Raw genomic sequence first — 252,588 nt, 5'->3', positions numbered from 1 at the left:
ACTGACCCCAGTGTGTAGTGCTCCCCTCCCTGTGTCCATGTGTTCTCATTGTTCAACACCCGCCTATGAGTGAGAACATGCGGTGTTTGATCTTCTGCTCTTCTGTCAGTTTGCTGAGAATGATGGTTTCCAGGTTCATCCATGTCCCTACAAATGACCCAAACTCATCGTTTTTGATAGCTGCATAATATTCCATGGGGTATATGTGCCACATTTTCCCTATCTAGTCTATCGTCGATGGGCATTTGGGTTGGTTCCAGGTCTTTGCTATTGTCAACAGTGCTGCAATGAACATTCGTGTGCACGTGTCCTTATAGTAGAACGATTTGTAACCCTTTGGATATATACCCAGAAATGTGATTGCTGGGTCAAATGGAATTTCTATTTCTGGGTCCTTGAGGAATCGCCACACTGTCTTCCACAATAGTTGAACTAATTTATACTCCCACCAACAGTGCAAAAGTGTTCCTATTTCTCCATATCCTCTCCAGCATCTGTTGTTTCCAGATTTTTTAGTGATCGCCATTCTAACTGGCGTGAGATGGTATCTCAATGTTGTTTTGATTTGCATTTCTCTGATGACCAGTGATGATGAGCATTTTTTCATATGTTTTTTGGCCTCATGTATGTCTTCTTTAGTAAAGTGTCTGTTCATATCCTTTGCCCACTTTTGAATGGGCGTGTTAGTTTTTTTCTTGTAAATCCGTTTTAGTTCTTTGTAAATTCTGGATATCAGCCCTTTATCAGATGGGTAAACTGCAAAAATTTTTTCCCATTCTGTTGGTTGCCAATTCACTCTAATGACTGTTTCTTTTGCTGTGCAGAAGCTGTGGAGTTTGATTAGGTCCCATTTGTCTATTTTGGCTTTTGTTGTCAATGCTTTTGGTGTTTTGGTCATGAAGTCCTTGCCTACACCTATGTCCTGAATGGTTTTGCCTAGATTTTCTTCTAGGGTTTTTATGGTGTTAGGTCTTATGTTTAAGTCTTTAATCCATCTGGAGTTAATTTTAGTGTAAGGTGTCAGGAAGGGGTCCAGTTTCTGCTTTCTGCACATGGCTAGCCAGCTTTCCCAACACCATTTATTGAACAGGGAATCCTTTCCCCATTGCTTGTTTTTGTCTGGTTTGTCAAAGATCAGATGGTTGTAGATATGTTGTGTTGCCTCCGAGACCTCTGTTCTGTTCCATTGGTCTATATCTCTGTTTTGGCACCAGTATCATGCTGTTTTGATTACTGTAGCCTAGTAGTATAGTTTGAAGTACGGTAGTGTGATGCCTCCCGCTTTGTTCTTTTTGCTTAGAATTGACTTGGCTATGCGGGCTCTCTTTTGGTTCCATATGAAGTTTAAGGTGGTTTTTTCCAGTTCTGCGAAGAAGGTCATTGGTAGCTTGATGGGGATAGCATTGAATCTGTAAATTACTCTGGGTAGTATGGCCATTTTCATGATATTGATTCTTCCTAACCATGAACATGGAATGTTTCTCCATCTGTTTGTGTACTCTCTTATTTCGTTGAGCAGTGGCTTGTAGTTCTCCTTGAAGAGGTCCTTTACGTTCCTTATTCCTAGGTATTTTATTCTCTTTGTGGCAGTTATGAGTGGAAGTTTGTTCTTGATTTGGCTCCCTTTAAGTCTGTTATTGGTGTATAGGAATGCATGTGATTTTTGCACATTGATTTTGTATCCTGAGACTTTGCTGAACTTGCTTATCAGTTTCAAGAGATTTGGGGCTGAGACGATGGGGTCTTCTAGATATACAATCATGTCATCTGCAAATAGAGACAATTTGACTTCCTCCTTTCCTATTTCAATGCCCTTTATTTCTTTTTCTTGCCTGATTGCTCTGACTAGAACTTCTAATACTAAATTGAATAGCAGTGGTGAGAGAGGGCATCCTTGTCTGGTGCCACATTTCAAGGGAATGCTTCCAGTTTTTGTCCATTCAGTATGATATTGGCTGTTGGTTTGTCATAAATAGCTTTTATTATTTTGAGATACGTTCCATCAATACCTAGCTTATTGAGGGTTTTTAGCATAAAGGGCTGTTGAATTTTGTCAAAGGCCTTCTCTGCATCAGTTGAGATAATCATGGGGTTTTTGTCTTTAGTTCTGTTTATGTGGTGAATTACGTTTATAGACTTGCGTATGTTGAACCAGCCTTGCATCCCCGGGATGAAGCCTACTTGATCGTGGTGGATAAGCTTTTTGATGTGCTGTTGCAATCGGCTTGTCAGTATTTTATTGAAGATTTTTGCATCTATGTTCATCATGGATATTGGCCTGAAGTTTTCTTTTCTTGTTGAGTCTCTGCCGAGTTTTGGAATCAGGATGATGTTGGTCTCATAAAATGATTTGGGAAGAATTCCCTCTTTTTTGTATTGTTTGGAATAGTTTCAGAAGGAATGGTACCAGCTCCTCTTCAAAGTCTGGTAGAATTCCGCTGTGAACCCATCTGGACCTGGGCTTTTTTTGGGTGGTAAGCTCTTAATTGCTGCCTCAACTTCAGACCTTGTTATGGGTCTGTTCAGGGTTTCGGCTTCTTCCTGGTTTAGGCTTGGGAGGAGGCAAGTGTCCATGAAGCTGTGCGGTTCTGGGTTAGTTTTTGAATTCTGAGTTCTAACTTGATTGCACTGTGGTCTGAGAGACTGTTTGTTACGATTTCCATTCTTTTGCATTTGCTGAGGAGTGATTTACTCCCAATTATGTGGTCAATTTTAGAGTAGGTGTGATGTGGTGCTGAGAAGAATGTATATTCTGTGGCTTTGGGGTGGAGAGTTCTGTAAATGTCTATTAGGTTTGCTTGGTCCAGGTCTGAGTTCAAGTCCTGGATATCCTTGTTAATTTTCTGTCTGGTTGATCTGTCTAATATTGACAATGGGGTGTTAAAGTCTCCCACTATTATTGTGTGGGAGCCTAAGTCTCTTTGTAAGTCATTAAGAACTAGCCTTATGTATCTGGGTGCTCCTGTATTGGGTGCGTATATATTTAGGATCGTTAGTTCTTCTTGTTGCATTGATCCTTTTACCATTATATAATGTCCCTCTTTGTCTCTTATGATCTTTGTTGCTTTAAAGTCTAGTTTATCAGAGACGAGAATTGCAACTCCTGGTTTTTTTTGCTCTCCATTTGCTTGGTAAATCTTCCTCCATCCCTTTATTTTGAGCCTTTGTGTATCCTTGCAAGTGAGATGGGTTTCCTGGATACAGCACACCGATGGGTTTTGTCTTTTTATCCAATTTGCCAGTCTGTGTCTTTTGATTGGGGCATTTAGTCCATTTACATTTAGGGTTAATATTGTTATGTGCGAATTTGATACTGCCATTTTGGTGCTAGCTGGCTGTTTTGCCCTTTAGTTGAGCTGGTACTTGTTGTTCCTTTATATGTGTAGAGCCTCTTTCAGGAGCTCTTGTAGAGCTGGCCTGGTGGTGACGAAATCTCTGAGTACTTGCATGTTCCCAAAGGATTTTATTTTTCCTTCACTTATGAAGCTTAGTTTGGCTGGATAGGAGATTCTGGGTTGAAAGTTCTTTTCTTTAAGGATGTTGAATATCGGCCCCCACTCTCTTCTGGCTTGTAGGGTTTCTGCTGAGAGATCTGCTGTGAGTCTGATGGGCTTCCCTTTGTGGGTAACCCGACCTTTCTCTCTGGCTGCCCTTAGTATTTTCTCCTTCATTTCGACCCTGGTGAATCTGACAATTATGTGCCTTGGGGTTGCTCTTCTTGACGAATATCTTTGTGGTGTTCTCTGTATTTCCTGGACTTGAATGTTTGCCTGCCTTGCTAGGTTGGGGAAGTTTTCCTGGATAATATCCTGAAGAGTATTTTCCAGCTTGGATTCATTCTCTTCGTCGCATTCAGGTACGCCTATCAAACGTAGATTAGGTCTTTTCACATAGTCCCACATTTCTTGGAGATTTTGTTCATTCCTTTTTACCCTTTTTTCTCCAGTCTTGCCTTCCCATTTTATTTCATTGAGTTGATCTTCGACCTCTGATATCCTTTCTTCTGCTTGGTCAATTCGGCTGTTGATACTTGTGCATGCTTCACGAAGTTCTCATGTTGCGTTTTTCAGCTCCATCAATTTACTTATGTTCCTTTCTATTTTGTCTATTCTCGTTAGCATTTCATCAAATCTTTTTGCAAGGTTCTTAGTTTCTTTGCATTTGGTTAGAACATGTTCTTTAAGTTCACAGAAGTTTCTTACTACCCACCTTCTGAAGTCTGATTCTGTCATTTCTTCACACTCGTTCTCCCTCCAACCTTGTTCCCTTGCTGGTGAGGAGTTGTGATCGCTTGTAGGAGGAGAGGTGTTCTGGTTTCGGGTGTTTTCATCCTTTTTGCGCTGGTTTCTTCCCGTCTTTAAGGATTTATCCACCTGTCGACTTTGTAGTTGCTGGCTTTCAGGTTGGGTCTCAAATCTTTCAGATTGATGTTCTGTTTGTTGATGATGAGGTTATGTCTGTTTCTTGGTTTTCCTTCTGACAGTCTGGCCCCTCTGCTGTAGGTCTGCTGAGGTTCACTCCAGGCCCTGCTTGCCTGGGGTTCACCTGCAGCAGCTGCTGAACAGTAAGGGTTGTTACCAGTTTTCTTCTTCTGCTATCTTTGTCCCAGAAGTTTACCCGCCTAGTGTCAGTCTGATCTCTCCTTTATGAGGTGTCTCTTTGGATATATAGGGGTCAGGGAGCTGCTTGAGGAGACGATCTGTTCTTTATAGGAGCTCAAATGGTGAGCTGTGAGCTCTGTTGTTGTTCATTCAGAGCTGCTGGGCAGGTACGTTTAGGTCTGCTGCTGCAGAACTCATAAACTGCTTTTTGTTCCCGGGTGCTCTGTCCCTGGGATTTAGGGCTTTATTTATGAGTTTCCGTTATGCTGCTGCCTTCCTTTTTTTTTTTCCTTCAGACCTGCCCTGCCCGGCAAGGAGGCAGCCTTGTCACTGTCAGCCTGTAGAGGGTTTGCTGAGCTGCTGTGGGCTCCACCCAGCTGCCGAGTGAACTTCCCTTCAGTCCTGTTTATATAGGTGTAGTTAGAACTGCTTTGACAATGGTGGCCCACCTCTGTTGAGGCAGAGTCTCTGTGCTGTGGCGGGTTGCCTTGGCAACGGCAGGCTGCCTCAGCAATGGCGGGTTGCCTTGGCAACGGCAGGCTGCCTCAGCAATGGCGGGTTGCCTTGGCAACGGTGGGCTGCCTCAGCATTGGCCGACTACCTCCGTCGTGGCGGGCTGCCTCGCTAATGGCGGACGCCCCTCCCCCACAGAGTTGGACCGTCCCGGGTTCAGCTGCGCTTGCTGTGAAACTCTCAATCCAGAGTTTCTGGCTGCTGTTCTTTTGTGGGGGTGGGACCAGCTGAGCCTGATCGCCTGGCTCCCTGCCTCAGAGCCTTTTTTAAGTTTGTGTTCCAGTCACCTGTTGAAGAGGCGCCATGGTCTGTTTGTTTTCCCTTGCGGCCACTCACTGCGCTGGCTTAAACAGCGGCACTGAGGTTTGTGGTGCTTTTTTTTTTTTTTTGCCCTGGAATCTACTGTTCTGGTTCCCTGCTCAGTCCCCTTTTTAAACAGACGAATGGGCGACTTCCGGTGGCTCCAGTCGCCAGCCAAAAGGGCACCCGTACCAGTGTATTTTGTATGGAGAACCGCTGCTCCGGGGCGCCAACAAAGCAGCCGCGCGGGGCAAAGCAGCGGCGCCCGCCGGCACAGCCGCACTGGCCGAAACAGCCGCGCTGGTGACCTGTGGAGCTTCTCCGCCTGGGAATTTCCTAGTCTGTGGGCAATAAAAATGCTGCTTCCACTCACCCTCTGCACTTTCACTGGGAGCTGCAATCCTGAGCTGTTCCTAAACGGCCATCTTGGATCCTCCCCTGAAGTGTTTTTTTGTGTGTGTCTCTATCTCCTTCAGTTCTTCTCTGATCTTAGTTATTTCTCCTCTTCTGCTAGCTTTTGAGTTTTTTGACCTTGCTCCTCTAGCACTTTCAATTTTGACAACAGGGTGTCTATTTTAGATCTTTCCTTGCTTCTTACGTGGGCATTTATTGTTATAAATTTCCCTCTCAACACTGCTTTAAAGGTGTCCCAGAGATTCTGGTGTGTTGTGTCTTCATTCTCATTGGTTTCGAAGAACATCTTTATTCTGCCTTCATTTCATTGTTTATCCAGTCAACATTCAAGAGGTTCAGCTTCCATGAAGTTGTGCTGTTCTGAGTTAGTTTCTGAATTCTAATTTGATTGCACTGTGGTCTGAGAGTTTGTTATGATTTCCGTTATTTTGCATTTGCTGAGGAGTGATTTACTTTTAATTATGTGGTCAGTTTTAGAGTAGGTGTGATGTGGCGCTGAGAAGAATGTATATTCTATGGATTTGGAATGGAGAGTTCTGTGAATGCCTGTCAAGTTTGCTTGGTCCAGGTCTGAGTTCAAGTCCTGGATATCCTTGTTAATTTTCTGTCTCATTGATCTGTCTAATATTAACAGTGGAGTGTTAAAGTCTCCCACTATTATGGTGTGGGAGTCTAAGTCTCTTTGTAGGTCATTAAAAACTTGCTTTATGTATCTGGGTGCACCTGTATTGGGCACATATATATTTGGTATCATTAGCTCTTCTTGTTCCATTGATCTTTTAACCATTATATAATGCCCTTCTTTGTCTCTCTTGATCTTTGTTCGTTTAAAGTCTATTTTATCAGAGACTAGGATAGCAACACCTCCTTTTTTTTTTTTTTGTCCTCTCCGTTTGCTTGGTAGATCTTCCTCCGTCCCTTTATTTTCAGCCTATGTATATCTTTACATGTGAGATGGGTTTCCTATATATAGCACACCAGTTGGTTTTGACTTTTTATCCAATTTGCCAGTCTGTGTCTTTTGATTGGGGCATTTCGCCCATTTACATTTAAGGTTAATATTCTTATGTGTCAATTTGATCCTGCCATTTTGATGTTAGCTGGTTGTTTTGCCCATTAGTTGATGCAGTTTCTTCATTGCATCAATGCTCTTTACCATTTGGTACGTTTTTGGAGTGGCTGGTACTGGTTGTTCCTTTCTATGTTTAGTGTTTCTTTCAGGAGCTCTTGTAAAGCAGGCCTGATGGTGTAGAAATCTCTGAGCAATTGCTTGTTCGTAATAGATTTTATTTCTCCTTTGCTTATAAAGCTTAGTTTGGCTGGATATGAAATTCTAGGTTGAAAGTCCTTAAGGTTGTGGAATATTGGCCCCCACTCTCTTCTGGCTTGTAGGGTTTCTGCTGAGACATCTGCTGTGAGTCTGATGGGCTTCCATTTGTGGGTAACCCGACCTTTCTCTCTGGCTGCCCTTAGCCTTTTTTCCTTGTTTTCAACCCTGGTGAATCTGACGATTATGTGCCTTAGGGTTGCTCTTCTTGAGGAATATCTTTGTGGTGTTCTCTGTATTTCCTGGACTTGAATATTGGCCTGCTTTGCTTGGTTGTGGAGGTTCTCCTGGATAATATCCTGAAGAGTGTTCTCCATCTTGGATTGATTCTCTCCATCACATTCAGGTACACCTATCAAACCTGGATTAGGTCTTTTCACATAATCCCATATTTCTTGGAGGCTTTGTTCATTTTTTTTTATTCTAATCTTGCCTTCTCATTTTATTTCATTGAGTTGATCTTCAATCTGTGATATCCTTTCTTCTGCTTGGTCGATTCGGCTATTGAAACTTGTGTATACTTCGCCAAGTGCTCATGTTGTGCTATTCAGCTCCATCAATTCATTTATATTCCTTTCTAAGCTGTTTATTCTCGTTAGCATTTCATCAAACCTTTTTTCAACGTTCTTAGTTTCTTTGCATTGGGTCAGAACATGATCTTTTAGCTCAGAGAAGTTTGTTACTCACCTTCTGAAGCCTGGTTCTGTCAATTCATCAGACTCATTCTCCATCCAGCCTTGTTCTCTTGCTGATGAGGAGTTGTGATCCCTTGGAGGAGGAGAGGCGTTCTGGTTTTGGGTATTTTCATCCTTTCGGTGCTGTTTTCTTCCCATCTTCGTGGATTAATCTACCTGTGGCCTTTGTGGTTGGTGACTTTCGGTTGGGGTCTCTGAGGGGATGTCCTTTTTGTTGCTGATGAAGTTATTTCTTTCTCTTAGTTTTCCTTCTAACAGTCAGGCCCCACTGCTGTAGGACTGCAATAGGTCCACTCCAGACTCTGCTTGCCTGGGGATCACCTGCAGCAGCTGCAGAATAGTAGGAGTTGCTGCCAGTTTCTTCTTTTGTTATCTTTGTCCCAGAAGGATACCCACCAGATGTCAGCCCGAGCTCTCCTTTATGAGGTATCTCTTTGGTTTTATGGGGGTTGTGGAGCTACTTGAGGAGACAGTCTGTCCCTTATAGGAGCTCAAGTGCTGAGCTGTGAGCTCCATTGTTCTGTTCAGAGCTGCTGGGCAGGTAAGTCTGCTGCAGCAGAATTCATAACCACCTTTTTTTCCCCAGGTGCTCTGTCCCAGGAAGGTGGGGCTTTATATATAAGTTCCTGTCATTCTGCTGCCTTTTTTCAGAGATGCCATGCCCAGCGAGGAGGTAGCCTAGTCACAGTCTGTCAGCAGAGGTGTTGCTGAGCTGCTGTGGGCTCTGCTCAGCTGCTGTGTGAACTTCTTTGCAGTTTTGTTTATTGCGGTGTAGTTAGAACTGCTTCAGTAATGGCGGTCTGCCTGAGTAATGTCAGACTGTCTCCGTAATGGCGGACTGCCTCGGTAATGGCAGACTGACTCGGTAGTGGTGGACTGCCTCGGTAATGGTGGATACCCTTCCCCCTACAGAGCTGGACCATCCCAGGTTCAGCTGTGCTTCCTGTGAAACTCTCAATCCAGAGCATTTCAGATTGCTGGTCTTTGTGGGGGTGGGACCAGCCAAGCCAGATCACCTGGCTCCCTGTTTCAGCCCCCATTTTTTCAGTTGAAAGGGCGACCCTGTCTCTCAGGTGTTCCCATCGCCAGTTGAAATGGCAACCAGATTTGTGTGAGTTTTTGTGCGGAGACCCACTGCACCAGCTGAAACAGCCACGCTGGAGACTTGTGGCATTTTTCCACCCAGAAATATCCTGGTCTGTAGGCAGTAAAAATTCCTTTGGAAATGCGGTGATCACTCACCTTCTGCGTTTTCGCTAGGAACTACAATCTAGAGCTGTTCGTATTTGGCCATCTTGGATCGACTTCTCAGCTCCCCTTTTTCTTGGGGTGTGGGTAGCTCTGTCCCGCAGGCTTTCTCTGCATTAGCCAATATTTCTGCGTAGATCTGTGCCAACCACCCGTGGCACTGGTCAGAGTTGCTTCTCACCTCTGTTCAGGTAACTCACAGGCGCTTTTCAGCCCAGTGAAGATCTCCTGTTCTATGGGTTGTAGAGGGTGTGAGTGAAGCGCAGTATCTGAACCGGAATCCTGGAGGGGGAGAGCCCCCAATCCTCTAGGCATTTTCATGTACTTCCTGGGTGAGGCCATGCCCTGCCCTGCCTCAGTTTACCCTCTTTGGATTATATCCACTGTCCAACCAGACCCATTAAAAAGAACCTGGTACCTCGTTTGGAATTGTGGAGATCACTCGGTTTCTTCATCTCTCTGGTTAGGAACTGCATTCCAGAGCTGTTTGTATTTAACCTATTTCTTACTTGCTAATCTTAACAGTATTTTCAATTTAGAATCATCTGATGTCTTTTGAAAAATGGGATGAGCAAAAGGGAACACTTTATATCATGTATTATTTTCCTTTCATGTATCATTTCATTTTCTCTCCCAGATTTTTTTTTTCTCATTCCCATCAAAACATATGACTTAAAAGTTGGGGAACTGATTTTATAAATTAAAATCACATGAATGAAATTACATACTTTACAGTTAAGTTTCCTGAAGGTATTGGTCCAACTTTAAAACACCAAAATGCCCAAAAACAGTATCTTTAGATATGTACAAATATACAGTGTATTTGTCAATCAGTACACAATGTATTTTTTCAATCTAGTAGAGCCTCAATACAGACAGGGTAAGTTATTGAAGAAAGAAATTTTGCTACCATCCCAGTTGATTAGTTCCTCAGACCAACAGCTATCGAAGTATTTTGAAATAGAGGTCCTGCCAGGTCTGTGTTAATGACGCTTTACTTCATGTTTCTAGTTGGGAGCATCATCTCCGTATAAAGCCTGCTCTCAAATAGGTCAAATAGGCCCATTTATTTTAAACTGTTAATAAATTCATGAGGGCTTGTTAAATATGTAAATAGTTTATATTTAGCTGTTCTCATTCTAAGCTCCTTAATAGTCTAAAACGAGATAAATTTCTGCATTTAACCTGATAAACAGCAGAGATTAAAAAGTATACATGTTTACTGACATGTATGTCTGAATTTAAAATATGTTTTTTCTCTGTATGACTTTGGACAAATAAATCTCTAGTTTCCTTATCTTTTTTTTTTTATATATATATACTTTAGGTTCTGGGGTACATGTGCAGGTCATGCAGGGTGGTTGCATAGGTGCATACTATATCCAGCATTTCTCCCCATGATATCCCTCCCACCACCCACTATCCCTCCCCTACCACCCCCAACTACCCCCAGTGTGTGATGCTTCTCTCCCCGAGTCCACGTCTTCTCATTGTTCAACACCCACCTATGAGTGACAACATGTGGTGTTTGGTTTTCTGTTCTTGTGTCAGTTTTTTGAAAATGATGGTTTCTAGATTCATCCAGGTCCCTACAGGGGACACAAACTCATCATTTTTTATGGCTGCATAGTATTCCATTGGTGTATATGTGCCATATTTTCTTTGTCCAGTCTATCATTGATGGGCATTTGGGTTGGTTCCAGGTCTTTGCTGTTGTACACAGGGCTGCAATGAACATACATGTGCATGTGTCTTAATAGTAGAATGATTTATAGTTCTTTGGGTATATACCCGGTAATGGGGTGCTGGGTCAAATGGAATTTCAATTTCTAGGTCCTTGAGAAATCGCCACACTGTCTTCCACAATGGTTGAACTAATTTACACTCTCACCAACTGTGTAAGACTGTTCCCATTTCTCCACATCCTCTCCAGCCCCTGTTGTCTCCAGATTTTTAATGATCAACCTTCTAAGTGGCCTGAGATGGTATCTCAATGTGGTTTTGATTTGCATTTCTCTAATGACGTGTGATGATGAGCATTTTTTCATGTTTGTTGGCCTCTTGTGTCTTCTTTTGAAAAGCATCTGTTCATATCCTTCACCCACTTTTGAATGGGGTTGTTTGTTTTTTTCTTGTATATCTGTTTTAGTTCTTTGTAGATTCTGGATATCAGCCCTTTGTCAGATGGGTAGACTGCAGAAATTTTTTCCCATTCTGTTGGTTGCTAGTTCACTCTAATGATGGTTTCTCTTGCTGTACAGAAGCTCTGAATTTTAATTAGATCCCATTTGTCTATCTTGGCTTTTGTTGCCATTGGTCTTGGTGTTTTAGTCATGAAGTCCTTGCCTATGGCTATGTCCAGGATGGTTTTGCCTACGTTTTCTTCTAGTGTTTAATGGTATTAGGTTTTATGTTTAAATCTTTAATCCATCTGGAGTTAATTTTAGTGTACAGTGACAGGAAGGAGTTCAGTTTCTACTTTCCGCATATAGCTACCCAGTTTTCCCAACACCATTTATTAAACATGGAATCATTTCCCCATTGCTTGTTTTTGTCAGGTTTGTCAGAGATCAGATGGTTGTAAATGTGTGGCATTGCTTCTGAGGCCTCTGTTCTGTTCCATTGGTCTCTGTCTCTGCTTTGGTACCAGTACCATGCTGTTTTGATTACTGTAGCCTTGTAGTATAGTTTGAAATCTAGTAGCATGATGCCTCCAGCTTTGTTCTTTTTGCTTAGAATTGACTTGGCTATGTGGGCTCTCTTTTGGTTCCATATGAAATTTAAAGTTGTTTTTCCAATTCTGTGAAGAAGGTCATTGGTAGTTTGATGGGGATAGCGTAGAATCTATAAATTACTTTGGACAGCATGGCCATTTTCATGACATTCATTCTTCCTAACCATAAGCATGGAATGTTTCTCTGTTTGTGTCCTCTCTCACTTCGTTGAGCAGTGGTTTGTAGTTCTCCTTGAAGAGGTCCTTTACATCCTTTGTTAGTTGTATTCCTAGGTATTTTATTCTCTTTGTAGCAATTGTGAATGGCAGTGCATTTTTGATTTGGCTCTGTTTAAGTCTGTTACTGGTGTATAGGAATGCTTGTGATTTTTGTACATTGATTTTATATCCTGAGACTTTGCTGAAGTTGCTTATCAGTTTGAGAAGATTTTGGGCTGAGATGATGGGGTCTTCTAAATATACAATTATGTGTCTGCAAATAGAGACTGTTTGACTTCCTCCTTTCCTAATTGAATACTCTTTCTGTCTTTTACTTGCCTGATTGTTCTGGCTAGAACTTCTAATACTGTATTAATAGGAGTGGTGAGAGAGGGCATCCTTGTCTAGTGCCAGATTTCAAAGGGAATTTTTCCACCTTTTCCCCATTCAGTATGATATTGGCTTTAGGTTTGTCATATATAGCTTTTACCATCTTATGGTACATTCCATCGATACCTAGTTTATTGAGTTTTTAGCATGAAGGGCTTTGAATTTTGTCGAAGGCCTTCTCTGCATCTATTGATACATCATGTGGTTTTTGTCTTTGGTTCTTTTTATGTGATGGATTACATTTACAGATTTGCGTAAGTTGAACCAGCCTTCTATCCCCGGGATGAAGCCTACTTGATCTTGATGAATAAGTTTTTTGATGTGCTGTTGCATTCGGTTTGCCAGCATTTTCTTCATTGCATTTTTGGTCTTTGCCATTTGGCATGCCTTTGCAGTGGCTGGTACTTGTTCCTTTCCATGCTTAGTGTTTCAGGAGCTCTTGTAGGGCAGGTCTGGTGGTGATGAAGTCTCAGTAATTGCTTGTCCTAAAAGGCTTTTATTTCCCCTTCACTTATGAAGCTTAGTTTGGCTGGATATGAGATTCTGGGTTGAAAGTTCTTTTCTCTAAGGATGTTGAATATTGGCCCACACTTTCTTTTGACTTGTAGGGTTTCTTCTGAGATACCTGCTGTGAGTCTGACTGGCTTCCCTCTGTGGGTGACCTGACTTTTCTCTCTGGCTGCCCATAGAATTTTTCCCTTCATTTCAACCCTGGTGAATCTGATGATTATGTGCCTTGTGGTTGCTCTTCTTGAGGAGTATCTTTGTGGATTTCTCTGTGTTTTTGAATTTAAAACTTGGACTGCCTTGCTAGGCTTGGGAAGTTCTCCTGGATAATATCCTGGAGCGTGTTTTCCAGCTTGGATTCATTCTCCCCGTTATATTCAGGTACACAGATCAGGCATAGATTAGGTCTTTTCACTCTTTGTTCTCTTGTCTTGCCTTCTCTTTTCATTTCATTGAGTTGATCTTCAATCTCTGATATCCTTCCTTCTGCTTGATCGATTCAGCTATTAAAACTTGTGTTTGCTTCACGTAGTTCTTATGCTGTGCTTTTCAACTCCATCCAGTCGTTTATGTTCTTCACTAAGCTGGTTATTCTAGTTAGTGTTTCGTCCAACCTTTATCAAGGTTTTTGGTTTCTTTGCATTGAGTTAGAACTTGTTCCTTTAGCTCAGAAAAGTTTGTTATTATCCACCTTCTGAAGCCTGTTTCTATCAATTTGTCGCACTCTTTCTGTCATGTTGTGTTCCCATGTTGTTGAGGAGTTGTGGTCCTTTGAAGGAGAAGAGGTGTTCTGGTCTTTGATGGTTTCATCTTTTTTGTGCTGGTTTTTTCCCATCTTCGTAGATTTACCTGGCTGTGGTGTCAGGGAGCTGCTTGATGAGGTCATTTGTCTGCCTGTGGAGGCGCTACTGGGTTTCTAGGGACTCCTTCAGGTTACTAGGGAAGCTTCATGTGTCTTTTTTGTGTACACTGGGAAGTTAGGCCTACCTCTTCTGCTGACCTGGAGGCACTGCTGGGTGGTCAAGAACACTGTCCCATTGCTACTTAGGCTTCGTGTGTTTCTTGTTATAACATGAAGCCTAGCCCCACCCCTTAAATGGTGGGTTGTGTCTTTCCTCCACAGGGCTGGATCATTCAGGGTTCATCTCAGACTGAGGCACTGGCTCTATAACCCACTAGAGTTAGTGCTTCAGCCCTCTGGGGTTTGTGGGGGAGGGTAGGGACCCACCCACCTGCTCCATCTGTCTTTCTGCTTTCAGCTCCCTCTCTCTCCAGGCAGGGGGAGGGGGTGATAGCTTGGTCCGCAGGGTCTCCCAGCCGGTTTATGGGCTTTTGCGTTTGCTTAGATCTGTGCGCCAATCTGGTACACAGTCCTGGATTATTATTCAACTCTGTGCTTGTAATTCCCGGCACTTGACTGGCAAAAATCCCCTGTTCTGTGTATTGCTGAGGCTTCGGGGGAAGCGCTGTATCTGGACTGGAGTACTAGATGGGGAGCCTCCTACTCACTGGTCAGATGCACTTTCTGGGTGAAGTGGCACCCCTCCCCACCTCGGTCTGCCCTGCCTGGGCTTTGCTCACCGTCCAACCAGACCTTTTGAAATGCACCTGGTACCTCGGTGGGAGCTAGGAGATCTCTTAATTTGTGCATCTCTCTCACTGGGTGCTGTGCACCAGAGTTGTGTCTATTCAGCCATCTTGACTCCCCAATACTTTCCTTATATTTAAGGAAAGGATTATGATGCCTACTATGGAAACAATAAATATAAATAAATAAGAGATATATGTAAAACATCTGTTCCATGTTAACTACCAGTTATTAAATGACTATTATTTTTATTTGGGATCTTTTACTCAAGTAAAAATTTTACATAGTCATCACTTTCCTTGGGCTTCTTCCTCTAACCACAAAAGTAAATTTGGAAAAAGGTGATTCTGTCATGTAAACTGTCAACATTCAAAGCATTTTTCTTTAGAAAAGCAAAAAGGAAATAGTATTATTTTTATCATAAATATATGCTTTTGTCATTAGAGATTATAGGACCTTATCCTATCAGAAAGAACCAGTATCCAAACTTGGAAATATTTCATCATTGTTAACATAAACTTTTTGAAAACAGAGATTATCAAAAATGAGTCCAGAGGGGGAAACAAAAGATTATATGAGTATGCAACTAACGTATGGTAATTTGGGTGGGATAGGAAATGGAGGGTTCATTATCTTTAATAATCTCAAGTATCCAGTTGGCATTGGAATTGGGAGTCTCAAAAAGAGAAGGAGCATGGTATTAAAGTAAGGTAAAACCAGCCAATAACAGTTGAGGAATATTGCATCTGATTGCAGCTGTGTAATCAGTTGTTCAGTAACAAGATAGGATTTCTCATTAGCTAATAATGGGTACAAAAATGCCAAGAGCAGCAAGGGAAGACACCTATTTTGGGCAAAGAGAAACAGCCTTAGAGTGACAGCTCTGAAACAAAGCTCTGTAATTCTTCTAAGCAACAAAACCAAACAAGAATAATTAGTATATGAACAACTTTTATGTTTTTGGAAATGCTATATATTTTTCCTACCAAAAAAAACATGTTTTATTGTAGGAAATGAAAAATAATCCTGTGCATTTAATCACTGAAGAAGATCTGAAACAAATCTCCATTTTAGAAAGCGTTAGTACAAGTAAAAAGGATAAAAAAGATGAGCGAAGAAGGAAAGCAGCAGGTAAGAAATTGTTAACAAGAAATATTTAAAGATAAGTTTTGTATTTGTTGCAGTGAACTTTGCATTTATTACATTTATTATGCCCTTTGAAAGGCCTCTTATTTTATTGATTTACCTTTAAACAACTAATATCAACCAAATAGTTTGCTAATGTGTTAAATTTTACATACTGAAATGGAAATATTGGTGATTATGTTTTCTGCTTTCTTTTGTGAAAACTTAATTTCATCATCATGCTCATGTCTTGTTTTCCCCCATCTTCTCTATAAGTTCCAGCCCTGTACGCTGTAGCTTTTTTTTTTTTTTTTAATTCTCAAACTTGCCAGGATCATGTTCACCTTAAAGCTTTTGCGCTAACTGTTCTTTTTACCTGGAATGCCCTCTCCCAGACTTTAAGTAACTGGTTTCTTCTTTTCATTCAGAGCTCCACTTTAAATGCCACTTCCTTAGAGAGGCCTCCTAACCCTTCAACATAGCAGCCACAGTCACTCTCTGCCACCTCATTTTGTCAGTTTATTTGCATCACTTTATCACTGTGCTGTGTTTATTTGGGAACCTTGTTGATCTCATTTATTGTTGTACTCTTGGTACATACCTAAACCACCACTTCATATATTTTAGGTGGTCTATAAACATACTTATTAAATGAAAGAATTTCTCAGTAAAATATTTTTAAATTTCTTTTTCTAATCTATAATCACTAGAAATTATTCTGGGTATCAATGGTATGCTTGTAATTTGCGTTGGAAAACTAACATGTATTTCCATAATTTTTATAGTAGGAACAGTGTTATTAGTGCTTTATCAGAGATAAAGAACTTCAATATACATTTTTCATTAATAAATACACTCAATTCTTTGAGATAGTTTATTTCCTCTTCCAAAATCTTTTTCTGTAAAACCTTTAAATGGCATTATGAAATTTATCTATTCTTCCAGGAAAATTAATGAATTACTTCAGTAAATCACAGTAATATTCATAGCTATGCATATTTTGTCATATTATTTGAAGATATAGTTATAAATTTGCCTTTCTCAATTGATGACTTATGTCAGTATAACTAGTCTATTTAATATTTTATTTCTTATTAAAAGTTAAGGGCCAGGCCGGGCGCAGTGGCTCAAGCCTGTAATCCCAGCACTTTGGGAGGCCGAGGCGGGTGGATCACAAGGTCAAGAGATTGAGACCATCCTGGTCAACAAGGTGAAACCCCGTCTCTACTAAAAATACAAAAAATTAGCTGGGCATGGTGGCACGTGCCTGTAATCCCAGCTACTCAGGAGGCTGAGGCAGGAGAATTGCCTGAACCCAGGAGACGGAGGTTGCGGTGAGCCGAGATCGCGCCATTGCACTCCAGCCTGGGTAACAAGAGCGAAACTCCATCTCAAAAAAAAAAAAAAAAAAAAGTTAAGGGCCATTTGGTGTTTTATTCTTAGTGATACTATTGTATTATAATTGTTTAATTACGTTATGTAGAATTACGTCAATCATGAATGTCCCCCCAATAGGAAACTTATTTCCAAATGTAAAAAGCATGTTTATTTTACACTTATGCTTTTAAAAATATAATTTTTTCATTATAAAAGCAAGGGAAGAATAAATTAATAGATGTTTAGGATATGGTGAAATATAAGGGAAATCTATTTAGAATTTAGAAAAAGATCTTCAGTAATCACTTTATTTTATTAAGAAGACTAATCTGTTACTTATTTTGAAGTAATATAATACAGTTGTAATATGTTTCAATGATAAGTATTTCATTTTGTAGAGTAGATATTTTACATGTAAATATCAAATAGCAGGGAAAAGCTGAAATAGTATTTTTTTATTTACTGTGTTTGCATTTGTTTTATTATTTGTTTTTTTAAGTCTATAGTCAATAGGTGATTGACAATGATATTTTCCTACTTAACCAATTAATATTCATGGTCAATATTTATGGAGCGTGTGTTTCAAGCATTCTGTAAAGAATATACACATTAATGAGACATGATCCTTGCTCTTAAGAAGTTTATAATCTGGTTGAGTGGTAGGTGAGTCAGGATATCTCCTCTAAAAACAGATAATAATCTTTCAACCAACAAGGCAAAATAAGTATAATTAAATTAGTGAAGTTTTGTAATAGAAGGTTATTGATGAGGCTGTGGTAACACAGATGATCAAAGGAGGACACACTTCTTTTGGGGAAGGTAGAAGACGAGGCGAAGGAATAGATTTTGATTAAGAAAATATTGAGAGCTCCAGAAAAGAGGTGACATTAGAGAAGGAGAAAGAGAATGCATTTAGAGCAGTCAGGCTATCTAAGTAGATTGCTCAAGAGATTTCATATTTTATTCTTTATTATGTATTGGTTTTACTAAACTCTTGATAAGGGAGCTTCAAATTTAAAGAGTCTAAAAGTTTATTTTGCCTTTATTTTTTCTGCTATAAAGTTAAATACAGCAATATAGTGTCATTATTTTCATGATTTAGGTAGGCAATGCTAACTTATGTCATTTTCCCACCAGAGGGCAGTGGAAGCATGAGAGGAGGTGGTGGGGGCAATGCCAGAGAGTACAAAATTAAAAAAATCAAGAAGAAAGGAAGAAAAGATGATGATAGTGATGATGAATCTCAGTCATCCCATACTGGTAGGTAGCTTTTCTTTACTTTTCCTTGGTGTATGTGTGATATTTTTAACATGTTTTCTTAAGATGTATATAATTAGATATATATGCTTATACAGGAAGTCCTTGTTTTACAGTTTCAGTGGCACAAATTTCAGTTACCACACTTTAGTCAAATGACATCAGTCTAATAACAAGACTGTTTATCTTAAATATTAGATACAAAGATGCTTTGGTATATTAACTGAGTATTGTATAGAGTACAGATTTTACTGCCAGCTCTTCAGTCCACAAATCAGTACATAAATAACAGATGCATATCATTATCTGTGACAGTCACACCACTTATTTTATAGTTTGTCAATGACTGGTCACTGCACATTGGTTATTCCTTATGCACAAATGACAAAGCATGTAGCTGTGTTGCCTCCTTGTCTCCTGGTAAATGCTGTGATATTTTATAGAAATTGATAATCAAAAAGGGAACTGGCCAGCAAATATAAAAGCACAGCAAAGAAATGAAAAGTGATAACACTGAAAATAAAATTGGAATCAAGCATAAATGGAGTTACAGAGGGAATGACTGACTGTGGGAATGTTGACACTGCCATTGTTCAAGAAAATGAGGAAAGTGGCTATGATAAAAAGGATGAAAATATCTTAGAGGATGTGAAGTGGGCAAAAATTTTATAATTCTTGGAGATATTCCAAGACATTGAAAGAGCAAGGGATAAAATGTTGGAAGCTGATTCAGAGTTAGAAAGTGGTATGACAATTTATTAAAAAATAATAATTTTAATGATAATAGATTGAGATTTATACTTTCCCTCTTTCACAGAATTTATTACATATGGGCTATAGCTTGAAGATGTACATATCAAATGATGTGGCTGCAGCTATTAACATTCTACTTGCTATTTGTAATAGCACAGTTGTTTAAGATTTGTCTTTAAAGTATTCTGAGATAGGTAGAAGTAACTACTGTTCTTCATGTATGTAAAACAATGTTAATTAAAGGAAAAGTATCTTTATAGGAACTACTAGCTGTATCTTTATTTCAAATAGGATTAAGACTATCCTTTGAATTTTCATTTTTCACTGGTAAATGAATTTTCCTGCTAGGCATGTGGGTGAAGCGGCATTACAAAAAAACATTTTTCTGATACCTGTAATCTTAAATAATTGGTAAATGAGGCATGTGGTGTTCCTTTTGTGAGTAGATTATTATTTAAAGGAGCTATAAAAGTAGTAAAACCATTCTTCCTTTAAAAATGTAATTTCAGTGCTTTTGTAAAAAAGATTGTGTTGTAATCTCTGAAATGGAGGATGAAATTGGGTTCTCCGATAAACTATAGGATCAACTTGGTATGAAAGATTACTAGAAGGAAATATAATTTAATGATTTATACAGTGCATAAAGGAAGCAAACAGGGAAGTCATAGATCATTTAGTATGAATGTCAGGAATGGACAGCAGATCCCAGAAAATAATAGTACTGTCTGTCTACTCTAAAGCTAGGATTTTAACTTTTTAGATTTTTATTTGTAGTGAAAATTGATTTTTGAGCCATTATATTTTTATTTCTAAGGTTTTGCTTGTTGAATCAATAACCTAATTAAGCTAGAAATAATCCCCTTTATACCTTTACAATTTCTAATGGAAATATTGTTAGCTTTCTTTTGTCTACAACCCATGCTTTCCTAAGTAAGTGGGTAGGCGTGACATTTGCACAGTTAACAATTATTTTCATTACAGTAGCTGCACACAATTTTTCCTTACTATAGACTTAATGTTTGTGAGAGCAAAAATAAATTATAAAATTCTGACTTTTTTTTGATCTATGCCTTTTCCAAAAGACAAAAGACAAACTTTAACTTAAATAATTATTGGAATTGTGATACACATGATTATAAAGACTTTCTGAAGATCTTATTTAAATTATAAGTATTATTTAATTTTCAATAAATTTATATTTTTATAAAGGAGGAAAAACTGCCCAGTATTTCTTGTTCAACAAAGATAAATTATCCTTTCCTTAAAAATTTGTTTTAAAATACTTGTTTTGATTTCCAGCTATTCGTATCATCCAGGTTTAACAAGGGGAAAAACTCTTTATTATTTTCTGATTGATTTGTAGAAAATAATCAGTCATTTTAAATGAAGTTAGCAAATGATCATATAAGAAATTGTACCACTTGATGATAAAAACCTTCAACAAACTAGGCATCAAAGGAACATACCTCAAAATAAAAAGAACTGCTTATGACAAACCCACAACCAGCATCATACTGAGTGGAGAAAAATTGATAGAACCATTAAGAAATAGAACAAGAGGAAGGATGTCTGTTCTCACCACTCCTATTCAACACAGTACTGGAAATCCTAGCCAGAACAGACAGGCAAGAGAAATAAATAAAAGCATTCATATTGGAAAAGAGGAAGCCAGATTATCTTTGTTCACTGATGACATGATCATATACTTACAAAGCCATAAAGACTCTTTCAAAGACTCCTAGTCTTGATAAATGACTTCAGTAAAATGTCAGGATACAAAATCAATGTATGAAAATTAGTAGCATTTCTATACAACAGTAACTATCAAACTGAGAACCAAATCAAGAATTCAGTCTTATTTTTAATAACTACAAAAAAAATACCTAAAAATACATTTTACCAAAGAAATGGAAGATCTCTACAAGGGGAACTGCAAAACACTGAAGAAAGAAATCTTAGATGACACAAACAAATAAAAGGCATCTCAGGTTCATAGATTAGAAGAATGAATATTGCTGAAATGACCATACTGCCCAAAGCAATCTACAGATGTAATGCAATCCTTATAAAAAATGACATCATTTTTCACAGAACTGAAAAAACACTCCTAAAGTTCATATGGAACCAAAAGAGAGCCTGAATAACCGAGGCATCCTGACTGAAAAAAAAATAATAATAATGGAGGCGTCATATTGTCTGACTTCAAATAATACTACAACGCTGTAGTAACCAAAACAGCATGGTACTTACAGAAAAATGGACACATAGATCATTGGAACAGAATAGACAACCCAGAAATAAAACCACATACCTACAAACAACTGATGTTGGACAGGGTAGACAAAATAAACAATGGGGAAGGGACACCCTATTCAATAATGGTTCTGGGAAGAACGAAACTTTATCCCATCTCTCACCATATATAAAATGGTGCAGAAGAACAAAACTGTATTCCACCTTTCACCATATACAAAAATCAACTCAAGATGGATTTGGAACATTAAGACATGAAACTATAAAAATTCTTGAAGAAATCCTAGGAAAAACTCTTCTGAACATTGGCCTAGGCAAAGTATTTATGATGAAAATCCCAAAAGGAAATACAGCAAAACCAAAAATTGACAAATGGGACTTAATTAAACTAAAAAGTTTCTGCACAGCAAAAGAATCACGAAGAGTAAATAAATAGCCTTCAGAATGGTAGAAAAACTTGCAAATGATGCCTGACAAAAGACTAATATTTAGAATCTACAAATAACAAGAAAAAATAACCCCATTGAAAACTGAGCAAAGGACATGAACAGATATTTCTCAAAAGAAGAAATACAAGTGGGCGACAAACATGAATAAATGCTCAACATCACTATCAGAGAAATGCAGACTAAAACTGCAGTATATCATCATGCACCAGTCGTAATGGCTATTACTGAAAAGTCAAAAAACAACAGATGTTATTGTTGATGTGGGGAAAAGGGAATACTTATACACAGTTGGTGAGAATGTAAATTAGTTTAACTCTATGGAAAACAGAAGGGAGATTTCTCAAAGAACTAAAAATAGAACTACTATTTGACCTAGGAATCCCACTGCTGGATTTCTACCCAAAGAAAATGAAATCATTCTATTGAAAAGACACCTATACTCGTATGTTCATCCAGGCACTATTCACAATAGCAAAGTCATAGAACCAGCCTAAGTGTTCTCCAGTGATTGACTGGATTAAGAAAATGTGGTATATACCATGTAATACAATGTAGCCATTAAAAAGAACGAAATCATGTCCTTTGCAGCAACATGGTTGGAACTTGAGGTCATTACTCTAAGTGAACTAACTCAGAAACAGAAAACAAAGTACCACATGTTCTCACTTATAAATGGGAAGTAAACAATGGGCACACATGGAAAATAGTAGAAGGAACTCCAAAAAGAGGGAAGTTGTTGGGTGTGGGGCAGGGGGGAGGGCAGGGCAAGGGTTAAAAAAAAATTGCCTAATAAGTACAATGTTCACTCTTTGGTTAATAGGTACAATAGAGGCCCAGTCCCCACCACTATGCCATATACTCATGTAACAAACATGCATACAAAACCCCTGGATATAAAATAAAATATTTTTTTAAATATTTTATTATATATCCTAATTTTAATATTGTTTTCATTAATTGTTGCTATTTGACACTAACAATTAATGAATGAATTACTATCTTAATATATTAATGGACCCTTATTTGCCATTTGGTTGCCATCTATCTATCTATCTGTCTATCTATCTATTTGCCATTGCTCATGTCTGCTATAGGAAAGAAGAAGCCAGAGATCAGTTTTATGTTCCAGGATGAGATTGAAGATTTTTTAAGGAAACACATACAAGATGCCCCTGAGGAGTTTATTTCGGAACTTGCTGAGTATTTAATAAAGCAAGTATAAAATGTATTTTTTCTATTTTATGATAGAAATTAAATGGGTTATTAAATAAAATTTTTTTCCAAGATCATAGAAAGCATATGTATTAAATGTTTTCTTTTCAAACTTGGAATTTAACCTAGCCTCCAAATGTCCAATTTTATTTGCCTACAGAGGCAGTTTAATTAAACAAATATTTGTTAAGTGTTTTGGGCAAGGCAGTATGGGAAAAAAGGCAAGATCCAGAAAGTGTCCTCACTCACTCATCTTACAGTCTTAAGTCTTGGTTGGGGAGAAAAACAATGGCATTAACCATTAGCTAGTCTCTCCTATGGCACAAAAAATAACATTCAAAAAGAAGAAAAGATAATTTTCTATTTTAATCTGACAGAAAGTAAACAGTGTTTACTTTTAGGGAGAATATAAAGTAAAAGTTCACTTCAAAAAGAATAAATTTAGGCACTCCTACCTTATGAATGAACCAGGCTAAGGGTATTTTTATATAAAAATGAAGAAAATTATGTGGTAACTAACTAACCTGGTCATCCATCAAGTTAGTTCCACTGTGTAAGCTTCCATAAATACAATCCAGAAGAGCAGTGCATTAGCTTTGATTTTGGAAATAAAACTTTAGTAGTAATTTTTTAATATAAATAATATTTGTGCATAAATATATTACAGAACTATATTTTTCACATGTAAAAATGAAATACTACTAATCATTTTCCACTGCTTTTTAAAATGTTAGGCATAAAAAGGTTTTTTTTAATGTATTTTAGTATTTTAGAAATTGAGAATTTTAAGATGTAATTGTTGAAGAACAGATTTATAGTCTACTATTCTCCAAATTAATTCTAAAAAGCTATTTTGAATTGTGGGGACTTTGTTACTCTTGGTGTCTTAAGTGCAATAACTTTGAATACTTTAAAATAGAGAAAATTAATCTATTTCTGTTTTAATTACTAGGGTTGGGGAACAAATTGTCAGTGAACTTGTCTCCAAATTAATTTTATTTGTTTAAAAAAATAGAGATCTCTATTCTTATGCCTTATTTCCATAGAAACAAAGTTTTTTATCTACGTAAATACTCAGTACATTTAATAAACTAAATATATTTGTCTTGTGCACAGACCTCTTAATAAAACTTACCTCGAGGTGGTACGTTCAGTATTCATGTCTTCCACAACTTCTGGGACATGCAGAAAACGCACAATCAAGGACTTGCAAGAAGAAGTTTCAAACCTGTACAATAACATTAGGTTATTTGAAAAAGGGATGAAGTTTTTTACAGGTATACTTAATCTTATTTTTTCATTGATTTTCATAATTTGGGGAAGAAATTAGTTTTAATAAAGCTTCTTTATTTTCCAGATGACACACAGGCTGCTCTTACCAAACACTTGCTGAAGTCAGTGTGTACTGATATCACTAACCTCATTTTCAACTTCTTAGCTTCGGATTTAATGATGGCAGTAGATGATCCTGCAGCCATTACAAGTGAAGTATGTTAATGATCTGCTTACCACTTTTGATGGGTTCTGTTTTGCATCTATACACATTTTATTTTGTCTTATTGAAGTAGTTAAAGAGGAAAATAAAATGTAATAAAAAATGTTTGAGGAAAAAAATCTAAAAGATTTTTCATTTAACTTTAGTACAATATATGTACATTTGCTAGCAGTATTGGTAGTATAACTAGTCTGTTAAAAGTAATGATGCATCATTATTTTAGAATAAACAGTTTTCTCCTAAATATTATGTCACATTCCCTCTTCCAGGTGACTGGCAAATCCCATAACATTCTGACTAGTTTCCATAACTTTGCAGTTATTTTCCTTTAACGATATCTCATTTCAATATTTAGACTAATTCCAATTTAAATGTTTAAAATTCTAATCTCAAACTAAATTCAAAAGCTCATCTCTTCCCTTCTTGTGATGTTATGTAAACCAATGGCTCCCCGTTGCCTAGAGGAAGAAAGGTGTGGTCTACCCAAAGATGACAACCCCTCCTCCTTCTTCTCCTCTTTCTTCTCTATCCTCCTCCCACCTCCTTTTCTTCCTCCTCTTTCATGTTCTTCCTTCTTCCTCCTCCTTCCTCACCTTTCTAGGTCCACTTCAAGTTGGACATTTAGGGAAAATGAGAGAGGAAAAACTGTCTTGATGTGACTAACTACATATCACTGCTTTGATCAAGGTCAAACCAAATCAGCCTGATGTTTGTGGTCTTTGGTGATGTAGTTAGTGATTGCCATATAGATGATATAAGTTGTTTCCTTGGAACGTTGTTTAGTTTCATGTGACTTCTCACAGTAAGGACCAACCCTCAAACAGAGAGGTATGGTTATTTCTTCCTCCTACCCCAGCAAGGTGCTGGCCCCATTCCCTTCTGCTTGAGCAGCAAATCCCCAATTATCTGGACAATTTCATGTCTCCTTCTGCAGGAAATACAGGAGATCTTGTTCCATTCCCTTTAAGGGCCACAGAAAGATAGGTGTGGGACTGGGGCAGGAAGGCTAGACAGAGACAACTAGCCCCTGTCTTCCCAGACATTATACCCCTTAAGGCCTGTTTTCAAGCCATTCCAGCAAGTTTCCTCCAAAATTTTATGCCAGAAGAAATAAATGATTCTCATCAAGAATATCATCAAACTTCAGTGGGCACTAACATGTAGAAGAGGTGCTGAAAAGATTCCTCACACCATAGAGCATAACAAGCATCCAGCCATGAACAAGAGCTCAGTCCATCTTATAGGCATCCCTGATCTTTATGAGTGGGGCCCTTCACAGCTAGCACTGGGGAGAAAAAAACACTCTCTTGCTACTTCAGTGGAAGAATTAGCCTCTTACCCAAAATATTCTGTTTCTCACAGGGTCAATGATTCTAGTCTTTCTCATATTGCTGGAGCAGGTGGAAGTAGCAGGACAACATCTAGCCTTTTTGGCTGATTGGCTGTTGACTAGCTCTCTAATGTTTTTGTCTCTAATTTGAGATCTAAAATTCAAGAATATGATAAAATCCACTCAGCAACTTGTTATAGCATTTTTTTCACTTTATCCTATATCCACTGCATGTCAAAAGCACAGTACTAAAAGAATTTTTATTTACCCTTACAGATAAGAAAAAAAATTCTAAGTAAATTATCAGAAGAAACCAAAGTAGCTCTTACAAAACTCCATAACTCTTTGAATGAAAAGGTAAGTAAAGTTTTATTCTATTTAGATGTCAGGAAGCAGTGTGTTACAAAGATCTTTGAGTAGATCCAATCTTAAACTAATATTTTGTACTCAGCTACCTCTTTGAAAGGTGAAGAGAAGACCAAGCTGCTGGCGTTTTACCATTTTCAGTTCTATATCACAATTTCTAATTTATTGAGGAAGTGACCCTTGTAAAAATTGTATTTAGGATGTAAAATTACAAAATAGTTATTAAATAGCTATACTTCTTTAGGCAGCCATATAGAAAAGTAAATTATGGTATTCATTGCCTTTTCAGAGCATAGAAGACTTTCTTTCTTGTCTGGATTCTGCAGCAGAAGCTTGTGATATTATGGTTAAAAGGGGAGACAAAAAAAGGGAAAGGTAACATTCAATAAATCTGCATTTGATAATGTTCTTAAATGTGGGACTTTTCAGATATGAAATCTGAATTTGACTGCCTGACTCTTACGTAGAGAATATATATCTAATGTATCTAATATTCCTAAATGACTGTAGGCCTTCAAGCACATTCGAAGCCTTAAAATAATTAGATATTTCTCTCTGACCCTCTGGATCAAGTAGCAGAGTTTCTTTATCCTATAGTTAATCAAGCCCAGGAACTTTTTCTTAGCCTGGGGGCTTTCCGTACAGGAAACCTCATCTAAATCAGTGCAAATCTGTTTGACCTCCAGCAACTCAAAACAAAAAACATACTTCGAATGTTCCTCCTTGAATTTTCTAGCATACTAATCTATCAATGCCATTTAGGTTTTATATGTATATATCTGATATTGAAAAGTTAACTTAAAATGTTTATGGAATTAGATAAATTTCTTAGAAAAGCTAAAAATTAACAGAAAGGGCTGAATTGAAATTGGTGAGAACTTATTAAATTATGATAATGCATTTGTGTGCTGTTTTATTATTATTATTTATTTAGACAGATACTGTTCCAACATCGACAAGCACTGGCAGAACAGCTAAAGGTCACAGAAGACCCTGCTCTTATTCTGCACCTCACATCAGTCCTGTTGTTTCAGTTTTCAACCCACAGCATGCTCCATGCACCTGGAAGATGTGTCCCACAGATCATTGCTTTTCTTAATAGTAAAATTCCAGAGGTATTACATTTTCAATACACTTGAAACTTTTCAAAGTTTTAGATTCTGAATATTTTGAGTGGATTGAGATGAATTATTGTCAGCACTCAGGCATAAAATATATTAACATCAGAGGCTACTTCCAATAATGTGAACAGTGGATTATGGGATTAATTTTTTAATATTAGGCATAGCTCAAGAATCTTTCAAGAATATTCTGAATTTGGAAACTAAGCTTTCAGAAAAGATACAAGAATGTCAGATCTCCCATTTCAGTTCCTTTAGGTTTAACTTATCCTTCAAGGACCCATTAAAAAGTCTTGTCCTATCCCTTTTAGCTAAAAAACTCCTCAGCTAAAAGGGAACTTCCCTGTCCCTTTGACTGTATCTTTGATGATAGAAACTGGCAAAGTCAACTTACGTTAAAGTGATTTGCATTCATGTTTTATCTCTTCTAAACTGAAAACTCCTTAAGAGCAGAAACTTTGCAGATTAGGCTTGCTACTTCCATGGCCAGTGTTTTGTAACAATGAGGACCTTCGATGTATATTAGTTGAAGAAATTCTACTTCATCTGTTCCACAAAAGGTTACATTGCGTTGGTTAACTTTTTCTTCCTTTTTGCAGGATCAGCATGCCCTTTTGGTAAAGTACCAGGGCTTGGTTGTAAAGCAGCTAGTCAGTCAAAATAAGAAGACTGGACAGGGAGATTATCCCTTGAATAATGAATTAGGCAAAGAACAAGAAGATGTTGCCAATACTACTCGTAAAGAGCTTCAAGAACTTTCTTCATCCATTAAAGACCTTGTTCTCAAATCTAGGAAATCGTCTGTGACAGAAGAGTAATGATCTTAATTTACATTTGTCATATAGTAAGCATTTTCCCCCAAGGTTGAAGGTGAGTGGTCACAAAAAAGTAGTCACCATACAACTCCCATCTCCCCCCAAATACCACCTCACACACACACAATTCAGTTAAAACAGTAGTGTTGTATTAAATGTAAATGTTAAAAAGATGTGAATTTTTGTTCTTCATGGAAGATTTTTTTCCACCTTATTTTCACACAAATGCTATATGAAGTGTTTCATATAAACATTTTCACATAATTTTTAAAATTACATACTTCAGGTTTGTTTTCTTCCCAAATGTTGAATGAAAAATTTTCTGATCCATTCATCCCTGGGAAAGGATTCATTTGTTGCGAGTGCCAGTACTATACTTATATACATTGAAGCAGAAATTTAAAATGTGGTCATGCATTTTTATAAAGAAACATTTCTGTGTCAAAAGTGAAATGAAATCATGTATTTTATTTCAAAATTAATAGAAAACACTTCAAAACTAAAATACAGAAATTTGCAAAAAAACATTTTATTACTAAGCCCTTGCTCTTATTTTTGGCAGAATAAACACTGATTTTAGTTGGGGCTACAAGGATGCCCTTACGTGCGCAGGAACACTAGAGGTGCCCATGCATTGTTGTGTTCTATTCTAAAACAAGCTACTAATGAGAGAGAGAACACATGCAATTTATTACCAGTAAGCATAAGTCATATTTAACATTGGAATAACTAAACATTTTATACAAAGATTATTCTTTGACCTAGTTTACTTTTGTACATTTTATTTTAATTCAGTAGCTGCTCTATCACATAATACTTTGTAAATACTAGTGTGAAAACCAGATAGGATGCCTTTCCAGTCGTAAGAGTATCTGTAAGTGCATTTAAATCATTAGAAGCTTTTTTCCAAAACTAGAAGCCCTTATTTTAAAAAACAGGTATTTTTGTTTTCTAAAGATTATTAGTTAGAAATAATTAAAAGAGTTCCTTAGAATAATCATTTCAACCAACTGAATTTCAAGCAACAACTTATTATTTATCAAAAAGGAATTATTTTGAATATAATTATAAATTAAATTTCAAATATTTAAAAAATACTATTTTATATAATTCCTTATGACATTTTAAACTTTATATTTTACACTATTTGAATACAAAAAGATCAGTCTACCTCTACTCATTCTAGACAAAAATATTAATCTTTAAAGTAATTAATCGAATTGCTGACTTAATTAAGTTGATAGGAATGCAACATTAAATTTAAAAATGTTTTTCCATGGGTAATTTTCTATTATATATTTTCATATGGGCAAAGGAAAAAATGATAAATCCTCTGTGATCATAAACCCCAATTTTGTTTATTCAGCTTCTAAAATATTGAACACCCAGACTTTTAATTCAGCCTTTGAGAATCTTACCATTTATGTTCAGCAAATATCAAAGTAATCCATGTTTGTGTCAAATGATCATATAAAATAAATAAAAGAGAAAGTCAAAAGTAAAAAGAAAACCATTGTTTTACTTGCATTAATTTTTTCCATTTATCAAAATGCTTCTTATGTTGCCACAGTAGAGTTTTTATTATTTTGTAAGTAAAATTACATAGTTGATTTTCTATGTAAAGATTAATTTCCTTAACAAAAATTATTAAATGTTTACTGTGATCTTAATGTGCAAGATTAAGAAAGTTATTTAAAATAAAGTTACCTGTTCTAAATTTTATGGGTACTTTGAAGCTTCTATTATTTTAATTAACACAAAGATTAATTGGTGCATATTTTTTGTATATATATTTTGAATTTTCATTTTGAACATTATTAAAGGATTTTTTTTTTACACAAAAATAGTTCTCAGAGTCTTTCATTCCTTGAGAGTTTGCCATTCTTGAACCATTTTAGCTTAGTAAATTATTTCTCAACTACATTTCTGCAAATGTGTAGCTGTATTCTTGCATATGCTAATTCCTGTTATTGCAGTTACGGTAGATATATCAGAAAATGTGTTCAGGTATTCATGTTCAATATGTTCTAGCTCTAGACTGACGTGCCTTTAAGGAGTCAAAGGAATCTCCTGGCCATCAGAAAGATCCAATGCAGAGTGGCATATAGTATCAAAATTACAGTGTATTTTGTGAAAAGACCTTAATGCTAAATCAGGACAATAAATCTAATATTTGCTTAACCTGAATGTAGAGCCATCTTGAACTTATTAGAGAATATGCTTTAGTCAGGGATGAGGTCAGGGTGCAAGGGTGATCTGAAGCCAGAATCATATTGAGAAGGATCAGTTCATTCAAAAATGCCACTAGACCCAGAGTGTATTAGTCCGTTTTCACACTGCCGATAAAGATATACCTGAGACCGGGCAATTTACAAAAGAAAGGTTTATTGGACTTACATTTCCATGTGGCTGGAGAGGTGAAAGGCAATGTCTACATGATGCCAGACAAGGGAAGAGGATCTTGTGCAAGAAAACTCCCCTTTTAAAACCATCAGATCTCATGAGACTCACTCACTATCATGAGAACAGAGCAGGAAAGACCCACCCCCATAATTCCATCATCTCCCACCAGGTTCCTCCCATGACACGTGAGAACTGTGGGAATCACAATTTAAGATGAGATTTTGGTGGGGACACAGTCAAACCATATCATTCCACCCCTGGTTCCACTCCAATCTCATGTCCTTACATTTCAACACCAATCATGCCTTGCCAACAGTCACCCAGAATCTTAACTCATTTTAGCATTAACCCAAAAGTCCACAAACCAATGTCTCATCTGAGGCAAGGCAAGTCCCTTCTGCCCATGAACCTGTAAAATCAAAAGCAAGCTAGTTACTTCCTAAAAAAAAAAAAAAATGGGGGTACAGGTGTTGGGTAAACACAGCCATTCCACATGGGAGAAATTGGCCAAAACAAAGGGGCTGCAATCCCCATACAAGTCCAAAGTTCAGCAGGCAGTCAAATCTGAATGCTCTCAAATGATCTCCTTTGACTCCATGTTTTGCATCTGAGTCAGACTCATGCAAGAGGTGAGTTCCGATGGTCTTGGGCTTTGCAGGGCACAGCCTCCCTCACAGCTGCCTTGACAGACTGGTGTTGAGTGTCTATGGCTCTTCCAGACACATGGTGCAAGCTGTCAGTGGATCTACTATTCTGGGGTCTGTAGGACAGAGGCCTTCATCTCAGACCTCCACTAGGCGGTGCCCTGGTAGGGATGCTGTGTCAAGGCTCCCACCCCACATTTCCCTTCTACACTGCCCTAGCAGAGACTCTACATGAGTACCCTGCCCCTGCAGCAAACTTCTGCAGGACATCAGGCGTTTCCATACATCTGATATATAGGCAGAGGTTTTCAAACCCCAATTCTTGACTTTTGTGCACTTGCAGGCCCTACGTCACATGGAAGCTGCCAAGGCTTAGGGCTTGTACCCTCTGAAGCCAGGGCTGTAGTGGTTGGGACGCAGGGCAGCAAGTCCCTAGGCTGCACACAGCTAGTAAACCCGGCCCGCAAAACCATTTTCTCCTAGGTCTGGGCCTGTGATGGGAGAGGCTGCCAATGAAGACCTCTGACATGCCATGGAGACATCTGCCTCATTGTCATTCAGTTCCGTGTTACCTATGCAAATTTTTGCAGCTGGCTTGAATTTCTCCTCAGAAAATGCGTTTCTCTTTTCTATTGCATTGTCAGGTTGCCAATTTTCCAAACCTTTATGCTGTTCTTCCCTTATGAAACAATGCATTTAATAACACCCAAGTCACCTCTTGAATGCCTTACTGCTTAAAAATTTCCTCCACCAGTTACACTGAATCAACTCTCTCAAGTTCAAAGTTCCACAAATCTCTAGGGCAGGGGAGAAACACCACCAGTCTCTTTGCTAAAACATAATAAGCATCACCTTTGATCCAGTTCCCAAAAAGTTCCTCATCTCCATCTGAGACCACCTCAGCCTGGACTTTATTGTCCATATCGCTATCACCATTTTGGGCAAAGTCATTCAACAAGTTTCTAGGAAGTTCCAAACTTTCCCACATTTTCCTGTCTCCTTTTGAGCCCTCCAAACTGTTCTAACCTCTGCCTGCTACCCAGCTGCAACATCAATTCCACATTTTTGAGTATCTTTTAAGCAGCGCCCCACTCTACTGGTACTAATTTACTGTGTAGCCCATTTTCATGCTGCTGATAAAGATATACCCAAGACTGGGCAATTTACAAAAGAAAAAGTTTTACTGAACTTACAGCTTCACATGGCTGGAAGAGTTGCTTTCTTTCACTAAGACCAATGAAGACTTTTCCCCAATATACAGGAGATGAGATAAAAGCACATAAAAAAATTCTGGGAGCACTATTCAAGTGGCTAATTAAATGATCTACAAATTCACACAAGTTGCTCTATCTTGAGGACCCTACTAAGCATACAACAGAATAAATAGAAGCCAAGAGAGACTTCTTCCAAACCATCTAAGAATAAAACTCTGACTTTCAGGCTTTCAGAAAAACATGTTGAATTCTACTTACATCACAAAAAAGGCATAACCACTGTAAACATGCATTCAACACTTAAAGTTCCCAGTGTTGTATTATTTGTTTTATCAAACTTGCCTCTAGTTGCATCCCTATTTCTCTTAAGTGATTAGTAGTAAGACAACCTGGGTGTTGGTCTTAAGGAGCAGGAAAGACAGGATTATGTTGATGGTGAGATGGAAGAAAGGGAGGACAAGGTGAATTTATGGACTTGGCCTAATTTACTGGATCTTGTATGACAGATAAATACTAGGAATGTAGATATAAATTTTAAAGACATACTTTACTTTCAAGGAGACAAAAAGAGTCAACAATTACAGTTAAATACAGTGTTTTGATAGAAGTGCACAGAGGGTGTTGTGACAAGAAATGAAATTCAGATTGTATTGCATAATGGGGAGACTAGAAATGACACCTGAACCAAGAGTCCAGAGAGAAAAAGAAGGATTAACCTTGGTGAAAATGAAAGGAAGAAGAGCATATCAAAGCAGAAAAAAGGAGGTACAGAAGTACTATGACACTAATTAGTATGAAATAATGAGATGTGGGTAGCCCAAAAGTCTGAGAAATAGGAGACTGATCTGGGGAAGTAGTGTAAGATATAGTAGAGAGAACAGAGGGGTTGTGAAATGCCTTAAACACTAAGCTACAAAATTTAACCACTATCTCAAAAACACCGAAAGCCTTTAAAAAATTCAACTAACCAGGGAAATTAAGTAATTACATTTGTCTTCTAAAAACTTACATTCTGAAAGGCAATTTGGCAATTTACCAAAATTCTTTAAAATGTACATTTTATTTGTGAAATTCATATCTTCCTTTTCTGAGAAGTAAAATGACTAAAAAATGTATATGAGTCTTTTTCCCCAGCCTCTAGTATAGAGGAACATGGACAACATGCCTTGCACAGAAAGGCGCCAATCTTGGCTCTGAAATAGTCTATTCAGACACTAGTCGGCCAAAGAAAAACTATTATCTTATTAGCCAACCTAAGACAAAAGTCTCAGAGGTTGTCTCATGTTTTTTGTTATTCAATGTAAAGAAGTAAAAGTGCTTTGTCAAACTGTTTTACTTCTGAGCCTGTCTTTACATCTAAAAATGTAGAATTTAACCTAATTCTATCATACAGACTTCAGAGTAGAGTTGGGAAAGAGCTTGAAGACATGACACATGGAAAATATAGTTATTTAAATAGTATCTAATAAATGTAAATGTACTAAAATCAATGTTCTAGATTTTTCTCCTTTCCTCTTCTCAACCTAAATCTCAGTCCTGTGATTTGTATGTTATAAATGCTGAGTATATCTTTTGGTGCTGAAAAAAGAGAGAAAAAAAGGGAGTGGTATTCCATTACGTGTTTCACTATATCACAACTATTTTTTACAGCCACTTCAAAACATATTTTATTGGCTTGGAAAATTATAGTATATTAAGTGAAAAAAGGATAAAGATTTATAATGGGGTTCAGGATATACTACCCCAAAATATGGAACCTTGGTGTTTGAGAAAATCCCAGAAGCAAGAAGGTCATTCCCACCTTCCCTTTGCCCTTCTGTCCTGAGACAGGTCATAAGACCTTAATTCAAGAGACCTCTCTATGCCTGGAAGAAAGGAACACAAAGAAGAGTCTAAAGAAACAGACCTTGTTCAGTTTCCCCAGGTGTATGATCATTAGATTATATCCCCTTTGGCCAGCCATACTACTCCATGACTATCCACTCTTCATCAAACCTAAACATAAAAATATACACGTTTGATCCAACATGGCTGATTAGGAGCAACTCTGGATTGCAGCTCCCAGAGAGATCACAGAGGGTGAGTGGATGCCGCATTTCTGGATGGATTTTTATTGCCCACAGACCAGGAGATTCTCAGGCAGGGGAGCCCCACGGGTCACCAGCGCAGCTGTTGTGGCCAGCGTGGTGGGTCTCTGCACAAAATATACAGGTCTGGGCGCCATTTTAGCTGGCGACTGGAGTGTCTGGGAGACAGAGTTGCCCATTCAACTGATAAAAAGGGAACTGAAACAGGAAGCCAGGCCAGGAGATTCCCAGGCAAAAAAGTGCCACAAATCTCCAGCATGGTTATTTCAGCTGGCATAGTGGTTCGCCGCACGGGAAATCACACAGATCCCAGGGCCTTTTCAACAGGTGACTGGAGCACCTGGAAGACAGAGTCACCCATTCAACTGATAAAAAGGGGACTGAAACAGGGAGCCAGGCCAGGAGATTCCTGGGTGAAAAAGTACCACAAATCTCCAATGTGGCTGTTTCAGCCAATGCAGTGGGTTGCCACTTGGGAAATGACACAGATCCAGATGCTTTTTCAACAGGCAACTGGAACCCCTGGGAGACAGAGTCGCCTGTTCAAGTGACAAAAAGGGGACTGAAACACGAAGCCAGGACAGGAGATTCCCAGGTGAAAAAGTGCCACGAGCCCCCAGTGTGGCTGTTTCAGCTGGAGCAGGTCTCTGCACAAAATCTCACACAAATCCGGGAGCCTTTTCAACTGGCGACTGGAATGCCTGGGAGACAGAGTCGCCTGTTCAACTGAAAAAAAGGGGACTGAAACAGGGAGCTAGGCCAGAAGATTCCCTGGCGAAAAACTGACACGAGTCTCCAGCAGCTGTTTCAGCCAGTGCAGCAGGTCTACACAAGAAATCACACAAATCCGGGTGCCATTTCAACTGGTGATTGGGATGCCTAGGAAACAGAGTCGCCCGGACAACTGAAAAAAAAAGGGCTCTGAGGCAGGGAGCCAGGTTATCAGGCTCAGGTAGTCCCACCACCACAAAAAACAGCAACCTGAAATGTTCCAGATTAAGAGTTTCACAGCAAGCACAGCTGAACCCAAGACAGTCCAGCTCTGTGGGGGAGGGGCATTCACCATTACCGCAGCAGTCCACCACTACTGATGTAGTCCGCCATTGCCAAGATGGACTGCCATTGCCGAGGCAGTTCACCATTACAGAGAGACTCCACCATTACAAAGGTGGCCCACCACTGCTGAGGCAGTTCTAACTATACCCCTATAAACAGGATTGCAGGGAAGTTCACACAGCAGCTGGGCAGAGCCCACAGCAGCTCAGCAAAGCCTCTGCAGGCTGACTGTGACTAGGCTGCCTCCTCACTGGGCAGGCAGCCCTGAAAAAAGGCAGCAGCATGATAGAAACTTATAAATAAAGCCCTACCTTCCCAGGAGAGAGCACCTGGGGGAAAAAAAAAAAAAGACGTTTATGAGTTCTGCTGCAGCAGACTTAAACATGCCTGCACAGCAGCTCTGAATGGAACAATGGAGCTCACAGCTCAGCACTTGAGCTCCTATAAAGGACATATTGTCTCCTCAAGCAGCTCCCTGACTCCCACATATCCAAAGAGTCACCTCATAAAGGAAAGCTCAGACTGACATATGACAGGGATCCTTCTGGGACAAAGATAGCAGAAGAAGAAACTGGCAGCAACCCTTACAGTTCTGCAGCCACTGCAGGTAATCCCCAGACAAGCAGGGTCTGGAGTGGACCTCCAGCAGTCCTACAGCAGAGGGGCCTGACTGTTAGAAGGAAAAGTAATAAACAGAATGAAATGACTTCATCATCAACAAACTAGAAGTCCACTCAGAGGCCCCTTCTGAAAGTCAACAACTACAAAGACCGCAGGTAAATAAATCCGCAAAGATGGGAAGAAACCAGTGCAAAAAGGATGAAAATACTCAAAACCAGAACACCTCTCCTCCTCCAAGGGATCACAACTCCTCACCAGTAAGGGAACAATGCTGGATGGAGAATGAGTCTGATGAATTGACATAAACAGGCTTCAGAAGGTGTGTAATAAGAAACTTTTCTGAGCTAAAAGAACATGTTCTAACCCAATGCAAAGAAGCTAAGAACCTTGGAAAAAGGATTAATGAAATGCTAACAAGAATAAACAGCTTAGAGAGGAATACATGAATTGATGGAGCTGAAAAACACAACACGAGAACATCATGAAGCTTAAACAGGTTTCAATAGCCAAATGGACCAAGCAGAAAAAAGGATATCAGAGATGGAAGACCAACTCAATGAAATAAAATGAGAAGGCATGATTAGAGAAAAAAGAGTAAAAAGAAATGAACAAGGTCTACAAGAAACATGGGACTATGTGAAAAGACCTAATCTACGTTTGATAGGTGTACCTGAATGTGATGGAGAGAGGGAATCCAAGCTGGAAAATACTCTTCAGGATATTATTCAGGAAAACTTCCCCAGCCTAGCAAGGCAGGCCAGTATTCAAGTCCAGGATATACAGAGAACACCACAAAGATACTCCTCAAGAAGAGCAACCCCAAGGCACATAATTGTCAGATTCACCAGGGTTGAAAACAAGGAAAAAAGGCTAAGGGCAGCCAGAGAGAAAGGTCGGGTTACCCACAAAGGGAAACCCATCAGACTCACAGCAGATGTCTCAGCAGAAACCCTATAAGCCAGAAGAGAGTGGGGGCCAATACTCCACAGCCTTAAGGACTTTTAACCTAGAATTTTATATCCAGCCAAACTAAGCTTTATAAGCGAAGGAGAAATAAAATCCTTTATGAACAAGCAATTGATCAGAGATTTCTTCACCACCAGGCTTGCTTTACAAGAGCTCCTGAAAGAAGCACTAAACATACAAAGGAACAACCAGTACCAGCCACTCCAAAAATGTACCAAATGGTAAAGAGCATGAATACAATGAAGAAACTGCATCAACTAATGAGCAAAACAACTAACATCAAAATGGCAGGATCAAATTCACACATAACAATATTAACCTTAAATGTAAGTGGGCAAAATGCCCCAACCAAAGACACAGACTGGCAAATTGGATAAAAAGCCAAAACCCATCAGTGTGCTGTATCCAGGAAATGCATCTCACATGCAAGGATACACAAAGGCTCAATATAAGGGTTGGAGGAAGATTTACCAAGCAAATGGAGAGAAAAAAAAAAAAAAAGCAGAAGTTGCAATCCTAGTCTCTGATAAAATAGACTTTAAACCAACAAAGATAAAAAGAGACAAAGAAGGACATTCATTACATAATGGTTAAAAGGATCAATGTAACAAGAAGAGCTAATGATCCTAAATACATATGCACCAAATGCAGGAGCACCCAGATACATAAAGCAAATTCTTAATTACTTACAAAGAGACTTAGACTCCCACACAATAATAGTGGGAGACTTTAACACTCCACTATCAATATTAGACAGATGAATGAGATAGAAAATTAACAAGGATATCCAGGACTTGAACTCAGACCTGGACCAAGCAAACCTAATAGGCATTTACAGAACTCTCCACCCCAAATCCACAGAATATACATTCTTCTCAGCACCACATCACACCTACTCTAAAATTGGCCACATAATTGGAAGTAAATCACTCCCCAGCAAATGCAAAAGAATGCAAATCATAACAAACAGTCTCTCAGACCACAGTGTAATCAAGATAGAACTCAGAATTCAGAAACTAACTCAGCACTGTACAACTTCATGGAAACTGAACAACTGGCTCTTAAATGTTGACTGGATAAACAATGAAATGAAGGCAGAAATAAAGATGTTCTTCAAAACCAACGAGAACAAAGAGACAATGTACCAGAATCTCTGGGACACATTTAAAGCAGTCTCTAGAGGAAAATATATACAATAAATGCCCACATGAGAAGCACTGAGAGATCTAAAATTGACACCCTATCATCAAAATATAAAGAGCTAGAGGAGCAAGATCAAAAAAAAAAAACTCAAAACCTAGCAGAAGACAAGAAATAACTAAGATCAGAACAGAACTGAAGGAGATAGAGACACAAAAGACCTTTCAAAAATCAATAAATCCAGGAGCTGGTTTTTTGAAAACATCAACAAAATAGACCACTAGCCAGGTTAATAAAAAAGACAGAGGAATCAAATAGATGCAATAAAAAACAATAAAGGAGATATCACCACAAATTCCACAAAAATACAAACCATCATCAGAGATTATTACAAACAACTCTATGCACATAAACTAGTAAATCTGGAAGAAATGGATAAATTCCTGGACACTTGCATCCTCCCAAACCTAAACCAGGAAGAAGTCAAAACCCTGAACAGACCAATAAAAAGGGCAGAAGTTGAGGAAGCAATTAAGACCCTACAACCCAAAAAAAAGCGTAGGTCCAGATGGGTTCACAGCTGAATTCTACCAGACATACAAAGAGGAGCTGGTACCATTCCTTCTGAAACTATTCCAAATAATCCAAAAAGAGGGAATCCTTCCCAAATCATTTTATGAGACCAACATCATCCTGATACCAAAACCTGGCAGAGACTCAGCAAGAAAACAAAACTTCAGACCAATATCCATGATAAACACAGATGCAAAACTCTTCAATAAAATACTGGCAAACTGGTTGCAACAGCAGATCTAAAAGCTTATCCACCATGATCAAGTAGGCTTTATCCTGGGGATGCAAGGCTGGTTCAACATACACAAGTCTATATATGTAATTCACCACATAAACAGAACCAAAGACAAAAACCACATGATTATCTCAATAGATACAGAGAAGACCTTTGATAAAATTCAACAGCCCTTAATGCAAAAACCCTCAATAAACTAGGTATTGATGGAACGTATCTCAAAATAATAAACACTATTTATGACAAACCCACAGCCAATATCATACTGAATGGGCAAAAACTGGAAGCATTCCCTTTGAAATGTGGCACCAGACAAGGATGCCCTCTCTCACCACTCCTATTCAATATAGTATTGGAAGTTCTAGCCAGAGCAATCAGGCAAGAAAAAGAAATAAAGCGTCTTCAATTAGGAAAGGAGGAAGTCAAACTGTCTCTATTTGCAGATGACATGATTGTATATTTAGAAGACGCCATGGTCTCAGCCCAAAATCTCCTGAAACTGATAAGCAAGTTCAGCAAAGTCTCAGGATACAAAATCAATGTGCAAAAATCACAAGTATGCCTATACACCAATAACAGACTTAAAGAGAGCCAAATCAAGAACAAATTGCCATTCACAATTGCTACAAAGAGAATAAAATGCCTAGAAATACAACTAACAAAGGATGTAAAGGACTTATTCAAGGAGAACTACAAACTACTGCTCAACGAAATAAGAGACGACACAAGCAGATGTAGAAACATTCCATGCTCATGGTTAGGAGGAATCAATATCATGAAAATGGTCATACTGCTCAAAGTAATTTACAGATTCTACATTATCCCCATCAAGCTACCAATGACCTTCTTAACAGAACTGGAAAAAAACACCTTAAAGTTCATATGGAACCAAAAGAGTGCCTGCATAGCCAAGTTAATTCTAAGCAAAAAGAACAATGCTGGAGATATCACACTACCTGACTTCAAACTATACTGCAAGGCTACAGTAATCAAAACAGCATGGTACTGGTACCAAAACAGATATACACCAGTGGAACAGAACAGAGGCCTCGGAGGCAATGACACACATTTACAACTATCTGATCTTTGACAAACCTGACAAAAACAAGCAATGGGGAAAGGATTCCTTGTTTAATAAATGGTGTTGGGAAAACTGGCTAGCCATGTGCAGAAAGCAGAAACTGGATCCCTTCCTGACACCTTACACTAAAATTAACTCCAGATGGATTAAAGACTTAAACTTAAGATCTAACACCATAAAAACCCTAGAAGAAAATCCAGGCAAAACCATTTAAGACATAGGCATAGGCAAAGACTTTATGACTAAAACACCAAAAGCATTGACAACAAAAGCCAAAATAGACAAATAGGACCTAATTAAAATCCAGAGCTTCTGCACAGCAAAAGAAACAGTTGTTAGCATGAATCAGCAACCAACAGAATGGGAAAAAATTTTTGCAATTTATCCATCTGACAAAGGGCTAATATCCAGAATCTACAAAGAACTAAAACAGATTTACAAGAAAAAAACAAACAAGCCCATTCAAAAGTGGGCGAAGGATAGGAACAGACATAGTTCAAAAGAAGACATATATGAGGCTGACAAACATATGAAAAAATGCTCATCATCACTGGTCATTAGAGAAATGCAAATCAAAACTATGGTGAGATACCATCTCACACCAGTTAGAACTGCTATCATTAAAAAATCTGGAGACAACAGATGCTGGAGAGGATGTGAAGAAATAGGAACACTTTTACACTGTTGGTGGGAGTGTAAATTAGTTCAACCATTGTGGAAGTCAGTGTGGCGATTCCTCAAGGACCTAGAAATAGAAATTCTATTTCACCCAGCAATCCCATTACTGGGTATATGTCCAAAGGATTATAAATAGTTATATTATAAGGACACATGCACACAAATGTTCATTGCGGCACTGTTTACAATAGCAAAGACTTGGAACCAACCCAAATGCCATCGATGATAGAGTGGACAGGGAAAATGTGGCACATATACACCATGGAATACTATGCAGCCATAAAAAAACAATGAATTCATATCCTTTATAGGGACCTGGAAACCATCATTCTCAGCAAACTGACACAAGAACAGAAAATCAAACACCACATGTTCTCACTCATAGGTGGATGTTGAACAATGAGAACACATGGATACAGGGAGAGGAGCATCACACACTGGGGTCTTGGGGGGAAATAGGGGAGCGACAGCAGGGGGTTGGGAGTTGGGGAGGGATAACATGGGGAGAAATACCAGATATAGGTGATGGGGAGGAAGGCAGCAAACCACACTGGCATGTGTGTACCTATGCAACAATCTTACATGTTCTTCACATGTACCCCAAAACCTAAAATGCAATAAAAATAAATACACACTTTTATCTCTTGCTTTGAGTTTTCATTTCTGAAAAGTTCCCATGTCACATAAAAGTGACATTAAATAATTTATACAATTTTATTAATTTGCCTTTTGTTATAGGGGCTCAACCATAATCCTAGCAATGGGAAAGAAAACCATCCTGTACTTTCTACAAGTATATCCAATGTGGTCTTGGCTTTCTATTTAAATATATTGGATAACTATGTAATATATATATATATATATATATATATACACACACACACACACATATATGTGTGTGTATATATATATATATATATATATATATATATACATTTGCACAAAAAGTAAGCATTTCTTTGTATCATTAATATATAAATGATACAAAGTCTAAAGAGGTATGCAAAGATTTGGTCTGGGCTGTCTTGGATTGCAAGTCATTTTACATTTTCTTTATATGTTTTGCAGTTTCCGTTCCAGATTTTCTGCAAGCATGTATTTTATAATTTGACAAACTTTTTAAAAAATATTGTTCTGTAGAGAAGGATAGAAAGGGACCAGGCTGAGGCAGATGCCAGTTGTTTTATGGCTGACAGAATAATCGGAGTAAGAAATGTGAGACACGAAATGCAGGGATGAGGAAAAATTTGAGAAAGATCATTTAACAAACTAGAACCTACAGAAGTTGGACAACGGGTATATGAGTGTGCCATTCCCTGAAGTTGGAAATACAGCAAACTAACAAGTTTGGAATGGGGAGAAGACAAATAGGATATTTGGGACTGTTGAGTTTGAGATGCCTGGGGACCTCTAGACAAGGTTGTCTAATAGATAGTGGGATATAGATCTGGAACCTTGAAGAGTGGTATCAGATGAGAGTACACATTTGGGAGTCATGTTGTATAATTGTTCATTGTTTTGATGCAGAACATAATGGAGAGCCTTCACAGAAGCACACTGAACAGAAGATAAAGCTCTAGGGAAGAGTGAGGTAAATAGAGAGAAGGCTGAGGATGCTAAGAGCAACCAGAAAATCAGAGTGTAACATAGCAAAACCAAGCGAAGAAAATTTCAAAAAGAAACAGACATGGCCAGAGATAAGAATTTTTTGGTAAGACTAAAGACCATGCTTTTTGGATTGCTAGTCAAGATTGTACGTGATCTTAATGAAGCTTTTTCTGGAGTGGTTCCAGTGAAAGACAGACTGTAAAAACTTGGGAGGCAGAAGGAGGCTCCAAATGTAGGTTTGGAATGACTTGGTGAATGTAGATCATCTTCTCAGGAAGCATGGGAACAAATAAAGAGGGTGAGGGTCCCAGGCATTTTTACCTGTCAAAGACTGCTTTCCTTGTCCATAAAACAAGGAAATACAGGTAGTACCTTTTTAGCAGTGGTGTCCTAAGGATTAAAATCTATTACTAAGGAAATATACTTGTGTCCTTTGGCTGAATCAAAATTTATTGTTGCTAATCACCATGTATTCATTTTCATAATGTCTTAATCATTAAAGTCGAGTGAATAACAAAACACAGTTAACTGGCTCTGTGTTTCCCTAGCTCAAGTTATTTGACTGTATATACCCAAGTTTGACCTTAAAAGATATTAATATTTCATTCCTTTAGCACTTGGAGCAAGGACAGTTTCAGTTTGGTCTGGAAATAAAGCAGAATTTCTCCTCTCATTGTGCCTTCCAAACTGAAGAAGTGGCCTCAAATGGAGATCCTAAGAGGAAATGTCACTTGATTTATGAATCAGTGTACCCCACTGAGAATACCTATTGTGGATCAGTTTAATATCCCAAAATTTCTTCAGATCCAACTATTGGCATCTCTGTCAAGAGATGTCTTGACAGACACTTTTCCTGTTTTGAAGGTTTCAAAAGACCTAATGAGTTTATGCTTTATGAAGTCATACAGCCATGGATGTGATGTCACAATTGTGGCCAGCTCACCAGGAAGCAGGCAGAGCAGGAAAGGCTGAGTCCACACTGCAAGTGCAGAGAGCAGGAAACTACCTTGAGTTTTTCTATCCAAACCCAAGTCTCAGAGTTCCTCAATTTCCCAAGAAGGCAGTGATAGAGGCCACAACCCAGGGGTTCATCTCTCAAGGCACCAATAGCTTTGCAGGTAAGAACATGGGGCCTCCTCTCTTTCCAGACAGTGCAACGGAAAAGCTCAGCAGTTCAGACATTTCTAACCTAAAAGAAGGGTTCTGATCACCAGAAAACAAAACAAAACCAAAAACAGACTGAGGAAACAGAAAATACATCATCCTTTTAGAGTATTATTTTTTATAAATATGCCCTTAATTTAGCCTAGTTAGTGAAAATTTCTCAAGTGTGTATGTGTCTGTACGAACGTTGTGTATTTTAAACTTTTTGGAGCTTAGCCAGAAATTTCGAAAGCTAATCCTAGCAAAATTTCCCTTTAAGGATGTCCTGCAGAGAATTTGTTACTCATAGTTTGAAGTAAAAATTGACAAGAAGTGCTTTTTCAGCTCTGGAGGAGTCATGTGCATGTCATAAGACTTGAAGGAAATGCAGGGACCCTCCTATTTTCTCCTGCAAAGTTGAAAAATCTGCATGCCATTGGAAGGGATCTTCAGATGGTGCTGGTGACTTTCTGTTCCTTTTGGAGTTGACATGCATATGGATTGGTGGAAAAATAATCAGCATACATTCTCCTTTCATACTGTTTAAATCACAGGAAGAAGTGCCTTGAAGACAAAGTGAGTTCTTTCCCCGAAAAGTTTCCTTTGTTTTGTTCATGTGGTATTTTGACTTCTCTAATTGTTTAAGGATGAGAAATTTTAATAAACCTTACAGTAACTGCTTAAGAGAAAACTTTTGCTTGGAAAAAAAAAGTTTTGAAGTTTCTTAGCCATTTTAGCTAAAGATTATCAAATTTTATATGCTAAGATTTTCAGATTTCTCATTCTTCTAACTTGCATGTGGAGGTAACATAGTGACCAGATAACTCTCTGGAATTGCCTCTTGAGTTTTTCTAATGCTCTTAATGCAGGTATAGCTTTATTGATATAAAAAGAAGAAGAAGAGGAGGGCTCTTGAGATTTTATTTGGCTTAATTTATTTGAATGAATAACATTATCACTGAGGATATTTTATCACTAGATTTATATTTTGAGAGCACATTCTGAAGACACTTACAGGTTTTAAGTAAAAGGAGTTAATGAGATTCCTGCTATTTTCAAGAAAAATCTGCCTACTTTCCAGGAGTGGGCATACAAAAATTTATAATCTTAAATTTCCTAAGATTAAAATATCTGTGTTTCCAGCCCACAGAGATATATAATAGACTATATCAATCTAAAGTGCTACTTCTTGAAACGGAGGTAGTGTTGTTATTCAGGCGAAAAGCATACATCCCATATGTGTTAATGCATTCTGTCACTACTTTAGTCATATCCTCTTTGGTGCCTATCATTCATTTGAAAACCAAAGCAGCTCCTCAGCTGTCAATTTAGACTTTAGAAAATCGGAAACTAAAAAGAAACATTATTAACAAAATGCTTAGCTCTTATATACAAAACATTAGAAAATCCTTGAGCCATTTTAGCCATCATTTCATATCCACAATACCACCATGTGTAAATGCTGGCATTTTTATTAGCAAAGCATATGGATTAAAATTTAACTTAAGTATTTCAAACATATGTATCATACAAGATATTGCTTAACATATGTGTTATGATATATGCTTAAAGCCATAATCTAAATTGCTTAAGGGGAAGGTAAACTCTGGTGTCTGTTTTCTACATTTGTTGTTTCTATTCTCACATTATCGTTAGTTGCCAATTCTGGGACTGTTCTACCTAAGCAAGAGCAGGAGATTTGTGTGTGAACATAACACCTCACCTCACTGACAAATTTACCTCTTATTTTTCTTACACTTGCCAACATTTTGAGTAAAGCTGAATTAATTTGTGTATCTTACACAAGACTGGGTACTTTTCTACTATAATATTACAACTAAGTGTTTAGAATCTTTAGACAAGCTTTGATTTGTTTCTGTTTTTATTTTTATGTTTTCAATCAAGGGAACATGATCTCTTTAGAAATGAGAGCCGAATACTTGGGTTCGCATGGGAAGCTCTGAATCAGATATTAGTTAAACCAGTTTGCATTTCCTTGTTCTTGTAATTGTCTTTTATTCTCTGATTATCATCATTTTTCTTGGTTACATTTGGTACCCCGAAATCTGATTGAAGAAGAGGAAGAGAAGAAAGAGGTAGAGGAAGAGGAGGAGAAAGAGGACTCCTTTTTGCCCAACATGCCTCAAATCCCTGCAAAATAATCAGCTTGAGGCCAGGCATCATGGCTCACTTCTGTAACCCTAGCTTTGGGAGGCCAAGGCAGGGGGATCACTTGAGCCCAGGAGTTCAAGACCAGCCAGGGCAACATAGGGAGACTCTATTTAACATAAAAATAAATAATAAGCTTGCTGATGACATACCCTAGTATTTTATGTGACCTAGTAAGACATTCTTATGGTTTGTATTCACCTTATCCTCACCATATGTCTAAACTTTCACACAGGCTAATTACCCTGATTAGAACATACGGTATGTCAACAGGAAGGTTTAAATTCATTAAATAAATAAAGTTAGTGAGTCTATTTGAAAGCAATAGTGTGATGTGGAGAAGAAAGTCAAGGTTTTGAGGTGTCATTCATGCTGAGTCTTCTATGAACGAGGGCAGGTTAGTTTGCCTTCCTACCTTAAAGCTATAATTAAAACAGTTGTGTTATAGAATTTTATATTAGAATAATAGTAACAGTAGTCATTTTTATTTTTATTTCTTCTCAAATTTTTCAGTTTTACTTCTGGCACTGATGAACCTTAAATTTTTCTCACTTAATTTTCAGCTATGAGCTATTCCTTTGCATATTCATTTTGTCAAAGGAGTACTCACCAAATGGATCCTGAGTTTTATTTTTCAGTAGATTATTTTGATAAGATTGTCTCCTCACATTTAAAAATATGCCTTTTTGTATTATTTCATATTTCATTGCAATTATAATGCTCTGAAGATGGTGGTGTGGCAGTGGGATGGAGAAATGTGCTTCTGAGGCTTATTCTCTAGCTTGATTCTGTTTAATTACCTTTTACAATTATTCGTAAAACAATTTACAGAACATCTCGTAAGTCATATGTTCTAATGTTTCTTAATTTTTTTCTTTTTTGCTTTCATTATTATTACTATAGACACATAATTGTACATATCTATGGGGTACAATGTGATATTTGTATACATGTATAAAACAAATTAGCAAATCAGGGCAATTAGCATATTTACCATCTTAAATATGTATCATTTCTTTGTGTTGGGAACATTTAAAATTCACTGTTCTAGCTATTTGAAAATATACAATAAATTGCTAATTATAGTTACGCTATAGTGCTATAGAACACTCAAACTTATTCCTCCTATCTAGCTGTATTTTGTGTTTCTTAGCCTACCTTTGGCTATCTCTTTCTTCCCCCTACCCTCTTCTGCTTCTAGTAAGCACTATTCTGCTCTCTACTTGTATGAGATCGACTTTTTTTAGCTTCTTTATATTCATGAGGACATGCAGTATCTATCTTTCTGCGTCTAGCTTATTTCACTTAAAATAATGTCCTCCAAGCTCATTCATGTTGCCTTGAATGACAGAAATTTGTTCTTTTATGCAACTAAATAATATTCCATTGGTATATATAGCACTTTTTTTATCCATTCACCTATTGATGGAAATGTAGGTAATTTCATGTCTTGGCTATGTATCATAAATAGTGCTGCAATAAACATGTGAATACAGATAGCTCTTTGACATCTGAATTTCCTTTCCTTTGGCTATATATCCAGTAGTAGGATTGTGGGATCATACAGTAGTTCTAGTTTTAATTTTTGAAGCACCTTCATACTGTTTTCCATAATGGACATACTAATTTACATTCCTCCAAATAGCATATAAGAGTTTGCTTTTCACCACCTACTCTCAGCTTTTTGTCTCTTTGGTAATAGCCATTCTAACTGGGGTGACATAATATATTCTTATACTTTGGATGTGCATAACCCTGATGATTAATGATGTTGATCATTTTTTGTATATACCTATTGGCCATTAGCATGTCTTCCTTGAGAGATGTCAATTCAACTTATTTGCCTACTTTTTAATGTGATTTTTTTTTGCTGTTAAGTTGAATTTATTTTATATTATGAATACTAAACTCTCATCAGATAGTTTGCAAATATTTTCTTCTATCCTGTAGGTTGTCTTTTCACTCTGTTGTTTCCTTTGCTGTGCAGAAGCTTATTAGTTTGACAATATTCCATTTGTCTATTTTTGCTTTGGTTGTCTGTGCTATTGAGGTCTTATCCATGAAATCTTTGCTCACAACAACATCCTACAGTATCTCCCCCATGTTTGCTTCTAGTTACTTCATAGATTCAGGTCTTATATTTAAGTTTTTAATCCATTTTGAGTTGATTTTTACATGTTATGTGAGATAGAAATCCAGTTTTATTTTTCTGCATATGAATAGTCAGTTTTCCCAGCATCATTTTTCAGACTGTTCCTTCTCCATTAAATGTTCTTGGCAGCTTTGTTAAAAATCCTTTGGCTGTATATGTGAATTTATTTCTGGGTTCTCCATTCTGTTCTATTGTTTTATGTATCTATTTATATGCCAATATTATGCTGTCTGGGTTACTATAGCTTTGAAATATATTTTGAAGTTCAACAATGTGATTTCTCCAGCTTTGTTCTTTTTGCTTGGGATTGCTTTGGCTATTCAGGGTCTTTTGTGGTTTCATATAAATTGTAGGAGGTTTTTTTTTCTATTTCTGTGAAGAATGTCATTGGTATTTTGATAGGATTGCACTGAATCAGTAAATCACTTTTAGCCGTGTCATTTTTACACTATTAATGTCTCCAATTCATGAACATGAGGTATGTTTTCATTTTTGTGTCCTCTTCAGTTTTTATCATCAGTGTTTTGTAATTTTTTTTGTAGAGATGTTTCATCTCCTTGGTTAAATTTATTCCTATGTGGGTTGTTTTTTGTAGCTATTATAAATGCAATTTGTTTCTTGATTTTTTTTTTTCCCACTAGTTTGCCTATGGTGTATAGAAAAGCTACTGGGTTCTGTTATGTCTATTTTGTATCCTGCAACTTTACTGAATCTGTTGATCAGTTCTGAGATTTTTGGTGGAGCTTTTATGGTTTTCTACATAGAAGTTCTTGTCATCTGCAAATTAGGACAATTTGACCTCCTTTACAATTTACATACTCCTTATGTCCTTCTCTAGCCTAAGTACTCTGTCTAGGGCTTCCAGTAGTATGTTGAATAAAAGTGATGAAAGTGAGATCATTGTCTTGTTCCAGATCTTAAAAGCTTTAAACTTTTCTCCATTCAATGTCGTGTTGGCTATGGGTTTGTCATACATGGCTCTAATTGTGTGGAAGTACATTTTTTCTGTACCTAACATGTTGATAATATTTATCATGAGGGGATGTTGAATTTTTCTCAAATACTTTTTCTGTATCTATTGAGATGATCAAATGGTTTTGCCCTTCATTTTGTTGATGTATTGTATCACATTTATTCATTTGTGTATTCCATCCCTGAGGTAAATCCTATCTACATGGCGAATAATCTCTTTAACATGCTGCCGGATTGGTTCACTAGTATTTTGTTGAGGATTTTTCTTTTCTTTTTCTTTTTTACTATTATACTTTAAGTTCTCGGGTACATGTGCAGATCCTGCAGAATTGTTACATAGGTATACACATGCCATGGTGGTTTGCTGCCTCCATCCCCCCATCGTCTACATTAGGTATTTCTCCTAATGTTATCCCTCTCCAATTCCCCACCCCCTGCTATCCCTCCCCAGCTCCCCCACCCGCAACAGGCCCCAGTGTGTGATGTTCCCCTTCCTGAGTTCATGTGGTCTCAATGTTCAACACCCACTTATGAGTGTGAACATGCAGTGTTAAGTTTTATGTGTCAGTTTGCTGAGAATGACGGTTTCCAGACTTATCCATGTCGCTACAAAGGACATGAACTCATCCTTTTTATGGCTGCATAGTATTCCATGGTGAATATGTGCCACATTTTCTATATCCAGTCTATCAATGATGTGCATTTGGGTTGGCTTCAAGTCTTTGCTATTGTAAACAGTGTCACAATGAACATACATGTGCATGTGTCTTTATAATAGAACAATTTATAATCCTTTGGGTATATACCCAGTAATGGATTGCTGGGTCAAATGGAATTTCTATTTCTAAATCCTTGAGGAATTGCCACACTGTCTTCCACAATGGTTGAACTAATTTACACTCCCACCAACAGTGTAAAAGTCTGCCTATTTCTCCACACCCTCTCTAGCATCTGTTGTCTCCAGATTTTTTAATGATCGCCATTCTTACTGGCATGAGATGGTATCTCAATGTGATTTTGATTTGCATTTCTCTAATGACCAGTGATGATGAGCATTCTTCTATATGTTTGTTGGCCTCATATATGTCTTCTTTTGAAGTGTCTGTTCATATCCTTCACCTACTTTTTGATAGGGTTTTTTGTTGTTTTCTTCTAAATTTAAGTTCTTTGTAGATTCTCCATATTAGCCCTTTGTTGAGGATTTTTGCATCTATGCTCATCATGTTTACTGGCTGATAGTTTTCTTTTTTTGTTGTTGCATTCTTGACCAGTTTTGGTAAAGGTAACACTGGCCTCATAGAATGCATTTGAAAGAATACCCTTATCTTCAATTTCTGAAGAATTTGAGGAGAGTTGATATTAGTTCTTCTATAAATCTTTGGTAGAATTCCAGACTGAAGCAATTATGCTCTAGGCTTTTCTTTGATAAGAAACTTTTTATTACAGACTTAATTCCATTGCTTGTAATTGGTCTGTTAGGCATTCTCTTTCTTGTTGGCTCACTTTGATAGATTATGTCCAGTAATTTACTCGTTTTTGCCAGGTTTTCTAATTTTTTTTTGGTATGTATAATAGTCTCTGATGATTTTTTGTATTGCTATGGTATTAGTTGCAATGTCTCCTTTTTCATTCCTGATTTTATTGGGATCTTTACTGTTTTTCTTGGGTGGTCAAGCCAATGGAATGTTATTTTATCTTTTCAAAAAAATTCACCTTTCCATTTTGTTGTTCTTTTGTACTTTTTAGTCTCTATTTTATTTACATATGCATTTATTTCTTCTACTAATTTTGGGCTTAATTTACTCTTGCTTTTTTAGTTTCTCAAAATGCATCATGAGCCTGTTTATTTGATATCTTTCTACTTTTTTGATAAAGGTGTTTGTGGCTGCACACTTACCTTCTAATACTGCTTTTGTTATACCCCTGATGTTTTGGTATTTTATGTTTCTATTTTTATTTGTTTGAAGATATTTTAAAATCTTCTTAATTTCTTCATTGACCAATTTGTTATTCAACAACATGTTGTTTAATTTCTATGTATTTTTATGATTTTTAAAGTTTCTCTTGTTATTTTGACTTCTAGTTTTATTATATTGTGGGCAAAAAATAATTGATATGATCTCTATTAAATTTGTTAATATTTGTTTTGTGGCCTAACATGGTCTATCCTAAAGAATGTGCCATGTTCTGATGAAAAGAATATGTATTTTGCAGCTGTTGAACAAAATGTTCTGTAAATGTCTGGTAGGTCCGTTTGGTCTAAAGTACAGTTTAAATTAAATGTTTCTTTGTTAATTTTCTGCCTGAATGATCTGTCCAATGCTGAGGGGTGTTGAAATCCCCAATTATTTTTGTACTGAAATTTATTTCTCTTTTGGGTTTAGTAATATTTGCTTTATAAATCTGGCTGTTTTGGTATTGGGTGTGTATATGTTTACAATTGTTACATCTTCTTGCGGAAGTGACAATAACATTGTCTATTTTTATGGTTTTAATTAAAGTCTGCTTTATCTAATGTAAGTATAGCTATTCTTCCTTGCTTTTGGTTTCCATTTGTGTGGAAGTTTTTCCATCCCTTGTTTTTATTCTATATGTGTATTTTTAGGTAAAGTGAGTTTTTTTGTAGGGAGCATATAGTTGGGTCATTTTTTAAAAAACTCATGCAGCCAGTCTATATCTTTTAAGTTGGGAATTTAGTGTGTTTACACTCAAGGTTATTATTGATAAGTGAGGACTTACACCCACCGTTTTGTTGTTTTCCTGTTGTCTTGTGTATCTTTTGTTCCTTTTTCTCTAATTGTTGATCATTGTGGTTTGATGTTTTTCTGTAGTAACAAGGTTTGATTCTTTTCTCTTTCTCCTCATATATCTGCTCTACCAATGAACTTTATTCTTTTTGTGTGTTTTCATGACAGTAATTTTCACTTCCAGGTGTAAGTGGAAATCACTTAAGCATTTCTAGTAAGGCAAGGTGAGTGGTAATGAATTCCTTCAGTTTTTGCTTACCTTGAAAAGGCTTTATTTCTCCCTAATTTCTGAAGGATAACTTTGCTGGATAGAGTATTCTTAGCTAGGAATTTTTTTCTTTCACCATTTTGAGTTTATAATTCTATTTTCTCCTCACCTGTGAAGTTTCTGTAGCAAAATTTATTATTAGTCTAATAGCAGTTCTCTTATGTGACTTGACAATTTTCTCTTGCTGTTTTTAGAACTGTCTTTTGACTTTTGACAATTTGCCTATAATGTGCCTCAGAGAGGAGCTTTTTTGGGTTGAATCTATTTGGGGAATTTTGAGTTTCCTGGAGTTGGATGTTCAAATATCCCTACTCTACAACCCTTACCACTAAATGGGGAAGTTTTCAGTTATTATTTCATTAAACAGGCTTTCTATGCCTTTTTTTTATCTTCTCCTTCTGAAAATCTCATAATATGAATATTTGTTTGTTTAATGTTTTCCAATAAATCTTACAGGATTTCTTCACCCTTTTTTATTCTTATTTCTTTTTCTTTTTCTCTAAGTAACTTCAAAAGACCTATCCTTAAGTTCAGAAATTATTTTTCCTGCTTGATCAAGTCTGCTGCTGAAGCTGTCTATTGCATTTTGTATTTGATTCATTGAATTCTTCAACTGCAGGATTCCTGTTTTGTTCTTTTTATGATTTTTATCTCTTTATTTAATTTTTCATTTATATTGTGAATTATTCTTCTGATTATATTTGTCAATCTGTATTTTCTTGTATCTAATCGAGTTTCCTTAAGATCATTATTTTAAATTTCCTTTTCTGGCAATTAATTGATTTCCTTTTCACTGGAGTCTGTTACTAGAGAATTACTATGTTCCTTTGGTGGTAACTTATTTCTTTGCTTTTTCATGTTTCTTGTGTCCCTACATTAATATCTGTGTATCTAATTGCCCTTTACAGACTTTCTGGAGTGACTTTCATAGAGAAAGACTTTCATCCTGCAGTTGAGTTTTACTGTACAGTTAGAAAAGGTGTAGTGACTCTGTTTCAAGATAGGTATAGGGATACAGTCTCTGTGCAGCTTTTTCAGTTGTATTCAAGGTCAGGAATAACTGTGGTTGCTTCATAGCCTATGCTTAGAGGTTTGCCATTGGCAACAAAGGTTTTTAATGTCCTTTGTCTTACGTAAGGGCTTCTGGGGTCCTTTTATTCTGGTTTTCCCTAAAAGAAGGAGACTTAGCTGAGGGGATCCCACTTGGTGTCAAGTCTGACCTGGTCTACAAGCAACTGAAGTGGCACAGGTTCTACATGCAAGTGATCAGATGGCTATGGGGTAGGAGATTTTAGCTCAGCATCTCATAAAGCTATTGTGGCAAGCGGGCCTTGAGTGCAGCTTCACCCTTTGTGGCAGGGTTGGATGGGGTTACCCACAGAGCCAGGATCTATGATTCTGAGGCACACCCTAGCAGCTCAGGCTCAGGATGCCAGGTTGTAGCTGTAATTCTACCCCTGGGGGCAGGACACAGCACTGGCCTGACTCCAGAAAATAAGGAGTGCTCTGGAACTTTGGCCTGGGCAGCAGGGTATGGCTGCAATTCAGGAACCTGAGCCAGTAGGGCTCAGTGTCAACTTAGGTTCCAAGGGATGAGGCGCTGGATAAAAGTGACTGTAGACCCTGGGATGGTGGTGCTGAGCAGTATCCCAGAATGTGTGAGGCCAAATGCATTTGCTTTAAGTACTTTAGAATGGTGGATGAGATTTGTTGTTTGTTCCCCGGGTGAGAGGTGGGTAGGAAAAAACACAGCAGTGACCACTCCCTAGATAGAGGGGTAGTTTAGCATCTGAGACTCCAGGGAGCTAAATCAGTTCCAGGGAATCAAGGTCTAAAGTTCAGCTTGTAGAGCGGGGTATCTCAGTTCAGTTTCTGCTCAGCTCGGCCAGGGCAGTAATTCCCTAAGGAACAATGTGCCAATTCTGCTTAGGCTTGAAGGATGTGACTGTTCTGGGCAGCACAAGCACTGTTTTCTTGGGATGCATGGCATCAGTTCAGCTTAAATAATGGAGTGCATGGCTGCTCTGGGTAGCCAAGGCACCATTTCGCAGGATCCAGGGCACCACTTCAACTTAAGACACCAGGGAGACATGACTGCTCTAAATAACCAAGGTACTGTTTTCCCGAGAGACAGGGTACTGCTTTAGCACAAACTAGGGATGTGAGCTCTTGGGATGGGACGGTTCAGTGGTGGTTTAGTCTCAGGGATGAAGGGGAGCCATGACTACTTACTTCCTAAGTAAGGCTTACTCTAGCTGTAGTTTCTGTTCCAAGATGCCATAGCATAGTAGTCACATGGGCCACAGCAGGTGGAGCACAGTATCAACTCCTTCTCTGGCTGAGAACAGCTATATGAACTCCAGGCAGCTTCACCAGGTGGGCTTGGTGCTTGAGAAGACTGCAGAGAACACCAGTGGGGAGGTCTGTAGGTGTCCAAAGTGTTGATGGAGGTTGTTAGAGTCATCCTGTTTACCTCCTCACCATAAGGAGAAGTTCCTCTTGGCTCCCAGCTGATCCCAGTTGGGGGATGGAATGATGAAGATGTGGAATTTCCTTATTCTCTATGTAGCCATCCGGAGTTTTTGTGTCCACCCAGGATTCTGTTAGTATTAAAATATAGCTGTTTTTCCACTGTTCTGTCTCTCCTTGAAAGGATCATAAGCACTAGGGGCTTCTAGTTAGCTATCTTGCTGCTCTCTGACCCTTAATACTTTTAAAAAGAATATTAACAGATCTCCTGATCAAGGTATCAAACTATTTATTATTTTCAACAGTACCAAAAAGTCATACACTTGTGTAATTAATTCATTCATATTTTCATTCATTTATTCATCAGTTAGATCAAGCTGGTATAAATCTACTGAAAAACGTCAAGGTCTTCAAATTTTTTATATTATGAAACTATCTATTGTGCTAATGAACACTAAAGAGGCTCCTATTGAGAAGGAGCTGTCTCTCATCAATTGTGACCAATTGCCTCTTAATATGGAAGTAAAATGCTTCTGATTTTGTTTGTTTATTTGTTTGTTTGTTTTGGTCACATAAAGACCAACATTTCTTTAGTAGATTTATGGGTATAATTTGCATTAAAAAAAAATCTGACACCAAGCTGTCATGCTATCTAAATTAAGATTTCGTTTATAAAAATGATTTCTAATCTTATAACTATATTCAGTCTCTTCATTTTTTCCCTTGAACATTTTGACAGTCATGCTATCACAAAATATTCTAATTTTTTACCTGTATATATTTTTAAATTAAACAATTATACTCCCATGTTTTTCAATATTTTCCTTATGTTTCCTTATTACCAAATTGTTAGATTACAGTATACAATTTGGAAAGTACAGAAAAGTAAAATTTTAAACACGCCCTAACTTCAATAAAGAGGCTTAACATTTGAGCATATTTTCTTCTAGACTTGTTTCTACTTTAAAAACAATTTATGTAATTGAGATTTTACTGATTATTCTGTTTCACACTTTTTTTTCCCACTTAAAGCATAGTAAGCATTTTACCAGGCCATTAAATAATCTTCCAAACACCATGTTAATGACTTCTAGTATTATTTTTTAAACCATTTAGTAAGTATATGTTCTTTTAAGTAGTGTTTAGGAAGTTCTTTTCAAATCCTAATTAAACTTAAGCATACTTTAACAAACACCCAGAAAAATATAATTAAAAGCACAAGACATACTTTGAAACTTGAGATTAAGGATCAGCCAAATGTTTTCTGCAAAGAGCCAGATAATATTTTAGTCTTCAAAATTACTCAGCTCTACTGTTGTAGCTGGAAAGGAGCCATAGATAGTATGATAATGAATGAGTGTGGCTGTGTTCCAATAAAACTTTATTTATGAACCCCAATATTTAAATTTCATATGTCAAAAATATTATTTCTCTTTTGGTATTTTATGGTTTAAAAATTTAAAGGCAATGTTTAGGTTTCAGACCATCCAAAAACAGGCAATGGCTAGATTTGGCCCTTGAGCTATATATAGTTGCAGATCTCTACTGTAGAGCCTGGTTTCAAGAACTCTGCCTTCCCAGGGTTTGAGAAATTTCTGTGAACACATGCATTTGTATATATTTTTCAGAAGAGGTAAATAGCTTCTATTATATGCTGAATAATTATTAAATATAAAATGGTGAAGAATCACTACTCTAAATAATATACATAAAGTCACTTTATAAACCATAATTTCTTATTAAAATATATACTGGTACTTCACTTATAATATTCTTCACTTAGATACCAAAAGATCTGAAAAAGATTAATTAGTAGAAATAAATATATGTTATTATCAGAATTCCACCTGGGAAAATAATATTCAGAATCCAAAAAGCTAATAAACTTTAAAGAGAAAATAGGTGACAAGTTAAATTTTGAAAAATATTTAAAAAAACATTTAATGGTTATTTCAGTGAAGGTAGTTGGAATATTTATTGCTTTTGGTTTTTTAACTGAGCCAAGAGATTATTTTCATTTAAACTATAATAAGTAGCATTATCAGAGAATAGATCCTGCTGCCTAATTTAACATCTGGTTAATAAAAGCTAATATATGTATGTCTCTCTCATTCCTCTCCTCTCCCCCCTCTCAGTACACATACACATACAAACAACAAACAGAACAAGAATAAAACTAGCTTTATTGTAACATTTGTTTAGATTGGAAAGTTCCACTTAGTCATGTATGTCTCCTTGCAGAATTCTAAAGCAATTGAGAAATAGATACAGAAATCACTTATGGATCAATTTATTATCAACCTCACTATTGTTAATGCTGGAGTAGAAAACAAAATGTGTGTGAGAGACCAAGCACCTTCCTTCCCAGCCTGAATTGAGCTTTTTCCCAGTGGTAGTAGAAAGCCTGGATCCTACAGAGCACCCTCATGAGCTGGGACTGAGCAGCTGGAATGAACTCACTGCACAGAGAGAACACAGGTCCACGAACTGGCAACTTCCATTGGAGTAAAGGAAAGAATCTGGCTTCACATGAAGTGCCCCTGTGCCCAGTTACTTATCAGCTAAGTCACTCCTTAAGTGGCATAGAATAATGAACCAACAGAGGGACATGTTATCCCTAATACCTTCAAAAGAGAAAAATTCCTTTAAAGGACAAGCACAGAAACCAGGGGGAATGAGAAGTGCTCTCTTAAGATCTTTAACTAAAAAAAAAAAAAAAAAAAAAAAAAAAAAATTATTGCTCTGTTTTAAGTTTAAGATGTTAGTGAAAATTGTTGAAATGCCAAGAGATTTTTGGTTAACAGAATACATCATAGATCTACCTTTTCAGTATGGTCTTTAGTTGGCCAAAAAGAAAACAGTGGGCCAAATAAATCCATAGCAATGTGTAGTTAAGTTTTTAAAGCTCTGACAGGTAAAAAGAATTGGTTTTATATGTGGCCTCTTTGTTATCCAAGTATGGATACCACCCTCCAGTTCTAATGGTGCTCAAGGGCTTGCAATCCACTCCCCTGGCCATGCAACATCATCACCTCCACAACTGTGTGGATGACCCTCAGTTTAAGAACCTCCACCTACTTTGTCTTAGCGACTACCTTATATTCAACCTTCAAAGCACAGCTTTAAAAGAAGCTTTACCTGAAGTTTTCCAGAAATTTCCTAAAATTCCCAGAGTACCCTGTACAAACCTTCATACTTTTCCACAGGACCTCTCTCATTCTTCTCTCACTCTCTTCCATCTGCAAATATTTACTGAGCCTTCAGCATATGCTGGTAATAAACTAAACACCAGGAGGCTGCTGGCAAACATAGTATGTTCCCTGTCTTTCTGTTGAGCTGGAAACACAATTAGACAGAGATAAAGCGTACTGCAGGTGGTAAAGTACCAAAAACCATGCGAACACACAGCCAGGTCCTTATCTTGTAGAAGAGTGATGGAGTAAAGAGAATATTTGAGTCTCTCTCCCAAGCCACTACGTAGGCTTTTCATAGATAAAGGCCGTTACTTTACTGCCAGGCACCATGGATGGTCCAAAGTTGGCCCTCAAGAGCTTTTTATGAAACCTACAGAACTAAAGTAGATGTATTTAGGGAGCTGTTTGATACCATTGGGTTTAAAGTGAAAGAGAGAGACAGGATTCCAGAACCAAACATCTGACTTCTTCCTTTCTGCATTCATTCAGCACGTCTTTGTGCCAGGCTGTCTTGCAGGTGCCAGGGACACAGCCCTAAACAGGTCAGGAGAGGTCCCTGCCCTGTTTGTGTGTTGCACTGACATGCCTTAACAATTCACACCTTAAGTGATGTTTAGGATAAAAATTAGCACTAAATTGTAACCAACATTTAGCAACTAATACTGTGAACATTTGGTTTCCAAGGGAATGGTAACAGATTTTTCCTCTTTCCTTATACACAGAATTAGCATAAAAACCTGAGATCAACATGTTGTGTTTCCACAGTCTCAAACATAAAACTGCTGAGTGAAAGCTGCAAGTATTTTGGCTATAATCATTTTCCTTTGATGGATGCTGAGAATCAACTTTGCCTGAATCTTTGAGACGGAGAACAGATAAAAATTAAGTTAAAGCTGGCTTTAGATATCAAATGGCCAACCCCCACCACCAACATCATCAAAAAATTTTAAACTGTCAAAAGAATAGCTTGTAATTATTGATTAGGATTATCACCAAAGCACAGGATACAACTTTGCCTTGTACCTTTTAAAATCACAAAAGCACAGGATATAGCTTTGCCTTGTACCTTTTAAAATCACATTCTGGCAAGAGGCAGATTATTTTGCTTCAGGTATAGGTACTGGAAAAACTAGTTAACACCAACCTGCACCCCTCAACCCGGACCCAAACACCCCCCCAACACACACACACACACACACACACACACACACACACACCACAGCACACATGCTCACTAATATACACAGACACACACATCCCACACAAATCATAGACATACACCACACATGTACACACATCACTATCCTTATTTTATCAGATGAGTCAGATGAGGATGCAGAAAATAAAACCAAATATGATTTTGGGCTTATCTTCCCAACTTCCACAGTAATCCAACAATAACTATAATAAACAAGTAGGAATTGAGTTGCTCTGAATGTTGCAGGGGATTAGTACTTCCTTTTGAAGATAACTATTTCACTTTGTATAGCTAGAAGCAGCTTGGTTTTAAGCATGGAATGAACCTCTCTGTTTACGCTTATGAGGCTGTTATCCGGTCAATAATTAAAACTTAGAGGGATGCAAATAAGGAGGGAGGGTTTTCATCTTTTTCTATGTTTTGAAAAATTACAGCCTAACCAAAGCTATCATTTTAAACTAGCTTTTTGCCAATTTCTATAGGGAAAAACAAAACAAATGGCTTCTGTGAGAAGCCTGGAAACCTGAATTCTGGTTGAGGCTTTGTTACCAGTTTGTCAGCATTTTCATAAAAAGAAAAAAAAAAGTCAATTTGCCTTTCTGAACTCAGTTTTTCTCATTTGTTAGATTAGAATAATAAATGAAACTAGAGAAATGAAAAAATCCCTCCCAGCTCTTAGTTAGTGGTTCTGCAAAAATGGACTTGGATCAGACATGTACTTTTATAGAGAAGGAAATACAACTAAATGACTGCAGCATTAAGAGGCTTTCTCTCTAAATATCTTACACCATATCCACGAGGGATTTCTTTGTTCTGAGTTTTCCTACAATTCTCTCTGCTCTTCTCCTCCTTTCCTCTTTCTCCTTACTTCTCATTCTTCTTGTTCCAATGATTGAAATTTGATTTTTAGTAAACTATTACAGAAAACACTCATTGGTTGCACAATTAATTTATTACAAAATAGAAGTTAACTTTTCTCTTTCTTCTTAAGAAAACAAGGTCATAAAGAGCAAAGCTGAGAGACAAATTGTGCAAAATAACCAAAATGATGGTAAATGTAAGTTGTCTTTAAATTAGTCACTAAACTGGCATCTAATTTTGGCCGATCCTCTCTTTTACTTCTGTTAAAAACGTGGTCCTAAATAAGTCAATCACTGCAAACTTGCAATCTAGTCTAAAAAGAAGACTGTTAAAATTGATTTGGCACCGGGCACGGGGGCTTATTCCTGTAATCCCAGCACTTTGGGAAGCCAAAGCGGGTCAATCACTTGAGGTCAGTGGTTCAAGACCAGCCTGGCCAACAGGATGAAACCCCATCTCTACAAAAAATTAAAAAATAAGCCAGGTGTGGTGGCATGCACCTGTAGTCCCAGCTACTCTGGAGGTTGAGACATGAGAATTGCTTGAGCCTGGGAGGCGGAGGTTGCAGTGAGCCGAGATTGAGTCACTGCACTCCAGCCTTGGTGAAAGAGTGAGACCCTGTCTCAAAAAAAAAAAAAACTGATTTGGATTAGTTATGTGGGTATTTCTACTAAGTATTTGCAAATTTTCATTTTGTAGATGTATTTAATTTTTTCTAATTTTTCTGAAAAGAAAGAATGACTGCATTAATACTTTCTTTGGGACTTAGTTTTCATATCTATAAAATGAGGACTTGAAACCGACCTATTTCTTCCAGTTCTTGCATTCTATGATAAAGAACAGGAGACTCAAGTGGAATAAGTACAGTCTTCTTATGAAAATCTTATTTATTATTTGAAATAGGCAACTCATGCATTTGGTGCAAAATTCCAAAGGTACAAAAGTCTATATCATGAAAAATAAATTTTGCTAACTTCCTCGTCTCTTTATCACAGTGTTTCACGCACTTTCTTCAAAAATGATTGGGTATTTTTACTTTCAATGTCAGTTGACCGGAAGCCATGTTTGGTTTTGATCAGTACCAAATATTACAGTACCATTGTGATAACAAACTATATATAGAACAAATTTAATAATATATTTTTGTATATTCTTGCTATCATGATTTCCTAGCATTTTCCTCCTCAATAATGTTGATATTTGTATAATTCATAATATTTTTAAAGATACCTCAATATGCACTATCTAATTTGCTCTAAAACGCCATCTATGGATATAATTTCCAATATTCGACCTTGCAACGTAGATTATAAATGTCATGGTTTTGCCATGTACCATGTATGTATTTAGATATTGTCATAATACCTAATAGAAAGCTAATAATGGAGTGGTTTTATAAAGTGTTACTGTGACCTATCCTAAAAAAATCATGAACATTGTCAACTGGCAGTTAAGAATTGGTCTTCATGCGTATGACAAGGGACACATTATCCTTTATGACAAACTCTTAGTGACAGGCTGCTGGGCTTCACAGAAGTGTCTGGGGTTGAGGCCTCTCCAGGTCTGTGAAGGGACAGAGAAGGCTCCTGTTATCAAAGTCTAGCGCTCCCCTCCTGAGTCTTCTGCAGACTCAATAAGAGTCTAAAGTCTACAGGGACCACTATTTTTGAAAATGGAATAAAAAGGTTTAAAGAGACAGTGGATCCCTACTCCACACCTACACCCACCAGTAAAACTGCTGGTAGACTTGCAAAGAGACAGGATATTTGTATCCTTCAACTTGGTCTACCAGTTCAGAGGAAAAGAAACTGACTATATCTTGAGACTTCTCCCTATAAATTAAGGAAAGGATGCTTACTGCACCCTCACTTAGACTCCTTGTAGTTACTGTGGAGTTATAACGATGTCTCCAAAAAGAAAGTTCTACCTCATGCAGCAGCCCCTGTTTTCTTGGCCTTGAGCCACCATCACTTTCAATTGAGTAGAAATCCTTTACAAATTTTTATCAGTTTTATCTATTACCTTTTTAGAGATCACCCAGTATATGACGGCTACTGCTTGGCTCTAATCGAAGTATAGAAATGAATAAGGCATAATGGTTGCTCTCAATGAGCTTATATTTCAGTTAGAAGGGATACAACAAGCTCCGTAACATTTATAATCGAAGGTAAAATATGAAAAGTAACTAATAGAAATGTAAAGGGCTTTCATTAAACATATCACAATAATACAACTTATAAATGTGCCCTTATGAACCTCAGAATTGAAAAAGGTTTAAGCCAGAAGTAGAACAGAACATGTTGACAGGCTGTTCTTTAAAAAGGCCCAGAAATGAACTCTCCTTTTATCACTAGGTTTTATGCATTTTAAGGAGGTCATAAACCAACAGAATCTATAATACGCATTAATGCCAGGATAAATGAAAGCCAATATATTATAAGATTAGACGTGGCATAAGCTTAGAAAAGAATTATGTGATTGATTTTGAAATCTTATTTATTACTCTTAGTTGAATAGCTGAAAGATCTTCCTAACTAATTTGTAACTGGAGTTGCTATTTAGATAAATCATAGATTTAAAAAAAAAAAACTGCTTTATAGCCTCTATTTGATAAAGGATGTATAACCCAATCTATCATTTTGTATTAGCCACCTTCCAAAAAAACTGCACTCTTCATTTTATTGGACAGTTTCCAACACTATCCATGTATTACCAGAAGAGAAACTGTTTATTGCTTATATTTGAAAACATATTTGTTTTAAAAAATCATAGAAAAGAATTTCTTGATTCTCCTATACTATGGGCAGTGTATACTCTTAGTTTTTCAAGATCATATAGGGTCAAGATGAACTGACTAGTTGTAATTGGAGCACTCTACACCATTCTTCTAAATTCCTGGATCCAAGGTTATCAACCAAACCTTCCTTAAAGCCATTGATTACATTGAATATATTTGTCATCCATTTAAAGTGACTTAATAGAGTAAGGATTTATTTTTCTCATCACTAATTATTGACATAAATTAAAATTAATTTTATAACATCTAGGAAAATAGCCATCTTGGCTTCATAGTAACCAATTTGCAATCTTTTCATAAATCATGATATTAAACACATAATGGAAAATGAAAGATGCAAATGCCATTGTTACTTTCTTTCTTATAAAACAAATAGGCGGGTGTTGAACAATGAGCACACATGGACACAGGGAAGGCATCACACACTGGGGTCTGTTGGGGGGGAGTAGGGGAGGGACAGTGGGGGGTAGGAAGGTTGGGGAGGGATAATGGGGAGAAATGCCAGATATAGGTGACGGGGGGATGGAGGCAGCAAACCACATTGCCATGTATGTACCTATGCAACAATCCTGCATCTTCTGCACATGCACCCCAGAACCTAAAGTGCAATAAAATATTTTTAAAAAAATCTTCCAGACCATGGCAAAATGTTTATGTTGTCTTTTGCCACCTAAATACCTGGCCTTGTGGTAGTTATTCAGCTGATCAATGTGTGTTACAGATGGGGCTCGTGTTACAGGTTTGGTCCTGCCTCAGGAGACTTAGTTTCTGCAATGGCAGGTTATACTTCTTACTAGATAAGCTTGCACTTGCCATTTGATGCAAGCAGAAGCATGTGGCAAGTGAAAGCTGATAGAAACGGTGTTAAGTAGGTCAATCAATGAGGGGCCCTCTCTGCACTGCTGAAAACAGCTACCAAAATTCAGAGGACAATGAAGGTAATCTCCAAATAGAAAAGAAAATTAAAATAAAACATTTTTTAAAAACACCGACACAATAATCTTGAGGAATGTTATAGAATACTTGTTCAATTTTCCAAGGCGCATAAAGAGGTGGAGGGGAATACTTGCTGATTTTATTAGATCTATAGTGTCCATCCACAGAATCCATCTCCAGGACACAGTATTGATTTGGGGATTCACATACAAGAAACACCCTACCCCAATCATGTGCTGAGCCTATGCTAAATACTCTTAGATAAATTATCTTTTTTAGTTCCGTCCTTGTCTATACTAAACCTTGCCACTAAATCAGATCTTCAAACAAGACTTTGAGGAGACCCTGAGGCAACCTAGGAATTATATTTGCTCTTCCAGAACACCTTTAAAATGAATAACAGAGCAAGTCTGAAGGGAGTAGAAGGGCAGATTTACATCTGCTGAAATGATTGCGGTTTCTTTGGAATTAAAATTGCAGCAGGAAGCCTAATGATAGATTTAAAAGCAGAAGGTTGGGCTCTGGATAGACAGAGCCCTAGATAATCCAGTTTCATCTTCAAAGGCAATGCTCTTACTGTCTTGAAAATTTTCATATATCCCAGTGAGAAAAAAAGAATGATATTTAACCTATGTATTTTTAATGAGCCCTTCTTTTTTATTTCTTAAAGAATAAAATGTTTGATAAAATATTTTATATGCTATTCTGAACTGTATTTTACTTCTATTTCAATAATAGCTGCCATAACTACATGATTCTAAATGTAAACTATCCAAGAAAACCACATGAGGCACTTTTTTCTTTGTTAGTATCCACAGAACAAATTAGCCAAATGGAAAGCTCTAGTCAGCTGTTTTGTTTCATGGGAGAGTAGTTCATCAGCTCTCTGGAGAATTTGTGTTCAACCTCTCAACACAAGACATTCAGCTTCCAACAAACCGTGCTTGCAAATATGTCCCTAGAGACTAATATCAAACATTCCACCACAATTCTAGGATGCTTGTTTTAGGTTATTTTTGATTGATGGCCTGAAGTTATGGCTTAGGTTATTTTTAAGATTGTTTGTTGAGTTTTTTTAAAGTAGCATTTGGGAATGGGGATGGAAACGGTCTCCTTCTTCAAAATGCAAATTCTAGTTATAATGTAGTTGCACATTTTTCATCAAGCCAAGTACACCTACAACCGACTTACCCATGACTTTTCTATTCTTACATCTCATTTGATCCTTGAGTGGGATCATAAGCAACTAATATAGTTCTCATTTGAGTTAAAGAAAGGGCTAGAAAAGTTACATGGCTTTTTGTAATAGTAGACAAACTATGCGAGGGCTAAAACCACCAGCATGATAATCTGCTTAATACTCTTCTTGGTATGTATGTCTTTGGTTTCAAGCAAAAAGATAAATAAGGAAGTACACACAGATCTGTTCAACTTGACCCTCAGAACCAAGGGGAAAAAAAGAAAAAGGAAACCTAAAAGTAGAACCTGTTTACTAATTATTTTAAGTTTTTTATAGTTTTAAAATATGTAAATTTTACATTTTTTCTATTGCAGAATGTGCACGTATCCCATCTGGCCTAGTTTACACAGACTAATAATAAACTTGGAGGATTTTTTTTTCTCATATAACTCATTTAATTCCCCTAAATTTTGTCAAATTTAGCCACTCATTACACCAACATTTCAGTTAACATCATAGATATTAATGGACAATGACTTTGCAGTCCTGTTATGGTATGGTAGTCTCCAAAGTCTTATGCATAGACCCAGAATGACTCATGCAGTTCCCAACAGAGAATTGAAGTATCTGATCAGTTTAAACTGTTAGTGGAAGCTCATTGGTGCCCTGAGTTTAGAGAAAAATCTTTTAATCATGTCAACAGATTAATCACCTACTTTTACTGTTTCTTTGATATCTTTCTTGGCTGATATTCAAAGGGCAATTGAATATCAAAGGCTGCCTTCTTCAGCCACCCTCACAGAAAAAGTAAAAATCTCTCCCTGACATGGCGGGCCCTTAGGGCTTTACCTTTTGTTCCCTAGCCATTATGCTCAGTCCTTTGACATATTTGTCATACATATACAGATATGAGTTAATTCACAATTCAAGTGAATATATAACATGCAAATTCTTAACTATTTTATACTTAAGTTTTTATACTTTATTATATTGATAGAAGTATCTTTGCATGTGTTTTTTCATTAGTGCTTGTTTTGGATTCCAAGTTCTTTTTTTTTTTTTTTGAGACGGAGTTTCGCTCTTGTTACCCAGGCTGGAGTGCAATGGCGCGATCTCGGCTCACAGCAACCTCCGCCTCCTGGGTTCAGGCAATTCTCCTGCCTCAGCCTCCTGAGTAGCTGGGATTACAGGCACACGCCACCATGCCCAGCTAATTTTTTTTGTATTTTTAGTAGAGACAGGGTTTCACCACGTTGACCAGGATGGTCTCGATCTCTTGACCTTGTGATCCACCCGCCTCAGCCTCCCAAAGTGCTGGGATTACAGGCTTGAGCCACCGCGCCCGGCCAGGATTCCAAGTTCTTAGAGAACAAGAAGTTTCCATTTGTTCAAATATTCAGTCCTAACACATTTACTGAGATCATGCTAAGCCTCCTGAGATACAGAGATGAAGTAAGCAGCATCCTTAGCCTTGAGGAGCTAATAGTGGTGTGAGAAAGAAACACATAGGACAAAACAACTGTTACAAAATGTGGCAAAAGAAAGATAAACATAAATATAAACTAATGAGAACAACCACTCTCTCCTGAAATATCTGAAAATGCTGCAAAGAGAAGGATTTTTAACTGGATCTTTACCAATGAGGATGATCATCAGGTTGGATGGGTGAGGTAGATAGGAAACAAAGAGAAGTGCATTAGAAATACGAGAAGAGTCTTGTGTGGCAACTGAAAGGCATAACAGAACACAGTGTATTTGAAGAATAGGGAGTCGCTGGAAGTGGCTGAAGCACAGGTGGGATATGTGTGTGTATGTTGGAAAGTCTGGGGCTGGAAAAGGGCTGGCGATAGTGAGACAAGTAGAGATAAGATAGTCAAAGATTTCTATGCCAAGTAGTGTAGATTTTATAGTCAAAGAGGAGCTGTTGGAAGTTTTTCACCAAGAAACATGATCTGCGCAAGATTTTTATCAAGCATCATGGAGGATGTTCTGGAATTCTCCAGGAAAATTGAATTTATCATTAGGGAACAAAGTCATATAATAGACATGTGCTTCATTTCTCTAAATAGAGTAAGAAATCTCTAATATTTTCAGTTCAACGTAAGCCAATATGGTCCACCAGATATATGAGGACAGCCTAAACTAAGATTTAAGTAATGCTTCTGAGGTAGAATCAATACGATGTGGTAATCCATAAATGTGTGGGGAGTGTAAGGAGGAAATGAGAATGATTAAAACATTTGCCTTATGAAACTAGTTGTATTGTATAACTGTGCACTGTAGATGGTCTCTACAACCCTTTATAGAGTATAGAGCAGCATACCTTGCTCAATCAGGCTTCTAAAATGCTCTTGACTGCCCATCAGCCACCTCTTGCCCTTAAGTGCAATTATTCAAATTAAAAACCTGAACAAGAAAATGACCACAGGTAAATCCAGTTAATTGTAAATTAAACTTAGATTCTTCTTCCAGTTTCTGTCTCTATTCAAGTTTTGCATGTCAAACAGACAAGCTTCAAAGACTTCAATAGTTTGCCTAAGCCTTTCCCAAGAGCATTTTAACATTCTTTACACCATTTAAATTTAAATTCTTCCAAGTTCTTCTCTAAAGAAAAAAGAAAAAAATCTACTTTACAGAATCAAATGGAGACCTGAATGGGCAATTGGGATAGCTATGCAGCAATCCCAGATGAGCATAGATGTATCTATACAGGTGAAGCTACTTTGAATAACCAGATGAAAATTAAATCAGAAAGCCAGGCGGACTTTAAAGGGTAGTGCACTTTCACAGATATGCAAAAATAATAATTATGGTATTATTTGTATTTATTTAATAAAATTTACATATCATATATTAAAGAAAAAAGTAATCTTAACAACCACCTACTGTATATCCTTTATTTTAAGACACATATCAATGTGATTATTTTACATGGTGCTACTTATATCCATGGGAAACAAAAAGCTGCAATAAAATCAATGCAGTAACTTATTTAGAATAAGAATATATGGTAATTCAACTCCTTCAAATTATTGCACAAAAAATAAAATTCCCCAAAAACACATGAACAGAGGTCATTATTGGAAAGCAGAAGACCATAATTATATCCTAGTGCACTTCAACTTTACCGTAAGAAAGTAAAAGCCCGCTTTCAAAACATGTAATCTATAGCAGGAAAGTAATAAGACACATATAGGTAGCACATTTATTTGCACAATGCTGTGTTAATGGAAACTTGTGCATATTGGAAACATATTCTTGCTTTGCACAGTTCCATGGTAGCTGAGTATTGAGAAAGGGAAGAGAAACGAGAGGGAAGAAGGGAAAAAAAGAGAACTTGTCTTCCTCTTCCCTCTTACAATGGTCTTCCTCAGCAATTCACTCATCCACTCAGTTCACAAACATCCCAGCTCTTCTCTGTGAACACAGCTTTCATGACCACTATCAGCACACAAAGACCTTTCCTATTTTAGTAAAATAATCCAGATGGATGTAGAAATATAAAACCTGGTTTAATACATACTATTACTTATTCATGATACACTCGGTTTTTAAAAAACATTGCATCTATGAGAAGACTTCAAACAGTTCATGGAAAATACATATTATTTTAAAACCAAGCATGTGTTTAAAAATTTTTACACCAAAATAAATTCATACTAATTTGTTATAACATATCTGAAAAGAATGCAGTTTGAGGCACAAAGAAAGATAAGACATCAGTTTGAGGAGTCTCTATCAGAGCAACATAAATTCTCCTAAAATTGAAGCAAGAGCAAACATCAAAATTATAGTGAAGCTTGGGTGGAAGAATGGTGAAATAATTTACGCTTTATGGAAAGATAACAGGACATTGCCGCCGAAGAAATCAGCAGTTTACAAATGGATAACTTGTCTTAAGAAGGGATTAGATGATGTTAAAGATGAAGCCTGCAGCAGCGGACCATTCACATCAATTTGCAAGGAAAAAATTAATCCTTTGTGCCCCAATTGGAAAGGACTGACAATTAACAAGCAGAAACAATAGCCAATACCACAGACATCTCAGTTGGTTCAGCTTACACAATTCTAACTTAAAAATAATAAGATGAGCAAGTTTTCCACTTGGGTTCGAAAACTATTGCACAGATCAGCTGCATACAAGACCAGAGCTTTCAACGGAAATTTTAGGCAAGTGAGATCAAGATCCTGAAGCATTTATTTGAAGAATTGTAGCAAGAGGTGAAACATGGCTTTGCCAGTCTGATCCTGAATAGAAAGCACAATCAAAGGAATGGCCTCCAAGAGACAGAAGTGGTCCAGTGAAAGCAAAATCAGAACAGTCAAGAGCCAAGGTGATGGCAATGGCTTTTCAGGATGCTCAAGGCATTTTGCTTCTTGACTTTCTGGAGGGCCAAAAATCAATAACATCTGCTTATTATGAGAGTGTTTGGAGAAAGCCAAAGCTTTAGCAGAAAAATGCACGAGAAAGTTTCACCAGAGAATTCTTCACAGTGCTCCTGCTCATTTCTCTCATCAAACAAGAGCAATTTTGTGTGAATGTCTATTGAAAATTATTAGGCGTCCATCTTATGGTACTGACTTGGCTCCTTCTGACTTCTTTTTGTTTCCCAATCTTAAAAAAGTCTGTAAAAGGCATCTATTTTTCTTCAGTTAATTATGTAAAAAGACTGCATTGACATGGCTAAATTCCCAGGACCCTCAGTTCTTTAGGAAGGGATTATATGGCTGATATCATCACTTATAAAAGTGTTAAATTTGATGGAGCTTATGTTGAGAAATAAAATTTATATTTTCAATTTTTATCTCTTAATTCCATTTCCATGAACTTTTTGAAATCTCCTTATATAGAAAAGAATATTCATAACCTATATGTAAAGTATAACAAATTGGCTTAACAAACAAAACATCCCCTTTATACTTGAAACTCACTGTGCGACATCCCAATCCATTTTTATAACTATGAAAGTTAATCTTAAATTGCATCTTGAATTTTGTGTTAATCATCACTATGCTTTTTTAAAATAACTTTAACAGCACATATTCATAATTCCTAATAATAAATTTTGGCTGTTCTAAACTTTATATAAATGTCATTCTGGTATATTTCCTCTCTACAACTTGCTTGTTTACTCAATATTGTAAAGTTCTCTTGCATTGAGGAGGTTATCTGTAAGTCATCTGTTTTTGTGGCCATATCACAATATGTTGTGTGATCATATATCTATTTCATTATCCATTTTTCCCTTGATGGACATTCAGACTTTTTTGTTATTGCTAGTATAAACTATGTTGCTGTCAGCATTGTTCCGCATGATCTCTGCAAGTTGCTCTCAAATTTACACACTTAGGGGTGAACTTGCTGAGTTACAAGAAAGGTACATGTTCAACTTCCCAATATAATGAAAAATGGCTTTTCAAACTGATTTTATCCCTTCATTTTGCATTCTTATTTTCAACGGGTAAGAGCTTCCATTAATTCTTTTTTTTTTTCTTTAGTGAACTAAGTAGTTTATTATTCAACACAAAGAAGTATGGAGGAAGAGACAACTTGCATAGCTGCTCTATTGCTTTCTCCCATTAGTTACCCTGATGAGAGCTGGAGGCCTTTTGCTTCTTGTACCAGTTGCATCTGACTCAGAACACTACTAGGACTTCCACAGTACTCTTCCTCAGAGCACATTTTGTGTCATGGTTCCCTTGTTAATCTGATCCATTTGCTTTTGTCTTTTTTAAAATAAAACCAAAAGCGTTTCATTTGAAAAAAACAACAAGAGAACAATCAAGAAAAAATACAAAAGTCACCAATGTATAATATTGGCATCCAAACAGGCAACTTTCCTATAGATACACGTGTTTTTTTTTCCCACTTTTTAAAATTATACTTTAAGTTCTCAGGTACATGTGCAGAACATGCAGGTTTATTACTTAGGTATAAATGTACCATGGTGGTTTACTGCATCCATCACCCCGTCATCTACATTAGGCATTTCTCCTAATGTTATCCCTCCACTAGCCTCCCACTCCCCTGCTATCCCACCCCTAGCCCCACGCCCCCCAACAGGCCCCTGTGTGTGATGTTCCCCTCCCTGTGTTCACGTATTCTCATTGTTCAACATTCACTTATGAGTGAGAACATGCAGGGTTTCATTTTCTGTTCTATTATCAGTTTGCTGAGAATGAGGGTTTCCAGCTTCATCCATGTCTCTGCAAAGGACATGAACTTATCCTTTTTTGTGGCTGCATAGTATTCAAAAATGTATATGTGTCACATTTTCTTTATCCAGTCTATCATGGATGGGTATTTGGGTTGATTTCAAGTCTTCACTATTGTGAACAGTGCTACAATAAACATACATGTGCATGTGTCTTTATAACAGAATAATTTATAATCCTTTGGGCATATGCCCAGGAATGGGATTGCTGGGTCAAATAGCATTTCTAGTTCCAGATCTTTAAGGAAGCACCATGGTGTCTTCCACAATGGTTGAACTAATTTACACTCCCATCAACAGTATAAAAGCATTCCTATTTCTCCACATCCTCTCCAGCATCTGTTGTCTCCAGAGTTTTTAGTGATTGCCATTCCAACTGGCATAAAGTGGTATCTAAATGTGGTTTTGATTTGCATTTCACTAATGACCAGTGATGATGAGCTTTTTTTCATATGTTTCTTGGTTGCATAAATATCTTCCTTTGAAAAGTATCTGTTCATATCTTTTGCCCATTTTTTGATGGGCCTTGTTTTTTTCTTGTAGATTTGTTTAAGTTCTCTGTAGATTCTGGATATTAGCCCTTTGCCAAATGGGTAGATTGCAAAAATTTTTCCCATTCTGTTGATTGCTGGTTCACTCTATTGATAGTTTATTTTATTGTACAGAAGCTCTGAAGTTTAATTAGATCCCATTTGTCTATTTTGGCTTTTTTTGCCATTGCTTTTGGTGTTTTAGACATGAAGATCTTGCCCATGCCTATGTCCTGAATGGTACTGCCTAGGTTTTCTTCTAGAGTTTTTATGGTGTTGGGCCTCATGTTTAAATCTTTAATCTATCTAGAGTTAATTTTTGTATAATGTTTAAGGAAGGGCTCCAGTTTCAGCTTTCTGCACATGGCTAGCCAGTTTTCCCAACACCATTTATTAAATAGGGAATCCTTTCCCCATTGCTTGTTTTTGTAAGGTTTGTCAAAGATTAGATGATTGTAGATGTGTGGCTTTATTTCTGAGGCCTCTGTTATGTTTTCTGTTCCATCAGTCTATCTCTCTGTATTGGTACCAGTACCATGTTGTTTTGATCACTGTAGCCTTGTAGTATAGTTTGAAGTCAAGTGGCATGATGCCTCCAGCTTTGTTTTTTGTTTGTTTTTGTTTTGTTCTTTTGCTTAGGATTGTCTTTGTTATGTAGGCTCTTTGTTGTTTCCATGTGAAATTTAATGTGGTTCTTTCCAATTCTGGAAGAGTCAATGGTAGCTTGATGGGGATAGCATTGAAACTATAAATTACTTTGGGCAGTATGGCCATTTTCATGATATTGATTCTTCCTAACTATGAGCATGAAATATTTTTCCATATGTTTGTGTCTTCTCTTATTTCCTTGAGCAGGGGTTTGTGGTTCTCCTTGAAGAGGTCCTTCACATCCCTTGTTAGTTGTATTCCTAGATATTTTATTCTCTTTGTAGCAATTGTGAATGGGAGTTTACTCATAATTTGTCTCTCTGTTTGTCTGTTATTGATGTTAAGGACTGCTTGTGATTTTTGCACATTAATTTTGTGTCTTGAGACTTTGTTGAAGTTGCTTATCAGCTTAAGAAGATTTTGGGCTGAGATGATGGGGTCTTCTAAATATACAATCATGTCATCTGCACATAGAGACAACTTTACTTCCTCTTTTCCTAATTGAATACACTTTATTTCTTTTTCTTGCCTGATTGCCCTGGCCAGAACTTCTAATACCATGTTGAACAGGAGTGATGAGAGAAGGCATCCTTGCCTTGTGCCAATTTTTCAAAAGGAATGCTCCCAGTTTTTGCCCATTCAGTATGATACTGGTTGTGGGTATGTCATAAATAGCTCTTATTATTTTGAGATATGATCCAGTGATACCTAGTTTATTGAGAGTTTTTAACATAAAGGGCTGTTGAATTTTGTCGAAGGCTTTCTCTGCATCTATTGAAATAATCATGTGGTAAAAACCACATGGATTTATGTTATGGATTACATTTCTTGATTTATGTACGTTGAATTATCATGGATTTTGGCCTGAAATTTTTTTAGTTGTGTCTCTGCCAAGTTTTGGTATCAGGATGGTGTTAGTCTCATTGAATGAGTTAGGGAGGATTTCCTCTTTTTCTATTGTTTGGAATAGTTTCAAAAGGAATGGTACAAGCTCCTCTTTGTACCTCTGGTAGAATTTGGCCCTGAAACCACCTGGTCCTGGACTTTTTTGGATGGCAGGCTATTAATTGCTGTCTCAATTTCAGACCTTCTTATTAGTCTATTCAGGGATTCGACTTCTTCCTGGTTCAATCTTGGGAGTCCTGGTTTAGTCTTGTAAGTGTCCAGGAATTTATCCATTTCTTCTAGATTTTCTGGTTTATTTGCATAAAGAAGTTCATAGTATTCTCTGATGGTAGTTTGTATTGTTTGTATTTCTGTGGGATTGGTGGTGATATCCCCTTTATCATTTTTTATTGCATCTGTTTGAGTCTTCTCTCTTTTCTTCTTTATTAGTCTGGCTAGTGATCTATTTTGTTGATCTTTTCAAAAAACCAGCTCCTGGATTCACTGATCTTTTGAAGGGTTTTTCGTGTCTCTATCTCCTTCAGTTGTGCTCCGATCTTAGTTACTTCTTGTCTTCCGGTAGCTTTTGAATTTGTTTGTTCTTGGTTCTCTAGTTCTTTTAATCATGACGTTAGGGTGTCAATTTTAGGTCTTTCCTCCTTTCTTTTCTGGGCATTCAGTGCCTTCATTTCATTCTTTATGAAGTAGTCATTTAGGAGCAGGATGTTCAGTTTCCATGTAGTTGTGTTGTTTTGAGTGAGTTTCTTAATCCTAAGTTCTAATTTGATTGCACTGTAGTCTAAGAACTAAAATCATAAATGTTTGTTATGATTTCCATCCTTTTGTATTTGCTGAGGAATGTTTTACTTCTGATTATGTGGTCAATTTTAGAATAAGTGTGAATGGTGCTGAGAAGAATGTATGTCCCGTGGATTTGGAGTGCAGAGTTCTGTAGATGTCTAGTAGATCTGGTTGGTCTAGATCTGAGTTCAAGTCCTGGATATCCTTGTTAATTTTCTGTCTTGTTGATCTGTCTAATATTAACAGGCCCTGGTGTATGATATTCACCTCCCTGTGAAAGTTTTATAGTTTTCTCTATAGAGATCTCATACATTCTTATTAGGTTTCTAGATAGGAATTTCAGGGAATTTAAATGATACCATAAATGATTTTTTTCATTTCACTTTCTGTTTGTTACTGTTTGATAGGAATGCAATTGATTTTTATATAGACATTTTATTGAGCAACTCTAATACCTAACTTGTAAATCATAACCAGTTATTATAGAATCTATTGGATTTTCTTCACAATTAGATTGTCAGCAAATAATGAGTTTGTCTCCTTTTAACTCTTACACATTTTTCCCCTCACCTTACTGCAAAATCTTTGGCTTCCAGTATAAAGCTGAATAGAAGTGGTGATAGTGGATATTTCTTTCCTATTTATAAGCTGAGTAAATCTATCAAAATTTACCATTAAATATAATGTCTGCTATAGGTTTTTTAAAACCACATTGAAGAAGTTTCTTTTGTTTTTAGTTTGCCAAGAGTTTTTAATCATTAATTGAGGTTAGATTTTATCAAATGTCTTTTCTACAGCTACTGGGGTGATTTTAGAGCTTTCCCTTTTACTTGGTAGAAGTATTGAAACACAGCGATTCTCCTTTGAATTTTAAACTGAACTTGCCATTCTTGAAATGAAATCAACTTAATCACAATATACTAATCTCTTCACATGTCACTGGATTTAGTTGCTCCTTATTTGGTGTTGGATTTTGTATTATTGCGACAAGTATTATGGACCTATAATTTTCCTTTCTCATAATGTTTTCAGATTTTGAAACCAAAGTGTTAATGAGTTCAAAATCAACCAGAGCATGTTCTCAGTTTATAATTATTTGATTTAGTTTGTGTAAGATGCTGTTATTTCTTCTTTAAAGCTTGGCAAAATTCACAGGTGAAGGTACTTTGGCTTTATTTTACTCTGTAGGCTTTTAATTACAAATTCAATTTATCTAATAGTTGTCAAAATTTCATGTTTCTTTTCGTGTCAGTTTTAATGTTTTATTTTAGAATTTTTCCTTTTTACCTAAATTTTCTAATTCTTTAACATAGAGTTGTTCTGCATAGTCAATTTTACATAGATTCATCTACATGTTTACAATTTTCATTTTTTTCCCTATTATTTTCTGCACTTGCAAGCTCCAATGTGTCCTTTTGCCCAAAGAACACTCTTTGGTATTTATTTTAACATGGGTTGATGATTAATAAATTTAGTTCCTGATGGCCTGAAAATGCTTTTACTTTCATTGTCAAAAGATCTTTTATGTGGGCATAGACTTCTAGGTTGGCAGCTAATTTTTTTCAGCAATTTGAATATATCTCTCCATTGTCTAGCTGTCTTTTTTTCTGTTGAGAATAGTTATCTTCTCAGTTTGTTAATCTGAGTTATCTTCAGTTGTTAATCTGAAAGTGATATTTTATAATGTATTTTTGATATGTTATTTGTCTTCGATTTTTAGTGGTTATGCCCTGATGTGTCCAAATATTTGTTTTTCAGGTCAGTTGAGGCTCATGGTTTCTTGGTTTTTAAAAATTGGGGGCATGTATTTTGTCAGTTTTGGAAGACTGGCCATTATTTCTTTAAATACTACTTATACATTTTTCTCTTTTCTCATTCTTCTCTATCAGCTATGTTTCTTACTTTCTTAATTATACTTTTCATACCTTTTATCATCATGCTTAACTTTATTTTCTATTTTATCATCTTTTTCATTTCATCCAATCTTTTCTAAAATTTCCCATTATGTCCCTAATTTCAATCATTGTATATTTCTATACTATAATTTACATTGCTTTCTTTTTCATTGTTTTTAATTCTCTACCAAAATTTTTGCTGTTTATTTTATTTGCCCCCTTGAATATATTAAGGATAGTTTTATGTTATGTCTTATAACTCAAAAATCTATGGCTTCCTGCATGTATGTTTCTATTCTTTATGTTTCCTCGTCTTCTTTTTAACAGGGTTTTTTTTTTTTTTTTTTTTTTTTTTTTTTCCAATTCTAGACATTGGTGTAGGAGTAATTGAGGCCTAGGATGATGTTTTCTGCCTTCAGGTAGGATGTGTATTTACTCTGGTGTTCAGCTAGGGATACCAGTATTCCAAGGTTATCTTAATATAATTTTAGAAACCGAGGTAATTAAAAGCTGGGCTTCCATCTCTGAAATACTAGTTTACTTCTAATTTACCCTTATTCCAAGGTCATAGCTCTTTGGAAATCTCACCTGCACAATGATAAGCTTACCAGGCCTGATGCATTGAAGGTCCACGGATCTCGATTTTTGTCCCCTTTACCTTTCAACATTATCAGAAGTGCCCTACAGCTTCTCATACTATTAATTTATCTTCCTGAATGCACATATTCTTCTGCAGAAAGCAAATATCAAGCTCATCTATGTTTTTCTCCTACTTTTGGATTTTGCCTATTACTTCTTCACTGAAATATTAATTCTCTAATGCCTCCAAAGTACACCTTTTAAGTATATATTTTTTCCAGCTTCTCTAGTGGTTCACAGCAGCTTCGTGGTCTGAATTATACGCAATACCATTATTGGAATGGAATTCTTTTGACAATTTTATTTTGGGAAAAAAAATTATTTCTATTATCTTCATTTAGTGAATTTGCTCTTTATGCTTTTATTTTATTTCAAGTCTGCTGATCATTACTTTTGCTTTGTTCAGTCTGCTGATGACCTTATCCACTGAATTGTCTATTACAAATATTTTTAAATTCTAATATTTATTTGATCCTTTCCCAGCTCTTTCATTTTTTTGCTGAAATCATTTAAACATTCATTCATTCTGTTTATTTCCTTCTGAATATTTAACATAAGTATAATAAAGTCCCTTTTTATTAATTATATATATATTTACTTCTTGAGATGTCTTATAATTTTTTGCCTGCCAAACATTGAAACAAAATACCCAAGTACAATTTGTGGTGGTTTTTTTTTTACCCCCAGAGGACAGAGTCCTTGCTTGTCACATGGCTAGGGCAAGGGGCTGAACTTTTAGTTTCTGTCAAGTGTTGTGCTTAGTTGCAGTTAACAAAAATATTAAATTAAGTTGACCTCTGGTTTCAAATGATATTAAAGACAACTATATTTCCCTTTCATCTAACCTTTGATTGAAGCTGAGAATTTGCTGGAATTTAAACTCAGATTGGTTGCAGATGTACATAGTTACTTTTGGATCATCTTTGGAATAATTTTTTCTTCAACCAAGGAAGTTTAACAACTCCATTTGGTTTGATTTGGGTTTAAAATAAATCATGTATGTTCTTATTGTATGATGTCTCAGTTTTCTATTTTTATTAATTTTGTTTTACTTATTTTATTTCTATTTCCATGTTTAGAGTTTTCCATAAAAGATTTAACAAATCTAAGGAGATTTTATTAAAATTTTAACATGAGAAATACTTAATCTTAATGTAACTCTGTTAATTTATTCTCTTTTCAAGCAATATAAAGTTTAAAAATCAACTCTTTCCTCACTTAAATCCTGTTTTCCCCAATACATTAGTACCATTATGTGTTTTGAATGCCACAAATTATTATTGTTGTTTTTTCATAGTCTATGTTAATTTATATATAACTGCATGTTAGTAAAGGTCTTTTCTCCTTATTCTTTCTGTCTTCAATTTTCCTAAACATTCCATTAGAGAGTTTCCTTTTTTCTTTCTTTTTTTCAAACCACATTCTTTTTTGTTTCAATATATATTTTATTGCATTTTAGGTACATACGTGGCAATGTTCAAACCACATTCATTAGAACTGCCTTCAATGAGGGTTTTTTGGTAGTAAACATGACTTTTGTCAACTTAAATATGTTTTTATGTCATCCTATTCTTTAAATTCACCTTCACTGAGTAAACAGGTCTAGGGTTTACTTATTTTCTCTCAGCATTATTTCAGTTCCTTCTGGTTTCTATTGTTGCTCTTAAGAAGTTATCTGATTATCTAATTGTTGCTGTTTTAGACATTTTTTTTTTTCTCTTTGAATGTCTTTAAGATCTTCTTTGTCTTTGGCATATGGCGTCTTTACTATGATGTGTTTGTTTTTATGAGGGCTGAAATTTGCTTTACTTTCTGCATCATTACATTTATGTCATTAATTCTTGGAAATTCAATTCTATCTCCAACCTTTGCATATTTCTCATTTTTTCTGTTATCTTCTGAAATTCTGTAAAGACTTGGGTCAAACTCTTACACTCTGTCTTCTACTTTTTTAACCAATATATTTTCCATCTCTTTTTCTTTCTTCATTGTATTTTACAGTACATATTTAATTATATTCTCATTTATTAATTTTCCCTTCAAACGATGCTAATCTGCATTTTAATCTGTTTTAATGATATGGTTTTATTGCTATTATATCTGCCAGTTCTTTTGCAAATCTGCCTAGTCATTTTTATTCTCCTGAATTTGTCTATATAATGCCCTCTATTATGTGTTTAAGTATGTAAACATAATTATTTTCCATTTTGTATCCGTTATTTCTCATGTGGAATTGTTTTGTTGGTGATCCAATTTTTGTCTTTGCTGGGTTTTTACTCATGCTGCTTGTTTTCATTGCTTATTCTTATTTTAAAAACTTGAATTGTGAATTCATGCTCAACGAAAATTTATATGTAAGAATTTTTTTTAGGCCTAGGATGATGGGACATTTTCTGATAGATTTTCTTGTGTTTTGTGGTAGTGATGACACCTTGTCACTACCAATCCAGTTCCATTTTAAACTAATCCTTTTAAACTAAAACCTAAACGTTTTAGATCTTACACTTAGTAAAAGCTCAGGCTATAAATACTCGGATAACGAGGTTACCATGGCTCAGAAGACATCCTCAGGACAGATGGTTCCTTTAGAGAGTGTAACCTTTTCAGTCTCCTGCTTTCTTTTTATTTTTAGCCTCTGAGATTTTTCCTTACTTTCTTGCTAGTTCAGCAACACATTTTGTTTGTTTTTAATTCCTTAGGCGTGTTTTGAACATGCAGTTTTCTAAACTGTCAGCAATGAGCATTTCCTCACTCACATTTTAACTCTGAAATCTGACATCAAACAATTTAGTGTCTACAAACTATTCTTTTGAAGGCATCGTTTACCTCCTTGTTAACATCTTCCTTGTTATTAATATATATTCTTTTCTTGAAGTTCTCACTTCCTTTGTCCTTCAACACACTGTGACTTTCACTATATCTGCTTCATCTCTTTCCCATCACAAAACATGCCTTTATCTATGAGTTCGTATTTTATCTTTTTTTCACTTTTCTACACTAGGGTTTCTTTGATGGTCTCATTCAATCTCATAACTTCAGTTACCATTGTAGCTCCTCAACTACGAATTAGCTCATCCATGAAAATAGTCCAAACTTCTCAACCTAATGCCACATTTCAACCTAATATTTTGGACATACAGCTTGATGGCTGTCCAGTTTAGTTCCTCAAATTCAAAGTAACTAAACCTGAGTTAATCTTGGCTTCCAATTAGCTTCTCTTCCTGTACCCTCATCTTCTATTAGTGGTACACTAATTTTACCAGGAACCATATGTGAAATTTCAGAACGACTCTCTCTGCCTCCCAAACTTTTTAAGTCCTACTGCATCTTGATTCCCACACATGATCTCAATATTCCAGGCCATCATGACCTCCAACATGAATACCCCAAATGCTTCCTTTCCTCATTTCCAGCTGCATTCTTACCCCTTAAACAACACTTAGTCTTTGGCTTCCAGAATTCCAAGACTGCAAACATGCTTGTATTCTATCACTTGATCTCACAGTCTCTGCAACTCTCTGTTTATATATATAATATATAACAATATATAATATGTATACACATGTTTAGTATTATATATAATTACTTGTTCATATAAATTGATTAATATATTTTATTCTTACGATTTGTTTATTTAATGAATTTTCCCTTAAGGGAAATAGCTCATTGATTCTCCATATTCCCCCAAAACATAAAAAACAGCACGTTTTGTACAGAAGGCATAATATTTCTTGATTAAGCCACATATTGAAAAATGAGCTTCAAATTGATTTTTCTGTTTATGGTATATCTACATTTAATCACGTCTATCACCGTTTCTTAATTAATTCTCATAAGTCTGAGCTCAAAACATGGCACTTACCTTTTCTAAATCATCAATGATTATATTTTTTCTATAGAAAAAAGTTCAAATCTAGCATGAAACTTAAGCCATTGATGACCTTGCTCTAGTCTTCCTTTTCAAATTTGTCTTCCAATCTCATGCTCTGCAAACCACTTAGAATACAATACTTACTCTTTTCCATGCATGCCTCACATATACAAGTGTCGATGCCCTTCCCAATTCTGTTGCTGCGTCTAAATGCCCTTCTCTACATCTCAAAGAAAGGAGAGGTTTACACTGGCTAAGATCCTGGGCTTCAGTTTCTAAAAGGTATAGACTTGCACCCTAGACCTAGCATTTTTATCAGCCAAGTGATCTTGGCCTCCTAAGTTTTGGTTTGCTCATCTGTCAAATGAGTTTAATAATAACAGACCTCCTCAGGGGATCGTTGCAAGATTTAAAAAGATCAAATACAGTAGTAGACACAGGACTTGGCACTCAGGAAACATATAGGAGTGTTAAATATTATTGTTAATATCTCTAAAATTACTCCAAGGGTGGTAGAGTCTGCCCATTGCCCACTTCCATATCCATTCTGCATGTGATCTAGAGATCAAAAGCTTGCTGCTGCTACCACGAGTACCACCACAACTGTCTCTCACAGTCGAAAAACTAGTTAGGAAAACTGACTCCAGGCATTATGAATGGATAGAAACCTTTCACATCTCAGCCAGCCAATCTGCCAGCAACAACAGCAGCAGGAACACATCTTTCATTTCACATTCACCTTCTGATTTTTACATATGATTTTATCAGAGCCAAATTTGCATCCTGAACACACACTGTAACAGGGTCCAGGAAATGATTTAGCTCCTTGATCTCTCCAACTAGGAGGAGGACAAAACCAAGTTTGGGAAAGCCAATCCATAATATCTACCACAAAATTCATTGAGATGCCACTGCTTCAAGTTGTTCCTGAATTTTTCCTAGCTGAAAGTAATTGTCCTTCCTCCTCCTTTAAGCTGGTGGTTTTCAACCGACACTGGACTTTAGAAATACTTGAAAACTGAAAAGTACTTATTTTTAGTGCACTCGAATCTATTTGGTGTGAGGTAGGGGTGTACCTTGGACATTTTTTTTTTTTTTTGACACAGAGTTTCACTCGTGTTGCCTAGGCTGGAGTGCAATGGCACAATCTCAGCTCACCACAACCTCTGCCTCCTGGGTTCAAGGAGTTCTCCTGCCTCAGCCTCTCAAGTAGCTGGGATTACAGGCATGAGCAACCACACCTGGCTAATTTTGTATTTTTAGTAGAGACGGGGTTTCTCCATGTTGGTCAGGCTGTTCTTGAACTCCCGACCTCAGGTGATCCGCCCACCTCAGCCTTCCAAAATGCTGCAATTACAGATGTGAGCCACTGTGCCGTCCCACCTTGGACATTTTTAAAATTCTAATGTGTACCCAATGTTTAGAACTAGTGTTCTAAAACTTATAACCTTTCATTTATTCTCATCACTTCCTAACTTTTGTTTAGAGATATGAAATGTCCTTACTCTTCCTGCTAGATCATAAGCTCTCTGCAGACAAGATGTAAGTCTAATCTTTTTATATCCTTTACAATTTGTAGCAGATTACTTTGCAAATGACATGTATTTTACATGTTTTTCAAATGTATGAATAAATAGATGGTGAATGATGCCTTGCAAAAATAGTATATTAAAGTTACCATGCATGGCACCTAGTCCTTGCCTTTCTCCCACTTGAAATGTTCTCAAGTATACCTCTTGTGAATCTATTCATTCTGCATAATATAGTAAAAATGTTAAGTGTATATATTGCTCATAGCCTTAACCTTCTCATTAATAACTCACCATAAAATATAACTTAACACAAAATTATCCTGGTTTAGAAAATAGGGCCTAAGAAATAACATTCTCAGCTAGAAAGCTATTACCAATGAACTTACATCTTTTTAGGGAGAAACCTAAAATCTCTAGGAGGGAACCAAAAAAACAAAGCCAAGTCCATTCATACCACTGAATTTCTGAGCTACTCATCTGTCTTCATTATCTTCTTTGATATATCAGTGCACCTCTAAATAAATCTTCTAAAATCCCAATATGCAAAGATAAAAATTCTGGGCTTAAACGTTGTGTTAGTTGCTAGATAACTTTGAAAGAAGTTTACAAGAATGTCTAAGCGATACATTCCAAATTAAAATGACTAGCACTGCTGAGTTCACATCTAGAAAAGTTGAATGCTAACCAATTGGGGTACATGAATAATGCTTGCAGCTCATAATTAAGAATAGCTTTGCTTGAGGATTTTTAATCTTTGAAAGCAAAAATTTCCCAATATCTTTGTCAAATTAGCCCTTAGGTGGGGATTCCTGAGACAAAAATCATATAGTCCTCATCCTCTTTCCTACAGCTTTACCTGTTAGGCAATGATTAAAAACAAGCTATTTGGTTTGCTCTTCTGAACACAGAATTATTCTCTGAGAATTTTAAAATATTAACATTAGTGATAAAGAAGAGGAAAAGGTACAGAATAAGGTTTTAAAAAGCATAAGATAATAAAAAGTGGTCAGACTGGAAAAATTCAATCTTACCTGTTCTGCCTGGCCCACTCCAGTTAGAACTACTTGCATTCAAGGTTCAGATCACTTCAGAAAGCTTTAAAGTTTCAAGATCCTTCTTCATCCTGAAGGTACCCAGGTGAAATCTGTTCTCAAGACTCACCATTTCCCATCTCTAAATGAGCTCCTGTGCCATTCTCTCACTTGTCTTTTCCCTTCCTTGATAAACAGTTTGATCTTTCCTTCCTTCCTTTTTTTCTTCCTTTCTTCCTTCCAACATTTCTTTCTTCCTAACAGATTTCCAACAGCATAACTTCCTTAAGATCTTCCTAGAAAGGTCTGTCTTCACTTTCCTTTCTATCTTAATAGTTCTCTAAAGACTCTATATGGTTCTAATAGAATATGTATCACTTATATAGTTATAATACCTCTATTTTTAAAAAGCTATTTGGATGTATTCAAAGATCAATGGTTAAATGACAGACTTCATGAAAATGAGGAATAAATTTCTTAGTGTATTTTTTCTAACCAAGACAAAGAGAGTAAACATTCAGTTTGTTCTTCTACCTCAAATTACATTCACTGTTACTAATATACGAGCTACTCTAAGAGAATCTAGACTTCTTGAGGGACAGGGAGTTCAAATAACTGAGTAAATATTCAAGAAATGTTTACCTGGACCAAATGCCTTCTCCCACTATATAGTTCTACAAGTGTAAAATCACAAGGTTTTGAGATATTAGACTGATTCTGTTCTCACCCTACCCAACTTCCTCGATGTTGGTTTTACAAAATGGAACTGAACAAGAAGTAAATTTATTATTTTAAAAACTAAGAAATATGATCTATATTGTAGGGCATTTTCTGCCAGGCCCATTACGTAGTTAGGACTAGGATGAGAGAAGGACCATCTTGTCTTGTATTTAGACTTCATCATCTGATCACTAAATGAGTTACAGGTATTTTGATATTGTCATGTTTAAAGTGTCATTTAAAATAAACAATTGAAATATTATCAGTTTTCTAATCTCTTTTGGTTTTTTCTTTATTTTATAATTCACTAAAAGTGTCACAAAATGGCAGTAGCCTGGCAGTTTCTAACCCCTGAGACGCCATGTTTCATGATGTTATTATATACATCTAAAACTAAAATAAATATTAATAATCAAAGGAGGGAACCCATTTCATCATTAAAGGTACATATTTAATTTCTGTGAAGTGATAAACACTTGATTGCTATAAATGTGAATAAAACTTTTATTTTTAAACTTTTCAAGGGAATTAGGTCTATTTTCCTGCTGTTTGAAGCCTTCAGTAACACTCCGAGTGTGTTTGTATTCACTAGGAAAGGACATTTCTGTGGAATTAATTAAATGGAGAATTCAGTGTTCCTGGTAGATCATTTTGGCCATGTTCCATTGCGAACTTTCTAGTCTACATTTCATCTTTCCTGATAAAAGACCCACATGTTCCAAATCCTCAGTCTTTTCTCTACTTATTAGTGAAGAACAATATAGCAAAACTGCTATGTACAGAATTAATAATGATGTGCATTCAGCAAGTCTCTCTGCTGGGAACTTCATCACTGGAATAAGGCAAAATGCAATAGAATAACAGTTCAAATGTAGTCAGTACAAACTAGTATCAAAAATGCTGTTGTATCATCATAGTTAATAGTTCCTTTGATTTTGTTAAAATTAACAAAAATTCCTGTGGGGGGAGAATTAGAAAATATTAAAAGCTCCTAATATAGTCCAGTAAATCCTGAGATGACAGATCTCATTTCCCAAGGAAAATCGGTGCTACTATTTTGGTAACAACAAAAATTCATGTTCAATGCCTAATTAAAACCTTTTGAAATCTATATGCTTTGCCTCTTAATGGCGTTCCATATTTACAAAACAATCAGAATCCTTATCTGTCACTGGCTTTATGTTTCATGTCAGCTTTTTTATTCATCTTACAGAATGAATTTTGCCTTACAGATAAATTCTAGCTATTTTATTTATAGCCATAATGGAATAGCTGCTGCTGTTATTTATGCTATATACATGTTACTTTGGCCCTAAAGCCTGAAGGAACCGATGATTGTTTCCTACCACTGATGATTTCACCTGCACTTCTGTATCTGGGCAACTGCTCAACAGTATTCACAAAGATCTAGCACTTGGTCTGAATCCTGCCTGCTGAAGAGTTTTATTTGGCCAGCTTGGTAAAGGACATTTAAATGAAGAAATCCAAAGCTAGCAGAGAACAGAGATTTTGCAGTCATCAGCACATTTGGGGTGGTGGAAGCCACAGCTAAGGAGGGGATGGGGTACAGAAAGACCTTAGGGTTAATGTGCAGAGCCCTTATTAGGTATTCAGTAAAGACTTGAGGAGTAAAAGAATGAACTAGAAAATGACAATGTACTGATTATTAATTTATATTTGAGTAAGAAAGACTGTTATTTACATCAAAACCTGCCTCTAGAATTTTCCAGCAAGAAAATAAGTGATGACAGTTAGTTAAAAGCCCTAGCAACAGTTCATATTTATGTCCTTGAGGTGAAACCATCCTTCTTCAACAAATAACATATTCTCATTGAATTCCACATTAGCGTATGATAAACACAAGATGTTTTTCATAATCTAGCTGCAGGTTTTATGCTTTTTTTTTTTTAAGCAAAACACACAGGAACTGCCAAGATGGGAGAGTAACCTTTCCTAAATCACTCCAAATGTCACCATGACCATAAGCATAATTTTCTAAGTTGGTGAATTTTTGCTTAAGAAAATATAAATTCATTCAATTGCTTCACTCACATTAAGGTTCCATCATTTATCCTATAAACAAAATTCTGCTTTTATATACATGAATCACTTTGTCATTCACAGGATCAAACCAAAATGACAACTGCTCAATTTTACTGTCAATATTGCACAGCATCACTTCTTGGGAAGAAATATGTGCTAAAAGATGACAGTCCATACTGTGTTTTATGTTATGATCGTATATTTTCTAACTACTGTGAGGCATGCAAAAAACCAATTGAATCCGATTCTAAGGTAAGTTTCACCCCAATTTACAGAATTACTGCATATGGACAGTAAACAATTGGGTTGGAATGCCTCTTTTCATTTAGTGTTTACTTTCAACACTATTTCTCTGCTACTGGATATATAAGGATCTTAAAAGTCACCAGCAGTCAAGCTCCAGCCACTAGACTTAGCACTATGAAATACGACATATGCTTAATTCTCACATGATCTAATGAGGTAGCTGAGAATGCTAAAGATTAAAGAGGTTACATTATTTGTCCAAAGTTACACAGCAAAAATTTTTCTGCTGTTTCCAAGCCCTCAGTAACCCTCTGGTGTGTGTTTATTATTTCCAGAATGACAAAGGTATAAATAAATGCATAAAGAATTGAAGTTGTAAGGATTCAAAATGTTTTCTGACATAAAATCAGCTTCATTTCTACTTAACCCCATTGATACCTTTCACGTCTACCACCCATTCCCCCAACATGCTCATTATTTTCTTTCTCTCTCTCTTTCTCTTTCTTTCCTTCCTTCTTTCCCTCCTCCAATTTTCTTTCTCTCTCTTTTTCTTTTTGTTTCTTTTCTTTCTTTATGCCTTTGCTTTACTTAGATGATGTTATTTTTTGTTTGTTTCTTTAGTTCAGTCTTAAAGAGTAATAGAATATTACAACCTAAAATTTTAAAAAATCATTCCATGAAAAACCTCTGTTGTAGTTTATAACAAGAATGTAGGCAAACTTTGAAGACATAGCAGAGAATTCATTTGTTTTTTTACCAATTGCCTTAAGTGACCCGCCAAGAAAGCCCTGGGCTCTAGCTCTTAATTACCCCAGAGAGTCACCTCTCCATGGGTAACAGTTTCAGTAACAACTTTCCCTCAAGCTACTAGCACAACCTACTGACATGAGAGTCCCAGGAGTGTTCAGTTTTGTCTTATAAAATGGACTGTTTTGTCACAGCCACATTTAATTAACTTTTATTTACTGTCTCAAAGGATCTTTGTTACAAAGACCGGCACTGGCATGAAGGATGCTTCAAGTGCACCAAATGCAATCACTCTTTGGTGGAAAAGCCTTTTGCTGCCAAGGATGAGCGCCTGCTGTGCACGGAGTGCTATTCTAATGAGTGCTCCTCCAAGTGCTTCCACTGCAAGAGGACCATCATGCCTGGTAGGATCTCAAGGGGGCTCCTGTCTCTAACTGAAGCTGTAATGCTTTTCATTAAGTCCCAGCACATGAGGAGTGTAGCAGGTCCCAAAACCCCGGTTTGGAGAAAGACATCTTTCTTGCTCTTTCAGTCTCTTTCTTTAGAAATAAAAAGACTGTATTTTAGAAATAAAAAGATTGTTCATTCATTATCCTTGAACAGGTAACTTACAGTGTTCTATTTTCATCAAGTCTAATTTATACAAACATTTCAAACCAGAATTTCACCCATAAAATAAAGATAAAATTTATACTAATAACACTACATTAAACATCAATGGCATCAGAAAGAGTGATTCATCACAGGCGACTGGAGTCAACTGTGATTTTATAGCTTGACACAAACTGGTTTAAGGATCAGTCATTGTTATTCTCTCTTAGGGAAGACAAGGTTCATGTATATCATTCCACTTTTGGCAAGGACTAATTCTTTATATTTTGATCTTCTTCTCAATCTCTAGGGATAGCAGCATAAGGACATAATTCATTCTCGCTGTCTCACTCTTGCTCTCTCATTTTCTTATTATGGATTCAAAGAATTTTTAGAAGGCCATAATTGTACAACATAATCTCAGTAGTTGTGCTGCAGGCATTTTTAATACCCCTATAATGATTATTATGGTCCAATTTATCCAAACCATGTGCAACCATTAGGAGTCTTCATTCAAAGTACTTTTATATCTCCAGATTATAGGTTATGCAGGGCTTGAAAGAGTTTTCAGTCTAAGGGTGATTCTCCATCATCATGGCTGAATTTTATTAACCTTTTCCTTTCCCCCACATGAATGGGTTTTTTTGAACCTGAAAAAATACTTTTCTAAAAGGACAATTCATTTATCATCTTAACTTAGAATTTAAGTAATTTGATCTGTATTTGCTTAATAAAAATTACACTTGACTTATACTAACAGGTCCTTACTTTTGGAGCACAGGTTCCCGCAAAATGGAATTTAAGGGAAACTACTGGCATGAAACCTGCTTTGTGTGTGACAATTGCCAACAACCTATAGGAACAAAGCCTTTGATCTCCAAAGAGAGTGGCAATTATTGTGTGCCGTGTTTTGAGAAGGAGTTTGCTCACTACTGCAACTTTTGTAAGAAGGTAATTTTCTAAAGAGGGTGAAGCTTGTGGAAACTCAGACTATTCCTTTTTAGCTGGACCATATATTTGGAACGAACTGATACTATTATGTTATACACACTCATGGTACTTTTGACTTTCAACATGTACAAACCACTAGTTGTCATGATGAGGATGACCATCTTTTTTTATTAGGCATAAAATTCCAGTCAAACAAGAAGTTAATATTTCAAACAGCTTAAGTGCTCAAGTGATTTGGTATTCCAGTTCCATTCACTGCTTTTTTTTTTTGAGATGGAGTCTCACTCTGCCACTCAGACTGGAGTGCAGTGGCACAATCTCAGCTCACTGCAACCTCTGCCTCCCAGGTTCAAGCGATTCTCGTGCCTCAGCCTTCAGAGTAGCTGGGATTACAGGCGCATGCCACGCCACTGTGGCCAGCTAATTTTTGTATTTTTAGTAGATATACAAATGGGCTTAAGAGTTCTGCTAAAGTAGCCCATAGATAAATTAATCCCATTTGGGGTTTCACCATGTTGGCCACACTGGTCTTGAACTCCTGACCTCAGATGATCTACCTGGCTTCCCAAAGTGCTAGGATTACAGGCTTCAGCCACCATGCCCAGTCCATTAACTGCTTTTATACAAGATCTCATGTATTCTGGGAGAGAGTACAGGTCTCTCATTTAATACACATGTTTCTTAAAAAATAATTTTTGATCCATTCAGTATTAACTGTTTCAGAGCAATATAGATTTGCCTCCCAAAGTGACTGAGGGAACCAAGTTAAACAGGATGTTTAGCATTCTTTCTCAGCAGTGCAAATATCTTCTCGACTTGAAGGTTTTGTATTTCCTAAGAGTACAGCAATTAGTTCAAGGGAGTGCCAAGATCATGAGGGAAGTCCAGGAGACACAAGACAGAAAGAAGTCTAAGAGCTGCAAGTTCCTTCTCCAGTACCAGGATCATGCAGGGCCTTCTAACTTGGCTTCCCACTCAAAACACATTTTCTAAGAGAGAAAAAAGTAATTTTTTGGAAGTAAACTTCATCCAATTCTTTTTTTATCCTCTAAGCTTTTATGTGGAAAAAGTAGCTGTAACACCTTGATAAAGCCTGTCTGTATTCCACAAATATATATGGATGTTCTCAAAGAAATCCTTGACCTGTGAAGCATCATAAGTTTAAAATGACACCATAAATTGAAATGAGAAAGCTGAATCAGGAAAACACACTGTATTAGTGTAGTAGTTTCTAAATATTTTTTTTTTATCTATGGGCTACTTCGGTAGAACTTTTAAGCCCATTTGTATATCTGGACAGCTGGAAGTCACACTACCACTTTCTACACATGCATATGTGAACAAACATGCACATACACACACATAAACAGTAATTTTTTAACATACATAACCAATACCAATCCTGCATTTAAAGAGGCAACAATATACTATGCTATATCATAACTATTAAGGTACACTATATTAATGGCTAAGAATTACAATTGATCACAACATGACATAAAATAATCTTATGACTGAGACCTTCATTATTCTACCAAAACACTGGCTTAGAAAATGACTTTACAAGCAGCAAACTATATGACCATATGTCATATGAAGCTCCAAAGAATTACCAGAGTCAATGACAGCATTTAAAAACATACTAGAGGCTGGGCATGGTGGCTCACATCTGTAATCACAGCACTTTGTGAAGCCGAAGTGGGAAGATTGCCTCAAGCCAGGAGTTCAAGACCAGCCTAGGCAACATAGTGAGACCCTGTCTCAAAAAAAAAAAAAAAAAGTTTGAAAATTAGCCAAGTGTGGTGACACGTGCCTGTAGTCCCAGCTACTGGTAAGACTGAGTCAGGAGGATCACTTGAGCCCAGAAGTTCAAGGCTGCAGTGAGCTATGATTGAGCCACTGCACTCCAGCCTGGGTGACAATGAGATCCTATCTCTAAAAATATATACAAAAATTAAAAATTAAAGGAATTAAAATCATGCTGGAAATAAAATGAATAGGTTTATCTCACTGTTTTGAGAGACAACTGAGTTGGCCAATTTTAGGCTTCATTTCTTGAAGACTTAGACCAAAACAGTAATGAAATTTGTAAGAATTACCTTAAAATCATTTATTGGACACAATATAAATTCTCTTTCAATGCTATAAAAATTCAGGAGTGAAACTTCTTTAGTACATCCATGCTTAGAACTGTCTGGGCCAAGTGCTGGTGTTTCCCAGGTTTTAGGAGCCTGTAACTATATTTAGGATATGATTTGAAGTCATCAAAAATTTACAAAATATTTATATTGGGTAGTAGACAGATTGTGACATACCAGATTGTTTTTTATTTAGTTTTTAAAACCACAAGTCCTTTTATAAAAAGCTAGATATGTTTTGATCAAGATGATCCAATCTAAACAATTTTTTCAACCCAAAGCAAAGACCAAATTTTTTCTTAAAAAAAAAGGAAAAACTACTTGACAACCAGGCCCTTAGAACTTTTAAGCTTTAAAGTCCATAGATTTTATTTTATTACACTAAGATTTATTTTCTGCCAGAAAGAAAATGACTTCAAACTACAAATGCTTCAAATTCAAATTCCTCAAGTTTCAAAAAGAGTTAAACGTCTTCTTTGATTCTTCATCTGTCACCCGCTGAGTGCAAAATCATTATTGCCTCCGCTTTTTCAGAGAAGAAACTTTTTCTAAATCCTGGGATCAATCAGTGGTGAAAACCAAGCTCAGATATTGGACTTCATCTTAACCTTCCTACCTCTTCAAAAGGAATATAATCACAAACTATTTTTAATGTTCCAGAGTTTCTTCCTCTAATTAAACAGTCTTTGGTGTATATATCAAGTTTTATTTTGCTGTGAATACATTTTTCAAGTTTTGAATCTTTTAAGCATTGCCTGCTAATACTTAGACCAAACAAATCAAAGGAATCATGAATTCTGCTGTGTCTGCTGCAAGGCATTTGAAGTCAGTAGGGGGTATTTTAAATTGCTTTACTTCCATCACACCATTATGCTTCCCATTTACTTGTTCAGAATAGTATGCTTTTTTCCTCTAGGAAAATAATCTTTTATATCAAACATCTTTAATTTCTAAGATATTTGTTATAAGATTAAAAATACCTTTAGAATTTTTTTTCACAAGTCTATATTACAGACAAATAACATTTCTGAGTTTGTAAAGAAGGAAGTGACTTAAAATAGGCTCTGTGTTTTTACTATCTAGTTAATTTGATACAAAGTTTATAGGAACCACCTCAGATATCCCATTGCTTCATTATAAAACATTTAGAAAAACACACTTCAGTGTCTACAGCAACTCCAAGAGCTCATTAGCTGTGAATTCAAAATGTGATATGGCTTAAAAATGGTTACACGAGAAGAATTGCCCAATATTTATCCATCTGAATCTGCATAAAGATTTTTCAGCCTTTTAAAAGGTAGAATTCAGGGATTAAACTAGTTTAGAAAAAAAAATAATATTATGAAAAATTAATTACATCTCTGACAAAATGCTTCACATCACATGTTAAGGCTCAATGTACAACCAGTGCTCATTCCACTGAGTTCTGATTCCCACAGCACCCCATTTCTAGATACAATACTGGAATTGCTTTCCAGCTATTTTTTCCTTTGGTATTTATTCATTAATTCAACAAGGATTTATCAGCTGCTTATCTGTGCAAGATAACCTTGACTCAGTATGGTATTAATGGTGAAGCACACAGGCTATGGAGTCAGACCATGCAGGTTTGAATCCTAGCTCACCGTGGCCATGGCAAGTAACTTAATGACTGTAAGGCTCAGTAGTTGCTCATCTGAAAAGAGGGAAAGATAATAGTCTCTATTATGTAGAGGTGTTGAGACTATTTAGAAGAGGTCATCCTTTGCATGGTGCTAAGGACTGAAAAAACACTTAGGAAATGGTAGTTATTATTAGCAAATAACGGCGCTTGCCAATTCCATTCAGAGTTACCAATATAGCCCTGCCTCTGTTCTATTTCATTGTAGGAGAAAAATATACAGTAACTTTCATTTCTTTCTACTTCTAGCTCATTCCTATAGCCTTTGGTTTCTCATATTATTATTTCCTTTATTTTAAAGATGTTTTTTAGGAAAGGAACATCCTAACATGAGGTGAAAATAGAGCAGCTGGAAGCACCAGCTGTGGACATAGAAGACATAAAATGATCACTTTTTATTTTTGCTTCCTTTTCCCCTCAGAGATACTAGAATCTAAAGAGAATCATGAAGTGATCTGAATTGTAATGGCTCCCATGGTCATTGCCTTTTCTGTGGTCTTTGGCAGGTGATAACTTCAGGTGGGATAACACTTTGTGACCAGCTATGGCATAAAGAGTGTTTTCTGTGTAGTGGCTGTAGGAAAGATCTCTGTGAAGAACAGTTTATGTCCAGAGACGACTATCCATTCTGTGTGGACTGCTACAACCATCTTTATGCTAACAAGTGTGTAGCCTGTTCCAAACCCATTACTGGTGAGTTCTCTAGTTCAATATGATCATGCCATGAAACAGTTATGGCTATATAAGATGCTGTATAGTTAATTTAGGAAATGCAAGTAAAAGATGGGAAGCTTTCATTTATGTTTCCTTTTGAGATAAACACAAGTGGGTGCCTATATATGAGTACAAATGTTACATGGATTCCTCAAGGAAAGTACAAGAGTATACTTTGGTAGCCTGCACTCTGTGAAGGTAACTATATATTAAACCTAATGGTACCGACTCTAAGTAAAATAACAGTTTAAAGAAGCAGGAGATGGGAGGGTAAGATGGGAGGTGAGCGCAGACTTTCACAAGGAGGCTTGCTTGAAGCCTCATTAAGATTTGAGTGGGAGGAAAGAGTACTAATAAATCAGAATCCTGCTTAATTCCAAAATAGGGCCAAGCATCCTTTAGTTAGGAAGGTTTTAATTAAATTCCACTATTGTCTAGAACATCTGAAGCTGTAATAATTAAGGTAGCATAGGTCAGTAATTAAACTTTATTTGAAGATGCTTCTAACAAATGTATTACTCTCTTTTCTCTATATTCACTTGCAATTATGAAGTGCATTAATGAGTAGATGAAAGAAAACAAGATGGCATTTTACTAAAGAAAAAATGTGACATGATTTGAAAATAACGTAATGATAAATCGATCCATGTTAAAGAGGTTTTCAAGGTAAAAAAAAAAATACATCTTTTCCTCAGAGATACCTTTAAAATGCTAATCCTATAATAAAGGAACCGAAATTAGCATGACACTTGAGAGGCCCAGCAGCTATTCTTTCTGGCAATTTATAGACACTTAACAATGTGTCAGAACTGTATATCTACTTTCTATCCCTAGTATTCTTAGATCATATTTCAATTTTTAGTTCTATATACCGCAGAATTAAAGATTATTTTATCCCTTTCCTCCTTCATCTTCATATGTGTAACAAAATAAAAGATGAATCTTCATGCACTTTCTGATGAAGAAAGAGTTTGACAGCAAACCCCACCTTGGCAGGTTTTCACTGACTTGCAAGGGGAGGGAGGGTGTCACCAGAACAAACAGCATGGTCTTATTTGTCTATATGAAGCACCATGTGTGTCAGGATCACACTGGCCCACGATCTACATCTGGCCAGCAGACAGGTGATGTTTGGCCTGAACATGTTTGAAAATAACTAATGCAAAATTCATCTCTGCCGCTTAAAGTGGAGGAATAGCCTGCCATTGGGTGAGCAGACTGTCTCTACATTCCCCAGCAGGGTCACCATCATATGAAGCTAGTGGCTGTCCCATTGCATGGGGCATGTCCTCTCTGTTCCTCGCACCCTGTCTGCTTCTCTCAGCTAGGTTACCTCTCTGGCCCTTGCAAGGACTTGCCATAGCAATCCCACACCACTGGGCTCCAGGGTCCACGTAGTATGAAGGTAACTACATACTAAACCATATTAAACCTAATGGTTTAGTATGTAGTTTAGCTTTTAACTACCCTGCTCTCCTGCATTCTACACATTTAGCAATTCCTATAGCCAAGAGAATAAGCCACTATCTCCACTGATTTTAGTTAGAAAATGGGACTTTCAGATATACAACAGTACGCAGCTCCAGAATCTCCCTAGTAAAATCTGCAGTCGCAGTCCATTTATTTGACAACAATCCTTTTCTTGAACTGGGACAGCAAAAAAAAAAAGGGTATGTCAGTGAGAAAATGAGGAAATTAACAACTCAAAATAGGTTTCAAAATTCTCTGGAGATCCAGATAACTAATACTGATCTGCAAAAAGCCTACACAAGCCCTGAACTTGAGTTTCAATTCTGATATATCACAGATCCATAGGTCTAAGTGATTTTTCTCATAGATTGTTCCAGATCAATCACTGAGCACAGCTTTTTAAAGTTCAGATGGAAAAACAGTGTTGTTCTGCACAAAGATATGAGGATGATCAAGAGAAAATGATCAGACCCAAAATCCAAATGCAATATTATATATTTAATTTAGACTCATCAATCCACAGGAAATGTCTCATAACTATTATAATCTTTTTTTTAACTTTTTGATTGAGACACCAGAGACTGAAATGCCTGCAAAAACTTACAACTCAATTTAATATTTCTTGGTCTAATTGTTAAACATCTATAGGTACTGCAGTACTGTTTCTTTAAAATTGAGCTAGCTGAACTGATGTACCATTGGGAATTCTGATATTGTCACATATCTTCAGAAAATTGGCATTCATCTGATTATTATCTCACTTTAAGACGCTAGGTATTCTTGATCAAAGGATACAAAATTTCAGCTAAACAGGATAAATAATTTCAAGAGACCTATTGTCCAACATAGTGACTATAGTTAATAACAATGCATTATACAGTTGAAAATGGCTAATAGATTTTAAATGTTCTCACCACATACAAAGAAAAGTATATGATAAGGTAACAGATATGTTAATTGCCTTGATTTGGCCATTCCACAATGTATACATACACAAAAACCACATGGTATATAATTTTTATTTGTCAATTAAAATTAAACAATTTTTTAAAGCTCTGAAAAATCTATTTATAAATCACCAAGTGTAATTTTTAAAACCCATCACAATGAACTTGCTTCATTTGAACAAACTCCAGGTATAACCTTCACATTTTTTCCTCCTTTAACCTCTTAAACTATCAGGGATAAATGAAGCAGCTTGATGCAATGAAAAGTGCTCTGGACTGAGGAGCAAAATACTTGGTCCTCCCTGCCCCCAACCGCTGTGTCACCACGGGTGACTAACTCACCTCTGGGGGTAGGGGACTTCATTTGCCTTATTTATAAAACAAATGGTTAAGCCGGTTGGCTTTCTTCCATCTCTGTTTATTTCAAGGAAAAGGAATTAAAAATGTTGTGGCTTCTTCAGAGAGTAATGCTAATGTTCCTGATCATGTTCTTTACCAAAGATAAACTCAAGCTTAGTTTCATGAGGTTAAAAGCAGAGGCTCTAAAGCCAGATGGCCTGTGCTTAAATCTCAGATCTACTTCCTAGCTGGGTGAGTTGGGGCAAGTGGTTAAACTTGTCGTTTCTCATTTTTTGTCTGCAAAGTGGGGCTAATGCTAATATCTACCCCATGAAGGTAAGATGAGGGCTATATATGGTAGCACATATGAAAGACTTAGAATAGTGATTGGCACATATTCAAGAACTCAACAAATGCCAGCTCTTATTCTACTGACTTGTCAGAAACCTATGAAACCCGATGAAACAGGTGCCAGAGACCTGCTTCGTGGATGGCTTTCTTACTGAAAATAACTCTCATGACCTAAGGGAGTAAACATATCCTTTTTGAAACAATTAACAAACATCTCACATGTTGCTTCTGCCCTTTCTTAAAGTCCTGTTGCCAGTTGCTTCTACTTTTTCTTCTTTGTAAAAATCTGGAAGAAATGCTTTTATATTTGCCACTTGTACAAGGCTTACTAATAAAATTAAGAGAAACTCATGAGCATCAAAATGCTAGACATGTAATAATTAGTTTTATGAACAGGCATAATTTATGTATATACAGAGCATTACTCTTGCAGTCAGCTCATTAATGTTTTGAATAACATTGAGGGAATTAAGTAGTACATAATTAATTTACATTTATTAGGAAGTAATGTTGATAGCATCATAGATAAGTAAGCTATAAATTTAATCAAGGAAAGTAGAGAAATTTGATGCAAATTTGAATATGAACTACTAAATTATATAGGAAGACATCAAACAAGTTTGTTAGGTTGGAAACAAAAGTTAATTATCATATTTAAGAACAGTGTATCTGAAATAGAGTGCTATTAACCCTTTCACTTCACCATTTCAAATGGAGTATTTTGAAATTACATGTGAATTATATCTCTTTTAGCCTCACGCTATGGATAATAAGCAAATAATACCACTAAGATTACTGAAAGAAAACATGAAATAAATAAAGACCCAAGCCTAAGGCATCTCAACCTCTTCCCAAACCCTAGACATTTTCTTCTTTTATATAACTTCTCAAGATCAATTTCTTGAACTATACCCTGGAATCACATTAGGGAGGCAGAGATCAGACCTTCAATAAAGGTTCAAATTCTACTACTTTTTAAACAAACAGTATGGTTTAAGCGAGGTCCAAGTTAAAGTGGAGGAGGCTGACAAAGCACTTAGAAACCAATCACGTGGTTATCCACGTGGCCTCGGTGGCCAGATTCAACATAAGCTGCAGTTGTCTCTGAGCAAGGTAATAAAGCCATTACATTAGGATGTCTGAATGATTAGATAAAATCCTCCATTTGGGCTTTCTAGAAATAGTGTCCCAACCCATATGACCCCCAGATGTATTCTAAGTAAAACTAAGCACAAAAAAAATAAGGGAAGAGATGAAAACTAAAACTCATTACAACATCGGACATCAAGCTAGGATGTGTATATTGATTTTATTTTATTTTTATTTTGCAGCTAAGAAAACTTAAAGTCACATAGAGAAAAAGAAGAAATGTAGTCATACTTAGACATCTCTGACTCCACAACGCCTACCCTCTTCCCAATACACTACACTGTATTTTCTTACCTGACTTAGACAATCCTTATCTATGTGACTTGCATAACAACATGCTGCCTATTTCTGTAGATTATGGCAGAATTTGGCTGCAAATTTGGTTGGGTGGCACAGGCAGAATTTTCCTACAGCTGATAGTTCCAGGTGGACACAGAGCCAGGAAGCAGCATTCTTTCTTGGGTTACTTGTCTGGCTTATGGCTGTATCTCCAGTTCCTAGAGGAGAACCTGATAAAATGTTCAATCTATTCCTTGAAAAGATAAATTAATCTTTTTCTCCAATTTTTTTTTACAGGTCTCACAGGTGCCAAGTTTATCTGCTTTCAAGACAGCCAGTGGCATAGTGAATGTTTTAACTGTGGGAAGTGCTCTGTCTCTTTGGTGGGTAAAGGCTTCCTGACCCAGAACAAGGAAATCTTCTGCCCAAAATGTGGCTCTGGGATGGACACTGACATCTAGGGGAGTCCTTTCCCACCAAAAATCCACTTTGTCTTTGTTGTCACTAAAGCCAGAATTCAGTTGCAGTCTTATTTTTGACTTAAGTTTTAGAAAATATTAATGTAGTTTAGAGTGGAAGAGTTTTTGCACACATTTTAATCGAGCTACATTCTAAGGGCACAAAAAAACACAGTAGAACAGAAATGAATATATGCTAAATCACAAAGACACCTCTCCTTGCAAAATACTGCACTCTGCTGTTAGAAATATAGGAAAATATCTCTTTATAATCACACATACAACCTATACCTAGGAACTGTGGATATAATTACTAAGAATGAGGTTTTTCATACCTGAAGAGTAAAAGAAAAACTAAGAGGTCAAGGTGAGAGGTATACATGAGACTAGTGTTTGCATTCCCGGTTATATGTAATGTGATAAATTAGCTATGAATGGTAAAAGAAAATTGATCAGAGCAAATTGATTAGCAAATATCACATTTAAGAATTATTATTTAAAAATCATTCTTTTATTGTTCACACATACTGACTTTAGAATTAAAAAACAAAAGCTACAATTTGCCCTCATACACACTGCTTCCACAGCTTGCTAGTTCCGTGTCAATGCAATATGAGAATTGAGGACATTATGGCTCTCCTACTCTGCATAGGTATAAAGGGGACCATTTCTACCTAGGGATAGCCAAAGCTTGGGTTTCAACACATTTTGTATTAAATGTGTTTTCAAAGTCCACAATGATTTTTCTAAACGCTTACAGATTCCATGAAATAAAAGTCTATTCTTTCAAGTGGAGCTAACCAGGATAATCTTTGTCCCCAAAGGCAAACCTTTAAAATAAATAGATCATTAAATCATCACTTGTGGAAATGAGTTTTAGGGAAGGGATTGAGTGTTGGAACATGACTTTCATCCAGATATCTAAAGACATAATAGAATGCATAATTAGCTCTGTGCCTCATGCATTTTGCCTTCTAAAATTACATAGATGATTAATGGGCAGACATAAAAGTGGGCTTTAAGGAAATCTAACAATAATAAAAACTGAAAAAGAATAATTCACTGCTGATAATTCAGAACCTGCAAAGCAGCACAATAGAGTAATGTGGGCTGTAGAGGAGCCCTCCCCACTCTTCCCCCACACCTGTGCCATCTACCTTACCCCAAGCCAATCGTGCCCCTAGCTTCAATCTGCTTCATAACCAGTAGGTGCACTCCTAACCCTAAACAACCATCCTACAAGTCAGTCAGTGTTTATTGATCACACAGAAAGCAAACAGCCTTAGTGAGAAGTCCATCACAATGTTTATCTTTATACCAGACTTTAACTGATCATGACTGTACCTTGCAGCCCCTGGATATTTTCCACATTACTTGGGACAAATGGAAAGCAACCTCTGCTCTCCATGGTCAGTTATCAAACTTAGTTATAGCATCTCTTGTGTGGAGTAGAAGGAGGTCAGGAGAAGAAGCCTACATAGATATATAAGTGTGTTCACTCAGATTACTGCATAGCATTAAAGGTTTTGATTGAAATCTAATTATAAGATACTGCTGATTACAATTACTAAAATAGCATCACAGGAGATTCAATAAAAATTGTTATGGAAACAATTTTTGAAATAGTTTAAAATGCAAGAACATTCAGGGATGTTAACAATTTAGAGATACTAATAAATGTTCTGCTAGGTAGACTATTTGAAAACTATAAATATATTTTTAGATTAACAATGCCAAGGTATTTTTTCATATTCACATTGTAAAATACAGGGAAAACTATCAATATTTTTTCTGCATTATATGAAATTTCACAGGTAGAACTAAATCTACAATATAAAAAATAGTATATTGCACGTAGAGAAAACCAAGCCACTCAAGTCTAGATGGATATATAACATGTAACACCTTCTCTGTTAACCAGTTATAGATAAATATATAACATGTAATGCTTTGTTAAACAATTGGAAATGTTTAGGCATTTTATTGTGTGTGGGGGTGAGTACGCACATGATCAGACTTGTATTCTAGGTTTTCAATTAAAACTCACAGAATCATTTCCTTGATAAAAATTTTATTATCCTTTCATAAGCATAAATATATATACTTTTACAATTTAATAGTTCTGCATTTAGGAGGTATTCTATATATCAAACACATATTAAACATGTACTATGCCCAAAGTTAGAGCTTACGCTGTTATGGTTCTGGAGTGGTAGGAACATGGATCAGGGTGTGGAAATGTGGAAGTGCCTGAGGCAGAGATCCTTGCTTACAGGTTAAACAAAGCACCACTGCAGACATAGCACACATATGCAAAACAACTAAGGAAGTAGACCTCGTTAGGTTTTTGTGTAACACACACACAAAGATAAATGTAAACATTATATAGTTGATTTATATGATTCATGTAACAAAGAGAAAAACTCTCTTAGGGACTTATCTGAAGATGAAATGGACTGCCTCAGGAAACAGTGGGCTCCCAGTAATTCAAAGGTGACATCTGCATAGGCAGGAAAGCAGTTCCTGCCAATAACAACCAGATGACTTGGAAGTAGCAGAGACTGTGCCGAAGAGCAAGAGGAAATAAGATTGCTAAAAGAGAAAGAGTCAGAGGAAGGGAGAATATTAACTCTTAGGATAAAAAGTGTATGTAACAGGCCATAGAAAGTTACCAACTGTTCTTAAGTAGAAGAAAATAATTATTGCAGTGTTTGAGGAAAATTATGCTATTGATTCTTTGTGGAATAGAACCAAAGAAATCAAGACTCCAAGGATTAAGTTTCTTCCTGCAGTAATAAGTTTAGTTAGTGGCTACAAAAGTGAAAAGAAAGAGGAAAAAGGCATTGAAGGCCAAGAGTTATATTTGTAGGCAAAGATGAGTATGCAAGTCAACAAGTCAAAATATTTTATTTTGTTATGTTGGGGATTAAGGATGACCAAAAAAAAGCAAAAATGTATTTCTGCTTCGATAATAATGATTAAGATGCTCAAGGGTTCAATTTTAACTTAACAACATTATAAAAGTGTGAAATTGGGACAAACTAGCTCCATTGGTTAAGTAAAATGTGGTTGTGTTACAATCCAGGATTCAAAGCTTACATTGTTGCTGTAACTTTAAAAAAAGGAACATTAGATTGTTCACTGGAGTAAAATATTGGCCTACCGTTATGAAAAATGCATAATACTAATCACAAATGGTTTTAAAAAACACTGTAAATTTTAATACCACAAATGAAAAGTCAATCCGAAAACACATTTCATGTTAGTAATATCATTTTGAATTTAAAAAAAATAATTTTTAATATACTTGGCATCTTGTTAATAGTTCATTTTTTATGGTTGTTACAGTATGTTTTTTATATATTTAATCGAGCACATAGTCTGTAAGGTATCTGTAAGTTTTTATGAGGATAATGATACTGTTTTTGCTTATTTTATAAATTGGTTTTTAGAAGTCTCTTATACTGAATAAATTTGCATTTTACATAGTCTATATTACTCATATTATTTTTAAAGATTCACTTTTTACATTAACTGTGTAGTAAACAGAATAGGTGTGGAATAATTTCTGTAGTGTTTCTACTTCTATTACATAAGGAAACATGATAACTTTTACTTTCTATTACCCATCTATTTTTACAACATTAAAATTAACTATATATTCAAATATCATTTCAGGGCATTAATAGGAAAAAAACAGAATTGTCTTACCCAAACAGAATCTGTCTTCTGTTAAACTAGGAGATCCATGGCTATGTTCCTTCTTACAGTAATAAAATGGTAAAATATTCTAAACTAAAAAAATTACTTCCTATTATTTCTGTGATTCTGAAAATATTTTATGAAAAAATCCCACTTTAATTGGATTTTTTTTTTTGCTTTAATGCAGATAGTCTTTTGCTAATTTCTTATTTCTATATGCAAGGAATCGCTAAAACTCTTGGTGGCTTTAAACCCTTCTCTATTTTATCTAAAGCAAAATTTATGTCTGTGACACACATCTTCATGAAACTTTAATCCACACTATTAGTATCAGTTACTTCCCAGAATTAATCTTGGATGCTGAATTATTTTAATGTCTAGACATGTTTCTCAAAGAATATTTGGAAGAATACCCTCATCAAATATTTCTAGTTCACTTTTTTAATCACATTTTTTTGAAAACTAACGATATTCTTTTGAGGACCCAAAACATAAACTTTATGTCTTGGAATAGAGTTTCTTCAGTAAAAGAGACAGAATACCATTAGAAATTATAGTTGTTAGGTATTACCTTTATCCTAAACCTCTTCGTCTAGGATTATTAAATCTTTAGATCTTCATTATCCTACCAGAAACATTGCAGGACTGACCGAGATGGGATCACCATTAAAAAATGTATGGGAACTTTGAGGTTCTCTTTTCAGGGAGAGGTAAAGGAGATCTATGAAGACGGGAAAATACATCACCAGAATATATTTGGCCTTGCAACTCTCAGCATTTACTGAAATGATATCTAAATATATAGTTAGTTTGAATGGTGTAAAAATAGATGGATAATAGAAGGTAAAAGTCATCATATTCTTTTTATGTCAACATTAAAAAAGGATATCAAGGAGAGAGGATATCAAGTCTTCATTTGAACCATCCACCTCAAAAGAATTTAGAAATGAGTCCATCCATTCAAGTCACCATGTGGCTTCTTAAATGGTGCCCAAAACATATCAGAGAGAATTAGAGAAGTTTTGTCTGATAATTATAACCGTTCTGAATTTTTCTGGCTGATAAACTTTAGACCAGATACTCTGTTCAATATGGAGAAAATCAAAAAGGAGGAAAATCAAAAAAGAGGCAAAAGGAACAAGAGATTCAGACTCAAGAGTCTATAAAAGAAATAGCACAGTTTATATGTATTTGAAATGACTGGATTTTATATCTCTGTGGTTGAGAAAGGGAACAGCTTGCTGTGATAGAATTATGATCCATGTCACTGAGGAGCAAAGAGTATTTGGGTCAAATATTTTCCCACAAATGTTAACAAGCTTATGGAGTGGATGTCCATAAAGGGTTCTCTAAATGAGGAACATTAATGAGCTCAACAGACATTCATCCAGTGACTCAAACAGTGACATTAAATGCTATTCCCGCTACACAGAAAAACAAAAAGTTTGATATTTATGGAAGTGCACACACTGAATCATTAAGGCTTACTCCTTCTTTAACAAATGACAGCCTATCTCTTGTTTGCCTCTGTGGCATCACGGATAGATCTGTTTATCTGAGAGCTTCAACCCAAGCTCTCAAACAAGAAATGAATGAAGGAGTATAGATACAGGAGAAATGGGGAAAATAGTGTGGTGATAAAAATGTTGACGTTTCTGGAAAAAAAAATGAAAAACAATTTTTAAAACTTTCACTTTCCCTATATAATAAAAATTTTCCCAAACTACAAGACAGTTAGAAGAGGCAAAATATGTGAACAAAAAAAAGGAAAAGTTTGATAAAACTTGGGGCTTGAGGACTACAGTTAGTATCAGTTTTCTCCCCTGCATGGAAATTTCTCTTTTAGATGCCACCAACTAACATGGAGCCACAAGTCAATGATCGCTTTTCAACATTCTGTCTGCTATGAGACAGGCACTTGCTATTGTTGGCTTCCTCATGATTCTTCAAAATTTTTCTGCCAATGGCATCCACGACACCATTTTATCCTATGTCTTCTAAATCTCTGCCTCCTTCACTAGCACACCATCTTCTATCAATTTCTTAAAAACAAATATTCCTAAATATTCTTGACCTCCTTGTTCTATATTTTCTCTATTGGTGAATTTATCTAATTACATGATTTAAACTGCTTTCTCTGGGTAGCTGAGTTCCAAATATACATCTTCTGACTTGAATTCTCTTCCGAGTTCCAGACACAAGTTTCTCATTGCCTTTTGGACATCTCAAACCAGTGTCATGCAGACACCTAAAAATAACTTTATTATCCTTCCTCCAAATTCCACTTATCTTCCTCTGTTCCTCATCTTAGTTAATGCATCATCCAAATAGAGCTTTTTTAATTCAAGTCTTGGACACATGAAAAGTAGTCATTAGGGAAATGCAGATTAAAACCACAATGAGACACCATTTCATACAGACTGGAATGGCTATAATAAGTAAGACAGACTGTAACAAGTATTGTGGAGGATGTAGAAGAACAGGAACTTTCATATAGTGCTTGTAGTAATGAAAATGATAGAAAACAATTCAGCTACTTTGGAAAACAGTTTGATAGTTTCTCAAAAAGCTAAACATTAAACTACCAGAAATTTCACTCATATCTACCCAAGAGAAATAAAAATATATGTCCACACAAATGTTCATAGCAGCATTATTCATAATAACTCAAACTGAAATTAACCAAGTAGTCAACTGGTAAATAAAGGAAGTGTGATATAGCCATATAATATTATGCAGCCATAGAAAGGAATAAAGTATTGATAGATGCTACAACGTGAATGAACTTTGAAAATATTATGCTAAGTGGAAGAAGTCAGACAAAAAGGCCACATATTGTATGATTCCATGTATACAAGAAGCTCAGAACAGGCAAATTTATAGAGACCAAGTATATTAGTGGTTTCCTGGGGTTAGGGTCATGAATGGTACTTTACTGCAATTACGCATAAGGAAACTTTATTGGGATGAATGAAAATATTCTAAAACTATTTTATGGTAATGATTGCACTGCTTGATGAAATTACTAAAAGTCATTGAATTATTGACTTGAGTGAATTGTATGATATATACGCTATATCTTAATAAAGCTGTTTTTTTATATCTATCTTGGCTCTTTCCTCTCCCCAATTCGTTACATTTCAGTCCTGTAACAAAAGCTACAATTTCTTCATTTTCTCTTGCAGACTTATTTTGTTTCCCCAAAATGTCATTCACTTTAATTTTTATATGCTTCTGTCCATGCTGTTTCCTCTGCTTAGGATTCTCTTCCTCTCACCTGCCTGTCAAAATTTTAATCAATCTCTAAAGCCCAGATCAAATGTTGCCTCCTATGTGAAAACTTTACTAATATCCCTTAGCAAAATTTAATCATTTTCTGCAACTTCTTTTATAAATCTGTGAGAAGTTTAAACAACTTGATTATGTTACAGTTAGGAGTGAGAGTCAATCTAGTTAAAAGGTGGTCTTTAGAGTAAGAAAAGCTGGGTTCAGATCCCAGCTCTGCCACTGGCTTGTTATACGACATTTGCTTAAGTTACTGAACTGAGCCTTGGTTTCTCAATTTTCCAATATAAACCTCAAAAAGTTTGATGTGAATATGAAATGAAATATATGCAAACTGCTTTACGTCTACCTGGAACATATTCAACATATTAAAAAGTTATTAAAATGTCAATGATCTTCATCTTCCTTCCCACCCCCTCTCCACCCTGGATCATGTGTTTATTCATCTTTGATAAACTCAGTGCTCAGTGAAGTGCCTGGCACTTGGTAGACAGCCAATAAATACTTCTTGAATTAAATTCTAGTTGTGAAAATATTACTGCTATAATAATATTCTCCCAGCATTAGTTGTGAATAATCGTGAGAAATATGTAAATGCCTTTTGCCATTGGCCTCAATCATGTTGTATGGAGTTGCCCATGTAAGAAGCAGCTAGAAGGCAAATTAATACCTGCAGTTTCAAGTATCTACATTGAAGTTTTTATTTTGATACCACTGTTTCCTCTGTCCATATACGATTAATCTGTAGAATATGTCTTTCTCAACCAGCATTCACAGGGTGTCTGGTGACACTTAATTTTCAGGTGCTTTGGAGAATAACTGCCTATATGTGAAGTTTCCTCTAGGGCCCTCAAGGTAGATGTTTTAGGCATTGCAGAGCTTATATGTTAAACCAGACCATCCTAAATATACCTGCCAAATTTGGAGTCAATCTGTCCAAGTTTTGTATCATGTATGTGCAGACAGCTAGAAGTGTAATTGTACTTACCTTGCTTAAACCACGAGATGCATTCTCTGTGTTCCTCAAAAATGCAGCCAATTTTACTTTAACCTACACTGAGTATGTGTAGATTTAGACATATTAAATTATTTTATCATACCATAACGGCATTTATGGGCTGCCTCAATCCTCCCATGATACAGAATTTCTCTTGTTCTTCCTTATTAAGCTTCTCCCTTTTTTTTTTTTTTTTGACATTTTCACCTCTCCTGTTCCAGTGTTCTCCTTCTCTTAATGTGCATTAATTCCTGGTGGATATTAGCATAATTACTTTGGCTGGAATTCTGGAAAATGAACATCTAGGCTTCTTTATCCATTTACCTGGTCCTTACATAGCACCGACACTTCTCTGATACCACAATGTTAAACTCAATAGGTAGCTTCTTAGAACAGAAATACAAGTCCACAGCTAGAAAATGTTCAGATATTGAAACTGGGAGAAATAAAACACTCTGGGTATTGGATCTTAAATTCTTTCTTAGGTTTTTCATAAAATCTTTTCTCTTTCATAAGAAGTATGTTTCTAACTAATGAAATGTTGCTTTTGTCAGTTTATTAGGAGAGTAATACCAAAACCAACAACTGCTTTGATTCCCAGAAGAAATATTAAGGACCTTTAGTTTGTAATCATCATGTACAATAATTGCTGAAAACCTTCAGCTAGTTATCTCATTTGTGAATAATTGTTACCTTGAAGTGACAGCAATCTCCCCTTCAAATATATCTGAAGCAAATGCAGGCTGGTGTAGGTAGCTTTGTCTTAGCCCTCTTTACCTCCCCCAGCAAGAACCTCCAGCACTCACCCTGTCCCCAGAAACATTAAATGTTCTTGTCTTTATTTTGTACAATGATCTAATAAAGTGGTACTTTTAATTATTCTCATTGTACTGATGAGGAATTTGAGGTTAAAAGAGGGAAAATAATTGCCTTGAGTCATTACAGTATGTATGGATCTGACTCCAGAGTCTATGATATCAGGGATGCTAATAACACTTAGTCCCGCCACTTTCTGCGGAAAGCCTAGTGTCATTATTTCCCCTTTCCCACATAACCACTCCCTGCTGGTCTCAGATCCTGTTACACTTGTTGAATGTCTCTTGAGACTGTTTTCTCCTTTTCACATACATGGTTCAAGCATCATTACCTCTCATCTAGATGCTTTAAATTATCTCCTACTAAAATATGTTTTTGTGTCTCCATGGCCTCATCCTTTCACCTTATCCTACACATTTCCTCCACCAGATTAATATTCCTTAATTAGCATCTGATCATGGCTTCATCTTGCTCAGCAGCCTTTACTGGCTATCCAGTAGGTCTCCTCCAGAATTTGGCTTCATCTCTCTTCCTAGGCTTCTCTATTAGCATTTTTTCCCCACTTGAATAGGTACCTTTGAGGATGGAGTCTTTGTCTATTCTATTCACCATCACATATGCATTGCCTAAAACAAAACTTAGTACAGAGAAGGTGCTCAAATAAGTTTTGGGTGAAAGAATAAAGAAACATTCTGCTTTAGTCATATCTAATTACTCATTGCTCCCAAAACAAATGCTGGATTTTCTTCAATTTGGTTTTTTGCTCAAAATAGTCTCCTACCTGGGTAGTCCTCCCTACCATCACCACTTATATAATTAATTCCCCGTTAAAATTTAGCCATTTATAACCTGTAAGTCAACCTTTCCAGCTGGAAATATTCACTCCCTCCTTTGTATTTTATGACCGTTCTCATCTCATACTCATTATATCTGCTTTGAATTATATAGTGAATTATCCTATAGTCATCTGAAACTATTGATTCAAAAATAAGGCAATGTCTCATTCAGCTTTGTATTTCCCATAATGTTGAGTATCAAATAAGCTTAAATAAATGTTTGTTGATTTTTTAAATTGAATTGAGTCACAGGACAAGTCACTTCTAAATTTCTTCCTCAAAACCAGTAAATATTGATACACATATAAATAACAATAATGATAAAAGCATTCATAACATTGAACACCAAGGGCTGCATGGACTTAATCCCTCCAGTGGCCTTATGCAGTAGATACTATCGTTACCAGATAGGAAAACTGGAGCACAAAGAAGTTAAGTTCTCCAAGATCCCATAGTTATTACAAGACGGCCAGAGTTTTAAGTAAGAGGTTCGGCTTTAGGGTCCATACTCTTAACCATTATGACCTCCAAAATTAGAAAGGAGAAACTTTAGAAGGAGCCAAATATAGGCACATTGATCTGTATTACAGGCCTCTAAGTAGGCAAACCTTTAGAAAAGGAGCATGATGGATATATATTTTGTGTGTCCACATTTTTTGAGCAACTTTTTTTTTTTTGAGACAGGGTCTAGCTCTGTCACCCAGGCTGGAGTGAAGTGGCATTATATCAACTCACTGCAACCTCCACCTCCCGGGTTCAAGCGATCCTCCCACCTCAGCCTCCTGAGTAGTTGGGACCACAGGTGCATACCACCATGCCTGGCCAATTTTTGTATTTTTTGTAGAGATGGGTTTTCGCCATGTTGACCAGGATGGTCTCTAACTCCTGGGCTCAAGCGATCCACCTGCCTTGGCCTCCCAAAGTTCTGAAATTACAGGTTTGAGCCACCGTTCACCACAATTTTAGCAACGTTTTAAAAGGAGGCATAATACTTTTTTTTACATTAAAAGAATAAATCAATAAAGTCAATGAAAGAATAGATTTCAGGAACTGTTTGTGCTAAAGTAGTTGTTTTACGAACAAAAAAAGTGGCAGAATGCCACTTTAGAAGTTATAGTTTTGTGAAAATGCTGTTTTTAAAAAGTAAAGGCATTGTTTATTCTTCGAATTATCCACTAGATGGCAGAAAATTGTTACTGTCCAAAGCACTATTACTGGATTCCTCCAAGCTCCTTTCTAAGCTCCACAAGTTATGCAAATTGCTTCCACCTCTACCCCTGCAATGCTGGCCTTTTCACAAGTGGCATTTTAAAACACACCAGTATTTTTAAGCTGGGAAAGAAAAATCAGAGGTTTTCACAGTTATAAATATTAGGTATGAGCATACTAATTATATGTCTGTGTTACTCTGCTCTAACACAGAAGGAACAGATGCACAGACATGTTGGGAGAAGGGCTGAGAGCCCACATAGAATGATCTTTCCAGATGCCAGATATTAGAGTTAAGCTGAAAAGTCTCCAATGGAACAGTTTCCTATAACTTTTAAGTCACAGTTTTCATGCCTCTTAGCATATCGGATTTGCCTGGGGTCCCTACCCCAGGCCCAATTTTCTGGTGGTGGAACCTGGACATTGGCATTTTTTCCAAGCTTTTCAACTATAAAATAAGAGAATCAGACTAAACAATTAGTCTTTTTTTCCAGCTCTAACATTCTTGAACTGAAGCCTAACAGCATATATATTACTATAAGCTTCATAAGCACAAGCACTAATTCTGTTCTGGATACTTTATGAAAATAAATTTAGTTAATTTACACACAATGAAAGACCTTGGGGAAAAACTAGACATAGAAAGGTTTTATAACTTGCCCAAGGCTATGCAGTAAGAAAGTCTAGACTGAGATTTGACCCAGTAGAGCCTGAATATATAACATCATGCCAAAATTCCCATAAATAGTTGATCAACATATGAACAATATCCATCTCTCTATCTATATCTAAAACTAGACCTGCACTAACCATAATGGTCCCTACCTTAGTATTTAATCTTGTAGCTTCTGAGCTGGTTGGAAAATTGGCATAACACATCTGGGAACAGTGATGTAACAAAGACCAACTCTAAAACAATCAGTACATTTGGGAGTACTATTGTTTTTCTGGGAACAATTGTATTTGAACTCAGAAACTATGGTATTTTGCAAAAAAAGAAAAGTATTGGAAATGTACTTACTAGAATTTTCAAGAAAATTCTAATTTAGTAAACCTTATAAACATCTTTTGACATATGTTTTGACTCCAGGGCTCATAGAGACTAACAAAAGTAAGTTCTATTCATAATCTCTCCTTTTAGAGCCTCACCTTTTTTCTACCATATGAACATATAGATCTCTTGATCCAGCAGGAAGGGCTTCTGTAGAAACACGTATAAGTGTAGAATGAATTCTTCTACACTCATCCTGCCAAGCTGAATTCCCTGAAGCTTTTCCTTGGAAAGTTAACACTTTTTGCCAACATCTTGCTAAATGAAGACCTAGGGGGTCAGAGATCAGTTGTAAGCATAATGTACAGTTGCTATGTACTTTTGAATGATTTTCCTTTGAGGAAAGTAATAATGTTCATGAGAACTATAAAGGGTGACCATTATATTATTTTTGAGCTTTTTATGATGGAAAATTTCAAACATATTCAAAAGTAGAGTGAGTGGTATAACACACACTCAAGTGGCCATTACCCAAATTCAGACATTATTATCTCCTATTCTATCTTTTTGCTACACTTCCACATCTTCCCTCCTACACACAGAGAATTATTTTGAAGCAAATCCAAGATATATTATTTCATATAAATACTTTGGTATGAATCTCTTAAAGTAAAAGTCTCTTCTAAAGAAGAGATAATTATTATATGACACTTAAATTATGATATGATACTTAAATTACATTTGAGGAACCCCTTTTATCCAGATCCCATTTATTATTGACTGCTCTGACCCTGGGGAGAGTGAGTAGCATTGAGAAATTAAATTTTATATCCAGAAAGTAATTTATTAGGCAAATTTTAATCAAGAAGAATATAAAGGGCCTCACTACTATACCAAAGTTTGCCCATTTTTCCACAGCACTTTTTCCAAACTTTAGACTTGTTGCATTCTTGTCAAATAGTTGTAATCTCCTTAGCAACAATTTAGTTTTAGAAAAAACATTGTTTCTTCTGATTAAATGTCAGTAGCATATACTGTGTAAAATGCCGAAATATGATGATTTAGCAAGCCACAGAAGTTTCCCTATGTCCCAAAAGCTGTAGATTGAGTGATAATTTTTAACCTGTGGAGAAACTTTCATCATAACTGGGTACAATGCAATGGAGGGAGACTGACTTTGGTGGAAGGGCATTCAAAAGGAGATAATCATGAAAACAGATACAACAGATATTTGGACTTGGACTTTCCCTCTTGAAGAATATTGGATCATGATGAAGTCTGTCTCCCTAGACAAAGTTTTTTAATGTGTAGTTATCTGGTCCGTGAAGTCCTGGAGTTAAGGGCCACAGCAAGTAGTATTTCTTCTGTGGTATATGCAGACTTTCTGAAATCAGTAAGAGGTTTTTTCTAAACCTTTTTATCTGGGAAAGCCAGGCATAAATACTGGCCTCACCATGTGTAGGGATACAGAAAGGTAAGGAGATAATTTAAAATTGAAGACTATCTTGGAGATTCCTAAAGAGCCATAATGGTTAATTTTATTATTGGAATGGGATTTGGCACTTGGTTATAGCTCTGGGTCCCTGGAGTGCACTTTCAGCTGCAGAAATCCAAACATGAAGAGAAGTCAGATACAGCAGACCACATGAAAGTGATATTTCCATCAGTTAAAAATTAACTGAAAATTATGCACTGATCTAATTTAGCACAGCAAAACGTTCTATCTTAAACAGTAATACAGTTCTATGGTATACATCTGATGTTTTCTTTCAAATACCTATTCAAATCCATCAATCTATCATTGAACTGATTCCTGGTCAACCTTCTCTTTACCTCTCCTTTTTCTTTAATTTAGGAGTCTGGTTTTCTGATCTTTGTCCTGGCACTGTCCTTCTCTTTCCAAGTATGCTGTCAAAACAGGCTTAGCCATTCTAATTATCTTGAGTCATTCCCACATATACTTCACATCAACATCTTTTCCTCTTTAATCCAATAGCCACTCCTCTTCCTTGTTCTCTGTCTGGATGACGCCCTAACACATCTTGCAGAGCCAGTGATAGAAGTATTCCTTTCTTTGCTTATTTTTTTTAACCAAGATAGCTCTACTACCAATTTTCCCTATGGATAGCTACAACCATATTCTTCGCCCCAGTACAAAACATCAAATCCTTTGTTCATTCTTTTCTCCCATATTCAATTTTTTTGACAAAATGATTTTCATTTTGTGAGGTAGGTTCTTTAATATAATTTTCATCTCAGTGATCTATCATAGAAATTCCCATACAGATATTGCCTCATTCTTACATATTTTTTGTTGCTTAAATGACATATAAAATTGTATATATTTATGGCATAGAGCATGACTTTTTAAATATATATACATTCTGGCATAGCTAAATAAAGCTAATTAACATATGCATTAGCTCACATACTTATGATTTATTTGTGACGAGAACACTTAAAATATACAATTTTCAAGTTTTTTTTAACTATAATCACTAAGTTGTACAATAAATGTCTTGAAATTATTTATCCTTCTAACTGATATTTTGTAGCCTTTGACCAACATCTCTTCAATCCCTCATTCTTCCTGCAAAGCACGTATTATCTTTATGATGACCTAAGCATTTATGAGCTCTCAGCATTTCATGTACAGACCATTATAATCTGGCCAATTTATGACCCATTTCTTATCCATTTCCTCATTGATGCCTCTGGAGATGTGTTCTATATAGTTCACAGCATCCACATCTGCTCTCCTAAAGTTCATATCATAACTCCTCACTCAGATAAGCAGAGCAGGAAAGAGCATTGACTTTGGTGTCAGACAGACCTGGCTTTGAATCTTGCTTCTATCCCTTAGTAGCTATGTGACCTTGGGAAAGTTTTTCACCTCACTCACCTTTATTTTCCTTATCTATGTCATAGGTATGATAGTAATACAACTTTCCTCCTAGCATTGTTATGAAGATTAATGTATAAAGCACTTATAAAGTGACTGGCATGTAAGTGTTTAAATGTGGGGTCTCTCTTAGGGATAGAAAATGAATTGAAAAATAAATAGAAGCCCAAAGACAACTATGTCATTTTTCCTTCTTCTTTACTGCCTATCCACCTAACACAGAGACATACCCACACATACAGTAATAGAGATAAAAGTTGAGTCAACAAAGCAGACAGGGAAAATGGGCATTGATTAAAGAGTTAAGAAGTATAGTTACCCAGCAGCTGAAGCTGACAGAAGAGGTCATTACCAAAATGATATAAGTTAATGTCAAATGAATAAAATGAAAGTGAAAAAAAAAATTAAATTTCTTAAGCGGTTACAAGTATGTTTCTTTCTTATATTTCTGTTTTCTATATCACCACCCAACTCCCAGTTTTATTTATTTTATTCATGTTTTTATTTTTGTGGGCATATACTAGGGGTGTGTGTGTGTGTGCGTGTGTGCGTGTGCATGTGTGTATAAAATGGGGTACATGGGATGTTTTGAAACCAGCATGCAATGCATACTAATCACGTCATGGTAAATGGGGTATCCACTTAATCCATTCTCCATGCTCCATATTTTTATCTAACTAGATTTGTCCTACTGGAAAATCCCCTAATCATTATCATGTGAAACTCATCATACATGTAGACTAGTTATCAAGCATTAAACAAATTACTAAATAATTAATTCCATAGGGCACTGTGCAGATTTGGTCAAGAGAACACACATACTTGATCCATGGGAGTTTACAATCTAAAATGGAAACACACACACATTGGAAATTTAAAAGAGTGCACAGTGATCTCCTTTCTATTCTTGTTCCCATTTTTCCTCTATCCCTTCTTCCATAGGTGACCACATTAAGTTTTAAATTTCTTATGTATCTTTCCAGCATTCATTTATAATAAAAAATTATAGATTTTTTTCTCACAATTTCACATGTAAAGTAGCATGAGTTTTGCTATTCTGTACATCGACTTTAAAGAAATTAAACCTATTTTGGGATAATTCTAGTCACATGGAGTTGTAAGAATTAATAGAGAGAGGTCCCATATATCTTTTACCCAGTTTCTCCTGATGACAATAGCTTACAGAACTATAGTACAATATCACAACCAAGATAATAACACTGATAACACTGGCTTCACTGCAAGAATCCTTCAAGCTGTTCATTTTATAGACACACCCCCATTCTAGCCACTCCCATTCCCTCCTAACCCCTGGCAACCAAAATTGTATTCCTATTTCTAAATTTCTGTCATTTCAAGAATAGTATATAAATGAAATCTTATACTATATAATCTTTTGAGACAGACTTTCATCACTCAACATTCTGTGAAGGTTATTTCAGGTTGTGCATATGTCGATAGCTCCTTTTTATTGCTGAGTAGTAGTCCATAATAGTAATATACCACAGTTAGGTTTTCACCAAGTGGGTGGTTTCTAATTTTTGCCTATTATGTAGGAAGTCACAACAAACCTTCAAGTACAAGCTTCTGGGTGAACATAAGTTTTCATTTTTCTGGGATAAATGCCCAGGGATGTAATTATTTGGTCATAAGATAGCGATGTTTATTTTTATGAGAAAATGCCAAACTATTTTTTACAGTGGCTTTACCATTTAACATTCCCATGAACAATGCTTGAGTAATTCAGCTTCCCCATATCTTTGCCAGGATTTGGTGTTTTAATTAGTTTTTATCTTTTATTGCAATAGTTGTACAGTGATATCTTACTGTGGCTTTTATTTGCATTTCCCTAACAGCTAATTATGTTGAACAAATTTTCAAGTGTATTTATTTACCACCAGTATATCTTGTTTGGTAAAATGTCTCTGTCTTTTTCCTATTTTCTACTTGGATGACTTGTTTTTGTTAATGTCTGTTTGTTTGTTACTGTTGACTTTCAAGAGTTCTTTGTGTATTTTAGATACTAGTCCTTGTTGGATATGTGACTTACAAACATTTTCTTTCAGTTTGTAGCTTATTTTTTCATCCACTAACATGGTCATTCAAAAAGAAAATTTCAAAATTTTAACTGAATCAGATTCATCCCCAAATGTGGATCAAAGTTTAAGATTCCTACTTAGTGTATGCTCTTTGTCACCACCCTGACACCAGGGCTCAGGGAGGAGCAAGTGGAGGGATGGAAGTCTACTTTCACACTCAGCCTTTGCTCACAGGGTTGGGAGTAAGGCCATAATTTTTTTCTATGGTGTTTTTCTGGAGTAGTTATTGCCTGAAAGTTATCTGTCATGGAATCCTGCCCATTTTCTGGCCCTTTGGCTAGAGAGAGCAGGCTTTTGTTGAGGTTTTCCTGCTTGTTTTTGTTTTTGTTTTGTCTGCTCTCATTGGTGTTTCCAGGATGCCAGCTTTTTTAGCAACAAGTCTTGGGTATATAAGGCAGAAAGAAAACCCAGGGCACTCACCACCTTGTTTTTCTTGGGTCCTGAGATTTCTATCTTCTCTCTGCCTTTCAAAGTCTTCCTACATTTGTTTTGTTTTGTTTTTAACACATGTATAATATCCAAGATTTTTATTTTTACTTAGAGAGAGGAATAGGGAAAATTACTTCTACTTTACCTCTCTGGAAACTGTGCCTTAGTTATCTATGTCACCATATAAAGACTTTCTAGTTTTTATAGCTAAGCAGTACTCCATTACATGGATGTACCGTAATTCATTTAGCCAGTCCCCTATTTTTGGACACTTAAAGAATCATATGCAATTATTAACAATTCTACAAGTAATAAAATCATATAAATGTCATTTTGTCCACATGTAGTATATGTGTTGGACAATTCCCCAAAAGCAGGATTACTGGATCTAAAGATACTTGCATTTTTTTTGTTGTTGTTGTTAATTGTTGCCAAACTGCCCTCCATAGGAATGGTACCAATTTATACTTAAACAAGGCAAATATGAATGTATCTGTTTTCCCATACGACATGTTTGTTATCAATCATTTTCCATAAATTTATAGATGAAAATATATCTCGTTACTTTAATTTGCTTTGAGAGGAATCTAACATCCATATATATATTTTTCAGAGCCATTTGTGTTTTCTTTTCTCTGAATTGATTGCACATATCCTTTGAACAATATTCTATCAGTTAGTTAGCCTTTATATTCATTTCTAGGATGGCTTTTTAAATTAAAGGTAAGGTATTATTTAAATATATTAAAATACAACCATTTAAAATATGTAATTTGATGTGTTTTGACCAATTAGTTCATTCATATAGCCACTAACAGCCAACACATAGGACATTTCCATCCTTCAAAATGTTCCCTTGTGCCCACTGGTAATCAATTGCCCCTTCCCAAAACATTCTCAAATATAAGCTACTTAACAAGAAGTTGACTTAATTAAGAAGGACTAGGTAAAGCATTGTTTCATTAGCAGCCTGATTACCCCTCTTCTTTGAGTTTAATTTGTAAGTAAGGCAGAAGGGTGAGTATATGACAACCTTATCATCTTAAACTATGAGCTGTTAGAGGACAGGAAACATGGATTTAATGTATTTTATACTGCTTTTAGCATTTGTAAGTGTTTAATAGATTTTATTATCAATCAGCATTTGCTTTTAACTTGAAACTAGTGATCAACTGGTCATAAAAATGAAAAAATAACTGACTCACAGTTTACAATATAAAACAGTGTCTTACCTGATGTTTTATTCCTGACTAAACAATTTTGAGTAAATACTTATATTCTTCTGAATAAAAAATGATGACATCAATAGTATACAGACCTTTTCAACAAAATTACAATGAGCAATCCATCCTCATACTGAAGTGCTCTACTGCAGAGCTGATGTGTAATCACTGAGCCCCAGCCAGCTTCGCAGGGCTGAAGAGGAAAGCTATTTTACCCCTATAGACCAGAGGGTTAGTTTTCAGTTACTGCAATTTGACTTATTTTATACATGGTTTTTTATCAGTGAGAGAAGAATGAAAGTCATAGAATCTGGAGATACATCGAGGTCATCTGAATTAATTTTAAATTTATTACTCTAGTTAGCACAGAGATCTTTAACCTCTTGTAACAGCCATTCTGGCAAAGAAATGTGAATCTACTATAAAATGTCAAGTTTCCAACACCAACAACATTTTAGATAGGTTGAATGGGGCTGTTGCTAAGCAAGTAGCATTTCTCTAAAATTAAAGTCAAACAAAAAATCCTTCTTCACTGGAAGTATCTAAATATGATTAAGAGTAGGTACTACTTAAGACCATATTTATGGTGAAGTTCTACATCAAGTGGCTTTCACCATTCAAAATAACAACTTGCATATCCAAGTAAATCTCCTTGTAATAAAGAACAGTCTTTTTCTCTAAAACCCTGACAAATATGTTCACTCATGTAGCCACCAAAAAAAATAAAGACTTAGAATGTTTTAGAGAAAACACTTCCCCAAGCAGCAGCATGCTTTACTTGGGCTAGGCACAAAACTAACATAAGCCCTAAATAACCTAATAAATCGATAGCTTAATCCCATGTCAATGCCTCTCACCCTCACCCAGTAAACTCTTTCAAATTCAAATAACTCCACCTGTTTTCCTAAATGCAAAAAGAAGCCTAGTCAAAAAGTTTCTACATTAATATTTTCTCTACTTATAAAGTAAATTTGAAGTCCTTCCCAACTCTAATTAGCTCCAGGTCAGGTAATTTTTCTCTAGAAAGTTTCACAATGTTTTGATCTCTTATTCTTTAGTTTCTGAACAATTCTACAGGTAGTTTCTGGGTACAATATCAATGAAACCTTTCCAAGCCATTCTTGTTCAATGACAATATGAGAAGCAATGGTAATCAATATGTTCACATTTAAATTTATGGCCACAGTTCCACTTTGGGGCAGAAGTTTATTGGTGTGCAAATATGATCCAACTTTAAAAATACTACAGTGTGGGGGTTTTGAGAGCGATATTCCAAACAAAACAAACGTATGAAGAACTCAAATGAATAATACCTATTGAATTAAACTACACAGAAAAAGATTAATTAATAATCAGGAGTGACTTATCAACATATATTTTAACCCATTCCTGACCCCTCAGGCTTGTTCTTCCTTTGGGTCAAAAGAGTGTCTAAACAGAGAAAACAGAAATATCTTACAGAAAATGAAACTAATGTGAATATGCCGAAACCTAAAATCTAAGAGGCAGAATCATCCTGTAGATGTAGTGAACTTTATAAAATACTAACAATAAAAAAGTAATATTAGTAGACTTTTTTAGAAGTTGTACACTGATTACAACAAAGCTGTCTTCAAGTTATTAATTTGTCCTTATTCATTTGGTATGCATTCAATAGAGTAAAATTCCATGTCAGAAAAATATATGTATTTTTTGAAATCAGCCAGAAGTTATCAAATGCAGGTCATGTGACTAAAATACATGACAAAGCTGGTTAATGCCATTTTTAAAAATTCAAACACAAAGGGGGCAATTTGGCATCAAAATAAGTAATGATGGTAAAATATTACAACCTATTGAATAAAATAAAAATCCATGAGTCTAAACTAATCTGAACACATAATACACACAAACATGCACAATGAGGGAGAAAAGAAAGTTCTTCTTTTGCAATGGAATGTTAATTAATAGCTACAGCAAGAACGACAGAAAATTGCCATTTTGTAACATCATAGTAATAATTGATTCAGGCAAGAGTCATCAGTGAATGTCCCACAGATTTAATAATTACAAAGACAAAAATGGTAACTTTCCAGAGAAAAATTGGTAGACAACACCTTCAATGAGTGATAAAGGTTGAGATCATTAGCAATGGAGCTAACTCAATTTCAAACCACCTGCTATAATGCACCAAGAAGGACACAGTATCATTTGTTTGGTATTCTTGGTAGAAATGCATAATCTAATTTCTAATTATGAGTTAACATCAAACAAACCCAAACTGAGGGGCACGCTATCAAATAACTAGCCTGTACTTTTCGTAAATGTCAAGACATGACTCACAAAGAAAGACTGCAGAACAGTCCCAAATTTTAAAATATAACTAAATATAATACATGATCCTGGAATGGATCCTGGACTGGGGAAAAAATAACTATACGTAACATTGTTGGGACAATTGATAAAATCTGAATATGGAACATGGATAATAATAATGTTTCAGTGTTAACTTTTCTGATTTTATCATTGCATTGTGGTTATGCAGGAGACTATCCTTATTCCTGGGAAAAACACATTGATGTCTTTAATACAAATGAGCATGATGTCTAAAATTTAAAATTTACCTTCAAGTGTTTCAGAGAGAAACACAAACATATATTTAGAAAGAATAAGTGAAAATAATAGAGCAAATGGGGTCAAGATTTAAGCAATTTGTGTATCTGAGTAAAAGTACATATAACAGAAATTCTGTATACTGTTGTCACTTTTTTGTAAGCTGAAAATAATACAAAAATAATATGTAAGAAATAAAAAAGAATATAGTCATTAAACTTTCTTAGGAGACCATAGGAAATGTATAAAAATATTCTTTAAAAGATTTGGAATCATGAAACATAGTAGGAATCATACAAGTTTATGCTAAATAATTATTAGCAAGAAGAGCTCATGGGATTGCATGCCTCTGGGCTATGAACAGCCTAGGCACAGGCTGGCTCCATCCTCTTGGCAGAGAGTGGTCTCATCTCTGGTGGTACCATGTGCCATAGTACTGTGTTTAGTTCATATCTTAGCTACATGGTTTGGAGCACTCAGTTCCCTATTTGTACAGTTAGTTAAATATAAGTGTGTTTATTTGGTAAATAATCACTGATCCTCTTTGATAATATAAAATAATTATTTACTCAGTGTTCACAGCTAGGGCCCTTTGCAAACAGAGCTATAAACAACTAGCAAAAAAAAAAAAAAAAAAAAAAATTAGCCTACAACTCTTGAGGAATATATCAGTTTCATAAAATGAGAGACATTGCAAAACTGCTAATAGAGATTAGTCGAACATTTTATATACATATATGCATACTAAAAAAGTCCACCCCAGTGGTGCAGTTTGATTTGATTGCATATATGTGGCTGCAAATACAGTCAGAATAGCAGTACTTTGCTGAGTTTTTTAGTCAAGATGAAAATTTCTTAGACATAGGATTCCCTTTTAATAAGTGGTTAGTGCCCCTAAATATTTTCTTCATATTGGACTTGTTTTGCCCCCAAAATATCACTCAATTCTCAAACTAGAGAAAGACTGGTCTCTCCAGTAGTAGCTTTAAATCTCACACACCAAATCTCAAAACATAAGAAAGTCATTTTAAGGCCGGGCGCGGTGGCTCAAGCCTATAATACCAGCACTTTGGGAGGCCGAGGCGGGTGGATCACGAGGTCAAGAGATCGAGACCATCCTGGTCAACATGGTGAAACCCCGTCTCTACTAAAAATACAAAAACATTAGCTGAGCATGGTGGCGCGTGCCTGTAGTCCCAGCTACTCAGGAGGCTGAGGCAGGAGAATTGCCTGAACCCAGGAGGCAGAGGTTGCAGTGAGCCGAGATCGTGCCATTGCACTCCAGCCTGGGTAACATGAGTGAAACTCCGTCTCAAAAAAAAAAAAAAAGAAAGTCATTTTAACCGAGTCTAAAATTATTCCCCTGCTAAATGCAGTAACACTGGTATTTATGGCATAGGACTGCAAATATTTAAAATGTTAAATGCTTTTTAAATATTTAAAATGACAAATACATAGCATAGTGCTTGGTGCATAATCAGAACTCATACAAGAACCACAGATCACAGTACTTTTGTCTAGAAAGACATGTGCTTGGTAATCATGATGATAATTTTTAATTGATACATAGTAGCCCCATGTATTTATGATGTACACGAAGATTTTCTTTAGATATGTGCACAAAATACAGAGATTAAATCAGAGAGATTAAATCAGGGTAAGTGGGATATCTACTACCTCAAACAATTATTATTTTTTTATTGTGTTGGGAACATTCCAGATTGTCTTTTCTATTTTCAAATATACAATAAATCCTTGTTAACTATAGTTTCCCTACAGTGCTATTGATCACTAGAACTTATTCCTTGTATCTTACTGTATTTTTGTACCTGTTAACCAAGCTCTCGTTATTTCTTCCTCCATACTACCCTTCCTAGCCTCTGATAACCGCCATTCTACTCTCTATCTTTATGTGATTCATTTTTTTTTTTTTTAGTTCCCATATATGAGTGAGACCATGCAAATAAGCTGTGCCTGGCTTATTTCACTTAACATAATGTCCTCCAGTTTGATCCATGTTGTGGCAAATTTCTTATTGAGCTTTTCTTCGCTCTCTCAAAGTGATATATGTAAACAACTATTCCTTTACATGTCAAGCAATATATGCATTGAAAATAATTTTAAATTAATTATTCAGCTCTTATGCTCGGCTACAATGGCCATTCATTTATTGGAAGCAGTCAGATGCTGATGTAGAAAAGTGCATTAGTTCTTCTATGTGCACTGTTTCTATTTATAGTAGCTACTAGACAAGGCTGTGGGAACAGAGACCACAGCACAGCAGCCACCTTCCAGTGGCTGTATGCATTTACTTCATGTTATAAGAAATGCCTTTTGTCACATCCTAAGGTCAACAAACACATTTTATTTCATTATTTGTGATTGTTTTCTATTGAAAGGTCACAAATTTTCTAATTATAAAAGACTTATTTTTACCTCCAGGACTTTCTAAAACACACACATCTTTTACTTTTGTAGACAGATGAAATTGCTCATTACCTTTTGGAAGGAGTTAAAATAGAAAGCAGTTTTCTAACTATGAACCACAGTCTTTCCTATTCTTCCTAGAAGTGGCATGTTAATAGGAAAAGCTATCAAAAAGAGCTATTTCTGTTTGGGCATAGAAAATAATCCCTAGACGTGATGTCATTTCAGATTGATTTCTCTCTCAGTGTTCCTTTGCATATGTTGTTATTACTTTTTAAGAAAGCATACTGAAAAAGAATATATAACAGGACAAAACACTTTCCCATAAGGCTTTGAAACAGATCTTACATCATTAAGTGCCAAGAATAATAATTTTGTTGTTGTTGTCGTTTGTTTGTTTTCACACATTCTACTTTCTGAGAAGGCAAAATGGAAAATCAGAAGAGAACAGATCTCAGGAATCCTGCTTTCTCATGTGTGCTATTTATGTTTTTTTCCCTTCCTCTCTGAAGTCTTATTTCTTTACATGTGTAAACACTCTCAAATCTCTTCCAGTTTTCTCATTCCCAGACAAGCTTCTAGAAAGAAAAGTCCACCCCAGTGGCTCAGTTTAATTTTGTCACATCTGGCAGCACCTCTGCTTTCTGCCCTCTGGCTCCTGAGCTCCTCAAACCACCAACATGGCCATCACCCACTTAGTTGGAAAAGCCAAGGGACCTGTCTACATCCCTTTCTGGCTTGGACATGCTCAAACACTCCTTGAAATTGTTACTTCCCAATGTTCCCCACTTGCCCTTCGCCCAAATCTCCAGTGTGTTATTCTTAATTGCCTTGGATGCCTCCCTTTTCCTTAAATATTGCTGTTTCTGCTCTTTTCCTCCCTTTCATCAGTCTACATACTCCTCTGAGATGTAGAACGAATTCATTCCCATAGCTTCAAATTTCACCTGGGTTCCAATGAATCCTATTTGTAGCACAATTTCTGTCCTGTAAATCTTCTTTGTCAGACAATCTGCTTAGATAGCCAGTACCTCAAACTCCACATTCCAGAATAGAGTTTAGTATCTTCCCACTGCCAGGCTACGCTTTCTCCTGTGCTTCCTCCATTGGATGAAGCAACCTATAGTGATAATACTAGCTCATGTTTATTCAGTACTTATTCTGCACCAGGTCGATTGCTGCTTTTCCTTTTTTCCCCGGGGGTTCGGAGGTACATGTGCAGGTTTGTTACATGGTAAATTGCGTACTACTGCAGTTTGGTGTATGAAAAATCCTGTTACCGAGGTAGTGAATATAATAGCCAAATACTCAGCAGTTCGTTTTTCAACCCTTGCCTCCTCACCACCCTCCGTCCTCTAGTGGTCCCCGGTGTCTCTTGTTCTCATCTTTCTGTCCATGTGTACTCAAGAACTGTCTATGACAAACCCACAGCCAACATCATGCTGAATGGGAAAAGCTGGAAGCATTCCCCTTTGAGAAGCAGAAAAAGACAAGAATGTCCACTCTCACCACTTCTGTATATCTTTCATACGTGCTCTTGCATGTGATGTTCATCACAACTCTAAAAAGGAGGTAAAATTGTTATAAGATTGTTATCCCCATTCTATAAATGAAAGTGGCGAGCACAGCATGATTAGAGAAACATGCCAAAGCCAAATATGGAGTAACAGACAGTCCAGTGGACTTCAGATCCAGATTCTTAACCACTATTTCAGTCAGACTGTCTCTCTTTCTTTGACTGATAACATATTTCTTAACTTGATCCTCTCTGCAACAGCCTTGTTTTAGTTTTCATTATTTATTGCCTTGATTGCTTTATAAAAGCTTCTTTTAAAATTATTTACTATAGCTACTAAACAATGGAGCTATACTATATTTTACCGTGGGAATCATCCTCAAGACACCAATCTGATCACATTAAACTACAGACCCTCACTATGACATAGTAGGTCTTTCAAGATTAGATTCCTATTTACCCAGTCTCCTCCCTCCTTCTTTGCTGCTTTCTTACTTTCCTTCTTTCATATTCAAACATGTTTCAATCATACCAATACATGCAACTGGTTAAAAAAATATATTAGATTGAAGCATAGTAAATCACTGATATTCAGCCAATTTCAGTCTACAAAATGGCAATTTCATAATTGGCTTATTATTACTGAAGTTTAAAATGGAAAACAGTAGCTCCTTCCTTCGTCCCTCTTTAGCACCAAGTAAGTATACTCTTCAGAGACAACCATTTTTTTATCATTTCAGTTGGTTCTGGATGGTCCCTCCATATTTCTTAAACTATACTAAAAGAGTTTAGGTTCAGCGTTGACAAACACAAAGCCATGATTTAAATAAGGTAAACAGAGTTTTTCTTTTTGTTTTTTTCTTACATAAAGGAGGACACAGGGAGAAGAATATCACACATTGGGGCCTGTCAGAAGGTGGGGGGCTAGGGAGGGATAGCATTAGGAGAAATATCTAATGTAGATGATGGGTTGATGGGTGCATCAAACCACCATGGCATGTGTATACTTCTGTAACAAACCTGCACATTCTGCACATGTACCCCAGAACTTAAAGTACATTAAAAAAAAAAAAAAAAAAAGACTTGCAGTATAAAGAGCCAGACTTCTCCTGGTTCGCATTCCATTGCCACTAGAATATGGCTTCTGTTCTCATGGTCAGAGGTAGAATCTATCTTTTAGACATCAAGATGGAGAAAATGAACAAGACAAAAAGGCAAATGGCACGTGGGCATACTGTTCCTTGAAGGACTCCAGTTGCTATCACTTGAAAAGTGTACATACATCTCATGGGCCAAAACTTCACCCCAACCTGAGGATGGAGAAGTACTGCTTGCACTGGTCAGCCATGTGCCAAAGCCTCCTGTTGATTGAAGGGAGACAACTTCTGATGACCTCTAGAAGTCTCTGCTATAGGTTTACAGTTGTCTAACTAGATTTATCAATACTTCAGATTTTATCTTTAAATTTCCATATATGACACATATGCATTTAACTCCTATACTCCCACCTCCTCTCTCTTATTCCTTACATGTACTTAAAAGCTACTTTCAGTTAAATCAATATAATCTGATCCAGAAAATGTAACTCATTGCAAATAAAAAGTTAACAAAACATTAATTTTTTTTGCCTTGGATATATTTTATTTAGTCTTTTTATTTACAATTGAAACTCTGGGAATTCAAAATTAACATCCTTGCCCATGAGCTTCTTATGGACACCAGAAAAAAAAATTTCACCTTGTGTTCCACATTGTTCTGCTGTGCTTTATCCAAATGAACCTTTATGAGCTGGTTGCCATCCAGTTTCATGTGGATTCTCTTGCCCACAATTTTGCTTGGGAAGACCAAGTCCTCAAGCTTTGTGTCATGCACAGCTCTCAGAGTATTGCTCCTGGGATACTTTTGCTCATTTTTTGTACAGTTTTTTCAAATTCACTTAGACAGAATTCTCCTCTGAGCGATAAAGAGAGCATGCTTCCCACTAAACTTTTTCTCCAATTTGCTACTAGCTAGTCTTGGATTTTCTGCAAAGATTGTAGTGGAGAAGCAGGAACAAAGATTATGATAGCTTTCCAACCACCACCAACTTCAATTTCCTTGGCATCTGTAATATTCAGCTCCCTGAGCTGAGCCTTGAGGTCTGAGATCACCTCCAGCTCCAGAAGAGCCTGGGAGATGCCAGTCTCAAATTCATCCGGCTTCTCATCATTGGGCTTCACGATCTCAGCCCTCGAACTGAATATGGCTTTGTCCTTGCTGAGCACCAGCTTAGGAAAAGAATGAAGACATTATTTTTTATAGAGTTTTTGGTTTACTATTGTGTCAATTTTTTTAAAAAAATTCTTTTTTTGCTTGCATACTTTTCATTTAAATATCCTTAATACTTTCCTTCATCTCTAAGTTACCAAGTACAATTTCATTCATTCCATGGGGTCTACATTTTTCTGGATGGAGCTCTGCATCACGGAGGCCTTCATTCTCCTGCTCTGAACAAGACAGTTGCTCTCTAAGCCTTCTGAACAGTTTTCAGTCAGACACTTCTTTTGCTACTTTCATTTGTTAGAGACATGGTTTCCTAGATTCTATGTTTTCCTCTTTGTTTTTCTGTTTTTAAATTTTGGTCACTAGAGACTGTCAAAAATTGCCAACTGACTATGTTTAAAGTTATCATGGTGGGGTATTTGGAGACGTTTTCAATTAGCAATAATTGCACCTATGATAAACCTCACTGGCTGCCATACTCCCACTGTGCAAAGCTTATGCTTTCCTCTTTCTTGATTTATTCCTGTATTTTGCTGGAACACATCCTCCATCAGTTGCTTAACACAGGTTCCATGAGGATGTTTTCATCTGTTGTTTTCATTGGTTTGTTAAGTATGAAGTTCTCAGTAAGATACATAAAGGTAGAAAGATGATAGATGATAGATCACCAGACAGACAGACACAAAGAGGGTGGCTGGATGGATAGATGAGATAGATAGACACACACACAGACGGACAGACAGACAGACAGGCAGATAGATAGATAGATGATAGATAGATAATGAAATGGATGGATGGATGAAGTGAGAGAAAATGGATGGATGGATGGACAGATAGATAAATAAAGCTTTTTCTTAGAATTCTGAAAAACATCTACTCTCTCATTGTTCTAGATTTTCTTTGAGATGTCTGGTGCTATTCTGATTCCTAGTCCTTGGCAAGTGTCTCTTTTTCTAACAGAAGGTATTTATATCTGTGTTCTATAATTTGCTTTATGTCTGTTTTCTGAAGTTTCACTATAAAGTACCTTAGTGTGGGTCATTTTCAGTTTTGGCACTGGAAACTTGGTAAGGCCTCCACATCTGGATATTAATACCCTTCAATTCTAAAATATTTTATTGTATTTTTATCATTTTTATCATTTTCTTCCTTTTATTTTTGTTATTTTTTCTTTCTTTTTGGAGCTTAGCCTGCTCCAAAAGAAAAACTTCTATATTTATCTTCTAAGTATCTTCTTTTTTCTAATATTTTCCACCTCTGCTTTGTTTGTTTTCTGTTTTTTAACTGAGACAGAGTCTCACTCTGTCACCCAGGCTGGAGTGCAGTGGTGAGATCTCAGCTCACTGCAACCTTTACCACCTGTATTCAAGCAATTCTCGTGCCTCAGCATCCAGGGTAGCTGGGACTACAGGCACATGGCACCACGCCCCACTAATTTTTATTTTATTTTATTTTATTTTTTTAGTGCAGATGGGGTTTCACCATGTAGGCCAGGCTTGCCTCAAACTCCTGATCTCAGGTTATCATCCACATCAGCCCCCCAAAGTGCTGGTATTACAGGTGTGAGCCACTGCAACTGGCTTCTATCTCTTTTTTGTTTTGTTATATTATACTTTAAGTTCTGGGGTACATGTGCAGATCTTGCAGGATTGTTACATAGGTATACACATGCCATGGTGGTTTGCTGCTTCCTTCCCTCCATCACCTAACATTAGGTATTTCTCCTAATGTTATCCCTACCCAATCTCCCCACCCTCTGCTGTCCTCCCCTAGGACTCCACCCTCCAACAGACCCCAGTGTGTGATATTCCCCTCCCTGTGTCTGTGTGTTTTCATTGTTCAACACCTGCCTATGAGTGAGAACATGTAGTGCTTGGTTTTCTGTTCTTGTGTCAGCTTGCTGAGAACGATGGTTTCCAGATTCATTCATATCCCTGAAAAGGACATGAACTCATCCTTTTATATGGCTGCATAGTATTCCATGGTGTGTATGTGACAGATTTTCTTTATCCCGTCTATCAATGATGGGCATCTGGGATGGTTCCAAGTCTTTGCTATTGTAAACAGTGCTACAATGAACATATGTGTGCATGCATTTTTATAATAGAACGATTTATAATCCTTTGGGTATATACCCAGGAATGGAATTGCTGGGTCAAATGGTATTTGTATTTCTAGATTCTTCAGGAATCACCACCCTGTCTTCCACAATGGTTGAACTAATTTACACTTCTACCAACAGTGTAAAAGTGTTCCTATTTCTCCACATCCTCTCCAGCATCTGTTGTCTCCAGATTTTTTAATGATCGCTATTCTAACCGGCATGAGATGGCATCTCAATGCGGTTTTGATTTTCATTTCTCTAATGACCAGTGATGATGAGCATTTTTTCATATGTTTCTTGGCCACATAAATGTCTTCTTTTGAAAAGTGTTCATATCCTTCACCCACTTTTTGATGGGGTTGTTTGTTTTTTTCTTATAAATTTGTTTTAGTTCTTTGTAGATTCTGGATATTAGCCCTTTGTCAGATGGGTAGATTGCAAAATTTTCTTCCCATTCTGTTGGTTACCAGTTCACTCTAATGATTGTTTCTTTTGCTGTGCAGAAGCTCTTAAGTTTAATTAGATCCCATTTGTCTATTTTGGCTTTTGTTGCCATTGCCTTTGGTGTTTTAGTTATGAAGTCCTTGCCTATGCCTATGTCCTGAATGGTATTGTCTAGGTTTTCTTCTAGAGTTTTTATGGTGTTAGGTCTTATATTTAAATCTTTAATCCATCTTGAGTTAATTTTTGTATAAGGTGTAAGGAAGAGGTAATCCATCTTGAGTTAATTTTTGTATAAGCGTAAGGAAGGGGTCCAGTTTCAGCTTCCTGCACATGGCTAGCCAGTTTTCCTAACACCATTTATTAAACAGGGACTGCTTTCCCCATTGCTTGTTTTTGTCAGATTTGTCAAAGATCAGATGGTTGTAGATGTGTAGCATTACTTCTGAGGACTCTGTTCTGTTCCATTGGTCTATATCTCTGTTTTGGTATCAGTACCATGCTGCTTTGATTAATATAACCTCGTAGTATAGTTTGAAGTCAGGTAGTGTGATGCCTCCAGCTTTGTTCTTTTTTGCTTAGAATCATCTTGGATCCATGAGCTCTTTTTTGGTTCCATATGAAATTTAAATTTGTTTTTTTCAGTTCTGTGAAGAAAGTCAGTGTGTTTTCTAATTCTGTGAAGAAGGTGATGGGGATAGCATTGAATCTATAAATTACTTTGGGCAGTATGCCATTTTCACAATATTGATTCTTCCTAACCGTGAGCATGGAATGTTTTTCCATTGTTTGTATCCTCTCACTTCCTTGAGCAGTGGTTTGTAGTTCTCCTTGAAGAGGTTTCTCATGTCCCTTGTTAGTTGTATTCCTAGGTTTTTTATTCTCTTTGTAGCAATTGTTAATGGGAGTTCACTCATGATTTGTCTTTCTGTTTGTCTGTTCTTGGTGTATAGGAATGCTTGTGATTTTTGCACATAGATTTTGTATCCTCAGACTTTGCTGAAGTTGCTTATCAGTTTAGGGAGATTTTGGGCTGAGATGATGGGGTCTTCAACATATACAAGCATGTAGTCTGCAAATAGAGACAATATGACTACCTGTTTTCCTAACTGAATACTCTTTATTTCTTTTTCTTGCCTAATTGCTATGACTAGAACTTCCAATACTATGTTAAACAGGAATAGTGAGAGAGGACACCCTGGTCTAGTGCCAGATTTCAAAGGGAATGCTTCCAGTTTTTGCCCATTCAGTATGATATTGGCTGTGGGTTTGTCATAAATAGCTTTTATTATTTTGAGATACGTTCCATCAATACCTAGTTTATTGAGGGTTTTTAGCATAAAATCTGTTTAATTTTGTCATAGGCCTTCTCTGCATCTATTGAGATAATCATGTGATTTTTGTCTTTGGTTTTGTTTATGTGATGGATTACACGTATAGATTTGCATATGTTGAACAGCCTTGTATCCCAGGGATAAAGCCTACTTGATCGTGATGGATAAGCTTTTTGATGTACTGTTGCATTCAGTTTGCCAGTATTTTATTGAAGATTTTTGCATTGATGTTCATCATGGATATTGGCCTGAAATTTTCTTTTTTAGTTGTGTCTCTGCCAGGTTTTGGTATCAGGATTTTGGTCTCTTAAAATGAGTTGTGGAGGATTCCCTCTTTTTGTATTGTTTGAAATAGTTTCAGAAGGAATGGTATCATCTCCTATTTGAATGTCTGGTAGAATTCAGCTGTGAACCCGTCTGGACGTGGACTTATTAATTGTTGCCTCAACTTCAGCCCTTGTTATTGGTCTATTCAGGATTTCAACTTCTTCCTGGTTTAGTCCTTGGAGGGTGTTAAGTGTCCAGGAACTTATCAATTTCTTCTAGATTTAATGGTTTATGTGCATAGAGTTGTTTATAGTAATCTCTGATGGTAGTTTGTATTTCTGTAGAATCGGTGGTGATATCCCCTTTATTGTTTTTTATTGCATCTATTCGATTCTTCTCTCTTTTCCTTTTTTATTAGTCTCGCTAGCAGTCTATTTTTTTTTTTTTTTGATCTTTTTAAAAACCCAGCCCCTGGATTTATTGATTTTTGAAGGGTTTTTTGTGTCTCTATCTCCTTCAGCTCTGCTCTGATCTTAATTATTACTTGTCTTCTGCTAGCTTTTGAATTTGTTTGATCTTGCTCCTCTAGTTCTTTTAACTGTGACAATAGGGTATCGATTTAGATCTTTTGTCACTTCTCATGTGGGCATTTAATGCTATAAATTTCCCCCCGGACACTGCTTTAAATGTGTCCCAGATATTCTGGTACATTATGTCTTTGGTCTCATTGGCTTTGAAGAACATCTTTATTTCTGCCTTTATTTCATTAATTAGCCAGTAGTCATTCAGTAGCAGGTTGTTCAGTCTCCATGTAGTTGTGTGGTTTTGAGTGAGTTTCTTAATCCTGAGTTCTAATTTGATTAAACTGTGGTCTGAGAGATTTGTTGTTATGATTTCTGTTCTTTTACATTTGCTGAAGAGTGATTTACTTCCAACTATCTGTAATTCTAGAGTAAATCTGATGTACTGCTGAGAAGAATGTATATTCTGTGGAATTGGGGTGGAGAGCTCTGTAGATGTCTATTAGGTCTGCTTGGTCCAGATCTGAGTTCAAGTCCTGGATATCCTTGTTAATTTTCTGTCTCGTTGATCTGTCTAATATTGACAGTGGATTGTTAAAGTGTCCCACTATTATTGTGTGGGAGTCTAAGTCTCTTTTTAGGTCATTAAGAGCTTGCTTTATGTATCTGAGTCCTCCTGTACTGGGAGCATATATATAGTTAGGATACATAGCTCTTCTACCTTTTACCATTGATCCTTTACAATTATGTAATGCCCGTCTTTTTCACTTTTGATCTTTTTTGGTTTAAAGTCTTTTTTATCAGAGACTATGATCGCAACACCTATTTTTGTGTTGTTTTGTTTTTTGCTCTCCATTTGCTTGGTAAATCTTCCTTCATCCCTTTATTTTGAGTCTATGTGTGTCTTTGCATGTGAGATAGGTCTCCTGAATATAGCACACTGATGGGTCTTGACTTTCTATCCAATTTGCCAGTCTGTGTCTTTTGATTGGGGCATTTAGCCTGCTTACATTTAAGGCTAATATTGTTATGTGTGAATTTGATCCTGCCACTTTGATACTAGCTGGTTGTTTTGCCCATTAGTTAATGCAGATTCTTCATTGTGTTGATGGTCTTTACCATTTAGTAGGTTTTCATAGTGGCTTGTACTGGTTGTTCCTTTCCATGTTTACTGGTTCTCCTGTAAGGCAGGCCTGGTGGTGATGAAATCTCTCAGCAATTGCTTGTCCATAAAGGATTTTATTTTTCCTTCATTCATAAAGTTTAGCTTGGCTGGATATGAAATTCTGGGTTGAAAGTTCTTTTCTTTAAGTTTGTTTAATATTGCCCCCCCCCCCTTGCTTGTAGGGTTTCTGCCAAGAGATCTGCTGTGAGACTAATGGGCTTCCCTTTGTGGGTAACCCAACCTTTCTCTCTGGCTGCCCTTAGCATTTTTTCCAACATTTCTATCCTGGTGAATCTGACAGTTATGTGCCTTGGCGTTGCTCCTCTTGAGGAATATCTTTGTGGTGTCCTCTGTATTTCCTGAATTTGAATGTTGCCCTGCCTTGCTATGTTGGGGAAGTTCTCCTGGATAATATCCTGAAGAGTGTTTTCCCACTTGGATTTATTCTCCCAATCATATTCAGGTACACCAATCAAACACAGATTAGGTCTTTTCACATAATCCCATATTTCTTGGAGGCTTTGTTCATGTTTTCACTCTTTTTTTCTCTAATCTTTCCTTCTCATTTTATGTTAATGAGTTGATCCTCAATCGTTGATATCCTTTCTTCCGCTTGATCGATTGGTCTATTGAAACTTGTGTATGCTTCATGAATTTCTCATGCTGTTTTTCATCTCCATCAAGTCATTTATGTTCTTCACTAAGCTGATTATTCTAGTTAGCATTTCATCTAACCTTTTTCAAGGTTCGTAGTTTCTTTGCATTGGTTTAGAACATGTTCTTTTAGCTCAGAAAAGTTTGTTATTATCTACCTTCTGAAGTCTGCTTCTGTCAGTTCATCAAACTCATTCTCCATCCAGAATTTTGTTCTCTTGCTGGTGAGGAGTTGTGATCCCTTGGAGGAGGAGAGGCATTCTGGTTTTTTATTTCATTCTTTTTGCACTAGTTTCTTCCCATCTTCATGGGTTTATCTACTTTTGGTCTTTGAAGTTGGTGGCTTTCCGATGGGGTCTCTGAGTGGATGTCCTTTTTGTTGATGTTGAAGCTGTTTCTTTCTGTTTTTTAGTTTTCCTTCTAACAGTCAGGCCCCTCTGCTGCAGGATTGCTGGAGGTCCACTCCAGATCTTGCTTGCCTGGAAAGCAGCCATGGGGGCTGCAGAATGGCAAGGATTGCTCCCTGTTCCTTCCTCTGGTAGCTTCATCCCAGAAGGGTACCTGCCAGATGTCAGCCAGAGCTCTCCTCTATCAGATGTCTCTTTAGATAGACAGGGGTCAGGGAGCTGCTTGAGGAGGCAGTCTGTCCTTGTCAGAGCTCAAGTGCTGTGCTGAGATCTCTGTTGCTCCCTTCAGAGCTGCTGGGCAGGGACATTTAAGTGTGCTACAGCAGAACACACAACTGCCCCTTTTCCCAGGTGCTCTGTCCTGGGAAGGTGGGGCTTTATTTGTAAGTCCCTGATGGACCGCTGCCTTTTTTCAGAGATGCCCTGCCCAGCAAGGAGGGAGTCTAGTCACAGTCTGCCAGCAGAGGTGTTGCTCAGCTGCCATGGGCTCCGCCCAGCTGCTGTGTAAACTTTCTTGCAATTTTGTTTATATAGGTAAGGTTGGAACTGCCTTGGTAATGGCAGATGCCCTTACCCCCACTGAGCTAGACCATCCCAGGTTGAGCTCAAACCACTCTGCTGGCTGCAAAAATCTCAAGCCAGTGGATTTCAGTTTGCTGATCTTTGTGGGGGTGGGACCCACCAAGCCAGATCGCTTGGCTCCCAGTCCTTTTTTTCAGGGGAATGGGCAGCTCTGTCTCACAGGCATTCCAGGCACCAGCTAAAATGGCCATCCAGATTTGTGCTGGAAACCCGTGGCACTTATTGGCCTAGTGGGAACCACCTGGTCTGTGGGCTATAAAGACCATGGGAGAAGTGCAGTATCTGAACTGGAGTGCCAGAGTGGCCAGAAAAGTCCCTGATGGCCTCTGTTGGGTAGGAGGGGGCGTCCTCTAGCCCGTTGCACTTCCCAGGTGAGACAGCACCCCACCCTGCCTCAGTTTGCCCTCCTTGGGCTATACCCACTGTCCAACCAGTCCCACTGAGATGAACTGGTACCTCGGTTGAAAATGCGATCATTCACCCTCTGTGCTGCTCTTGCTGGGAACTGCACTCCAGAGCTGTTCCTATTTGGCCATCTTGGTGGAAGTCCGCACCTCTTTTTTTATTGCATTTTGAGAAATTTTCTTGACTTTATGTTCCAAACCTTCTTTTTTTTCTATTCTAGCCACCTGATTTTTTTAACTTACCTGTATGTTGATTTCTAAAGTTGTTTTCTGGGACATTTTAATATTTACAATATGTTCTCACAAACATTGAAGTATTAATGGGAGGTGTGAAATTTTTATTTGGGAGAGGTTAATTCTGATTTATGCATTTTTTTTCTCTAGGCACTTTCTCTGCATGTTTATTTTGCATGTTTGTTTTTAATTTATGAGGCTTTATTTTTTGCCAAGAGATCTTTGGTTTAAGTACATACTAAAAATGAAAGCTTAAAAAGCTAACAGGCAGCTTTCTAATACGGATGAGGTATGTCAACTCACATGTTTCACTTTGGATTGAGTGGGTGGGAGCCACACTTTCACTGGTAATTTCTAAACATCAATAGGTGAAAAACTTTTCCTTGGAGCCATTCTATTTTATAGAAGAGTTCTCCAGGCTCCTGACTGGAATATGTGTAATTAAAGCTGAATGGGAATAAGGGAATAGAGATTAATCATCCTTGAGTGCAGCTTTATAATCGACATTCCTCAATTTTCCCTTACTCTCAAATATTCGCTATTTAATTCTTATAGAGAAATAACCTACAATCTCTTGTATGAAAGCTACACATCTAGTTATTGGTTCAATGTACATAGGGATAGAAATAAGAGTTGAGGTTCCAGTTCTGTATTCAGACATATAAGCCATTCCTTTGTTTGTATCATTTATAGTTCTAGACTTTACTTCATATATTCTGAAATATATACCATCCTGACCCTTTGTGCATTTGAGGAGACAAACAAAAGACTTCCTCTTCTGTATACACTTCTACTCTTTATCCTATTCAGAACTGATACTTAACTGACATTCACCAGTTTATCCATGGCAGCTCATGAAATAGAAATGCTATTATCCTTCTTGGTTATTAGCTAGTACTCCAGAATCCCTGCACACCCCCTGCCACCATGTCCTCTCCCTGGGAAGCACCCTTTTCACATGAACCCACACAAACACTTCACAGGAAGCAGATGGTACACGGAAAATGGGATCATTGAAGGATTTAATGAAGAGATCATTTACAGCAGCATGAAGAGGGTTAAGGGAAACCAACCAATAAGGGATGGGGCAAGACACGAGAATCATCAAGATTAGAAAGCTACTACCTCCTCTAAGCTTGAAGAGGCAAGAAAGGAAACCATTGGTGTAACCAAGGAGAGCTACAGCTATAGAAGAGGATTACCCTACAGAAACTGTGGTCCTAGGTAGAGGATAGCAGGCACACAAAACCATGGCCCAGCACGGAAAGAACAGTAGAATAATGATCCTGACACCCCTGATACCTCCTTTAGCTGAACCATCAGGAAGTCAAAAATCAAGGGAGTCCTCTAACCCCTAAAAGTTTACTAGAGAGTACATCTAGAGAAGCCAAGGAGTGACATAGACTACACACACAACTGGCTCAGCAGAGGGTCCCCAGGAAACTCTTCTGCATAACAGCAGGCAGTTATTTCTGATTGCTTGGGCCCTGCATCACACTTATTTTAAAATATTTTAAATAACATTTCTGCTTCTATTAACTTCTTACATTCACAAACTATAACAAGCTTTCATCTACTAACATCCCCTCTCTCATTCTCTTTTTCTCGTGGATTTACACTTACTGTGCATGGGAGTCAGAGGGGGGGGAAATGATTTATTTCATTTTAATGGAGTCTTAGGAGGGAGGAGCAAGAATTGCCTATGAACAGTTTGGCATCTTATCTAATTAAAACACTACTGTTTCCCTTGATCCAACTGCTGGATCCATTTGTAGATCTGTATAAATGCTGTGCCATCTCACAGCTCCAAGGCATTTTTCATCTACCTAGAATTACCCTTATTTACCTGGATAACTCCAAATCTTTCTATACATCAGTTCAAAAATCACCTCCCCTAGGGAGCCCTGCCTGGTCCTTCCCCAGTCTATCCTAAGTGCCCTCCTGCGTGCTTTTACAGCACTATGTGCTTACAACGGTTATCCCATTTTGCTGCAATTCTCTTTGTCTACTCTTCAATGACACTATTAGCAGGAATACCATATCTATGTTCAGTGGTTCTCAATCTTATCAGACCAAGTCCTCCTGTTTATAAGTATATTTAGTCCTTTTACTCTCCTAAAATGAAATCCATAGTTAATATATCCTCCATAAAAATATGCTCAAAATATCAAGAGGCCTGATGGCTTTTCCAGCAAGAGTGCAGCACAGATTCTTGACATTCACGTTTTTGGACCAGAGGCCAGAGTTGCATCCCTGAGGCCAACTGCAGTACCCAGGGAAGATCAAGCGCATTCTGACCTGGTTTCAGGAGGAGGACACCCCAACACCCTATGCATGCTTAGTATGCAGCACCTTGAACAGAAGACTTTTCTTTGCTGGCAACCAAATGTGTATCCTGCAGAGGTGTTTGGAGCAGTTACTGTGGTACTATGTTATATATATGATTTACCCACAGATGCTAAGTAATTGTCTCCAAGGGAGTAAAAATCTGGAATGCCAATGGATCTCAAAATCATTTTGGGCAGTCTGGGATTCCCCACCAGGAGATGCAGATTTGGAACCAGCTTATGGCAGACATTAGTGGAGACGTTTGAGACAGAATGCAAAGGGATGAATTCTGATTGTTCAGGTTAAGGATAAGACCAACTGCCAAAAGTTATTGACAATGAAAACCAACCACGATGATAAAAGAATCATCAGGTGTGCTTAGAACTCAAAAAAAATCTCCCTTTGATAGCTCTGGTGTCATGTCAGTTGCCAGTTTAATGGTGGACAGTAAACTTTACCAAAGGTCAGGAAACGTGGGGCCCTGGGTGCCTTTTAGCGTCTCCTAATTCCATACATCACAGACCTGAAGCCAAGTCCCTGTACATATTTTGGAAGATGTTCATATATACCTAAATCTCACTGAGGCACTGAAAATTAATTAGACCTTTCTCCAAGTTCAGAACATTCAAAGTTAAGATAATTAGTGATGCCAAAGCTGAAGCTATTCAGATTGAAGGCTATAGCATTCATCTGATTATTAAAATTAGAAATGTCTATCTGAAATGCCTTTGCATATTTTCAGAGTTTGATCGGTCTTTTGGAGATGGTCTGACTGCCATGGTGAAAGTTTTTTGTTTGTGCTTCAAATGAAAAAAGAACTAGATCAAAACTCCATTAATATCCTATCAGTTACTATGTATCATTAAGAACAGCTTCCACTGGGGATAATTCTTTTAGTAAAAAAGGCCCACCTTTTTAGAAAAACAATACCATTAATGTGATTAAGAATGTGTAAAAATTCTAACAGTATGAAAAAATAAGAAGGCTGAAAGTTTATATACCCTTTAAAAATGCATGCATTTCAAACCTACATCTGTATAAAGAAGGTGAGTGAATGTCAAGTGTTATATGAACAATGTCACTATAGCAGTATTTAAATATTATTAACCACAATAAACAATGTAGCTATAACCTTTTGAAATATGTTTTGTATATTTCTATAAATATTCTAAATCAGCATTCTGTTCTCAAATAAATCAACAAAATGCCCTCAGCACAGCATAAGAGCAATAAGAAAATTATGTATAACAAATGAGACTAAATCATTGAGGAAGACAAGTCTTAAATTAGTCAGATGTTCACAACTATATGAAGAAGCACAATGAATACAGTAGCTCCTAACGCAGTTATAGGTATGTGACCTAAAAGACTCAAATACTGTAACACAAATAGCCTTTCCAGAAGGACGAATAAACTTGGTAAGTTCTGAACAAAGCAAAGGGTAATTTTATTGTGATTTACATAGTGTATTTGCATTCTTGAAAAAATCAACATATTTGAGTTAAATGGATTTAGACTCTGGACTCAAATAATTACAAAAACAAATCTTTCATCTATTGTCTCTAGACACATTTTAACCTTTTAGAAATTAGAAAATTCATCTTAGAGTCAATGGCTTCTTACAGTCTATTTCAACCAGGTTGCAGCCAAAATGAGGAAATGTGATCAGTTGTTCATATTCTCATCACTTCAATTGGGTTATCTGCTTTGCAAGTATTACATGTATTGAGTTTAATTGCTATATATAATGTAATTTAAAGAGATTATGTTATGAATCAGCATCCAAACAAATAATGATTCACAAGCATGGAAGCAGGACAGTGGACATCATTTTGAAATTACAAAGTATTTGTCATTGAAAGAATAACTATTATTGAATATTTTTCCCAAAGAAACCTCAAACTGCTTTATAGAGCACATTTTTTATTTAAAAAGAAGACACCATAAATAAATGTCATCTTACATTTTCTTAATGAAATATATGCAAAGATAAACTATCATATGCTATTCAGTGCAACAGAAGGCAGAATTTGTAGATCCATCTGCATAATGAAAAGGAGGAAAATTTGTAGACCACTCAGAGTAGTTTAAAGAAATTTCAGAAGAAAAAGAGCTGTTGAGACTGATGTGTGTGCTGTGCAGAGCTATACTGAAGGAGCTGTGTCATAGTATTATTCTGTGCAGAGCTATACTGAAGGAGCTGTGTCATAGTATTATTCTCGGATTCTTTTTTCTCAGTTACATATAAAATTATAGTACATCTTAAAAATCAATGCTATCTTATATTGAATGAAATACAGTACTTAAATGTCTTGCAAAATATTTCAAAACCCTGTAGCACCTGGAATAATTCTTCATTGTGAAGGACTATCCTACAAATTGTAAGATATCTAGAATTCTTGGCTCCTGGCCACAAAACATCATGATTGACAACAAAAAGAAAAATCAAATAAATTGCAAAACACAACTGGGGATGGGAGTGGAAGTTGGGTACTGCTTCTGTTAGAAATTACTCTCCTAGAGCTTATCCCAGGAACTAGCACATAATCGGTATTCATAAGTGTTTTGAAGGATGATTAATCAATTACCAAACTTTAAAATTTCCCAACAGGTTGAATATTGCTTGCTCAGTCATTGACCATTGTTTGAGAATGGATCATTTAATTATTCATATTGTGGGCATAGTTCTCTAGTGTAAAATTTTTGCCCTCCATTTAATAGTGCATTGTTTTAGCAACTGAGATCATGGTATGATTCATTTTATAATTCATTCACACACACATTCAATAAATAATACTTATTAACAGTTTACCATGAACCAGACATTGCACTAAGTACTGTGAAAACCATGTAAAATAACATACATATAGACTGTATCCTTGCTTAGCTTACAATGTCAAAAGCAGGAAATTTATAAAGCAATAACAATAAAATGAGATAACTACTCTGAAAGAGAGGAGGGAGGAAATAAAATTCATTTGAGTTTTAGTCATACTAATTCATTTTGCCAGTGATAGACACATTCGTATTTGGGATGCAGATAGCACCGTCACTTCAATGTCTCTGGAGGCTACCATAAAAATCCCATTTCTGTGAGTCTTTAGCTCGGTAGAGAAAATGATTAGCAGAACAACTGTGGGTATGGCATTTTCACTTTATATTGATAATAATGAGGAATACTTTAAATGACAAATATTGAAATGAGAATCTCTATTCAAGCTGTATCCCACATTTGTTTTCTCAAGAGCTCTGCAATTTCAGTCTCAAAATGGGCCCAGTAGAAGTGCTCAGCAGTGTGCTTTAAAGAGCTGTCCAGCGAAACATGTCCTAAACATTTTTCGAATTGAACACAGAGAAAAAGTGACCAACTAGATGCAGTCACAAAAATGCCACTCCTACTGAGAGAGACAAAATTATCAAGTAAACCACCATAATTCGGGAAGATCTTCAGAGAGAAAATGCTGCAAGTGGATGGAGAAGTGATGCAGGAACCAAGGTGGAAGAGGGATGAAGCTGGGAATCCTGTGTAGGATACCCGAAGCCAGGGCCAGTTCCAGCTCCAATTGGCTTCTGAGAAAGGGGTGAGTGAGGGAACTAAGGGACAGCTCACTCTTGCTGCAGACCTCTGGAATCCTAGCTACAGGAGACTCTGTATCCCCCAAGGACATGTCAGCTAGCAGGGGGATCTCCCTAAAGAGTGGGCAGAGACAGGCCTTTGGACAGCATGGAGCCTGGGAGCTTTTGCACACTTGGATCTCCAGCAGAGAGCAGCCATAGAAGCCCATTCCCCAGGGCCCACCATTCCCCTCCAGGAGGTGCAGTCCCAAGCTGATCTCTAAGCCAGGAGAGAGGAGGTCCAGCTTCACCACAGGACTGAGGGCATCTGCTCTGCAACCTCTTTTGCCTGCTGTTCCCTCATAGGGTCTATGCCTAGTTTCCCTGCAGGAGTGGGTGCACACCCTTAGGGAGTTGCTGTACCTGAGTATTTTCCTGGGGACGCTGGAGCACACTGGATCTCTCATCACTACTAGAACCCAGACCCAAGCCAACATCCCAGTGCCGCCAGGGCTGTAGCAGGCACTGAAGAGTACAAAGCCAAGATCTGTGGCTGGCACTCAAGTGGAGGAGGAGCCCCCATCCTCAGAACACTGAGAAGGGTGAGACGCATGGATTCCTGGGACAGTGAGGGAACAGAGTGTGCCTCCCTCCTCAAGGCCATTTCAGAGAGCATGTTCATATCTCCCTACCACAGCCTCTGCCCAAGGGGGCCCTGCCACATGGAGGCCCTAACAAAAAAACCTGTGGATGCAGCACCAGCCATCAGAGGGGTTCCCCCAAGGCCCAGGAGTAGACGTGTGAGGGGGTTGTTTCCCTTGCCACCACAGAGAAAGTCTATGAATACAAGGTAGTACAAAAGAACCACATGACTGGGTATTAGCTTAGCTACTGGCCATTATTCTTAAGTGTCATCTACTGGATTCCAGCCCAAGCTACAACACCAAAAATTTATCTAGCTAATGTATACACCTGTGGATCCAAGGACAAGAATTGACCCACATATAAAGATCCTTTACAGAGCCCTGGCCATCTAGAAGCATCCATAAATGAAGCCAATTGAATGTACTCAACTTCAACCACAGTTAAAGGAATATCAATTCTCCCAGATGAGAAAGAATCAGCACAATAAATTTCAGGCAATATAAAAAGCATTCCCTTACCTCCAGATGAGTCCACTAGCTCCCCAGCAATGGTTCTTAACCATTCTAAAGTGGCTGAAATGGCAGGCATAGATTTCAAAAGTTGGATGGCAGTGAAAGTCATCAAGATTCAGGAGAAAGTTGAAACACAATCAAAGGAATCCACAGAATCCAGTGAGATGATCCAAGAGCTGAAAGACAAAATAGCCATGATTTTTCTATTCTTTCTTTGAGACAGGGTCTCACTCTGTCACCCAGGCTGGAGTGTGGTCACACAATCAGGGCTCACTGCAGCCTCAACCTGCTGGGCTCAGGTGATCTCACCCTCCAGAGTAGCTACACTGCAGGTACACATGATGCCACCTGGCTAACTTTTTGTATTTTTTGTAGAGAAAGAGTTTTTCTATGTTGTCCAGGCTGCAAAATAACAATCTTAAGAAAGAACCAACCTGAACTTCTAGAGCTGAAAAGCTAACTATAAGAATTTCATAATACAACTAGAAGTATTAACAGCAGAATAGACCATGCTGAAGAAAGAATCTAGAGCTTGAAGACTAGTTCTTTGAATGAATTCAGTCAGACAAAAATAGAGAGAAACGAATTAATAAAAATGAACAAAATCTCTGAGAAATATGAGATTATGGAAAGAGACCAAATCTATGACTCATTATCATTTCTGAGCAAGGAGAAAGAATAAGAAACTTGGAAAATATACTTGAAGATATATAGTTCACAAAAATTTTCCTTATCTTACTAAAAGACTGACAGACAAATCCAAGAAATACAGAGAACTCCACCTAGATATTACACAAGATGTCCAATCCCCAAGGTGCATAGTCATCAGACTGACTGCGGTCAACACAGAAGAAAAAATCTTAAAGGCAGCTAGAGAGAAAGGTCAAGTTATGTACAGGGAGTTCCATCAGGCTAGTACCAGACCTCTAAGCAGAAACCTTACAAGCTGAAAGATATTGGGGGCCTACTTTCAATGTCCTTAAAGAAAAGAAATTTCAACCAAGAATTTTATATCCTGCCAAACTAAGCTTCATAAGAAGAAATAAAATCCTTTTCAGATAAGCAAATGCTGAGGGAATACATTTCAACTAGACCAGGCTTATAGGAGGTTCTGAAGTGAGTACTAAACATGAAATCAAAAGAATAACACATGCTACCACAAAAATACACTTACGCACATAGCCCACAGGCACTACAAAGCAACTATACAATCTAGCCTACATAACAGCCAGCTAACAATACAGTGACAGGATCAAAATCACATATATCAATAGTAACCTTAAATGGGCTAAACATCCCATTTAAAAGATGCAGAGTGACAATCCTGGTAAACAAAAATGACTCAGCCATCTGTTATTCAAGAGACTCATCTCACATGTAATGACAGCCACAGGCTCAAAATAAAAGAATAGATAATTGTTTACCATGGAAATGGTAAACAAAAGAGAACAGAAGTAGCTAGTCTCATATCAGAAAAAAACAGGCTTTAAGCCAATAAAAATTAAGAAGGACAATTAAATGCATTACATAATTATAAAGGATACAATCCAACGAGTAGCTTTAACTATCCTAAATATATATGCACCTAATAATTGAATACCTAGATTCATAAAACAAGTTCTTCTTGATCTAAAAAAAAAAAAGGCTTAGCCAAAAATACAATAATAGTGGGATACTTCAACACCCCATTGACAGTATCAGACAGATCATCAAGGCAGAAAACTAACAGATTCTAGATTTAAACTCAACATTCCACTAATTGGACCTAATAGAGATCTACAGAACACTCCACTGAACGACCACAGAATATATATTCTCATCTGCACACAGAATTATTCTAAGATCAATCACCTGCTTGATCATAGAGAAAAACTCAATAAATTAAAAAACCTGAAATCATACCAAGCATACTTGTGGACCACAGTAAATAAAAATAGAATTCAATATCGAGATCTCTCAAAACTATAAAAATGCATAGGAATTAAACAATTTGCTTTTGAATAACTTGTTTGTAAACATTGAAATTAAGTCAGAAATCAAAAAATTCTTTGAAATTAATGAAAATAGGGATAGAACTTAACAAAATCCCTGGGATGCACCCAAAGCAGTGTTAAAGGGAAAACTTATATCCTTGAAGATTTTCAGCAAGAAGGTAGAAAGATCTCAAATTAATAATCTAATATTGAATCTATACAAACTTGAAAAAAAAGAAAGAGCAAACCAACCCCAAAGCTAGCATAAGAAAATAAATAACTAAACTTAGAGAAAAACTTAATGAAGTTAAGATGTAAAAATCCATACAAAAGATTAATGAGGTATGGTGTGGTGGCTTATGCATGTAATCCCAGCACTTTGGGTGGCTGATATGAGAGAATTGCTTAAAACTAGGAGTTTGAGAGCAGCTTGGGCAACACAGCAAGACCCCATCACTATGAAAAGAAAAATATAAATTTAAATTTAAAAGATCAATGAAGCCATAAATAGGTTCTTCAGAAATATAAATAGGACTGATAGACTGCTAGCTGGATTAACAAAGGCAAAAAAAAAAAAGAGAGAAGATCCAAATAAGTACAATCAGACGTGACAAAAATGATATTACAATTGTCCCCTCAGAAATACAAAACATCCTCAGAGATTACTATTCAACATTTTGCACACAAATTAGAAACCCTAGAGAAAATTGATAAATTTCTGAAAACACACAATCTTCTTAGATTGAATGAGGAAGAGATTGAAACTCTGAATATATCAATATCAAGTTCTGAAATTGAATCAATAATAAAGAACCTACCAACCAAAAAGAGCCCTGGACCAGGTGGATTCACAACTTAATTCTACCAGATGTACAAAGTATAACTGCTATCAATCCTACTGAATCTGTTTCAAAAAATTTGAGAAGAACTCCTCCCTAACTCCTTCTTTGAAGCCAGCATCAGCTAAATACAAAAATCTAGCAGAGACACAACACAGAAAGAAAACATCAGGCAAATATTCCTGAGGAACATAGATTTAAAAATTCCTCAACAAAACACTGGCAAACAAATCCATCAGCACATCAAAAAGTTAGTTCACCATGATCAAGAAAGCTTTATTCCTGGGATGAAAGATTGGTTTCCTATGTACAAGTCAATAAATATGCTTCACCACATAAACAGAATTAAAAGCAAAAACCATCTGATTATATTGATGGATGCAGAAAAGCTTTCAGTAAAATCTAATATCTCTTCACGATTAAAAACTCTCAACAAACCAGACATCAATGGAACATACCTCAAAATAATAAGAGCTGTCTATGACAGACTCAAAGCCAACATCATACTGAGCAGGCAAAACCTAGAACTATTCCCCTTGAGAACTGGAACAAAGCAAGAATACCCACTCTCACCACTCCTATTCATCATAGTACTGGAAGTCCTAGACAGATCAATTAGACAGGAGGAAAAAAATAAATAGTATCCAAATAGGAAAAGAATAAGTCAAACTATCTCTCTTTGCTGATGATATTATCTTATACTTAGAAAACCCCAAAGACTCTGCTGAAAGGCTACCAGAACTGATAAACAATTTTAGCAAGATTTCAGGATACAAACTCAATGTACAAAAATCAGTAGCATTTCTGTACAATGATGATATCCAGGCTGAGAGTCAAATCAAGAACACAGTCCCTTTTACAATAGCCACAAACAAAACAAAATACCTAGGAATACAGCTAACCAAGAAGGTGAAAGATCCATATAAGGAGAACTACAAAACACTACTGAAATTCTTCATAGAGTTAGAAAAATACTTCTAAAATTTATATGAAACCAAAAAGGAGCTCAAATAAACAAGGCAATCCTAAGCAAAAAGAACAAAGCTGGAGGCATCATATTACCCAACTTCAAACTATATTACAAGGCTACAGTAACCATAAAAGCAAGGTACTATTACAAAAACAGACATAGACCAATGAAACAAAACAGCCCAGAAATAATGTCATACATCTACAACCATCTGATCTTCAACAAAGTAAACAAAAACAAGCAATGGGGAAATGATTCTCCATTAAATAAATGATGCTGGGATAGCTGACTAGCCATATGCGAAAGAATGAAATTAAATCCTTACCTTTCACCATATACAAAAATTAAAGCTGGATGAATTCAATACTTAAATGTAAGATCTCATAGGTGAAAAACCTTAGGTGAAAGCCTAGGAAACACTGCTCTCGACACAGGTCTTGGCAAAGAATTTTTGACTACTTCTCTAAAAGCAATTGCAACAGCAAAAAAAAATGCAATGATAAATGGTACCTACTTAAACTAAAGACCTGAAATTTGAGAAACTAACTAGTCCATGAAAAACTAACTAATTCATGAGAAATTTCAGTTCTTTCATTTAATTAGGTCCCATTGGCCATTTTATTTTTTTTTTTACAATTACTTTTGGGGAATTAGTTTCTCAAATTTCAGTTCTTAATTAATTAGGTCCCATTTGTCAATTTCATTTCTTGTTGTTGCAAAGGACCTAATTAAACTAAAGAACTGAAATTTGAAATTTAATCTGCATAGCAAATTTAGCCATCAACAGAGTAAACAGACAACTTACAGAATGGGAGAAAATATTTACAAACTATGCAAGGTCTATTAATATCCAGAATATATTAGGAACTTAAATCAACAAGAAAAAAGTCACTAGAAAATGGGCAAAGAACTTCTCAGAAAAGACATACAATAGCCAGCAACAGACTGCAAAATGCTCATCATCTCTAATCATCAGAGAAATGCAAATCAAAACTGCAATGAGATACCATTTCATATCAGTCAGAATAGCTATATTAAAAAGTCAAAAAACAACAAATGCATAACGTATAGTTGGTGGGAATGTAAATTAGGTCAACTGCTGCGAAAAGAAGTTTGTAAGTTTCTCAAAGAACTTAAAACAGAGCCAGTAATCCCATTACTGGGCATGTACCTAAAGGAAAATACATCATCATACCAAAAACAACCACATACTCATATGTTCATTATCACACTATTCACAGTAGAAAGACATGGAATCAATCTAGGTATCCATCAATGGTGAACAGAATAAAGAAAATGTGCATGTACATCATGAAACACTATGCAACCATAGAAATAATAAAATCACATCATTTGCAGCAACATGGATAGAGCTGGAGGCCATAATCTTAAGTGAATTAACTCAGGAACAGAAAACCAAAGACTATATGTTCTCTCTTATAAGTGGGAGCTAAACACTGAGCGTACATGGCCATAAACGTGGGAATAGTAGACACCATGGACTACTAGAGACTGGAGGGAGGATGGGGGGGCATGGGTTGAAAAACTACTTATTGGGTACTATTGTTACTACCTGGGGCCAATATACCTATGTAACAATCCTACATGTGTATCCCCTGTATCTAAAATAAAAGTCGAAATTTCAAACCATATACAAACTTTACCATTTTAACCATTTTTAAGTGTATAGTTCGTGGCATTAAGTACATTCACATTGTTGTGCAACCATCACCATCATTCATCTTGAGAACTTTCTCATCTTCCCAGGCAGAAAACTCCATTAGCCAATAACTCCCTATTCCTTCTCCCCCAGCCCCTGAGAATCACTATTCTACTGTTTCCATGAATTTGACTACTTTAGGTACCTCATACAAGTGGAACCATGCAATATTTGTCTTTTTTTGACTGGTTTATTTAAGTTAGCTTGCTTGCAAGGGTCATCCATGGTATATTGTGTCAGAACTTTATTCCTTTTATTTACTGGATATATCATTGTATATATAAACCATATTTTGTCATTTGTTTATCTATTGATGGTCATTTGGGCTGTCTCACCTTTTGGTTATTGTGAATAATGAATGCTGCTATTGCTGCCAAATGCAAGGTATTTGGCCTAGGTCGTATAACTTACTACACAGAAAGCCAATAACTGAAACAAGGAGTATTGTAAGAGAAGAAAGGCATTATGATTTGTGATGTCAGCCAGAGAGATGGGAAACCAGTCTCAAATCTGTCTCTCTCCCCTTACTAAATTTGGGGATTTATTAACATATAGCATTGAAGGAAAGCAGTAGGATTAAGGAAGAGGAGTTGGGCAACAGGCATCAGGTGATCAAATGAGGGGTCTAGCATCTCATTGAAACCACATGTGGGAAATGGGAATTAGGGAGATGTAAGAAAGACAAGTCTGTCAACAGGCAGCAGGTACATGTCATTGTCTAGTGTGATAATCTGGAAAGCCTCAGTTCTCCAAATCCACCCACAAGGCCTGGCAGTCAGTTTTCTAAGAAAAGAACTCAGATAAGACAAATTTAAGTTTCTCAAATTTCAGTTCTTTGGAAAAATTGTACCAGCTTCACTATGAACATTGGTGTGATAACTGTTTCTTAATCATTTTAAAAAGTCACTTTTCTTCTTTAAGGAACTAAATACAGAGTTTATACATGCAATCTATTCTGTCAAGTGTAATATAAAACGTAAGAATAATCCAAACTTCTCACTTCCCCAATTTAATTAACAAATTGGAGATATAATTGCTAACTGATACTGTTATTTTAGACATATTTGAATGTACTTTTAAAAATGCTTCTAATATTACTGAATTGCAAAATGAAACTAATTATTTGACAGATTATGATCACATATAAACATTAGATTCTCTCTTTCTCCTCTTTCTTCCACATACAAAAACATCTATCCCAGACTTCAGCATTTTGAAAAGAAAAAGCTGAAAAATGATGACATGAAAAATAGAAAGTAAATTAATAAGAGAGTAGGTTTGCCCATGGCTTCCTGTTGATTAAGTTGTGTCTAAAGAGATTGCCCTAAAAGTCACCAAAATCTAGCTTTCATGTTTATATAAATATATATAATATATATATAATAATATATATAATATATTATATAATAATATATATTATATATTTTATAATATATATAATATATATTATATTTTTTTTTGAGACGGAGTTTCGCTCTTGTTACCCAGGCTGGAGTGCAATGGCGCGATCTCGGCTCACCGCAACCTCCGCCTCCTGGGTTCAGGCAATTCTCCTGCCACAGCCTCCTGAGTAGCTGGGATTACAGGCACGTGCCACCATGCCCAGCTAATTTTTGTATTTTTAGTAGAGACGGGGTTTCACCATGTTGACCAGGATGGTCTCAATCTCTTGACCTCCTGATCCACCCGCCTCGGCCTCCCAAAGTGCTGGGATTACAGGCGTGAGCCACCGCGCCCAGCCAATATTTTTATCATTCTATTAAAATCTTTCTTTAACAGAAATGAGAGAAAATAAGCTAATCAGAACTAAAGTCCTAGGTCAAAAGGCATGACTATTAATCCTTCCAGTGAACTCAGACGTATCTATTTCTTTAAGAGGCAAACATACCCTTTTAAGGTATAATCTTTGAGAAATATGTCTCAATCTTTGAGAAACATCTCTAACAATCTTTGAGAAATGTACTTCTAATACAGTTGGAAATTTTCTTCTTTGAAATAACTGGATAATTTAATACAGTGAATTAAATATTCTACTTATTTTATGATTTTTATTTCTTCAAATTTCTGATTCATTTCTGATCACTGAAATCTTTTTCTGTTGATATTTGAACATTAATATCTGACCTTTTCCTTCAGTACCATTTTTTTCTTACCTTCTTCCCATCCCAACCCCAAATCTTTCATTCCACATTTCTGAGTTGTAAAGACAATTTTACAAGTTCACTGCTTCTCAGGGTGTTAGCAAGAGCATCTAAAATAAGCCTAGTGGGAAGCATTTATAGATAAACTACATCATCATGAACATGGATGTGAAAATAATTCAGTTTGAAAACTTAGAAATTCACAAGCATTACAGTTAAATCTTTTTGAAAAAAGGGTATTTAGTATTTTTTTCTTTTTTTATTATACTGTAAGTTCGGGGGTACATGTGCAGATCATGCAGGATTGTTACATAGGTATATACATGCCATGGTGGTTTGCTGCATCCATCCCCCCATCACCTACATTAGGTATTTCTTATTTTACTGCTTCTACCTTTTAATGAGCTAAATACTGTCCAGTTCTTCTATGCCTTTTAGTCAGCTAACCCACAAACACTGGTGCATCTATATATTCTCAGAATTAAAAGGTTGTGACAAGGGTTATTTAGAAGACAGTTTTGTTCTTCTTTTCTTTACCACTTGACTAGTAAAACAAGTAACTGGAAATGTTGTTCTGATTGTATTATTCTGATAGATATCTCTTCTATTTCCAGTATAAAGTGAGAACAATCCTATGAGGTACTTTCACAGGTGTGAAGTACTAGACCTTAAGGCTTTTGCAGGTAAGAAAACCAAGAGCTCAAGGAGTCAGTACATTTGCCCAATTAAAAAACCAGCAAGCTTGTGGCTAAATATCTTTCAAAATTGGCTTTACTTAATTAACCTCTCCTTAAGTTCCTATTCTACTCTCATGTGAGCACATTATCCCAAAATAAAGGGTTTTGGCTTGAATTTAATGGAGTAATAGAAATGCTCTGTAATCCAGACATGCCAAAGGTAAGACGGACTAGAAAAAAAAAATTTTCATCTCTGAAATTGCAAAAATTGGTGGTGATCTACATGTATCACTATTTTAAGGTAATAATTTTTATACTTAGAAAAATGATTACCAAGCTAAGTAGTTAAATCATATATTTTTCCCCTTTCTACACAAATGGCAACGTTCTTATTATGAATCACAGAGCAAGCTATGATTTTTTTTCAGTTAGAATTGGATTTACTTCTTTCAATTTCAAGCTGGTTATCTGTTCCAGCTGTAGGGTGGCCTCAAGCCCATGTATTATTGGCTCTCTGAGCCAAATCCACTTGCCTTTTCCTTACTTGTAGTGCTAGACCTAAATTCTGCAAACTCCTTTATTTCTTTGCCAGTTGATTTGATGCTAGGCTTTGCCAATAGGAGGTGTCTGGGGAAAAGCCACAATTAGAGGAGAAAGATGATTTTTCAGTAGTATCTGCCCTGTAACTTCAAGAAATTAGGAATCTTTTAGGAATGCTGTGGAAATCTCTGGCTTTCAAACTGTGATTTGAGCCAAGGTTATTTTCTTTCTGTAAGCTCTCGTGTACTCTAAGAGAATCTATCACATACTGCAGTCAATGTTGTGTGTCATCATTGCTACTATAATGTTAATCTCTTAACTGGACTCTTACAAGTACTTTATCTTCAAGTCACTGCTTTATCAAACATTTCTGTAGCCTTCAGTCTATCATCAGATAAAAATGATATTAAAGGACTGGGCTCAGGCAATGGTGGATCAATCTCCTTTGACACTGACTTCTTCATTGCCTCCTGTCCTTCAATCTACTCCTATAACCTGATGTATAGTTTCTTATTACCAGTTGACTGAGGAAGAAAAAACTCAATCCTGGTTTTAAAATGAGAAAGATAACCACAGAATTGGACCTAATGGGCAGTGACCAGGAAAAAATATCTAGAACTTTAATGGGACATTTGATTGTCTACTTCACTGAATTGAAAGAAAGCCAGAAGTAAAGATCTACACCGGTACATAAGTTGTTGCTAATTGTTTAAATGGATGAATCAGAGACTTTGAAAGAACAGGGTTGAAACATCAGTTACAAAAAGTCTGGGAAAATGTTATGTGAATAGACCACTCATAATGGCCTCAAAGAGGAACGATTGCTGTATCCCATTTAAATAAATTTTCACCAAAGGGCATCCACTGCAAAAGAAGCAATCACTAATTAAGAGAACAAAATAACACATTCTGTGACTGTCAGTCACTCCTTTCCCCAGATACCCCAGAGCATGCTTAATAGGCCCATGAAAAAAGTAGCCACACTGTAATAAATAGACACTATACATGGTCTTAACAACATAGGCTTGTTTTTGCCAAAGGTGACCTGGCTACAACTGCTGTTGAATGTCAAATCCAACAACAGAGCTCAAAACTCAGTCCTCAATATGTCACCTTTCCTTGGGAGAAGCAGCCAGACATTTGGTGGCATGTTGATTATATTGGACACCTTCTACTATACAGAGGTAGAGATTCATCCTCACTGGAATAGACAAATATTTTGAAGATGGATTTTTTTCCCTGCCCACAATGTTTCTGCTAACACCACCACCTGTGAATTCACAGAATGCCTTATTCACCATCATGGCATTCTGCAAAGCATTGCTTTAAATTGTTCTACAGTAAAGAACTGTGGCAATGGGGTTATGCCCAAGGAATTAACTGGTCATACAGTATACTTTATCTTCCAGAGGTGGTTGGACTAAGAGAAAGATGGACTGGCTTATTAAAGTAGCTTCAATTGAAAGACCACACCCTCTTCATCTTACAGGAGACAATTACATGGTGTTTTCTCCCCTATAGTCAAAATATACGGTCTGAGAATCAAGGAGTGAAAGTACAGTGAACCTTTTCGCTAATATGCCACAGAACATCAGCACTGCAGGTTTGCAGGGAATGGTTCCACTGGGAACATAAAAATGAATCCATTAATGTTGAAGCTGAGGCTTTCACCTGGCCATTTGGCCTGTCTTATGCCACTGAAGCAATAAACAAAAAAGGGCAATACCCTATTAGCTGAAGTGATTGAACTGAATTACTAAGGAGAAATTGAGTTTCTCTTGTACTTCAACCTTCCTACTTTTTACCTTTGCTAATTTTAACCAGTATCCTTTGTCTGTAGTATAAAGTAACCATAAATGCCACAGTTTTTTGAGTTCTGTGACTTCTTCTAATGAATAACCAGGCCTGAGAGTGGTCTTGAGGCCCTTTGACTCAGTCCTATAGTTCAATGTTCATTAGATGTGGTATAGTGAGCATCTATCTCTGTGCTATCTATTGCCATACAAAAGATTCTTATAACTTTTCTTCCTTAAGTATCTTATGTGCTATAGTTTTACTTTTTATTATTTTGTAGATACTCTTTGTATCCCTTACAGAATTATAGAAACTTCTCTTCTATTCCTAGTTTGCTAAGAATTACATCATAATTGAGCATTAAATTTTAGAAATTTTTTTCTCCATCTGCCAAAAAAAAAAAAAATATGCTCTCTTTTACCTTAATCTGAGACTCTAGTCCTTTGGTTTCAGTTAGCTTTTACAGTAATAATGCTTCAAAAAGATTATCCCTAACTCAATGTCTTCAAACAACAATCTTTTATACAGTTCACACATTTGTAGGGCTGCTTGAATGGCTCTTCCAAACTCAGCTAGACTTGGCTCCTAACTGTGGCATTGATTTAAGTGTGTTCCGTGCTGCTCTCATTTTTCTGGACCAACAGACTGCACAGGGCATAATCTTCTTCTGGCAATGACAGAAGCACAAAATGGTAAGTGGAAACACACAGTGTCTCTTAAGATTTGGCATAAGAACAGGGCATATTTTTATTCTTCTCTATGTTCTATTGGGCAAAGTCATACATCCAATGGGCCATGGAAATATATTCCACTTCTATTTTGAGAAACCACTAAATCCCATATCAAAGGGTATGGACATAGGGAAGGATGAAAAATCTGGAACATTAATTCCATGAACCAAAAGATTCTTAGCTGTATGTAACAGTAATATTTTCAACTCACTCCTATTCCTTGTGTCTTATTCCAGTAATCCATTAAACCCAAGCTCATTAATAAACACTTCCAGAACAAGCAAAGCATTTCTGATCAGTTACCACCATCATATTTCTATGATGCCTAAACTGTACACTTACTGAATATGTTTAAATTATTATAATGCATTTTTAGAATTTCTGTGTTCTATTTTAAGAGATTCTTCAGGATATACCATCCACCATATTAACAAAAACAAATATGTCAATTTTCTTAGAGAATTCAAAATTACTTCTGGATTCATTTTTTTTTCTTACCAAACTCTATCCTTTAGGAGCCCTTCTTAAAAAGTGTTAGGAATGGTAGAGCTTCTCAGTCTCTCTCTGAAAATACTGTGGCCTCACTCTTTCATCATAGTTTGGCTGGTTACAGAATTCTAATGAAACATTCTTTACATTAGTAGTTTACAGATACAATTTCATTATATTCAAGTACCTATTTCATACAAGAAAAGTTGCTCTCTTGTTGTCACTATTTGTATATAAGCAATCTTTTCTCTATAATTGATTTTAAGGTATTTTTCTGTTGTTTATATTCTCTAGTTTAATAATGGCTAATAATTTTCTGAAATTTATGGCAGGCACAAAACTAAAAATCCAGAAAAATCAGAGAACACTAGGCAGTGTGAATATAAAAATACCTACACCTAAGCATACTGTATTCAAATTCAAAAACCAAAGATCAAGAAACAAGTTAGAAAAGAACCCAAAGAAGGAAATTACCTAATTAATAAAGGAATAAATGTAAGAATTACATTCAGATTTATCTTCAGAAATCATGCACGCAAGAAAAGAATGGAGTGAAATATTTAATATGGTGAAAGAAAAAAATTATTAATCTAGAATACTGAATCTACAAAATTACCTTTCAAAAGTAAAGAAAAAATAACTTTCTCAGAGAAGCAAAAATTGAGAAAATTTGTCAATAGTATACCTGCCTTGCAAGAAATCTTAAAAGTTCTTCAGAGAGAAGAAAAATTACATAGGTCAAATTTGTATCTACATAAAGAAAGGAAAAGTATCAGATAAAAATAAATGCAAATAAAATATTTTTATTCTCAATTGATCTAACAGTTAAAAATTTTCTCAAAATAACAATAACAACAGTATATTCAGTAGTTATGGCTTAAAGATAAATGAAATGAATGGCAGCTATATTATAAGGGTTGAGGAAAGTACATGCATTACTCATAAAATGTTATAGTTTTAATTCAAAGTGGACTTAGATTTGTTATAAATTTATAACTTATATGCTAAGACAGGAGAAAATAGAATCTTAAAATGCTAAATTAAAACTGGAGATTAAGGGAAAAGAGTGGAAGATGAACAAACAAAGAGCAGAGCACCTAACAGAAAACAATTGCAAATATGACATATACTAAACCAACTATATCAATACTCACTTTAAATGTGAATGATATAAATATACCAATTAAAAGACAAAGGCTATGTAAGAGTAGATTTTAAAAGAACAAAATCCAACTATATGTTATCTATAAGAAAACCACTTTAAATGCAAAGGCATAGATTAAAAAATAAGGGATGAAGAAGGTGTTATCTTATGACAACTTTATCAAAAGAAAACTGGAATAGTTACATCAATTTCATACAAAACTTCCAGAGTGAGGGTATGAGGGATGAGAAGGGACACTGCACAATGATAAAGGATCAATTATTCCAGAGCACATAACTATCTTTAATGTGTAGCATCTAACAACACTGTATCAAAATACATGAGGCAAAAAATAATAGAACTCGAAGGAGAAATAGATGAATCACTATTATAATTGGATTTCCACATCTGTCTATCAATAATTGACAAACACAGCAGGCAAAAAATCAGTGAGGATGTAGTTGAACTAAATAGCACCATCAGTCAACTGGATATAATTAACATTTATAGAATGCCTCATCAAGCAATAGCAAAATACACATTCTTCTCAAACTCACAGAATTGTCACCAAGACAGGCCACATGTTGGGCCATAAATCACATCTTAACAAACTTTAAAAAATAAAAATAAATTTAACATGGTTTTTGTAGGGTGTCTGCATCTTTTGACATACACAAATATAGTATTAGGCATTTTAAGGAAAAAATGAGTTTTAAATTGAGTACCTTTAGAAGAGTACAGCTGGAATCTTTCAGAAAATACAGTCCTTTACCAATGGAGTTGAGAACTTGATTTCATAAGAAATGCTATACTTGAGAATGGAGAAAATCTTTTATTTGTATTGTTATAACCAGTAATTGCCATTTATCAAGTGAAAAATGTGGACATGGGCACAAAAAAACTAGTATACATCATAGATTTTAAAGTGAAAGTTAGACATTTTGTGTTAAAAGTCCCAACTAAACAGTGTTAAATTGACCTTTTTGTTTATCACTTGCTGTTTGATTACATCATTTGGTGGTATTATGAAACTACTGAAATTTGGCTTTATTTTCCTGAAACTTTAAAAATACAGAAAAGATACAAACAAGCATTTTTTTTCACATTTATCCTGTCACCTGAATTATCAAATTCCCCACAACAGTTTGGTGAAATTTCTAACCGTCTTTAATCAACTGAAAGGCTTCCTGGGTAAGTTCACATCTTTCACATGCAAGTGTTTTGCAATTACTTCTGATCAAAATAGAAAAGATATTCCTCATCATTTTCACCCCAGACTCAGATATCTTTCCAGAAACAGTTCACAAAATATCACTAAAAAGAGTTTGCTCTTTTATATAAATTGGCCCTACAATTTGTTGAAGCTGCTCCGTAGATTTTTAAAGACTTGGGGATTAAAAATCTCATGATATCAGAATTTCTCATCTATGATACCTACACTTGTAAAAAGTTACTCCAAAAAATTTTCATAGTATGAATAGTATTCTTTTATATTCATCATAAAATCCGTAAGTTCTACTAATATTCATAATTTCTTTTCTGAAGAAAAAACTATCTGAATAGTTGGTTTTTTGGGCCAACAGTATACCTATAGTCTCAAGTAAATGAAACATGTATTTCTCCATCTTCTATTCTCCAAGAAACAGTAGCTGTTTTTTAAGGCAAACCATCATACTCAAAAAAGCCAAAAATTAAAAAAAAATAAAATTTTAAGAAATATAACAGACCACAAATATCACCACATATTTTGAATAGCATTCAAGCGCTAGTGAAATAGTTTGACTGACAGATTTCTTCAGACTTTAAGCATTGGCCTCTGATTTTTGTTTTAATTCTCACCAGGCTCTGGCCCCTTCACTTCCAACAGCCAAGGGATGCTGCTGCTGACATTGCTGAGTTTATTCTTACCTGCCACCACCCAACTACCACCCCCATTAAGGTGCTGCCACTCATTTCCAAGACTCACTCCTCTATATCTCTCCATTCCAGTTCAGAGAATCAGCAAGGCAGCAGTGATAAAGGATGGTATGGGCCCCCAGTCCCTGCTTTCTTTTTATTTCTCTCTTCCTTGCTGGAATCACAGGAAGTCCTTTATTTTTAAAATCAGCTTAAATATAATAATATGGTTTGGCTGTGTCTCCAGCAAAATCTCATCTTGAATTGTATCTCCATAATTCCCACATATCGTGGGAGGTAGTGGAATCATGGGGGGCGAGTCATTCCCATGCTGTTCTCATGATAGTGAATAAGTTTCCCGAGATGTAATGGTTTTATTTTACAAAGGGCAGTTCCCCTGCACATGCCACCACAAGACGTGTCTTGCTTCCCTTCACCCTCTACCATGATTGCAATGCCTCCCCAGACATGTGGAACTGTGAGTCCATTAAACCTCTTTTCTTTATAAATTACCCGGTCTCAGGTATGTCTTTATAGCCTCATGAGAACAGTCTAATGCATATACTTATTTTATAGTTTCATTCATATTATTCAATAATTTCAAAACTCTTTCTCTCTTTGGTCCATTTCCTCATGCAATTTGCTGTTTTATATTGAGCGTTTGTCTTTCATGGAGCTAAAACATCCCTGGGTGTTTTTCACTCATGTAAACACATGGTATGTGAAATATAAACATGGGTTTGCATACCTGAAACTTCATGACTGAAGGAAAGACAAGAGAAGCTGGGGATAGCTAGACAGAAGGATAGATAAATTCAAAGACAAAGCACAATGGCTGTCTTAGTCCGTTTGGGCTGCTATAACAAAATACTGTACTAGACTAGCTAATGTACAAACAACAGAACTATTGCTCACAATTCTGGAGGCTAGAAAGCTTATGATCCAGGTGCTAGGATATTCAGTGTCTGGTGTGGGTCAATTCCTCATAGATAGCACCTTCGATTATCCTCACTTGTGAAAAGGGCAGTCTCTCTCAAGTCTATTTTTTAAGGGCATTAATCTTACATTCATGAGGGATCTATATTCATGGCCTAATCACTTCAAATTCTGTCACATTGGGAATTACGTTCCAACATATAAATTTTAGAGGATCACATACATTCAGGCCATGGCTATAGAACAAAAACCTTTTATGGAAGAATGAGATTTCAAAAGAAAATGGGGAGCAACTGGTTTAAAATTTCAAAGTTCTTGTTTTTAACTTAATAAATAAATCACTGTAATTTAAAAGCAATTTGAGGACAGAAAGTATTAGCCCGAGCAAAGCTTGATGAAAATTATTTTGGCAGCTGTGTCCAATATCAATTATAGCAGGGAGAAAGTGGCTGTAGAAAGTCCAACAACAAGATAATGGACATGGTCTAAATGAAATTATGATGAATGTAAGACAATTTGATAGCATGGGTAGAAAAGAGGAGAAATCAGAACATGGAGTATTATTTCACAAATATTATTTATGTGTCTACAACATGCCAGATTCTCTATTGGGTGCTGAGAATACTATATTAAACAAATATTACCATGGTCTTTGTACTCATAATGTTTACCAACAAGATGAAGAGCATGAAAGAAGGCTTCCCTGAGAAACTCATTTATCTAAAGGATAAACTGGAGTTAGCCAAGAACAGGTTGGAGGTGGGTAAAACACGTGAAAATACTCATTTTCATCAGGTTAACTCTGTAAAGTTTTGGCTACAATACCAACATTCATGCTCCAATACCTCATCATTCACTCACGCAGCAAATATTTATTGAACAGTTTATTCTGTACCAGTCATAATTCCAGGTGCTCGGAATACAATGAAAAAAAATCTTAAAATATGGTGGAGGAGAGAGAAAAGTAAATTTACCATTTTAACATATTATGATAAGTGTTGTAGTTCCAGGAAACAAAAGAATTAACAGTAGTAACAGCATCTTTAATTACAAAATTAATACTATTATTACCAAGTTCCTGAGAATCATCTTCACAGTAGATTTGTACATTACATTAAACACCATATACAAGAAAATGCAGTTATAGGGATGTAAAAGATGATTTGAGCAGCTTGTGCTAATTCCTGGTGGGAGTCCATAGCCACAGTGAGTGGGTGGGCACTATCATCGCAGCACAAAGAGGCCCAGGTAGGGCAAGAAGCGTCAGTTCTTGTTTCTGCTTTGCGACTAACTCCTGCTGCCTTCATTTCACATACAGAAAATAAAATCACATAAGAAACCCTTTCATAAACAGCAGGGGAAAAAGTGAGGGGAGACTAAAACTAATGTAAATCTGATGCTGCCCAAGGCACTAAATTTAAGCTGCTTATCCTCTGAGACAAGCAGTTGTTTTGCCAGCAATATCCCTTGTCACTGTGAGTGGCCATGCTGAATAACCACAGGCCTTGGGAATGATTGGTGGCAGGAGGCTGGAGACTTTTATGATCCATCCTCCTGTTCATCACCAGAGCTCAGCAGAGAATTTTTGCATTTTTATAACATTTATTTGGATATCTCCTATCACCAAAATTGGATATATAATGTCTCACCTTCTATTTATTTAGCACTAACACATTTAAGGTGCCAACTGCAGAATTCTCAGGAAACTGTAGTGCTCATGGAATTCTGCCAACAGTCTAAGAAGGTTCTAAAGGGCTTGGCTGAGAAAAGGAATCATCCGAGTGTAATTCCATCCAGCATGAAAGGTCACACGAGTCAAGAGCTGTTGCCAAAATGCTGCTACTGAGGATTAATTAGTATCAATTGAGCATCCAGGAGTGTCTGGCATTTTACCAAGGCTGCCTTTCTTAGTCCTCTCCTGCCACAACGGTTGTGGAAATTAAAGCTAGCAGGGCCAATGGATGCTCACCTCTCTGGCCATAAGAGAATGGAAAAGAGCTGATGTGTACATGGGTAAGCCCTTCTCTGCTTTCAGGCTGACGAGAGCAGTTTTGTAGCCTTTTATGTAGGACCAGTTTCACTTTTCCACTCAGTTAAATGAACAAAACAACTAAAATTCATTGAGTTCTAACTATATGCCAGACCCTGGGTTGGGTATATTTTATGTGATTAATCATAGGGGCTTCACAATATTCCCCACAGAGTAATATTATCCTCATTTTACACATAAGGGAACTGACAGTTTAAGTGTTGGCCTTAGTCACGTATCATGAATTCTCTACCTGGCCAATGCTACGCTCCTTCCCCATGCTTCACATGTCTTGCTGAATCTAAGTAATGCATTTTTTACTGTGGAAAACTCTGCATTATACATAAAATATTGCCTAGCACTGGAGGCCACTCTGATCCTGTTGACTAGCTTTGACTGGGCCACATCTCTTCCACATATAAAACCTTAAGAATCATTAGTAAGTACTGAGAATTGGTTTAACCCTAATTAATTTATCTAGAATCAGCTGAATTCCTACCAGTAGAGTGAAACTTAGGGCATAAAATGGAGCATAATTCCCACACCTTCATATCATACTGTGGTTTACCAGAAACAGACAAATGCAGAATTTAGTTTTAGATGGACAATGATGCAATTTTAAGTACCTCTCTTTATCTGCATCTCTCTTCCTCTAAGTTTGTTTTGTTTAATGTGACATCCTGTAGGACATGAAAGATTTTCCATTTTTTCTTTCCATTTCTACAAAGACACATTCAAAGCCCAAAGTTATGCTTACACAGATACTTTGGGAGGCATAATAGGTATTCTGTGAGTTGCATTAGATTCCTTGCATACCTATTTTTCAAAATGTAAAAATATTATAACATTTTTTGAAGAAGTCCAAAATACTCAAATAGAAAAGACTGTGATTACAATGAGATCATGACTCTGCCATAATAGTAATTAATGTCAGATCCTAACTTGTGGTTAGTTATGCCTGTCAACCTAACCTAGGGACTATGTTTTATTTTGTTCTCATTTAAACATTTATTTTCTTTTTTGCAGCACACAGCCCAATGCTTTGTGTTGTAAAGAGATTGGGCATTCAATGACACAAATGTATTGAGCTACTTTTACCCTCTTAATTTTGACACCAACCCCTGGTGATTTCATATCTTGACTATTAAAATTGACTGCTTTCTGGACTCTTTTAGCTGCTGGATATAACCATAGAAAGTCAGCTTATCATTTTCTCCAGAATTTGAATTTCCTTCATTATTGTATCAAACAAATCAAAGGACTCCCAAATCTGACCATGCTCCCAAGAGTGTAAAGATAGCACTGGCATTAACCCAGTATGCAGATGCAAAATACTATGCCCACTTTATAAATATTACATTGAACAGGTCATGGTTCTGTGAACTAGCTCTTTAGTTCACCTCACTTACAGAGTAGACATTGATTAAGGACACTTATTAGAAAGTTATGCTGCAGAGGGACTCTAAGAGAGATGAAAACCTGACTGATGGGAGAGAAAACCTAGGAAAGAGATTGAGCCCTGGAAGGAAACAGCTCATCTTTCAGATGGCATGGACATGGCTGTACCTCCAGGTATACACAGGCTCATGGTCATAGGCAACCCCAAGTATTTGTGTAAACCATCTCTAGTCAATGGAACATTCAAATTTCTATTCTTTAATACGCACTGTGTTGAGCACATTATGTATATTAAGTTATTTAATTAATATAGAACTGTTGCGGGTTTTCTAGCTAAGGAAGAATGGGTTTAGGTAGGAGATACAAATTTCTCCAGTTTACATGGCTTGAGAATTAAGACTCAAACCCTGATTTGTTCAGCTTCAAGGTTCATGTTCTTGTCATGATCTGTTTGTGGCACCTAGTGTTTACCTAGAGAAATTCTACTGATTCTTCCACATGGCCTCTGTTTTAGTCCATTCTCACGCTGCTATAAAGAACTGCTTGAGAATGGGTAAATTATAAAGATTATAAAGAAAAGAGGTTTAATTGACTCACAGTTCCATAAGGCTGGGGAGGCCTCAGGAAACATAATCATGGTGGAAGGGGAAGCAAACACGTCTTTCTTCACATGGTAGAAGGAAGGAGAAGGATAAGAGCGAGGCAAATGGGGAAGCCTCTTATAAAACCATCAGATCTCATGAGAACTTGTTCACTATCATGAGAATAGCATGAGGTAAACTGTCCCCATGATTCAATTACCTCCCACTGAGTCCCTCCCACCACATGTGGGGATTATGGGAACTACAATTCAAGATGAGATTTGTGTGGGGACACAGCCAAACCATATCAGCCTCTGTCTTATTTTTCAAGTTTAGTCCATGTATGCTTGATCAAGTATTTTATATTAGTTTTTATTTATTTTCTATTGTTAAACAATACAATTCACTCTGATTTAATTCTCTCAACAATATATGATGATATATAGGATACTATCAACCGCATTTTACAGGTGAGGAAACTGAGGCACACAAAAGTTAGATGAATGGTCTAAACCACATGCATGGCTAGTAAGTAGAGTTAGAGAATGGCATTGACTGATATTTGCACCTGGGAAATCTAGTTCCAGAGCCTGCATTCTCCACCACTGTGCTCCTCTGAGTCCCCTGCTCCATAGTAAGGACACTGTAGCTCACAGAGGTGAGGTGGTCTGCTCAAGGCCATATGGATAAGGTGGCAGAATCAGGCCTGGGAGCTGGATCATTACACTCTGAGCCATTATATTTCTGTATTTCATTGTCTCTCTGCATCTGCCTCCCATATCTCCTCTGGATTTCCTAATTCTGTTAGTGACTTCGTTGTGCTCTCAGCTACTCTGGGTGAAACCCCTGTCATCTTTTTCCTGCTTTCTTTATCCAACCAATTGCCCAGTCCTATTCATTTAATTTTACCGCATCTCTCTCATCTAGTCCTACCTACTCTTTCTTCACTGCTGCTGCTGTATCTCTCAGTCCCATCTAATTTTAGATTCTCCCACTTCCATTTCCTGATATCCAGTGCCAACCACTTTCTTCTCTTTTAAATTATTCTTTTGGCATACATCGTACTTCTAAATAGCATGTGTATATTGCTACTGCTTGAGTTTTAAATTTGAGGTGTTAACTATGGATTTCTCACAATAGAAGACAAACTTCGGCTCTCTTTCTCGCTACCTTTCACTACATACTTCACAGTCTTCGTTCTTCAACCATAAATATGTTGTAATTTTAGTTGGATCAGTGTTTATGTTATTATGACTAAGTAAATGCTTTCCCTTATTGATTTATGCAGCATAATATGACATCTTTCCTTTCTCTACTCAACAGTTTCCCCTGGAGTCTCATTTGCTTAATTTTATATCAGGAATTCAACCACAAATCCTTTCTTGTTGTATCTTCTCAATACATTTAAGCACGTTTCAACGTCACCTAAATGACATCTCTCACTGGAACTTCAGACCTGCTCTGTGAAGATTGTCCCTTCCCCTCCTGCCCAACTGCGCTACTGTCATTAAGCTCTCACTTGCCATCATCTTGGTGATTCCCTTTTCCTAAGTTTTCGGTTGGATCTCTGTTTTCCAGACCCTATGTTTTTTCTTTCTAGCTATAACTTCTCCTTTTGCCTAAAGTAGCATCCTGAGAAAAAATATGTAAAACGTAAATTTTTTGAGACATTTTTATTCTATTCTCACGTTTGATTGATAGTATATATGAGTATAGAATGCAAGGTTAAGAAGTAACATTTTCCAGTCTCTAGCTTTGCTATTGTCAATGACATTTTTATTCTTAATCTTTTGTATGAATATACTTTCCCTCCTCCTACTTATTTTTCTTACTCTCTGGAAGGTTCTTTTCCTTGTCTCCAGTGTTCTGATATTTCACAGTGATGTGGTTTGGTGTGGATCTATATTCATCCATTTGGATGAGTACTCAGGAAGCTACTTGCATGTGAAAACTTATGTCTTTTAATAATAAAATTTAAATATATATATACACACATATGTATATATATAAACATATATATTTTTTATATATACATTTTAATTGTTCCCCTTCACTTTCTGTTTTCTCTATTTAAATCTTCTAATATTTGGATGTTAAACTGCTTGGACGGTCTTTTTCCTCTGTATTCTGGGAGATTTTCTTAATTTTACTTCTGACCATTCTTTGTACTTTTTCATTTTTGCTATATTTTTAGTTTTCGATAGTTCTTTTTGAACATAGTACTTATTCCTACTTCATAGGTGCAATCTCTTCTTTTGTCTCTCAGAAGATATTAATGATTTATTTCTTTGAGGCTTTCTTCCCCATGCATAATCTGTTTCTCCTAGTTTTCATTTTTGTCTCTATCTTCAAATCAGAACTTTTGTTCAAATTTGTGATAATTCTGGGGTGTCAGCTGATTTTTTTTTTTTTTTTTGAGACAGCGTCTCATTCTGTTGCCCAGGCTGGAATACAGTGGTGCAATCTCCATTCACTGCAACCTCTGCCTCCCCAGTTTAGCTGATTATCATGCCTCAGTCACCTGAGTAGTTGGGACTCCAGGTGTGTACCACCACACCTGGATAATTTTGTTTTTTTAGTAAAGACAAGGTTTCGGCCACACTGGTCAAGCTGGTCTTGAACTTTTGGCCTCAAGTGATCCGCCTGCCTCAGCTTCCCAAAATGCTGGGTCAGCTGATATTTAAGAATGGCCCCCAAAATGGCCAGTTTGGAAACTTTGAATGAACAGGTGAGACAGTCAGTGAGGAGCCTGAGTAAAGGGTAATTCCAGAGGGCCAGATGAGATTTGGGGGGAAATAGCTGATGACATAAATATCTTCAAAATTTTTCTTTTTGCTGATAACATTCCCCAGGAAATAATTTCCAGTTTTTACCTGAATAATGTAAGTCTCCCTAACAGCATTATAGTAAATGAGAGGAAAAAGAAGGCTGAACGTCTCAGATTCAGAGTAAATTTCCACTTAATGGCCCTGTTTTCAACTAGTAATCTTGCCATCAATTCTCTGCCTGCCACTCCCCATTCCAAAGACCCCATGTTTTACCATGCTCAGAGAATAAATCTCTATTCTTTTTTATGGTTAAGAGAAGGGAATGCAATACAGGAAAGAATAGAGGGTACCAAATGGGATCTAATTATACTTAAGAGTTTCTGCATAGCAAAAGAAACAATCATTAGAGTGAACCAGCAACCAACAGAATGGGAAGAACATTTTTGCAATCTACCCATCTGACAAAGGGCTAATATCCAAAACTAAAGATACTAACAAAGAACAAAAGCAGATTTGCAAGAAACAAACAAACCCATTCAAAAGTGGGTGAAGGATATGAACAGACACTTTTCAAAAGAAGACATACATGAGGCCAACAAACATATGAAAAAATGCCCAACATCAGTGATCATTAGAGAATGCAGATCAAAACCACATTGAGATACCGTCTCATGCCGATTAGAATGGCGATCATTAAAACATCTGGAGACAACAGATGCTGGAGAGGATGTGGAGAACACTTTTACACTGTTGGTGGGAGTGTAAATTAGTTCAACCATTGTGGAAGACAGTATGGCAATTCTTCAAGGACCTAGCAATAGAAATTCCATTTGACCCAGCAATCCCATTACTGAGTATATACTCAAAAGATTATATATTGTTCTATTATAAAGACACATGCACACATATGTTCATTGTGGCACTGTTTACAATAGCAAAGACCTGGAACCAACCCAAATGCCCATCAATGATAGACTGGATAAAGAAAATGTGGCACCTACACACCATGAAATACTATGCAGCCATAAAAAAGGATGAGTTCATGTCCTCTGTAGGGATATGGATGAATCTGGAAACCATCATCCTTAGCAAATTGTCACAAGAACAGAAAACCAAACACCACATAGTCTCACTCATAGGCAAGTGTTAAACAATGAGAGCACATGGGCACAGGGAGGGGAACATCACACACTGGGGTCTATTGGGGGTTGGGGAGCTATGGAAGGGACAGCCAGGGGGGTGGGAAGGTTTGGGAGGGATAACACTGGGAGAAGTGTCTGATGGTGACGGAAGCATGGAGGCAGCAAACCACCGCATGTATGTACCTATGCGACAATCCTGCAAGATCTGCACATGTACCCCAGAACTTAAAGTACGATTTTAAAAAAATAGAGGGGACTAGCTTCCTTCTAAACAATCTTTCTATTAATTCTTCAGTTTGTAGCCCCAAATTCACCCGTGTACTTGGTGCCAAGAATTCTGCCATTTAACTCGAATTACTTTTCACTCTTTATTTATCTCAGATCATTTATTCACCTACTTTGACAGCTTCCAAATCTTTATTATCGATTTCTTTCCATTCCCTTTGTCCTTTTTAGTTCATACTTTTTTATTATTTTTGATGCAACAAAATTTAACTTTTGCCACCAAAGAAACCAAAAAGTGGGGGAAGGGGACTATTTCCTCTACAAATTATAGTCTGCAGGTCTGTGTTGAAAAACTGAAAACTTGTGCAAATCCTTTGATTAAGCTGATTGGTTCATACTTTAAAAACTAGTCCCTCTTTACTGCCATTTTACTGTGCTTTGAGGAGGGGACAGAGGTTCAATTCATGGGTCCCTCACCTCCAGCACCATAATGTTTTTTATTTCACATATGGTGCTTTGCACATCTCATTTGATTTGTTACAGAAGATATTGTTTGTGCTATTATTTCTTTCCTGTACGATGTTACTAGCTCCTTGAGAACAAGAATTGTGTCTTATTATTATATATTAGCCAATGCGATAAATACATGGATGCATTTAATTGAATTAAACCTCTTTAAATCATAATAAACAAGTATATATAATTTCTAAAACCTTAAGATGTTTTCCCTAGTTCTTATATTTTAATGATTTATTTGCAAAGACAACAGATTTAAAACAAATAAAGAAATAAAAACCCACTCACTTATTCATTTCTGCCACTTTAACTGATTCACAGCAATTGTGTAATTCTAAGCATGGTCTGAAATTTTGTTCCAAACTGTATATCTATGAGGAAAAGATTCATTATCCAGAAGTGCAATTTTTCCCATAAAAGATATTGATCAAAATTTCTGTGCGGCTTACTGTTGAGAATTTATACATGACTCACTGAGGCAATTTCCTCAGATCAGAGAACATTGCTGGCTTGAGGGGTTTATGGGTACTATGACAGTAACTTCAGAAAGATGACCAAGTATTCACAGATTTCCATGAACCATGTTTAAAAGCTACTTCATCACTTAAAATATTGTGTACCAGCAGGAAGAAGGGACAGTAAGTAGTCTCACATGCTGCAATAGAAATATCTGCAGTGATGTCAAAAGAAATCCAGTTAATTTAGACCAAACTCCCCCTCAGTTCTTACTTGCAGGACTATATTTTAATAACTTATTTCTGATTACTAGTTAGTTCATATTATTCTCTTTAACATAAATGGCTCCTACTTGTTAAGCATTTATTTTGTGCTAAACATTTTATATACATTTTCTTACTGAATAGTTACAAAATCTCTTTGAGTGTTATTCTTTCCATTTTTACAGAAATAAACTGAGGCTTAACAGGCAGCAAATTAAATTGCCTAGGTTCTTTGAGAATTATTTTTTAATGCTAGTTATGAATTTGTCTACATAACTTTACTAAAAAGTTTTTCTACTTTGGCCTTTATCCAATAATCAGTGAAAAAAGAATTTTTGAATGGAGGATTTGTCTGTCATCTAGGGTAAACAGTTAAAAGGAAAAATTACCTATGTAGATAGTCTCTGAAGTCTTTATGTTTTCCACAGTACTTGTGTATTTGTTCCATTTGTCATCATTTGTTATCTGTATGTACCCAAAAGTGATGAAAGCTGGGTTCTTTGGGGTTATCTGTCTTCCTTCCTTACACTTACTGACAAAGGCCAGCATGCCTCAAGCCATCTGTATATCTGGCAGAAGAGCCCTAGAATTCACGTAAGTTTTGATCAGCTCATCACAGTCTAAGTTCTCTGCTCTCTACAAGATACATTTTAAAAGTGTATGTTGCAAAAATACAAACCTACCCTCTTTTATCTCTCATATTGCCTTGTAATGAATACTTTCTTCAACAAAATTGCCCTTAAAGGTATGTTCAAGGGTGTGTAAAGGTGTAAGAACATACAGAGGTTGGTGGCAGGGAAGGAACAAGAAAGTTTGATAAAATAGGACAAAATTCAAGGTTCCTCCTTCATCATATCTTCATTGATGCTTAATTTTATGTTTCACTTGAAAGATGTTTTAGATGAAATTAACATTTAAATCAGTGGACTTTGAGTAAAGTAGATTGTCCTCCATAATGTGGGTGGGCCTTATCCAATCAGTTAAAGGCCTGAGGATATCATGAAAGAGAGACCTTGAGTTTTCTTTTATTTCATCAAACTTTCTTGCTCCTTCCCTAGAATCAGCCCCCAAACTTTTCTCCACCTCCACATATACCTTTAAGGACAACTTTGATGGACAAACAATTCACTACCAAGCAATCTTAGAGAGAAAATAGGGTAGCTTCATACCTAATCCTTAGCAATTGTTCTTAAACATCTACACCTGACAAAATTGCCTAGAGTGCTTTCAAAATATGTAGTTCAGATCTCCATACCTTGGCTATACGGTGTGTCTGGCAAGACACAGGAGTCTACATTTAATAAGCATTCCCAAGGAAATTCTAATGCATACAGTTCTGGGGAAAAACACAATTGAGAAACCCCATTTTTGAAATAGGGAAAGGTTTTTGTTTTCTTGCTTTATCATTAATGTCACAGGGATTCAAGCCAACCAGAGATTAGAACTGCCATTGTTGCATCCACCTCATGCAGTATCTACTGCATCAGTGGAAAGAGTCATCAAGGAGAACTATGTAGACATTACATACTACAGGAACTGGCTCAAAGAAGTATTGGTTTTAGTGAGAACGTGATATCCAGGGAAAGGCTGGAGGAGAGATTTTACAGGCTTGCTTGGAGAATACCCAACTAAGTGTCTGGGGATGCTGGGATGCTGCAATGTTTTCAAATGCACATCCCAAGTGCCAGTGATCACTTCAATTATTCAAATAACTAAACTCTTCTTTCCAAATATTCCATTGATTGGTATCTACATTTATAGATTATAGATTCCATGACAAAAACTGGGCCAGAGCAAAATATTAATCTTGCTCAACAGAATGGCTAAAGATATCTCAAATATAAGGTCCCTCAGCTATTTTCAATCTGAGTCTAAATTTAAACTTTTTTTTCAGTTTGTAAGTTTTCATTTACTGGATCTATATCCCTAGTTTGCATGTAACCATGGCTTGGCCTTGCAAGTTCCACTGGGGAAAGGACTAGAAATAAAAATAGACATTTCTGATCTGCCTAAATGTGAGCCTGGATCTCATAAGACATTTATTAGATGCCAAAAGACCCCTCTGGGGTTGGGTCTGCCAAGCTCTGCAGCCTCTCAATCTGCAAGGCTTGCAATTGTCTCTCAGCCCCAGTTGGCAGGCCTGCACTAGGAAGGAGTTAGGCAAGCAGCATCTGATTTACACAAGAAAAAAAATGTGTCAGGCAAGGGGTAAAGAAAGGAGATCTCTAACTTAATTGAGTTTTTAAATAAATCATCAGAAGTATGAGACTTCAGAAGATTTTAGGTAGTAAACAACACAGAGAAAATTAAACAAGCTTACTTGCAAGCCTATTTTAGAGAAATAGTCAAGTCAGCGTTTTTCTGTTCTCTCAAACTGTCCATAAGCAGTGAGAGTCACTGGCCGCATAGAATGTATCCTTGGAGGACATTAGTACCCAAATGTGCTTCTGTGAGTGTCCATTCAGATTGCAGTGGTGTGCTTAGATGGAACCAGGTTGTAGCTTCTTCCCTTGTAGTCTTTTGAGAGTTCAACTGCAAAATGTCAACCACGATCTCTGATAAAGTTTGGCTGCGTCCTCACCCAAATCTCATTTTAAATACCCACATGTTATGGGAGGGACTCAGGTTGGGGAGGTAATTGAATCATGGGAGCAGACCTTTTCCACGCTCTTCTCATGATACTGAATAAGTCTCACAAGATCTGATGGTTTTAAAAAGAGAAGTTTCCCTGCACAAGCTCTCTTCTCTTGTCTGTCACCATGTGAGATGTGCCTTTCACCTTCTGCCATGATTGTGAGCCCCCCCAAGTCACATGGAACTGTAAGGCCAATAAACCTCTTTCTTTTGTAAATTGCCCAGTCCTGAGTAAGTATCTGTCAGCAATGTGAAAACGAACTAATACAGCAAATTGGTACCAGTAGAGTGGGGCATTGCTGAAAATATACACCAAAATGTGGAAGTGACTTTGGAACTAGGTAACAGGCAGATGTTTGAACAGTTTGGAGGACTCAGAAGAAGACAGGGAAATGTGGGAAAGTTTGGAACTTCCTAGACACTTGTTGAATGGTTTCAACAAGAATACTCAGTGATATGAACACTAAGGTCCAGGCTGAGGTAGGCTCAAATGGAGATGAGGAACTTGCCGAAAACTGGAGCAAAGGTGATTCTTGTGACGTTTTCGCAAAGAGACTGGTGGCATTTTGCCCCTGCCCTAGAGATCTGTGGAACTTTGAACTTGAAGGAGATGATTTAGGATATTTGGTGGAAGAAATTTCTAAGCAGCAAAGTATTCAAGAGGTGACTTGGGTACTATTAAAGGCATTCAGTTTTATAAGCAAAGCAGAGCATAAAAGTTCAAAAAATTTGCAGGCTGACAATGTGATAGAAAAGAAAATCCCATTTTCTGAGGAGAAATTCAAACCAGCTGCAGAAATTCACATAAGTAACATGGAGCCAAAAGTTAATCCCCAAGACAATGGAGAAAATGTCTCCAGAGCATGTCAGAAGTCTTCATGACCGCCCCTCCCATCACAGGCCCAGAAGCCTAGGATAAAAATGTGATCTCATGGGCTGTGCCCAGGGTCCCTATGCTGTGTGCAGACTTGGGACTTTGTGCCCTGCATCCCAGCCACTCCAGTCGTGGCTGAAAGGGGCCAACATGGAGCTCGGGCTGTGGCTTCAGAAGGTGCAAGCCTCAAGCATTGACGGCTTTCACATAGTGTTGAGCCTGTGAGTACACAGAAGTCAAGAATTAGGGTTTGAAAACTTCTACATAGATTTCAGAAGATGTATAGAAATGCCTGGATGCCCAGACAGAAGTTTGCTGCAGGGGTGGGATGCTCATGGAGAACCTCTGTTAGGGTACTACAGAAGGAAAATGTGGGGTCAGAGCCCCCACACAGAGTCTCTATTGGGGCACTGCATAGTGGAGCAACTGTCTCCAGATCATCCTCCTCCAGACCCCAGAATGGTAGATCCACTAACTGCTTACACAGTGCACCTGGAAAATCCGCAGACACTCAATGCCAGCCCATGAAGGCAGCTAGGAGGAAGCCTGTATCCTGCAAAGCTACAGGGGTGGAGCTGCCCAAGACCATAGGAAACCACCTCATATATATATATGCACTTTAAGTTCTGGGGTACAAATGCAGAACATGCAGGTTTGTTACATAGGTATACACATGCCATGGTAGTTCGCTGAACCCCTCAACCCATCATCTACATTAGGTATTTCTCCCAATGCTATACCTCCCCTAGCTCCCTACCCCACAACAGACCCCAGTGTGTGATGTTCACCTTCCTGTGACCATGTGTTCTTTATTGTTTAACTCCCACTTATGAGTGAGAACATGTGGTGTTTGGTTTTCTGTTCTTGTGTTAGTTTGCTGAGAATGATGGGGAAACCACCTCTTACATTAGTGTGACCTGGATGTGAGATGTGAAGTCAAAGGAGATTATTTTGGAGCTTTAAGATTTGACTGCCCCTCTAAACTTCAGACTTGCATGGGGCCTGTACCCTCATTTATTTTGGCCAATTTGTCCCATTTGGAATGGCTGTATTTACACAATGCCCGTATGCCCATTGTATCTAGGAAGTAACTAATTTGCTTTTGATTTTACAGGCTCATAGGTGGAAGGGACGTGCCGTGACTCAGATGAGACATTGGACTATGGGCTTCTGAGTTAATGCTTAAATGAGTTAAAGACTTTGGGGGACTGTTGAAAAGGCATGATTGGTTTTGAAATGTGAGGTCATGAGCTTTAGCAGGGACAAGGGGCAGAATTATATGGTTTTGCTGTGTCCCCACCCAAATCTCATCTTGAATTCCACCTGTTGTGGGAGGCATCTGGTGGGAGGTAATTGAATCATGGGAGCAGATCTTTCCTATGCTTTTCTCATGATAGTTATGAGTCTCACAAGATCTGATGCTTTTAAAAAGAGGAGTTTCCCTACACAAGCCCTCATCTCTTGTCTGTCACAATGTGAGACATGACTTTCATCTTCTGACATGATTGTGAGGCCTCCTCAGCCATGTGGACTGTAAGTCCAATAAACCTTTTTCTTTTGTAAATTGCCCAGTCTCAGGTATGTCTTTATCAGCAGTGTGAAAATAGACTAATGATACAGTCTCTTTGCCTGCAAGCTGCATACTTTCCTGTGGGAAAGGATGCCTCTCCATCCAGTCTTCATAGATGCATCACTTTCTACTCTCTTTTTCTCCTATTCCTAAATGCTCTGCTACTAGTTCTTTTGGGACAGGCACTCTATTTGGTGAACATGCAATATCACTTCAGGCTGACATTGTTCTACTCCTCAGACTAATTTTCATCTCACTTCTGCATTTCTTGAAATACTTCAAAGTCTGCATCAATCACCTTTTCCAAAATCCTTCTTTAAATCTCCAGCTATTTTTCCTTCTGCTGTACTCCTATGGCACTTGGCTTGTATAATTTTACTTGGTCTATGTACAAATGTCTCTGTCTGTCCCATCAGAGTGTGGATATGGATCTTTTTGCCTTTGTTCTTTTCCAGAGATGTTATCATATCTGTCATCATAACATCACATGATAGAAACAAATATTTTGTTGAATCCATGTCTGCTGAGAATATATTTTCAAAATGTGTTCAGTTTAAAATCCATAAATTGTTATTAAAGTGTTTTTATAGTTTTTTATACAAGAAATATACATCATTGCAATGAAAATTTAAATATACAGATAGTGTTAAGAAAATTAAAGTAACTCACTATTTCAGTTCCCCGAGATAACCACTATTTATATGTTGGAATGGAAGAAACACAAGAAGCAAGATGGCAGAATAGAAGGCCCCACAGATTGTGCCCCACAGTGGGAAAACTAAATTCAGCAACTAGCTAGACAAAAATAGCAACTTCATAAGAATAAAAAATGAGGTGAGCACTAATAGTACCTGCCTTTAACTTTATATTGCTGGAAGAAGCACTGAATAGGGTAGAAAAGACTGTATTGAATTGCTAACATCACCACCACAATCCTCCTGCAGTGGCCGCATGTCACAGAGAAATCTCTGCACTTTGAAGAGGGAGAGTGCAGCAATTTGTGAAACTTTGCATTGAACTCAGTGCTGCCCTGTCACAGGGGAAAGCAAAACCAGGCTGAGCTCAGATGACATCCGCCTATAGAGGAAGCATTCAGACCAGCCCTACCCAGAGGGGAATTGCCCATTCCAACAGTTGGAACTTAACTTTCAGCAAGCCTTGCCACCATGGGCTGAAGTGCTGTGGGGCCATAAATAAACTTAGAAGGCAGCCTGGGCCCCAAGGACTAGAAGTCCTACTGCTAAGCTAGGAACCAGTGGGCTCGGGGGCACACAACATACTGAGACACCAGCCAAGGCAGCTGAGAACACTTGCATCACCTCTCCTCCAACCCCAGGCAGTACAACTCACAGCTCTAAAACAGGCCACTCTTTTCTGACTGAGGAGAGGAGAGGGAAGAGTAAAGACGTCTTTTGTCTTGCAACTTGGATACCAGCTCAGCCATAGTAGAATAGGGTTCTGGTCAGAGTCATGAAACTCCCATTCCAGGCCCTAGCTCCCAGACCACATTTCTACACCCACACTGGGCCAGAAGAGAACCAACTGCCCTGAAGACAAGGATGCAACAAAGGATCTATCACCTGCTGACTAAGAGCCCTTGGGACCTGAACAATAAGCAGCAATGCTCAGGAGGTACACTATGGGCCTTGGGTGAGACTCTGAGACATGCTGGCATCTGGTGAGACCCAGCACAATCCCAACTGTTGTGGCTATAGTGAGAGATTCCTTCTGCTTGAGAAAAGTATAAGGAAAAGTAAAAGGGGACTCTGAATTCACCTTAGGTACCAGCTTGGCCACAGTGGGCTAGAGCAACAAGTAGGCTCTTGGGGTCCCTGGTGCCAGGTATTGGTTCTTGAATGGCATTTCTGGAACTACCAGAAATGTGGTAGTTCCACAAAGGGGAGCCCACTGTCCTAAATGGTGAGTCCCAGGCCTGGTAACATTGACCACATTATGATTGAAGAACTATTGGGCCTCAAGGGAACATTGTTGGTGGACAGGCAATACTTTTCAAGGGCTTGAGGCAGGAAAGGCTCCTCTGCCTGTGGAAAGGGGATGGAAGAATGAGAAGTACTGGGTCTTGTGATTTGAGAACCAGCTCAACCTTAGTAGACTAGAAGACCAGGTAAACTTATAAGGATTCTGACTCCAGTCCCTAGCTCCTGGACAGCATCTCTGGACCTGTCCAGGGCCTGGGGGATGTGAGTACCTAAAGAGAAGGATATGAGTCTGGCTGGCATTGCCAGTTGCTGATTGTAAACAACTTGGACATTGAGAGCACTGAGGGCATTGAGCAAATATAGGCAGTCACTGGGTAGTGGCCGCCATGGGCATTGGGTGAGACCCAGTACTGGGCTGGTTTCAGGTATGACCTAGCAGTCTCAGTGGTGGTGACCATAGGGGTGCTTGTGTCACCCTATCCCCAGCCCCAGGCAGCTCAGCATAGAGAGACAGACTGTTTGTTTTGGAGAAAGTAAGGGAAGAGAAGAAGAGTCTCTGCCTGGAATTGCAGAGAACTCTTCCAGATCCTATCTACGACCACCAAAGCAATAAGTCTATGATTCTTTAAGAAGCACAGCATTACTGCACTTGTGGTGTCCCCTAATGCAGACATAGCTTCGATCACAATACCTGAGTCCTTTTGAATACCTGGAAAGCCTTCTCTTTTATTTTTATTTTTTTTTCTTTTCTTTTTTCTTTTTTATACCTGGAAAGCCTGCTCAAGAAGAACAGGTAAAACAAGACAAGACTGTGAAGACTATAATAAATACCTAACTTTCTAATGCCCACACACTGGTAAACATCAACAAGCACCAAGACCATCCAGGAAAAGACAGCCTTAGCAAACTTAATGAGGCACCAGAAACAAATCCTGGAGAAACAGAGATAAGACAGATAATTCAAAATAGCTGTTTTGAGAAAACTCAAAGAAATTCAAGATAACACATAGAAGAAATTCAGAATTCCATCAGGTAACTTTAACAAAGAGATTGAAATAATTTAAAGAAATCAAGCAGAAATTCTAGAGTTGACACATGCAATTGACAGACTGAAGAATACATCAGTCTCTTAGTAGCAGAATTGAACAAGCAGAAGAAAGAATTAGTGACCCTGAAGATGGCTATTTGAAAATACAGTACAGAACAAAATGTAAAAAGAATTAAAAACAGTGAAGCACACCTACAAGATCTAGAAAATTGCCTCAAAAAGGCAAATTTAAGAGTTATTGCCTTGAACAGGAGGTAGAGAAAGAGATACGGGTAGAAAGTTGATTCAAAGGGATAATAACAGAGAACTTCCCAAACTTAAAGAAAAAGATCAATATCTAAGTATAAGAAGGTTATAAAACACTGATATGGTTTTCATCTGTGTCCTCACCATAACTCATGTAAAATTGTAATCCCCAGTGTTGGAGGTGGGGCCTAATGGGAGGTGACTGGATCATGGGGGCAGAGTTCTCATGAATGGTTTAGCACCATCCCCACTTGGTACTGTATAGTGAATTCTTATGAGATCTGGTAGTTCAAAGGTGTGTGGCACCTCCCCCACTCTCTCGATCTTGTTTCTTCCAGGTAAGATGCCTTCTCCCACTTTGCTTTCTACCATGAGTAAAAGCTCCCTGAGGCCTCCCAGAAGACACTATGCTTCCTGTACAGCATGCAGAACCATGAGCCAATTAAACCTCTTTTCTTTATAAATTACCCAGTCTCAGGTATTTCTTTGTAGCAGTGTGAGAATGGACTAATACAAACACCAAGTAGATTTCACCCAAAGAAGATTACCTCAAGGCATTTCATAATCAAACTCCCAAAGGTCAAGAAAAAAGTGAGGATCCTAAAAGCAGCAGGAGAAAAGCAGCAAATAACATGAAATGGAACTCCAATATGTCTGGTAGAAACTTTTCAGTGGAAACCTTACAGGCCAGAAAAGAGTAGCAGGACATATTTAATTTAGTGAAGAAAAAATACTTTTATCCTATGATAGTGTATCTGGTAAAAATACCCTTCAAACATGAAGGATAAACAAAGACTTTCCCAGACAAACAAAAGCTGAGGGATTTTACCAACACCAGATCTGTCCTACAAGAAGTGCTAAAGGGAGTACTTCAATCAGAAAGAAAAGGATGTTAGTGAACAATAAGGCATCATCTGAAGGCACAAAATTCATTGGTAATGGTAACAACATAGAAAAACACAGAATGTTGTAACACTGAACTGTGGTGTATAAACTACTCTTTTTCTAAATAGAAAGAGTGCCAGATGAACCAATCAAAAAGAATAACTACAACAACTTTTCAAGACATAAACAGTACAATAAGATATAAGTAGAACCAATAAAAAGTTTAAAAGCAGTGGGACAAAGTTAGAGTTTTTACTCATTTTCTTTTTGCTAGTTTGTTCATTCAAGCAGTCTTACATTCTTATCAGCTTTAAATAATGAGTTATAGGAGTATTTGCAAGCCTCATGGTAATCTCATCAGAAAACACACATATGATATAGAAAAAGCAAGAAATTAAATCATGCCTTCAGAGAAAATTACCTTCACTAAAACAAAGGCAAGAAGGAAGTAAAAAAGGAAGACCACAAAAACACTAGAAAACAAATAATAAAATGGCAGAAGTAAGTCTTTACTTATTAATAACATTGGATAAAAAGGGACAGAAGTCACCAATCAAAAGATATAGAGTGGCTGAATGGATTATTTAAAAAAAAAAAAAAAAAGACTCAACAATCTGTTGCCTACAAGAAACACACAACACACTTCACTATAAAAACACACATAGGATGAAAATAAAGGGATAGAAAAGATATTGTATGTCAATGGAAATCACCAAAAAAGTACAAAAGTAGCTATACTTTATCAGACAAAATATATTTCAAAACAAGAACTATAACAAGAGACAAAGAAGGTCATTATATAATGATAAAGGGATCATTTCAGCAAGAGAATATTACAATTGTAAATATATATGCACCCAACACTGGAGCACCCAGATATATAGAGCAAACATTATTAGAGCTAAAGAGAGAGATAGACCCCAATGTAATAGTAGCTGGATACTTCAGTACTCAACTTCCAGCATTGATAGATCTTCTGGACAGAAAATCATCAAAGAAACATTGAACTGAATCTACACCATAGACCAAATTGACCTAGCAGATATTTAAAGAACATTTCATCCAATGACTACAGAATATAAATTCTTTTCAGCACATGGATTATTGTCAAGAATAGATTATATATTAGGTTACCAAACAAGTATTAAAAAAATCCAAAACATTGAAATAATAAGTACTTTCTTTTACCACAGTGGAACAAAACCAGAAATCAATAATAAGTGACATTTTGGAAACCCTACTAACACATGGAAATTAACTAATATGGTCCTGAATAATCAGTGGGTTAATGAAGAAATTAAGAAGACAATTGAGAAATTTCTTAAAGCAAATGATAATTAAAATACAACGTGCCAAACTTATTGCATACAGTTAAAGCTGTACTAAGAGGAAAATTTATAGCTATAAGCACCTACATCAAAAAAGTAGAAAAATTTCAAATACAACCAAATTATACATCTTACAAAACTACAAAAACAAGAGCAAATTGAACCCCAAATTAGTAAAAGAAATAATAAAGATCAGAGCAGAAATAAATGAAATTGAAATGCAGAAAATAATACAAATGAAACAAAAAGTTAGTTTTTAGAAAAGATAAGCAAAACTGACACACTTTTAGCTAGACTAAGAAAGAAAGAGAAGACCCAAATAAATAAAATCAGAGATGAAAAGGGAGACATTACAAACAATACTGCAGATATTCAAAAGATCATCAGTGTTTACTAGGAGTAACTATATGCCAATAAACTGGAAAAATCTAGAGTAAATGGATAAATTCCTAGACACATACAAGCTATCAAGATTGAATCATGAAGAATGCAAAGCCTGAACAGGCCAATAACAAATAACTAAATCAAAGCTATAATAAAAATTCTTCCAGCAAACCAAAGCCAGGGACCCAACGGCTTCACTGTAAACTCTACCAAACATTTAAAAAGAATTAATACCAATCCTCCTCAAACTATTCTATTCTAAAAATTAGAGGAGGAGGGAATATTTCCAATTTCATTTTATGAGGCCATTATTACCCTGATATGAAAACCAGACAAAGATGTAACAAAAAGAGAAAACTATAGGCCAATATCACCAATGAATATGGACGCAAAAATCCTCAACAAAATAATGGCAAAGCAAATTTAACAACAGATTAAAGAGATCATCCATAATGACCAAGTGAGATTTATCCCAGGAATGCAAGAATGGTTCAACATACACAAATCAATCAATATGGTACATCATGTCAACAGAATGAAGGACAAAAACAATATGATCATTTCAATTAATGCTGAAAAAGCATTTGATAATATTCGACATCCATTCATAATAAAAGCCATCAAAAAACAGGATAGAGGGAACACACCCTGACTTTTTCAACCAGGGGATCATGGCAGACGGGAGGCAGGACTACATTGCAGCTTCAACTTGGAAGGGCAGAGCAGCATGTGGAGGCTCATCATGAATTTTTGTTCCAGAACAACTGCAGGAATAAATCAGGAAACCCAAGAGGACCCACAGACCCCCCTGAAAGAAGGAGGTTGCTCCTGCAGAAAACACAAATACTTTGCTTAAACTGCGGAAGAGGGAAAGGAAGATTACCACCCCCGGAACACACACCCCACTCGGGAAACTGAAGGCCTATGTTACAGGAGAAGATTTTGCCCTTACCTTGAGCTGAGTCAATTTAGAGAGCTGAGTGAAATACAGGGCCGAGGAAGCAGCAGGAAAAGCCCTGGGAGCTCACTGGGTCCCCTAGCAAGTTGTTTTTGCCTGGCCTCACAGGGGTCCTTCAGGAGACCGACCAGAGGTGCTGGAAAAAGGCCACGGGGAGAAGAAAGTCTGCAGCTGAACTTTGTAACAGTTTGGGCTAATTGAGAAGACTCCAGGCCAGAACTCAGGAAAGGGCGTGAATCTGGTGCGCAGTCTCCACAGGTGGGGGAAGAAGGAAAGCCCTATTTACTTTTGCTGCTGGGAGGCAAGAGCCTCGGGCAAGTTCTCAGCCCTGCTCACTCACTGCCTGGAAAGAGACTTGGTGCTGCTGGGTCGGGGGCACAGTGAGACTGAGAGCAGCCCTTTGGGATGCATGAAAGCTTGGGTGAGGCCTGTGACTGCTGGCTTTCTTTCACTTCCTGACAACTTGCATGACACAGGAGAGACAGTCATAATCCTCCTAGGAACACAACTTCATTGACCTGGGAAGCTCATCCCCATCCCCACAGCAGTTGCAACAAGACCCACTCAAGGAGAGCCTGATCTCAGATATGCCTAGCCCTGCCCCCACCCAATGGTCCTTTCCTACCCACCCTGGTAACTGAAAAGAAAGGGCATATACTCTTGGGAGTTCTAGGGCCCCACTCACCATCCGTTCCTCCCTATACTAACACAGCTGATGCTCTCTGGAAAGTGCCCCTTCCTGGTAGGAGGACAATCAGCAGAAAAATAGTGCATTAAACCGCCAAAGCTAGAAACCCTCACAGAGTCCATTTCACCACCATGCCACTTCCACCAGAGCAGGTGATGGTACCAAGGTCTAATAGACTCACAGGTGATTCACATCACAGGACTCTGTGCAGACAACTCCCAGTACCAGACTGAAGGCTGGTAGACTTACTGGACGGCTAGATCCAGAAGACAGATAACAATCAGTACAGCTCGGATCTCAGGAAGTTACAACCATGGAAAATGGGGCGAGTACTACATCAAAGGAAGACCTGGTGAGACAAAAGAATCTGAACAACCTTTAGGCCTAGACCTTCCCTCTGACAGAGCCTGCACAGATAAGAAAGAACCAGAAAACCAACTCTGGTAATATGACAAAACAAGGTTAACATTCCCCCCGCAAAAAAAAAAATCACACTAGCTCACCAGCAATGAACCCAAATCAAGAAGAAATCCCTGATTTACCTGAAAAAGGAATCAGGAGGTTAGTTATTAAGCTAATCAGGGAGGCACCAGAGAAAGGTGAAGTCCAATATAAGGAAATTAAAAAAATAAAAAGATACAAGAAGTGAAAGGAGAAATATTCAAGGAAATACATAGCATAAATAAAAACAATCAAAACTTTGAGAAAAAATGGACACACTTATAAAATGCAAAATGCTCTGGAAAGTTTCAGAAATAGAATTGAACAAATAGAAGAAATTCAGAGCTCAAAGACAAGATCTTTGAATTAACCCAATCCAACAAATACAAAGAAAAAAGAATAAGAAAATATGAACCAAGCCTTCAAGAAGTCTGGGATTATGTTAAACAATCAAATCTAAGAATAATCAGTGTTCTTGATGAAGAAGAGAAATCCAAAAGTTTAGAAAATATATTTGGGGGAATAATTGAGGGAAATTTCTCTGACCTTGATATAGAGCTAGATATTCAAATACAAGAAGCACAAGGAACATCTGGGAAATTCACAAAAAGATCATCACCTAGTCACACTTTCATCAGGTTATCTAAAGTTAAGATGAAGGAAAGAATCTTAAAAACTATGAGACAAAAGCACCAGATAACCTATAAATGGAAACCTATCAGATTAACAGCAGATTTCTCAGCAGAAACCCTACGAGCTATAAGGAAATGGGGCCCTATCTTCAGCCTCCTCAATCAAAAAAATTATCAGCCACAAATTTTGTATCCAGCCAAACTAAGCTTCATATATGAAGGAAAGATATTCTTTTTCAGACAAACAAATGCTAAGAGAATTTGCCACTACCAAGCCACCACAAGAGTTGGTCCACAGGTTACATTTAAAGCACTATAAACCCTATAATTTTTACTAAGGTAAAATATTTGGGAAGATATGAAGCACTCTGAGAACATAGTATGAAGCTGTCAGTGGCAACAAAGACTTGAAGCATCTATTGCTCCTTAATGAAATTTCATATGATCTAAATTTCTTTTGCAATCAATGAGCTACTTAAATAGATTGTATTTGCCTGCCTTGTACAGCATTATTTCTGCCAGCCAGTTGCTATAATTAATTTGTTCTAATCAGTGAGAGTAATGAGCTGTCATTTATTTTGTTTTTCAATGTATTCTCAACTCACTCTGTATTGGCAGTGTGTTTAGGACTTCCTGAGGCTGGTTTCTACTATGACACAAAGAAAGGAGCTTCCTTTATTTTCAGCCTGCATTTGATTGGCATATCTAGCTACCTTTCATAAGGGGCATATGAAAGCTCAGGATACTGAAAGAGTCAATATTTTTCACTGGGTTATTTTAATCTATACAAATTCCTTACAAAATTTAATGACTAATTTTTTGAGTATCAAGGTAGGTGGGAATATATGTTCCTCTAACTTTGGAAGTTGATTTTCTTGTGTCCAATTCTCTTGGAGCAGTACTCACAATCCAACTAGATAATAATATTTAAAATAATACAATTTGGTCTTCTAATTAAATTGCATTATTATTTCTTAACCCACTTTGAAAATAAAACATAAATGGTTCATGATGAATCAAAATTTTAAGTCTTTCATAATCAGGAGTGTGTGCACCAAGATGCTACACAGTACACAGTGAAAAACTGGCCTCTTAGTATAACTATCCTGCTTATGAGAAAATTCACTCTCATAATAACAAAAGGAGAATTGTTATTCTGGTATTCTGCATGGTCAGGTAGGAAGAACGTGGAATTTAGATTGAAATCCCCTGGGGTTGACTCTTATCAGACTTCTGGGGTCCTCACAATGAATAAGGTGATAAAGAGATTGTTGTACGGAAAGAACATACAAGAGCACCCACTGTACCAAAAATACCTTCCTGGACCGTAACATGGGGGAACAAATGCCAGCACAGAGGCAGTAGAATTAAAAGCACAGACTCTAGGATATGATTGCCCTAAGTAAGAGCCTGCTCTCTGCATTTACTGGCTATCAGAACTCAGACAGATTAAAACTCTCACTCTGCCTCAGAGTTTTATCAACTATAAACCAAAAATAATAAAATAGTACCACCGTCACAGAGATGTGAGGATCAAATGAGTTATTTCATGCAAGGTTCTGAAGACTTGATGTGGGATGCAGTAAGAATTAAATGAATATTCACTATAACTGTAAAAATGCTTATGGCTAAAAGTCATGGTTTGGTACTAAATTGCCCTCTAATTCACTTCAGTTTTGCTCGGTGATTCTGATTGCTGCTCCCCAAAAGCCTTCTACTTCCTGGGGTTCCTGCTTTATGGAGTGCAATTGATGACTGTGGGTTAAACTGTTAAAATTCATGACGTTTTAAGTAATTATGTTTTCCAATTGTAAAAAAGCAACATATACTTGTTGTAGAAAATTAATTTATATGTAATTGACAATTATATAGTAATATAAAATTACTTCTATAAAAGTACAAAGAGAAAAATTAAAATTAAACAAAGTAGGGGTTATGTTTTATATATTTCTTACTGTGTTTTGCTAGACATATAGACAGATGTTCAACTAAGTTTGCATTATTAAATACACACACACATACACACACACAGATCTGCATATCTTGATTTGATAATTTAATCTTTAATCATGAGCATTGCTCAAAGTTGTTAAATTTTATTCAAGATTAATGTTGATAGCTACATATTCCATCATTACAGTTAATTCACCAGTATTCCACAGTTAAATATTGAGGTTATTATCATATTTTTGTTAGTATAAATTACACTATAAGGAACATCTTTGTCCTTAAATATTTGTCCCCATTATCATTTACTTTTACTGCATTTCCAGAACTGAACTTAATTCATTAAAACACATTAAATATCTTGATTGAAATGACTTTGAGAAATTTTATAACATTTTTCACTACTTTAGTGGAAAAACTGCATCATAATGATTTTGATTTTCAATAATTTGATGCCAAGTGGAGTTGAACAATTTTCAGCTACTTATTTAAACTTTGGAGTTCTTCTATTAATTGTCTATGTCTTTTGCCTAATTTTCTATAGGAAAGTGTCTATTTTATATTGTCCTTTGCCTAATTAGCACCATTATTAGTGTATTCCCTATTGAACTATAAGCAAGAGGACGCACTTTCTCACTTACACTGGTTCCCTCTGTGCGGAGGGAGCTCCACTGCCAACCACTTCTGGCTCTCTTGCCCTTGTGGTCCTGCTAGCCCTAGGGATGAGGAATGACTGATTGGTGAGTTTGGGATAAGGAACTGAACATGTGCAGCTTAACTCTTTCCACAATGTCCCTATCCAGCTGTTAAAGATACTGTAAGTGCTTGTCTCATCTGTTCTTCTTTGCGTAAGTTTTAAAGAACAGCTTAATTTGGGAGGCATAGGGCTTTCCAGGACTGCCTGGGACCCAGTGTGCAGGTGTACCTAGTCCTAATGCTCAAAGTTAGAAAGCCCACTGTTGCCACCCACAGAGGTCACCCCAAACCCTTCTTCAGTAACAGAAGTAATATTTTGCTCCCCGTTTTTCACTGCTTTGTCTCTCCGATTGATTCATATCTTGGGTAGAGAAAGCAAGGTGTCATTCATTGGGCTTCCTAAAACTCCAAAATCTGTTTGAAACTTGAATATATCTATATACACACACAAAACTAAATTTGAGGAACAAAGTAACAATAAAAGATTGGACACTGGAGCAGAAAGTAGAGAATTTAAAGCTGCATGAATTTGTTTTTCCTTGATATGTCACTGAAGTTTATGGAAACTTTGCTCACAGACAAGTAGTTGTTTTGTACCTCTTCACTGGGTTTAGGAATATTCAAGCAGGCCTCAGCAAAAGCACAGGATGCCTTGGTCTCAGCATGTCTCAATTTCTCAGGCTGCTGGGCATCTACGGGCGTATGTTGCCACTGCTTCATATTGAAACTACACAGGCACCTTAGCAAATAAATGCAGTTTGAGGGGTGGAGGGAACCCCCCAGCAGGTTACAGGTGGCCATGGGGCCATAGTAAGCGGAGGATTACACAAGAAAATGTTCTGATGTCATGCTTTTTAGATACTTGGGAGTTGTGTAAATTATTTGATGCTTTCACTTGTCAACCAATCCCATAATAATTTTGCCTTAACTTCACATATAAATGCATTTAATATTGTAGCATACACTACCAAACATCTATTCCTACTCCTTTTCTACTCCAAAGATATCCATTTTGTTCCAATTTTTAGCCCTCTTCTCGTGGCCATGCGTTTCAGGATAAGCCTGACTCCAGAAAGTAAGTCCTAATTAGTCAACCCTGATGATGTCATTCTCCTCACCAATGATTGGTTAGTATCACAGGCATGCAATACAATTCTGGCCAATGAGACATGAGGATAACTAATAACTTCCAGGAAATATTTTCTAACTTTTAAAAGGAAACACACAGAAAAAGTCTGTTCCTTTTCTAAATGTGATTGCATTTGGCTGTGATGCCTGGATTGTTGCAGCTACTTTGAATCCTGAGAGTCGATCTGATATTTTGAGTGTGAAAGAACATAAAGATTCAGAGAAGCTGAGTCCATGATATGCTCACTGGACTCCTAAGCTGAACAATATGGAGTTACACTGTTTCTGGAACTTCTTGTTATATGAAGTAATAAATATTGTTTAAGTCATTTTGAGATGGATTTGTTTCTTGAATTCAACATTATCTTCAAAGCTATCCGAATAAACATAAGTATTTACCACTACTACTTCTTACTATATATTACCTCGTGATTTAGAGAGAGAGAATGTGTGTGTGTGTGTATTTTACCTAATCCTGGGGTAACTTCATGGAAAGCTTTGTCTACTGGGAAAGTTCTATCACTTACTAATATAACTAACTCATATTCTTAATTCATTCACAAATTTACTTTTTGATGAATTCATGTGTGTAAATCTATAATTTTGACTGTAGGGGAAAAGAGCCAATAAAATAAATAAAGACATTATATAGTATATAAAAAGATAATTGTTATGGCAAAAAGTAGAGCAGGAAAGAGGGTGGAGAGAACCATGAATGAAGGGTGAGGTAAGGGTTGCAATTTTAAATAGAGCATTTGGTGAAAATCCATTGTTCTGTGCAATTCTCATCATGACGTTCCATTTAATCACTTGGATGCCCTATAAATTAATAATTTAACCTACAGAAATCAGTATGTAACATGTCAAACTTCTTTGTTCAATTTTAGAGTATAAAAAATTTATAATACAATAAATTGGGCCTATGACACTCTTCTTGAAGAACATTATTTAAGCAGATAAATTTAATTGTTACCTGAAAGACTGACTCCATCAAAGCTTGGGAAAATCAACACAACCTCCCAAGAAGATAATTTAAAAATATTTCTTAGAGACACATTTTCCCATGCCTTGGAAGTTAAACACAATCTCCATCCTCTTGCCCCAAGCTCTGTTTCAAGGGTCAGTCTGCTGATAAATGAAAAGGAACCTGATATGCACTAACTTTTTATCTACCCATTTACTTATTCTTCAAAACAACAAACAATAACTGCCATTTATTGAGGATAAGATAAATATCAGATTAATACAGAATCCTTCTACAATTTTACAAACATAATCTTTCAAACTTCTCTCTCCCTTGATTTTACAGATTTATCTCAGTAAAGCATCTAACGAAGCAATTAATGCATTTCATTTATTTTTCCAAGAAGTCACAACTCTTTTTCCATTCACATTTCATTCACTTTCCATAAATTTAAATTACACAGTTATAGCAACAGGTAAAATTGATTCAAATCAGTTTGGTGACAACAAACAAACAAAAAACAACATTTCACATGCAATTCAAAAAAAGTAGGTCTGGGCATTTTTCTTTAAGTACTGCTTATCCCAAGGGACTCTGTGGCCCTATCACATAATAGAACTAAAGCTTTAAAGACACTAAATAAAACTGATAAAAATAAAAACTCTCATACTCCATCTTTTTCCTTTCATCTGGCCAGAGTGAATGTGGAAATATTTTAGCATTGCATTCCTTTCTGTCATGCTGGACCACAGGGAAAGTGAGACTCTGTCATTGCCAGCCAGGGAGAAATCATCGCCCATGACAGGAGAGCAGAGAGGCACCAGCATTCATAAGAGCTGGACAACATGTCACATACACAAGGGAGGCTGCAAGCACAAAGTTGGAGAAAGCGAGGAGATCTAAAGTCTTTGAATGATATGACCCATGATCAGGCTTGTAGAATATTTCTAGAATATTAGACAGAAACCAGGAGCTAGACGATCAAAGGAAGACAAAGACAGGGATAAATCAAAAGCACATCTTGCCAGTGCCTCCAAGGCTGAGGCAGCTGGGTGCCGTCTTTCAGTCAATATTTCTCAATCTCTCTCTCTGGCATTTCTTCAGGTTAGATCAATGTCCTCTCCCTGTCTTCCATGAGATATATAACACTGTGTCAATGCTATGTCAAACTCCCTAGGTAAGACTTCTCATCTTAGCTAACATACTTGTCACAAGTTAAACACAAAGAAAACAATGTTTAATGTTACTTTGCAGGTATTTCCTAAAGCTCAGAAATGGAAAGAGAATGACAAGAAAAAAACTTGGACATCCTCAGGAACCCAAAATGTAAGGGTGTGGGTGTTGAGGAAGAGATAAAAGAAAGTTAATATTCAAGTACTCGATCTTTAAAATAGTAAAAATATTTTTATGAATACATTTTTAATTTTAAATGTCATCTGCCTCTAATTCTCCTGTGACAGTTTTAAAACATGGCCACAAATTCCTTGTGGGGCTTGGCAGGGATCTATGTCTACTCCCCTTGAATCCGGCCAGGATATGGCTTCTTTGACAGAGTGTAATTAATAGGATTCTCTAGAGGGACAGAAGTAATAGGATGGCCATATATATATCCCTCATATATATATATATAAAATACATTTATTAAGTTTATTAGTTTATTAAGGAGCATTGGTTCACACGATCACAGGGGGAAGACCCTTTTAGCCAGGCACGGTGGCATGTTCCTGCAGTCCCAACTACTCAGGAGACTGAGACAGGAGAATTTCTTGAGCCTGGGATGCGGAGGTCGCAGTGAGCCGAGATTGAGCCATTTCAATTGCACTCCAGCCTGGGCAACAGAGCAAGACCTTGTCTTAAAAAAAAAAAAAAAAAAAAAAAAAGTGAAGTCCCACAATAGGCCATCTGCAAGCTGAGGAGCAAGGAAGCCAGTCCAAGTCCCAAAACTTCAAAAGCAGGGAAGCCAATGGTGCACCCTTTAGTGTGTGGCTGAAGGCCTGAGAGCTTCTGGCAAATCATGGGTATAAGTACAAGACTCCAAAAGCTGAAGACCTTGAGTCTGATGTTCGAGGGTAGGAAGCATCCAGCACAGAAGAAAGATGAAGGCTGAAAGACTCAGCAAGTCTGCTCTTTCACCACCTTCCGCCTGCTTTATTCTCGCCTAGCCATGGTGGCAGATTGAGAGTGGGTCTGCCTCTCCTAGTCCACTGACTCAAATGTTAATCTTTAGCAACACCTCACAGACACACCCAGAAACAATACTTTGCATCCTTCAATCCAATCAAGTTAACACTCAGTATTAACCATCACATAGAGTCTATAGGAAGTGATACGATAACTTGATGGTAAATCCTAAAACGCCAGGCCACTTCTGCCTGGTGTGCTGGAAAACTCACTAGGGCTCACTAATCTGCCTCATGAGTTCAGCTACCCTGAGGCCACTACAGAGAGACTACAAATAGGGACTCGGGTAAACAGACCCAGCCTTTGAGTCTTTCCAGATGAAGGCCTAGCACTGAAGAGAGGACATGCCTTCCTGGCTATGCTTTGTTTGAATTTCTGACCATGGTAAGTGTAGGCCTAATAAAATAGTTGTCTTTATGCCACTAAGTTTGAGGGTATGGGGGTGAGGTGGTGTGGAGGTGATTTGTTATATGCACAAAAAAATTGAAATATTCTCAATACTCTTGAGTAGTAAAACAATATTTATTTACGTGCCCCACTGTACCCAAGCTGCACACACACTCAGGCATGCAAACTTTCATTATCTGCCTCTTTCCTTCTGGAGAAAAGAAAGTTAAATACTGTTTTTGCTGAGTTTTCTCTAAAACACTTTTGTTGTTGTTGTTGTTGTTGTTGTTGTTTTGAGAAATTATTCAGGACCTTAAGAACAATCATTCCTTAGGAAGATATATAACCTATTCTTGAGGAATATGTTTTATTCAAGGACGTGCTTTGGCCTTGCTATGGCACTCAAAGGTTAAATTAAAGATTATATCATTCAAACCCCTAAGAGATGGGAAGAGGCACCCACACATGCTTATTCCCATCTGTCTGCCTTTCCACTACTCTTCTCTGCCTCTCACAGCCTTGTTCAAAGATCATCTGTCATTCTCAGTTCTGCAAGAGGTATGACATGCTCATGTCTGATGCTCAGATTTGGAGCTACAGATCCTCTCACTATGAACCATGCAGATGGTATCCACAAATCCAAAAGCTAGATGAGAAGTGGCTTTTAGGTAGAAAGATCACATTTAAATTATCCTATATGTCATGTGTCTGTGAGCCACTTTCTTCCAAATATTCTCAGCAACATCTTCATAGATGAATTTCTAAAGGAAAACAAAAAACACACTTTCTTTTTAAATGTAAGCCCAAGATAGATGATTCAAGACCAAGATGATTCTACAATTTTCTCTTCCCATTTCATATATCTTGAAGAAATATTTTGAACGTACAACAATGATCTTTTGACTAAAAAATTATAAACAAGAATACATATTCCTAATGTTTATTCAGAACTCCAAGGTGTTAAAAAATTGTATACTCTAAATTAAAAGTTGCCAGTTGCTTTCCTTGTTGAATATTAGGTATATTATTAAAGAAAGTTATATAAAATAATTCACATTTCATAAAGGAGTTTGTCATATCTCTGCACCATAAAAGAGAAAAGTAAATTCAGGGATCAAACACTCATAAAGAAGAAAACAAAACAAACTATTGTACTGGTGTCATACTTAACAGTAAAAAGACATGTCAAAAAAAATAGTGCCATACTTAATAGTAAAAAAGACCACTACTAGGTTCTAAGTGGGCACTTACCTAAGCTTCTTAATTTCTGTGATTTGATAATCTACTTCAACCAAACTCAGCTCTATGTCAGGCACTCAAGGCAGAACACTTGGTGTGTCCATTGTGGATTGGTGACAGGCACCTTCAAAGCACAGACGCAGAGACAGGGGTGGCTAGGACCTACACAGCCTCAGCAATGCTTCCTTGGACAAAGAAAAAAGCAATGAATTCCTGTGAACATATTCTGATGCATGTGCCGGCATCACTTCCTGAGCCTGAGCCATCAGAAGAATGAGAAATTTCCTGACTTTCAAAGTCCTTCATCCATGCTGAGCAGGCTCATTCCTAAAACAAACAACTCCTTCATTTCAGCAGCTAAATACAATACTTCTTGCTCATGTAACAGTGCAGTGAGCATGGGTGGAGGGCTCTGTTCTATGCAGTGATTCAGATCCTTCTATCTTGTGACTCCATCATCTTCCAGCACCTTGGAGTCCTTTGTTAAATCCTCTCCACTGGGACAGCTGGCAAGGGATAAGTGAAGAGGTGTTTGGTCTAACCATCTCAGCTTGGATGGTGACACTCAGCATTTGGCATCAGGTTCTTCAGGAAAGAACTAGTCTCATGGCCCCACCTATATGCAAGCTCTGCCACAAATGTAAAAAAAAAAAAAAAAAAAAAAAAAGATTTCTAAGTTTTTTTTCCACAATTGAAAGAGTCTAACTACAGAGAGTGATACGGTAGAAGATAGCCTGGAATCAATAGTGTGTGTAGTACACGGAATAATGCCCTCACTAAAAGACCTCCATGTTTAATCTCAGAGCCTGTGAATGTTACCTTACATAGCAGAAGGGACTTTGCAGAAGTAATGAAGTCAAGGATTTTGAGACCTTTTTAAAATTTCTTCTCACTTCCTAAGTGGCTACTTCCCTAATCCCGACTAGGAAAATTATCAACTAAAATCTAATATATTCCTTTAAGATGTAGCCCGATTTGGTGGAAATATACTAACCTTTGATGTCGATATCATTATAACCTCAATAACCTTTTCCCATTATCTGTGATAAAATGTAGAAGTTTGGCTGAACAATTATAATGTGGCATTTAAACTTCTCATTTACCAACCTTAAGATTTCCAGTCTTGGAAATCATATTTAAATTAAAGCTCTCAACATGTGATGCTATTCTTAGCTCAGTTAGAAAATGACGCTGGTTATAGCAGCATAGCTGTGATGTTGCCATGGTTATCTACCTATTAATGACTAAATTTGCTTCCTTTTATACTCATTAGAATGTATAGTTTAAATGGAAAAGTTTCAGTGTATTAGAAGATTACGAGATCCAAAGTTCTCAAACAAAAGTTTGTGTAATAGAAGCCAGGTTAGGCTCTGATGTTCAGAAGATTCTTGTGTGTCCGCTCCCCTGTGGGTTTTGTTTTATTTTTCTCATCAGCTACAGCAGTCAGTCTGTAAAGGAAAAAGTATTTTATGCATCAGGGGTTCGTTACAATTTCCTGGGAAGAGAAAACCTTGGTGAAAAATAGTATGAATTATGCAAAAATATAACTTTATTTAAATACCACAAAGCATCAGCAAATTAAATGTTTGTTTCAATTACTTATCAGACCCATCCTCTTGAATCTACATACAAAATTATCACCATGAACTCCCAAGCAAAGCACATTATCAGAATCACAGAAATAAGATTAATGACTACTAATTTTTTTACAGGAATGATTCTGAGACTAATAAGACAAGATACTTTTTTTAATTGTATTTTTAAATCACTCAACTGCTTGCCCCTTTTCCACCTTCCAGCACAGCAAATAATGAATATCTCACATTTATAGCCATCACTATCAGTTTTTAGAAAAAGAGCCAAAACTTGGAAACTGTTTACAACATATCTGAATCTTTGGATTATTTTGCTCTGTTAGAGATGGAAAAAAAGTGGTGGGGTGGGGGGCAACTATATGGTAATGTTTATCTTCCTGTGCTTCTCTATTTGTTTATTCCACAGGCACTTCCTGAGTTCTTAATATGTGGTAAGCCCTGCCCTGATGCTAGGGATACAGAAATGAACAGATTCAGTTCCTATCTTTATAGAGCTTTTAATAGTACTGGTAAGAAATGATGAGGCCTAGACCAAGACTTGTGAATGGCTCACAGGATGGACGTTAAGTTTGGCCTTCAAATTCTTCAGCCTATATTTTAAGCCTTTCTTGCTGGAATTTACCATGCTTCCTTCAAACTGGTTATTTGTTTACGTCATTAGCAACCAAATTCCTATGACAACGACCCTATTTGCTATCTTAAATGAGAAAACTATATCCAGATTTCAAGGTCTAACTCAAATCTCTCTTTCTCTATATGGCCTTCCATGACCTGATGTCCCCTCTCGGTCCTTTGTCTGCCCAAAGACTCTTTATTTAATGTCAAAAATCATGTGGAAAATTTTTGACTTTCCAGTATGAACCAGATACTTTACAAGATATATTTTGTTTGCACATTGAATCAACCTTATAATAAAATTATCTCATTTTAATATAAAAAGATTTGAATTTCAGTGGAGATAAACAAGTTACCACAGGTTGGAGCTACAACTCAACTCAGAACATTGTGATTCAAAAATCTATGTCCTTTCCAACACATCATAATGACTTAATATTAATTTTTAAATTTCTTATCAAATTATAAATTTTGTTAAGTTAGGAATCATCTTTAAATATGTCTGTATTTCCCTTAGCAACTAAAAACCAATGCTTTTCCCATGATAGATTCTGACTAAAATTTTGTTTCATGATTAAGATAATTGTGACAAAAATACAAGATAAAATTATAATAAATGTCTTCCTCTCCACATGACATATGAAATAGCAATTAGAAGAGTCAGAAAGGCTAGGCATAGTGGCTCATGCCTATAATCCCAGCACTTTGCGAGGTCAAGGTGGGAAGATTACTTGAGTCAGGAGTTCAAGACCAGCCTGGGCAACATAATGAGACCCCCTGTCTCCACAAAAAGTGTGAAAATTAGCAAGGCATGATGGTGTGTGCCTATAGTCCCAGCTACCAAGGACACTGAGGTGGGAGAATCGCTTGAGCCCTGGAGGTCAAGGATGCAGGAAGTCATGATGGTATCACTGCACTCCAGCCTAGGTGACAAAGAAAGACCCTGTCTCTAAACAGCTAGATGGATGGGTAGATAGATAGATAGATCAGTCAGGAAGAAGAAAATGACAGTGGGCTAGCATAGGGAGGAAGAAGTTGAGAATGAAAGGTTGTGTAGAGTTTAAGCTGGTGATGTCAATAGGCAAAACCATTCCAAATATGGGAAAAGTTAAGAGTAAAAGTTTAGAGAATGAACAAGGTCTATCCAGGGGCCTGCATTTGGAAGACTATGACTACAACAGAGTGATATCATATAAGAGCGCCTAGAATCATTACTGGGTGTAGTGAACAGAATACTGTATGTCCCCCACACTGCAAAGACATCCATGTCCAATCATGGAACTTATGAATATTACTTTATACAGCAAATGGGATTTTGCAGAAGTAATTAGGTTAAGGATTTTGAGAGAGGAAGATAATCCAGGATTATCCAGGTGGGCACAGTATAATCACAAGCATCCTTATAAAAGACAGTCAGGGAATAGAAAGAGATGTTAAGACAGAAGCAGGAATTTAGAGTGATACAAGCAACGGGCCAATGAATCAAGGAATGTAGGCAGCCTCTAGAAGCAGAAAAGGCAATAAAATAGATTCCCCACTGAAGGAATGCACCTCTGCTAACACCTTGATTTTAGGCTTCTGATTTCAAAAACGATAAGAGATTAAATCTGTATTGTCTTTTTTTTTAAAATATATATTTTATTGCACTTTAGGTTCTGGGGTAAATGTGAGGAACATGCAGGATTGTTGCATAGGTACATACACGGCAATGTGGTTTGCTGCCTCCATCCCCATTACCTATATCTGGCATTTCTCCCCATGTTATCCCTCCCCAACTCCCTACCTTCTGCAGTCCCTCCCCTAGTCCCCCCCAACATACCCCAGTATGTGGTGCTCCCCCCATCGTGTCCATGTGTTCTCATTGTTGAACACCTGCCTATGAGTTAGAATGTGCAGTGTCTTATTTTCTGTTCTTGTGTCAGTTGGTTGAGAATGATGGTTTCCAGGTTCATACATGTCCCTACAAAGGACACAAACTCATCGTTTTCTATGGCTGCATGGTATTCCATGGTGTATATGTGCCACATTTTCCCTGTCCAGTCAATCATTGATGGGCATTTGGGTTGGTTCCAGGTCTTCGCCATTGTAAAAAGAGCCGCAATGAACATATGTGCGCATGTGTCTTTATAATAGAACGATTTATAATCCTTTGGATATATACCGAGTAATGGGATTGCTGGGTCAAATGGAATTTCTATTGCTAGGTCCTTGAGGAATTGCCACACTGTCTTCCAAAATGATCGAACTAATTTACACACCTACCAACAGTGTAAAAGTGTTCCTGTTTCTCCACATCCTCTCCAGCATCTGTTGTCTCCAGATTTTTTGATGATCACCATTCTAACTGGCGTGAGATGGTATCTCAATGTGGTTTTGATTTGCATTGCTCTAATGACTAGTGATGATGAGCATTTTTTCATATGTTTGTTGGCCTCATATATGTCTTCTTTTGAAAAGTGTCTGTTCATATCCTTTGTCTACTTTTGAAAGAGTTTCTTTCTTTTTTCCTTGTAAATCTGTTTTAGTTCTTTGTAGGTTCTGGATATTAGCCCTTTGTCAGAAGGGTAGAATGCAAAAATTTTTTCCCATTCTGTTGGTTGCTGGTTCACTCCAATGATTGTTTCTTTTGCTGTGCAGAAGCACTTCAGTTTAATTAGATCCCATTTGTCTATTTTGGATTTTGTTGCCAATGTTTTTGGTATTTTAGTCATGAAGTCCTTGCCTATGCCTATGTCCTGAATGGTTTTGCCTAGGTTTTCTTCTAGGGTTTTTATGATGTTAGGTCATATGTTTAAGTCTTTAATCCATCTGGAGTTACTTTTAGTGTTAGGTGTCAGGAAGGGGTCCAGTTTCTGCTTTCTGCACATGGCTAGCCAGTTTTCCCAATACCACTTATTAAACAGGGAATCCTTTCCCCATTGCTTGTTTCTGTCAGGTTTGTCAAAGATCAGATAGTTGTAGATGTGTGGCATTGCTTCCAAGGACTCTGTTCTGTTCCATTGGTCTGTATCTCTGTTTTGGTACCAGTACCATGCTGTTTTGATTACTGTAGCCTTGTAGTATAGTTTGAAGTCTGGTAGTGTGATGTCTACAGCTTTGTTCTTTTTGCTTAGGATTGTCTTGGCTATGTGGGCTCTCTTTTGGTTCCATATGACGTTTAAGGTCGTTTTTTCCAGTTCTGTGAAGAGGGTCATAGGTAGCTTGATGGGAATAGCATTGAATCTATAAATTACTTTGGGCAGTATGGCCAGTTTCACGATATTGATTCTTCCTAACCATGAGCATGGAATGTTTTTCCATCTGTTTGTGTCTTCTCTTATTTTGTTGAGCAGTGGTTTGTAGTTCTCCTTGATGAGGTCCTTTAAGTTCTTTGTTAGTTGTATTCTTAGGTATTTTATTCTCTTTGTAGCAATTGTGAATGGCAGTTCATCCTTGATTTGGCTCTCTCTAAGTCTGTTATTGGTGTATAGGAGTGCTTGTGATTTTTGCACATTGATTTTTTATCCTGAGACTTTGCTGAAGTTGCTTATCAGTTTCAGGAGATTTTGGGCTGAGGCCATGGGGTCTCCTAAATATACAATCATGTCCTCTGCAAAGAGCGACAATTTGACTTCCTCCTTTCCTAATTGAATAACCTTTATTTTTCTTGCCTGATTGCTCTGGCTAGAAAGTCCAATACTATATTGATTAGGGGTGGTAAGAGAGGGCATACTTGTCAAGTGCCAGATGTTAAAGGGAATGCTCGTGTTTTTACCCATTCAGTAAGATATTGGCTTTGGGTTTGTCATAAATAGCTTTCATCATTTAGAGATACGTTCCATTGTTACTTTGTTTATTGAGAGTTTTTACCATAAAGCGCTGTTGAATTTTGTCGAAGGCCTTCTCTGCATCTATTGAGATAATCATGTGGTTTTTGTCTTTGGTTCTGTTTATGTGGTGAATTATGTTTATAGACTTGTGTATTTTGAACCAGCCTTGCATCCCCGGGATGAAGCCTACTTGATTGTGATGGATAAACTTTTCGATGTGCTGTTGCAATCAGTTTCCCAGTATTTTATTGAATATTTTTGCATCTATGTTCATCAAGGATATTGTCCTGAAGTTTTCTTTTCTTGTTGAGTCTTTGCTGGGTTTTGGTATCAGGATGATGTGGGTCTCATAAAATGATTTCAGAAGGATTCCCTCTTTTTGGATTGTTTGGAATAGTTTCAGAAAGAGTGGTACCAGCTCCTCTTTGTATGTCTGGTAGAATTTGGCTGTGAATTCATCTGGACCTGGGCTTTTTTTGGATAATAGTCTATTAATTGCTGCCTCAACTTCAGCCCTTGTTATTGGTCTATTCAGGGTTTCAACTTCCAGGTTTAGGCTTGGGAGGGTGCAAGTGCCCAGTAATTTATCCATTTCTTCCAGGTATACTGGTTTATATACATAGAGTTGTTTGTAGTAATCTCTGATGGTAGTTTTTATTTCTGTTGAATCAGTGGTGATGTCCCCTTTATTGTTTTTATTGCATCTATTTGATTCTTCTGTCTTGTTTTTATTAATCTGGTTAGCGGGGTCTATTTTGTTGGTATTTTCCAAAAACCAGCTCCTGGATTTATTGATTTTTTGAAGGGTTTTTTTGTGTCTCTATCTCCTTCAGTTCTGCTCTGATCTTAGTTATTTCTTGTCATCCAGTAGCTTTTGAGTTTTTTTGATCTTCCTCCTTTAGCTCTTCCAATTCTGATGACAGGATGTCAATTTTAGGTCTTTCCTTGCTTCTCATGTGGGCATTTATTGCTCTATAATTTCCTCTAGACACTGCTTTAAATGTGTCCCAGAGATTCTGGTACACTGTGTCTTCATTCTCAATGGTTTCGAAGAACATCTTTATTTCTGCCTTCATTTCATTGTTTATCCAGTCAACATTCAAGAGCCTGTTGTTCAGTTTCCATGAAACTGTGCAGTTCTGAGTTAGTTTCTGAATTCTGAGTTTTAACTTGATTGCACTGTGGTCTGTGAGACTGTTTGTTATGATTTCTGTTCTTTTGCATTTGCTGAGGAGTGATTTACTTCCAATTATGTGGTCAATTTTAGAGTAGGTGTGATGTGGTGCTGAGAAGAATGTATATTCTGTGGATTGGGGGTGGAGAGTTCTGTAAATGATTATTAGGTTTGCTTGTTCCAGATCTGAGTTCAAGTCCTGGATATCCTCATTAATTTTCTGTCTCCTTGATCTAATATTGATAGTGGAGTGTTAAAATCTCCCACTATTATTGTGTGGCAGTCTAAGTCTCTTTGCAGGTTATTAAGAACTTGCTTTATGTATATGGGTGCTCCTGTATTAGGTGCATATATATTTAGGATCCTTAGCTCTTCTTGTTGCATTGATCTTTTTACCATTACGTAATACCCTTCTTTGTCTCTTTTGATCTTTGTTGGTTTAAAGTCTATTTTATCAGAGACAAAGATTGCAACTCCTGCTTTTTTTTTGCTCTCCATTTGCTTGGTAATTCTTCCTCCGTCCCTTTATTTTGAGCCTATTTGTATCCTTGCATGTGAGATGGGTTTCCTGGATACAGCACACCAATGGGTTTTGACTTTTATCCAAATTGCCAGTCTGTGTCTTTTGTTTGGGGCATTTAGCCTATTTACATTTAAGGTTAATATTGTTATGTGTGAATTTGATCCTGCCATTTTGATGCTAGCTGGTTATTTTGCCCATTAGTTGACGCAGTTTCTTCATTGTGTTGATGCTCTTTACCATTTGGTACATTTTTCGAGTGGCTAGCACTGGTTGTTCCTTTCTATGTATAGTGCTTCTTTGAGGAGCTCTTGTAAGGCAGGACTGGTATTTATGAAACTCTGAGCAATTGCTTGTTTGGATTTTATTTGTCCTTTGCTTATGAAGTTTAGTTTGGCTGGATATGAAATTGTGGGTTGAATGTTCTTTTCTTTAAGGATGTTGAATATTGGCCCCCACTCCTTTCTGGCTTGCAGAGTTTCTGCCAAGAGATCCTCTTTGAGCCTGATGGGCTTACCTTTGTGGGTAACCCAATCTTTTTCTCTGGCTGCCCTTAGCACTTTTTCCTTCATTTAAACCCTGGTGAATCTGACAATTATGTGCCTTGGGGTTGCTCTTCTTGAGGAATATCTTTGTGGTGTTCTCTGTAATTCCTGGCCTTGAATATTGGCTTGCCTTGCTAGGTTGGGAGAGTTCTCCTGGATAATATCCTAAAGAGTGTTTTCCAGCTTGGATTCATTCTCTCCTTCACATTGAGGTACACCAATCAAAAGTAGATTAGGTCTTTTAACATAATCCCATATTTCTTGGTGGCTTTGTTCATTTCTTTCCACTCTTATTTCTATAATCTTGCCTTCTCATTTTATTTCATTGAGTTAATCTTCAATATCTGATATCCTTTCTTCTGCTTGGTCGATTCAGATAGTGAAACTTGTGTATTCTTCACGAAGTTCTCTTGTGTTTTTCTGCTCCATCCATTCACTTATATTCTTCTCTAAGCTGTTTATTCTCGTTAGCATTTCATCAAACCTTTTATCAACATTCTTAGTTTCTTTGCATTGGGTTAGAACATGTTCCTTTAGCTCAGAGAAGTTTCTTATTACCCACTTTCTGAAGCCTGTTTCTGTCAATTCATCAGACTCATTCTCCATCCAGCTTTGTTCCCTTGATGGTGAGGAGTTGTGGTCCCTTGGAGGAAGACAGGCTTTGGGTGTTTTGGTTTTAGGTGTTTTCATCCTTTTTGCACTGGTTTCTTCTCATCTTTGTGGATTTATCTACCTGTGGTCTTTGTAGTTGGTTACTTTTGGATGGGGTCTCTGAGTGGACGTCCTTTTTGTTGATGATGAAGTTATTTCTGTTTTTTAGTTTTCCTTCTAACAGTCAGGCTCCTCTGCTGTAGGAGTGCTAGAGGTCCAGTCCGGACCCTGCTTGCTTGGGGATCACCTGCATCAGCTTCAGAATAGTAAGAGTTGCTGCCAGTTTCTTCTTCTGTTATCTTTATCCCAGAAGGATACCCACCAGATGTCAGCCTGAGCTCACCTTCATGAGGTGTCTCTTTGGATATATGGGGATCGGGGAGCTGCTTGAGGAGACAGTCTGTCCCTTATAGGAATTCAAGTGCTGAGTTCTGAGTGCCATTGTTCATTCAGAGCTCCTGGGCAGATACGTTTAGGTCTACTGCAGTGGAACTCAGAACTGTCTTTTTTCCCATGTGCTCTGTCCTGGGAAGGCGGGGCTTTTTTTTTTATAAGTTCCTGAAGTGCTGCTGCCTTTTTTTCAGAGATGCTCTGCCCAGTGAGAAGTTATCCTAGTCACAGTCTGCCAGCAGAGGTGTTGCTGAGCTGCTATGGGCTCTGTCCAGCAGCTGTGTGAACTTCGATGTGATTTTGTTTATATTAGACAGATTAAAGAGACAGAAAATTAACAAGGATATCCAGGGCTTGAACTCAGATCTGGAACAAGCAAACCTAATAGACATTTACAGAACTTTCCACCCCAATCCACCGAATATACATTCTTCTCAGCACCACATCACACCTACTCTAAAATTGACCACATAATTGGAAGTAAATCACTCCTCAGCAAATGCAAAAGAACAGAAATCATAACAAACAGTCTCACAGACCACAGTGCAATCAAGTTAAAACTCAGAATTCAGAAACTAACTCAGAACTGCACAGTTTCATGGAAACTGAACAACAGGCTCTTGAATGTTGACTGGATAAACAATGAAATGAAAGCAGAAATAAAGATGCTCTTCAAAACCAATGAGAAGGAAGACATAGTGTACCAGAATCTCTGGGACACATTTAAAGCAGTGTCTAGAGGAAATTATAGAGCAATAAATGCCCACATGAGAAGCAAGGAAAGATCTAAAATTGACACCCTATTGTCAAAATTTAAAGAGCTAGAGGAGCAAGATCTAAAAAACTCAAAAGCTAGTGGAAGACAAGAAATACTTAAGATCAGAGAAGAACTGAAGGAGATAGAGACACAAAAAACCCCTCAAAAAATCAAGAAATCAAGGAGTTTTTTTTTTAAAGATCAACAAAATAGACAGACCACTAGCCAGATTAATAAAAAAGAAAAGAGAGAATAATCAAATAGATGCAAAAAAATGCTAAAGAGGATATCACCACAGATTCCAGAAATACAAACAATCATCAGAGATTATTACAAACAACTCTATGCACATAAACTAGTAAACCTGGAAGAAATGGATAAATTCCTGGACAATTGTATCCTCCCAAGCCTAAACCAGGAAGAATTTGAAACCCTGAATAGACCAATAACAAGGGCTGAAGTTGAGGCAGCAATTAAGAGCCTACTCCCCCAAAAATGCCCAGGTCCAGATGGGTTCACAGCCAAATTCTGCCAGACATATAAAGAGGAGCTGGTACCATTTCTTCCAAAACTATTCCAAACAATCCAAAAAGAGGGAATCCTTCCGAAATCATTTTATGAGACCAACATCATCCTGATACCAAAACCCGGCAAAGACTCAACAAAAAAAGAAATTTCAGGCCAATATCCATGATAAGCATAGATGCAAAAATCTTCAATAAAATACTGGCAAACTGATTGCAACAGCACATAAAAAAATTATCTACCATGATCAAGTAGGCTTCATCCTGGGGATGCAAGGCTGGTTCAACATACACAAATCTATAAATGTAATTCACCACATAAACAGAACAAAAGACAAAAACCACATGATTATCTCAATAGATGCAGAGAAGTCCTTTGATAAAATTCAACAGCCCTTTATGCTAAAAACCCTCAATAAAATAGGTATTGATGGAACATATCTCAAAATAATAAAAGCGATTTATGACAAACCCACAGCCAATATCTTACTGAATGGGCAAAAATAGGGAGCATTCCCTTTAACATCTGGCACTTGACAAGGATGCCCTCTTTTACCACCCCTAATTAATATACTATTGGAAGTTCTATACTATAATGGAAGTTCTATACTATATTGGAAGTTCTATACTATATTGGAAGTTCTATAGTATTGGAAGTTCAGAGCAATCAGGCAAGAAAAATAAATAAAGGGTATTCAACTAGGAAAGGAGGAAGTCAAATTGTCTCTATTTGCAGACCACATAATTGTATATTTAGGAGACCCCATCGTCTCAGCCCAGAATCTCCTGAAACTGATAAGCAACTTCAGCAAAGTCTCAGGATAAAAAAATCAATGTGCAAAAATCACAAGCATTCCTATACACCAATAACAGACTTAGAGAGAGCCAAATCAAGGATGAACTGCCATTCACAATTGCTACAAAGAGAATAAAATACCTAGGAATACAACTAACAAAGAATGTAAAGGACCACCTCAAGGAGAACTACAAACCACTGCCCAAAGAAATAAGAGAAGACACAATCAGATGGAGAAACACTCCATGCTCATGGTTAGGAAGAATCAATATTGTGAAAATGGCCATATTGCCCAAAGTAATTTACAGATTCAACACTATCCCCATCAAGCTACCAATAACCTTCTTCACAGAACTGGAAAAAACGACCTTGAACTTAATATGGAACCAAAAGAGAGCCTGCATAGCCAAGTCAATCCTAAGCAAAAAGAACAAAGCGGGAGGCATCACACTACTGGACTTCAAACTATACTACAAGCTTACAGCAATCAAAATAGCATGCTACTGGTACCAAAACAGAGATATAGACCAATGGAACAGAACAGAGTCCTTGGAAGTAATGCCACACATCTACAACCATCTGATCTTGACAAACCTGACAGAGTCCTTGGAAGCAATGCCACACATCTACAACCATCTGATCTTTGACAAACCTGACAGAAACAAGCAATGGGGAAAGGATTCCCTGTTTAATAAATGTTGGGAAAACTGGCTAGCCATATGCAGAAAGCAGAAACTGGACCCCTTCCTGACACCTTACACTAAAATTAACTCCAGATGGATTAAAGACTTAAACATATGACCTAACATCATAAAAAACCTAGAAGAAAATCTAGGCAAAACCATTCCAGCCACAGGCATAGGCAAGGACTTCATGACCAAAACACCAAAAGCATTGGCAACAAAAGCCAAAATAGACAAATGGGACCTAATCAAACTCCACAGCTTCTGCACAGCAAAAGAAACAGTCATTAGAGTGAATCAACAACCAACAGAATGGGAAAAAAATTTTGCAATCTACCTATCTGACAAAGGGCTGATATCCACAATCTACAAAGAACTGAAACAGATTTACAAGAAAAAAAACCAAACAAGCCCATTCAAAAGTGGGCAATGGATCTGAACAGACACTTTGCAAAAGAAGTGATATATGAGGCCAACAAGTATATGAAAAAATGCACATCATCACTGGTCATTAGAGAAATGCAAATCAAAACTACATTGAGATACCATCTCACACCAGTTAGAATGGTGATCATTAAAAAAAATCTGGAGACAACAGATGCTGGAGAGGATGTGGAAAAATAGGAAACTTTTACACTGTTGGTGGGAGTGTAAATTAGTTCAACCATTGCGGAAGACAATGTGGCGATTCCTCAAGGATCCAGCAATCTCATTACTGGGTATATATCCAAAGGATTATAAATCCTTCTACTAGAAGGACACATGCACACGAATGTTCATTGCAACACTGTTTACAATAGCAAAGACCTGGAACCAACACAAATACCCATCAATGATAGAGTGGACAGGGAAAATGTGGCCCATATACACCATGGAATATTATGCAGCCATAAAAAACGAAGAGTTCATGTCCTTTGTAGGGACATGGATGAACCTGGAAACCATCATTCTCAGCAAACTGACACAAGAACAGAAAATCAGACACTGCATCTTCTCACTCATAGGTGGGTATTGAACAATGAGAACACATGGACACATGGAGGGGAGCATCACACACTGGGGTCTGTTGGGGGGAAATAGGGGAGGGATAGCAGGGGGTGGGGAGGTGGGGAGAGATAGCATGGGGAGAAATGCCAGATATAGCTGATGAGGAGGAAGGTAGCAAATCACACTGCCATATGTGTACCTATGCAACAGTCTTGCATATTCTTCACACGTACCCCAAATCCTAAAATGCAATAAAGAGAGAGAGAAAGAGAGAGAAGAATCTACCCTGAATGCATTGAGTTTTTCCAAGCTTAGAATGGAAATAAATTTGTGTTTGTGAAGATGAGTTATGTTGTTACAGTTATTATCTAAACCATTGTGGTAGCATTGAAAATGGAGCCAAGAGGCAGGTATGAAGGAGTCTAGGAAGAAAATTGTAGACACACCTGGAGACTATCTCTGAGAAACTCAGAAAAAGAAAGATTCAATTAACATACCTAGATTATGATTGTGAGAGGTATAATTGAGAGAACTATGTAGGTGGACATAGTAAGTGTTAAGGAAAATGGTACATTAAGTGCTGTACATATTGGGTTTAGCTTGCTGAGGTCGTATCCATTAGACAATAGAAGGTGGAGTACTAGAGAAACAGAGATCCTTGGACATGCTGCCAGCTAATTATGAGCTTCATGAAAGTAGAAATAAAATTCTTTATTACCTATAAACCCAATCACAACACGCTTCACCTAGTAGATGCTAAGAACATGGCCGTTGATAGGGGAAATCCTGATTGTGCTAATAAAATGTCTTGCAGATACTTCTGATTTGAAAACAGCCTCTTCAGGATAAATGTCTCGTTGAAGAGTTTACCTGTTTGTTAATTGATATCCCCTCTTCCTCTTTCCAATTTTGCATTTGGGTTTCAGAAACCATATATATCTGTGGCTTAGATGGGAAAGATTGTCTAGTACTTATGCCTTCCTCTAGGTCTTGATATGTCTGCTGAACTGTGTCGGGGCCCATTTAGTCCCTGGGTGTCTTGCATTGATCTCTGCTGAATTGGGACTGTCCCATGTGGCCATTTGAGCATCACTCTGGCACTGTTGTAGGTACCATGACCACAAGCTACCAAGGTGATACAGCCTCCTCATCCCTATCTAAAGCATCTTGTACTTCCTTCCAGCACATTCCCTGCCTCTTAGAGATTATTCCCTTGGAATTCTCAGTTGCTTCCTCTGAATCATTCTGAAGTGTGCTAGGTCCAGTGAAATTGTCATCAAGCCCAACTGCTTAGCTCTCCCCCGTTTTCCTTTGTTACTCAACCATACCCACTTCATGATGGACATGACAGTCTTCAATGCAGACATCTCTGAGATTCAGGAAGGTTTTCTTGAACAGTACGTTTGCAACCCTGAATCTTCCAAATTTATCTAAATATTTTAAAACAGCCTGCTAGCTTTATTATTGTCTCTCTGTGGACTTTAAAATTTCATATTTGAGAAATGACTTCACAGTGACTTCTTGGTTGTAGACAGAATCTTTTATTTTCTTCCTTAGAGCAGTAAGCATAGGTCTCATGACTTGACCTTAAGGATAGAAGACTGCAGAGAAAGCAAAAGGAATTTTGAGGCAGGGAAATTTATTGGAAGCCATTTCAAAAGCATTAATTGCCTCTAAAGTAAAAGAGTTGAAGACAAGAACATGAATGAGAGTGGAGGAATGAGAATAAGAAATAATAAAGGTTGAGGACTGAAGTTTAAGAAGGCTGCAAAGCAGGATATACAGAGGATGAGGAGATAGAGTAGACAGACTCTGAAAAACAACTATTGAGCCAGGACAATAACCCAGTGCTCACAGCACCCAAATCCACAGGAGTAGAGAACTTACCAAACAGGAGATGAAAAAAAAAGCACAAAATTAAGGAGGTCAAGGAGTATGGAGATCTAAAAGGGGCTCCAGGATCTGACAAGTGCACAGTAACTGTTAGCATTTTACAGGTCAGAGTTAGGAGGAGAATTTGTATTAGGGCCCAGAGAATTTCCAGTAAATACCTCACAGTAGAATATTGCTTTCTTTGTCTATTCCTGTGCTAGAAATCTGAATAAACCAGAGTGGAGATATATATATATATATACACACACGCATATATATACATATATTCCCTCATATATACATATATATATACATGTATGCATATTCTCTCATATATATACACATATATATATTCTCTCAAATATATATTTATGTATATATACATATACACATATACATATTGTCTCATATATGTATATATACACATATATGTATATGTGCATATGTATATGTATATGTATATATACACATATACATATTTTCATATGAGAGAATATGTATATATGTGTGTGTGTGTGTGTGTGTGTGTGTGTATATATATATATATATATACACACACATATATATACACCTCCACTCTGGTTTATTCAGATTTCTAGCACAGGAATATACATATATTAGAGAATATGTGTGTGTATATATATATGTATATATGAGAGTGTGCATATATATGTATATATATATGTGTGTATATATACACACACACATATACACACACACACACTCAATATTTTCAGAAACCATTATACACATTCACACACACACACACACACACACACACACATTCAATATTTACTTTTGTTATTATCTCTATGTAATATTACTGGTATATGGTCACCCTACTAAAGTATATTGTGCGTGTGTGTATGTATGTATGTATGTGTACATGCATGTGTGGGTAAAACTCATACTCAATTATTATTTTCTGTATGTTATATAATTCTCCTTTTAAAACATACCAAATCAAAGTTATTGTGATTTCAGCAGATGGTCATCTCAGTTCTTACTGTAAAGTTCCAAGGCCAGAAGAATTTGTTATTGTTCCAATAAGCTGCTAAATAAAGCAATCCTTTTATTTTTTCAAGAGTTGCTGAGCTTTAAGTAAGGAACAAATGTCAATTTAAGAATTCAAATGAAGGCTTACATGATAAAAACACAGTATTAATTCCATAGAGAACTTATGAGGTAGTAGATTATATACCACATACATCCACAATTCATTTCATTCATTACCCAAGGAATTGAATTTTATACTTCAAACACTTTACTGGTCACTGTGAAATTCATTAGAAATTATGATTTTCAGTTAAATATTTCATCATTAAAATATATTAAATAAGTCAGGCAGATTATACTTTTCCATATATGATAGGTATAAAAATATCTCTGTGGTACATTTTTTTTGTAATACACCTATTAAAATGGCTCATATGGAAAAAAGTTCCTGAAAAGCAGAGTGATCAACCTGAAAATCACTAAAGTAGAAAGACTCATGAGTTCTAGACAAAGAGGCTACAGGCAAGATAGGTAAGCTTTCTGAACCCCAGTTTCCCAATCTACACATTTATCTGAAATCTATAAGGATTTAGAATAATGAGGGGTATAACCCATGTGCTGGGCCAAGACATGGTGCATAAATCTTAAATGGTAAGATGCTATTCTTTTATCATTCATTTTACAAAAATATAAAACATGAAATATAGTTTAATCATAGAGTAGAGAATCAGCAAAAGATTCCTAGATTCATTCAGATTCACTTTCTTGCTTTCAACACAATGTCATCATTTCAGCAGGTCATTCTGTTGATATGTGCTCTGAGTATACAGAATACCAATGAAATCCCTGTGTCAGATTTTACAAAAGTAAAAATTGAATACATGGTATTCATTCTTTTCTCACTTATTTAATTTCTAAATAAAAACTCATCCTCCTGATTGACGGAATGGCTGGAAATGTCAACCTTATTTCTTTTACCAAAATTTAATAAAGTCCACATGAGCCTACCCAGTGACAAAAAAAAACTTAGGTTTAGAACAGAAAGTATATTTGAGGGTGTAATAGTTTATCAAAGGCTTGGCACATTCTTGAGTTGTCAGATACAGAGGAAGACCTTGATACCAAATCAGGCAAACAAAAAAAAGCATATAAGATTTGCAGACTGATATCACCTAATTTGCTGACCTGATTATGCTTCAAGAAAAGGACTAAAATTTCTCAGGTTGAATGAGACTGAAAAGAAAGAATAAAAAGCTTGGTGACCATGACAGCCGATGAGGGCATGCATTGCTGCCAGTAAATGCCATTGGCTCATGGTTTTCCACACAAAGTGATGCATCTGTCCTGCAGAATTACATTTAATGTAGAAACCAGCACACACAGAGTTTGGCTCTTACATTATTACTTTTCAAAAGAAAATAAATAGAAACTTAATTTTACAGACCTCTCATTGAGGCTCCCTGAACTTAAACATTAGTGTATGATAAATAAAGGTGATTTTTTTTCAAGTCCCTAGGGATCCCAAGGGGAGAAAACAGCCACATATTTTGTTAGAAAAATGGCTTGCAACTAACATGCTGCTTTCCCCAGAAATAATTGGTATGTGGGGAAAACACAATGAAGCACATATTAATAATGTAAAAACTAGGTTTTAAAAAAATCTCAACTTTCAACAGACAGTTAATGATTTCCTTCTACATTATCAGAGAAAAAGCTGGGAAGGAATTCAGATGCATCTTTTCAATCCATCAAATAATATTCATGAGCCTATTTTGCATATTGATTGAAGCTTTGTCACATTATGGTCTCTAAACAAATCAATATTTTTACAATGCTGTTTTCCTTTCCCAAGCCTTGTCTTTATTATTCTCTCCCCAAATAAAAATATTCTATTCCACTAAAGCCTTACAAACCTCCAGATGGTTTCAGTAATGTTTCTCTGCAGAGCTATTTTTTTTTCTTGAAATAATGGGTGGTTCAATAACTAGCTTTGTAATGTTTGTTCACTTGTTTGTTTGTTTTCATAGTATGCTTGAGTGAGTCTTCTGAACTCCACTTTCCTTTCCTGCAACTCTTTTTTATTGTGTCTCTGTATGTCCAGCTGAAGCATTACAGGTGTGAGAAGATAAGAGAATGGTCTATAATCCCCCAAGGTGAGAAAAAGGGGAAACTCAGGTGGATATGGTATGAAGAATCACTCAAGCATGTTATGAAAACAAACAAAGAAATATAAAGAATCATATAGGAACAGTTTCTTTCTGTTTATTCCAGGTCATGACTAGCAACATAATTTGCAGGGTTCAGTGCACAATGAAAATGTGGAGCCCTTTTTCATGAATTGCTAAGGACTTCAAGAAGCTGACAGCAGAGCATTAAACCAAACACAGGACATATCTAATGCAGGGCCTGAGTGCTAGTGCATAGGATACATGTCATATTGTTAATATGTTGGTAAAAACATAAAGGCATTACACAGCTATAATTTGGGACACAGTGCTGAACAAGTCTTTGATTTTGTTTTTCATTTGTGTGCTTGTTTTTTATCTTTTTAAATGCAAGTGTTCTCGGTAAACTTCAATAAGCTGCTGCTCACTGTGCTTGCCTTAGCCTTCTCCTCTGCCTTTCAAAAGTATAATCTATGAGACACAGGCTTTCTTGAAGTGGTTTATTTTGCAAGTTACCGCAGAGAACCAAAGAGGCATACTGTGAACAGTAAAACAGGAAAGGAAGAAATACAAGGATGTTGTGATAGTTAATTTTAAATGTCAACTTGACTGGGCTAAGGGATACCCAGATAGCTGATAAAATATTATTTCTGGGTATATCTGTGAAGGTGTTTCCAGAAGGATTAATATTTCAATCAGTAGATTGAGTAAACAAGATGCCCTCACCAATGTAGGTAGGCATCATCCAATCTGTTGAAGGCCTGAATAGACCAAAAACTGTAGAGGAAGAGTGAATTCACTCTCCCTTCTTGAGCTAGGATATTCATCTCCTCCTGCCCGTGGACATTGGTCCCATGGTTCTGAGGCCTTCAGACTCAGAGTAGGATTTACACCATTGCCTCCCATGGTTCTCAAGACTGGTTTGTACTAGAACTACACCACCAGCTTTTCTGGGCTTCCGGCTTGCAGAAGACAGACTGTGGGACTTCTCAGCCTCCATAATCCCATGAGCCAATTCCTCATAATAAATCTCCGTAAATCTAAATGTATCCTATTGGATCTGTTTCTTTGGAGAAGCCTGTCTAACACAGGTGTGTTACTGAGACTGCCACTGCTATGGGAAACTGGGCTAGACCTCCCTGAAACCCTCTGAAGGGTCACAGAGAATGTGCCTCAGCATTGTACACCCCACCTGAGAGGTGGAAGAAGGCAGCTTTTATCCCCTGGGTCTTGTTTCCTGTTAACCAAGTGTGGCCCTGTAAGGGGTTAACTCCCTGGGTTTTCCATATTGCGTGTCAGAGTGCCTGGATAGAGACTTCATGTGATTGAGGCTAGGCTCTGTCAGGGGGTGAGCCTATAGCTGTGTGAAGATGCCTGCAGCAGCAGGGCTAGAGGGGCAAACAGGCCCTGATACAGTGATCCCCCCCATCCAAGCTGGGGCTTACCAGCAGCATACCCAAACTGATTTCTAACTAAAACTCTTTGCTTCCCAAAATACCTATTAACATCTTTCTGCACAGGGGCTATACATGGAGCACAGTTTGGAACAAAGAAGAGCAACTATTATGGGAGTTAGATATTCCTTTTCAAAGATATCCCACCTTGGGAAGGGCAAATTAGGTATCTGAAAGGCCAGTGGAAAGATGAGGACATAGAGAATGAAAGCCTGACTTCAGCTGAAGGGCAGTTGTGTAATTGTTTTGAATGTCCTCCCACAGATAGAAACATGACGAGACGGCCCCACCAACTGTGTTCTGTGCCATCTCTCCTGGAACTCTTTAATGTATATCCAGAGAGTATTAATAGGGGGGATATGACTTTTATGCTGTATAAGTGAGACTTTTTTCAAATGATTGCTTGATGAAACAGAAAATAGCTTTTCTGCCTGCAAACTGGTAATAGTAAAATGTTATAAGGGAGCTTGGCTACAGCTAAAAATTACACAGAGAGAAACCATTTCCTTGTTTAACACAATTCTAAACACAAGCACTCTTGGTCTCCAAGACAGCTGGCGGTAATTTGCACAGACATATTGTGAATAAATGTCTTCTTACTATATTTGTTTAATTGTGACAGCAGACTCATAGAGCAATCTTAGCACTGAGGGGGGAAACTCCCTAAATATGTTTTGTGTGGGTGTTTCCACAGAAGTGATACAATTAACATAGAAATCAGGAAAACAAAACAATCTTTACATAACTAAGTTTACATTTCTACTTTTATTTAGGAACTCTATATGTATGTTGATTTTCCATCAATAATTTGCTATAGAAATTCCTTTCAAGCATCTTCTCTAAAGCACTTTTCCTGTTTTCCCATTAGTCAGGCAACATTGTTGATGATGCCTTGGGCCCTGAACTTGATAGTGTGTCAGGAAGATATTTATACATTCAGCAAAACACAAACATTTCTGTCCCTTAAGGAGGCTATAATTAAAATATCAAAATGACAGAATTTCCTGTATTGAAGAAACCATTTTTATTAGGTTTTTAAAGATCAGATTTATCTTAAGAGCAAATAAAATGCTTTAAAAGAATGCTTTTATCAGGATTTTCAAAATGTAATTGTTTTACTCTCAAATGTTTATTTGTAATTGAAAAACATGACTTTAAATATTTAGTTTTCCATCTGTTTTAAAATCTGAACACCCACAAAGGCTATGTGTTGCCAGTTTTCCCTACGCTCCTTTTTATTGCTACAATATACTTATGCTTATAAACCTAGTAATTTCACATAAAAATAGCTCAATAGCATGGGCCTACAAAGCAAGACTCTTTTAAAACTAGCATATAAGTGTTCTAAAAAACAAAGCAAGGTATACTTAAATTTATTCTTAGATATGGGATTTCAATAAAAATTCCCTTATATCAATTAGGACATTATTTGCAGACCTCACATGAATAAAAGTTTTACTTACAATATTAAAACCAAAGGTCACACACACAAAAATGCAAAGACAGAAACCTGGAATTTCATGCTTTTTAAACTACATTTTATTTCTGCATTTCATATTTTCTCTTTGCCACATCTATTTGTCATTCAATAAAATAAAACAAATATGTTAGAACTCTCTAAGGCTGAGTAACTTTCCACACAGCAAGCTATGAAGTGTCCAAGTCTCAGTTACCTGACCTATAAAATGAGGATATTGTACCAAACAATCACTGTCACCTTAAGCATTATAATTAAGTGTTGTCACTGTGTTTTTATTGTAGGCCTTCTGGTGCAAGAGATGCCTGAAACCTTCCTACATTGTCTTAGTTAATTGGCTTTATCCAGAGAATAAACAAACTTCTCATATCTTTAAAACAGGAAGTAGTTTTGCAACTTGTAGCGAGGTGCCCACCAAAGTTAGCCTCCTACATTCCCACAGAAACTGGGAAATAAAGGGTACTATCTTCCTTGATTATTACATTTCAAAGAGACGGCTCCCAGGTCCTTGAAAAAGACCTCACTGGGTCACAAAGCTGACAAAAGGTCTATCTGGTTTTCAAGAGTATCTGCACATTTCAAAGAGAGGAGAAAGCACATAGTACAAATTTTCCAAAGTAATTGCTCTTTAAAAAAAAAGTAGGGGTGGGGAGTTTTCTTTATTTTCAACAGCGAAAATTAACAGCTGCCCAGGCTGGTCTCAAACTCCTGGCCTCAAGTGATCCACCCGCCTTGGCCTCCCAAAGTGCTGGGATTACAGGCGTGAGCCCCCATGCCTGGCCTTATATTTTATTTTTACTTGTTATTAAAAGTAATTCTCAATACAAGTTCTAATTTTTTTCAGTGGCTTCCTAACTGGCATACAGATTTGAGTTTTATTTTCAAAGTCACATCTCCATCACTTCCCATTAAGGGTCTTGCCATGTTCATTTACCTTGAGGTTTTTATGCTACATGGCAAAATTCATCAGTTGGCAATTGCCAATAGAAAGGAGGGTATTATGGGGACTAAAGGACTGGGGAAAGGATTTGTTGTTGGAGTGTCCCACATGTAGTTGGAATCAGTCTAGAGAGTGTTCCAAGGGAAGAACAAAATCCCCTCCAAGCTCAGAGAACCTTTTTGTAAAGATATTATGGAAAGAAAAGAGAACAATTTTATTATTAAAGAACTTTTAATTAGAATGTAATAATGCTCATCACAGGTAATTGATTAAAGACATTGTGAAGAGAGAAGGAAATCTTCCTCTTTTATATAGATTATAAATCTTCCTCTTCTATGTATAGCCCATTACATTTATGTTTCCTAGATAAAATTGCTGAATTTCCCATATCTCTACGACTTTGAAGTCAAGTGACAGCTGAAATTACACTTAAAATCTCCTGGAGACTGGAGATACGGCATTATCTTCCTTGATCATTACATTTCAGCCATATGCCTTTCAGGTACTTGAGGGAATATTCCTAAATTGTGGGACTGGCAAGAGGCTTATTTAGAATTTTACTTTCTACAAGAAGGTGAAAGAACTGGGGGTGGGGGTAATGCATAATACACTAGAGAGGTTGGGCGTGCGGTTTCACATAAGAGCTCATGCCCAATGAAAGCAGTGGACACTCATGACTTTGAAGGATTTTGTGAGCTTGGAAATGTGTATATCAAAAGTGACCACTGAAGGCTTGAGACCATCGCACTCTTTCCCAACTGTTTGGTATGATTTAAGAGTCTCACTATCGTGGAATAACTCTAGAAAAAAGGAGGAAACTTTTCATACATGACACAGATTGAATTTCTTCTGAACTAGGAATGGGAAAAAAGTAACTTAACTCGGAGTTATTATTCTCAAAAATAGTAAAATGTGACATTTTTACACCAAATGTTGTAGAATAACATTCAGGCCTACATTTACTTATTGCCTATTACATACCAGTCACTGTTCCATGTAAACAAGACTGAGAAGATCCTTGCCATGACAGAAATTATAATGTGGTAGGAAAAAAAATCACCAAAATATGCAGATGATTATAGTCAAGGAGGATAAATAATAGAGAAGTACAGGAAGTTATGGACATCAGTCGAAACCCACATTTGGGTTGTTAAAGGAGGTTTACAGATGTAGAAAAGTTTAAACTGGGAGCCAAAAGATGGGTGGGAATTACTAAGTGTATGTACAGTATCCTAAAGGTACCATACAATATTGATTTAAAGCAGTGACCTTGAGTAAATATGGTGGCTCACACCTGTAATACCAGCACTTTGGGAGGCTGAGGTGAATGGATTGCTTGAACTCAGGAGTTGGAGACCAGCCTGGGCAGCATAGCAAAACCTCATCTCTATAAAAAATACAAAAATTAGCAAGGCATGGTGGTATGCACCCATGGTCCCAGCTACTCAGGAGGCTGAGACAGGAGGATCACTTGAGCCCAGGAGGCTGAGAATGCAGTGAGCCACGTTCACAGGACTGTACTCCAGCCTGGACAACAGAGCAAGACCCTGTCTCAAATAAATAAAAAATGTAGTGACCTCCAAGTAAAAAATATCTAATTCTCTAAATATGTTTTTACAAAAGTAGGGAAGTCTGGGCTATATCTTAGAAATATTTCAATGTCAAATAGTTATGCTTTAAAGAGGAAAGTTTTCATTATCTGGAAAATACTTTTATTCATTGTTGGAAGTAAAAATTTGGATCCACAAAGAAAACAATGACTTGAACAAAGAAATTTCCAGCAAAGCAATATTACTTCTGCAGAAGGGTGCTACCCATGAGCCTGACTGCCACAAGAGTACCACAAACAAAGGAGAGGAGGGCTTTTTATCCCTAAGGCATGGGGCTTCTGCTATTATGTCCAGCCTCTATTGGCTGGAGCTGGACCTCACAGTCTGAGCTAAACCCAAATGGCTAAAAGCTTAAAACTTTCCTAAATAGGTAAAGGCAATGGAGAACAAAGGAAGGGAGGAACTGCCCAGGCAGATCAGGAAACAAGTGGGTTAGACCTTTTAGAAATTAAAGAACAAGGAGACAGAATATGCCTTATTTGACTTAATTGCCTTTCTTTCTGATGTAGAGCTTTATGTATCTATCATTCATGATACCTCATTTCCTTAATGATGCCAGATAAAATGTTCTTTTGCTTTATGAACTTCAGATTTGATTGATAAAAGTTTAGAAAATTACTTGATGAAAATGGCTACACTTTTCCTTCAAAACGAGCTTACTGTGTAATTAACAGATGTAGAGAGAAATCACGATGTTACCTAAGTGCAGTGATTGATGCTTCCAAATGTCACACTGTAATACAAGGAAGTGAATGCTTTGACATCTGCTGTAATAATTTACCGTATTGAGGCTGCTGCCTGCTCAGGACCCTCATTATCTATAACTGCTGTCCCATTGTGACTAGGCCATGGCTACTCTTTCTGAAACACCTGTTTAAAAGTAGATTACATGTTCCTACAGTACATCTTCTGTTGTCCACCTCGAAGAGGTGACTTAATGACAGTTTTCAAGAAATCCACATAAGCAAGTACAATTTTTTTTTTAGACATTCTTGTTCTGTCACTGAGGCTGGAGTACAGTGGCACAATCTCGACTCACTTGTAGCCTCAACCTCCCATATTCAAGTGACTCCCCTACCTCAGTTTCCTGAGTAGCTGAGATTACAGATATGTGCCATCATGCCCAGCTAATTTTTTTATTTTTAATAGAGAAGGGGTTTCACCATGTTGTCCTGTCTGGTTTCAAACTCCTGGCCTTAACCGATCCACCCACCTTGGCTTCCCAAAGTGTTGGTTTTACAAGTGTAAGCCACCATGCCCAGCCACAATTTTCTACTGAGAAATCTTTTTAAAAATCAAGGTGAAATTTTACCTTTGTAATCTCAACACTTTGGAAGGCTGCAGAGGGAGGATCACTTGAAGCCAGGAATTCACGACTAGCCTGGGCAACATCACAAAACCCTGTCTCTACTATAAAATTTAAAAACTAGCTGAGTCTGATGGCCCCCACCTGTAGTCCTATCTACTCAAGAGACTGAGGCAGGAAGATCACTTGAGCCCAGGAATTCAAGCCTGCAGTGAGCTATGATCCCAGTACTGAATTACAGCTTAAGTGACAAAGCAAGAACAGAGAGAGAGAAATGAAAGGACATATGAATAAATCCCTGCATTTTTAAATCATGAAAACTTCTTAGTGGCTATTTTTTGATAGTTCAGTTCACAGATATATAATTGGTATATTTCAATACTTTATTAAATAAAATAAATATTTCCCACTGAAGATATTTCATGAAGGAAGAATGTTTTTCTTTTTTCCACTTAGAATTACAGTAAATTCAATTAAAATGTATTTAATTCATTAACTGAAAGTTAGACAAAGTAAGTATGCTTAGATTACAGGATACTGTAAATATATGGTAATTGGCAGATAATGGTAATGAGGAGGTTCTTTAGTTGAGTTTTTAAAGTTAAATATTAATATGTATTGACACTATACATCTCATGGAAATTAATAACTAAATTGGAAATTTAGGTATAATTGCAATTAATCTTTTCAATTATGTAATTGCCTAGTCTGAATAGGCTGCTTCCTATAGCTGCATCATTGGTAACTTTGTAATTAGATCTAAGTGTCTTGAGGAACAAAATAATCCACCAACACTGTATTATCCACTAATAGAACTATAAAGCAATGAAGTTATAGGCAATACAGGCCCATGCAAGTATGCTAAAATAATAGTTCACAGATTGTCATGGTTCTCTAAAATTTCCAGGCTGGCTATCAAGATCTTTATCTCATTCCAAATAAAAATAGCCTTATCACTTTTCAGATTATAAAATAAATTTTCAATTTTTAAAATTTTCATATGATACAGACATGTAAAAGGAATAAAGATGAAATCAGCTTCAATGTCTCCATCTAAGAAAAATACACACTGCTAATATTTTCTTTTATATCTTCCACGCTTTTTACTATCTATACAGATCTTCTTATAAAAACTGAATCATTTTTAAGCAATGTTCATCTTGCTCCTTTTACTTATTATTAAAATGCTTTGGAATCTGTACATATTATCTATCTTCTTTAATGCATATATATTTTTCAATGTATATATTTTCCTTTTTTATTTAAGCATTCTGTTTTTTTAAATAAATTTAGTTTATATGTTTCCTTTTTTGCTTGATAAACATTCTTATACCACTTTTATGCAGTTTATTTAAATTTCTGGGCCAAAGAGGATATATAATTTAAAGGCTTTGGGCAAATATTAGCAAATTTTTCCCTAAAATAGTCATATCAATTTCCTGTTCCATTAATAATAAATGAAACAGACTGTTTCCTGTAACTTTCACCAACACTGGTTCTTATCAACATTTTAAAATTTTGTCATACTAGTTTGGTTTTTTAAAGTCAAGGGTGGAAAAGCAAAGAGGAGACCTCAGAGGTAATAGAGATCTTCATGTTATTGATTGTAATGCTATTTCATAGGTACCTATCTATGCCAAAACTCAGAAATTATACACTTCCAATACATGCAGTTTATTCCATGTGGACATGGCATTCATTTCTAGGGCTAAGGCAAGCCTTACTCAGCCCATACCAAGCTTTGGTGTCCTGGCTTTTAAATTACTGATGACCCAGCATTGGCTTCACCATAATCCTGTTTCTCAGCTATAATCCAGAGAAAAGGGGCAGAGAAAGTGATATTAGTACTGCCATCACAGTAAGGAAGCTTATCCCAAACGAAGGGAATGTGAAATATAAGCAACTTCTCCTCCAGACCAGAGTCTAGCAAAGCCCTACCTTCTTCTCTTCTTTCTTCTGAGCTTCAGCCTTCTGCTTTCCTTCTCCTGATGACTATTCTTTTTCTATGGGATCTGCTTATTAGGTGAGTTCTCTGCAAACGTTTTAACATCAATCAGGCCATATTCTTGCAGTTACAACTTCCTCAAGGGAATCCAGAATCAGGATTGATGGATGCGTAAGAAACAAGGGATTGGTATTAAGAAAACCTGGTGAAAAGAACACTCCAGGAGCTACTTGTTGAGATGCGGTGGAGTGCAGGCAATGGTAGTGATAGCTGGGGAGTCATATGCACTTACCTGAAACTTCCTAGTACTCACATGAACCTCTAGCAGTCCCAAGGTTTACTTGACAACCTCTGCATTCTCCGAGGTATGCTTATTGATATTCAGGGTGGCCAGATTCTAGGGACCAAATGGAGGGACAACAAAGCACTCAATGCTCAACTAGCAGAGAGTTTGCTCTCAACCACACAGTCTACCACTGACATATATTATAATACCCTGGAAGGATATTTGCAAGGAAATTCAGATGTGAGGTGGGTTTGGTCAAGGCTGAATGTGACCACGCTGACAGCCCCACATTACTGAGCGGTGATGAAGACCTTGCTCATGGCTGGTTTTGGGTGCACAGGGTCCTAGCAACATAAAACCTGCAGGAAAAGGAGGCAGCCTAGAAAATTTTTGAATGTAAAGAGCTGACAGACTTATTAATGGATCATATATGAGGTTTGTGAAAAAGAAGTCAAGGAAAATGCTTAGATTTTGGGTATCTTTTACCTATATCCTTTAAAACATTCTACTTTGATTCTCTCAAGCAAACCACTCTGCCTCTGTGTTTTGTGACACATATATTAGCGGGTTCATTAAGCTGAAGGGTCTGGCAGCAGGGACTCAAGTTTTTCCAGTGGGGAATTTCTAGGGATTGATTAGTCCTTTAATGCCTTGGCTAGAAAACTCACTTCATAAGCCTTTTAAATTTATATAAGCTTCCAAATAAAGAATAACACTCTGAAACTGATAGACTTTCACCCACTGCTGACTTCTTCCTGTAGTACAACTGCCAAATATTCGGGATATACTTGAATATATGCAACATTATTAAGACATAGGATTAAATTATATCTGTAGATAAATATAAATTCTGGAAAAATGGAGAACAGGGACAGAGAATGAAAGGAAAAGGAGTAAGAGAGAGAAGACAGTGAAGGAAAGAGGAGGAAGCAGTTCTGTGGCCACTCTAGAAAGGCCAAGGTACCAAAACTCAGTGCTGGTGAAGGACTAGGAGCAAAGTGGCTATCCAGGGAGTACAATGCCTCATTTCCACATCCATATCTCACCCTCTCACCTTTGGAGAACAGCTTGGGCACAGTGACATAGGCTTTTCAGTAATAAACTGTTTAGGCCTTCAGTGGTGACATAGGTGTGCTCGTCACAGACACTGGTCTCAGGCAGTGTCTGGAGCTTCACCATCCAGGCTCCCGCCTATTTCACTGTGGATCATCTGGCAGCAAGAGGCGTCTTCCTTGAGACTTTAAGAAATTGAAGACAGGAGGTTTTGTCAATTTTGTTTATTGCTATGTAACATGGCCTGGAACATATAAGCACTCAATAAACATTTGTTGGATACCAGTTGAAAACAGGCCAGCAAGAGGATCACAGCACCTCAGTGGCAGATTCAGGATTAGAAACTGTCTCTTAATGTCTTATGATTTTCTCCAAATACCATGCACTTTAGAAAAAGTTCGGTTTGAAAAAAATTTAAAACTAGTCTTAACTGAGGCACTAGGAGCTTTAATTCATAATTAAGCAAATATTCAATCCCTTTTAACTTTAAATAACAGAGAGAGAGCAAGTACCTGGGAATACATACACAGAGAGGGACAAAAACTTTATTAATTTTTACTTTATCTTTTGTTCTGTTTTGAGACAGGGTCTCACTCTGTCACTCAGGGTGAAGTGTAATGCTATGATCTTAGCCCACTACAATCTTGAACTCCTGGGCCCAAGCAATTATCCTGCCTCAGCCTCCCAAGTAGCCAGTACTACAGATGTGTACCACTGTGCCCAGCTAGTTTTCAAATTTTGTTGTATAGAAGTGGGGTCTTGCTAGGTCTCAAAGTCCTGGCCTCAAGCAGTTCTCCCACCTCAGCCTCCAAAAGTGTTGGGATTACAGGCGTAAGCCACTGCACCCAGGCTACTTTTATATTTAAAGAGAAGAAATTAAATTTTTTAAGTTTAATTTATACAAATCATAATTTAATGATTCCAAACTCAGACTAATTATAAATAAAGTAGAATCTAGGAACGGAAGATTTGTGGTGCTTTATTTTTTTTATAGAATATTTATGTTAAGCCAAATTTTCCCAAGGCATTTTCTTGGGCCCTAGGAGAAAGAGACATAAGGTTACATAGTAAAGGGCTAATTACTTTACAAATGTATTCACATGTAATGATTTCTGACTAGATAATATTTTTACAAGGTTTGAAAATCAATGCAACGTTTTTTTTTTTTTTTTTTTGGGACGGAGTTTTGCCCTTGTTACCCAGGCTGAAGTGCAATGGCGCGATCTCGGCTCACCGCAACCTCCGCCTCCTGGGTTCAGGCAATTCTCCTGCCTCAGCCTCCTGAGTAGCTGGGATTACAGGCACGCGCCACCATTCCCAGCTAATTTTTTGCATTTTTAGTAGAGACGGGGTTTCACTGTGTTGACCAAGATGGTCTCCATCTGTTGACCTCGTGATCCACCCGCCTTGGCCTCCCAAAGTGCTGGGATTACAGGCTTGAGCCACTGCGCCCGGCCAATGCAACGTTTTTTAAGTATACCCTGAGAAGTCTTAGTTCCACCTCATTCCTGTCCACCTTGTCCCTACACCCATTATGGGTAGCCATTTTTATTTGTTTCTTGATTACCATTCCAAAGTATCTTTATAGAAATATAAATAATTACAGATTTTTGTTTTTACTTTTTCATCTTTGTTAGTTTAATATATATACAATGCTGCTCCTTACTTTCTCCATTAATAGTAATACAGTCCGGAGATCTCACACCAGCATTTTATGAATGTCCTCATTCTTTTCATAAGTGCATAGCACTCCACTGTGTGGTGAATCAGCTCTCTATTGGTAAGCACTGGTAATATCTCCTGTTTTTTGCTACTGGAGACAATGCCATAATGAGTTTATACACACACTATTTTGTAATTGAGTAGGTAGATCTGTAAAATAGATTTCCAGAAGTGAAATTTCTGGAGCAAAGGGTAAAGTGCATCTATAATTTTGGTGATTATTGCCAGATATTCCTCCACAGTAGTGCTATGCTACATTTGCCACCAGCAGCAATATATGATTCACTGGCACAGTGTGTTGTCAAACTTTTCAATTTCCACCAATGTGACAGTGAGAAATGTTATCTCATTTTTATTTCTCTTACTATGAGTGGAGCTGAGCATCTTTTCACATGCTTATGTGCTGGGAAAAGGTCTTGACGTGTGTGTGATGGATTACATATTGTTTACTAAGAAACGATGGCAAGGAACACCAAGCCATTCCCAGGCAGAAAACTGCTTAAGGCGTTATAGAATAGTAAGCAACGTGTACCAGTCATGTACTAGTTAAACCAGTTCCCAAAACACAGAATACATAACCTTGTCCCTATTGCTGACTTGCAAAGAGTGCTTTCTAGCTTATTTTTATTTTAGTTGTGAACAGGCACTATCTGCCCGTTTATCTTTATTCTATGAAAAAACACTGAACATCTGCTTATTAAAAATAATCACTTGTTCACAAAGAATACATACGTGGGTCAGAGTCTGCTCTGGGCTCTCAGCTGTAAAATGCTGTCAGCCCCCGGACATCCCACTCTGTTTCCCACTCTTGCGCTCTATCTTTGTGTCTGTTTCTTAATTCCTCAGTACCACCTGAGTTGAAATCCACGACTGAGCTGGTCTCGGCACTTATGGACATTTTTTTCTTTTTCTGTAATCTATCCACTCCTGCCTTTTTCTTTTTCCAGATGAAGTTTGGCTCTCATTGCCCAGGCAGGAGGGCAATGGCACTATCTTGGCTCACTGCAACCCCATCTCCTGGATTCAAGCAATTCTCCTGCCTCAGCCTCCCAAGTAGGTGGGATTACAGGCATGCACCACCACACCTGGCTAATTTTGTATTTTTAGTAGAGATGGGGTTTCTCCATGTTGGTCAGGCTGGTCTCGAACTCCCGACCTCAGGTGATCTGCCTGCCTTGGCCTCCCAAAGTGCTGGGATTACAAATGTGAGCCACCATACCTGGCCCACTCCTGTCTTTTAACCATTTTTCTGTGTAGCGGCTGGTCTTTTTTTTTTTTTTTTTTTTTTTTTTTTTCAGTTTTAGGAGCTCTTTATATAGTAAGGAAGTTACATGTTTGTGATGTCAGTGGCAAATATTTTTTCCTTGTATATCAACTATCTTTTGGCTTTGCCTATTGGGAGTTTTCAGGTTTTTATTTCCATTCAGAAAATATGACTACATTGTCCTTTCTAAACATTATACAATACTAGAAGGCAGCATAATTACTCAGAAGACACCAAACTATAGGAATATTAAGTAAATTGTCTAAAACCATACAAATCTGATCACAGATCTAACTTTGAAGATGATATAAAATTCATTATGCCATACTGCCTCTCACCATAAAGATTCTTTTAAAATGCGAAAATAATATTAATATTTCACACTTTACATTGGTAATACTTTTATCCTCACACCAACTCAATAAAGAGATTATTTATTTCATTTACATTACAGATAACAATTTGAGACTACTAAAAGGGAAATAAATTTCCCCAGAAAACCCTAAGCGTTCCATTGAGGACTGAATTTTGCTTAGATTATGGAACCCAAAACTCTTATAAATGGTTATATGGCCCTCACTGAGTTGTATATAAGGAAGCTCAGATTCGAAGCTGTGACCCATACATGGAATTTGTGTGCTCACTACTCCCAACTCTTACTCTTACCCTATCCTTCTTTTCCTTGTATTTCCTTAATTTATTTTGTCAAATTGTGTGTATTGTATCATCACCTAAATTAATTAATAAGCATATATATATAATGAGTGTAAATATATATTCAAACTATTTTATCTTCACTTTTAAATCCTTTAAATATTCCAAAAATATGATTTAAACTCTACTAAAGCCAGTTATGACTCAAATTAAATAAGTAAGTAAAAGAAAGTTTATTCCACTTGCACCCAAATTTCAGTGAATTCTTCTTACTGTGCACTGACCCATAAAACTTCACTAGAGAAGAGCAAAAATGGCAAGTGAATCCTGTTTCATCAACTGAGGTATCAAGGTTCTCTCATTGGGACTGACTAGGCAGTTGGCAGGACCCACAGTGCTTTCTTCACAGATCTGTACATCCTGCAGATCAGGAAATCCCCTCATGACCGCACCCCACCAGGGCCATAGATCCTAAGCACAGGGCTGTGCAACCCGCTTGGGCTGCAGCCAGCAGCAGCAGGCTGGACACTGCCTAATTTTACCAAGTTCTGTGGCAGAGGGGTGCCCACCATCACTGTGCTTCCAGTCAGCCATTTTCCTCTGCTGGTGTCAGGAAGATGGGGCAGTTTAGACCAAGAGGAATCCCCCACAGTGCAGCACAGCGGCTGTGGCAGATCATGGCCAGAGTGCTTCGTTAGGTAGGACCTGAATCCATCCCTCCTCACCAGGAAGGGCCTCCCTGCAGGAATTGCAGCAACTCCAGCCACAGGTTTTCCTAAAGAACTCTAATATCCCTGGAAAGGAGCCCCTGGGGGAAGGGGCAGTTGAGGTCTCACACGTCAGTGGACCTAGTTATTCCTGCCTGCTGGCAGTCCAGACAAGGGGAATTCTCCCCAGCAGAGCCAAATATGTTCAGCCAAAGAGCAGACAGATTGCTTCCTTAAGCAGGTTCCTGATACTGTGCCTGCTGACTGGGTGAGACCTCCCAGAAGGGGTCGGGAGACACCTCATACAGGAGAGTTCCAGTTGGCAGCAGCTTGATGGCCCTCTGGAATGGAGCTTCCAGAGGAAGGAGGAGGCAGCCTCTTTGCTGTTCTTCAGCCTCCCCTAGTGACACCTCCAGGTAAGAGAGGAAGCCCAATTAACTGGGTCCCAAATGGTACCCCAATAAACTGCAGAAAAGAGATCTGGCTGTAAAAAGAAAAACAAACAGGAAGCAACAACAACAACATCAATAAAAAAGACCCCACAAAAACCCCATCCAAAGATCAGCAGCCTCAAAGATTAAAGGTAGATAAATCCATGAAGATGAGAAAAAAATAAACAAGAAAAAAAAGTCAACACACACAAAAACTGAAAACTCAAAAAGCTAGAGTGCCTCTTCTCCTCCAAATGATTGCAACACCTCTCCAGCAAGGGCACAGAGCTGGGCTGAGGCTGAGGTGGATGAATTGACAGAAGTAGTCTTCAGAAATAGGTAATAATAAACTTCACCGAGCTAAGGGAGTATGTTCTAACCCAATGCAAAGAAGCTAAGAACCATGATAAAACATTACAGGAGCTGTTAATCAGAATAACCAGTTTATAGAGAGGAACATAAATGACCTGATGAAATTGAAAAACAACACAAGAACTTCACAATGCAACCACTAATATCAATAGCTGAATAGACCAAATAGGGCAAAGGATCTCAGAGCTTGAAGCTATCTTGCTGCAATAAGACAGGAAGACAAAATTAGTGAAAAAAGGAAGAAGAATGAACAAAACCGCTGAAAACTATGGGATTCTGTAAAAAGATCAAACCTATGACTGACTGGGGTACCCAAAAGAAACAGGGAGAATAGAAACAACTTGGAATACATATTTCATGATATCATCTAGGAGAACTTCCTCAACCTAGCAAGACAGGCCAACATTCAAACTGAGGAAATTCAGAGAACCTCAGTAAGATACTCCATGAGAAGATCAACCCAAAGACATGAAACCATTAGATTCTCCAAGGTCAAAATGAAGGAAAAAATGTTAAGGGAAGGCACAGAGAAAGGCCAAGTAACCTACAAAGCGAGGCCCATGAGACTAACACCAAACTGCTCAGCAGAAACCCCACAAGCCAGAAGAGATTGGGTGATGCCAATATTTGACATTCTTAAAGAAAAGAATTTCCTACCTAGGATTTCATATCTGGCAAAATTAAGTGAAGGAAAAATAAAATCCTTTTCAGATAGGCAATGCTGAGGAAATTTGTCACCACCAGGCCTGTTTCACAAGAGCTCCTGAAAGTAGCACTAAGTATGACAAAACAAAAAACAAAAAACAAAAAACGATTACCAGCCACTACAAAAACACACTGAAGGACACAGAATAATGATACTATGAAGCAGCTACATTAACAAGTCTGCAAAATAATCACTCAGCATTATGACAGGATCAAATTTACACATAAGAGTATCAACCTTAAATGTAAATGGAATAAATGCCCCAATTAAAAGACACAGAATGGCAAGCTGGATAAAAAGACAAGACCCATTGGTGTGCCATATTCAATAGACCCATCTCATGTGCAAAGACACACATAGGCTCAAAATAAATGAATGGTGGAAAATTTACCAAGCAAATGGAAAACAGAATAAAACAGAGGTTGCAATCCTAGTTTCTAATAAAACAAAGATAAAGAAAGACAAAGAAGGGCATTACATAATGGTAAAGTGTTCAATTCAACAAGAGCTAAATATGCATGCACCCAATACAGAAGCATCCAGTTTCATAAAACGAGTTATTAGAGACCTATAAAGAGACTTAGATTCCCACACAATAATACTGGGAGACTTTAACACCCCACTGTCAATATTAGATAATTGAAACAAAAAATTAACAAAGATATTCAGGACTTTAACTCAGCTCTGGATCAATTAAAACTGATAAATATCTACAGAACTCTCCATCCAAAAACAACAGAATATACATTCTTCTTGGCACCACATGGCACTTACTCTAAAACTGATCACATAATTGGAAGTGAAATACTCCTCAACAAATGCAAAAGAATTGAAATCATAATAAGCAGTCTCTCAGACCACAGTGCAATCAAATTAGAACTCAAGATTAAGAAACTCACTCAAAACCACACAACTACATGAAAACTGAACAACCTGCTCATCAATGACTCCTGGGTAAATAATGAAATTAAGGCAGAAATCAACAAGTCCAATGGGAACAAAAAGACAACATACCAGCATCTCTGGGATGCAGCTAAAGCAGTATTAGGAGGGAAATTTATAGCACTAAGTGCCCGTATCAAAAAGCTAAAAAGATCTCAAATCAACATCCTAACATCACAACTAAAAGAGCCAGAGAACCAGCTGGGCATGGTGGCTCACACCTGTAATCCCAGCACTTTAGGAGTCTGAGGTAGGCAGATCACCTGAGGTCAGGAGTTCAAGACCAGCCTAGCCAACATGGTGAAAAGCCATCTCTATTAAAAATACAAAAGTTGGCCAACCTAGCCAATATGGTGAGATCAGTCTAGCCAACATAGTGAAACTCCATCTCTATTAAAAATACAAAAGTTGGCCAGGCGTGGTGGCAGGCACCTACAATCCCAGCTACTCAGAAGACTGTGGCAGGAGATTCGCTTGAACCTGGGAGGCTGAGGCTGCAGTGAGCCAAGGTGGTGCCACTGCATTCCACCCTGGGCAACAGAGTAAGATTCTGTTTCAAAAAAAAAAAGAATTGGAAAACCAAGAGCAAACAAACATCAAAGCTAGCAGAAGAAAAGAAATAATCAAGATCAGAGCAGAACTGAAGGAGATAGAGACACAAAAAAACCTTCAAAAAGTCAACAAATCTGAGCCAAGATCCAAGACGGCTGAATAGGAACAGCTCTGCAGTACAGTTCCCAGAGAGAGCAACGCAGAGGAGGAGTGATCACCACATTTCCAAATGAGGTACCAGGTGCATCTCAATGGGACTGGTGGCACAGTGGGTGTAGTCCAAGAAGGGTGAGCCAAGGCAGGGTAGGGAGCTGCCGCATCTGGGAACTGCAATCCCCGGAGGACCCCCTCCCTACCCAACGGAGGCCATCAGGGGCTTTTCCATCCACTCTAGCACTCCAATTCAGATTATGCACTTCTCCTGCAGTTGTTACCAATCACAGACTAGAAGATTCCCTGGTTGAAAAGCACCAGGAGTTTCCAACATGGCAGTTTCAGCTGGCTCCATGGATTTCTGCACAAAATCGCACACAAATCTGGGTGGCTGTTTCAACTGGCACCTGGAACGCCTGGCAGACAGAGCTGCTCAAACAACTGAAAAAGAGGGGGTGAAAGCAGGGAGCCAGGGGATCTGGATCAACAGGTCCCACCCCTACAAAGACTAGTAATCTGAAACACTCTGGATTGAGAGTTTTGCAGCAAGTGCAGCAGGACCCAGGACCGTCCAGCTCTGTAGGGGGAAGGACATCCACCATTACTGAGGCAGTCCACCATTACCAAGGAAGTCCACTATTACCAAGGCAATTGCTATTGCTGAGGCAGTCTGTCATTACTGAGGCAGTTCACCATTACTGCGGCAGACCACCATTATCAAGGCAGTTCTAACTGTACCTCTGTAAACAGATCCACAAGGAAGTTTACACAGCAGCCGGGCAGAGCCTGTGGAAGCTCAGCAATGCCCCTGCTGGCAGAGTGTGACTAGACTCCCTCCTTGCTGGGCAGAGCATCTCTGAAAAAAGGCAGCAGCATGTCAGGAACTTATAAATAAAGCCCCACCTTTCCAGGAGAGAGCACCTGGGAAAAGAGGTGGTTATGAGTTCCACTGCAGCAGACTTAAATGTACTTGCCCAGCAGCTCTGAATGCAACAATAGAGCTCTGAGCACAACACTTGAGCTCTGATAGGGGACAGACTGTCATCACAAGCAGCTCCCTGACCCCCATATATCCAAAGAGGCATCTCATAAAGGAGCTCTGGCTGACATCTGGTGGGTACCCTTCTAGGATAAAGACAACATAAGAAAAACCTGGCAGCAACCCTTACTATTCTGCAGCCCCCACGGCAATTCCCAGGCAAACAGGGTCTGGAGTGGACCTCCAGCAGTCCTGCAGCAGAGGGGACTGATTGTTAGAAGGAAAAACTAAAAAACAGAAATAACTTCATCATCAACAAAAAGGACATCCACTCAGAGACCCCATCCAAAAGTAACCAACTACAAAGAGCAAAGGTAGATAAATCCATGAATATGGGTAAAACTAGCACAAAAAAAGATGAAAACACCAAAAACCGGAATGCCTCTCCTCCTCTAAGGGATCACAGCTCCTCACAAGCAAGGGAACAAAGCTGGATAGAGAATGAGTCTGATGAATTGACAGAAGCAGGCTTCAGGAGGTGGGTAATAACAAACTTCTCTGAGCTAAAAGAACATGCTCTAACCCAATGCAAAGAAATTAGGAACCTTGAAAAAAAGGTTAGACAAAATGCTAACTAGAATAACCAGCTTAGAGAAGAATATAAATGACTTGATGGAGCTGAAAAACACAACACAAGAACTGCGTGAAGCAAACACAACTTTCATTAGCCAAATCAACCAGGCAGAAGAAAGGATATCAGAGATTGAAGGTCAACTCAATGAAATAAAATGAGGTGAGATTAGAGAAAAAAGAGTGAAAAGAAATGAACAAAGCCTCCAAGATATATGGGATTATGTGAAAAGACCTAATCTGCGTTTGATAGGTGTACCTCAATGTGACAGGGAGAATGAATTGAAGCTGGAAGACACTCTTCAGGATATTATCCAGGAGAACTTCCCCAACCTGGCAAGGCAGGCCAATATTCAAGTCCAGGAAATACAGAGAACACCACAGAGATATTCCTCAAGAAGAGAAACGCCAAGGCACATAATCGCCAGATTCACCAGAGTTGAAATGAAGGAAAAAATGCTAAGAGCAGCCAGAGAGAAAGGTCGGGTTACCCACAAAGGGAAGGCCATCAGATTCGCAGTGGATCTCTCAGCAGAAACATTACAAACCAGAAGGGAGTGGGGGCCAATATTCAACATCCTTAAAGAAAAGAATTTTCAACCTAGAATTTCATATCCAGCCAAATTAAGCTTCATAAGCAAAGGAGAAATAAAATTCTTTATGGACAAGCAATTGCTTAGAGATTTCGTGACCACCAGGCCTGCCTTACAAGAGCTCCTCAAAGAAGCAATAAACATGGAAAGGAACAACCTGTACCAGCCACTCCAAAAATGTACCAAATGGTAAAGACCATCGAAATAATGAAGAAACTGTGTCAACTAATGGGCAAAACAACCACGTAGCATCAAAATGGAAGAATCAAATTCACACATAGTATCAACCTTAAATGTAAATGGGCTAAATGCCCCAATTAAAAGACACAGACTTGCAACTTGGATAAAAAGTCAAGACCCATGGGATGTGCTGTATTCAGAAAATCCATCTCAGGTGGAAGGACACATACAGGCTCAAAATAAAGGGATAGTGGAAGATTACTGAGGAAATGGAGAGCAAAAAAAAGCAAGGGTTGCAATCCTCGTCTCTAATAAAATGGACTTTAAACCAACAAAGATCAAAAGAGACAAAGAAGGACATTACACAATGGTAAAAGGATCAATGCAACAAGAAGAGCTAACAGTCCTAAATATATATGCACTCAATACAGGAGCACCCAGATACATAAAGCAAGTTCTTAATGACCTAGAAATAGACTAAGACTCCCATACAATAATAGTGGGAGACTTTTAACACTCCAATGTCAACATTAGATCAAGGAGACAGAAAATTAACAAGGATATACAGGACTTCAGCTCAGATCTGGACCAAGCAGACCTAACAGACATCTACAGAACTATGCACCCCAAATTCACAGAATATACATTCTTCTGAGCACCACATCACACCTACTCTAAAATTGACCACATAATTGGGAGTAAATTACTCCTCAGCAAATGCAAAAGAATGGAAATCATAAAAAAACTGTCTCTCAGACCACAGTGCTATCAAATTAGAATTCAAGATTAAGAAACTAACTCAGAACCACACAATTTCATAGAAACTGAACAATTGGCTCCTGAATGTTGACTGGATAAACAATGAAATGAAGGCAGAAATAAAGATGTTCTTCAAAACCAACAAGAATGAAGACACACTAGACCAGGATATCTGGCATGCATTTAAAGCAGTGTCTAGAGGAAAACTCATAGCAATAAATGCCCACATGAGAAGTGGGTAAAGATCTAAAATTGACATTCTATCATCAAAATTGGAAGAGCTCCAAAGGAGATACAGACATAAAAATTCCTTCAAAAAATCAATAATTTCAAAAAACCAGGAGCTGGTTTTTTGAAAAGATCAACAAAACAGACAGACTGCTAGCCAGATTAATAAAAAAGAAAAGAGGGAAGAATTGAATAGATGCAATAAAAAATAATAAAGGGGATATTGCCACTTTATTCCACAGAAATACAAACTATGAACAGACTACAAACAAGTCTATGCACATAAACCAGTAAACATGGAAGAAATGGATAAATTCCTGGACACTTGTACCCTCCCAAGCCTAAACCAGGAAGAAGTTGAAACCCTAAATAGACCAATAACAAGGGCTGAATTTGAGGCAGCAATTTATAGCCTACCAACCAAAAAAAGTTCATGTCCAGAAGGGTTCACAGCCAAATTCTACCAGACGTACAAAGAAGAGCTGGTGCCACTCTTTCTGAAACTATTCCAAACAATACAAAAAGAGGAATAATTCCCAAATCATTTTATGAGACCAACATCATCCTGATAGCAAACCCCAGAAGAGACTCAATATTAAAAGAAAATTTCAGGCCAATATCCATGATGAACATAGATACAAAAATCTTCAATAAAATATTGGCAAACCGAATGCAACAGCACATCAAAAAGCTTATCCATCACGATCAAGTAGGTTTCATCCCAGGAAAGTGAGGCTGGTTCAACATACATAAATCTATAAATGTAATTCACCACATAAACAGAACCAAAGACAAAAACCACATGATTAACTCAATTGATGCAGAGAAGGCCTTCGACAAAATTCAATCGTCATTTATGATAAAAACTCTCAATAAACTAGGTATCGATGGAACGTACCTCATAATAATAAAAGCTATTTACGACAAACCCACAGCCAATATCATACAGAATGGGCAAACCTGAAAGCATTCTCTTTGAAATCTGGTGCTAGACAAGGATGCCCTCTCTCACCACTCCTATTCAATATAGTGCTGGAAGTTCTAGCCAGAGCAATCAGGCAAGAAAAAGAAATAAAGGGTATTCAATTAGGAAAGGAGGAAGTCAAATTGTCACTCTTTGCAGACGACATGATTGTATATTTAGAAGACCCCATCGTCTCAGCCCCAAATCTCCTTAAACTGATAAGCAACTTCGGCAAAGTCTCAGGATACAAAATCAAAGTGAAAAAATCACAAGCATTCCTATACACGAATAACAGACTTAAAGAGAGCCAAATCAAGAATGAACTGCGATTCACAATTGCTACAAAGAGAATAAAATACCTAGGAATACAACTAACAAAGGATGTAAAGGACCTCTTCAAAGAGAACTACAAACCACTGCTAAAGGAAATAAGAGAGGACACAATCAGATGGAAAAATATTCCGTGCTCATGGTTAGGAATAATCAATAGTGTGAAAATGGTCATACTGCTGAAAGTAATTTATAGATTCAATGCTATCCCCATCAAGCTACCAATGACCTTCTTCACAGAATTAGAAAACACACTTTAAATTTTCTTATGGGACCAAAAGAGAGCCCACATAGCCAAGACAATCCTAAGCAAAAAGAACAAAGCTGGAGGCATCAGGCTACCTGACTTCAAACTATACTGCAAGGGTACAGTAATCAAAACAGTATGATACTGGTACCAAAACAGATATATAGACCAATGGAACAGAACAGAAGCCTCAGAGGCAATGCCACACATCTACAACCATCTGATCTTTGATAAACCTGACAAAAACAAGCAACAGGGAAAGGATTTCCTTTTTTTTTTTTTTTTAAAGCAGAAAAAAACAAAAAGATGACACAACAGATTGAGTAGGAGATGGGAGGAAGGTTATTAGGTATTTCAGAGTTGTTTTTTTTTTTAAGAGAGAAAAAAAAGAAAAGAAAAGAAAGAAGGAAGGAAGGAGGGAGGGAGGGAGGGAGGAAGGAGAGAGAGAAAGAAAAAAAAGAATGAGAGAAAGAAAGAGTAAGAGGAAGAGGGAGAGAGAACGGGAGTCTTGCTTTGTTACCCAGGCTAGGATGCAGTCTAAAAATGGGTATTGAAAACCTCGTTTATGCCAATAATTGTGCTTAACAATGGAGACAGGAAGGAATAAGGGCGGAAAATAACAAACAAGCAGCCAACCATATTAAAATGCTATGCAATTACTGAGGAGTGATTTACTTCCAATTAATGTAGTCACTTTTAGAGTAGGTGTGATGTGGTACTGATAAGAATGTAATGTTTTGTGGATTTAGGGTGGAGAGTTCTATAAATGTTTATTAAGTTTACTTGTTCTGAGTCTGAGTTCAAGTCCTGGATATTCTTGTTAATTTTCTGTCTCATTGATCTGTCTAATATTGACAATGTAATGTTAAAGTCTCCCACTATTATTGTGTGGGAGTCTAAGCCTATAAGTCATTAAGAACTTGCCTTATATATCTGGGTGCTCCTGTATTGGGTGCGTACATATTTAGGATCGTTAGCTCTTCTTATTGCATTGATCCTTTTACCATTATGTAATGTCCTTCTTTGCCTCTTTTGATCTTTATTGCTTCAAAGTCTATTTTATCAGAGGCAAGACTTGCAACTCCTGCTTTTTATTTTATTTAATTAATTTATTTATTTTTTTGCTCTTCATTTGGTTGGTAAATCTTCCTCCATCCCTTTGTTTTGAGTCTTTGTGTATCCTTGCATGTGAGATGGGTCTGGGTGCAGCATACTGATGGGTTTTGGCTTTTTATCCAATTTGCCTGTCTGTGTCTTTTGATTGGGGCATTTAGTTGATTTAAATTTAGGATTAATAATAATATATGTGAGTTTAATACTGCCATTTGATGCTAGCTGGTTGTTTTGCCCATTAGTTGATGTAGATTCTTCATTATGTTGATGCTCTTTACTTTTTGGTATATATTTGGGATGGCTGATACTGATTGTTCCTTTCTATGTGTAGTGCTTCTTTCAGAAGCTCTTATAAAGCAGTCCTGGTGGTGATGAAATCTCTGAGTAATTGCTTGTTCACAAAAGATTTTATTTTTCCTTCACTTATGAAGCTTAGTTTGGCTGGATATGAAATTCTGGTTGAAAGTTCTTTTCTTTAAGGATGTTGAATATTGGCCCCCACTCTCTTCTGGCTTGTAGGGTTTCTGCGGAGAAATCTGCTGTGAGTCTGATAGGCTTCCCTTTGTGAGTAACCTGACCTTTCTCTCTGGCTGCCCTTAGCATTTTCTCTTTCATTTCAAACCTGGTGAATCTGATGATTATGTGCCTTGAGGTTCCTCTTCTTGAGGAATATATTTGTGGTGTTCTCTGTATTACCTGGAGTTGAATATTTCCCTGCCTTGCTAGGTTGGGAAAGTTTTCCTGAATAATATCCTGAAGAATATTTTCCAGCTTGGATTCATTCTCTTCATCACATTCAGGTACACCTATCAAACGTAGATTAGGTCTTTTCACATAGTCCCATATTTCCTGGAGACTCTACTCATTCCTTTTTACCCTTTTTTCTCTAATCTTGTCTCCTCATTTTATTTCAGTGAGTTGGTCTCCGACCTCTGATATCCTTTCTGCTTGATCAATTCGACTGTTAAAACTTGTGCATACTTCACAAAGTTCTCGTATTGTGTTTTCTAGCTCCATTAATTCACTTATATTCCTCTCTAAATTGTCTATTCTCATTAGCATTTCGTCAAACCTTTTTTCAAGGTTCTTAGTTTCTTTGCATTGGGTTAGAACATGTTCTTTTAGCTTACAGAAGTTTCTTATTATCCACCTCCTGAAGCCTGATTCTGACAATTCATCACACTCATTCTCCATCAGGCTTTGTTCCCTTGCTGATGAGGAGCTGCGATCCCCTGAAGGAGGAAAGGTGTTCTGATTTCGGATGTTTTCAGTATTTTTGTGCTGGTTTCTTCCCATCTCTGTGGATTTATTCACCTGTCATCTTTGTAATTGCTGACTTTCAGATTGGGTCTCTCAGTGGACATCCAGCTTGTTGGTAGTGATGTTATTTCTGTTTCTTTGTTTTCCTTAGGTGGACGCCCCTCCCCTACAGAGCTGGACCTTCCCAAGTTCAGCTGTGCTTGCTGTGAAACTCTCAACCATCAGCGTTTCCAATTGCTGGTTTTTTGTGGGGGTGGGACCAGCTGAGCCCGATCACTTGGCTCCCCTCCTCGGAGCCCCCTTTTTTTATTTTCCTAATTGGACGGTCGATTCTCTCCCAGGTGCCCCAGTCACCCATGAAAAAGGTGCTGGGATCTATGCAATTTCCTGTGTGGTGACCACACCAGCTGAAACAGCAGCACTGAGATTCATGGCGCTTTTCTGCCCGGAGTCTCCCAGTCTGGCTCCAGGCTTCAGTCCCCTTTTCAATCAGCTGAATGGGTGACTCTGCCTTCCCAGAGCTCCAAACGCCAACCAAAAGGGCACCCAGTCCTGCATACCCTGCACTGAGAACTGCTGCACCGGGATGCCAGCAAAACAGCCGCACCAGCCAAAAGAGTCATGCTGGCGACCTGTGGGGCTCCTCCACTGTTAATCTCCTGGTCCGTAGGCAACAAAAATTTTTCTAGAAGTCTGGCGTCCACTCACTCCTTGCGCCTTCACTGGGAGCTGCAATCCTGAGCTGCTGCTAGTTGGCCATCTTGGATCTCTCTCCCAAGGATTTCCTGTTTAATAAATAATGTTGGGGAAAACTACTCCTTCCTGACACCTTACACTAAAATTAATTCCAGATGCATTGAAGACTTAAACATAAGACCTAACACTATGAAAACCTTGGAAGAAAATCTATTCAAAGCCATTCAGGCCACAGGCATAGGCAAGGACTTCATGACTAAAACACCAAAAACATTGGCAACAAAAGCCAAAATAGACAAATGAGATCTAATTAAACTCCACAGCTTCTGCACAGCAAAAGAAACAATCATTAGAGTGAACCAGCAAACAAAAGAATGGGAAAAAAATCTTTGCAATCTACCATCTGACAAAGGGCTAATATCCAGAATCTACAAAGAACTAAAATAGATTTACAAGAAAAAAAAACAAACCCTTTCAAAAGTGTGTGAAGGATATGAACAGACACTTCTTAAAAGAAGACATATATGAGGTCAACAAACATATGAAAAAATGCTCATGATCACTGGTCATTAGAGAAATGCAAATCAAAACCACATTGAGATACCATCTCATGCCAGTTAGAATGGCAATCATCAAAAAATCTGGAAACTGGAAAGGACATCTGCATGCTGGAAAGGACATCTGCATGCTGGAGAGGACATTGTTGGTGGGAGTGTAAATTAGTTCAACCACTGTGGAAGACAGTGTGGCAATTCCTCAAGGACCTAGAAATAGAAATTCCATTTGACCCAGCAATCCCATTACTGGGTATATACCCAAAGGATTATACATCCTTCTATTATAAAGAGACATGCACATGTACGTTCATTGCAGCACTGTTTACAATAGCAAAGACCTGGAACCAACGCAAATGCCCATTGATGATAGATTGGACAAGGAAAATGTGGCACATATTCACCATGGAATACTATGCAGCCATAAAAAATGATGAGTTTATGTCCTTTGTAGGGACATGGATGAATCTGGAAACCATCATTCTCAGCAAACCGACACAATAACAGAAAATCAAACACTGCCATGTTCTCACACATAGGTGGGTGTTGAACAATGAGAACACATGGACACAGGGAGGGGAACATCATACACTGAAGTCTGTTGAGGGGGACTAGTGGAGGGACAGTGATGGGTGGGGAGTTGGGGGAGAAATAACATGGGGAAATGCCAAGTATAGGTGATGGGGGATGGAGGCAGCAAACCACCTTGCCATGTATGTACCTATGGAACATTCCTGCATGATCTGCACATGTATCCCAGAACCTAAAGTACAATTAAAAAAAAAAAGAAATCCAGGAGTTGTTTTTTTGAAACAATTAATAAAATATACAGACCACTAACTAGACTAATAAAAAAGAAAAAAGTGAAGAATCAAATAGGCACCAACAAAAAAATGATAAAGGGATATCACCACTGACCTTACAATAAATACAAACAACCATCAGAGAATACTATAAACACCTTTATGCAAATAAACTAGAAAACCTAGAAGAAATCAATAAATTCCTAGATACATACTCCCTCCCAAGACTGAAACAGGAAAAAGTTGAATCCTGAATATACCAAAATTGAGTTCTGAAATTGAGGTAGCAATTAACAACCTACCAACAAATAAAGCCCAGGACCAGATGGGTTTACAGCAGAATTCTACCAGAGGTACAAAGAGGAGCTGGTACCATTCCTTCTGAAACCATTTCAAACAATTGGAAAGGAGGGACTCCTCCCTAACTCATTTTATGAGGCTAGCATTATCCTTATATCAAAATCTGGCAGAGATATAACAAAAACAGAAAATTTCAGGCCAATATCCCTGATGAACATCAATATGACAATTCTCAATAAAATACTGGCAAATCCAGCAGCACATCAAAAAGCTTATCCATTATAATCAAGTTGGCTTCATCCCTGATCCCAGGGTTGGTTCAACATACACAAATCAACAAATGTGATTCATCAAATAAACAAAACTAATGAAAAAACCTATATGTTACCTCAATAGATGGAAAATTCGTTCAATAAAATTCAACATCCCTTCATGATAAAAACTCTTAATAAACTAGGTATTAAAAGAACATACCTCAAAATATTAAGAGACATTTATGACAAACCCACAGCCAATATCATACTGAATGGGCAAAATCTGGAAGCATCCCCTTGAAAATCAGCACAAGACAAGGACACCCTCTCTCACTATTATTCAACATAGTAATGGAAGTTCTGACCAGGGCAATCAGGCAAGAGAAATAAATAAAGGGTATTCAAATAGGAAGAGAGGAAATCAAATTGCCTTTATTTTCAGATGATGTCATCCTATACCTAGAAGACCCCATTATCTCAGCCCAAAAGTTTCTTAAGCTGATAAGCAACTTCAGCAAAGTCTCAGTATAAAAAATTAATGTACAAAAGTCACAAGCATTCCTATACATCAACAACAGACAAGCGCAAGTCAAACAATGAATAAACTGCCATTCAAAATTGCTACAAAGAGAATAAAATGCTTAGGAATACAGCTAGCAAAGGAAGTGAAGGACCTTTTCAAGAATAACTATAAACCACTGCTCAAGGAAATCACAGAGGACACAAACAAATGGAAAAACATTCCATGCTCATGGATAGGAAGAATCAATATCATGAGAATGGCTGTACTGCCTAAAATAATTTATAGATTCAATACCATTATCACTAAACTACCATTGACATTCTTTAAAGGATTAGAAAAAACTACTTTGAAATTCATATAAAACCAAAAAAGAGCTCATATAGCCAAGATAATCCTAAGCAAAAAGAACAAAGCTGGAGGCATCATGCTATCTGACTTCAAACTACACTGCAAGGCTACAGTAACCAAAATAGCATGGTACTGGTACAAAAACAGGCACATAGACTGATTAAACAGAATAAAGAATGCAGAAATAAGACCACACATCTACAGTCATCTGATCTCCGACAAACCTGACCACAAAAAGCAATGAGGAAAGGATTCCCTATTTAATAAATGGTACTGGGATAACCAGCTAGCCATATGCAGAAAATTGAAACTGGACCCCTTCCTTACACCTTATACAAAAACTAACTCATTATGAATTAAAGACTTAAATGTAAAACCCCAAGCTATAAAAACATCAGAAGAAAATCTAGATAATACCATTCAGGACACAGGCACAGGCAAAGATTTCTTGACGAAATGGAAAAAGCAATTGCAACAAAAGCAAAAATTGACAAATGGGATGTAATTAAAGAGCTTCTGCAAAGCAAAGGAAACTATCATCAGAGCGAACAGACAACCTACAGAATGGACAAAAACTTTTACAATCTATCCATCTGACAAAGGTCTCAGATCCAGAATCCATACGGAACTTAAAATACAAAAATCAAGCAACCCAATTAAAAAGTGGACAAAGGATACAAACAGACACTTCTCAACAGAAGACATTTATGCAGCCAACAAACACATGAATAAAAGCTCAACATCACTGACCATCAGAGAAATGCAAATCAAAACCACAATGAGATACCATCTCACATCCATCAGAAGTTATTAAAAAGTCAAGAAACAACAGATGCTATTGAAGCTGCAAAGAAACAAAGTGGATCCTTTGCTGCACTTTGTCTAATCAGCTATTGATACTAGTAGTTTTAGACTGTTGGTGGGAATATAAATTAGTTCAACCATTGTGGAAGACAGTGTGGTGATTCCTCAAAGACCTAGAACCAGAAATACCATTTGACCATGCAATCCCATTACTGGATATATATCCAAAGTAATATAAATCATTCTATTATAGAGATGCATGCACGTGTATGTTTATTGCAACAATATTCACAACAGCAAAGACATGGAATCAATCCAAATGCCCACCAATGACAGACTGGATAAAGAAAATGTGGTACATATAAACCATGGAATACTGTGCAGCCATAAAAAGAAAGGGATCATGTCCCTTGCAAGGACATAAATGGAGCTGGAAGCGATTATCCTCAGCAAACTAATGGAGGGGGAAAAAACCAAACACTTCTCACTTAGAAGTGGGGCCTGAACAATGAGAACACATGGACACAGAGAGGAAATAAACCATATACTGGGGCCTGTGAGGGAGTGTCAGGGGAAGGAAAGCATTAGGAAAAATAGCTAATGCATGCTGGGCTTTATACCTAGGTGATGGGTTGATAGATGCAGCAAACCACCATGGCACGCATTTTCCTATGTAACAAACCTGCACACCCTGCACATGTACCCCAGAACTTAAAATTAAATTAAATTAAATTAGAAAAAAAATTAAAACTTCACTAGAAACTTGTATCTCTGTTAAGAGAAGCGTCAAGGAACATCAGAATTATTTTTAGCTTATGGCAATTGTCTGACATGCTAATTGCTACCTGGTTAAATCAAACTTCTTAAAGATGATTTTTTTTTTGCTAATAATTGCTTTGAAACTAAATAGACATGGAGCCTTTAAATTAAAGTAGAAGTTAATACTCAAAACGTAATCTTCCAAGCAATTTATGGGCCCCTATTGCTGCAATCAAATCACCCAAAGAGGCAGGGTGTGGTGGTTCACACCTGTATTCCCAGAACTTTGGGAGATTGAGGCTGCAGATCACTTGAGGCCAGGAATTCAAGACCAGCCTGGCTAACATGGTGAAACCCTGTCTCTACTAAAAATACAAAAAATTAGCCAGGAATATTGGCACACACCTATAATCTCAGCTACTCAGGAGGCTGAAGCACAAGAATCATTCGAACCCAGGAGGCAGAGGTTGCAGTGAGCCAAGATCATATCACTGCACTCCAGCCTCAGCAACAAGGCAAGACACTGTCTCAAAGAAATAAAAAAATTAAATCACCCAAAGAGCTAACTAAAATTACCTGAAACATTATTTTAAAATATTACTTTTTACAGAGCAGAAACCATTATATTTAAAAAATCCAAATGTACTCTAAATCATATCATTGGTATCCTTTTTCCATTCACCTTTAGTGAATTCCTTATACAGAACTATTTAGTACAAGGGAGAGAGTTTCCCTATGTTCTTAAACTTCTCTCTATATCACTCCACTCATGGAGGACTGCCAGTATATTCCACACAGGAAAAGATGTGTTACACAAAATGAAACTTAGCTCATCATGACTTAAAAAATCCAAAACTAAGATAACACAAATGTTTATAACTATCTTAAGAATAAAAAGCAAAAGGTTTTCTTCCTCTCCTTTTGTCTACTTGTTCATCTATTTTTAATTGTTTCTGATTTTGTTTTCAGTGACTCTGCGGGCAACTCAATGCTTACTCTCCCTAAGCCTTGGGTGGCTATATACTCAGGCAAGCTGAGTTGAGTTACCTTGGGAAAAATTCAGCTTTAGACTTTTGCAATATTTTTAACCTCAGAAAACTACAGGTTCCTGGAGTCTAAAATTATGATACCTGGAGGAGCTAATTTTCATCTGTGCTTTGAACTTATACAGAAACCACAGCCACCTTTATCCATCTGCCTTATAGGTTAATTTGTAACAGGATGTTCTGTCTGGTCCTCTTTGGTATTATTTAGCTGATAAAAATTGCTTGGAAATGTTGTGACTACCCACATTTTACCCTTATTATATTGTCCAATTTGATTCAGATCATCCCATCTCTCTCTTTCTTTCTTTGCCTCTGAAATTAGATTTTGCTGTGGCCGAGAATGAACTGTTCCTTAGGAAAACTGTTAAAAATTCTGACTGTATGTCACCTTGAGCATAAGTGTGTCAGATAATTTTAGTTTTTCCTCAATTTAAAATCACTGATTTATCTTCTTATGTATCTTTAAACGGAGGTAGGGAGAAGAATGGAGTCTTATAAAGTCATTTACCACTCACCCTTTCAACTATAGCATATCTACTAACAAGGAATTAAGCTATCCCCAATCAGCAAAAATTAGTATTTAATAGAGCTATCAAAAAATAAAAGGTATATCCCACAATGATAATAAATAAATTAGCATACCTAAGAGTTAAATTTTCATTTCAAAGGAAAAACACCAGTCCTGATTTTCTGGGTTGGGATTAAAATCTTAGATCTTTCTGATTTTCATCTAATTTCTGGGTCCCTTGTGAACACATTGCTTTATTGCCTACAGCCAAAAAATCTCCCTGAGGCTATTCTCCAGGTACGGTTTCTCACAAAGAGCACAAAGAACAAATTTCCAGTTACCACAATAAGCATAAGAAAAAAATATCCTGCTTTAAAAAAAAAAAAGAAAGAAAAGAAAAATAAATCTTAAATCTCAAACTTGTAAGCTAGATTCCTTAACACATCCTTCCCACTGCCTAAGTCATTTCATCAACCACTCTGCTCCCTCTCCCTCTTTCTTCTTCTTTTCTTTGACAAGGTCTTGCTCTGTCACACAGGCTGAAGTACAGTGGTATAATCTCAGCTCACTGCAACCTCTGCCTCTTGGGCTCAAGCAATCCTCCCACCTCACCCTCCCAAGTAGCTGGGACTACAAGCATGTGCTATCACCATGCCTGGCTAATTTTCATTTTTTGTTTTCATTTTTGTTTTTTGGCAGAGATGGGGTTATGCCATATTGTGCAGGCTATCTACTATTTTCTTCTTATGCCCCAAATTTGGAGACATAAAGTGAACAGTCAAAGAGGAAACAGTTAAAGGTTCAGATTTATATTTTTTAAATGTTTTGAATAAAACTCTATGAGAAACATTTAACCAGAGCAGAAATGCAAAGAAATCATCCATGGTATATAGTGATTAAGAAGAATGAGTTGTATCCAGGTAGACCAACCCATAAAAACAGCCATGATCTATTAATTTGAAAAAAATTACAAAGATACCGCACAATAATATATATACCATAACTCTATTTTTGTAAAATGAATAAGCAAGTAAGCAAAACTGAACACAATAGAAGTTTGTAAATCTCTGTGAGCACAGAGGAAAATACACAGGTACATCCAGGCAAAGGTTAGCATTAGCTACCTCAGGAAAGTGTAATTAGAAAGAAGAAAGTAGAGATTAAAGTTTTCTGTCATATTTCTATATTGCTTTGACCTTTGCAAACAAATGTTTATTATCTTATAATTCAACAAAACAAAATATAAGGGATAAAAGATAATACACTAAGGAAGACACATGCATCATATATGAGAAAGAATTTTTGATTCAATTCATTAAGTATTTGTTCAGTGTAGGGACTGATTAGATATATAATATTAGATATGGTGCACTTTGCTAAAGTAATAGAAAATCCAATTAAAACTGGCTTAAATAAGGACATTTATTGTCACAAATAACCAGAAGTCAGCTGTGATGTGCATTTCAGGAGTGACACCTGTGCATTGATTTCACCCTCAGTATGAAGGATAAAGAGGCTGAGTTCTGAGGTGTAACTCCATCTCCAGAATATGAGCCGCCTCTTTTTGGAAGCTACCCCAGGAGATGAAGGAAATGCTTTCAGGAAATCTTTCCTTGTGCTTCATCAGCCCAAACTGTATCACACTCCTAATCATGATAAATTAGCAAAAGAAAAAAAATGGAAAATTTAAATCAATCAAGCTACTATGAGAGTGGGGTGTGAGGATGGCCTCTTCTGAGGACTACAGGGATGAATATCTGAACAAGTTTCCATTAGCAAAGAAAAAGAAGAAATTGTGGCTATGGTCAAACAACAGTGAACAATGGTAGCATGTCTTTACCCTAACAGTGTTTACACTGTTGCAGAAGGCAAGCAATAAAAAGAAATTCTAATTGTGAAGAGTGTTATGAAAAGGGAAATACACACAGTGCTATGTTTTCGAAACAGATGGCAAGGATTTGCCATTGATAAGTGGGGGTGGGGAAGCTTACAGAAGACCACCCTGAGGAATGTTTAAGACGTGAAGAAGAGAAACTTTACAAAATCCAAATTTATGACTTAAATTAAATAAGTAAAATAAAGGTTACTTCGTTTGTACCAGAATTTCACTGTATTCTTCTCACTCTGCACTGACCCATAAAACTTCACTAGAAACTTATAATCATTTATATCTCCATTAAAGGAAGAGTCAAGGCACATCAGAATTCTTGTTAGCTTATGGCAATTGTCTGACATGCTAGTTCTGACCTGGATAAGTCAAACTTCCTAAAGATGAATTTTTTACTAATAACATATGAAGACACAAAGGCCAACACATGTGACATGTTTAAAAAACTGAAAGCAATGCCAATGGCCAGATCCTAGAGAAACCAATGCCAAGGTTACATCTGCTGTATGTTGGGAAAATTCCTACAACTTATCAAGAAAAAGACAAATGCCCAGACAGAAAAAATGGGAAAAGTAGTTCACAAGTAAAGAAATAGAAGAGGCTAATAAACATGAAATATTGCTTGGTCCACTAACAATCAAAGAAAAGCATTTTGAAATACATTCCATTTTTCATTTGCCAAAATAAAAATTAAAAACTAATTTTGGAGTTCAGTCTTCAATTAGGACATAGGCATTTGCTACAGTGAATATAAATTCATACAACTTTTCCAAACAGCAGTTTGACAATAAGTCCAAAATTTCAAAAATGACTGACTGCCTTCTGAACTTCACAATTCAATGCCTTGGAACTTATGTCAAACAAACAAGTGAAACCCACAAAACTCACGAATGTGAGTAAATATGTTCAGGGATGTTCATCACAGCATTTTATGTAATACTGTAAAGCAATACTGATTGGCACTGTTATTGAGTAAAAAGCAAATTAAAACAATATTAGGATCTGACTTCTCAGCCAAGCACAGTGGCTAACACCTGTAATCCCAGCATTTTGGGAAGCTGAGGCAGGAGAATCACTTGAGGCCAGGAGTTTGAGACCAATATGAACAACATAGGAAGAACCCGTTTCTACTACATATGTGTGTGTGTGTGTGTGTGTGTGTGTGTGTGAGAATGCGTATGTGTGTGCACGTGTATGTGTGTGTGTGTGTGTGTGTATGTATGTATGTATATAGCTGGATAGCTGGGCGTGGGGGTATGCAGCTGTAGTCCTAGCATCTTACGTGGGAAGATGGCTTAAGCCCAGAGGCTGCAGTGAGCTATGACTGCACCACTGCACTCCATCCTGGGCAACAGAGGGAGACCCTGTCTCTTAAATAATAATAATAAAGAATTTGATTTCTGTTTTATATAACAATGATACACATTCACAAAAAAACAGACTGAGGCTATTTATAGGTTAGTTGTCAGCGGATTTTTAAAAATATTTTGTGTTTTGCAACATCTTTGAGATTTTTTATAATATAAATGTTTTCATTTTATAACAAGAAGGGAGAGAGTTTTTAAAAGAAAATCCAAATCAGCCCTTTTTGGAGGGACTTATCTCAGTAATCAAGGCAAAACTATAATTTTCCTTTATTTTTCACATCACTGTAGCAATTCCTAGCTTCTCATTAATACAGAGAGGGCTCAGATACAGTGAACTGAAATCATCATGGTGAAAAAAGTAAGATATGTCACATAATAATAGGGTAAGATATCCACATCTTGTAATTTTTCCTTTAAAGAAAATATTTATTTTATTAAATTATCAGAAAATGAGAAAGAATTCAGGGAAAATTTCTTAGTTCCCTTGCAGCAACTGTTGGTGAGATGAAAAAATAAGCTATCATATGGGATACAAGTCTATCCTCACTATTTGTAATTCTAACTACCATTAACAGAATGAGCTCTGTCTGCCAGGTGCCTTATAAACTTCATTTTATTTCCAAATCCCTGAAGAACAATGAAGGTTATATTGCCTTCCCTTTCTTTCACAGATGAGAAAATAAAGGCTCAGAGTAAACAACTGGTCAAGACTTGACCCCACATCTGCTGCAATTCAAAGCTGATGTTCCTTCCTCAACACTAATCTACTCCATAGCACACTTATTTACAACAGTAACTCACATTATTAACATTGTCCAATAGCTGTATTTCCATATTTCAGCAATTGATTCAATATTTCTTGAAGGACTACATAATCCCAGTAACTATATAAAGAGTACAACATCAAAAAATGTTGCTTGCCCTTCTGGTGCATCCAGAGGCAAGGTTGTCTGCTGAAGCTGAAGGAGAGTTAGGAAGAATTGATGAGAGTTAAAAAATAATCACTTTTGGAGCCTATAAAAAGAGCTGACCAGGGCAATGTATAAAGTTTGCTGAGTAATGCTGAGGTCCGAATAAAGTTGGAGAACATGAAGTGGTACCAGTCTTTAGGATTGTGTAGTATTATCCTTTCCAAGAGCATTCAGTGGCTTGGTTTGGAAATGTGCTGGTTTTTGACGACCCAATATTTACAGACCATCATTTTAACCATTGTGTTACAGTGAGTAGTCAGGCATGAGCAGGAAAGGAGAGGAGAGGGCTCCCTCACCCGCCAGGAATGTGAGGCAACCATTAGGTGATGGTCCGGCAGTTGTCACACTATCTCTCTAAAAATGATCATTGGTTGCAGCCAGTGCCAGGGAGATGACTAGGTAGTTGTCACACTAAAATGATAGTTGGTCACAGGTGCCACGGAGAGGCAATTTCTCAACAGAATAAAAACACTTGAAATTGGTAATCAGCAACTTCCATAAAATCTCAGGAAATGGGTGAGTGAGCTTGAGCATAAGTATTAAGAGAAAACAACAGAGTAAGATCCTTCACTAGAAAGAGAAAGAAAGCCTCAGGTGAGCGTGTGCACAACTCAAGTAAACACACTATGCACGCTCACCTCCCAAGCATAAGGAGGGCATGCACATGCAGGCAGCCCACCCTAAGGGAAGAATCATGGGAAAAGAGAAGCAAGATGACAGAAGGGGGCCAGCATATAAAGTCCTAGAATCAAGGTAAAACAGGACACATGACCTTCAAAGTGCCCATTTGGGTCTTTTCCCAGTGTACTTTCCTTTCTTTTCTAATATAAAGGTTTTTTGTTTGTTTGTTTGTTTTTGAAATGGAGTCTCACTGTGTCACCAGGCTATAGTGCAGTGGCATGATGTTGGCTCCCTGTCACCTCCACCTCCTGGGTTCATGCAATTCTCCTGCCTCAGCCTCCCGAGTAGCTGGGACTATAGGTATGCATCACCACACCCAGCTAATTTTTGTATTTTTAGTAGAGACAGGGTTTCACCATCTTGGCCAGGATGGTCTCAATCTCTTGACCTAGTGATCCATCTGCCTCAGCCTCCCAAAGTGCTGGGATTACAGGTGTGAGCACCACTCCCAGCCATAAAAATTTTAAATGAACTCCCACTCCTAATCTGAAACTTGCCTTGGTCTCTTTTTCTGCCTTATGCCCCTTAGTCCAGTTCTTTCTTCTGAGGAGTCAGGAATTGAGGTTGCTGCGAATTTACATATTCGCTGCTAGTAACCCAGATAATCACTATCTCTAATAATTGTACCCCAACCTATCTCTAAGAAGCCACCCACTCCTTCACTTTCTTTTAGCCTGCACACTTCTGGAATGCAGGATGGAGCATGTTGTCTGGCCCAAACAGATTGGTTAATTTTCTGTTACTTATAATGGAAAGGGCCCTATCAGCATGTTAAAAGCAAAACTTATTGGAAGTGGGGTAGTATAAGGGATGAATTAAAAAGATGGAATTGGCAAAGTTGTGGCGAAAGTAACAAGGACTTTCTGTCTTGGGCAGGGAGGCTGGCAATCCTTGTTAAGGAGTAGTGAAATATTTAGTTGTATCTTGCAACTGATACTATGTGCCTCCTGTAACTTCCTCAACACAAGACTTGATAGAAAAAAAATTGGGAGCCCAAAGTGTTATTTTTTATGGCCTTCAGTAATGTCCTACCAAGAAAATACTGGATTTAGATTGAAATTGGCCCATCTGAAAAGAGAATGGAATGAAAATTACAGATATGCTATTAGAGACCATTTCCGTTAAGGGTCCACAATCTGAGATGGCTAAAAATCCAATGAAATGAAACCTGGGGTAGAAAATGGCACACTATGCTGTCATTTAACAATCATGCTGGAAAGCTGGAAAGAAGTCATTCCCAGGGAGGAAATTGGGATGTGTTCCACCTCAACTATCTGCAGTTATGCACCCTAGGACTGACAAACTCAACTAACCTGATTGCAAAGAAGCTAGGATGTAGCCTAGGGCAAAGAGGAAAATTATTGGTGACTCCTCCCGTAGGTATTGCTTGATTTTATCTCTAGGCAGAAGCCATTTGGTTGAGGGCCAAGTACAAGACAAGACAAGGCCAGCCAATGCCTGAGACAAAGGCAAGGCTGGCTCCTAAAGAGATTGAAATTTCCATGCCCAGTTTCACAATTCAAGAACTATGCCTTGACATAATGTTTGACCTTTAGTTACTGGCCCTTGAAACTCAGGGAACAGAAAAGGAGGCTGTGGGTAGGAGCCCTCATTAATTGATAAGGAAGTTGTTTTGCTTGAGCTCTAAATCAACTCCCAGAACACTGAAATTTTACTAACCCAAAGTAGATTCCTTAGAGATAACTCTTAGAAGACTCACTCTCTCCAATGCCCATCTGAGGTGTAGCCATGGAAAGTAATGGACAAGAGAGAACCTTCCAGAAAGCAGAATAGGGATTTTCCAACTATATTCCAAATATTTGGAATATAGTACTTTAGCAGTAAAAGAACCTGAGACATAGACAACTTAGGACATTTACTTTCATTGAGAGTTTGTCCCATTGATTCAAATTATCTTTTCTAACAAACCCTAGTTCCTAAATCCCAGAAAGCCTCAGAAGTAGAATTGCAGATTAAGGTCTGGGTCGTGTACAGGAAACTGGAGGAAATCTTGGGCCAGGTGAAATATCTTCCCAGGATACTTGCAGCCATGATTCCAGAGGCATAATTTGAATTATAGTCAAGAAAATACAACAAATTTAGAGCCGAGCATCAGATCCTGGGAGTAAAATGAAATCATAAACGGAAGAATTAAGAAATGAGCTCAGAAGATTAGAAAATCTCATTTATGACTCATCACAAATGTGAGGGCCATGAGACACATAGGATGTCTAAGGTGCATTTTTATATGGATGCCTGTTTATTGCAGCTGACCTCCAGTACCAGTTCCATGTGATCCTCTACCCAAACATTTCTGAGTCATAAGCCCCACCCTGTGTGCATTCATCAGTGGTAATCAGTGGTATTTACTCAGACTTAAACAAGGAGCTGGGCCTATGCACCAGTATCCAGAGGACAGGATTTTCTTCAACTACCAATTTATAGGACTGTGTCCAGTTCACCAGGATTCTATGAGCCCTCAGTGTTCACTGTCTTATCAGAACAGTTAAAAGAGGGAAGAAGACAAGAAAAAAAGAATGAGCTAGGAAAGACAAGAAGAAAACTAGCAGTTGCACTTACTAGAGCGGACTACAGCATTTACAAATCATCAGATCAAGGGCACCTTGAATAGACAGAGGGTAATATTTATAGAAGCAGCTGATTTCCCTGGGGTATAACTGTAAATGGACCCACTGATTGTGCTGTGATATGGCAGCAGCATACTTTCTTCACTCACATAGTTTATGTCCAGCCCTCAGCCAATGAGAAGATATGACTGGCTGGTCAGTTGACTTTCTTTTTTTTTTGAGACAGAGTTTCACTCATGTTACCCAGGCTGGAGTGCAATGGCGCGATCTCGGCTCACCGCAACCTCCGCCTCCTGGGTTCAGGCAATTCTCCTGCCTCAGCCTCCTGAGTAGCTGGGATTACAGGCACGCACCACCATGCCCAGCTAATTTTTTGTGGTTTAGTAGAGACGGGGTTTCACCATGTTGACCAGGATGGTCTCGATCTCTTGACCTCGTGATCCACCCGCCTCAGCCTCCCAAAGTGCTGGGATTACAGGCTTGAGCCCAGTTGACTTTCTATACACAGACAACTGACTTTGTGACCTAGAGTAATAAATCATAGACGTGTCTGGAAAGCCTTCCTGGTGTCAAACACTCTGGTTCTCATTGCCCCTGAATAAAATCTGTGCCAGCAACCAGAACTTCAAGATACAGCAACACATTAACTGATGCCCCAGTAGAGGCAGCAGATGGATGTGAAGGCACTTGGTGCCTGGGTGGGATTGCCTAATATGGCCAGAAATATTGTGAAAAATCCTCATGCCAATCTGGGGAAAGTCTGCTTGGTCATGACTGTGGGATTGTTCATCTGTTTGTCTCTCTTCTCTGCCAAGATATCAAGACTGTCAGTCCTTCTGCCTCATCCATAAATTTCACAGCCTGGGATACAGAGCTCATCAGTGTCATAAGGAAGTTGAGGACCTCAACTGTGTCAGAGGAAATCTTTCTGGCATGGGATTGAAAATGGAAGCTGGAGCTATACACAGGCTAACTCTCCTGGGCTACTATCAAACAGTGAGGGAAACTCACAGTCTCAGGTGAAGGTTTTCTTTCTTTGGGATGCTGTGGCCACAAAGTGGCCACTGTTGGCTCTACTGTGCAGAAAGGGCTTTCTTTTCACCAAAACTCATTTTCTTTTCATCTGGGTCACACAAGCTAGATCACATTTCTGCCTCCATTGCAGAAAGGTGTATCCACATAACCAGCTTCTATCCATAGGAATCTTTGTGAAAGTGATGGAGGCCATTTTCAAGTTTGGCCCATAAAAATCTTCCAGGTCCAGGTGTGGTATCTCTTTTATTACTAGCTGTATATTGGAATATAGCTATATACTGGAATACTAGCTGTAGATTGGAATATACTGGAATCTGCATGCTGAAGATACTAGAGCTTCCATCATTCTGAATCCTTGGGTGATTGCTTATAGCCACCAACTGGAAACATCTGAATTGGACTGTTATGTGGAAATGAAATAAACTATTCTTATATTAAGCTATTGATTTGAGGGGTTTATTGTCACAAAAGCTATCACTACTTCAATGAATACACAGATTGAGGTTCATGTCACATTTGTGGGGTCAGGGTGATATACCTAAAATAATGTTTAGACCTACCAAGGCAGCCTGAGGAAGCATGGCTAGAGAGAGAATTTTAATTCCTTTAAGAAAGAAGCAAAACTGCTAAAAAAAAAAAAAAAAAATAGCCCCAAAAGTCAGAGTCAATGGAGGACATCATTCACAAGAGATTAAGTAATAAGGCATTAGCCAGAATGTCAGTGAGCAAGTCAAGTTACAGAGCATGAAGACAATCAGAGCACATGGTATAGAACAAGGGCAGAGGAGATGTGAGGGCAACAGAGGTCTATTTTCTTCAAATGACGGTAGAGAGAGAGATCTGAAGGCATAAAAGAACTATGCAAAACCGAGAACTTCAGCCCCCACGTTTAAGCCAGCTCTGCACCCAATTAACTTCCTGAGGCCGTTACATACTGGCCTTATTCTTGTAAAGTCCATTTCTTAAGGTTTACAAATTCTTGGGTCATTTCCCATATTCTTCCATCTAGCCTTCGTGTGCACTTGTGTTGTAATAGATTTTATTAGTATTTATGTGTGGTAAGGCCAACAGATCAGGAGATGATTGCCATTGAAAAGATAATTTATGCTACTAACAGTTCCCAAAAGAGTACATGTCATGCCATAGGAGGCTATACTGGGATCTGTCACAGGGCAGACAGAGAAGGGGAATCGCGGGCTGAAGCTTCTCTTGTGTATTGCTCAGGGGTGAGGCAGGGTATGCAGACCTGAGATGGGTTAGTGTGGCTAGTCCAGTGAGCCCTGGAGCCTAAGAGCTTTTCCTAGTTGTCTGACTGGGGGAATTAGGGAAGGTGAGGTGTATGGGTGACTTCGGAAATAAAAGCCTGATAGGGAAGGTGTTTGTGGGTATGAACTTTATCAGCTGCTCAAGAAGGGCAACTGGCCAGCCTCTAACCAGGGTGCCCAAACTAGGTCAAGACAGCATTTGAAAAGCTATATATCTTCCCCACAGTGACAGTGTTCTCATGGTTCACTTCCTAGCACTCACCATATCCCACGTCCCAGATTTTAATTTTTGTCATAGGCATGATTGCTGAGTATACACTTGTGGATAATGGATTCCTTTCCAGAAGTGGAAGGAACTGTTGTTTTTACTCTAGTGTTACTCCTAACCCTTCTAACATCCATAGCACTATTTGTCAGCCACTGGAATTACATTAAAAGCACGCAGGTAAGCACCCAGGCTACAGAAAGGGTCAAATTTCCATGAGGCTCTGCTTCTGAGAATCAGAACTTCATAACCAGAGCCACAGGCCTCCAGATACCCTTGTGGTCAAGCTAGCATTTCTGAGAAAGGTGGTCTCTGGCCTTCAGTTAATAAAGACCTGAGTAAGAACTTCACCAGCCTGAGTCCCTCCTCACTATCTAAATCTTTTCTGCCTTTCTGATGGTCACCATGTCTGAAAATTTTCCCAGGAATAACCTAGCACAAAGAAACTACAATTGTTTTTATTATTTAGATTTCAAAATCTTCTGTTGCCCTGGCCTCCAGGAGCTGTGTGCCTGACTAGATTTCTGCCCTACTCTCTGAAGATATAAGGGCCAATAATGTTTAATAAGATCTTGAATTTATTTCCTGTGTCTCTTGCTTGCAAATGAGAAACACATTACTTTAGGCCACAATGTGGATATGCATGTTTTATCTGTGTCAGAAATTGTGGGGTGGTACTTCTGCAAATTACCAGCACTGAGTTGTATTTAGTAATGCTGAACCTAGTGTATGAGATGTATATGAATATGAGATGAAGTATAGTATATGAAATGAAGAAGTGATAAATAATGTAGACAGGTCACCAAGCTTAGAGCCAGCAGATAGTGGAGGAGTTGAGGACAAGTTGAGCAGGACCAGAGGCAACAGGATGAGTCATGAGGCCCAAGTTAGGTTGATTGGAACAATCAGATTCCAAAGGAAAATCCTTCCTAAATGAGGAAAAAATAAAGTGAAGGAAACAAAAAAGTACAGTTAAGAGGTTGGATAGGCGGTGTTACAATGTGAAAAACGCCTGAGTTTCAGTGTCCGTACAGACACAAGTTTAAACTCTTGTTCTGAAATCAGCCCAACTGTCTGTAGAACTGATGTTTATGGTTTTTTTGGAATAAGCCTAGAAATTGACCCTCATGGTCTTAAAACTTGAAAAACTTACATTGTCTTATCTGAGTTCCTTTCTGAGGAAGCCAACCATCAGGTCTCCCAGGCAGTGTCAAGAAACTGAAGCTTTCCAATTAATCACTGCATCTGGCCAATGAGATGTCAGACCCCACACTTATCATGATTGCCTAACCAACTACCTGCTGCCTGTTAACCAACTCCTTTTCCTTACCCCCCTCTCCAATTCCTGTTTTCCACTGTGAAGTTTCATTTCTTCCCTGCTATATAAGCCCCTAATTTTAGTCACTTAAGGAGACATATTTGAGATTGATCTCCCATTCTTGGCTGTAGCACTAGGAGCCTTCTTCCCTGGTGATACTCATCTCAGTGACTGGCTTTCTCCATAGTAAGCAGCAGGACTTAGACGGAACCCCTGGTGTTTCAGTAACAGTACTTCCACTTTATGAGTCGGGTAGCCTCTTAAAATCCAATTAACCACTTGGAGCTTTAAAGATTTATAAAATAAAATAATATTTACCTCCCAGAGTTATAAGGACTAGTGATTAAAGATAAAGTATTTGCATCACCTAGCAGGCATCAAATAAATGACTTCCATTAATATAATTATTTGGTTGTGAATTTCTAACAGCTTTAAACAACAATAAAAGTCTTAACCAGGAACTGAAAACCGAAATCATTATTTATAACACTTACCTTACCTCAACCAACATTGAACCTTTATTAAGAATTTACATATTTTAGAACTTATTAATTAAGCAGAGTAAGTAAACACGTTTTGCATGTCAAAGTCTGAGGTAGTTGCTAAAAACAGCACTACCCACCCCTGCATGTACCATAATGTTTCCTGGGACTTTTTTGTTTCCTTGGTTTTTGTTGTTTTTTTGTTTTGTTTGTTTGTTTGTTTGTTTTAGATATGGAGTCTTGCTTTTTGTCCAGGCTGGAGAGCAGTGGTGCAATCTTGGCTCACTGCAACCTCTGCCTCCCAGGTTCAAGCAATTCTCCCAAGTAGCTGGGACTAAAGGCACATACCACCACACTGGGCTAATTTTTTGTATTTTAGTAGAGACAGGGTTTCACTGTGTTGTTCAAGCTGGTCTCAAACTCCTGAGCTCAGGCAATCTGCCTGCCTTGGCCTCCCAAGGTGCTAGGATTACAGGCGTGAGTCACTGCACCCAGCCAATGTTTCCTGTTTTTACATGGCTATCCATCTTTGTTTTAAATGGTGAGTGTTTTAAAGATCTGATGCTAAATTTAAGTTTTCCCCACTTCAATACACTAGTAGACTGATTTGGCTGCCTTTTTGTTCTTGTAAATTTTCTTTTTTTATTAAGCCAACTGTTTGTTCTTGCACCATGTTAATGTATGTACCTTTAGTCTATTTAAAATGTCACATCTTGGATTGACTTTTTATTCCCAGTTTCTTCCTGGCAAAGACAATGAGCACAGTGAGCATACTTAATAAATGTTACATAATAATAACTACTAAATGTTCCTTTAAAAATCTCAAGCAGATTTTTTATCTTTAGCTTCTACTTTGGGATAATTATATCCTTCCCCAACGCTATTTATAGCTCCCATCAGGAAGAACAACTGAAAAAAATGTGTTCACGGTCCTGCCAAAACTATGGTGAAAGTGATTTAAACTCTGAAGATCTGTGACCAGTGTTCAAAATGGCATTCAACATATGTATATCTAATTCCATCAACAGAAAGTTTTTCCCAACCCAAATCTCCATGATGGAGGTGGTTATGGAACATGACTTATGACTTGTCCATGTCCTCATCATCATTCATTAAGCTTACCCAAAACAGTAACAGAAACACACCTTACATGCTGGTGTTCAGTCCAACTGCATGTGCACTCTTCAGCTGCATCGTAAGTCATCTTCTCCTTCTGCCCTGTGAAAAGCCTGATCCCCAGCATAGTTAGTTGAAGCCACAAGATGTAGTCACAGGGCCACCTTATAAATAAGTAAAATGGAGGACCTCCTCCATGGTGTGAATTGGAAATTATAGGGTCAAAAATATATATACATATGTTCAGTACTCAGGGCTGCCAGATTTAGCAAGTACAAATTAACAATCTTACTCACTCTATACATTAACATTCAAACTTGCCTAGATGGTATAAGTAAACCCCTAGATTACTTTCTCTTTTAAGTCCAGGAAGCAGGTTAGATTAGTTGGTGACTCACCAGAGACTGAAAACATGGGGGTTAATCTCAGTTCTTGCTACCAAAAACTTATTTGGCTTGGAAAAGTCTATTCCAGTTTTTACCAGCAAGATTCTATTATCAAAACGTCCACTTCCAGACTTTGGGAGGGTACTGCTCTCTGTGAGCCACCATGGTAAATGCTGGGGAAACCATGAACAAGCTTAGTGCCCTGCCCTCAAGGAGCTTAGCATCTAGTAGTAGAGAAAGTGTAATTAAAGGAGAAAGGTGTGGGTAGCAATAAACATTTATATCTATATAAGAAGTCCTCGGTGAAGGGGTAGGAAGAGGTGACTGCCATCACATCTTTGTTAGATTACATTTCTATTTCCCTTCAGTATGCATCTTGTTTTACTGTATATTTGTTTTCATGAGAAGGCTTTTGCCCTTGTGAGAGATCAAGTAAAACCTAATAGCAGCTTGGCAATAGCAGCCTTCACACACATTCACATATTGTGATGTCTTTCAGTCTAGGTTAATCATAGCTTTTGAGATTACCTTTGGGAAAATTGTATAAGAAAAATCCTTTATTCCCTCCTGTCAGAGATAAATGTCTTCTGTGCCATTTGCAGTTACCTTGCTAATGAGATGAGTCCACATAGAGGAGGTGTGTCTCTGGCTGACAGTTTCCCAAGGACTCCCAGCATCTATGAACAAAGAGTTCTTCCAGTATAAGTCCAAAAAAGCAAAAGTGATAGCAATACTTACCAGAGCAGGTGGGCTATGGAAGGCCAGCTTTGGTCCCCTCAGAAGTTTAAGACCAGGTGGAGGAGATGAATTCTTTAAAAAAAGTATTTTATTTAAAATATTATAAAAGTTCCATTATTATTGCTTCTACTGATTAAAATGTACCTATTAGATTAAGATATTTTCCAGAATCATTTGTCTAGCCTCTTCTCATTTGATAACAAGTTTTTCCAAAGCTTGCAACCTCACTCTTCAGCCCTTTCCTTTCTGACAGTAAATCTTACTGACTCGAGTGAAGTGAAAAGAGCTCTAAAGCTGGGAATTGGGGAGTCTGGTTTGAATCCCAGCTCTCTCTCCTAACTGCTGCAAAAATTTGGTCAAGTCATTTAATTGCCCCAGAACTAGTTCCTTGTCTGCTTATTAGGACATAATGTATTCAAAAACCTCTAATGGAGGTTCTGTCACAGAACAGATGATAGAGTACATAATTTTAAAATATTGTCTCATTATTTTCAAATATATCTAACAAATTACAGTACCACCATTTTTCAGGATAGATTTTTATACCAATTACTTAATTGATTAAGCAATTCTAATTCTTGTAACAATCATGAGTTTAAGTGTATCTTAAAATACTACCATTATATGACACGTTGAAAGTTCTGTAACACAGCAAGTATTTCAAAGCTGATGTGGGGACCCAAAGGACCCCGACTTCCTGCTCAGCACTGATATATCTTTGACAGTTAAATATGCTCCAGTAACAATTTATATTATTAATTGATTTAATCACCTTAGATAAACTATATACAAAGTGCCTGCTTATCCCAAATTCCAAACTGATGGATTGTTACTGTATTTATATATACATAGACTTTTTTTTTTTTTTTTTTTTTGAGACAGAGTCTTGCTCAGTTATCCAAGCTGGAGTGCAGTGGTGCAATCTCAGCTTATTGCAACCTCCACCTCCCGAGTTCAAGCGATTCTCATGTCTCAGCCTTCCAAGTAGCTGGGATTACAGGCATAGGCCACCATGCCCAGATAATTTTTGTATTTTATTAAAGACAGGGTTTCACCATGTTGGTCAGGCTGGTCTTGAACTCCTAGGCTCAAGCAATCTGCTTGCCTCAGCCTCCCAACTGCTAGGATTACAGGTGCAAGCCACCATGCCCAGCCATAGACAGACATTTAATGACACTCACAGAAGTCCCACTGGGTCAATTTATATATGAAGATGCCAGTATGATTCTGATCCCCAAACACCAATTCTTCTGAACATTGGTTTTCTCCTTCAGTAATTGTTTAAAAAAAATAAAAAAATAAAAACAACATATACTAACAAAATTAACTGAGTGCCTACCATATCCCAGGTCTGACTCAACACTGGGGATGCAGCAGTAAGCAAAACACTGCTTAGTGGCTCAAGGGGCTCAGTTTGTGGGCAGAATCACTTCTCAGGGTGAGCTCTTTCACAGTTTTCCTCTGTGGAACTGCTGAAGTCCTTGGCAGTTTTTACTCTTTGCGTTTTCCTTCCCCAGAACACAAGTAGATGGCTCCAGCAGGGGGTAGGGTGCAGGGGAGAGCAGTGATCAGGAAAGCCTCACACTGCCTCCTCCATTTAGGCCCCACCCAGCCTTGCCAGATCTTCATCACCTCCACTTCCTTTCCCTCATTCCTGGCTACTACAGATAACCCCCAATATTTCAGACAGATTTGTACACAATGGAACCCTAATTATACACCAGGGTGAAGGTCTATTCAAAAGGAGTTCTGGGATCCACGTGATCTGAACAAAGTAGCTGGGTGCTCCAATATTTCTGCTGCAGTCAGC

General features: G+C 37.2%; 2 protein-coding genes, 1 non-coding gene and 1 pseudogene across 3 annotated transcripts in view; 2 read left to right on the top strand and 2 right to left on the bottom strand.

Annotated features, from left to right (window-relative positions):
- UFL1 (UFM1 specific ligase 1) overlaps positions 1-29,783 on the top strand; it is a 68,133-nt gene extending 38,350 nt beyond the window's left edge. Inside the window, exons 11-19 of the mRNA XM_032275218.1 lie at positions 15,526-15,646; positions 18,155-18,277; positions 22,824-22,941; positions 24,058-24,218; positions 24,299-24,429; positions 26,043-26,123; positions 26,422-26,507; positions 27,067-27,247; positions 27,853-29,783. Coding sequence (XP_032131109.1) covers positions 15,526-15,646; positions 18,155-18,277; positions 22,824-22,941; positions 24,058-24,218; positions 24,299-24,429; positions 26,043-26,123; positions 26,422-26,507; positions 27,067-27,247; positions 27,853-28,071 — 1,221 coding nt within the window. The 3' untranslated portion in view covers positions 28,072-29,783. The remainder of the gene's footprint in view (positions 1-15,525; positions 15,647-18,154; positions 18,278-22,823; positions 22,942-24,057; positions 24,219-24,298; positions 24,430-26,042; positions 26,124-26,421; positions 26,508-27,066; positions 27,248-27,852) is intronic.
- Positions 29,784-43,767: 13,984 nt separating this feature from the next.
- On the top strand, positions 43,768-102,153 carry FHL5 (four and a half LIM domains 5). The gene is made up of 6 exons (XM_032275217.1): positions 43,768-44,093; positions 85,352-85,522; positions 86,493-86,667; positions 87,636-87,805; positions 92,110-92,296; positions 97,150-102,153. Exons 2-6 carry the CDS (start codon positions 85,364-85,366, stop codon positions 97,311-97,313), a joined length of 855 nt encoding a protein of 284 aa, XP_032131108.1. The 5' UTR covers positions 43,768-44,093; positions 85,352-85,363; the 3' UTR covers positions 97,314-102,153.
- Positions 102,154-123,961: 21,808 nt separating this feature from the next.
- On the bottom strand, positions 123,962-230,706 carry LOC116549104 (annotated as a pseudogene).
- Positions 124,956-125,092, bottom strand: LOC116549878. Its single transcript, XR_004268138.1, has one exon. It is a non-coding gene; the product is annotated as a U4 spliceosomal RNA (small nuclear RNA).
- Positions 230,707-252,588: the final 21,882 nt, after the last annotated feature.

This window comes from Sapajus apella, unplaced genomic scaffold, assembly GCF_009761245.1.
Source record: "Sapajus apella isolate SASKATOON/1434 unplaced genomic scaffold, GSC_monkey_1.0 scaffold6, whole genome shotgun sequence".
Classification (NCBI taxonomy): domain Eukaryota; kingdom Metazoa; phylum Chordata; class Mammalia; order Primates; family Cebidae; genus Sapajus; species Sapajus apella.
This window is presented reverse-complemented; position numbering and strand designations above follow the sequence as displayed.

Bases quoted from the DNA above. Each gene is read 5' to 3' on its own strand.
- FHL5 (XM_032275217.1), top strand. From the start codon at position 85,364: ATGACAACTGCTCAATTTTACTGTCAATATTGCACAGCATCACTTCTT. The intron at 85,523-86,492 runs GTAAGTTTCACC...ACTGTCTCAAAG, and splicing joins CAATTGAATCCGATTCTAAG to GATCTTTGTTACAAAGACCG. The intron at 86,668-87,635 runs GTAGGATCTCAA...TTTGGAGCACAG, and splicing joins CAAGAGGACCATCATGCCTG to GTTCCCGCAAAATGGAATTT.